The sequence below is a fragment of the Euleptes europaea genome, chromosome 6 (assembly GCF_029931775.1).
Source record: "Euleptes europaea isolate rEulEur1 chromosome 6, rEulEur1.hap1, whole genome shotgun sequence".
Classification (NCBI taxonomy): Eukaryota; Metazoa; Chordata; class Lepidosauria; order Squamata; family Sphaerodactylidae; genus Euleptes; species Euleptes europaea.
This window is the reverse complement of record NC_079317.1, coordinates 29237871-29526228: the sequence shown is the minus strand read 5'-3', so window position 1 is coordinate 29526228 and position 288358 is coordinate 29237871. Positions and strand designations below refer to the sequence as shown.

The window sequence follows — 288358 nt, the reverse complement described above, 5'->3', positions numbered from 1 at the left end:
ATCATCAGATTCAATATAGGACAGACTTCTTTTAGTAATATTTGCAACAAAATGTAACTTTCACCTAATCCAATTTTTCCATTATACAGTAACTACATTTCCAAAATTCCTCTTTTTTCTTTAAATATTAAAAGGATAGGGGGGTCCATTTCATACTAAATGTGTCAACAGATGGGAATGGGAATATTATCCAGTTATATTCTTGTTTGTAATGTGTCCCTCTGGCTAGGTCCACCACCCATCTGCCATAAGTTCCCTATGCTTCAGAATGAGGAGAGGAGGGAGTTGTGCCACCTGGTTCATCTCTCTCTCCCAAACTCCTACTGTCACAGCCTTGGAGAAGGGTTCAATGTTTCCTCCCCATCCTGTTGCAGAATCTGCCATTTATGGGTTGGGTTTGGCTCTGACGTTTTCCCAGCCTCCCCCAACTTTCTGCCCTCCGAATGGTTTCAACTATCAGAAAAGGGAAGAGCGGCCTTCTTTTCCAAAGGCTCTCCCTTTGATCTTCTTACTGGATTGGGCCTCCCAACCAGTTGGCCTGAGTCTCCCTTCCATGAGCCTGCCAGTTCCCCAAGATTGCTGATGCCTTTACTCCCTTTTTCTTGCTGCCCACCCATTCCTCCTGGTAGTGTGGTACCATAGTACCCATTGCTGCCCTTCCCTTTGCTTGGCCATACTTCTGGGGTCCCTGCCATACCGTGACCAACTGTGGCGAGTATGGGGCTGGAACTTCCATGGCCTCTGCCAACTGTTCTTTTGCCAGGCAGGGCCCCGGGGTCTGAAGGTGGGATGGTGAGGGATGGGCCTGTCTCCGAACTTTGGAAAGTCATTGCCACTCTTTGGGATTGCATGGATTGACAGGAGCTTCTAGAGGACATCCAAATAATAACTTAGCAAGTGAAGAGTCTTGACGTACTGGACACATCCAGTGGACAACTGTTAACAAATACTAGACCTCGCAGTGTGAGAAAGCAAATGATATAAAACACCCAGTAAATAAAGTTATCCTCATTACAACTTGTGTTGCATTCCCCTAAGTTTCTGTAGTGGTGTCCTTATATACTGGAGATCCCAGGCCCATTGACTTTGCCATCAAGACAATGGAAAACTCCACACCATCATCCTGGTTCAGCAGAACTCATCCAGAATGCTGAATTCCTTCTTGGAATATGTCCATGCTCAATTTCTGCTTAGCAACGTGGCAACAAACCCTGCCCTTCTACATGTAAGGAGGAGGGGCTAACAGTGATATACTATAGACTCTACTCAAGTAATATACAGGCTAATGTAGACTTCATGGAGCTTTACTGGCTTTTACTGGTAGGTGACTCATATAATACTGCTCGCTTGAGCCAGAAATAGTGCAGGCCAATGTTCCGCATGTTTCTCCCACACGTCTGTATCAGTGCAGCTCTATTGTTTAATTTGTAAGCCCTGCAGTTTCCATGCAAGGCCCCCATGTTGCCCTAGCAATGGACTCTTACCCTAGCTATGGAATTATCTAGCTTTTACACTGCTGAGTCTCCTCTGAATACGCTTTGCCAAATATGTCAAATTATATGGTGGCTTAAGGACATTGTCTGTGGATTTTGTTCTTAATCTGGGAATTGTTATAAATACATTAGGAAAGTGCACCATTGAAAGTACAAAGGACAACAACCTCGGGTTTCAGCCAGTAACCCCCCACTTCTCTCTCATTGTATGGCATTAGTGTGGGAAAGGAGGTAGATGTTCTACCATTCACAATAGAAATAATTTATACATAGGGTGCGCTATTTAAAATCTAAACACTGCACTGGTCTACAAATGTTTCTGTCTAGAAATAAAGATCCAGAGAAGTGGCAAAAGTGCTTGGCTTGTTATAATGATAGAAATACACAAGTGTCTTAAGCTTCACAAAACTTTACAACCAGCAAACACTGTTGCCTCATATTTAAGCCCCCATGGAAATAAGAATGGAGAAACAAATCCTTCTGTACTGGCCATTTGCAGGTCTTTGCTGTACCCATTAAACAGCAATGGCAGATTGGAAGATCATAACCTCCACTAACTCTGCATTTTCACTGAACTTGTTCCCATGACTCCCTGAAGGAAATCTTAAGGGAATCACTTGGTCCATTGAAAATACAGAGATGGCAAGTCATCCTGGGGAAGAGTGACCAGTGGGGTGCTTTAGGGATCTGTCCTGGGACCAGTATGATTTAATATTTTTATAAATGACTTGGATGATGGGATAGAGAGCATGCTAATCAAATTTGCAGATGACACTAAGTTAGGAGGGGTAGTTAATACCCCGGAGGATAGGGTCAGAGTTCAGAATGACCTTGATAGACTGGAGAGCTGGGCCATAAGTAATAAAATGGATTTCAATAGGGAGAAGTGTAAGGTACTTCACGTAGGCAGAAACAACATAAGGCACAGGTACAGGATGGGAGATAGTTGGCTTCACAACAGTACATGTGAAAAAGATCTGGGAGTCTTAGTGGACCACAAACTAAACATGAGTCAACAGTGTGATATGGCGGCTAAGAAGGCCAATGCAATTCTGGGCTGCATCAATAGGAGTATTGTGTCTAGATCAAGGGAAGTAATACTACCACTGTATTCTACATTGGTCAGACCTCACTTGAAATACTGTGTCCAGTTTTGGGCTCCACAATTGAAGAAGGATGTTGACAAGTTGGAAAGTGACCAGAATGGTCTGGAATCCATGCCCTATGAGGAGAGACTTAGGGAGTTGGGTTTATTTAGTTTGGAGAAGAGAAGGTTGAGGGGAGACATGATAGCCATGTTTAAATATTTGAAGGGATATCATGTTGATGAGGGAACTAGCTTGTTCTCTGTTGCTTCAGAGACTAGGACACAAAGTAATGGATTTAAACTAAGAGAAAAGCAATTGGCACCTAAACATTAGGAAGAACTTCCTGACGGTGAGGGCTGTTCGATGGTGGAATGCACTGCCTCGGAGGGTGGTGGAGTCCCCGTCTTTGGAGGCCTTTAAGCAGAAGCTGGATGGCCATCTGTCGGGAGTGCTTTGATTGTGGGATCCTGAATGGTGGGGGGAGGGTTGGGGAATTTCAAATTTTACTACATTCAACACTTTGTTGTATGGTATTTCTTAACAAGAAGAAAAACAGGTAGTTCCAGGTGGGTAGCCATGTCAGTCTGTGGAAGCAGATGAACATTCAAGTCTACTACACACTTCTTACCGTCAGATCTGGATATAAGGGCTGATAGAACTTTATTCTATGTGTATCGGACAAAGTGAACTTTGACTAACAAAAGGTTATACCTTTAATTTGTTGGTCTTTAAGGTGCTACTAGACTTAATTTTTTGTTCTAGAAAAGATGAAAACATTAAATAAATTGCAAAGATTTGTTTGAATGATGACAAGGCATGAGATCCGGAGTTCGGGGGGAAATGTGGCTGAATAAAGCCATTAAAAACCCAATCACGCCTTTCCGTGGCTCTGGGGGGGGCATTTTGGGGGGTAGAGGTCCCAAACTTTCAGTGTAGCTTGAGAAGACCCTTCTTGCAAGAACCCCCAAGTTTTGTAAAGATTGGGTCAGGGGGGGCTGAGATATGGGCCCTGAAAGGGGTTCCCCCTCCTTAATGTGCATCTCTGACAATGGGGGTTTGCAATTAGCAGAGCTGCCTCGCCCTTGCTCCCCGCAGCTCAGCTGTTTGTCGGGGATGGGAGCTTTGGGCGTGGGCGGCAAGCTCTGCAAATTGCAAACCCTCATTGTCAGAGATGCACATTAAGGGTGGGGAAGAAGACCCAGCTTGGCCACCGATTGGCCGCAGGAGAATGCTGCTTACTAAGTGACGGTTATGCTGCTGCGCCGAACCCCAAATTTGCTGAATTTATTCACCGAACACCCCGAACTTGCTGAATTTGTCTCCCCGTTTTCCCGCCTTTTTTGAGTTCGGTTCCATCCAAACTAAAAACCGCCGAATCAGGGGAAATTCAGCTGTTTTTCGGTTTGGGATGAACCAAATCGACAGCCCTAGTGGGATCCACCACAGAGAATGCATGCGAATGGTCACTTACCAATTTTCAGGGTGGCACCTTCAGAAGGCTTTGCTCAAATAAGCAAAGCTATCATTTGGCCAAGACGGGAATCCTGTCTAAAGTGCATGCTTTCCAAATTAGTGAAACTATTAAGAATGCATGTTATCTTATTAGTAAGTTTTGTACTGAAATCTAAATCGGCCTTAAAACTAGGCCATTTTTCGCCTTTAAGTATTCACCTGGGCGCCGGTATTGTACTATTGTTTAACTGGCTGCTGATTAATATTTTGGATGATTAAATAATCAGTATTTCAAATGATCAATTAATCACTAGGGCCCCTGTAATAAATGGTACTCTTCCAAAGTATTTTATCGCAGACTGGAGACCAAACTTATCCTCAGACTTCCCAGGGCAGAAATGAAGTGACTATTATCAATAAATCAACACCATCCATCATTTAACACTTGACCTTTAAAGCTAGATAGGTTTTCCTTGGAGAAAATAAAAGGGCCTCAATGTCCTTTATTAATAAATATGCCTCCACATGGGTGGTTTTTCAACTGGCAATTACTTAGCAGTTGGCATCACTGGCTTTTTTATTATTAGGACTGCATTCATAGGTTCTGATAAGGTCCAAAGGAAAACATATCAGTCCACTTGAGGTTTACTGGTCCTTTAAACTGTGGGGTTTTTATTCTGGACAATGATATATTTTGAAGCAGTAATGGCTTCCAAAGTATGTCACCGCAGAAAAATAGACAAGCAGGCACCAAAAAGACTGGGGATAGTGAGCACTTTGCCCATACAACAAACAGGTTGGGCTAACAAGATCACAAGATCACAAGATCACAAGATTGGAAGAGACCACAAGGGCCATCCAGTCCAACCCCCTGCCATGCAGGATCCCACAATCAAAGCACTCCTGACAGATGGCCTTCCAGCCTCTGCTTAAAGACCTCCAAAGATGGGGACTCCACCACCCTCCGAGGCAGCGCATTCCACCAGCAAACAGCCCTCACCGTCAGAAAGTTCTTCCTAATGTTTAGGTGGAATCGCTTTTCTCTTCGTTTAAATACATTACTCCATGTCCTAGTCTCTGGAGCAACTGAGAACAAGCTAGTTCCCTCGTCAACATGGCATCCCTTCAAGTATTTAAACAGGCTATCATGTCACCCCTTAACCTTCTTTTCTCCAGACTAAACAAACCCAGCTCCTTAAGTCTCTCCTCATAAGGCATGGATTCCAGACCTTCGACCATTCTGGTCGCCCTCCTCTGGACACGCTCCAACTTGTCAACAACCTTGTTAAATTGTGGAGCCCAAGTGAGGTCTGACCAATGCAGAATACAGTGGTAGTATTACTTCCCTTGATCTAGACACAATACTCCTATTGATGCAGCCCAGAATTGCATTGGCCTTCTTAGCCACCATATCACGCTGTTGACTCATGTTTAGTTTGTGGTCCACTAAGGCTCCCAGATCTTTTTCACATGTACTGTTGTGAAGCCAACTATCTCCCATCCTGTACCTGTGCCTTATGTTGTTTCTGCCTAGGTGAAGTACCTTACACTAGGTGAAGTACCGTATATACTCGAGTATAAGCCGTGTTTTTCAGCCCAAAAAAGGGGCTGAAAAAGCCGAACTTGGCTTATACACGGGTCAATACGGTAGAGGGGGGAGGGAGGAGGGAGGGAGGAGGGAGGGGGGAACTTACCGCCGCCACCGCCGGGCCCGCGCCGCTTCGTGCTGCCAGGAGCGGCCTGGGGTGGCCTCCTGCAGCTGCAGGAAGGCTGCCCCAGCCCCCGCCGGGCCACGTAGCCACTTCTTGCCGCCTGGGGTGGCCTCCTGCAGCTGCAGGGAGGCTGCCCCGGCCCCCGCTGTGCTGTGCCGCCGCCAGGCCCGTGCCGCTTGCTGCCGGGAGCCCTGTCAGGTAAGCCTGTGGCGGGAGGGGTTATAAGCCGACCCTCGGCTTATACGCGGGTGCCTAATTTTTCCCCATTTTTGGGGAGAAATTAGGCACCTTGGCTTATATGCGGGTCGGCTTATACACGGGTATATACAGTACCTTACAGCAAAGCAAGAAAGTTGTTTTAGAACTCTTCCAGGTATTCTACCTCCAGCCTTCAGATATAAACACCCCAAAGGAATTTCAACTCCTCGGCTGCCACTGGGGATGCAAGAACAAGGCAAGTATAGAAATAGGGTTGCCAACCTCCAGGTAGCTGGAGATCTCCTGCTATTACAACTGATCTCCAGCTGATAGAGATCAGTTCACCTGGAGAAAATGGCTGCTTTGGCAATTGGACTCTCTGGCATTGAAGTCCCTCCCCTCTCCAAACCCCTCCCTTCTCAGGCTGCACCCCAAAAACCTCCTGCTGGTGGCGAAGAGGGACCTGGCAACCCTAGGTATGGAACTTCCTCACATTTGCTAAACCATTGCTTTTCCATGGTGCCCTGGCTCAATGTCCAACTTTCTCAGTCTTTTTCTGTTTGGCTTGGGTTATATAGGGTCATGGAAGGAAAGGGGCACATCATGGGCTGGGCCCACACAAAGCTCCATCACAACTCTTTTGAGTTGAAGTTTGTGTTCTATAGCATTGCTTTGCTCATTTCACCATCTCAGATCCCATCGAGGGACAGCTGTTTCCAAGGGCTGCCTGCTATGAGCTTGCTATTGTAGTCTCCATGTACATATGCATGCACCCATGGCCTAAAATGATTGTTCCTCAAACGCAGATGGAACATAGGTGGCATTGTGTGGAATATACCCTGGCAATGATCTGTGCAAAAGCATTCTTCCCCATTAGCAGGGAAGCCTCAGGTCCTTGTACTGGGTTTCACATTCCCCCCCTAACCACAGGACTATGAGTTTGGCAGCATGTTCTAATGGAACTGTCAGTTGGCCCTAGTTGTTTGCCCGGCAGAAGGGCAGCTGTTAAGTTAACTGCTGTTGGGTGAACAACCAGGAGATTCTAACCCTTGTCTGAAGGAAAGTCTGGAACTGGCAATGACAGAGCCCTGCTTTGCCCACTAGAACATCATGTGGTTTGATTAAGGAGGTAATGTAGTCTTTCCCTTATTTCCTGTGTGTGGAGGATGTCAGATAGGGTGTAACCATGAAGTCATTTGGGCATCACCCAGGTCAATCAGTGATTTCCTGGTAGGTGATATGGGGTCTCATCAGGCTGTCTAGATGATACAGTTTTCACCACTCCAAGTGGTGATGTAATATCTGGAGTGAGTTCCTGTTGTGACAGTTGATTTCTGCAAATGTTAATCTCCATTGTGTGATGTAAATAATTTCTTTAAAAACTTCCCCTGGAGGTTCCATAGCCTATAAATAAGTGCAGGCTTCCTATAGGAAGATGTAGAAAACTTTCCAAGGAGAAACATAGAACACAGATGGCTAGATAGTCCCCTTTGTCTGAGAGAGTTTGGAATCAAGGAAAGAAACTCTATGCTGGAAGACAGCAAATATCTCACTCTAGAGTTTCCAGTTTCCAGCTGCAGGCAGGGGATCTCCTGCCCCCCTTCTTTTGCCCACTGCTGTTTAGTTGGGTAGGAGGAAATGCCCAGATGAAAGGGGGCATGATTGGTGTCCCCAGCGTAATGATGTTGCTTCCTGTATGACGTGGAAGTGATGTCATCAGGCCAGATAATACCAAACATTACTTCCCAGTCATACCAAAAGTGACATCATTGCAGCGAGGAGGCTGATCACTCCCCCCCTTCATAAAAAAAGTCCCTGCCTCCCTCTTCTGCCAGTTGCCAGCTTGGCAACCCTACTCATGTTCCTGTCCTCCCATGAGCATAATGCAAATGTTCAGAATGCTGGGGACTAAAAGTAATGCAAAAGCAGCATGGATTCTGAGGAAATGTTATTTGGTGGTGGGTATGGTCTCTTGTTTCTACTGACATTGTTTTGGAGCATGCCTATTATATAAGCTGCTGTGGAACAAAGGCAGGATGCTGCCACAGTCGTTGTTTTTGTGGGCTTGTTTGTGGGCTTCCTAGAGGCACCTGGTTGGCCACTGTGAGAACAGACTGCTGGACTTGATGGGCCTTGGTCTGATCCAGCATGGCTTTTCTTATGTTTTTATTCTTATACTTTGATGCTGAAAGTGTGCATAGGATGGCACTTCACTGATGCAGTACCAGAATTACTGTGGTTCTGTTGCTGATGGTATAGTAGGAACACTGGGTTACACTGTAAACTGTGTAGACCCTGGATGGAGTCAATAGATCTCTCATCCTTATGTGAACCAGGATGTAGATGATGAACAAGTCCAATAATATAGAAACAGCAGCTGACAAACAGCACCTGGCAGTGAAGTCTTCCAAACGAAATCCAATGAGACATATTCAGGCATACCACAACAACAAATGCTGATGTAAGTGCAATTTCCAAGCAATGTTATTCTCCATTCAGACCATAATTGAATTTGGACTGATTGATCATTCTAATCGAGATTATCCCCAATGTAACTTGAGACAGAGTCCTTGCAGAGACCAAAGAAGTGACATTTTCAATTGCACAAGTAGTATGCTTTGATTCGCGTTGAAAAATCCTATTTTTCATTATCAGCCTGTTATTTTTTTTTAAAAAAACTTGTTCCTCTTTTGACAATGTTTAAGGCTCCATATTAATAATGTGCTTCTAAACTTACTCATTCAGGGCTTGGAAATTTTGTCTCATCAAAGGCCAGCTGGATATTTTAAAAAAACCTTGCCCGAAGGGAATGGGTGGACCAGAACATCTAAATGTGTTCATGCCTTTTATGTTTATGTCATTGCTCAGTTTCATGTTCAGCCTTGCAATCATTAGTGACGTAGTATGGGGAAGCTTTCTGCTCTGTGGCTCAAGCCACACCTGTCTGGTACATCAGCACAGTAATTCATGCTCCTGAGCTGGCAATACTTAACTTTTTGTTGAGGCCAAGAGGTTCACTTTCCATTTTTTGTTGACAGTTTATACATGGTCATTGGGAGACCCAGTAATTGAAGAGTTATCCTTCCAATAATTCCCGGAAAATCAGTGGCCAGTATCCAAAGAGCTACTTTGGTTCTGCCAAGTGGGATTTAACCTTTCCCCCTTTTGAATAGCAGTTGTTCATCTGCCACAAAAACGGGAAAAAAGTTAGATTCTCCCTAAGCATCTTTCATCTCATCTTATTTTCTCCCAAAGTCCCCCAACAGTGCTTTGTGTGGTAAGAAAGTCATTTGGCTAAAGTTGAACCGAACCCCCCCCCCTGAAAATCGGTATTTTTCAGGGGGGATTTTTTAATGGTAAAAAAATGGTGGCAATTAAAGGGAGTCAAAAAAGCAGATCTCGAAAAATGACATTTTCTGGCATTATTCAGGACAATTTGGCCCCGCTGCCATTTCCCCCCTTCCATCCCCCTTATTTACCTGCTGGCTGAATTCTCACCTGGAGCCCAGCATACAAATCACCGTCCCCTGCTGCCTCTGACTTTGGGGGCGGCAGGGGACAGCAATCAAAATGTTAGGCTGGGGCCCAGCATTTGAATTGCCATCCCCTACTGCCTTTGACTTTGGGGGTGGCAGGGGTTGGTGGTCTAAACACTGGACTTCAGAGGCATGGACTTCAGAGGCAACAGATGGTTCAGAACTGAACCCTGGGCTCAGCTGAGCCCAGCGTTCAGCTCTTTGCCTCAGTTTTTTTTTTCTGATTCAGGTTTATCAAACCTGAATTTTTTTATTATTTATAAAAGCCAAATCCTTTATATTCAGCAATTTTGGTTTAAAAAAATCCAGGTTTAATAAACCCGAACCCGAAAAATACCGAAGAAAATGGTGCACCACCTTAGTGTGTGAAAGCCTGAACAACTACATGAAGAAAGAAATGTAGTGGACAAAGGTCAGTAAACTGAACTTCAGTCTAGGGCTGTGAAAAAAAAAGCGCCTTGTGGTGAGTGGGGAACCTCTTTGGAGACGCCGTGGTAGTGCCTCAGCCACATTGTCCCCAGACACCACAAGGCTCAGGAATGAGCTGCTAGTTACGTTTTATTGTTGTACGATGCCTTGATCAGGTCTGGAGACATGGTATACACTTTTTTTAATGATTTTTTTTTAAAGTACTGAGATGGCAGAATGGAATTTACTACTTGAGGCTGCTAGAAGAGGAAATAGCATTTGTAAATATTTTTCTATGTTTCAAGCAAATTTCCCTAAATTAGGAAACTAGCAAATCAGAGAACTGGATAGGTTTTAATTGCAAGGAGCTTTTCCCTCCATACTCCCCCCCCCCAATATCTATTTTTCCCTACTGTTTCAGGATTCTCTGACTTCATTCTGTTTGCATGTGTAGAAATAATAGATGGGAGCATTTTTAACCCTAACGCTTTTGTGCTTCTACTGATGGCACACTTCTAATGCCTGTCATACCACTCTAAGAACCACATCTGAACATAATATCATTCCTTCAGGTTTTGTTGCCTTTGTTAGTTGAGATTTTATTTTGGTTTTCTTCCTCGGTCTTCCTTTCCCATTGTTCTCGATGTACAAGGCCATCTGCTCTCTCGGCAGATGCGTTTGAGTTCTGTAATTGTTGTCTTTCTTAGCATAGTGCAAAGCATGCACAATTCAGATGATGTGGCATACGACACATATGAGCTGGCCAACTGTGCATTGTTGTTCAAATTGCTTGTCAAAACATCAGGGGGAACAATATCTGATTTTCAAAGCAGCCAGTATATCTATTGTAGAGGGATCAAAACGTGGCAGGTTTATGATACCATCGACTGCTATGCATATTGCTTTACTCAGATGTTTGCCTTCTCTGCATGAAAGTAAATAACATTTGCCTTCTGTAATCTCAAAATCATTGCGTAGTCTTCAAAAGCCAAATGGAATGAATTCAGCCGTACTCAAAAGTGACAGATTCGAAGTTTACACCACTAAACTTTTCTAGTTTATATATGGACACCTTGTCTCAGACAGACCAACAGTGCCATAATAAGCAGAGTTAGATTTCTAATTCAATGGAAGTCAATGGGCTTTTCAAGATTAAACTCTGTTTAGGAAGCCATTATAGTACTCTGTATAGGGCAGCTTCATGTTTTCATGTGTCTCTTCTGACTGGCAGAGGTTTTTCAGAATCCCTGGCAGAGAAAATATTTTCCCAACACCTACTCCAAGAATTTGAAAAAAGAAAGATTGCCATTAAATTTTGTGCTTGTTTTTGTGTCAGTTACATCAAATGGCACCAAATGAACCAGCAAATAAAGAATACCAGCAACAACAATAACAATAAAAAATGGGCAAAAGGAAAAAGCTCAAAATGACAACATACACAAACAAATGAAAAGAGTCTACTAAACCATCCTTATTGTACAGTTAAGGTGAGGGTAGAATAGAATCATGGCCATTAGGCCTGTCTTTTCCCTGCGGGTGTTCAGAGTAAACATTTATTTGCTTACCATTAAAATAATTAAATGCTAACTTTGACAACTCCAGGCTGGTTCACAAAACTCATGCAAAATATTTAATCACAATAAAAACCAACAGCAAATAATATGACATCAAAATTAATATAAATAACCACAAACAAAGAAGACAGAATCAACCATTAAGAAACAACCCTGAAAATATATTGTGAAGCAAAAAGTTTTGCATTTCTTTGCAAAGGTGGGCAAAGAAGATGAGACGCCTTCTCCAGAAGGCTATTCCAGAGGAGGTGAAATGACCACTGTACAGACAGATGTTTGAACTGGCTTGGGTAGGGGGCACAGCCAGCAAATCTGCTGGGCTAGCCTAGGGAGGCACATGGGCTCATATGGAAAGAGGTCGGCCTTCAGGTAGATATGACAAACATTATGAAGGGCTATGAATTAGCACCTTGAATTGAGTGCAGAAAGAGGTTATTTATGCAGGGTCAATTTTGATGCTAGCTCAAAGCTCTTTTTAAATATGCAACCTTTAAAATGCTTATTCACGGTCCCAATGCAAAAGAAGAAATTCCACCACCCCCACTTGCCTGCTCCTTTGCTCCTTCCATTAGCCAACTGCTGTTTGCATAGCTACTGCACCTCTGTCATTTTGCATGGTTTCTTGAGGGGATTCTTCGGTGTGGGGGCAGAGCAAACACAAAAGGTCACGTTAAAAGGGCTCTTAAGAAATGCAAAGTAGATACGCGCTGGCTTCACAGTCACTTCCTGAATGATGGTTCAGTGTGAAAAACTCAACATAATATGCGGGGCAATTCAGCCTGGAATGCGCTGCTAATTACCAAGCATAAATGGCCAGAGAGTCAATAGTTGATTCAGAATTGATGATATGCAGTGTTTTTTTGTCTAAGAAAATGGCACTGGGTTTTTTTGGGGTGGGGTCTCTCTCTCTCTCTCTCTCTCTCCCTTTCTCTCTCCTCTCAAACAAACACACACACACACACACAGTATGGGTTTCATACACACACAATTAGGGGATTCATATGCACTCTCTTATTAGGGGCTTAATACAGCCAAAGCTACAAGCTCCCTCAGGAAAAAGGGAACATACACATACTAGGCTTCCCATTTGCCTGCTTATGGTGGGGGATCTTTAGGTAATTATGTCCCTTGCCATAGGATGTAGACATAGGATCTAGTTGGTGCCAGATGGCCTACCCTAAATGAGGCAACAGCCAGTAGCTATCAGGAGGGTTGCCAACTCTGGGTTGGGAAGTATCTGGAGATTTTGGGTAGGAGCCTGTGGAGGGTAGAGTTTGCGAGGGGAGGGACCTCAGCAGGGTATAATGCCAGAGTCCACTCTCCAAAGCAGCCATTTTCTCCAGGAAAACTAATCTCTGTAGTGTGGAGATCAGTTGCAATTCCAGGAGAATGCTAGGTCCTAATGGAGATTGGCAACCCTTGCTGTCAGCCTCAGGACCATAGTCGGTGCATGTCTAGGGTTGCCAACCTCCAGGTGGTAGCTAGAGATCACACTATTGCAAGTGATATTGAAGTGACAGAGATCAGTTCCCCTGGAAAAAATGGCCACTTTGGAAGATGGACTCTATGGCATTATACCCCATTGAAGGTGGACTCTATGGCATTATGTGTGTGTGTAAAGTGCCGTCAAGTCGCAGCCGACTTATGGCGACCCCTTTTGGGGGTTTTCAAGGCAAGAGACTAACAGAAATGGTTTGCCAGTGCCTTCCTCTGCAGAGCAACCCTGGACTTCCTTGGTGGTTTCCCATCCAAATACTAACCAGGGCTGACCCTGCTCAGCTTCTGAGATCTGACGAGATCAGGCTAGCCTGGACCATCCAGGTCAGGGCCTATGGCATTATACCCCATTGAAATCTCTAGGTATTTCCCAGCCTTGAACTGGCAACCCTATGTATGTCAGAAATCTATGGGAGGGAATATTTCTTCAGATATGTGGGCCCTGTGCCATGGAGAGCTTTTAAGGGCATAACCAGGTCACTAAATTGGTCTCTGAAAGAAACTGTCAGCCACTGTAGCCATTTTAAGATAGCTGAGAGACATATGTCTCTGTCAGCTAGTCCCTGAGACTAATTGGGCTGCTGCAATCTGAACCAGCTAAAGTTTACAGATTGTCTTCAAAGGCAGCCCAACATAGAGCACACTGCAGCTACATGGCTATTGTATCTCTAGCCACTGTGGGCTGTAAGCATTACTCATGATTTTCCAACCATATGAATTGCCTGGTGCAAATGTACAAATACTAACCAAAGAGCTTACATTTGAAGTCACTGGTCTGTATGGTGGTGCCTGGATATCTCCCAGAATTACAACTGACCTCCCAACTACAGAGATCATTTGCCCTGGAGAAAATGGATGCTTTGGATGGTAGACTCTATAACGTTATACCTTGCTCAGGCCCCTCTCCTCCCCAAACACTGACCTCTGCTAGTTCCACCCTCAAATCTCCAGGAAGTTAGCAAGCATGTGAAATTTCTAGTAAAGTATATCCTGTGGAGGGAAAGCTGATATAAAGCTTCAGAGCTGATGACCTGGAATGCAAGCAAATTAATGGAAATGGTTCTTAAAAATAATAATCACATTCTCTTGCGAGCAGCCTCTTCTTTAAAAAGGTATTGCTGAAGGTTAGGGAGCTGCTAGAACAATTCACCAAGGAGGGCTTCAACAATAATAAAGAATCCAAACAGGCTGTTCCCCTCAGTCTTGCATGAGTGGAGAAAGCTCAAGGAATAGAGCAGAAACTCGGGCAAGTGAGCGCGTGTATGTGTGTGAGTGGGGGAGAGGTTTTTAGCCTTTTCTTTTTGCTGCGGTTGTCCACATGTCATGCCATTTATTCTGGGGAATCCAGACCTCTCTTTACAGTCTGTCTGTGCGTGAGTTTTGTTTAGGAATACAGGGCCTTGTTAGGGAAAATTTGGGGAAGTCAAAAATTCGCTCCATTCATGGAAACCTGGGATCCAGCCTAGTATTTGCAGGGCAGCCAGACTCATGCAAAAACCTTCAATAGCAAAGTAAACATTTTTTTAAAAAAACATTCTCCATTTTGCAAAATGTCAAGAGTAATGCAGTGTGGGGACATAACAGTTTTTACCTGCTAAAGAACTTTCCTCCACTTTTCAAAACATGGCTGAAAATTGTATTAATTTTTTGGCCCATTTGTCACACGGTTTCCTTTATGAAGTTGACACTCAAACATTTTCTACTTCTGTTCGCCAAAACACATAAATCTGTTTCTTTTCACCAATTTTATAAACAGGTGCTGGTTAATGAAGGGTGATTTCTGTTTTACACACACACAAAAGTCCAACCTCAAAGATCAGGGTTTGAAATTTAAACAAAATGGTAACTGTAGTTATACACACAAATCAGATGACGTTAATTTTACATTTAACAGGAATGGATTAGATTTAGTAGGGATACATTAATAGGCTCATTTACAATATAAGATGACCTTTGACCCACACATTACCTAGGAGAAAGAAAGAAAGAAAGAAAGAAAGAAAGAAAGAAAGAAAGAAAGAAAGAAAGAAAGAAAGAAAGAAAGAAAGAAAGAAAGAAAGAAAGAAAGAAAGAAAGAAAGAAAGAAAAGTTTTATACGAGTAAGAGAGAAGGTTAAAGGAAATCCTTTGTATTTCTGTAATATCCACACACCCTGCATTCCTGTTAAAACACAACCAAACAGACACTTATGTGATGTTTTGCTGACTATAATGGATGTGTATTTCCTTAGGAAGTACTTTGTATGTCTTGTTATAATTTTTGTGGTAAAATGGCTTCAGGATTAATATCAATTTTAAATATACAATTAACTACAAAGGACTTTGGTTCTGTCATATTTGGTTACCTAGTTAAGCATCATAAACCCGGTGAAGTTGCAGTAACCGATCCAGACAACTGTCTGACTTCCAGATGGAGTTTTACAGATGCATAACTGCTTAAATTCCAACCTATGAGCAATGAGTACCACCCCTCTTGTTAAACTATACAGCACCATCCATACGGTGCTGAAGTTTTATATCATTCATGCTTTAATGACACACAACTGGCATTTGGTGCTTAATTTCTTCACTGTCTCAGAGAGTGCAAGCAGTTTGCATACCTTCCCTTTGGTTTTTTCCCCCTCCCCTCCCCTCTCTCTTTTTGGTCTAAAGCTGTACTCATTACCTCATTTGGTGCTTGAGGATAAATTACTGTTCAGAAAGGCTAGGGAAAGTCATTATTATATAATTACATTTTCTGACACAGTTACAAAAAATTGTCACAGAATAGTGTAGGTACTCTCTGTTGTCCAAAGTTCACCTCAATAATTTCTTAACCTCTTCTTTTATGGATTGATAGAATTCCATTTCTTGGGAGTGGGGAGAGAAACAATTTCCCCCTCTCAGGATAAATTGCTGTTATTCACTTATGATTCTTCCTTGCTGAAAAATCCATACATTCCTGTCATCCAAATCAAACAATCCATGCCAATCATTAATATATGAAATATAGTGAAGAACTATTTCATGTGGTAGTCATGTTGGCCCGTAGTAGAACACCTAGATTCAGTCCAGTGGCACCTTAGAGACCAACAGCACATTCCTGAGACTTAAGGGCAAAAGCCCTTAGGAGGCCAGGAAGGCGCCGCGATGGCATCTGGGCTCCTCCCAATGGCGTCTGGGCAACTAACCCTGGTGTTAGTGGCCCGAACGCCAGTGAGAAGGCCCAGATGCTGGTCGCAGGGCTCTGCCATGGCTGCGCCACCCCAGGACTCTGATGGGGACTTCCGGTGGTGTCCGAACGGCATCAAAGGCCGCAGTGGTGTCCCGGGAGGAGTTCAGGGGGCGTTACAGCGCCACGCTGAGGGAGGAGCTGCCTTTAGGCAGCCTCCAAAGCCCTTTAGGGCCAGGAACACCCCTTTTTATTTCTGCTGAGATATACCACCTATGAGGGTTGCACAGATTTTTAACGTCAGGAAGAGGTTTCGGTAGGGCACTGCAACAAAATTTTTGGGGTATGAGCTTTTCAGGATCAAAGCTTCTTTCATTAGATACGAGTTGAAATGGAGATCTCTGAGTCCTTATATCCCACTCGGAAGATGGGAGAGTTGTGGCAGAGACAGAATTCAGGATGCAGAGGTGCAGTGCACATTGTACAGAGGAACAGAGAAGCTTCAAGAGGAGACTACAATGTGAGATTGCTGAACTTGAGTTCAGAGCAAGGGACCCCCCCTCATAGGGCAGAATAGGGACATGTGATTCTTATCTCACTACAGATGCTAATTTTCTGCCCCCAAGAATTTCACCCTGCTCCAGTCAAGCTGATTACAGTGTACATTGTACTTCTGCATCCTGAGTTCCTTCTCCACAACACGCCTCTCACCTTCTGACAGGGATATAAGGACTCAGTGATCTCATTCAACTTGTACCTGATGAAAGTGGCTTTGCTTCTCAAAAGGTCATACCCAAAAAATCTTGTTGGTCTCTAAGATGCTACTGGATTCAAATGTAGTAGTGAAGGACTACTAAAGTAGAAAACATAATGGCCTGCTAAGGTGGTCCAGATAACTCTGGATATGATACAGATAGTACCAATAAAGGTACTCTCCCCCCCCCCCACCCAGTGACCTATCTCACTTCTTAGGGGCCTTTTGGGCCTAATCCTGTTACTGCCACTGCCAGTACATTTCAAACAGCCATTTAAACAGGACAAATGTAGTGACCTATTATATTTGGAGAATGCCTGGAAGATGCGTGTGTGTTAAGTGTCATCAAGTCACTTCGGACTGATGGTGACCCCATGAATTAATGACACCGTTGCTCTGGTCTTGCAAGCTGAGGGCCTTGCTTCCTTGATTAAGTCAATCCATCTCCTGTTGGGTCTTCCTTTTTTCCTGCTGCTTTCAACTTTTCCTAGCCTTATTGTCTTTTCCAGTTACTCTTGTTTTCTCATAATGTGAACAAAGTATGATAGCCTCAGTTAGGACATTTTAGTTTCTAGGGACAGTTCAGGCTTGATTAGATCTAGAACCCACAATTAAAATACTTACTGGAAATCAGTACAACACCATGTCAAATGTTCCTTTAAAATTATGGTAAGAGGAGAGAAGGCAGAAAAAAGAAGAAAATATGAATGCAGAAGGGTTGGGACTAAGAATGCAGGCACATATTTGCAAGCCTGTATCCAACCTAGAACTGCATCCTGTCCAATCCACTCCTAAAAAACTTAAATTGATGATAAATGCTGTCCTATGCTAAATGCAAAGTGAATTTGCCACTGGGGATGCTACCTGATTTCATAACCCTACTGTTTTGACTTGATAATCCTAATTTTTGTTTTCGTTTCTTACTTGTGTGAATGGAACCAGATTCTTTATGTACATGTCATTATGTTTCCCCAGCCTATTTTTTTCCTACTAAATTTATGCAACTTAAGTGTTACAGTTGCATGAGCTGGGTCAAAATGCCATCCAAATAAAGTAAAAATGGTGAACAATGTAAAAATGGAAATGGTCTCGACAAAAACATACCAAATCATTAGGAAATGAAAGATGGCATATTCTTTCTTTCCTAGTTCTTACTGATGTAAAACATTCATGGAAACTTTGAAGGAAATTAAGGAAATTGCTATAAATTCCTCAATAGCTTCTGCACGTGTGTGACCAGCATATATTCAATCAGCTTTCCAAAGCATGCCACAGTAAACATGAATTTCACATTGCTATGAACCTCCAGTTGTGCCTCACACATATTACAATGGGGGTTTTTTTATAAGTGCATGGTGACATATACATTTTATGAGTTAGAAAAGTAACGAGAGTGAGAAAATAAGCAATATTGGCACTGCTTTCCTTTTATTGTTTTAGAACATGGCTGCGATTTTATAGGGAAAATTACAGCTGTTTTCTGATAATCCTGTGAAAATTGATTTTGTGTCCTCTTCTGGGGAGAGAATTGAGCTTCTGGCGAGCAACCCGTTTCTCAGTTCAAAGTTTTGTTTCCTCAGCAGCTTTTGAAGTCTCTTTAAGAATGCTTAATTCACCCAGAGAGATTTCTCCCCGATGTTGTAATGGGCTATCCCCTTTAAATCTGCAGATAAGTAGCAGGCATGTTTATAGTCATGCTTCTGCTACACAAGACACAGTCAAGACAAATAAAGAACATTACAGATCATCTAACAAGGGAATTAAGTGCTTCTGTTCTTGTCGTCGTCTGATGATACCCAGAGCACACTGGTCACAGCAACTGGTGCAAGAGAAGCACTGTTGATATGGCTAGGTTACAGCTTCCTCGGTTGGCAGCTGCTGATAAGAGAAATGCAATATTACAGAGTCAGAAGTGCAGTTGCGGGCCAGTGATGGAGGCTTACCTGAAGGTGCTGTACGTTGTTTGTTCCCTTTGAGATCAATAAAGCAATGGTTAAGGTTAACAAAGGTTTTGTTCAATTCCAGCATGACCACTACATAATGAGTAGAAGAACATTCAGAGAAGTACAAGAAGAAAGTTTTTATCAAACCATAGAGCATGGTACAACAAAAGAAGACCTTGAAGAAGAAGAAGATGAGTTGGTTTTTATATGCTGACTTTCTCTACCACAAGGAAGAATCAAATCAGCTACAATCACCTTCCTTTCCTCTCCCCACAACAGACACCCTGGCCATGTCCGCACTTACAATTTGCAGCTCCGATTTCTGCGGGCTTTCCTTGCATGTTCCTACTTCATCTCACCCGAAGGATTCCGAGGATGTCTCCAGAACACAATTCCTCCGTGTTAAGCGCATCTGCTTATTCGTCGAATTAAAAAAAAATAAAACGTCTTCCACCTCCGGAGCCTTAAAGTAAGAACATGCAATGAGTATTAAATCCACTTCCTGCTGCCAGTCAATCCCCACACTTCCCCTGCCTCCCTTAGTAACGCTGACCAATCGCCGTCCTTGCTTGGAGCGCCGACTGGGCATGCGTGGGAGCGTGCCGGTCTGGGGATTATCAAAGGCAGCGGGGAAAGAAGGCGCGGTGGGAACAGGAATTTAAAGGCGTTTTGGATACTTGCGTACTGGATGCGTGTAACTTGCGAGGTAAGTGGCTAGTGCGTTCACGGCCCCTGTGAGGTAGGTGGGGCTGAGAGAGCTCTAAGAGCTGTGACTAGCCCAAGGTCACCCAGTTGGCTTTGTGTGTAGGAGTGGGGAAACAAATCCAGTTCACCAAACGTTTTAAGAAGACCAAATGTTTACCTGGGCCAGTTTCCTATTTACTGCATACTGTCTCCCCAGAAACCTTCTGTTTCCTATGCGCAGAAGCATCCAGGATGTCCACATGGAGACTCTGGAATGCACTCCCCGTGGAAACACATCTGTTTCCTTCAGCTGCCATCATCCACAAGGGGTGACAAGTTTTTTGTTTCATCTGGTGTTTCCTCAGTGATCCTTCCTTCCTGCCCTATGTTTTGTTGCTTTTGAATTATTGTATGTTTATTTTTGTGTTGGTTTTAATAGTTTTACTGGTGTGTTTTTGTTTAGTTTTAATGGCTTTTAAGACGTGTTTTAATTATGTTTTTAATCTGTTTGCTGTCTTGGTGCCCTGATGAGGGCAGGAAGGCAAGGTATGCATTTTGTACAGCAAACAAACAAATAAATAAACGATTTCTTTTGATAAAGACAATATCTGTGGGCTTCGATAATTTAATCTGCATCAGTCACAAATGTTTTAGAGTTGACAGAGATACCAGAGTACATTGGCAGAGGAGAGGAACTGGGTGAAGGGTCAATTAAATGTGAACTTCGATCAATATCCGTGACAAAAAATGCACAGCAGCATACTTCCTTGCTGTTTCTCTGGCTTTGCTCTTCAGTCTGCCCTCCAAAGCATACTTACTAGAAGGAAAATCCATCAAAATGAATTGGACCTCCTTCTGAGTAAACATGCTTTGACTGTATGGAACTACAGAAAAAGAAAGCGTGATAAAAGCAAGGGACTCAGGAGAGATTTGGGGGTTAGGTAGAGAAAATACAGGAATTGTTTCTTTCAAAGGAAAATTGATAGGCGTGTTTGGGATCGGCTGGATTGATGAGGGATCTCAGACCATATCCCAGAGAAAGAACCTATTCTGGATACAAAGTAGATTGGGAGTGACTGTAGCTGAATATTACAATGAGGAGACCCCCCCCCCCCCACATACACACACTTTCATGCTGGCGAGCCTGTTGTTACATGGAAAGGTAACCACAATCCCTAACTTTCAATTGCCACTCTGCCATGAAGCTCTCAGTGGTATTTGAGGATACAATGGAAGATGGGAGAACCATGTATGCTGCCCTGTGCACCTTAGAGAAAGGGGTGGAAAAGTCAGCCTTGAGGGAGTGCAAATAAATTATAAATATTACCAATATGCTTTTTCATTTTTTAAAATTTGTAATCTTGATGTCACCATTCCCCCGCCCCCACACAAACACCCATTTTGTGTTCCCAATTTGTTCTGAGTTCCCAATGTATTGCTTTTGGGGAGATTTTTGAAGAAAAGAAAAAGAAAATGTCACAAAATAAAAACATCTCAGCTGTGAGTACACATGGCCTAAGTCAGTGATGGCGAACCTTTTAGAGAACGAGTGCCCAAACTGCAACCCAAAACCCACTTATTTATCGCAAAGTGCCAACACGGCAATTTAACCTGAATACTGAGATTTCCTCCCAGCTCGGCAAGGGGGGGCCGCGGGAAGACCAGGAAGGGGGCTTTGAAGGGCTCCGCGCTGCCTGCAGGCAGGGGAGTCCAGGGAAGGGGAGTCCAGGCAGGGGAGTCCAGCTGGGCGGTGGGGAGTCCAGGGAAGGGGGGGCGGCTTTGAACGGCTCCGTGCTCCCTTCAAAGCCCCGCCACCCCTGGGCGTGCCCACAGAGAGGGCTCGGCGTGCCGGACTTGGCACGCATGCCATAGGTTCACCAACACGGGCCTAAGTTAAGCAAGTAAGGAAGAGCATTACTTTTTTTAAGGGCTGTAATTCACTTTCTATGTAAACAAGAGTAGAAAAGAGCAAGAGTCTAGTAGCACCTTAAAGACTAACAAAAATATTTTCTGGCAGGGTATGAGCTTTCGTGAGCCACAGCTCACTTCTTCAGATAACAGCTCACTTCTTCAGATAAGGTATCTGAAGAAGTGAGCTGTGGCTCACAAAAGCTCATACCCTGCCAGAAAATATTTTTGTTAGTCTTTAAGGTGCTAATAGACTCTTGCTCTTTTCTACTACTGCAGACAGACTAACACTGCTACCCACTGTGAATTATGTAAACAAGAGTAATTGATTTAGGATAACAATGTTGTAAAATAAATGAGGGTATCAGAAACTGGATTTCTTTTAAATCTGTCAACAGGCCATGATATTGTGTCTTCACTAAGAGAAAAAAATGTACCATCTTTTTGGCTGCGACTTAATAATTTCTTTAGCAAGTAGGCTGAGTGTTATTTTTAAAAATATATTTTATCTGTGTGAGACTGAAACAAAACTGCAGTAGGTCAAGATCTACTGCAGAATGTTGCGGTTTCAATGAAATCCCAAGTATCCAGAGAATTGTGTTTTATGCCAGGGTGTGTACTATTCCTTTTTGTACTAAAGATAGTACAAGGGGGGGGAAAAACGAACCCAAAGTGGTGGCTCTCACAGAGATGGAGCAAGAAATATGCACTGCACCTGCCTTCTCTTTCCAAAACAGCATGATGCCTACCTGAAATAGTGAATGCAAAAAGAGAAACATTAATGAACAGTTCTCTACGCTAAAATCCCATCATCTAAATTTCCAGAAGTCATTCTTTGTGGTCAGTGCTTTTCTGATCTGAAATCTCTAACACAAAAAACACCCAGAATAGCTGGTGAAAGGGGGGCAGCACTACATGTCTGGTACAGAGAAGACACAGATCAGTTTTGATTTTTTTTCCCCTGTCAGCAAAGGAAGCAACAGAAACTTTCCTATATGCAATGGAACAAATGCATAGATTATTTTTAACCATGCAAGAGTTCCTTTGATAGTACAAATCACTTTTCCTCTCAGCCCATTTATCATCAGAATGGCTGTTTGATTAAATTCCACGCTGAGCCATTATCGGCAAACCTGGAAGTGCTGTTCTAGTATTGGCTACATGTGGAATTTTAATGGAGGATTTGCACATAAATGCACAGCATGCCATTGAAATCATTCACCTCCCAGGTTTTCCTATCCATAGACTTCCCCATCCTCAATAATGGTTGCACTTCCTCCTACTGTTTGTTATCCATGGTTAGGGTTGCCAGGTCCCTCTTCACCACTGGTGGGAGGTTTTTGAGGCGGAGCCTGAGGAGGACGGGGTTTGGGGAGGGGAGGGACTTAAGAGTCCAATGGCCAAAGCAGCCATTTTCTCCAGGTGAACTAATCTTTATCAGCTGGAGATCTCCAGGTAACAGCAGGAGATCTCTAGCTTGTACATGGAGGTTGGCAATCGTGGTGGAGGTAGGTCTCCATGATCGATTATTTTTCAAGTGAGCCTATATGTGCTATAACTTCATGGGATCATAACCCCACTTCCTCATCTACTGCACACTACTATTAAGCAAACAATCCACTAACCATTCATCCAATTCACATGGAACAACATTTTCATCCTCCCCATGAGGCTTCTTTCAAGGTTCAACCAAATTATTGCTAGAAACTCCTCTCAGATTCAAGTTTTCTCAACAGAAATGACATCCTGACTAATGATGCTAATTGTTAGGTTGCCAACGTCCAGGTCTTACTTTTGCCGTCCCAAGATATAGGAAAGGTACATTCCTTCAAATTTTGAATGAATTTTGCACGGAAAGATTGAAGGCTTGAGAAAGTCTACACGAAATGGAAGCTTACCGGATCTCCATTGCTCTACGTCTTGTTTCCGTTGCTATGTGATATATTTATGAACATTATAGACAACGAACTGATATGAACTGAGAGTTTACGCCAACATATTTTTACAACTGTGTTTGTTTTGGGACTTCACCCATTGTTGCATATTTGTTGCTTTAGAAGTGTACCTGTTTTCAATATTCTCATTATATTCTTCTATTTGCAAGTATTGCTTTGTCTCTTTCCTATAGTGAAAACATTTATTTGGTGCCATATTTTGAATTCCAACATCCAGGTGGTGGCTGGAGATCTCCCGCTATTACAAGTGATCTCCGGATGACAGAGATCAGTTCACCTGGAGAAAATGGCTGCTGTGGAAGGTGGAATCTATGGCATTGAAGTACCTCCCCTCCCCCCACCCCACCCTTCTCAGGCTCTACCCCCTAAATCACCAGGTATTTCCAAACCCGGAGATGGCAACACTACTAATTGTTAATGGTGTTATACTACCAATGATTCTTTTTAAAACCAATGCTGGCAGCTGCCGCTGCACTGCTCAGGAGTAGCAAGGCAGAGAGTTGCTATGAACAGATAGGCCAATCAGAACAACAGCAAAAAGGCTTTCTTCACCACCAAAATGACACCTTTAAACCACAAGAGTCCCTGATCTGGGTGGCCCATGCTAGCCTGATCTCGTCAGATCTTAGAAGCTAAGCAGGGTCAGCCCTGGTTAGAATTTGGATGGGAGACCACCAAGGAAGGCCAGGGTTGCTATGCAGAGGAAGGCACTGGCAAACCACCTCTGTTAGTCTCTTGCCATGAAAACCCCCAAAAGGGGTCACCATAAGTTTGCTGCGACTTGACGGCACTTTACACACACACACACACACACACCACAACAGAAGAGAACAAAACACAGCAAATTGGTTGCTGGAAAAATCAGAAGCTTGACATGGAAAGAAATGGAGAACTGCATCACCTGGCAGTACCATTGTAGCTGTATGTAGGATTAATGGAAGTCAGTGGCAATAATTTGATGGCAATCGATCTGTTCTGGGAAACCACTGATGCTGGTTTGCCTGAGGACCTCAGGTGAGGGGAGTTAACTCTGCCTCATATTATTTCCATTTGTGAGGAAATAAAACATGAGCCAACATACTTTCCCTGCCTTCTTCTTCTACCTGAGCAATGTAGGGGGCTGATTGTGATCACGGAAACAGCATTGGGAAAGTGTTAATATCTCTTCCCCAGCATCATGTCTTTGATCCAGACCCCCAATCCCCCCCGCTGCTTTTTAAAAAGCTAATCTACATACCCCGGGGGAGGGGGAATTCAAATCACAGATCCCAATATAATGTGTAATTTGGTTTCAAATCTTGTCAGGTACAGTTGTTAACATTAAAATTTCTTCCATTTCTATTGATGCTATGCAGACTGGTTCCTTATGGCTCATTTGGATTACTGTAATGTGTTTTATAGGGCAATCCCATGCAGAACAACTCTGTTTAGTATTGCACTGTTAGTCTCTGTCTCGAATTCTCTTACCGGTCTTAATGTTTCTGCACACAAATAAGATACAGCAACAATTATCCATGTTTGATTTCTTTCCACTGGTTGCTTTTTTAAACATTTTTATATTCAAATTAAGAGTTGTAATGTACTTTTAAAGTATCTATTTTCTGGCTGTTATCTTACACCTTTGATTTCTGCATATGAACATTCTCAGGATTTATTTACTGCTGGTTCTTTAATAAACCTCTTTTTTCCCCTCTTATGTTTCAGACCTTCTTTCTTATTTTCTCATATTCTGCTAATTGTTCTCCCTTGAGGAAATAACTGTGAAATTATATTTAACTAATTGTTTCTTTTCGTTTCTTTAAAATTTACCATAAGATTAATCTCTGACAGCCTATATAAATTGTTGTTTTTATTTCAGCCTTCTACTCTTCTTCTTCTCCTTCCAATTTTTAATGATCTTGTGTTTTGTTTGTTACATTTTTGGGGTCAGTTTAGATAGACTTTTTTATGTCTTCTGCAGTGAGTCTAGATTTCAGTGCTCACAATAAGTTGTAGCAGTTAATGCTTGGGTAGTCCACATGAATGATGAAGCATTTCCTTGTGTCTGATTTCTGTAAAATAGATAACAATCCAACTGTATTGCCTTATTTTATTAACTTCTGAGCTAATGTCTGTAGTCGGTAATTAGACTAGAATCAACAGACTGTAGTTCAAGCCAGAGTAGACTGAGATGTGGATGATGAGTGAGTCAGTTGCACTAAGAATAGGTGTCAGCCCTGTTCTGGATGGAGTGATTATTCCCTAAAGGAATAGATTCTCAGCTTGGGGCACTTCTGGGTGTTCTTGATATCTTTCCCCACCACCATCCAATGTACTAGGAGCATTCATTCCTTGGAGATGATCATCTGGCCATTGTTGTGGTGGAGGAGGAAGAGGAAGAAGAAGAGTTGCTTTTTATTTGCCGACTTTCTCTACTACTTAAGGAAGAGTCAAACTGGCTTACAGTTACCTTCCCTTCCCCACAACAGACACCCTGTGAGGCTGAGAGAGTGTGACTAGCCCAAGTTCATCCATCTGGCTTCATGTGTAGGAGTGGGGAAACAAATCCAGTTCATCAGATTCGTATCCGCCACTCATGAGGAGGAGAGGGGAATCAAACCTGGTTCTCCGGATCAGAGTCCACCACTCCAAACCACCACTCTTAACCACTACACCACACTGGCTCTTAACCACTACACCACGCTGGTACATACTTGGTAACCAGTGTTGGTTCCTTATACCCAGGTGAGGCCAAATCCCCCACCCCTCTTCTATGCATTTTCTTATTTCCCATTTAATTCAATTGGACTTTCTTATAAATCAATCCTATGCACACTTACCTGGGAGTAAGCCCAGTTCAATATGGGCATTTCCGAGTAGACATGCATAAGATTTTCATTCTGACAACGGTGTGGAAGAGACGCATTAATTCTCGGTGTTATTCTTTAAGTAAAATTTAAATAGCCAAAGAATAAATATATCTGTTAGCCTTCAAGGTTCAACAAGATCCATTTGCTGTGTCTATAATTTTTATAGCTCATGAAGCTATATCCTGTAATCAGATAGTTGCGTTCTTGTGTGTGTGTAAAGTGCCGTCAAGTCGCAGCTGACTTATGGCAACCCCTTATGGAGCTTCAAGGTAAGAGAGTAACAGAGGGGGTTTGCCAGTGCCAGTGCATAGCAGCCCTGGTATTCCTTGGTGGTCTCTCATCCAAATTCTAACCAGGGATGACCCTGCTTAGCCTTGGAGATCTGACGAAATCAGCCTATACCATGCTGCCTTCCTTCCCAGTTGTGTTCTCACCTTATCATAAAAAACTGAGATTAACTTATGTGAGTGCAATAAATATTTTTTTTAAAATCAACATTAATAGGTGCTTGGATAATGTGCAATGGTTATAAACTAGGCAAACTTGCAGTTAACATGAAAACAATGGCAGTCAAAATCTACAGTCCAAAATTCACATGACAATAAATCAGTGGGTTGCTATACCAAGTAAAGTTGAACTTGTGAGTCACCATACAAAAAAGTTGGAAACCAATGGCCTACATGCTCCTTCCTGCCTGTCCTCCCCTCAGGTCTGGTACATCCGTCACAGCCTGATCTTGGTGTCTTCAGCCCTTTTGAATGGCCTCCCTTAAGAGAACTGACAGACATCCACTTTGGCTTATTTCCAGATATTGTGTAAAACTGCCCTATTTTAAAGGACTTTTGAAAGAAGTTGATGCTATTGTTGTAATTTCCATTTTTCCATTTATTTACTAGCTCCTTTGACCAAAGGTCTTGAGCTTAACCATAACAATAATACATATTGTTGTAATTTGAAGTAGGAATGGTAGCAGTTGTTTCTCTGGATGGTGAGGTGTGTCTTTAAATTATTATAGAGCCAGGGATTTCAAAGTGACCTTGATCTGCCATGGACGGTGGGAATGGTAAGATAGAAATAAATGCATTCCTATGGTTCTGCATTAGAAAAGTGTTCTAAGATTGTTAATTTTCATTGCATTTGGTGTGTTTTGAACTAGGTTATAATTATTGTGAGGTGCTATAGGAGATAAATCCTAGGTGAAAAGTGGGCGATAAATATAACAAATCAATCAATCAAAAATTTACTGGCTAGCCATGAGCAATTTACAGTGCAATCCTAAATAGAGTTACTACTCTACTATTCTATTGATCTCAGTGGGCTTAGACTGTAGTAACTGTGCATAGGATTACATTGTTGCTGTTTTTTAGCTTAAATTTTAATCATAGGATTTATGTGAGGCTAAGCTGTTCTGAACATCTTGTTGGAAAGATTTGTTGCATATATAGTAAAACTAAACTTTTCCTTGGTCACTCCAAATTAATATACACAATGTGACTCGTAAATTCCTAATGACTCAGTCCAGAGTAATATAAAAAGATCTCTACCAGAAGCACTCAACAGGTCAAGAGGAGATAGAGGTGCATGAAATTGGATGCCCCACTGCACCGAATTGGCAGTGGTGTTCCTGAGACAATACATTAAAGCAAGAGAAAACATCCTTCACTGGTACAGAATGAACTGCGCAGGCTGCAAGTGATCGATAATTCTGCAAAGATGAACTTAGCATTCACAAGATGAATATTTTGAAGAAAGTTGCTCACTTTGTCTTGGTGGTCCATGCCAGCATGTGTAAGTAATAGCCTTGCAGAACTGCCGCACCTGTTCCTCAGATAGCAGATGATGCTTTGCTCCGTAGCGATGTCAAATCTCAGCATCATCTGGAACTTCTACAACAGAACTGGGCAGGGGGCAGAAAGAAAGTGAAGCAAGGTGTGTATTAATACGAGATTCATTTCGCATCAAAAAAGATGTTAGTTAATAATATACTTATTTATAAAATGCCCTGGGGTGCTGTACCTTGTAATAAATTGATTCTAAAGACACTGAAATGTATGCAAAGGTCACCTGTCTGAATTTAGGAATTGATTGTTATTAAGCTTCCTGGGCAGCAGCTGGAAACTTGTTCTTTCTGCCTTTGTTTTCCCTACCTCCATTCCTATCCCTAATTGGAATCAAGGTGTCGGAATGAAAATAATGTTGATGCTAGGCCATAAAGAAACCTCTCCTGGCAACTAGAGCAGCTGAGTCTGATGCAACTGTGAAAATAAGGATTATTAGTATCGGGATGAAGGTATCTCAAATTTCTTACTGATGCTGCATTTCTGTGGGGGGAAGAGAATTCAGCTCCAAAAATGGGAAGTACCACCTCAGCCACTTTCTTCCCAGTATTCTGTACCAGCCCATACCCATTACCTTTCAGATCTGGTTAGCATTTAGGCATTCAGTGTTTAAAACACTTCACACAATATTTCATTGGTATCTGTACAGCCCCCCTGTTAGCTAGGCCAATAAAAATATCCAAACATTAAAGTGCGTTGGTGGAGGAAGACATTTGCATAGAGCCCCCTATTAATAGGGTTGCCAGGTCCCTCTTCGCAACCGGTAGGAGGTTTTGGGGTGGAGCCTGAGGAGGGCAGGGTTGGGGAGGGAAGGGAGTTCAAGGCCATAGAGTCCAATTGCCAAAGCAGCCATTTTCTCCAGGTGAACTGATCTCTATCAGCGGGAGACCAGTTGTAATAGCAGGCGATCTCCAGCTAGCACTTAGAGGCTAGCAACCCAACCTATTGAGGTTGTGGGAGAGAGAAGTTTTGAATTAAGGACCTCTTGGATCATATTTGATTCAGCTATAAAATGTGCTTTTAACCCACTCTTGTCCCAAGGAATTCTGAGTAGGGTACATAATTTTCCTTTTTCTTCCTCAAAAGAATCCTGTGAAGTAGCTTAGGCTGAGGGAAAGTGAACGGCCCAAGGTTACCCAAGGAGCTTCATTGGCTGAGTGCTGATGTGAACCTGGAACTCCCAGATCCTAGTCCAATATTAACCATTGGCTCTTGACAAAAAAGCAGGGGTGGATAATAATAATTGTTCTGTTCTTTAGACTATATCCAAATCCTTTCCTGTATTTAGATGTTTTCTTTATATAGGGGGTTAGTGTATTGGACTAGGACAGGGGAGGGCTGGGTTGTGCTATGAATCTTATCATGTGATTTAGAGCCAGTCTCTTCTCTTCTCTCTCAGCCTAACCTACTTCACAGAGTTGTTGTGAAGATAAAATTGATGAAGGCCAAATCATGTAATCTCCAGACTACAGAGATCGGTTCCCCTGGAAAAAATGAATGCTTTGGAGGGTGGACTTTATAACATTGTACCCCACTGAGGTCCCTGTCCTCCCTAGGCTCCATCCCAAAATTTGCAGGAATTTCCCAACCTTCATCTGGCAATCCTAGTAGAAAGTCACATAGCATCTGGTTAGTTCAATCCCAGTGCACAAGCTGATAAGTAGGTAGCAGATACAACATGTATACATTTAAGTTCACACATGTACAGATTGAACAGACGATGAATAAGTGTACAAAGATGCATAGCTATAGGAATATAATGAAATCTATTTCCTGCAGAAAAGATCAATGATCTGGAGCCAGCAAGAATCTAGTATGCTGCTCATCACAGCTCCCGGTAGGAACTTCCCTTGTAGATTTTCCATTTAGACCTAATATTTTCCACATAACTCAGGAATCAATCCAAAGTACTCCCTTGGGTGGAAGGGAACATAATGTCAGCAATGGCTGTAACTTTTCAAATCCAGGTAATGAATTTTCCTTCAGATCTGAAAAATGCAATAACAAATGTGATGAGCAATTCAGGCTCATTTCATGTGTTCATTTCAGTTTCATATTATTTCATAGGACATTTCAATTCAAACTGGGCATTCTGAAAGGATTCCAAGATTTTTTGGACCTGCTACCTGTCAGCAAGTCTCCACCGTCAGTGCACTTCATTCTTTATAACGCAGAAACATAAATCTGTGCAAATACCTCTCCTTAATAATGGCTACAAAATCAAGCATTCCTCCTTATTACTGCTGTTCTGTTACTATTTAATATTTGTTTAACTTCAATGGTGTGTTGGATTCCGTACAGGATGCAGAAGTAATATAGCTGTCCCCAGATGGTTTATAATCTCTGTAAGGGATGGGAACTGTGCCACAGAGTGGCACCAAACAAAAAGCACACACCTTGGGAGACAGGTGGCAACAGAGCTGAGCTAAGGCAAACTGACCCTTTATAATGGAGATTCACTGATATACCTGAAACTGGTTATCCAATTAAGTATCCAATAAGTATAGGTCAGGACATCATACCTGTCTGTGGACGGGATTTAATGCAACCATGAATCCATCCAAGAGACCTTTATTGCCTTTCCCAGCAGTCCCTGTCTCCCACAAAACACAGTGGCTGAGGTTCATACATGGTCAAGAACATATCAGGTGGATAGCCATGTTAGTCTCTTGTAGCAAAGTAGAATGAATGACACCTTAAAGGCTAACAACAATTATTCCAGCATAAATTTTTATGAGTCAGGTTCATAGGAGTATAAATTCCTCAGGATGAGTCATAGACGCATCAGAAGGGGTATGTGTGACAAAGAAACAAAAGCCCGATAAGTGGTTCAAAACAAAATCCAGTCCAATAAGCAATCAGCATGGGTATGGGACACTCAAAACTGTTGTTGTTAAGTGCCATCAAATCGCTTCTGACTCATGGCGACCCTATGAATCAATTACCTCCAAAATGTCCTATCAATAACAGCCTTGCTCAGGTCTTGCAATCTGAGGGCCATGGCCTTCCTTTATAGAGTTAATCCATCTCATTTAGTTCTTGTAGGTTATCCAGGCTGTGTAACCGTGGTCTTGGAATTTTCTTTCCTGACGTCAGGAAAGAAAATTCCAAGACCACGGTTACACAGCCCGGATAACCTACAAGAACCAATGAACTCTGACCGTGAAAGCCTTCGACAACATCTCATTTAGGTCTTCCTCTTTTCCTTCTGTCTTCAACTTCTCCTAGCATTACTGTCTTTTCCCAGTGACTCTTGTCTTCTCATAATGTGACCTAAGTATGATAGCCTCGGTTTAGTCATTTTAGCTTCTAGGGAAAGTTTAGGCTTGATTTGATCTAGAACCCACTTATTTATCTTTTTGGCAGTCCACGGTACCTGTAAAACTCTAGTAAAAATGTAAAACCTCATGCAGGATAAAGTAAGAACAGCAGATACAACAGGAAATTACACAGATATAGCCAAAGTAATTTACATACGGGAAGAATATGTGAACTCTGGCTCTTCCTGTACAAAAGGGATAGAGGTTGACTCTTGCTGAGTGACTCTTTGTGTTGAATCCCCAACATGGTGTTTGGTAGGGCTGTTGATTTGGTTCGGTCCAAATTGAAAAACAGCCGAATTTCCCGCAATTTGGCGGTTTTTCGTTTCGGACGAACCGAACTCAAAAAGGGGGGGAAACCGGGGAGCCAAATTCGCCGAGTTCGGGGTGTTCCCGAATAAATTCGGCAAATTCAGCCCCTTTAAACAGATCTGCGCCTTCCAGCTGGAAGGGTTTTCCAGACCCCCCGCCCCGTCCGCCGGGACTCTGGGGAAGGGGGTGGGGGGTTTGCCAATCCCCTCTGCCCAGCCAGTGTTGGCTGGGCACAGGGGTTTCCAGACCCCCCGCCCCATCCGCCGGGACTCTGGGGAAGGGGGTGGGGGTTGCCAATCCCCTCTGCCCAGCCAGCATTGGCTGGGCACAGGGGTTTCCAGACCCCCTTGCCCCATCCGCCGGGACTCTGGGGAAGGGGGTGGGGGGTTGCCAATCCCCTCTGCCCAGCCAGCATTGGCTGGGCACAGGGGTTTCCAGACCCCCCGCCCCATCCGCAGGGACTCTGGGGAAGGGGGTGGGGGGTTGCCAATCCCCTCTGCCCAGTCAACGCTGGAAACCCTCTGCGCAGAGGGTCCTGCCAGCCCCCCGCCAGCCCTGCCGGGAGTCCCAGCTGGGCTGGGGGGGTTTCCAGGCAGGGCTGGGGGGGGTTCAAATAGATCTGCGCCTCCCGGATCTGTTTGAAGACCCACCGGGCACCTCCAGGGAGCTTCCCTGGAGGCTCGCGGCGGGCCCTTTAAATAGATATGTGCCTCCCGGCCGGGAGGCACAAATCTATTTAAAGCCCCCCCCCCCAGCCCTGCCGGGACTCCCGGCAGGGCTGGGGAGGGGTCTGGAAACCCTCTGCGCAGAGGGTCCTGCCAGCCCCCCAGGGCTGGGGGGGGGTGGTCTGGAAACTCTCTGCAGTCCCAACCTGCCATGATCCAGCTGTTGAAGAAGATCATCCATGAGGGTGACCAGAGCCTTCTCCATCCCATGACCAGGGTGGAAACCTGACTGAAAAAAAGCTTGGAAAGGACTCACAGCTATATGCTGAATTTACTACTTTCAGAATGCATGCTGGTTTTGCTGTTTAGATAACATATTATACATATATGAAGTTTTCCATTTGTTCAGCCAGCGTGGAGTCGTGGTTAAGAGCAGTGGACTCTAATCTGGAGAACCAGGTTTGATTCTATACTCCTACACATGAAGCCTGCTGGGTGACCTTGTGCCAGTCACAGTTCTCTTAGAACTCTCTCAGCCTCACCTACCCCACAAGGTGCCTGTTGTGGGGAAAGGAAGGGATGATGATTGTAAGCTGCTTTGAGACTCAAGATAGAGAAAAGCGAGGTATAAAAACCAATTCTTATTCTTCTTCATGTTTCTGATGGGTTTCAACATTTTTTCTAGACCTGTTTTTGTTCCTGCACTCTGAAAGTTCTTATTTCAGAAAACACAATGGCTCAAAGCTCATACATTGAATGGGCACTGGCATACAAGCCTGTATGGGAGAACTCCAGTGTGTGTGTGTGTGTGTGTGTGTGTGTGTGTGTGTGTGTGTGTGTGTTAAGTGCCGTCAAGTCGCTTCCAACTCATGGCGACCCTATGAATGAAAGTCCTCCGAAATGTCCTATCTTTGACAGCCTTGCTCAGATCTTACAAAATGAGGGCTATGGCTTCCTTTATTGAGTCAGCCCATCTCTTGTTGGGTCTTCCTCTTTTCCTGCTGCCCTCAACCTTTCCTAGCATGACTGTCTTTTCCAGTGACTCTTGTCGTCTCGTGATGTGACTAAAATACGATAGCCTCAGTTTAGTCATTTTAACGTCTAAGGTCAGTTCAGGCTTGATTTGATCTATAACCCACTGACTTGTTTTTTTAGCAGTCCATGGTATCCATAACACTCTCCTCCAATACCACATTTCAAAGGAATCTATTTTCTTCCCATCAGTTTTCTTCACTGTCCAGCTTTCACACACTCCAGTAGTCATATGCATGTGCACTATAATGCTGCCACCATAGTCAGATAACATGTTGCATCAACTGGCTTTTGTACATCAGATACATGTGAATGGTCGTATGTGCTTTTCCATTTATAGACCCCGATAATAAGACTATGTCAGAGCTTTTTACAAAAGGCAAATTCAGAGGGAGAGCCTGCTAAGTAAAATAATACACTGTGAGATCCTCATTTTTTTTCTAATTCCATTTAAATGAAGGTCATGAATGTCATCCACTATTTTAACATGTGGAATTCCATTATAAAACATTTAATCTGTTTAGAATTGAGTTCAAGCTTCAGCATAAGAACATTTGTGAAAATATGACATTTAAAAAAAAAAAAAACTTGCGGTCATGAGCGATAACTTCCAGATTTGTCTCTAGGTAGCATTGTGAAATGATAGCCTTAATATACTAGCAGTAAGATCAGTCAAGTGAAAGAACTAAGGTGAGGATTTGGTCCATATGCCCCCCCCCCAAAAAAAATTGCCGTGTACTCTTTATGGGGAGGCTAAAATGAAAGTCTGATCCTCTCTTCCCATAGAAAGTTTCTTTTTGGCTCTCTAGCTGCCAATAAATAGATGTTTTTGGCCGTTAATGCATGGCTTGTTTGCCTCTGCTTAATCTCATTCTTCTTGATCCTGCTTAAAAAAATAAATAAAACACATGGCACGAGGGGAAGCCAGCCCCAACAGCAGCAGCAGCAGCGGCGCGCCTTTCTGCCCCACAGACCTCATGCTCTCTCTCTCCCCTGCTCCCATCCCTCGATTGACAGAGGAGCCTCCACCCAGCTGCTCCCATGCCTTGATCGACAGAGGAGCCTCCACCCAGGGGACAGCGGGACAGTGATGGATCCTTCAACCAATCGCTGCTATCTTGACCCACCACTGGCTTCCCCTTACTTCTGCTGTCCTCAGGGTGGAGGCGAGGGGAAGCCAGCAGTGGGTCGAGATGGCGGCGACTGGTTGAAGGAGCCGGGTGGAGGCTCCGCTTCTGATGGTCGAGGCTTGGGAGTGGGGGAAAGAGAGAGCATGGGGTTCAGGGGATGGAAAAGTGCCACCGCCACCGCTGCTGTTGGGGCTGGGAAATGGCTTCTCCTGGCAGAGAGTTGACCAAGAAGCTTGCACACACCGGCAAGCTCTCGTGGTTGCTGTGTGGCAGCAGTTAAAATCGGGACATACCCGGAATGGGGAAACCAAGGAAAATTCCAGTAGTTGGTGGGTTGAACATGCTGGGGGGAGATGGCCATGCATGTTGACAAGGAAGATTAGTGTCATTCGAGGGAGAAGCACAGGACAAAACGGCCATGCATTTGCCACCTTTGTTTCCAGTTGTGGGTTTCTTTCTACAACAGCTAAGAACACAGTTCCCCCTGATATATTACTTCGACTGGGTGCAAAGTTACTCCATTTCAGTGGTGTCTATGGACCACATTCTTTGGCATAGGTACAAGATTGCCATTCTATAGTTATAATGGATATGCCTTCCCCCCCAAAAAAAATATTATTCTGGTTTCTGTACTGCTTGCATTGTTTGTTAAGCGATTTCCTTGCCACTTATTTTGACTTTTGCTTTCAGCTGAGGCTTTTCCATGCCTCCAGAAAGAACTTCTGTACTGCTTCTGTTTTTAGCTGCTTTCTCTGCTTCCTTTTCCCCTCTGAGATCTTCTTAGCCAAAAAGAGAGGGATAGTGGTGGGGAGAGATCAAGAGAACAAAGCAGTACTAAAAGAAGCCGCCACAGGCAGGTTCTTGGAGATGTGATATAATTTTTTTCTAAGTAAAATAATTAAGGAGCACCCCTTTTTAACTTTGCTTTTGTGCTATCTGGCAAATAAGAATAGAGTGATAATAGTTTAAAAAAATTGAAATCAGATTTGCTACTGATTTTTCCTAAAACACATGCCTTAATCGAATGCAGCTTTAGTGATGTTGATTTTGATCATATGCATGCAGGACTTACTCACAGATAAGTCCCATCAACTAACATCTTTTTTGATGGCACTTAACACACACAGAGAGAAGACTATGAAGAGGGTTAGGAAAGAGGATGTATTTCCCTAACAAATATCTAATCTCTATTTCTAGTTTATCAGGCCAATAGTTCTTAGTGATGAGGGAACATTGTGAAGGAGCAGTCTTCAAAGTGTTTTATGGCATAACCTCTATCACAATTTGTTTGATTTGCAGATTTCCGAACACTGGAGGAGTAATTCCAGTCTACACTTCTATGTGTGCACTTCTGTCTTCTGTTGGTGAGTATAAACACCAATAATTGTGTAGAAACATCACTAACCACCCTGAACAGGTTTCCTGGAGAGAGAAGATAGATATGTTCTAAATAAATAAAACATTCTAAATACGTAGACCATCTGCAACATATGAGAGATTTACTGGCTATCTATCTTTTGAAGTAGAACTGATGCTTAGTGTGGAACAGCGCTGGTATTTTTGTCAAGAAATAATTGATGGTTCTCTTTAACTACAGGGATACTTCTGCCTGTTGCTTTGTACCTTTTGTGCCTCAGAAACAGAGCAACAATACCTGACAATACCATCTATGAATTACATGATAGTGGCTAGGTCATATAATGAACCAATCATAATAGTTGCACCCCAGTCATGGAACTCTCTGGCAACTCATCAATGTCTAGGGTTGCCAGCTCTAGGCTGGGAAATACCTGGAGATTTTGGGGTGGAGCCTGATGAGGGTGGGGTTTGGAGAGGGAAGGGACTTCAATACCATAGAGTCCAATTGCCAAAGTGGCCATTTTCTCCAGGAAGTCTGATCTCTGTCACCTGGAGATCAGTTGTAATAGCAGATTTCCAGTCACCACCTGGAGGTCCAACCCAACTTACCTGTGTATTGCTGGATAGTGCCATCATGTCATATCTGACTTAGGGTGACTCCTAGGGTTGAGCCAAATGCCCATACTGGTAAATATGGGTATTTGGCTTATTTTCAGGTTTCCAGAAAAATTCAGGCCCATTATAGTCAATGGGGATTTTTTCAAAGCTCCTGGGGGGGGGGGCATTTTTGGAGACAGAGTCCCCAAATTTGCAGTGTGACTGCAAGGGACTCTCCTTCGATGGTCACCAAAGTTTGGTGAACTTTGGGGCAGGAGGTCCAATTGTATGGGTCCACAAAGGAGTTGCCCCATCCCCCAGGCATTTGCGAGCCAAGCTGTCCATCAAGTTCAAAAGTTCAGCATTGCTGAGGATTGGGGGAAAGAGGTGATTCCAGACTAGCACCTCAAAGTCTGGGCTCTGCCTTCGTTTTTGGGTTGCTTGCATGATGTCCATGCAAATGAGCGTCCAAACAGAGGGAAAAGGCTTAAATGCAAGAGAAATAAGGCACCAAAAAAAATGTCCTTTGGTGGCAAATGACATCTTTTGAGCAGTCCTTTATTGTGGCCATGAAAAATCAGATTCCAAGAGATGGTCATGGTGAGGGGAAATGATATCGGAGTGAGCCAGAGTCATGACCAAGACAGCTCATGTTAAGGAGATTGCTCATGCATGTGGGTGAGGGAGTCTTCTTCAGAAGGGTCATGAGTAGCTCACAGAAACTAACGTACTCCAGACTGGATGTGCCCCATCTTTTAAAGTGCAGGTCAGTTGGTCAGACCAAGTTGGCTCCAATTACATGACCCCTACCTCAAAACCAGTCAAAAAATAAAGAAAGAAAAGGGAGAGAAAGCACAGAGCTGTGCCTCTGAGCAAAGACAAATAGCTGAACCCAAAAAAGCTGAATATCTGTTTGGCTTTTTCGGGAATCACCTATTCAACTTCGGCTTTATTTCCAGGTTTTTGAATTTAGTAAACCCAAATCCCAAAATTTTCCAAAACGGCTAATTTCAGGTTTATTTTCAGTTTGGGTTTATTGATATGCACATCCCAATGACTCCTTAGGGTTTTCAAGGCAAGAGATGTTCAGAGGTGGTTTGCCATTGCCTGCCTCTGCATTGGCTGAGAGAGTTCTGAGAGAACTGTGACTGGCCCTAGGTCACCCAGCAAGCTTCATGTGGAGGAGTGGGGAATCAAACCCAGTTCTCCAGATTACAGTCCTCTGCTCTTAACCATGACAAGATGCTAGCTCTGTATTTACCGGCAGTGCTATATATATTTTATCTGCACTTTCTCCAAGAACATCAAGGATGCATACATAGTACAAGAGCCAACATGGTATAATAGTAAGAGTGTTGGTCTAAGGTCTGGGAGACCCAAGTTTGAATCCTCACTAGTGCCATGGAAGCTTGCTGTGTGACCTTGGGCCCGTCACTCTTTCTCAGCCTAAGGTACTTCTCAGAGTTGTTGCAAGAATAAAATGAAAGAGGGGAGAACAATGTTTAAATCTGTTTAGAACATTATTATTTCCTTTCTTCTGATACAGCCAGGACCCAAAGTGAATACCAACAATAGATATTATTCAAATGGTAGGATAGAATAATATTATATTCAGTGTTTAATTGGGAATCAGTTTAGAATACAAAAGTTAAGTGGAAATAAGTTTTGGGGGATTTCACTTTTTTGAATGATACATTTCAGTATAGTTTATACCCGCCTGTATAGTTTATATTTGTCTAGTGCAATGCGCCCTATCAGAATGGCATGCTCAAAGTGATAACAAAATTAAATTGGATGGGATATTCTATTTAATGCAACCAAGGAAGATGATTATTGCTATGGGTCAGAGAAATGTGAGTCCCAGTATATAATTCAATGCAGCACTCATTCAGTACTTAACACACTGCACTTAAAATTGAGAGTCATTTTGGTTTTCCTGAGCCATGCATGAAAGGAACGCACACACTATCAATGAAGGCACAGTGCTTTGTCATCTGAAACAGATTTTCAAATACGATGTTAATGCTCAGAATGACCGACATTCTTCTGGGTTGCCTTTCCCCTATCCTGTATTTATTTACTTGGTATAAACACTAACTCAAACCCCACTCACTGTGATAAAAGACGGTAGGCGTAAAAAATATCCAGTAAGCTATCATTAATTCGTTCCATTCTGTTTGGCAATCAGATCCAATGTTTTCCCTGGCTGTGGGTGGTCTCTACTGTGGATTGGTCTCAGTTGTCAAAAAAACAACTCAGATTTAAATTCCTCCACCTAAAAGACAATAAATATATAGATAGGCACACATATTCTAATTTCAGAAAATAAATCTCTAATTGATGATTCTAAACAATGGGGCAAGGACAGAGATGTGTCAGCTAACATAACATAAAATGCCACCTAGCATAAAATGCTAACAAGAGAATAAAGGTGCAAATCTTCAGAAAACAAGCATTGCTAAGGATTTGGTGACCAGCAGAAAGATTTTAGTGGATTTGCTTTGAATTTCTTGCTCAACTGAATTCTACTACGCCTGTTTCCGGGTTCTTTATATCTATTAAGTCTGTTTTGTTATATTGCTGTGAAACATCACAAAATTCCCTTTGTATTTACCCCACCCACCCATTCTTGACATTTTATATGCCGAACCTAAATCTCAGAAAATGTTTGAAAAGAGTAGCCAAATCATCAGGGGATCATGAACATCTGCATTAAAGCTCATACCCTGCCAGAAATTTTTGTTAGTCCTAAAGGTGCTACTAGACTCTTGCTCTTTTCTACATTTCAAAAAGGAAGCAGAAGCTATGTAGAAAATATTCTGCACCTCACTGGCTCTCACCACAACTCAGAAACAATAGAGTATACTTATCCAGAAACAGGTAGAGCATGATATCTGGGGCCGCAGTCAGTCTTGAAACCATGTCCGGTTTGTTAAGATGGGAAATGTTGATATTGTGGGGTTAAATTATGCCAACAGCCACATTGGGTTGCTGCTGGGGAGCAAAGTGGGGTATAACTATCAAAATATATGCATAAAGGTAGCTGCAATGGCCCCAGTGACCTCTGGGTCCTTATCAGTGATTCCCAGCATGTCTCTTAGGTGACTCCAGGGCCAAACTGGCCATATAAATTACAGGGAAAGTTTCTGGTGGGCCACCTTCTTGGAGAGCCACTAGCAGCCAGAAGAAATCAGTGCCAAGCTGCAGCAGCTTTGCTAGGACAGCAGGGGCCATCCAGCCCCACCAATTGGCAGCAGTGCAGAAGGAGGTGATGGGTGAGCTGTAAAGTTGCCAACCTCCAGGTACTAGCTCGAGATCTCCTGCTATGACAATTGATCTCCAGCCGATAGAGATCAGTGCACCTGGAGAAACTGGATGCTTTGGCAATTGGACTCTATGGCATTGAAGTCCCTCCCCTCCCGAAACCCCACCCACCTCAGGCTCTGCCCCAAAAATCTCCAGGTATTTCCCAACCCAGAGCTGGCAGCCACAGGGAGCTGACATCTATTTTGGACCAGGCCTGAGCCAAGCAGCTGCTGTATTGCTGGCTCATTGCATGTAGGGGCCACTCAGCCTGGCTTGATCCTAGGCCATGTTCACATCCTAATTTGCTCATGCATGACTTGTCGCTCACACACCCTTAAAACCTTGTTTGAATCAAACTTTTGGGAGGTAAGTATCATAACATTTGGAGGTAAGTATCATTGCAGCTGCTTCTGTGACTACTTGTGTAGAGCCACGTTCAGCCCCATTCAATGCCTTCAGTGGGTGGATATATTTCTTTCCAGCCCTTAGATCACTGGAAAGAGGTAGGCAAAGCTACATAACTGGAACAGGACTAACTAAACATGACATCGGCTGTTTGATAGCTGATTGCCTTTTCTCCTTGTGCTGAATGAGATACGTGACCACATTTGCAACTCATTTTTTTGTAAAAAAAACAAAACAGTGCAATGAATCTGGTGGTAACATTGGTTGGTGAAATAGAAAACTTAGATAATACTGAAAAAAGGAACATATTTGTAAGAGGATGTGTTTCAGGAGCGTGAGATATGAGTAGGGTTGCCAATACTGGTTAGGAAAATTCCTGGAGATTTAGGGGCAGTGACTGGGGATGGTGAATTTTGAGGAGGGGCAGGAGCTCTGAGAGGATGTGTTACTATAGAATCTGCCCTCCTGAACTGCCAATTGCTCCAGGGAAACTCATTTCTTGAGAGCCAGTGTGGTGTAGTGGTTAAGAGCAGTGGTTTGGAGCGGTGGACTCTGTGGAGAGGGGAAGAGAAGGTGACTTTAAGCTGCTTTGAGACTCCTTAAAAGTAGAAAAAAGTGGGGTATAAAACTCCAAACCCCACTTCAAGGGTGGTAACTTTATATATGAGGTTGCTGTGGTAAACTCCACTCTTACTGACATATGTGCATGTAAATTAGAACCTATCCTTGTAAATTCTAACCCAGTCATACAGAGAGGTGTTTATGTGCATACATTTGTACACTTGTAGAGCTTAGTAGTCATGTAAAAATTTTATGCATATATCAGGAATAAAGCTTGCTACCACAATTCTTCTCTCCATGCCAGAGTCCATTTCCCCCAAAATAACAAGAAAAAAGGGCTAAATCCCATCTAAAACCAATCAGCCAAAAAAGGTAGGAAAAAAGTGAAAGAAGAAACTGCCCCTGTTAGAGTAGCTCCGTAAAACATGGTTTCTCTCAGTGATGATAGCATTGTTAACTGAAACTATTTACTACTGCGACAGGTTAAATCATATCGCCGATTAGCATTTTTGCCTAGTATCAGGTACACTGAATGATAATCAGATGGAAGATCTTTTTTAATGTAAATTGTACTGTTCAAATTTACAAAAAAATCTTTTTGTGACGAGATTTTAGGTATTGATTTGATAGTGGAAGGAATTTGTAATATTGGACAAGTAAAGCTATCAAATGATATCTTTTCAACCTGCAAGAGCAACACAGAGTTCTGTATACGCACAAGAGGAAGAGAAGCTGTTGTATATGAATGATTTTGCAAGGAATCACAATAAATGGGACTAGCCATCCCCAGACTGCAGGAGTTCAGCCACGCTCATTTCCTAAACCTTTACCATTCTTTTTTTTTCCCTTCAGAGGCAAGTAAAGTAGGTGGTCTGTGGTTTGCATTAAAAGCCTTTTTACTTCTTGGGTAGATGACCTCTTATTCCAGAGGAACCTTAACAGTACCAAGCTGATTAGGTCAATGTACAGTCAACCAGTGGTTTTTGAAAGCATTTCTTTGTTACATTTATTATCTGGTATAAATAAGATCATTGCATTACATTGTGGCACGAGGTGTTGATTGGTGCATGCGTTCCAAGCTTTCCATTTGCCGATTGAACTTTCCCGAGCTATGGTTTTATGGCTTTTAGCTTGCACTCGACTCCCAATACCACAAAGCCAGCTGTTTTCATAGGACCTCATCAGGATTTGTTTCAGTAATTTGTGGCTCAATATAAGAAATGGGAGCATGCTGACTGCCAATGGGTGGTGAAGGAAATGGGCCTCTCAGGTGTCTAGAGTGGGGATGAGGGAACAGTGGGGTTACCTATCCCAGCCCTTTGAATCAGCAAAGGAGCTTATTTATCCTGTTACTTATGATTTTCTTCCTTCCAAAGTTCTCCTATAATTAGTTCTCCAGATATAGTATTCCCAGCCGCCTTCAGTTTCACCTCAACATTTTATCCGATGTCAGATTCTCACAGGTCTTGTCTTTCTATACCTCATTCTACAAATATCAGATCTCCTTTAATCTGTATTTCATCCTTCACAAACTAGTACCAAATAGTCCATACAAAAACATGAAAGCTGCATCGAGCTGATGCTTCGACAACGTCCTTACTCCTGTTTAGCCCTGCACATGCGCACAACAACCCAGGGCCCCTTCAGCCAGTGCTGCATTTCCTGACACAGTCATGGTAGCTCCCAGAGGGCCCTGGAGTTGGCACAGGATATCCTGTTGCTGCTGCCATGACTCTTGACAAGCAGCAGCTTCCGGGGACCCTGTGGTCAGAATGCTGTCTCCTGATGCAGCCGCCACAGTCAGATTCTGATGAGCAGGCCACTGCTGTGGTGGCTCCCAGGGCCCCTACCACCAGCATAGCTCCCAGGGGGGCTGCCACAGAGGCCACTATTCTCAGAGTAGGGAGAAAGAAGAGGGGGGAGATTCACTGTGGACAGAGAAAGAGAGGGAAGGAGAGGATTGACTGAGGGAGGGGAGAGAAAAAGAAAGAATCAGAGACCGTCTGAGGGAGGGTGGAGAGAAAGGGAAAGAATGGGAATTGTCTGAGGGAAGGGGGAGAGAAGGAGAAAAAAGGGTGATTGTTTGAGGGAAGGGGGAGAGAAGGAGGGGAAAAGAGGGATTGTCTGAGGAAGGGAAGAGAGAAAAAACGGGGAATTGTCTGAGGGAAGAGGGAGAAATAGAGGGGAGGAAGAGAGAGAAGAGAGGGGCAGGCTGAGAAAGGGTGGGGGAAAGGGCAAGGGGCCATTGTCTAAGAAGAGCTGGGGGTATAAGAAGGGAGATTTACATACAAGAGGTGAGGGGAGAAAGGGTTGTAAGAGAAGGGAATGGGGGAAGACTGACAGATTGACATGGGGGAGAAGGCGGATGATTGATAGATTGATAGATAAGGGGTGGGGCAGATAGACAGAGGGGGAATTTTGACAGAGAAGGAGGACTGAGGGAAGGAAGCAAGGGTGAGGGAATGCCCCCCCTCGCAAGTTTCTGGTGGGTTCCCACTTGTTAGTATATGATAATGACCAGATGCTTATATAGAGGGTCATTGTGGCATGCTGATTAGATTGTTGGACTAAGACCACAGAGAGTTTAAGTCCACACCAATCACTGGAGTTCACTCAGTCACTCTCCGCCCAGCCCAATGCTAGATAGATTTATTTATGTTACATGTAGGCCAAACCTATGCATTTTTACTTCCAAGTAAGTCCTGCTGTGTTGAATGAGACTTACAGTATGAAGCTATGAAGGGCTACACCCTCCCAAGTCCATTGAAGTCAATAGACATCAAAAGGTGTAAGTCTTCTTAGAATTGCTCTGATAGCCTCAAGTAAATGTGCAAAGCCTGAGAATCTGAAGATCTCACTACTGATGCATATTTCAAAACATTTGACAAAGAGATTATTCTCTAATAGAAGGAGTTCATTCAGTTAGTCAGCTTTTCTGTTTTTATCTGATCCATTGTTTTGCATGCCCTAAAGTAACTGTGGAGGATCATAATCACACAAAGTTGATTAGAGCACCACCATAATAATGAGATAACCTTGGAGTTGCTTCTTAGAACCATATATAAACCAATTATAAACTTCTTCATGTGTTTGTTCCTGATAACTAGCAGGAAAAAAGTCATCTCATTTTCACATTTATCCCTACTACTTCTCCCGAGGGATATAACATCATAATAAACAAAGCATCAAGCACTGATCATCAAGTGGTTGTCTAGGCTCTTGTTAATAACATTTGAATAATTTGCTTCTTTCTTCATGTTCTTTCCATCCTACTTCTTACTCTATGTACATGGGATTTTTTTTTTTTTACGTTAGAAGATCAGTGCTGGATCAAAGGACCATAGGAGGATAGATCAATAAATGGCTTCTAGACATGATGACTAAAGAGGAGATCCACATCCAAAGGCAGCAAACTTCTGAATACCAGTGCTAGGAAGTAGGGCTGTCGATTCGGTTCGTCCCGAACCGAAAAACAGCCGAATTTCCGCTAATTCGGCGGTTTTTAGTTCGGATGGAACCGAACTCAAAAAAGGCAGGAAAACAGGGAGCCAAATTCAGCGACTTCGGGGTATTCGACGAATAAATTTGGCAAATTTGGGGTTCGGTGCAGCAGCATAACCGTCAGTTAGTAAGCAGCATTCTCCCGCAGCCAATCAGTGGCCAAGCTGGGTCTTCTTCCCCACCCTTAATGTGCATCTCTGACAATGGGGGTTTGCAATTAGCAGAGCTTGCTTCCCACACCCAAAGCTCCCAGCCCCAACAAACAGCTGAGCTGCGGGGAGCAAGGGCGGGGCAGGTGCGAAGAAGATGGAACAGAAGACATCCACAGTAAGACCCATTTTGGGGCTTTTCTCTATAATTTTTGTCCTGTGTGTGTGTGTTGGGGGGGGGGGAAAGCAGAGACTGTGTGTGGGGGGGAGGGAGCAGTTTCTGTGGGTGGGGGGGAAGCCAAAGGGGGCTTTTGCCTGTTCTGCGTGTGTGTGTGTGTTTGCTCCCTGAGTCTCTCTCTCCCTGGTTTGAGGGGGGGGGGGCTTCAGTTGTGTATCCTCAGGTTTCCCCTCATTCATGAGATCGGTTAGGTCTATTTTGATGCTTGCTCAAAACTGGTTTTCAAATTGTGACTAAAAGAATGCATTTGCCTGGTCCTGAGTCCGATGCAAAAGGGGAAATCCCACCCCTCCTGCTCCTTATGCATAGCTAGCTGCCTCTGTCCCTTTACACGGTTTGCAAACTCCCAGGTGTCAGGTGTTGCTTTGCATGGTTGCAAACGTGTTGCTTTGCATGCTTTGCATGGTTGCAAACATGTTGCTTTGCATGCTTTGTATGGTTGCAAATGTGTTGCTTTGCATGGTTTGCATGGCTGCAAATGTGTTGCTTTGCATGGTTTGCAAACTTCTTCGCACCTGCCCTGCCCTTGCTCCCCGCAGCTCAGCTGTTTGTCGGGGCTGGGAGCTTTGGGCATGGGCAGCAAGCTCTGCTAATTGCAAACCCCCATTGTCAGAGATGCATATTAAGGAGGGGGGACCCCTTTCAGGTCCCATATCTCAGCCCCCCCTGACCCAATCTTTACAAAACTTGGGGGTTCTTGCAAGAAGGGTCCCCTCAAGCTACACTAAAAGTTTGGGACCTCTACCCCCAAAAATGCCCCTCGGAGGCACGGAAAGGCGCGATTGTGTTTTTAATGGCTTTATTCGGCTGAATTTTTCCCTGAACTCCAGATCTCATGCCGAATTGCACGGACCCGAAGCGGGGGAGTTCGGACTTCGGCATTTCCCGAATAAAAACGGGAATAAAATTTTTGCTGAATCCAAATTTTACCCCCCAAAAAAATTTCAACAGCCCTACTAGGAAGTGACATCAGGATTTGGCCTCTGTGGGTTGGAGCCCGATTAAATTTTCCACATAAGGAAGAGGTGGTATAATTTCTGCCAATTCCTTCTTCATGCTGCAGACCCCCAATTTACCCCTCACACCATTCCTGGGGGTCCCCTCTTCCCTAGGAACAGCATTAATTGAAATCAGTGGGTTTCAGTGGGAAGGGATAAGGCAGGAAAGTTCTCTTCTGCTGATGGAAGGGCCTTTCGTTAGGGAAAATTAAGTCTGGATCCAACCCTATATCCTGTTCATTGGTCTACCAGGGCAACTGGTTGGCCACTTGTGGAAAACAGGATTCAGGAGTACAGGAACCACTGGTCTGATCCAGCAGGGCTCTTCTTACATCTGCCGAGCTCAGCATAAACAGTGGCTGAACAGGTGCCCCTGCAAACCCTGTAAGAAGACCATGAACATAGTAGCCTCCACAGCTGCTGTGTGTGAACAACTGTTACTCAGTACACTGTCTCAAGGGTGAAGAACTCTTTGGATTCTGGCAACAATGTGCTTAGTGTAGCAAGCAACATGGCAGTAACCTTTTGTTTAGTGTACTGCAACATATTTTAAGTGAAGGGATTCATAAATTCAAGCTACTTCACAATACAGCCATATTAACTGGAAGGTTTATCAGGCAGAAATATATGCATGATGCTGACCTGCCTACTCTAGCTTCCAATTTGTTTCCAAGCCAAATTATAGGGCCCAGATTTGACCTTTTAATGGCTAAGGCTTGACATATTTTGGGAGTGCCTTATCCCTTATGAACATATGAAGCTGCCTTGTATCAAATCAAGCCATTGGGTTAGTCAAACTCAGTTTTGTCTCCATTGACTGATGGCAGCTCTCCAATGTCTTGGACAGTGACCAGTGTACCCAAACATCTACCATCTGCCAACTGGAGATGCCAACTATGTAACCAGGGGCCTACTGCATGCAAAAATTGAGCTCTACCACTGAATCTTTGCCCCTCTCTGAATTTTGATTTTCCAGAGTTTGTATGGGTTACTGTTGGCTTACTACATATTAGATCTTAGCCTTAGGGCTGGATCCCAAGGCCTTTTGGGAAATGTCTTAAAATGTATAAATCACCATGTAAAGCACAGCTTTAGGAATGCAGATACTATTTAATTACCTTTTTGGTATTCTGCAATTCCTTCAGCTATCCCAGATTGGTATTTCGGCTCCACAGGGATCCTAGAATGCAGGAGTATAGGATGACATACTTTCCCAAGACCACCCAGAGAGTATCACAACTGTGTTGAAATTGGAACCTGAATTTTCTGTAGCTAAATGCACCAGTCTAGCCACTGCCCCTCAACCACTTACCAGCTTTACAACCCACCTTGTACTTGAACATGACACAATGGTTCTACCTTGCTGTTCATCCAAGTGTATTCAGTAACTTGCCTGTGCTTAACAGGCATATTCTAACCACAGAATCAACTCAAAGAGCTAAAAGGCTATCCATTCATCGAACCCTTCAAATAAGGGTTTTATGTCTGCTTGTCTCAAGCAGTAGCTTAAATAAAGAGAACCTTTCGAGGTCACAATATATAAGCAGACACAGTGGGGTTGAATATCTGTGTATACAAAATATGGTAAATCACACATTTTCCCATCTGCAGAGAGTATGTAGATAAATACCCTAATTATCTTTCCACTTACATGGAAAAAAATCATTCTAAAGTTTTGATAGGAGAAGCTCTTTGGAAAATAAAAGGGAAAATCCAGATGCAATTATTAGGCTTTATCTTCATCTTTCCAAACTGGAGGCTGTTCCTCTGACGTGTTTCCTTTCATCAGTTCATTAAGTCATCTGCATGTATATTTTGCATGGATCGTACATATGCAAACCAATCATCCCCGCATCTGTTATGCATCACAAGGCCCATCAAATAAACCCAATTGATTTGTCTTTAGTCTGCCTTTTTGATTCACAAATTTCAAGCAATGTCAAACATCTTCAGAACTGCGGGGGTGGGGGTGGGGGAATCACAGAAATTTACATCTATCCTCTCCATTATTCTCCCATAATCTATGCAATGTAATTATCAGCAAACTGCTATAGATAATTTCCTCTATAATTTTCTTCCTCCTACATCATGCATTATAATCACTTCTCTATACCATGCATGCTGGTATCTTCCTCCTCCACTCCTTTTCTACCTCCTTCCGTGGCTGGAAGAAACGTAGAATATATTAAATCTATTGCAGAACTCATTTTTTTCCACTCCTGAAGTTCAGGCATTTTATTGCAAAGAAAAATAGATTTTTCTAGTGTGAGCTTTAAGCTCATTATTTGATTTGGCATCATACATTCAAGCCTAGTCTTATTTTAGGTAGAAATCCAGATCTATCAGATCTCTGCTGCATTCACTGCTCTCCAGAGAATGCCTCAGAGTATGATTCAAAGTCCTGACTATGTAGAAGTTCCATACTAATTTCTATGGAAGACACATGTGTGCATGTGACCGCCCACTGTCCTTTAGACAGAGAAGAATGGAGAAACCATTGCATGTGCAAAATCTGAGACTCTAACTTTCTTATACAATTTAGCTTGGAGGGTCATGCTTAATTGCCCAGGAGCATGTGTGTATGCGTACATGTGTGTCCATGTGAGTTTGTGTGTGTGTGACAGGGACATAACTGTGGTGGCCAGAGTGAATGAAAGCCTGTAAACAGAAAAAAATATATACTCTTGAGTGCCAGTGTGGTGTAGAGGTTGAAGTGTCAGACTAGGATCTGGGAGACCCAGGTTTGAATTCCTACTCTGCCACAAAAGCTAGCTGGGTAACCTTGGGCCAGTCACAGACTCTCAGCCTAGCCTACCTCACAGGTTTGTTGTGCGGATAAAATGGAGGAAAGGAGAATGATATTAGACACTCTAGGAAGAAAGGTGAGGCATATATGAAGTAAAATAAAATAAATGTGTTTACATGGAACTGGAGTGCACTATCTTTTAAGAATAAAGATCTTGCATGTCCACTGCATATATCAGACTGTGATACTTTGATTTATAAACTTAGTTGGAATATATGAATGTCGATACAGACACCAGTTAGGGAATTAAGAAGCATCCCCTCCAGCCTGCAGCTCTGTGCTGACTGATTTGGGCTCACTGGTGCTTTATACATTTATGTGGTTGCTGAATAGAGCAGTGCCCAGAATGGATCAATCATATCATCAGCCTGGAATGATTTACATACTTATTGCATTCATTTGTACTCCCCATCCTCCCAATAGGGACCCAAAGCAACTAACATTGTTCTCCTCTCCTCCATTTTATCTTCATTTTATCCTCTCCTCATTTTACCCTGTGAGGTAGGTTAAGCTGAGAGAGTGTGACTGGCCCAAAATCACCCAATGAGCTTTCATGTCATGAGTGAGGATTCAAACCCAGATACTAGCCCAACGCTCTTAACCATTATGCCACACTGGCTCTCAATGTGTTCCGCATGTCATGCTAATGCTTTGCTCCAAAATATTAGTGCTGGTAAAACTGGCTGCTATCCAGCTATGTCCCATGCAACCTAAAAAACCCTCTCAAAACCCTCTTCAGGTTTTTTCTCAGTGTTAAAGAGAAAAATCCACTCTGAAGGCCCATAGGAGGACCCTTTTTGCCATCAAGTAACAGCTGACCCATGGCAACCCCATGGAGTTTCCAAAGCAAGAGACGTTCAGAGGTGGCTGCCACTGCCTGACTCTGTGTTGTGACCTTGAAATTCCTTGGTGGTCACCCACCCCAATACTAACCATAGCCAGCTCTGTTTAGCTTCTGAAATCTGATGAGATTCGGCTAGCATAGGCTACCCAGTTCAAAGCAGGAGGACACTTCCTGACAGCAATCCCATCCCTGTCTCAATCCCTAACCAGCCTCTGGCTTTTAACCTCTTAACATGTGACAATCCCTTTCCTCTACTCTTTATGGTATACTAGAGCATCCACACTCTGTAGCCACTCTAATACTTCCATTTCTCCCATACTCGATAATTTAGGGGTGTGCATATCAATATGCCAATTAAAAAAAACACTTCACCTCACCACTGAGCAATGGAACAATCTTCAAAATGTACAGTTAGCATATTGTCTCCTTTAGATCTACATTCCCCACCCCCAGAACCAGGCAAGGTGTTTCCTTTCTCTCTTGGAAGGCTTAAAAGCTATAAGAAAGGTTGATTCCAAAAGAAATATTCCAGTAGCCATTAATCAAATCTGATATACATCATGGCTCTTTATACGTGCCCTTTTTCTCAGTAAGACACATTCCAGGAGATGATTGCTCTCCACATCTTCCAATGCTAAAGCACCCACCTCTCTCAACTTTCCCTTACTTTTTTGCTCTACTATTGCTAAAAGTATGAAATCAGCAGCAAGATAACCCAGTTTTATAACCTAAAAACCTGATACATATTTTCAGAATGGATTTAACTAAAATAATTTATTCTAGCACGTCTAATCTTTTTGTGGGGTTGTGGCTCTTGGTTCATCAATGTAAGGACTCCCCCCTCCCTCCATAAATGTATACCTGGTATCAAGTATGCTGAATGATATCTACAAGCTTCTCTATAACATATTAGCATTTAGAAAATGTGTCCTTCACTATGTACTCAGTTTATATTGACTGCATTAGAGTGAAAATAAAGGATGCTACCCAGAGATCATTACTACTAATAATTGTGTGATGTCATATTGCAATCAAATTATGGTAACCCCTCATGGGTTTTCCAAGGCAAGAGATGAGCAGAGGGGGGTGATTTCAAGAGATGGGCACGGTGCAGGGAATCAAAGCTTCTACTTGGGGTGACTTTCAGTTTGAGAGCAGGTTTTCGTTTGGGGGGGGGTCATATTGGAGCCAGTTGAAGTCATGACCAAGGCAGCTCACGTGAAGGAGATTGCTCATCCACATAGGTAAGCAGTCTTCTTCCGAAGCCTGTTCAGCAGCTATAGAAGCTGGCATGTTTTAGTTGGAGGGTATATCCCTCCAGATGGGGCTGGGTGAGCCCCATCTTTTAAATGACCCTTCTGCCTCCAGATTATCCAGATGGATAGTTTGGTCAGACAAAGTTGGCTCTGATTACATGACCCCTACCTCAAAAGGGCCCCAATTATGGGGCCCTAACAAAACCAGTCAAAGATAGAAAAATGTGAGAAAGCATACAGCTGAGTGTCTGAGCAAAGGCAAATAGCCGAAACCTGAAAAAGCTGAATATCTATTCGACTTTTGGGAAATCGCTTATTCAGTTTCAGGTAGATCCCAAGGTTTCAGTATTTGGCTGAAACAAAACCCAAATATTGCTAAACAGCTAATTTTGGATTTATTTTCAGTTCGGGTTTATCGATATGCACAGCCTTACTCCAGACTAGGGATGTTTGCAAAATTGTCCCAAAATTCCCCCTGGATTTTGCAATGCTATCAATCCAATTTTATCCTGTCCTTCCTCCAACAGTACCCAGGCAGTGTACATGGTTCTCCTTCTGTATTGTGTTCTTAGAAGGGTCCTATGAGTAGGCTAGGCTGAGTGGGAACCTTCATGGCTGAGTGAGGATTTGAACCTGGGTCTCTACCCCTTAAACTCTAATGAAAATACCTCAGTGGATCCCAGGTTTCCTGCTTTTGTTTTCAAAATGGAACTGGTATATTTACAAATATTAAATTGTTCATTTTATGTCCAAAGAGTACCTTGCAGGCATACAATGCTACTTTTTTCAGCCCCATCAATGAATTGCATCTTTGACCTTCTATGTTACAAATGTGCATGAGCACATTGAGAAGATACTGCATAAAAACAATCTTTATGCCCTAAATTCTTTTTGGAGAGGTGTTGTACCAATACACAGGAGTGCAAGTGCACATGAATTAAATATTGTTCAAAAGGAATCTTGACTGCACCACACATATAATCAAATTAAGGTTGTTTATGCAGTGCTTCATTAACACACATATCAGTATTAAAAGAGAGGGGGAAGATGCAAATGAACGGAAGGAACTGAGAGCTGCAAGGAACTGTTCATGCTCTGATTCAGGAATTACTTTGGAAATTCTAATAGACTGAAATTGAGGATGAATGGAATGCAGTGAAGATCAACAATTGGAACAATATAGCAACAGAAAAGGGAGGAATCCACTCTACCCCAACGTCTGGTATTCAAAGGTACAAGAGGACACAACAAACCAGCATAATCCATCAAACAATTCTCTTTTGCAAGTATAATAACATTCATGGCCAATGTGGTATAAATAACATTCATGGGCAATGCGTACGATCAGTACGATGAACATCATTTGGTCTTGGATATCTTGCCCAGCTTCTTTGTGGACCATGCCCTAATGAACTCATGTACCAATTTAGGCAGTATATGAAACCTTCCTGAGAAAAGTTATCAATCTTATAGAATCTCTTTTGACTTCCTTCAGAAGCTGGGTTAAGCTTTCTGGTTTATGCTTTTCTCTAGATTATGCTCTTTTAAACTCATGGCTCCGCTTGACATTTTTCATATGTTTCATTGGACGAAGAATCACCAAATTCAAGGCAGATAATAACCTAGGTGAAATTTCAGAAACATCCCAAACAGCACAGATAAGCAAGATGAAATCGCTCAAACTAAGTTACAAACCACAGCAGCATGGTACTGCAACTGATAAATAAACATAAAACAAATACCATTAGAAATCACACACATATAATTTTGCCACCCAGATAAGACTGCTGAATGATTAGCTCCAGAAGGTCCCTCTAGCTTCACATTTAAAAACCACAAGTTTATTATGTATGGAAATGTTCTTTTAGCTCATTCAAAGTTTTTTTTTTTTAGGTCATGAAATTATATTTTCTACTCCCTCAGAGGTCTTTGCTATTGCTTGATTTTGCAGCTGTGGGTTGCCACAGTAACTTTAAAAACCCTCTTTAATGAAACTGTAAAATAGTTTAATTTTTCTCTTATAATGTATAGAAATGAAACAGACAAACATTTGCTTGCCAAATGCATTATGTTCTTCTCAATGACTGCCTTGATAGCATAGGACTATGTATGAAGTTCATACAATAAAGGGATAAATATTGCAACCTCAGTTCTCTCAGACTCCCCACATATCTCTCCATCATGTTGCCTTCAAATTTATTTATTTGGATTAGGGATGCCAGCTTCCAGCTGGGACCTGGGGATCCCCTGGAATTACAGCTCATCTCCAGACTACAGAGGTCAGTTCCCTTGGAGAAAATGGCTGCTTTGGAGGGTGGAGTCTGTGGCATCGTACCCTGCTTATGTCCCTGTTCTCCCCAGACTCCATCCCCAAATCTCCAGGAGTTTCTCAACCTGGGTCTGGCAATGTTCCTCCCTCCCATCCTCTGTTGGTGGCCAGGGGGGACTTGGCAACCCTAATTTGGATACATTGTTTATTTGGATACTTTGTTGTCAGGCTTTTCATGAGTAGGCTGAAGGCATGCCAAAAAGGAAGATGGGAGATGGTTGGAACTAGTGAGAGCTCTGAGTGTCACACTGGGATCTGGGAGACTACAAGTTTGAATCCCCACTCTGCCATGGAAGCTTGCTGGGTGACCTTGGGCCAGTGACACAATCTCAGCCTAGCCTATTTCACAGGGTTGATCTGCAGATAAAATGGAGGACAAGAGAACAATGTAAGCTGGTTTGGGTCCTCATTGGAGAGAAAGGCAGGGTATAAATGAAGAGGAGGAGGAGGAGGAGGAGAAGAAGAAGAAGAGTTGGTTTTTATATGCCGACTTTCTCTACCACTTAAGGAAGAATCAAACCAGCTTACAATCACCTTTCCTTCCCCACAACAGACACCCTGTGAGGTAGGTGGGGCTGAGAGAGTTTGAATAGAACTGTGATTAGCCCAAGATCACCCAGCTGGCTTCATGTGTAGGAGTGGGGAAACAAATACAGTTCACCAGATTAGTGTCTGCCGTTCATGTGGAGGAGTGGGGAATCAAACCAATTTTTCCAAGCCACTGCCCCAAGCCACCACTCTTAACCACTACACCACACTGCTGCACTTTCAATTTCAGAATCTGGTGGGTTTCATAACCATTTCAGGCTTTACAACAAAGCCCTGAATGGTTTTAGTTTTCACACAACACATGGGCAGAGAACTCCAGCATGTCATATGCTTATTTATCTCAGGCCATGCTGGGTACCGCAATACCTATAAAGTTGCAGCACCTTAAAGATGAATTATTTTATTTGCTGTGAGCGGTCATACATAAAGCTAGTTGTATCAGATACATGAATCTGACTGATGAAATGTATTGTTGCAGGGAATGCTGAAAATATCAGCATTCCTATGAACATTAACAACCCTAAGTGGCTTTTGTGGGTGTCTAAAAACTCTGAGAAATGAATTCATATTAAAATTGACAGTCAATGATATCAACATACACTAGTATCTGAGAAGCAGATGCCAGTGAATTTTAATATTCACAACATTCATCTGATGCTGTCAACATTCTCAGCTAAATGCTGACAATTCACCAAATATCAGGCATTTGCTGTAACATTGTGTACACATGGGATAAGGTACACTGAAGAAAAATCAACAGTGCCATCCTAAACAGTTACACCTTTCTGAGACTTTAATACATTGAGAAGGGTATAAGTTCTGCTCCAGACTGTACTGCAAGACTAATACACATGCAAGCAAGCCATGAGGCTACAATTAGGTGGGTAAATGATAACCAGTATCCACAAGAAACAATTCTTGAAGATGGAAAAACAACCTAACTGTTCTCATCGTGGGCATCACAGTAGTTCTATCTACAACCATCTTAACATTAACATTTCCTATTAGGGCTGTGCCCTAATATAAGTAAACCCGAACCAAAAATAAACAAAAAAATTAGCCATTTTGGCAATACTCGGGTTTATTTTCAGCTGAATGACAACACCTGGGGATTTCCTGAAGCCAAACAGGCGATTCATATAAAAGCCTATTTTCAGGTATCAGCTATTCGCCTTTGCTCAGATGCATGGCTTTGTGCCTTCTCCCATTTTTCTACCTTTGACTGGTTTTGTTAGGTCCCCATAGTTGGGCCCTTTTTGAGATAGGGGTTGTATAATCAGAGCCAACTTGGTCTGACCAACTTTCCAGGTACATCACCCAACAGAAGACTAATCTGCATAGAAGAAGAGTCATTTAAAAGACAGGGCTATACCCTCCAACTAAAAGCACCAGCTTTAATAGTTGCTGATAGGACCTCTGAAGAAGACTCCGTCACCCACATGAATGAGCAATCTCCTTCAGAAGAGCTGCCTTGGTCGAGTGTGTACACTATTGATGATATGTGGGACTGAGGAAGACTCCAAAATGATAGTATCCCATCTTACTCTTCAGTTTCAAGAAGCCAACTTTGGATGTTATGATACCTTGATACCTTATATGAACATTAGAAACTATATTGTACATATTTAGTTTCACAGTCCCTTTTTGTATATATTTTCACTTGTTGTATGCAGCACATCATTACAACTTTGTTATGCTATGTCAGTGTCAGCATTTTCCTGTACTAATTTCCTAACCATTGGTACCAGTACAGAGGTGTTCTTTTTGCAATTACTTATTGGTCGAGACTTCGGCTGGCTCCAACATCACCACCACCCCTCATGAAAACCTGCTCTCAAACAGAAAGTCACCCTGAGTCATTTACCCACACAGTGACCATCTCTTGAAATCAGATTTTTGATGATTATATTAAAGGACTGTTCATTAGATGTCATTTGCCACTAAAATAAATGTTTTCTGTGCCATATTTTCCTTGCATTTAAGTGACCCAGATACGAACAGAGCCACCAGACTCTGAGGCGCCAGCCTGCTAATCGCTCTTTCCACCAGTCCTTGGTAATGCTGACCTTTTGAACCTGAAAACTAATTGACAGCTTGGCTCTCACAAATGCTGGAGAATGGGGAGACCCCTTTGTGGGCCCTTAAAATTGGACCCCCTCTCATCATTGATAAAAACCTGGTTGAGATATAAACATCTGTTGGAGACAAAGACACCACTATGGATATCTTCTCAAGAAATGTTAACTTTGCAACCGTTAAGACCATCACAATTTATAATATACCAAGATCTTTTAAAATGGGAAGAGAATAAATGTGCCCTGAAGGATTTTGATGAGGTTAAAGACCACCTATCATGGCTTCAACATTATCAAGTACAATCTGTATACATCCAAGATATGAAAAAGGGATTTCTTAAAGAAAAATCAATTCTACAACTGACACTTTTGGATAATACTGATCATCTAATTTCTAGGATGTATGCGTTTTTATTGTTGCTGTATACAGAACAAGAAAGAATCAAGCCAACAATGATTACCTGGGCACAAACAATTGGTCACTCTATTTCCTTGAAAAGTTGGGAAAGACTTTGGTCAAGAGACATGAAAAAGATTATTTCTCAATCAATAAGGGAAAATATCTACAAAATGATTTACAGATGGTACTTGACACCAAAAAAATTGTCTGCAATGTACAGTACAATGTCACCAAACTGTTGGAAATGTCAGGATAAAGTTGGCTCATTTTATCATGTTTGGTGGCTTTGTGATAAAGCTAAAAACTTTTGGGATATGATATACAATGAGCTAAGGTTAATTCTACAACAAAACATCCCTAAAACTCCAGAGATGATGTTGTTAAGCATTATACCGGACCACATTATAACACAACGGACTTTTTTACTCTATGCCACCACAGCTGCGAGAATGGTATACGCAGCTAAATGGAAAATGTCTGAAATACCGGACAGAACTGATTGGATTCATAAAATGTTTGAACTAGCAGAAATGGCAAAATTGACTGAGTTAATAAATCAAAAAGATAATGATGAATTTGTTAAGGAGTGGGAGGCGTGGATTGTTTATTGCAAAAATGAACTTAATGTGCAAAATGTTAAAGGTTACAACTTAGACTAGGTTAATTTTCTTGTTTCTATTTTTCTTTCTTTTTTAATAACTGTAGAAGGTTTTACCAAAAAATTTTTTTATTAAGAAGTGAAAATAATTGCTAAGAGGATTATGAAGATAAGTTAGAGATAGAAGAAAGAAGAGGGGAAGTCAAAGCAGGGGAAGATAATTGTTATATATATGTTACTCTTAATTGAGAATTAGAAAAGATTGAAAAGCAATGTTAATTGATTGTATCAAATGTATGAAAAAACAATAAAAAAAATTATAAAAAAAAAATTTGGACCCCCTCTCCCAAGCTTCACCAAACCTTGGTGTCCATCTGAGGAGAGGCTATTGCAGCTATGCTGCAACTTTGGTGACCTCAAAAAATGCCCCTTGAGCCTTGAAAATAAATTCCATATACTATAATGGACCTGATTTTTTTTTTTGAAAACCCAGAAATAAAGCTCATTTATTGATATGGGTATTCAGCTTATTTCAGTTTACCCGGAAAAGAAAGGGGGCCAATAAACCTGAACCCAAAATTTGCCTGATTTTTTGTTGTTGCACACACCTATTTCCTATATGAAAATTAACAAGACAGTGTAGCAGTCTCTGACATAATCATGGTATTTCTGTGAACATGTGCAGAATTAATTCCATATAGAGCTTAAACACATCATACACATACAGAGGATTGTGTAATGTATAAATGAAAGTCTGTGTCATGCTGACAGGCTAGTTCTGTGTCAGGCTGACAGACTACTCTCAAGGTTAGCTCTATCAAAGCTAACTACTAAAGTTACTCTGGCTTTGTCCTTGAAGGGGCAGAGCTGAGCACCTTCCCTTGAAGGGGCAGTGCAGAGCACTTTTCTCTTATCTATCTAAGTGTGCAAAAGTCACCTTTCTGACTCAGCTGCCAGATGTCAGCATCTCAAAGAATACCAAAGGCAGAATACTTGGCCTTTTCAAGGTCTTAAGTTATCTTAATGTACTAAGAGTGCATTAATAGCTGAAATTGTGCTTAATATAGCCTAACGGCATTATAGTTCTCTCAAGATAAGAGTAATATGCTTCCTTGCTCTACTGTAATCTTGCTAGAGGCAATCCTGCTAACTAATGTAAACAATGACACTTTGCAAGTGACAATGTCAGCAATAATTGTGTTTCATGAGTTATATAGTTAAACGTTGTGCTACAGATTTCTAAGTAGTCTCATTTAATGCGTATTGTCCTAACGAAGAGGATGATATAGAAATTAAATATGTAACGTGATCATGTACCTCAGAAATGAGGGTTTATACTTTAAGCACAGAGGAGTGAAAGGGAAGGATGTCCATATTTGGACAATAAGATATCAGAGGACAGGAGCAGATGCCACTAAGCTCCTGGTATCTGATAAGAGAGAATAAAGGTACCCTTTTGAAGGATAAGGAAGAGGGGATAAAGGAACACTCTTAATGGGTCTAGAAATAGTATAAATAACAGCCACAGTACAGCTAGCACTTTAGAGTGCTATGACTGGCAGACTGCAGCTGTCTGATGTAGCACCTCCATCTCAAAAGGCTTGAGATGTAAAACATTGAAACTCTGTCCTTGCGTGGACAGCAGTTCTCTAAGATATCTTGAAGTATCAAGATCTGGATATTTCAACATATCTTACTTACAGTCTTCTTGTGAGACTGCTCTATTCCTAGAAGAGGATAGAGACCCTTAGAATTCCTATTCTTTGAATAGGAATCTAAGTGCAGTGATCTTTCCATGTATTGGAACACTGAGAGTCCATCAGATTTATGGATTCTTACAAACTAAGCCTATTTGGCTTACCAATGCTAAGAAGCATCCTGAATACAGGGCTAATAGCTAGACCTCTGAGATTGTGTCAGAACGTCCTCTACTTAACAGAGGGACTTCTGAACCTCCTCAGAGCAAGAGACCAGAGAAGGGAAAGGAGACTTTCTGTACTCTGTGAGATATGCACAATGCACATACACAGATTGGCACAGTCAAAGAGACTGTAAACAGCTTTAAGCTAACACATAGTATTTATACATTCAACATTGCTGTCTAAAACTAGAAAGAGCATGCATAGCATGTACATAGAAAATGCCTGATCTTAATGATGATCAGTTAAGAATATTAATAGAAGTCTTTAAAGGATTCAAGACTTAGCAAATACAGATACTCTGGGATAACTTCATATGTTCTCATAGAGCTTAGACTCTTAAAGGACTCCAGATGACACAGATGACACAGCAAGGTATAGTGTGTCTTCTGTACAGAAATGTTATGATGTTTTGAATGGTTTAAGTTAGGATGCTTCTATCCAAATCTTTCTCCAAAGAATTAACCATATTTTGACAGGATTTCTGTAACCTTATATTCTGAATGAAGGTGCATTGCACTAAGGATACTTTATGAGTATATTCTGACTAAAATACTCCTTTATGGAGGCATAGAGAATGTGAATGATTACTTGCTACATAAACATGTTTAAGACTAATGATGTCTATCCTTATATGATATTTTAAGGCTTTGCAACGAAAAAGCATATATTGTATAATGTAAATAAATGTGTTTTTTATATACTTCTACTCTTGTCCATTATTATAAATTTATTGGCGTGTTCAAGAGATGTCCTAGGAACAATAACAAGTTTCTAGGAACCGTTGATTCCGGTCTAGTGGTGTCTCGCTGAATAGATAACACCATTTCTCAGTAAATGGTACATTCTAAGAGTGTAGGCACTTAACGGCCCGAACCGCGACAACAGGAACAGAAATGGAAATATAAAATGAGACTTCAACTACTAGGAACTTTCATCACTTCAAAGAGGTTCATTTCCCCCAAATTAGTGAAGGCATTCAAGAAAAAGCATTTTTTTTAAGTATATTATTTTAAAGGATTCATAAGGATTCAGGAAGATCCAGCAAAATATGCAGCTGGCCTTGGTAGTTCTTTTGAGAAGAAATCTTGCTTGGCATGGAGAAGATATTCTCAGACTCTCGTCTTTCTTTCCTTTGTGGAAATTGGCAGCATTCCTCAGTAGGGATGCACTGCTTCACCTTCACCACCATGATTCAGATTCTTTTTTAACATAAAAGAAGAAAATAATCTCACTTTTATAAATTTCCAATGCTTGACATTAGAACCTATGTTCCACTTAGGTGTATGGAACTTCAGAGTTATTTGCTAGGATTGGGGAAATGGATTCCAGACTGTATGGTCCACTAGTCAGTTCCAATACCAACCAATCATGTGTGTTTATATTACTAGCACTCTGACATGCTCTACTTGCTTTTGATATATGGATGATTAAGATTGCAAGGAACTAGAAGACAGGAATAAATTTAAGGAAGGTAAGGGCGGTCCATAGTCTGTTTAACTCAGCAGACTGGCTGAGAGCTCGAGGAGTGGGATTGTTGATCCTCTCTTGTTACTTAATGCTGAGTGCAAGTGTTGTACATATCTGTTGTTTCTTGATTTAGTTTATCTTGCAAGGAATTCTATCCACAGTAGGGTGGCCAGGAAACCTTTTGCTCCAGTGGGAGCAAAAATTGAGAGTGAAGTTGGGCGACATAACTAAGTCACTTCCAATTTTACCCAGAAATGATGTCACAACACTTTAGTAATTCCCTGATCTCTATGATAAAAGCCGTAGAGATCTGTGGAATCCCTAGAGTACCATGACATCACTTCTGGGTACAACCGGATGTGACATCATGACATCATGTGATGTTGCTTCCCACCCCCTATTTTTGCACCTGTTGGGGCAAAGTATATTGATAGTGGCCAGAAACTAAGGCTGGGAGATTGCTAGTCATAGAGGGCATTCTGGTAAGGCTAGTTCAGAACTATGTATGATGAGAGAAATACAGAGTACATGCAAGTGAGAACTAGGATGAGGTCTTTCTTCCTCCCTCTGATTCTTCCGAGCAAATACCTCGTAGGCAGTTTAATTCATTTCCACCTATCTGCACTCTAAAAGGAGACATGAGCCTGGATGGAAGAACAATAATGTCCAGTTAGAAATAATGTCCAGGAGAAAATTGAAATGTGGGGAAAGGGTTAAGTTGTGGAAAGAGGGAGAATCCCTCCACTTTTTGCTATGCCTTACATATGCCACCCATCTTGTATTTGCATTGAGGCCCCATGTTTGTAGGTATAATATCTCATTCCACCCTCTGCCATGAGAAACCTTGCATGCTGCCATTCTGTTTTATGCCCCATTCAAATATGAGTCATATGAACTCTTCTGTTCTGCATTATTTTATTCACATTTATTTGTTTTAAAAAATTGATACCCTGCTTCTCAACGAGTTATGCATATGTAAGTTACCATGAATGCTGCCTTGATTCAGAGCACAGGATGTCATGACATTCAAGCCTTTTCCTTATTAATGAGCATTCACACACACTTAATAGTTGACTTCACAGAGTGATAATTTTCGGATAATTATTGTGCTTCCAATATATTTTAGGACATTCATGTTTGTTTGTTTTAGGAAACAGGCAGGGTTTTTAAAAATAAATAAATAAATAAATCCTTAAACATATAAATATTTGTTTCGAATGTAATCCAGACCAGAGATGGTCTAGAACTGGAAATCTGAAGCTCATTTTTACTACAGTGAAAGATGCCAATTTTAAGGTCAATCTTGTTATGCCTCATTGTAAAAACACTGTTTGAATGGTACTGCCTGTTTTCCAAAACTTTAGTTTCAAGAAGCCAACATTATGTTTGGACAGATGAGAGGGCTTTCAAGGCCTTTCAGTTTAGGAGGCCTAGATTGGAAATTTAAGTCAGAGGAAGGCTGTGACTGACTTTCCTATGAGCGGGTTGTGGAAAGTGGCATTAAGGAGCTATTTGGAGTAGAGTTGCTTATAAAATTGTCCTGGAAAAGGAGTTTAAAAGTAGGTGAAGAAAGAGAATAGATAGATGATAGATAGATAGATAGATAGATAGATAGATAGATAGATAGATAGATAGATAGATAGATAGATAGATAGATAGATAGATAGATAGATAGTTTGCGGCACTTGGCCAGATAAAACAAGATACATGGACTAAAATGGTCTTACCGACAAAGGTTTACAGTCCAAGTCTTAAATCACTTAAAAAAATTAAAATAACATCCAAGTTACATCTGCCATTTGGACTAAGAGACTACTCTGTGGCAATGAATTTTCATTGCTATCGTACAAAATTTTGAGAGGTGATTGAGGGATTATCTCCTTGTAGGAGCTTTTCTATCTTTTCTCTTTCCTTGTCGGGTCCCATTCTCAGTATGAGGGGCTCAATAGAATGGGGTATTATGTAAAAGTTACAATTCAGTGGTTTCTAAATCCTTGGATTTACAGGGGCATAGTCTCTCTGCCCTGGGTATCTTCTTAAATTTCCCCTCTAACATAGCAGAAGAGAATAGTTAGTGCAAGAAAGAAAGTGAGGGGCTATCAGAGGGGCTAGGAGAGAATGACCTACTTTCCTTTACTTTAGGCAGCAGGGCAAAACATTTCACTTTACACTGGCTTTTTAACTGGGGGGGGGGCATTTGTTTCTAGCTGTTTTATGGTCTGTGCCTTGCCAGAGGGCTGTTCTATCAATATCATTTTAGGCTGCTCTGTTTGTTTTATACTGTTTTTTATGCCTCTGGCATATTGACCTGTGCATGACTTCTTGGTTTAACTTATTTGTGACATTGGCTTGACTTGTTTTTATTTACAGGTTGATATTGTTTTGTTTGTAGTTGTGAGCCACATTGAGCAGATTCTGGGGAAGAGGCATACAAATTTGCTAAGTAGATAAATATTTTCTTTGTGCTGTCAAGTCACAGCGGTCTTATGGTGACCCCTGAGGGTTTTCAAGGCAAGAGACATTCAGAGGTGGTTTGCCATTGCCTACCTCCATGTCATGACCCTGAATTCCTTAGAAGTCACCCATCGAAATACTAACCAGGGCTGACTCTGCTTAGCTTCTGAGATCTGAGATCAGGCTAGCCTAGGGCTATCCAGGTCAGGGCAAATAAATATAAAGTGTGGGGGAAAATCTCAGCTGGTAAGATCTTTGAGACCATCTACTATGGTGCCATGGAAGCCAACTGGCCAAAGAACATGGGCCTTACGAGACCTATGAGGGCTCCCCCATCAGCAAAGGCATCCTTCAGTATGACATGTGGAATGACACTCCAACTGACCTCTGAGACTGGAAAGCTTTAAAAGAAAAGATTGCAAAGTATGGCATCAGAAACAGCCTCTTCCTTGCCCCAATGCCAATGGCATCTACTGCTCAGCTCTTGGGCAACAATGAGTCTATTGAGCCCTACACCAGCAACATCTACACACACAGTGTTCTCTCTGAAGAGTTCCAGATCATTAATCCTCACTTGCTGAAAGACGTAATGGAGAGAGGCCTGTGGAGTGAGGAGATGAAGAACTAGATCATTGCCTACAATAGCTGTATCCAGAACATCCCTGAGATTCCAGAGGACTTGAAGCAGCTTTATAAGACCGTCTGGGAGATCTCAAGATGGTAGCAGACTGAGGGGCTTTCATCGACCAAAGCCAGTCCCTGAACATCCACATCACAGAGCCCAAGTACAAAAAACTGACCAGCATACTCTTCTATGGGTGGAAACATGGTCTGAAGACTGGCATGTATTACCCGAGGACAAAGTCGGCTGCCAACCCCATCCAGTTCACCCTGAACAAAGAGAAACTGAAGGAGAAGAGCTCCAAAGAAGAGGAGAAGAAGGAGCAGAACAAGGCAGCCATGGTGTGCTCCCTGGCCTCCTGTGTGGCTCATAAGGAGCTGCCAGGCACAGCTGAAGCCCCCCGCCCCCCACAGTTATATAAGTCTAGTGTACTTAGGGGGTGTGGAGAAGCTGCAGCTCTCTGCCTTGGGGGAGGACAAGAATTTACGGAGAAGCAGGGGGCTTGTATTCCCCTGAACCAGCAAAGCTGTCTGGTTTGGGGGAAGGGCTGTATTGGGGGAAATAGGAAAGTTTCCATACACATCACTGTTACAGCCAATCTTTTCAGGAAAATTTATGTGCCCTTTATGGTCTTGCATGATCACACAAAGAGGACTTCTGTAAGTATTCACATAAAGAAGAGTTCATGCATGTTATGCGTCAGGGCTTAGACTCCTTTGACAATCGGGTACCCACCATTTAGCTCCTGTGCCATCGCCAGAGAGAGGTGGCTTCTGGGATAGTTTTGGCTGTATGTGCCTCTGCCTGTCCCCTGTGTACTTTAAAATCAGGTGTGGAGTTGGGCCTTGAGTCCCACAGTCTCTATGCATCTCTTTTAGCTCTAATCTAGTTGATTACACTTTGCATTGTACCTCTACATCCTGACTCCAACTGGCCTTTCTTTGCAACATCCCTGATGGAGGGCTGATGGAACTTCATTCTATTTGTATCTGACAAAGTGAGCTTCGACTCACCAAAGCTTATGACCTGGACATTTTTTTTTTGTCTTTAAGGTGCTATCAGACTTGGATTTTGTCCTTCTAAGCCCATTGTTTTACAATTGCACTGCAACCAAACCCAGTTCCCAACAGTGATCCTCTCTGTAGCAGCCTCTCTTACTGATAAATGCCTGGTTTCAAAGCTTCTGGAACAGAGAACAAAATCCTAAGGCCTTTAAGCCATGTGTGCGGTGCTACATTAACTGTGCTTCTTAATTATGGTCTGCTGGGATTTAGCTGGCTGGAGAAACACAGCTTTCCAGGAGATGCATCCAAACTGAGCTTGTAACACCTGAAAATTTATCATCTATATTCTACAAGTGGATAATGTACCTGGCATATTTCAAAGCACAGATGGCATGTTCTGCTTGGATGTATCAAATTCTCTGATCACAGGAGCATGGCACCAGGGCAGTGTGGACAGATGAGAACCTGGCAAAGGAATGGCCCAAAATGAACCTATCTCACCCATAGAATTTTGTCCACTCAGAATGGCAGTGCATTTTGCCAAACGTTATCACGGTCTCTGGAAGGGATAGCTGTGCCAGAAGAACCACTGTTGTTCAACCAAGTGAAAATTCAGGAGGCAAAATGTGAGGAGGGTCCCGGAATTTCTGCAAATAGACCCTTGCAGTGCCACTAAAAATCCAGCTTTCCTCTCACTTGAAAGAAAAGGGGCAAATTTCAATAGAAGCTTCCACTTAATTAAAACCTGACAGCTTAGTGAGACTCAGGAAGTACAGTATAACGGAGTGCATGTATTATCCAGATAAATATGCCGTGGGTGACAATGCATTCCAGCTAACAGGAAATCCCCCTAATGGATTTATTATTCATGTGTTTATCTGAGGGAGCAAAAGAAAACGTTACCTCAAATGTGTAGGGCCTCGTCATTATTTCTCCATTTTTGTTAGCCCTTTTCTTTCTCCCTGTTTCTCCTCTTATCCCTCACACACACACACACACACACACACACACACACACACACACACACAGAGAGAGAGAGAGAGAGAGAGAGAGAGAAAGAAAGAAAGAAAGAAAGAGAGAGAGAGAGAGCGCTTTTCCACACTTACATCTTTTGGCTAGTTTCTCCTGAGGCAAGATCATTAGCCGCAGCTCTGAATTGGTTGTCATCTCTCCCCACTGGAGGGTTTTCCTGCAAAACTTACACCCTTGGCTCCAAATTGTAGCCACTGCAATTCATCCACCACCTTTCCAAACAGGACCATCCAAAACCTTTTTTTTTTCAGATGGAAAGCATAGACATACTCTTTAACTATGAAGGTTTGATGTCAACAGATCAGCAAAATAACATTATTGTAATGTGTGTGTGTGTGTGTGTGTGTTTTAAAAAAATAAGCCAGGAATTTTTAGTGTATCATCAATGGGCAATTTGGAGGAAGGAAGGGGAGGGGGGAGTATGGATGCAAGGGACAAGGAGACAGGTCTTGTCAATCTACAATGACTGGCATTTGTGGGAAGGGAGGGGGTGCCGCATCAACCTGACGTTGTGTTGATGCTCAGAAATGGGCAGAGCAAAGTAACTGTGGATTAAGGAAATCCACACTAAAAGTCAAGCAAATAGAAATCAACCCCCCCCCACCCCCCAAAAAAAAAACATTTTGCAAAAAGCACATCCATAAAAAGCCGGGAGTCCCTCCACTTTCCCCGAACTTGCAACAAAAGCAGGCAGGACGAGTCTGGATACCCAAACAAAATGTGAAGGCAGAAAATACCATGTGTGTGGAGAGAAAGACTCTCATAGTCTTCTCACCTCCTCCCTTTCCTCTTAACCACAGTTAAAGTTCAGTGACAAAGCACAACATGCTACTGGGCTACATGGTCCACAGATTTGCCTTGTTCTAAATTTATATTCTGGTTTGTGGAAAATTCTTCAATGGAACTTTCAATTATGGCCAATTTTTCAGAAGCAAATTGGAACAAAAAAATATCTGTGTTGTGCATATTGTAGTTGGGAGTAACTTGTTCAGCCGCTGTGCAGTGGAATATTCAATCTTAGGGGTAGATGATTTATTATCATGGGTCTTATTCAAGGACCAGAAGCCTATTTTCTTATATAAGACTTATAAGTAACAAGGGTTTTCTGGTTAAGGAGCTCATACTCTTGAAGAGAGCTGGGATGTTCAATAAACTCATTTCAGTAACACTGTAGAATATCTGTGTCTCTCACAACCTTTAAAAATAGTCTTGTTACGAATGAAAGCATGGGGAAAACCTTGTACCACAGTTTCACTAAAGAGAAAAGACACAGTCTTCCTTCTCCCTCAAGGACCTTAGTGTAAGTGATTGATCCTCCAAGTCTGCTATTAAAAGGAGAGAGAATTGTGTGCTTCCAGAGGATTAACCCCCTAAGCACTAATCCCCTAGGCTATTGGAACTCACAAGAGTAAAAAAAAAAAGGGGGGGTATTTTCCCCTCTCAGTTCAGACTATTGGGCATAGACTGGTAGGGAAATGTGACAGGCTTTTAAATATTTGCACACTTCATGTCCAGCCAACCTATGCTATAATGAGGCATGTTGAAGCTCAGGGGTGCTGGTGGAGAGAGATCTATGTTTTGGATAAGCTGCTTCCCTGCCAACTTAAATAAAGGTTAAAATGAGTAAATCTATGGTATAGCTGTCAGGGACTCGAGGGATTAACATCCTCAGAGGTCTTCTCCTATCACCCCTTGGCTACTCTGTCAAGCTTTTGAAGAGGAACTCAGAAGATTTTAATCACTTGGCTTCAGTCAGGCGTGGCAGCATGGTCAAGAGGCCATAATGACTGATGCTGGCAAAGAATGTGGTGAGAAGAACATTACATTTGTGAAAGATTTACCCTTTGAGTACCTGAAAATACTACTGTTCCTGGTAGAATTTTTAAAAATCCTTTTTGCCCATTTCAATGGGTCTCTCAGGGAGTAGATGGATTAAAATGCTGTGCCTGGTCCTTCAGAATTTTCCAAAGCCATAAGGTTTCTTTCCTCCAGTTACACATTGAACAGCCAGACTGCCAAAACAGGCCCCTGTCACAAAATGTGAACTTTTCTCAGATTACTGAAACATTAGGCATCATTTCAAAGGGGAAAAAAAAATATCGGGGGCAAATAGCAAAACTGACAAATGTTTGGTTCAGCCCCAGTAAAAACACATTATAAAATGTTATGGTCTTCTTAATTAACTGGTAATTAATTGGCAATGACACCCTGTGACAGACTTTTCCATTAGTATTAGTTTAGATACGTTCACTCAGAAACTGGATATAGTAATTATTGATTTCGCTCATAAAAATCCAACTCTGAATTCTGTACATGATGCATTTTCAGGCTGTACAATAATTTTTGCAATGCTGAAAACTAGAAAAGTACTTGCTGATTCCTAGAACTCTTAATGTGAGCTGATAGATGCCTTTCTAGATACACATATGTGATGTGTTCCGTTATTCTCTCCTACCATGATGGTCATCTGCCTCATCTGAAACACACAGCATGTACTTTTGAGAGTATTTATTATTTTCCAAGGCTAAATGTGTGAAGGGTTCTTGACTTCAGAGTCAACTGCAAGCAGTAGACTTCTAATTAGGGCTACCTGACAAACAGATAATTATCCATCTGTCTACCACACTGTTATCCAGCAGTGTGTAGTGGTTAAGAGTTGTGGACTCTAATCTGGTGAACTGGGTTTGTTTCCCCACTCTTACACATGAAGCCTGTTGGGTGACCTTGGGCGAGTCACAGTTCTCTCTGTACTCTCTCAGCCCCACCTACCTCACAAGGTGTCTGATGTGTGGAGGGGAAAGGCGATTGTAAGCCATGTTGAGACTCCTTAAAGGTAGAAAAAAGTGGAGTATAAAAAACTCTTCTTCTTCTTCTTACTCTCCTTCTTCTTGCTTTAAGGAGGTCAGGCAGCATACATGCTTCTACTGTCTTTCATTGTATCCTTACTGTGACGTAGGATGTGCTGGGAGAGACTGACCTAAGGTCACTCAGTGACATTTATGGTAGAACAGGGTTTTGAATCTGGATCGCACCAGTGTCCTACTCTGACACAACATACTGGTGCTTCAGGAACATAAGAGGTACCATAGGAGAACAGGGAATGACTGCATATGAGAGGTGGAAGAAGGTAACAGTAACACTCAGAAACTCATAATGCAAACTTACAAGTGAACCTTGTCTATGGGGCCAACAGATTTACTGTGGAAAAATCAGTTCACATGAGAATGTCCATATTAATCCGTAGTAGGGATGCTTCAAATTTCTCTGCAAACCTGTTTCTTGGATAGTCTCACCTTGTCCAACTACCCACTGTGAATTATCTTGTCCAACACTCAGCATCAGACTGTGAATGGGGTATGTTTGGATTGCATCAAGTAAATTGAACAGCTACTGAGCAAGTTTGCAAAACGTACTTTTTTAAAGTGTGGCAACTCCAAATTCAGAATTCAAGTGCCCAAAGACACTGATGATGGATTACAGGAAGTAACTGTTAGCTAGAAAGGGAGAACTGTGTCTGTAACACACTGAACGGTATTGGACAAATTTAAACATGATTCTTGACTATGGAATTAATAGCTTCTATTGAGTAGCTTTCATAAAATCAAACTCAACTCTAGCTCACTGGGATACAAAAGGCATATTCATCCTTTGCATTTTTGCAAATATTGCTTTAATACTCCATTTGTCTTATAACACCTCAGTCTTTTGTCAACTGTTAGCATATACTGGCTAATACTGTATGACTGGAGGAGAGGGACAAATATCCCCTTGAATGGATCAAATATTTCATAGAACTCAAGAGGGTTTCCCTTTCTTAGTACAAATGTTTGTGAATGACTGTAGGTACAAGCCTTCACAACTGTGCTTATACACTTACCAATTGCAGTCAAAACATGTTTATTATAATTTTTGCAACATAAGTATTAGGCACTTACCTTTAGTCCCAAATGTTTAAAACTGTAATTGAGTATTGTGATGGTAGACCGACTGATCACTCAAGAGCAAGTAATCTGTTGTGGCCCAGCAAGTGATAGCTACAGGCAGGGGAAGTTTAGCAAGTTAGCAGAAATGAGATATAACCAAAGAGGTCGGATGTTTGTGTGTGTTAAGTGCCATCAAGTTGCTTCCAACTCATGGTGACCCTATGAATCAGTGCCCTCCAAAATGTCCTATCTTTAACAGCCTGGCTCAGGTCATGCAAATTGAGGGCCGTGGCTTCCTTTATAGAGTCAAACCATCTTCGCTTCTCAGCCTTTTGCCTAAGATCAAGTGTGTAGAGTCAATCCATCTCTTGTTGGGTCTTCCTCTCTTCCTGCTACACTTCAGAATCTTTTAAGAACATAAGAACACAAGAAAGGCCCTGCTGGATCAGACCAGGGCCCATCAAGTCCAGCAGTCTGTTCACACAGTGGCCCACCAGGTGCCTCTAGGAAGCCACAAACAAGATGTCTGCAGCAGCACCATTGTGTGTGTGTATAAAGTGCCGTCAAGTCGCAGCCGACTTATGGCAACCCCTTTTGGGGGTTTTCATGGCAAGAGACTAAGAGGTGGTTTGCCAGTGCCTTCCTCTGCATAACAACCCTGGTATTCCTTAGTGGTCTCCCATCCAAATACTAACCAGGGCTGACCCTGCTTAGTTTCTGAGATCTGACGAGATCAGGCTAGCCTGGGCCATCCATGTCAGGACCATAATCAAATAACTAGTTATAAATTCATATGTAAGTAAATAACAGCTTGTAGGTGTGAAATCACTAACTTACACCACATTTGTAGTCCTGTCTGGGCACTGTGAAGTTTTGTGTAACAGTCTAGCTAGGGTTGCCAACTCCACCTTGGGAGATTCCTGGAGTCTTGGAGTGGTGTATGGGAAAGGAAGAGTTTGGGGAGGGAAGGGGATTCAGAAGGGATGTGATGCCATACAGGCCACCCTCTGAGGCTGCCATTTCTTCCTGGGGAACTGACTGGGATCATCTGGGAATCAGTTGCAATTACAGGATAACTCCTGGCCCCACCTGGAGGTTCGGGGGCTCAAAAATACAACACCACATCACAAATAATATATAATAATAATAATAATAATAATAATAATAATAATAATAATAATAATAATAATAATAATAATACCGGGCATTAATTCATGCCACACCAAAAAATGCAAACATCATGCAACATAATAATATTCACACATCTCAAATAAACCGAACAAATAATCCTGAATAGGGCGGGAAGAGCCCATCCCCGAGAATGATATAGTCCTGAAGTAATAAGGTCCAAAGGTACAACAAAGGAAAATGAAGGAGAACAAAGGAGGACGTGCGGCTAGTCGTTGGTGCACGTTTCAAAGGCTTTCTTCAGCTCCAACAAAGTTCGAGACAACTGAAAACTTTATGCTCCATTTGGAAAATAAACACGTTGTCCGTGGACCGTCAGCTTGTTCTCTCTGGGACCGTCTGAAAAGATTCCAGGACAGGCTGTTCATTTCAGAAAGGCAGAAGGAAAGAAAGCCATCAATCTCTTCAAAGGTTCATGTGTCTTGGTTTTCAGCATGCAAGTTTCCAGAGTCAATCAGACAAGAATTCCCCCTATAAGGGCAAAATCACAAGGAGTTGTGATGAAATCAGGCATGGACCCGCCATCGCCATAACGTTATGGCCACACGTCCTCCTTTGGTGTGGCATGAATTAATGCCCGGGATTATTATTATTATTATATATTATAATATTATTATTATATATTATTAATTTGTGATTCTCCAGTGTGGTGTTGTATTTTTGAGCCCCCGTGCCGCCATTTTCTTCAACTTTGTTAACTCTGACACAGGTGTTTTCACTTATTGTAGCCCACCTGGAGGTTGGCAACAGTTGAATGTATTAATTTGTTTTTTAAAAATTAATCTGCTAATGTAAGATCACTTATACTCGCAGACATGGACTGAAGGATACACAAAAGTCCAGTTGCACCTTAAAGACTAACAATATTTATTTCAATATGAGGTTTCATGAGATAAGCTCACTACTTCAGATATGTGAAAAAAAATGTTTTGGAAATAATTACAGGGGAAATTAGGGAAGGTGGAGGTAGGAGGAGCTGAGACAGAGACACCATTCCTTTTTCTGGTCAAAGTGCTTTCTAGCAAGAAAATCCACATTGTCCAAAGCTGTCAGTTTTGCCAAAGAAGTCTGCCATAGGTCATATCTTTCTGCTTATATTTATGGTAGGATCATATCCTAGCTAGGCTTTCCCTTCACCAATTGTGCTTCTAAAATATTTGTGAAATCATCCTTTTGTACCAGCACAAACTGAATTATTCCTCTCAGCTGGCTGATCTGTGATCTGTAGCAGCATTGCCACATGGCTCACCTCTGTCTTTCAAGGGTGACTGGCAAAGCAGTCTCCAAGCACAAACAACTTTACACAGGTCAACAGAGGGAGTCCATGCCATCGTGAAATTTTAGCCGTGCTAGATGAAGCCTGAAAGTATCTGAGAAAGCAACCTTCTCTAGCTTGCTTCTCTTTGACATTCAGATCCCCTTTCGTAAACACAGGTTGATAAAACCTGATAAATAAGTCTGAACTAAAGTTTGTTTTTAACCAAGCAAGATGTTTACAGTGTTGTCAGTTGGCTATTCTTTATTTCTAGAATAGCTCTTGACTTTATCGGGTTTTGTGTGTTATATTATCTTATATTAATGTATGTGTATGTTTGGTGAGGTGGCACATGAGACATACTGCAGTCATGTGGTTCTTTTGGTTGATGGTAACTCTGAATGTGGCTATCTGCGAGCCATGGATCAAGTACCACTGGTCTAGTACAGTTTTACCCATCCCTTCTCCAAGGGAGCTCAGAATGAATTGCATGGTTTCCCTCCACATTTAGGTTATGCTGAGAGATAGTGACTATCCCAAGGTTGTCCAGTGAGTTTCATGTCAAAGCAGGAATTTGAACCTGCTTCTTCCAGCCCTGCATTCTGACCAGTATACCACAATGGTTCTCAGCTGAATCTCAGCTGGATACAGAAGCCGCTGTCTCACAGCAGTTTCTCTTTCTTCCCAGGTTGAGTATGCATAAGCCCTTTGTCTTCCCAAAGATGTTCCTTAGCACTTCTTAGTGTTCCTTTATGTAGTTGTTCCATTCTGAAATGCTGGCTGTCCAAGTTAATTAGAGTAGAAATGAATAAGGAAAAGGAGGAGGAAAGATGTTAAGAGGCTGGAGACAAAAAATATGGAGAAGCAACTGGAGGTTTGGGAGTAGATGAACATGCAAACTGAGAAAGACCAATAGAGAGATTTAACAATAATGGAGGAGAGGTAAGACTGTAACAGCAACAATGACAAAAGTACAGATGAGATACAAAAGGTAGATTAAAAACAGCACATGCAAGGCAATACTATGTAGAAATACCCTAGTTGTTGAAGCCACTTAAATCAATTGGCTTGGACTAGGGCAAATCTGAATAGGATTGCACTGTTAGTTTCAATAAAGAACATCCTGGCAAAGTTAATACTTGTTGTACAAATGAGTACTTGTACAAAGAACTAACTTTTACATGAAAAAATGGAAATAAAGCCCCATTCAAAACAATAAATAAACCGACACAGATCACAAGGGGGAAACAACCAATGCATAAAAACCCACAGTAAAGATTAAATATACCGTATGCAACATCAAAAATCTGAAAACAGTGTTCACATCTATCATTCAAACATTGATAATCTGAATACCTATTTGATAGAACAAATTCAGGTGAAAATCAAACATCTGGGCACGTGACCCATTGTTGGTCATGGAGAGTAAAAGAGTAGGAACTAGCTGAGACATCACAGAGCTGCAGCCATGATTTATTTCCAAAGTGCTTATAAATAGTTCTCTATTCCTCAAAATTTGGAAGTTCTTGCTACAAATATCTGAGACCACATACACACAAAAGCAAAATAAAAGGTAAAATAGAAAGCAGATTTTATTAATACTACTTATCAAAAATGTTTTGCTGCCAGTAATAGCTTCAAAAGAAGAAGTGGAAGCTGAAATCTGTATGGAAAAGAAACCCTGTTTAGATTTAGCAGGTGAATAATTTGATTTTTGTAACCAAATAGGATTAATTAAAAATAACTTCTATCTAGAGTAGTCTTTAAATCACTAGAGTTCAAGAACAAATCTTCAAGAGATTTTTCCCAATATGACACAGTTAAAAATGGCATTTATTATATATTTGTTGACATCTTAAAGTGTTCCCTGTTTTGAAAAGCACTCTTTTTTTGCATCATTATTGGCCCATGCTCATATGTGAGAACTCATCTGTTTTGGGTATTAGAACTGTCTCAAATTCTCTCTCCTTGCCTCTGGAATTATCTTCATTCTTTGGGAGAACTATGTAATACAGAGAATGACAGTCTATGGGAATCTGCAGCTACCATTGTGAATTGTTTCTAAGGGCTTAGGGGAAGCTCAGAGTATCAAAGCTAGGTGCAATATTGAGTTCAGCAGCTGGCCAAAAAGAATACAAGGGCCACATTACACATTCTAATCCCAATGAAATATGTTAGACTTGATCTCAGGTGGCAGGAGGGCAAAGAGGATGGAATATCCCATTCATCATTTACTTACGAGGGGATTAATCGTCATTCCACTGTGCCTCATACATTGAAAGATGAACAACAGAGAACATACGGAATCAGTTTTAGGTAAGTTTTTTTTTTTTTTTTTTTTGCAATAATCTATTTTGAGAACCAAAACCCCCTCTGTTCAGTTGCACCTCGTATATTTCTATCCCTACATCTCCATTTGTGTTTCCCAGTGCTGCCATTAAGGTGAAATACAAGCTTGTGTTGGATTATGTTAACTAACGTTCTGGTGAGCTGTTCTGGTAGCAGCAGTCTTGCTGGGTTGTGCTAGGAGTGCAGCCCTTCTGGTTCTATGCAAAAAGGCACGAAGACAGAATTCAAGACTCCGAAGACAGATTAACCAGCTGACATTGGCAGCTCAGCAGTGAAGGTGAAAGGATCCTGCAGATATGAACCCACAAGGATGGCTGTATCTGTATCTCCCTCTATTTATCTGGGGCCTTTCTTCAGATAGAAGTTGCCATAATGTAGGGATCAATTAGTGTGTGTGTCTCAGAGTTGGGTCACTGGTTCTCATCAGACCATGAAGAGTGTTTTTTCATGAGAGCCACCTGCAACCCTTCCATCTTCAGGTGGAGTACAGAGGGTTTTTTTTTCCCCCTCACAGATTGTTCTTCCTAATAGACTCTGAATGAAAGTCTCCATCAATGTCCAGTTTAACTCCTAGTCATTATGATTTTACCTCACATTTGTCCTCTTCCTCACCTTTGAACTTTCAAGTTTTGTTTCAAGTGGGCAGGCCCAAAGCTCACATCTAAAGCCAAAATTCAGGGGACACGGTTTTACCTCCAAGATCTGTAGCATCGCTGTCATTCAGCCAACAATTACAAAGTGCTCACAAACTGACAGATAATAACCGGTATGTGTTCTCTGTAAGTTTGAGGTGACGGGAGTTCATTTAAACTTTTTGACACCAGGAATTCATTTTTGTTTTAAAGTGTGGCAGGTCTCCTGTTTGTAGTGTAGTTTATTTATCGGCCTACAATGATTTGATCCTCTACAGTAAAACAAATTGTATGGAGAAATTCTCTTGGCTCCCACGTAAATCAAAAACACAGACACAGAGGGAGAACTTTTTCTTAGGTTTATAAGTGAACAGTGTCCATACAGCATTTTGGCCCTATTTTTATTTCCCTTTGAGAAACTAAAAGCTGTTTCTTTGCAGCGAACCATGTTCCATATGCCCTGAATTAAATCCCCTCTTTTTTTCCTTTTAAATAAATTTGATTTAGAGTTCCCAGGCCTTTGTAGCCTCCGATGTTTACATATACACACTCCTAGCTCTCGCCCTGCTTGGATAGATGCTTGGAGCCAAGTGTGGCAGCTGGTTAATCCAAGTTTTAAATGAAGCTCATTGTAAACATTTGCAGTCATAAACTCTTCAGGTTTGATCAATGAGAACTCTTTCCTCCATCATTTTAAGCATTCTGGACAAGTGCTGGGAATAAGATACAGTTTCACTGAGGAATTTGGAAAGGGTAGGGTAGACTACAGTGGGTAGAGTTTAGCAGGAAACCAGGGTGGTGGTGGTAGAAGTACAATAAGAACAGAAGTGACCAAAATTGCATCAATCTGCTGGTTATGACTTAGGGGATCCACAGGAAATGTTGCTGTCAGTCTTCATTTGCCAGCATTGTTGCTGGGGCTTCATGGGCATCAAACGCCTTCTCACACCAAGGATTCGGTCACTTGTGTTTACTTTGAAGTTCATGGAAGCTGATAGCAAATCCTGCTCTTTAACAGGACCTGGTACAGTTTTCAACAGCCATAATTGGTTAGCATCTGTGAAGGTTTGTTCACTGCTGAGTAGAACAGCTGACTATGGACTCATGGGGGACCTTTTCCACTTCTATATAAGTCTGGTATTTATTTATTTTTATTTGCCTTTCTTTTTTGAATTAAGCTAGCCAGATTAATAACTGTATCACAAAAGCTGGATAACCCATGAGGAATTCCCCTTTTCTTCCTTCCATTCCACTAGTTAAATGATTCTTCTTGGGCAGGAGAAGTGCTGAAGAAACTCCACGCCATCTCACAGGAGACCTCTGGGCAGGGAACCTCATTTCTTGCTCTGCCAGCATTTCCATCACTCAATGCTTCCTCAGTCTTTTTCTTTAAGCAGACAAAGTCTCGTCTCGTACCTACATTCTGCTCTCAAACTTCAAGGCTTCTACAGCAGTGGATGGACCTTTTTTGAGATTTCACCCCTGGGCATTTTTTGTGCATGACTAGAGTTTTCCCTGAGGAAATCTCATTTATGATTGTGGATGCTTTCATTACCCACAAAGATGCCAGCCATTTCATGATTAGAATGTACGATGGAGGACTCATATGGAATAGGAAATCCCATTCCACTGCTAGTTCCTGATTCTCCCAGCTTGGTCCTGCTATTGTTCCTTCCCTCACCATGCTGTCTTTGCTTACCCCCTTCACTTTCTTCCCCTGATCAATTTCCAGTTTGGATCATGCTTCCTCTTCTCCCTCATTCCCCTGCTTTCCTCTCTTCAGTTCCACTTTCTTTCCTTCTTCTGGCTCCACCTTATTGTCTACATTACCCATCTTCCTTAGTTTCCTTTAGCCCACTCAGTCTTCCAGTCCCATTCCTGCCTGTCATGCACCCTGTGTGTGTGTGTGTGGGGGGGGGAGTTGGATGCATGTGAACATTGGAAGGAGGTTAGAGTTCCACCTTCTTGTGGTAGCCATCAACAACACCATAAATTCACATGGCATTCTGTCTGTTTTGGTCTTCAAACATGCAGCTGCACCTTGGGTGAGGCTGCTTGTAACATAATCATGTACGTACAATTAAATATGATACACTCTGGCTGTTTAAAAAAAAATAAAGCTCCAAAACTCCTCCTGATGATTTCAAACATGCTGCTTTAATGTGTCAGAGGTACCATGTGTCAGAGGCACACTACAGAAGTCAATTTAAGTCTCTTGTCTCACCCCTGGTACCAAGGAGGGCCGTGTTTTACAATAACCTGGAATTGTAACTGATTTATATTGGGGAAAACAAAATGATGATAAAAGTTACTCTGGTTGTCCAAGACCCTGCCCAAAGTCTATGGGCGAAAATGCATGGGAGATTTTGCTTTGGATTTGCCACTCTCTAGATGCACATTTTCCCCATCTGAATTCTCAAAACTCTGCATGGGGGCTTATTTTTGAGTTTTGAGAATTTGGATGGAGAAAATGTGTATTTACAGAGCAGCAATTCCAAGGCCAAACCTCCCATGCGTTTTCACCCAAATTGTGAGGGAGAAATGCTCCTTTGGGACAGACTGACTTATTTCTCAGCATTCTCTCTCTTTCTGGGTGCTAGTGGTTGCCCCACTAAAGTTTATGTTCATCTGGTGTGTGCAAGAATTCCTTTCATCCACAGGGAGGATGCTGTTGCAGTCATCCTGCTTCCGGCCTTCCTAAAAGCTGCTGGTTGGCCACTGTATGAACAGAATGCTGAATTTGATGGGCCTTTGGTTTGATCTAGTAGGGCTCTTATGTCCTGGAAGCCAACCATAGTTCTCAATGATGTTGGTCTCAGTGAGGTGTTAAGTAAAAGAGGCCTGCACCAGAATATGACAGTTCCTCTACGTGCACAATCCCATACAGGATAGCTTCTGCTACCCTTAATTTAATACCATCTCATCTTTCTAGGGAATATTTTCACTGTCTTTCTCCTGGTCTCCTCTTACCCATTACCCCCAGAAGAAGTCAGCCAGTTTTTCCAATGTTACTAGACTATTCTCACACTGACCTGAGACTGAAAAAAAAAACCTCTTTCCCCCCACTTCTTATAGCAACATTCTTAATCCTGTTCTTTCTTACCTTAATCTATGCAAAAAATCGTTTTTTAAAGAAACATTAAGTGTACTTAATGTTACAAATGTCTCTGTTTTGTAAACTCTGTTGATTCGGTTCCTTTATTGAATAGTTACTTTACAATTTTCAGAGCACTTCAATAATTCATTAGTTCATACTTAGTACTTTGCAGTACTTTGGTTTTTCTTTGCTTTATTATTCAGTAGCACATCATTTTATACTTGTTTCTCTGTTCTCAGCCACTTAAAAGTGTTGTGTATCTTATTCATATCCACTTGGATGAGTACAGAGTTGTGAGAAATTTGCAGGAGTCCCTAAAGTACTGAAAGAGCTGCTGGCTGTTTTCTTTCAGCAGAATTAATGAAATAGGGTGTGGTTGGGGTTGAAGGGTCATCAGGGCCACCTCTGGAGTTTTTTTGGGATAGTATTGGGTTGCCATAGGGTTATATCTTATTTCAGAAGACAATTAGTTTGGGTTTTTTTTTCCAGCAAGGCATCAGAATAAAGGGAGCCATCCAACCTCCTACCAGCCCTACTGTGTCTCTACCAGCAGAATAGCATGAGAAGCCAGCCCACAGTGAGTAGGGTTGCCTGGTCCCTCTTCACCATTGGCAGGAGATTTTTGGGGCAGAGCCTAAGGAGGGCAGGGCTTGGGGAGTGGAGGGACTTCAATGCCATACAGTCCAATTGCCAAAGCAGCCATTTTCTCCAGGTAAACTGATGTTTATTGGCTGGAGATCAGTTATAATAGCAGGAGAGCTCCAGCTAGTATCTGGAGGTTGGCAACCCTAACAATGAGGTTGAAAAATAGTTTGTCTAAACAGCTTCAGAGTTATTTAAGCATAGTATGAAACTGATGACCTATGAAACGGCTGCCAGTTTAAAATTTGGGCCACTGATTGCCTCTGTATTATTCTTATTAATTACAATTGGTGTGTAGGGGGAAAATACATTCACTTCGTGTTTACCTGAAAATGCTTTTGGTTACTCAGCAAGAAGAGCAAAAGCAAAAGGAGATGGAGAATGGCAATTTTGTTAAGAACAACACTGTGTGGTAGAAGAGAGTATGGAACAGCATCCTTGTTTTATCATTCAGCCTTTGAAGCCTGACTCTCCATTTCCCAAGTCCAAGTATAGCATTCTGCTTCATGCACATATTTTTCCGGCTAGGTTCAGAAATATTGCACATATTGGCTTCTGTGTTAAGGAGGGTGGCTTGGCTAGATAGCTAGGAAGCACTGGGCAGGAGAGAGAAAGACATCTTCACAGAACAAGAAAATGGCAGAAGAAAAGCAAAAATTGTCTGCTCTTGAAGACTGTTGGTAAAGATACTGTACAATTTCATGTAGATAACCCCACAGCTTCTGATTCCCAGTTCCTGCAAACTAACACATATTAGAATTGGTATGGGGATAACCCCCCAAAACTGATGTGGTGAGTGTCCTCTTCCTGGTTTGAAATGTTTAGAAACATATATGTTGTGAGACTCCATACTGTCTTTCCACATTCCTGGCAGTTGCAAAAGGCTGAATGGAGAATCACAATAAGACTAGGGATGTGCAATAAAATAATAATACTAATTTCGGGTTTATTGAGCCTGATTTTTTGGGTAAACCCAGAATAAGCCAAATACTAGTAAAGGGGTATTTCAGCTTTATTTCCTGGTTTACTGGGGAAAAAAATGTGTCCATTATAATCTATGGGGATTTTTTTCAAAGCTCCTGTGGTGGCATTTTTGGAGGTAGAGTTCCCATGTTTTCAGGGTATCTTCAAGGGACTCTCCTTGCATGAACCCCTGAGTTTGGTGAAGATTTGGTCAGGGGGTCCAATTTTATGGGGTCTGGAAAGAGTGCCCCCCTCCATAGAGAAGCATTGTAAACTTTACCATACTTGTTTATGGAGGAGGGGGTGATCCCTTCCAGACCCCATAAAATTGGACCCCCTGACCCCTTTAGGGTACCCTGAAAATTTCTGAACTCTACCTCCAAAAATGCCTCCCCCAGAGCTCATTGTTTTTTTTCCATAGGGAAAAGCCTGGGGAAAGCCGAAGCAAAAAAAAAGCCAAATACCTATTCAGCTGATTCAGCGATCTGCTATCTGGCTTCGTCTTTATTCCTAGGTTTTAGTAATCAGTAAAACTGAAACCCAAATATTGCCAAAACAGCTAATTTCAGGTTTATTTTCGGCTTGGGTTTGTCGATATGCACAACCCTAAAGAAGACACATCTTGCCAGCAACCTGTCAAGTTGGTTTTATCTTGTTGAAAACATTACAGTGTTTCACAGATTTGCCTGCCTGATGGCTTGAAAGGCCCACATTTAGGGCAGTTAGACCCAAGTGACCTCCTGCTTCTGCTCTCCCCCAAAACTGGCATTCAAAAGTACACGGTATTCAAACATGGTTTCCCCATTCAGCAGCAGAGCTAATAGCCATTTGTGCACCAATCCTCCATTAATCCCTTAAAGCCATCTAAGCTAGTAGTACTCTGACCTGGATGGCCCAGGATAGCCTGATCTTGAGTTGACAGCCCTTTAAGCGCACACAAGCTAGACACCATAAACACATCCCATTTCAGAACACAAGAATAGTACTGTGACTATGCTTATGGGTCACAACGGGGAGGCCACTTTCAGAAGTGTTACTTTGGCAGCTGCAACATATACTATGACCCCCTATGCCATAAACCGTGTAAACTGAAGAAATGTGATCCATTTCTGCTGTCCAACTGCCCATTCTGGGAACTAAGAACTCTTTATTTCTATTTAAGTGTACTTAGTACAAAGGAAAGGATAGGGGATCCTCTTGACATCAACACCATCTCTGTTGGAACCAATTTCTGTTTTTCGTTGTATCCAAACTTTGCTATGTGACATTGGCTGCCTCCCTGTGCCTCATGAGGAGGATGAATGTGGTATATGATTTCTAAGACATTAACTTTAAAGCAAATCCCTCAGAGGCAAATCTCAGAAATATACTTTTTTGTATATACTGGCAACTTGTGATCCACTCATCACCTTGGACAGCAGTACAGAAACCTTAAAAACTGTAGGATATGCATGGATAGTGCTCTTAAGCCACTGCTTAACAACATCCAATTAAAAAAATTAAATAGTGCAAAAAGGCAGTATATAATGGATGAAAAAAAATATAAGAGCTGAGATGAAAAGATAGACTTTCTTTGCGAAAACTAGCAACAGAAATATTGCATTTCAAAAGTAGAATTAGTGAACTCTACAAAGGGAAGTCCCGAGATAATTCCTTGGTTTATACAGTAATTGCAAATTGCACAAGAGGCATTTTTAAGCAACTAGATCCAATTGCCAACATTTGTGTCTCCAGAGAGTATATTTGCCTTGATCTTTATAGACTTCACAATAAACAGAGTATCTGGGGCCATTTATAGATGAGTGTGTTCATGGGGGTGTGCGTGGGGGAGGGCATCTTGATTAAGTAGAGGATTTTAAATGCTGAACATACAAAAAAAGCCAAGGCTGCAGTACCAATGTTTAGATAGTTGGAAGATTTTTGAATGAAAATAGGTACAGCTTCAGATACCTAAAGTAGACACTCCTTTTGAGTGTGTGGATCACTTGTACAAGATCCGTGTTGGATCCGACCCATAACCAGACCAAAAAAAAAAAAACTTGTCACCAAATTTTGCAATACTATCTCTCTGCAGATGCTGTAAGCACTTGAATGTATAACATTGAATCATCGAAACATGGAATTGGAAGGTACCTCCAGGGTCCAACCCCCTAATCCAACCCCCTGAACAATGCAGGAAATTCACAACTACCTCCCCCCACACCCACAGTGACCCCTACTCCATGCCCAGAAGATGGCAAAAAACCCTCCAGGATTCCTGGCCAATGTAGCCTGGAGGAAAATTGTTTCCTGACCCCAAAGTGGCAATCAGCATTTCCGTGGATATATAAGAAAGGGCCACAAGAGCCAAGCACTGACTCATCCCTTCTTGCCCCCCCCTCTCATGATCTGTCTATGTTCACAGAATCAGTGTTGCTGTCAGATGGCCATCTAGCTTCTGCTTAAAAGCCTCCAAAGGAGAGCCCACCACCTCCCGAGGAAGGCTGTTCCACTGAGGAACTGCTCTAACTGTCAGGAAGTTCTTCCTAAAATTTAGCCGAAAACGCTTTTGATTTAATTTCAGCCTGTTGGTTCAGTTCTGACCTCCTGGGGCAACAGAAAACAACCCTGCACCATCCTCTATAAGACAGCCCTTCAAATGCTTGAAGATGGTTATCATATCACCTCTCAGACATCTCCTCTCCTGGCTAAACATGCCAAGCTCCTTCAACCATTCCTCGTAAGACTTGGTCTCCAGACCCCTCACCATCTTTGTTGCCCTCCTGTGAACCCATTCCAGCTTGACTACATCCTTCTTAAATTGTGGTGCCCAAAACTGAACACAATACTCTAGGTGAGGTCTAATCAGAGCAGAGCAAAGCGCTACCATCCCTTCACGTGATCTGGACACTATGCTTCTTTTGATGCAGCCCAAAATTGCATTTGCTTTTTTAGCTACCGCATCACACTGCTGACTCATATTCATATCATTATACTCAGAATTCTTTTTGCTCCTCTTGGAAAATCAAATGAAACCTCTCTCCCTCCCTCCCTCTCTCTCACATAGACGCTGCTCCCTCAGCTCTATTCAAAAGTTCCCCATCAGTGCTCTGTGCTTAAAGACTTATCTCAATCTTTTCATGATAGTTGGTTGAAAATAACTTCACACTGTGGGATAAAAGGTACACTTGTTCAAAGACAATATTTCTTTGTTATGTCATGGTTATTAAGCTTCTGACTCGTGATGTCTATAATGGCATGCTCTTTGGAAATCATGTTAGTGACTGCTTTTTTAATCAGAAAACTAAATGGCACAAGGAGCTTAGCAATGAGTTATGGATCCCTTTCACTTTCAGGTCAGTGTTGTAAAATGATGGTTCAGTGCTCTGAATGAAATGAACTGAGATCTAAGTTCAGTCCCTTGGTAATCAAGTGACATTTAGTTTGAAACTCCTTGGGACAAGGGAGACATTTCTGTACATAACAGACTTTTAAGATTAAAAGTAAACATTTAACCTTATTTCTTTATTTGCAATCCTTTATCCCCCTTTTCAACCACCAAGTGTCCAACATTTTGAAGCAACTATTATGCATTCAATTCCCCTCCTTTGTAAAACAAATAGAGGAGAAAATGGGTATTTCTAAATAGAAATCTGTTATAACTTTGTAGCAATGTGAAATCTGCTCATGAATTCTGTGGCAGAGTGACCCACCCTACAAAGGCAGAAGCCCATGAAGAAAGGTGATGTCTCTGTGCAGAGTTTGTACCAGGCTCCCTTGAAAACTCCCATATCCACCACGGATTCTAGAGAAGAAGAAGAAGAAGCAGCAGCAGCAACAACAACAACATTCTGTTTTTTCCTCTGGCTGCTGTCATCCAACAAATTGTCCACTCATATGAGTTATTACCCTCACATGATACAATGATCAACATGATAGATGTTGATTTTTATCAATGGGTCTTGAGTCTGACCTCCTTTTCTGATATTGTATAGAAAGAATTGCAAAGCACACATTAATAAGATATAGGCACCAATATAACATGAATGATTTTTACCATCAAATCATTTCATCTCAGATTAGTTTGCGGTATATCATGCACTTCTATAGCATAGCCTTTAGCTGACATCAATGAGAAATATTACATACAATGTTGTAACACAGCTGGTGGGAATATTTCTTGAGCAAAGGGTTCTGCACAAACTATCGCTGCACAAAATAAATATTAAAAAAAACCCTGTAATTTAAACCAAAACTTTTCATCTAATCGTGGTCAGAATGTATTACACTCCTGATTAAGATAGTGAACAGCTCTTGCTGAAATCTAATTACACACTTTATATTGTAATATCTATAGTACAACATCTTTTTGCCAACCTTGGTTAGTGTGCTAGGTGCACCCATTCCTGGAACAACATGACCTAACCATGATTATCCATTCTCTGGTTACATTAAGGTTTTATAACTATAATGGGGTCTATATCTGGTTTGGTTCCAACGATCTCTTGAAAACATCAACTGTAGCATGAGTATAGTAAGGGATGTGGTTTGGTGATCTTATTATAACTAAATTAAGAGAGCTACACTGGTTGTCAGGTTGTTTCCTAATGCAATTCAAAATGTTGGTTTTGACCTTTAAAGCTATGGACCCATGGTATCTGAAGGATTATCTGCTCCTGTATATACTTGCCCATCTGGTAAGACCTTTTAGAGAGACCTTCTAATTCCCACACTTTCTGAAGGGATTGTGTCTGGGGAGAAGAAGAAGAAAAATAAGATGCAGAAGAAGAAGCATAAGAATGAATAACTGTACAACACTTTCCCAGATTCAAAATGCTTTACCTACATTATCATGCTAAGTATCACAGTCAATATAAGTTGTTTTTTTTCCCATGAGGGGGCATATCTGTGGAATTCTCTCCAGCTCTGAATTTGCTTGGCACCTTGTTTATCTCTTTTTAGAAATTATGTGAAAACTTAGTTCTTTCATAATGCCAACAGAACCAAGCAGCCCCTTTGGGGTGGTAGTTGCATAAAGGCCATGCAGCTTGGAACCAGGCTGCAACAAAGGTATATCCTACAGCCATAGCTATTGTTGCCAGAGCCATAATCTTGGTGCACACCAAGGGCCCTGCTGTTATGACCCCAGTGCTGACACCATAGGAAACCCTTTTTGCAGGGGAGAGAAATCATCTCATTTCCTGGGGGTCTGTAGTTCTCTTTTCTGCCTTTGGTCACAAGCCTGATAATGACATCTTTTTTGCGGGTAGACAGGCTGGCTTGCAGGTAAACACGCTGGAGAGCCAGCGTGGTGTAGTGGTTAAGAGCAGCAGACTCTACTCTGGAAAACCAGGTTGGTTTCCCCACTCCTACACATGAAGCCAGCTGGGAGATTTTTGGCTAATCACAGTTCTCTCTGAACTCTCTCAGCCCCACCTACCTCACAAGGTATCTATTGTGGGGAGAAGAAGGGAAGGTGATTGTAAACTAGACTGAGACGCCTTAAAGGTAGAGAAAATTGGGGTATAAAAACTCTCTTTCTTCTTCTTCTTCTTATTTTGATGTGTTGAGGAAGAGTAGGTCTTCTTGTGCTATAGTTTTCAGTTAATTTGAAAATCCTGATGTTCATTTCTGTCCTGCCTTTTTATTGCAATTTATTTTATTATATTTGGGCGACCTAATTAGATGATCATTAGAAATTATGTTTTGCCCTTAAGCTCCAAATGTTCATGGCAACATACAGATCACCTCTGATTTTTCAAACTTGGAAAGAGCACATGTGGCTCTTTTTCAAGGCATGATTCTCCTCTATCTTATTTCTGAGTATTTTATTATCCATTTCTTACTTTCTTTTCTTTCGATCCTATTTATATTCTACCATCTTTTTGTTGCAGTTATTACCAAAATATTATTCAAAGACTCTATTTAGCTCCAGCTTGGTCTAGAGATGATTTTGAATATATAATCCCTGCTATTTTGACCTCAAATCCCACGTTTCAATATTCGTTTTCGTTCGTGAAAATAAAACCCATTTTCTGTTGCCTTGCACTGAAGGCTTTCTATAAAATGTTCTGTTTTTCAACACTATTTATGTGTCAATGCACCAGAATTGTACACATAGTATATGCATAAATTATGTAGATTGTAGATAACAATACCATATAAATTGCATTTAAAAACAACATGCATGGTATAAAGGTATCTATAAACAAAGAGCATAAAGTAGAAAAGAAGAAGAGTTAGGTTTTTAAATGCTGCCTTTCTCTACCATTAAGAAAGAATCAAACCAGTTTACAATCACCTTCCCTTCCCCACAACAGACACCCTGTGAGGTAGATGGGGCTGAGAGAGCTCAAAGAGGCCTTTGACAAGGTCACCCAGCTGGCTTCATGTGGAGGAGTGGGGAATCAAACCTGGTTCTCCAGATTAAAGTCTACCGCTCCAAACCACCAATCTTAACCACTACACCACACTGGCTCTTTTGACAAAAAAAGTGTAAATGCATAGGAAAATTAATGAAAAGGGGAATATTCATTTATCATTGCCTTGGCCACTAACCAATGAATGTTAATGAGAAATCAATGGCAGCTAGGAATGCAGGCTCTGCCTCCCCACCAAGTCAGATAATGAGACCAATCTCCTGCTTGGGAGAGATGAAAAAGGCAGTTTTGAATTAAGACACAGAAAGACCATTGACTTTGGAGTCTGCAATATATATATGTGTGTGGGCGGGGAGCTGGAGTGAAGTTGGTTGGGAGCCAGCACTACCTCAAGTAGTTGTTTCCAGTACTGTGCCTGTGAGCACCATGGCACCCATTAACAAGTTTCTCGGTATCTGCTTGCTTTTTCCAAAATCAAAGAGCCATTCCTGGCCGTTATCTACTTCACTGGAGTAGTAGGGGGTTGTTCAAACAAGCACCTTTATGTCTTCACCCTGAAGCAGCTGTTTCCATTGTAGGTGAATAGTTGGTATGGCTGCCAGCCCCACCACCACCATCCCCCGCCACTGGTGGGGGAGGGCGAGATAGGGTTGCCAAATCAAGGTTGGGAAGCTCCTAAAGATTTTGGGATGGAGCCTGAGTAGGGCAGGGACCTCAGTGGGGTACAGTCAGTGCCACAGAGTCCACCCTCCATTTTCTCCATGGAAACTGATCTCTGTCATCTGGACATGAGCTGCAATTCTGGGGGATCGCAAGGTCCCACTTGGAGGCTGGCATCCTTGATGTTTGGCCTGGAACCTCCTAACAATTTGTGGAACCTAATGATATGTTAAGATTGCTGTGGCACTCACTACTAGTTCTCAAAATTATAGAAATTCCTACAGGATCATCTCCCTTGATGTAGATGTGTGATCATATCACATCTGTTCAGCCTATGTAATTTGTAACAAAAAGGAGATTATTATAAATGTCACCATAAATTATAAATAATCTCTCCTCATATAGAAACTGAAGGTTGCATCCAGACTAAGTTTTCCGCCAACAGAAGGGGAAGTATAATTCATGTGAATTCTTGTTTTTTGCTGCAGACTCCTGATTTGCTCCTCAGGCGATTCCTGAGGGTCCCTTGTCCTCCAGGAGCAGTTTATCAGTAAGATCAGTGGCTGCAGCATGAGGGGGAGAAGAAGGAAAGTTCTTTTCCATTGACAGAAGTGTCTTGTGTTAATGGAAAACTTAGTCTGTTCTTGTGTCAAGTGGAACTCATACTTCATTGTATTTCCTCTTCCAAGCGTCTGTTGGTTCAAGAGTGAGGTAGACAATTCTGCAGCAACCGCCCTCTTCACTAAATCCCCTTGTACCTGGTGGAGGGTTGCAGAAAGCTGAGGTGGGCAAGGAAAAGTAAAGAAAGGCCCACCATTAGGAGCTTCTGCACTTTGGGATGCCAACTGCCAGGTGAGACCTGGGATCCCCTTGAATTACAGTTCATCTCTGGACTACAACGATCATTTCCCCTGGAGCAAATGGATGCTTTGGTGGGTGGACTGTATGGCATTGTACCCCTCTGAGGTCCGTGTCTTCGCCAGGCTACATCCCCAACCTGGATCTGGCAACCGTGTCCTCCCCCATCCCCCATCAGTGGCCAGCGGGGACCTGTCAACCCTAACCTGCAACCATAGGGCCCAATCAATTTTCTTTGACAATTTGAAACACGTCAGTTAGGCAGCCACTAGGAATGATTTCAAATTACTTATTTTTCTTAGCTGAAATCACCCTTTTCAATGTTTTCAATGTTTAGTTGTCCTTTGTGCCGGCTGAACTCAAACTCTTTGTTTTGACACTATCCATTTTTTCCTGTAAAATATGTTAATCAGCCACACATACACACACACTGCATATGAAAACCATACGTTCATACACAATGCAAATGTATCTATAAAATAAAAAAAAATGAAATGTGGAGAACTGTTGGGGGGGAAACTACACACACACACACATACACACACATGTATATATATTACTGGAAAAAACAACATTGTTTTGCCTAACATACAGAGAAAAGCCCCCCTTTTTTTCTGCCAAGTCCTAATTGCAAATGCCACATTTTATTTAAATCTCCTCCTTATCATAATACTAGGGATTTTGCCTTCACTCTTGCTCTAAACAAAAGAAGCTGTAACCAAGGCATACACATATACCACATCCCCCCTCATCTATCACTGAATTTAAAGTATTGTCATTTCTGTCACATTTGTAAGCTATAGATAAAATGAGCTACTGGAAAATACCAGAACTTTTTACCAGCTTGCAACTCTTTAAAGCCACCAAGATTAGATTACATAGAAAAGACTGAGGCTAGGCCCTGGGACTGTTGTACTGAAATACCTCCCTTTTTGGCCTTGTTAGCATTGTTTGTAGAAAGTAACCATATCATGCTTCCTTAATGGCAGCTCATTCATCCTCTTTTAGTCATCTCTTCTGTGCAGTTATTAGTCTGAATGTTAAACAATGCAAGTAAATTCTGTTCTCTGTGAGATCCCATTTTGGGTAATCCTTGCAGCTTATACCGTCCACTGTATCTTTCTTTTGCTATTTGCTCCACAACCTTATCTAATATAGACGCTGAACCATTGCAATGATTCATTCTTCCACTCATAGAGAATTATCTCAGGACGCACTGGTTTGTTTGCTGGGGAAAGTCTATTGGTTTAATTTATCATTCAGCGTTCCATTTGTTGTTATTATGATAACCCAGCTGAACTCTGACATTGGAGAATGAAATTCGGAACAGCATGATAGAGTACTCTGAATGTTGGAGCAGGACCAGCATGTCCAGTGTTCCCCATCCAGCTATCCACCCCACTTTTTGACCGTAGGCCAGTCATGATTTCTCTATGCATCCATCCTCATAGGGTTGTTGTGAGAATAAAATGGAAGAGAGGAGGAATAACTACGTCACTCAATGATGCACTCAAATGAGTCCTAGTGTCAGCCCTATCACATGAGAATGTCCCCTATATGTGAGAAACCAGAGCATGAGGTATAGAAGCAAAAAATGGATCTTTTACTCTATCACAACTCTCGGTTTGGAACAATCAGTCTCTGATAACAGAAAGATGTAAGGGAGACAAGTACTTAATTAGCAAGGAGGGTCACCAGGCAAGTGCCTGGGGGTGGGGATTTGGGGGTGGGGCATGGACTTTACCACGGAGATCGACATAATCCTAGAACATTGGTGATGGAGCTTCTGCATTTTAGCCAAAAGTGATGTTGACACAATCACGCTCCCCTCTCTCCCGTTTCTCATCCAACACTCATTTGTGGAGCCAAGAGGCAGTGGCAGAAGGTTGCTAGCAGGTAGGGTTGCCAACTCCAGGTTGGGATATATCTGGAGATTTTGGGGGTGGAGCCTGAGAGGGGCAGGGTTTGGGAGGGGAGAGACTTCAGTGGAGTATAGGCCCATAGAGTCCACCTTCCAAAGCATCCATTTTTTCCAGGTAAACTGAACTCTGTCTGGAGATCAGTTGTAATAGCGGGAGATCTCCAGCCACCAGCTGGAGGTTGGCAACCCTACTAGCAGGTGAGTTAGCACACCTATCAGCAAGTAACTTTATTGTCCTATCCAAGAGGAAGAAAATAAAGCAGTGAGTTTGAATTAGAATGTAAAAGGCAGTAAGTGCCAATCTTAATGTGTAATAATATTACATTCAAGAGTTTTGATTAGTGTCTTGAAAGTAGCCAAAAGGACATGAGGTGCTCTGGGGATTCAAATGGAGGATCCATGACTGGTGCTCTTATTACATATTGAGGCAGTTGGCTACTCTCCCTTGAAAGCGCCTAGGGGACTTCTTGCCTTTAATCAAAAGATCCTGTTTTGCTATCAAACTAGCTTCTTTTTCCTGCACCCAAGGCTGAAGGCTAAAGGATTTGGGGATGCAAGTGAAAACTTGCACAACCTTGCAGGGTTAACTGTCTTTGTTCTTAGACTTGGGAGGGCTGGGGGCTTGGTCCCTTGATCTCTAGCTGCTGAGGTAGTTAAGGGGGCTGGAGACTGTACTACCCTGGAGAGTGTGGACTCACAATTCAGTGCTTTGGTTTTGTTTGCCCATCATGTCTCTCTTAAATAGGTCCTTGGGCTTTAAGGTCCTTTGATACTGTGGATAATAGAACTAGTGTGTACAAATGCCATATAAGATGTGGGCTTAGTAAGAAGGCACAATCTCTGGTTTTCACCTCCATAGCAGGAATAGGACTGTCAATGGTGCTCTTATTGTGGCAGGTGATCTGTCACACAAACACATCTGGGCCATTTAGGGCTTCAAGGTAGGAGCCAGACCTTTGTATTGTGCCCTGAAATGAATGTAATATTTTAACTCCATTTTTTTTTGCAATGAAAATGTTAATCTGGTCCTAAAGGCTAACTATATAGCCATCCATTGAGGGTTAATTTGAGTCTGACACTATGCTTTAAGGCCAAACATTAGATGCAAGAGATATTTGCCTTTACAGTTACTAGGATGTCAATTTTATACTTGTTTATTCCTTTGGAAGCAGATCCAGTGCAGTAACGGTTGTGATTTTACAGTATTTATGCTGCATTTTCAGAGACCCATTAAAAATAAACAGTACAGAGAAAGGCAATTACTACCAACAAACTTTAGTACTAAAGCCACAAATAAAAAGGCCATTAAAATTGAAAAATAATTACACACATCTTTCACTGTCAGTAACACACGTTGATACAGACTTAGTCAATTGAGTTAGCAGCATTTGTCAGTTTTGTTTCTTCCATTAAAGGTTTAACCTCCCATATCTCTAACAGCTGAAGGTTTCCAACTGTTTTCTGCAACTTCTGCCAAGAAAATGTGAGCCTTGCTCCTCAAAATGGCAGTTCCATTCATCTTGCTTTGAGTTTATGATTATCACAGAACACCTACAAAGGTCTTGGAGATTACATGTGGGCCTGTTCTTGGGAACAGGGGAGGGAGGAGAAGAATGTTAATCCCAGGTTGCAAGATACGGTTGACATTAAAAATGGAGTGACCACATTTGCCACCGTTTTCTTCACCCATGTGATCAAAATGAACTTTGCTTCTCCAAACACGAGAATACTTATGGAGCAGCCATGCATTTAAAATGACTTGCTTTCACTCAGCCTTAAATGTCAAAAGTCAAATGCTCCTTCTCCGTAACCTGGATAAAAATCTACATGACTCATCTGGAGATCTCTTTGGAAGTTTTTTGTGAGATGAAACACTTGAAAGTGTTGGGTATCTTGGATGGCTGAATGCTATAATAGTAATGCTTAACACGTACATTTTATTTCTTTCATTCAAACATTTGATGGCTGCCTTTTTTCTTTATGGAGCTCAAGGTGGCTTACAATACAGATAAAATGCATAAAATAAAATACATGAAACACATTAAAAAACAAAATTTAAAATCACAATTTGGGACTGCTTGTAAATTAATAAAAGGCAGCCCTAAATAAAATCACCTTCTACTGCCTCATGAATATTTAAAGTGAGGGGGGCAGTTGTATCTCCCTGGGGAAGTTATTCCATAATTGTGGGGCTGCCACTGAAAGGCCCTCTCTCATGTACCCACCCATAATACTAGAACCAGGGTCATCTGCTGAAGCTGAGAGATTCAAAACAGATAAAAGGAAGTATTTTTTCACACAACGCATAGTTAAATTGTGGTGCCCCAGGATGTGGTGATGGCTGCCAATTTGGAAGGCTTTAAGAGGGGAGTGGACATGTTCATGGAGGAGAGGGCTATTCATGGCTACTAGTAAAAATGGATACTAGTCATGATGGATACCTATTCCCTCCAGGTTCACAGGAGCATGCCTATTATCTTGGGTGCTGTGGAACACAGGCAGGATGGTGCTGCTGGAGTTGTCTTGTTTGGGGGCTTCCTAGAGGCACCTGGTTGGCCACTGTGTGAACAGACTGCTGGAGTTGATGGGCCTTGGTCTGATCCAGCAGGGCTTTTCTTATGTTCAAATGAGCTTCTTTGAGTGATGAGACTTAGTGCTCATCCCTATGATCTTACTTCCTTGGCAAGAACATATGGGTAGGGCTGTCAATTCGGTTCGGTCCGAACTGAAAATCAACCGAATTTCCCCTGATTCGTTGCTTTTCTGTTCGGACGGATCCGAACTCAAAACTGGCAAGCAACCTGGGGGGGCGAATTCAGCTAGTTCGGGAGTTCGCGAATAAATTCGGCCAATTCGGCCGTCAGTAAGCAGCATAACCGTCAGTAAGCAGCATTCTCCTCCCCCGGCCAATCGGTGGGCAAGCTGGGTCTTCTTCTGGCCAATCAGTCAGGATTGAGTACTGGAGGAATCAGCTGATGTGCGGCCCGGCCAGGGAGAGAGAGAGAGAGAGCGAAATCCTCGTGTGTGTGTGTGGGGTGCTTGTGCACATTCGCTCCTTTCTGTGGCTGCAGGGGGCGCATTTTTTGGGGTGCACACACAAAACTTTCACTGGAACTTCAGATGAAGCTTCTTAAGGTACCCCCCAAGTTTTGTAAACATTGGGTCAGGGGGTCCCGAGATATGGGCTCCCCCCTTTTTCTTTCCATGGCTGCAGGGGGCGCATTTTTGGGGGTACAAATCCCAAACTTTGAGCGGAGTTTCAGACCAGTGTTCTTAAGATACCCCCCAAGTTTTGTAAACATTGGGTCAGGGGGTCTCGAGATATGGGCTCTCCCCCTTTTCCCTCCCCCCCTTTTCCATTTATGTGGCTGCAGGGGGCGCTTTTTTGGGGATATAGCCCCCAAACGTTTAGCATAGCTTCAGTGAATTATTCTTAAGATACTACCCAAGTTTTGTAAAGATGGGTTCAGTGGGGGCAGAAATATCGCCTCCCCCCTTTTCTCTTTCCATGGCTGCAGGGGGCGCATTTTTGGGGGTGCAGACACAAAACTTTCACTGGAACTTTAGATTAAGCTTCTTAAGGAACCCCCCCAAGTTTTGTGAACATTGGGTCAGGGGGTCCCGAGATATGGGCTTTCCCCTTTCCCCTTTCCCCTATTGGGATGAATGGGGCAGCCGAGCCGATCCTGTGTTCATCTCTCCAGAGCAAAACGTTCCGTGCCTAATTGGAATCATCTTGGATTACAGCCCGTCCTGATGGAACAGAAGACAGCCACAGTAAGACCCCTTTGGGGGCTTTAATCTATAATTTTTCTCCTGTGTATGTGTGTGTGTGGGGGGGAAAGCAGAGTCTGTGTGTGTGTGGGGAGGGAGCAGTTTCTGTGGGTGGGGGGGAAGCCAAAGGGGGCTTTTGTCGGTTCTGCCTGGGGTGTGTGTTCCCCCTCGAGTCTCTCGCTCCCTGGTTTGAGGGGGGAAGTTTCAGTTGTGTGTTGCAAAGGTGTTGTTTAACAAGGTTGTGTTTGCAGTTGTTTTGCTAATTTCTCCGCTGTTGTCGGGCTGGGAGCTTTGTGCGTGAGCGGCAAGCTCTGCTGAGAGATGCACAACATTAAGGGTGGGGGGACCCCTTTCAGGGCCCATATCTCAGCCCCCCCTGACCCAATCTTTACAAAACTTGGGGAGTCTTTCAATAAACGTCCTTTGAAGCTCTGCCAAAAGTTTGGGACCTCTAAGCCCAAAAATGCCCCCCCCCGAGCTGCGGAAAGACGCGGTTGTGTTTTTAATGGCTTTATTCGGCCGAATTTGTTTCCGAACTTTGAATTCCCGCCGAATTGAACGGATCCAAAGTGGGGGAGTTCAGACTTCGGCACGTACCGAACCCACAAGGGCCAAATTCGGCCGAATCCAAACTGTACCGAATTTTTTTTTTTTTTTTTTTGACAGCCCTACATATGGGAGAAGATGGTCATTTGGATACCTTGGTATACAGGAGTTTTAGAGATTTGTGGCCCTTCACATACATGGTTTTGTTGTAATCTTTATAGCCCTGTAAGGTGCGTCTTTGTTGTTATTCCCACATTGCAGACAGACAGGGCAGGTGGAAAAAGAGGCCAGACGGTAAGGTCATGGCAGAGGTGGAATTTGAAACAGGGGCTTCCCAATTCAGTTTTATTCTTTGAATCACTACACTACAAACGGCACCTTAATGACTAATAGACTTATGGAGGCAGAGGCTTGAATTTGCTGACAGAAGGAATTTCTATCAGTGGAACTTGATTTCCTCGTCTTCTTCCACCCACTGCATCCCAAATCTCTGCAAGCTTCTTCTGAGGTACAGAAGACCCCCCCTTCCCCAGCAACTGCAAGGCAGACAAAGGTCATTTATGCACGGTCACTTTACCCTCCTTTATTCCCTGTTTCAGCCAGGATCAAATTTTTCAGTATGCACGTTACCTCATTCCTTGGAAGCTCAACGCAAAATGAACCCAGCTTTTCCCATTCGACTTCTGGCCCAAATTAATATGTTCATCCTGGCTCATTTCGGAGTCACAGATCATGCATACTCTGTTCTCGGGTAGAGCTTCGCCCCACCCTTTTCCAAACCCCTCTTCAAGGCAGCATGCAGATAGCCAAACAGGGGAAGCACAGAAGATTGGCTTCTCTCACAGCCAATCATGAAGCTGTGTGTAAAAAGGCAGGGGTTCAAGTGCTTCCTGCTACCTTGGAGCTGTTTCTGAGCAAAAGAAAGGTTTTTTTAAAAACGAGGCTTGGATTCCCCCCCTTCTTTTAGATTGCTCCTTTTTTTTTTTTTTTTTTTATTCTTAAAATGCTTTTTTATGCAGCAGTTGGGTCTGGGGGGAAGGAAATCTTCTCTCAAGGTGAGTACTGTGAAGTCAGCCAATTACAGAGCAGCCTTTAAAGGGGTGGGACTTGATTTGAACTTGGGAGACTGCTTTTCTGTATTTGTGCACACAGTTTCGTCCCTCATCATTCCAGCCAATGCATACAGTTTCCCCCAACCCGGGTTACTTTGATCCTGGCTGAAACGGGGAATAAAGGAGGGTAAAGTGACCATGCCTAAATGACCAAATTGGGAGTGAGGAATAATCAAAAGTTGCCTCCCCTTTTCATTAACAGAAATGTCATGATTTAAAGTTGCTTTAAAAAAAAATAGGACACTACTAGAATTATTAACACATCCTAAGGGGTATTTTAAAAGGTTTATCAAATAACAGCTACATTTATCAAATAGTAGAATATCAAATAATAGCAACATTTATCTTACAAGGCTTTCTTAATAATGAGAACTAATCTTGCCAATCTTTGGGATTTTCTTCTCCTTTCAGATGAAATTTCTCATGCGTTTCGAACAGATCTGCAACAAACACTGATTATATTGGAAAACAAAATTAAAGTAAATTTGAGTTTCCTCATCAGGGTATTTTTGAGAAAAGCCAAAACAATTTGAGTAAAATTAGAGAAATGTTTCAAGGGAAATTTATTGCCTGGTGACACATGATGTGAAATTTAAAGTTAATTTGGAGGTTCCTCTCAGACAAAACGTCTGAGGAATATTGGCAGAATATGGAAGTTAGAATTGGACTTATAATAATATGTCTTGTGAGTGTAGGGTGTATTATAGGCTATGGAAGCTATTGTAATGCCCAGATATAAGGGCTGGTTTAGAACACTATGTATTCATATGCACACACATGGAAGCTTTGGGAAAGTTGGCATCCACAACTACCGTATATACTCGCGTATAAGCCGAGTTTTTCAGCCCAAAAAAAGGGCTGAAAAAGCCGAACTCGGCTTATACGCGGGTCAATACGGTAGAGGGGGGAGGGGGGAGGAAAGGGAGAACTTACCGCCATCACCGCCGCCGCCGGGCCCAAGCGCCTTCCTTCGGCCGGCAGGGGCCTTCCTGGGCCAGCAGGAGGCCCCTGCCGGCCGCGCCGCCGCCACCCACGCGCCTTCCTCTGGCTGGCAGCGGCCTTCCTGCACTGGCAGGAGGTCCTTGCCGGCTGCGCCACCGCCGCCCACGCACCCACGCGCCTTCCTCTGGCCGGCAGGAGCCTTCCTGCGCTGGCAGGAGGTCCTTGCCGGCCACGCCGCCGCCGGCCACGCGCCTTCCTCTGGCCGGCAGAGGCCTTCCTGCGCCGGCAGGAGGTCCTTGCCGGCCGCGCCACCGCCGGCCACGCACCTGGGCGCCTTCCTCTGGCCAGCAGTGGCCTGGAGGGGCCTCCTGCCGGCCCAGGAAAGCCGCGCTGCCGCCGCTGCCGATTCGCCGCCTCTCCCGGTAAGTAGGGGGTTCAGGGGCTCTTCCCCCTCCCCCTCCTTGGATGGCACTGGGGTTGGGGTGGGTCGGGAGGGCCCGGGAGGCCGGTGGGAGGGCGACCTGGGGCAGGGGCCCTGCGCTCTAAAATGGCGGCCGCCATTTTAGAGCGCAGCATTGCCGGTAAAGGGAATTTCTTATTGACCCTCGACTTATACGCGGGTCAATAAGAAATTCCCTTTTCTGGCCTCAAATTTGGGGGTCGGCTTATACTCGGGTCGGCTTATACCCGAGTATATACGGTATAAGAGGCCAACAGATTACATTGCTTGCCTGGTATGGCCTTTCACCAGTAGAGAAAACAGTGTCTTTGAATTACCTTCATCTTTAGGAATGTGGTTTCTAGTTACTAAGATCACAAGACCTAGCACTTGCTTAGAGACACCTTCGGGCAATATCTATAGGCTATGCTAATTAGAGTGGAGTAGACACCTAATGTGCATTGGTGCTTTTGTGTATCAATCTGCTTGTCAGCAGCCATGGGCCTGCCCCATGGGAATGCATAAATGATACTAAGCTTCCTTTGTTTCTCTGGTGAGTAACTCTGCATCTTATTTGTGGGTTATTTCACCCCAGGTCTGTGTTTAGCTAAATAAAGAACTGTTTTGCTTTTAACCTCCTCCTAGTTGTCTTTATTGGACTTTATAAGACAACCAGGCACTTCACTATGAAGAGTAAAAATTATTTGTTTGCAGACTCACCACTGGCAGAACCCACACCACAGATAAACAGGAGTGAAGCCACTGTAGAAGCCTGGAGATGTGAAGCATATCTCAAAAAATGAAACTCTTCCTCCTAGTCTCTGGGAAGAGCTGGAAAAAACAGTTCGTCAGAGCAGCAGACCAACATCTTTGCAGAAGAGGCTGGTGAAGAATAGTCTCCAAGATAAGGGAGGGAGACCTTAAAATGAAACATGGTGTGACTGTTTTCTTGAAGGCAAGAAAGGACTGTAGAGGACTTGAACACTCCAGGCCCTGAATAACAGAACTACATTGTTCTGGTTCTGGAAACCTTCATCAAAGGGACATCCAGAAAAGCCAATCATGCTGGGTTTCTTTTGGCCCAGATAGCCCGTCGTACCAATCTAGCTATATTAAATGGGTCTTATCCAAATGATCATCCGGCTGAATTCACCTACTGGTCAGCCCAGAGAATGAGTGTTATTGACTATATTATAGTTTCTGAAAATTTTGCCCAATTTGTGGAATCATTCGAGGTTTCCTCTTATAATGACAGTGATCATTTGCCTCTTAATGTGTTCTTTAATATTCCAACTTTTAATCCACGCTTGAAACGCACCATAGAGTGGTATTGGAAACAGAGGCAAATGCAACGCGGGTTAGGTGGAGCCCTCGACTAGATAAGATCATGTCTGATTTCCTTGCCTCTGGTGCCTTGGATGAAATTTTACAGGGTTTTCTAACAGCAGAAGGAATAGATAGTTGTTTAGGGCAATATGAACAAATGATTAGGGCCATACAGGCAGTCATGAGTACCACTAACACTAATCCTAAGAGAGCCTTAACTCATCATTCCGAACACTGGTTTGACAAGGAGTGCCGGAGTATTAAAAGAGCCCTTAGAGAGACATATGCTAGATATAGATGTAATTCTGAGGCAGTTTTGCTGACAGACTTGAAAAACTTAAAATCACAATACAAGCAGCTCATTAAACACAAAAAGAGGGCAGCCACCGTCTTAGCCTGGGAACAGATTAGACAGGCGGCTAAACTTAAAAAATCCACCCTATTCTGGCGCCTGATCTCAGCAGGTACAAACCCCACCTCACCACCTGATTGCACTATTTTACCAGTTACGTGGGGAAATTATTTTAAGGCTCTATATAAGAATAATGACCACAATGACAATCATGCTGAGAGCATTAGAAATTTTCCAGAATGGCCAGCGGTGGAGACCTCAGAGATAAGGAAGCTCATTGAATCCCTGAAACTAGGGAAAGCCCCAGGTATTGATCAGATCCCCGCAGATTTACTGAAAAGGAATCTGGAATGGTGGGCCCCGGTGTTGGCATCCCTCTTCACTGCAATTGACAAAACTGGCAGAATTCCAAATGATTGGGGGGTGGCAATTATTGTCCCTATTTATAAAAAGGGTAACAGGGAAGACCCTTCCAACTACAGACCAATCAGCTTACTTAGTACCATAAGCAAGCTCTATGCCAAGCATCTTCAGTGGAAACTTAGAGATTGGCTGGAACAAGGGAATTACCTAGCACAAGAGCAGGCGGGTTTCAGAGAAGGCCGCTCTACGATAGATCATTGTGTGTTGCTAGACCATCTTATTGCAAAGTATGCGGCCAAATCTGCTGTCTCACTGTATGCAGCTTTTATTGATTTGAAATCGGCGTTTGACTCAATCCCAAGATCCATTCTCTGGGAAAAGCTAAGCGCTTCTACGATAGACAGACGGCTTCTGTTTCTGATTTGAGCCCTATATGAAAGAACCACAATACGGGTAAGATGTAACCATCAAGGGCAGCTAACTGATCCCATTGTAACAAGGAAGGGGGTCAAACAGGGCTGCATACTAGCGCCATTATTGTTCAATTTTTACATCAACGATATGGCAGCATATTTAAACAAGCAAGAGCTGCACCCCCCAAAACTGGTGGATAGGCACATTCCTCTGTTACTATATGCAGACGATGCCGTTCTTCTTTCTAGAACATCTATTGGCATCAGGAGGGCATTGCGCCTGCTTGCGATCTATTGCACTGACAATCAACTAGAGGTTAATTACTCAAAAACTAAAGTAATGGTCTTTGCCAATAAACCAAAACTGCACTCCTGGAGTCTGAATGGGATAAAGATAGAGCAGGTACACTGCTATAAATACCTGGGTGTGGTCTTTCAGGCAACAGGATTAAGGAATTCTCACATAGCCCATGTCTCCGCCAATGCCCAAAAAAGTGCCGCAGCTATATTAATTTTTTTCTGGACAAAGGGAGGACGCTCGGTAACAGCTGCTGTTAAGTTAAACAAAGCCAAAACCCTTTCCCAAATGTTATATGGGGGGCCGCTTATTAACACAGCAAATTACTCCAGGTTGGAGAAAATCCAATCCAAATTCCTGAGGGCTGTGCTACAAGTCCCTCCCAGTGTATCTAATGCTGCAATTCGAATGGAGACAGGGGAAGTAACGATTGAAGCAAGGATGTGGATTGTCTCGATCTCCTATTGGCTCAAAATAGCTTCACGTCCCAAAGGACTTGGTAACTTAATTTTATATGACACTTTTGTTTCCCCCTGGTTGAAAAATCTGATGAAAAAACTAGGCTACTATGGTCTCTCACAATATCTGCTCCTATCAATGGACTATCCACAGGCCAGAGCCCTGATCAGGCAAAGAGTTCTGGACGTGGAAAGGCAGCATGACCTAAGCAGAATCAAAAACATGTGCTACAATTGCAGCACTCTTACCAACGTGGTCCCGATGTCTTACCTTTCCCACTTAGATAGGCCAGAATACAGGAGGGCTTTCACCCTGATGCGTTGTAACGCACTCCCTTCAGCCGTCTTGGAAGGGAGATACAAAAAGATACCATATGCAGGACGATTATGCCCCTGCTCTGATGGGAGTACTGAGACCCTCGAGCACGTTGTGTTTGAATGCAAAATCTAAAACAAGATACGAGAAGCCATTCTTTCTGTATTATTGGACCTCCCAGGGCGATCCAGAGCCTTTAGTCTTTTTAACATGCTCTCAGACAAAGATATGGAGATAACTTTTAAAGTGGCCAAATTTGGGTGGCAAGCAATGAGGACCAGGCGTGCATGGGTTGAACTTAATGGTTGAGCGATTTTATATTTATATTTATACTAATTTTAAACATGTAATATTTTTAATTAAGCGCTTAACGGCTTTTATGAGTGAGAGATTGTAAGATGGTATAGGGGTTCACACTTGATGCACTTTTATATGTGTTATGTTATGTATGTATATCTGGTATGTTTTTATGCTGGTCTTGGACCGTATTAAACTCTTTGTACTTTGACATCCAGAGAATGTGTACAGGACATTTTCTCTGTAAGCAATGGTTCTAATTATTAGTTTCCTCCCTCTTTATACTACATAGTTTACTGGTTGAATTGTACTGTTTGCACTTCCCCGTTCTGCAATGTTTATGATATTATAGCTCTCTAACTATGAAATCCAGTTTATGCCATGTTTTCTGCTGCTTATATTTCACTGCCCTTTAATTTGTGCAATCCAGTTTTATTGCATTGTTCATGGAATATGGTAGACTGTCTTTATTGCATTGTCTTTTATAACTCTGTAATCCACTGGCAGTCTCGGTGAGAAAGCCAGAGGACAAATGAAGTAAGTAAACAAATATATAATCAAAAGGCCCAGAGGATAATAAAAAGGTGCTTCTCTTATTCCTAATGATAGTGGTGTTTTCTGGCCATTTATTCTGCACCTCTATTCCAGCACAGTGGATCACAGGATTAGGCCAGGCTGCTCTGCTCTGGCATCCAGCACAGAGTGAAGGAATTGTGCTCTGAGGCGGTAGAGCACCTGGTGGCTCTGCCCGTAAGGAGGGGGGGAATGTCTCTTAACAGAAGTGAGCTGAAACTGGTCTTCTGAGGGAGTGGAATTCCAGTCAGTGGATTAGTTCAAAGGCCAGGGGGATATAACAATTCACATACAAGCACTCTGTCATTGCAACAGCATGATTAATCTGAAAAGAGGGGGGAGAAATCCTGCTATCCCTTTGGTGGAATGTGATTCAGTATTGCAACTGACTAGGCTCCTTTGAGTCCTTCTTTTGTGCTGCCTTTGATAGACTGGTAAAAGAGGAAGCAACTTCAAGGCTTTTGAAAGGGCTTTCAATCTCAAATTTAATCCACTGAATTGAGTTTGCCCCTCCCTTCCTTCTTCTGTGTATACCCACAGGAATATACAACATCACCAACAGCTTTTGAACATTATGAATGTCTTAAAGACAGGAAGGGATCCTGAGGTAATACCTTCATCTCACCCATTTGTGCCTGAATGCAGATGGTGAGTGGATTTTTAAAAAATAAACACACACAAAGCAGGATTATACTTGCAACAGAATGGCTCCTGATCAGCCAAATATGATAAGGTTCTCATTCGCTCTGCAAACAACAAGATTCAATGTGGAAGAGGGAAAAGATTACGGATGTGCTGATTATTTACCGGAATAAATTGGGCTTGAAAGGCGGGTTCCAGAAGGGTTTTCCTGAAACCCTTTTGCTAGATTTTTTCCACACTTGGTTTCACTGTTATACCAGTGGTAGGGAGCGTCTGGCCCGGGGGCTGTTTAAGGCCCACAAAATCATTTGGTCTGGTCTTTCCTGGGTCCTGGCAGATCTCTAGCTCAGAAGGATCTAAGACTGGTGATCCACCCCCTCCCGTGGACAGGAATAGCCTCTATTCAAGGCAGATGTGAGTTTGTTTTGCTGAGAAAAGGAACCTTTTTTTCCCCTTGGAGAAGAGTCGTGAGCTATGGAACTGCTAGGACTGCCCAAGAAACTGTGTTAACACTTTCCTACCCAGGCCATGGAGAAATGTATTCCCTCTGTACTACAAGAGGGCTGGGGATGGAAGTGGCAACAATGGAGGGGTTAAAGGGGGCAGGGCCAGAATGCTTAGTGGGAGGAGTTCTTAGCCACTGTGTCCTCATTTCATCTCTGCAGGCGGAGGTAGCAGGAGCCGGCTGTAGAATTCAGCCCTGACCATGCGGAGCAGGAGCAACTCCAGCGTGCAGCAGGACGGCTATGCCTGGCTGGTGCAACAGACCATCCTGTGCCACTAGGTGGGCGAGTACACCACTGGTTGGATGCCTGCCTGCTTGCCCTGTGTGGGTGGGTCATCTGGGGCAGCTGCCTGCTTGGGGCTTGGTTGACTAATTTTTAAGATGATAATTTTGTATGGCCAGTGAATGATGTTATAAATATCCAAATGGCCCTTGGTGGAAAAAAGGTTCCCCACCCCTGATTTATACCAACTGTTCCCTTTCCTTTGCTATTGTTCTGGCATCATTTTTTCTCTTCTCTGTTATCCTTCCCTGTGGTTTTGTGATTTTGGGTTTAATCCTAAAAACACTTTCCTGGGAGTAAGCCCCACTTAATAAAAGTGGACTTACTTTTGAGTAGACCCATTTAGGCTCATTCACCTCTGTGAACTCGCCACTCTTCACTAAAAATGTATCCCCAAAAGTTTGGGTGCAGAGTAAAGAACTGAAATTACAAACCAAAAATGAGTAAATGTGAATGAGTAAATGTGAATTACAGGGTTGTGGGGCTGCTGGAGAAAAGGGACCCCAAAACCTCTCATATGAGTTGGGGAGGAAAGGGTTTTGGGACACCTCATACATGCACAGGCTGGGAACTAAGCTCTCTTGGTTGTTCATCAGCTTAGAGGAAGAGCTATGGGAGGAGGCCATGAGAGTGAAACCCTATATTATGCCAGCACCAACCAAACTGTGATTTAAGAAAGTCAAGGTTTAGGATACAGAAAAGGGAAAAAAAGACAGTAGGGATAGAGAGATGGCTCATGATGAAGTAAGAATTATGCTGTAGAGGCAGGAGGGAAGGAGACCAAGGAAAAGCCAAAGAGGTGCAAGGGGGGAAAACTGATCAAAGGTGATGGATCAAGAAAATGGAGTTGGTTTTAATAAGCTTCAATGCAAATATGGAATATTTAAACAGGATATCTTTTTTTGTGTGTGTGATCAGTTGGCTTATGTGCTCCTTGCACATCTGGATACTCCAACATTTTGAAATGTATTTTGGTGATTAGATAAGTCATAAGAAAGAACTTGAAAGGCTTCTCAGAATGCATCGTATTTATTATCCTTAATAGAGCTTCGACGGGGATTTATTTCATTTTATATTATGTAAACAAGCTGTGCTTTCTAATGCAGCCAAAGATTATGAAAGCATTCATTCATGTAATTATTTTCAAGTCCTGAAAATAAAGAAGCGTGAAGTTCTTAGGGTCCGTAATACCCATTCAGATTCCCCGGTAGGTTATGTAAATGGGTGATATTTGCAGCAATAGATAAAAAAGCCCACATTAGAGTCCCAAGGATCATATTGACAAACTGGAGGGCATTCAGTTAATGGCAACCAGAATTATTATGGTTCTGGAGGAACTGAACTGGAAGATTAAATATATGTAGACTGGCTAAACACTAATTGACTAATGGAGGAAGCACTAACAATCTACAAATATTTCAAAGGTGTAAACAGTGAAAAGGGACAGCAGCCCTAGATTAGATTGTGTGTGGTGCATTATGGGGTGCAAAACCAAGAAATCAAGAGGATAAAAGATGTGTAGCTAGCAGCTTGAATAACATACATAACGTTCCTGGCCCAGTCGTATATAAGGGAATAATAAAGGGCATTTAGCTGTAATGGTATGAACAGTGGTTGATTTGAGGATAATTCAAGTACTATATTTTCTGTGCAGTTGGGCACTCTATCTGCATATAAGCTCTGACAAAAGACACTAGTTCTTCAGACAATCCATAATGTATGTTTGGCATTCACTAGCATCAAGTATGATGATACTGCTATTTCAGAAGGTTACAAAAAGGGATGGCACCACTTCATGGAGGATGGATCAAATCAATCCACCACAATAGGGGGTCCCTTCTAAGGTAATCACTTCCTGCCTCCTCAGATGGGCCACTGGTCTGATCCTGGAGGGTTCTTTTCCTGTTCTCCTGTTCTTAATAGGTCTATCGCCTACTAGCCATGAAGACTGTCCATGTTCTTTTTTTTTTTTTGAAATTTTTTTATTGGATTTTATAATATAAATTTTCCATGTTAACAAACAACAATATACGTAGTATTAAAAACTAAATCATAGGTAATGTTGTTATAATTGTTTAAGTGCTAAATAAAAATAAAAAATAAAGGAAAATTTATTGACTTCCCCATCACCTCCGTCCGCCTCTTAATAAAGTATTCTATCCCATCGTGATATGGTCTGATCTTAATTAATCTTATATCTCAATTAGGTTTCAATCACATTATACTATCAATATAAATAATTACGTTTCTTTATGTTAACAATGTCATCTAGATCAGATTAAAAGGTATTCTTCCATTTTCCCCAGTCCTAGTTCATATTCACAATATTTCATCCACGCCTCCCATTCCCCCATAAATTGAACATTGTCTTTTTGATTTAAAATAGCTGTAAGTTTTGCCATTTCCACCAGTTCAAACATTTTCATAGTCCAGTCTTTTTTCCCAGGAGTGTCTGCCCCTTTCCATTTTGCTGCATAAAGCAGTCTTGCAGCTGTAGTCGCATAAATCAAAAAAGTCCTGTGTTTTAACAAATCATCAGGTATCATACTTAATAGCATCATTTCTGGTGTTTTGGGTATGTTTTTTTGTACTATTAGTCTTAATTCGTTATAAATCATATCCCAAAAATCCTTAGCTTTGTCACAAGTCCACCACATATGATAAAAAGAACCAACTTCTTTATTACATTTCCAACATTTAGGGGATGTCACTTTGTAGATCTTTGCAATCTTCTTAGGCGTTAAATGCCATCTATACATCATTTTATAGATATTTCTCGAATTGACTGCGCATTTATTCCTTTCAGGTCTTTCGCCCATAGTCTTTCCCATTTGTTTAGGGCAATATCATGTCCCACAGTTTGAGCCCAATTAATCATTGTTGGTTTGATTATTTCCTGCTCACAATAAGTTGTTAAAAGAAGATTATACATTTTAGAAATCAGTTGAGTATTATTATCTAATAGCATCCTGTGAAAAGATGATTTTTCTTTAGAGAATCCATTCTTCATATCTTGTGTAAATACTGATTTAATTTGATGATATTGAAGCCATTGTAAATCGTCTTTAAGTAACTGAAAGTCTTTTAGTGAGCTTTTCTTTCCTTCCCAGTTAATTAACTCTTGGTAGGTGATAAATTTGTCCAATCTAAGTGGGCGTAATGTCAACATTTCTTGAGGTGATATCCACATCGGTGTTACTGGTTCAAGAATATGTTTATATCTCATCCATATATGAAATAAGGAGGACCTGATTATATGGTTACGAAATGATGCTTGTATCTTAATTTTACCATACCATAAATAGCCATGCCATCCTCTTATATTGTTAAAGCCTTCAAGATCTAACAAACGCGAATTGGATAAGTTCATCCAGTCCTTTAGCCATACTAAAGCGGCCGCTTCAGCATAAAGTTGAAAGTTAGGTAGTGCTAAACCTCCTCTAACTTTGGAGTCCACCAGATGTTTATAAGCAATCCTCGGTTTTTTCCCTTGCCAGATGAAATTTAATACGTCTTTCTTCCAGGTATCAAAGTATTTAACATGTGATATTATAGGCAAATTTTGGAATAAGAAAAGCATCCTTGGTAAAATGTTCATTTGGATTGTTGATATACGTCCCAAAAGTGACAATTTTTTATTTGACCAAATGATCATATCAGTTTTTATTTTGTCCCATAGTTTAAGATAGTTATTAGTTATCAAGTCTTTATTCTTTGCAGAGATCCAGATTCCCAAATATTTGATCTTATTAGCCTTCTCCCAACCTGTGTATGATATAAATTCCTGTTGTTCTGTTTCTGATAAATTCTTAAATATTGTCTTTGTTTTTTCTTGGTTAACTTTAAATCCCGATACATTTCCAAAATCGTCCAAAGTTTCCAACAGTATCTTCATTGATTGTGTTGGATTCTCCAAGATTAACAGGAGATCATCCGCGAATGCGCTCAATTTGAATTCATGTTTTTTTAATTTTTAATCCGCAAATGTCCTCCATACTCCTTAGCTTACAGCATAGTGATTCCAACACCAACAAAAATAATAATGGAGAAGACTGTCCATGTTCATTGCCATGATTGATGGTATTTACATTGCATTTAAATTGAATTTTCAACTTTCTAATGAATGCATTTACCGAATAAGCATGCCTGCTAACAGATAACTATAACAATTAAAACATAATTGTTTTGCAACTAAATAGAGCATGCATATTACCCAAGAAAATAATCCAAAACATCTGATCAAGCAGTTCACATGCCTTTTGTCAAACAGTTGTTATTTGCTTAAGGGAGCAACTACCAAACTAACTGAGGAATCCTATGGTCCCTTTATGTTTTTGTAGGGCTGCAGCAGGCTTGAAACTTTCTCCTAGCATAGTTTGAATATACACTGGCATCAGGGACCCTAAGCTTCCGTAACACCCTTGTAGGACTGAAAGAATGACACACTGGCAACAACTGCACAGTTCTGCCATCGTTGGGCCCAAAACGTAGCAGCACCTGGGGGTGTGTTGTGGGACAAGCAGGATGGACAGTGTAACCCTATTCAGAATCACTCCAGCCTAGACCCAATGAAATCAATGAGCTTAGACTGGAATAACTGTGCCTAACTCTTTCAACTCTTGGTCCTGCCCCTGGCAATAGCATTACTTTATGCTATCAAAAAAGTGCTGTTTCCAACACTTTTCCTAGGAAAACCTTAAATCATCTACCCGTTCCATATTATCACATGTGCTATTTTTTATCAAGTTACACTCCTGGTCCATCTAGCTCTGTATTGTTTAGTGAAATAAACTGCAGAAGTTCTTTCCCAGTACCTGTTATCTGAGATTCTTTAACAACCAGCAAACCTAGGACCCAGGACCATCTGCATGCTAAACATGTGGTTTTCCACAAGTTTCTCTTTGTTTTCTTCAGTCCTGGTGTATATGTTCACTTTTGTCACACAGACCAGTGGAGAATACTAGATGGCCCATGAAGAGATGAATTCATAGGGTCATTAATGCATACGCTCGCCATAAATTGGAAGCAACTTGATGGCACTTAACACATACACAAGCCTTACACGGTCTAGGACCTTCATACCTTTGTGACTGCCTCTCCTGGTATACAACCCCCCAAAGAACATTGCATTCTACTAATACCAACTTGTTGGTGGTCCCTGGCCCTAGGAGTGTGTGGCTGTCCTCAACAAAGGCCAGAGCTTTTTCAGCCCTGGCTCCGGCCTGGTGGAATTCCCTTCCTAATGATATCAGGGTCCTGCAGGACATTAAAGAGTTCCTCAGGGCCTGTAAAACTGAGTTATTCCACCAGGCCTATGATGGAGGGCAGTGTGTGGGTTCTGATGTTGTTGCATTCTCCAGCAGCTGTTCTGTGGACTGAGCACCATCTTTGTACTTAGATTAAATTATTTTTATTGTTTTAAAATTTGATTGAGAGATGTTAGAATTTAACTGTTTATTGTAACAAACTGTTGAAACTAGGTTTGTGCATATTGATAAACCCAAACCGAAAATAAACCCAAAATTAGCTGTTTTGGTAATTTTGGGGCTTCCGGTTTACCAAACGCCAAAACCTGGGGGTCTTCCTAAAGCCGGATAGGCAATACCTGAAAAAGCTGAATAAATATCCAGCTTTTTCAGGTTTGGCTATTTGCCTTTGCTCAGAGGCATGGCTTTGGCTTTCTCCCATTTCTCTCTCTTTTTTTGACTGGTTTTGATGTCAGGGTCGTGTAATCGGAGTCAACTTTGTCTGACCAACCAGGCAATGGGCTGATTTGCACTTTAAAAGACGGGGCTGACCCAGTCCGGTCCGGAGACCCAAACAAGTGCAGAAAAGAGCACAAAACCTGAAGCAGCATGGTGCCACAACCAATGGGAATAATGCCTGCTGAAAAGGTCTAAGTGATGGTCAATGAAAATAGACCCTCTGTGTCCTTGCTGTTTCTAAAAGACTTATATTACAACACTGGAAAGATAAATGCTCACCTCCTATAATCCAATGGATCGAGGACTTTACCATCTTCTCAATTTTTCAAAGTATCACATATAGACGACAATTGCACGTGGACATATCTTTAGATGTTTGAAAACTTTTTATAGAGGTTTACCTGTAGACTTGCCACTACTGTAATTGTATTTTGTTACATCTTTATTTCTTTTTGTTTGGGGGTTGAGTTATAATAAAAACATTTTTTTAAAAAATGACTGGACTAAGGTCACACAGCAAGCTTTCATGGTAGAAGGGCCCGCCGCGAGCCTCCAGGGAAGCTCCCTGGAGGCCCGCGGGGGGGGGGGAACAGATCTGTGCCTTCCAGCTGGAAGGTGCAGATCTGTTTAAAGGGGCCGAATTCGCTGAATTTATTCGGGATACCCCGAACTCGGGCCCCCTGCGCGCCTTCATGTATATGCGCATATGTGCTGTGCCCTTTTCCCAGCAGCTGTGTGTGGGTAGGGGATGGGAGACAACATGTTCCATCATGAGTGGGAGTGGGTTCAATGTACTCATTCCAACTCACCTTTTTGTGTGTCACCTCCTACCTAGCTATGTTCTCTATCCATGACATGTGTTAATGACACTAGAGAGCTAGTGTGAGATATCCAGTAGTCTGATGGATTTGGGTGTAGGAAACTTGAGTTCAAATCTCCACAGAATCATGGAACTTCCTGAGAAAGCTTAATTGTGAGTCTCACCTAATCACAGGAATGCTACAAGGGAAAGACAGAACAATGGCAGAGAGCCCTGAAATGCTTGGAAGAAGGGTGGGATAACAATGAGACAGGTGATAGCGGCATTTTAACCTTTGTAATGGGAGACAGAAGTCAGCCCTCTACACAGGATTATACATTTTCTCATAGCATTGAAGGAAAGAAGAAGAGTTGGTTTTTTATATGCTGACTTTCTCTACCTTTTAAAGAGAATCAAACAGCCTTACAATCTCGTTCCCTTCCTCTCCCCACAACAGACACCTTGTGAGGTAGGTGGGGGTGAGAGAGTTTGGAGAGTACTGTGACTAGCCCAAGGCACTCAGTAGTCTTCAACAGCAAGAGTGGGGAAACCAACCCGGTTCGCCAGTTTAGAGTCCACTGCTCTTTACTATACCACACAGGCTCTTAACCATTATACCACAAAGGCCCAGAGAGGATAGTTAAATACCAAAAGTTTAAAAAATGTATAAATTTTATCATATCATGGCTTGTATACTAGGAGGCACCAAAGAAACACTAATTTTCTTCTGACAGAAAAGGGGCAATTTCATAACCTTTCTCTTATTCACTTAACCCCCAACCCTAAACTGGGAAGCTGTTCCTCTGCACAGGTCCTGGGACCCCAGGAATAATCTTGATGGGTCTGAAATAGATTGCCAAGGAGGAAAGAAACATGGGGTGGGGGAAGTGTGACTTCCATTGCTTGTGAAAAAGGAAAGAGGGGTCCCCTTTGACCACCCAAAAAGACTTAGTTGGGGATCATAATAAGGATGTGGACCATAATAATGAAGGGAACTGAGTGAGACTGAGTGAAAAAGCTGACTGGATCTGTGTGTGCATTCCTCATCCTTAGCAGCGTTCTTATATGTCCTTAAATAATAGCTATAACTTTTCGCTTATTTTCATATGGCTTAGTTCATTCCAACGAATGACAGCATAGATGGTTTCTGGCTGAGGTAGCATCCTGTACTCGGCAAATGGAAAGAGCAGCTTGCCACCTGGGCTACATCACTTCGTTTTTCTCAGGTACTGCAAACTGGAATTTGGAGGGCGATCCGAGAAAGCTAGCCTGCCCTTTTCAAAAGATGACGTGAACATGAAAAGATTAATATGTTCAGCACCTACTCCTACATTCTTTTAACTTGCCCTGGCATATATCACTTGGGTGTATCCAGAACTTAAAGTAAAGCAGGATCCTTTTTTCTTTTTCCTTTTCACTAAAACCCCCTCTAATTCTGACTTAACCCAAGACACCCTAAGGAGGTACTTATAATGTGCCAAAACATGGGCTGTCAAGCAGATTTCTATTTGAATACTTAATTGCATCTCTGCCTTTCATAGCAGGTTGCTATCACCATTTGGTGCAGGAATGTACTTCTTGCTCTTTTCACCTTTCCCCTTGCTCACATTCCTCTCAAGTGAGGAAAGAAATATGGAGAACCCTGTCTATGAAATTGTAGGTCCATCTGTTATATTTTTCAGTGCATCTGTTGAGTTGTTAAACCAGTTTGGTCAAATTCATTCTAAAACAACAATGGCTTGAGATATACTCAGCTTTAATCTTGCTGAAGATGAAACCTTCTTTAATGGAATCCTATTTTTATCTGGCACAAGCAAAGTTATGAACTCGGCAGGGTTTGTAAAATCTCATTCAGTTAATTTACCTGAGTGTAGGTAAAAAAATTCCCTGGAACAGTTTGCATCCATGGCCTTCTGATCAATTTGATGGTTTATTGTGGGAAAACAATAGATACTTAGATACCTGTAATTTTTAAAAAATCATGTTATATATTATATAATGACATATCCTGAGCACAGTCAGTTGAATGCTAATTTACCATTGATGGAAGAAAGAGAATAGGGCAATTTTACCTCCTTCCTCCTCCTCACTGCTGCCCCCTGACATTCAGGGGAGTTCATCCATATATGTCACATGATTCCAAGAATAGTTTGAGGACAATGTATGGGGCAAAAGTCACCCTGGTTGCGCTTTTTTGGGCAAAATGCCTGGACACCGAACTTTGAACTGGACCTGGAAGCTGCTGTAATTTGTACCAACTGAGGCTTCTGAGATGTCTTTAAAGGTAGGATGGAGGAGGAGGAGGAGGAGGATTGGTTTTGGTTCTATGAAAAAAGCCCACAAGAAAATTGCCCACAGAAAAAACCCACGGTCATAAATGCACACAAGAAAAAAGCCCACATGGAAAAAAGCCCACACGGAAAAAAAGCCCACACAGAAAAAAGCCCACACGGAAGAAAGCCCACATGGAAGAAAGCCCACACAGAAAAAAGCCCACACGGAAAAATACTCAAAGTAGAAAAATTTCCATATTCACAATATGTTTGGAAGCAAACATCTTATTTGTTTAAAATGATGAGTACCTTCATAGTCCATTTGAAAAGCCTATTGCTGGTATCGTCATTTTTTGCTAGGCATGGGGTGTATCCTTGATTGAGAACATTCTTTTGCATGGTAGTGATGGGCGCTTCTTCAGGTACTCCTAAACTCTTCTTTCAATTTCAATTTCTCCCCCTAAGAAGGGAGTTTCAGTCAGGTTGCCACCAAAGCCTTAGAAAAGAGCTGTTCTGAATTTGGAGGCTCTGACAGGCAACACCTCCAAGTTTCTCCCCTCAGAGCTGACACAATTCTGAAGTGTCTTTGTAAAAGGTGTTATGGATCAGGAAGTTTTTGTGCTTTTTAGTTGGAGCTGCCTGTTCGGACCTTTTCGGCCCCTGTAGTTTTTGGAGAATTGCTGAAGTGTGTGTAGTTTCCTGTGCTTGTGTTCTGAGACAACAAGAATAGGGCTGTCGATTCGGTTCATTCTGAACCGAAAAACCGCTGAATTTCCCCTGATTCAGCAGTTTCCGGTTCGGGATGAACCAAATTAAAAAAAAGGTGGGAAAAGGGGGAGCCGAATTCGCCGACTTCAGGAGTTCGGCAAATAAATTCAGCAAATTCAGGGTTCGGCTCCCCCCCACGTGCCTTCACGGGGCTTCCCTGAAGGCGTGCAGGGGGCCCTTTAAACAGATCTGGGCCTCCCGGCCAGGAGGCTCAGATCTATTCCACACACACCCACGCTCCTTCAGGGGGCTTCCCTGAAGGTGCGCGGGGGGGGGCGAATTTTCCCCCAAACTCCGGATCTCGCCCGAATTTCGGGGATCCGAAGCGGGGCAGTTCGGACTTTGGCACGGCCCGAATTTAAAAGGGCTGAATTTTGCTGAAGCCAAACTGTACCGAATTTTTTTTTCAACAGCCCTAAACAAGAACACTCATTTGTGAAGACCCTCGGAAGCCAGGTCTACCCATTGGCTTCTATGGGCCCCTAGAGTCCAGGGAGTCTAACACCAAGAAAGCCAATAGATAGACCTGGCCTCCCGATGGGTCTCAGCTGGAGGCCAGGTCTACCAAGAGGCTTTTATGGTGGTAGACCAGGCCTCCAGATGAGGACTCCAGATGGTGGGCAGAGGGATGGCAGGGAGGTGTGCCAGAGGCCTACTTCCGCATTTGCCTCAAGTCTGAGTTGCACAGGCACACTACTGACTTGCACAAGGTGGGTAATTCATATCCGCCATGTATTTACATTTTACTCCAAAAAAACAACACAGACACCTATAATAAAATGTTTCAAATAATGAAGCTATTGATTCCAAATCTTGCACCTCAAAAGGTTTTAGTCGATTTTGAGAAGGCTTGTATGAATGCAGTGAAGATTGCCTTTCCACACGCTGAGGTCAAAGGGTGTTATTTTCATCTGTGTCAGAGTCTCATTAGGAAAATCAACAATGTTGGCTTGAAGACTGAATATGAAACTAATATGAACATAAAAATTACACTGAAGTCTCTTGATGCATTAGCCTTTGTCCCAATAGATGATGTAAGAAGTGTTTTTGAAAAGCTTGCCGCCACATTTCCAGATGAAGACAGCTACAATGAGGTGCTCATGTACTTCTCTTCTACATATATCGAGGGTGCAGCAGGTAGAGATCCTCAGTTTCCTATAAGAATATGGAATCATCATGATGCAGCCTTTGAATGGTCACCAAAAACTACCAACTGTTGTGAGGATTTCACAACGCTCTTAATTCCCTGTTCCACTGCAGTCATCCCAGTGTGTGGTTTCTATTTGATGGACTGCAGAGGGACCTGGCTTGCCACAAATTAACATTGGCTAATGCACAAGCAGGTCGCCCAGAGGTGAAAAAGAGAAGATACGAGGCACTACATGACATGGTTGCCACTTCTGTGCAGAAGTATGAGCAGGTAGAAGATAAACTTACTTACTTAAGGAGATTGGCTAATTTGCAGTAAAGATTTATATCTGAATTATTATTTACTCGATTTATTATTGAATGTTGGTCCCTCATTTAATCCAGGGGGTCCCCATTCATTCCGGGTTTGTTTTCAACAGCTGGCAGAGATATAAAAACAGTGAAATAGCTTCATTTTCATGTCAAATGAAATAATTGGCAGGGATATTAAAACAGTGAAATGGCTTTAATTTCATGTCAAATAATCACTGTAAAGGAATAAAGTATATAGTTAAATAACAAATAAGAGACTTTTACAGAAGTGTGAATAAAATTAATGTGAAATGTAAGTATAAAAATGAATAATTATCAGGTATTATCATACCAGTACAAATAGTGTTTTTCATGGTTTGGAAATAATAAAATATGGTTCTTTCTGATCTAGTTATTTTTTATTAAGTAATTGTTAATGTTAATAGTTGTGAAAGTTATGCTATGGGTTGTAAAAAAATATGTTATGGCTGTATTTTTTTAAAAAGAAAATAAATAAATAATATTAAGTATTCAAATATGAGTTTTTTTCCGTGTGGGCTTTTTTCCATGTGGGCTTTTTTCCATGTGGGGTTTTTTCTGTGTGGGCTTTTTTCTTGTGTGCATTTATGACCGTGGGTTTTTTTTGTGAGCAATTTTCTTGTGGGCTTTTTTCATGTGGGATTTTTTTCTGGTTACCTTGGTTTTTATACCCTGCTTTTCTCCACTGGAAGCTGTCTCTAAGCAGCATATAATTACATTCCCTCCCCCCCAGGCACCTTAAGAGGTAAGTGGGGCTCAGAGAGGTCTGAAAGAACTGTGACTAGCCCAAAGTCACCCAGAAGGCTTCATGTGTAGGAGTGGGGAAACAAACCAGTTTTCCAGTTTAGTGTCCATCGCTCATGTGGAGGAACGGGGAATCAAGCCTGGTTCTCCAGATTAGAGTCTGCCACTTAACCACTACACCATGCTGACTCTGCATTACAGACTGCATTACAGTAGACCAATCTGGAGCTCATGGTAGCATGGATCAGCAAGGCTACATGAACAGAGACTAAATAAGCGGCCAGATTATGAGCTAGATATAACTGAGGGGGGGGGAGTTCCTAGCAGCAGCTCTGACCGTCTCAACCATAGACAAGAATGGATCTAGAAGCTCTTAATGTGATCAAACTAAAAAGAGTTTAACTCCATATAGCCCAAAGCAGTTTACATTGTTCTCCTTTCCCCCCATTTTATCCTTACAACAAACCTGTGAGGTATGTCTGACTGACAGTATATGACTGTCAAAAGGTCAGCCAGCAACCTTCAGTAGCAGACTGGGTATTCAGACTGGGATCTCCCTGGTCTTAGTCCTACACTCTATTCACTACACTACCTTCCCTAACTGTGCTGCCTTTCTTCACAATGGGGACTGAAAGCAGCACTTGTAATTAGGGCTGTTGGGAAAAAAATTCGGTAAAATTCAGATTTGGCAAAATTTGGCCCATTTTGATTTGGGAAATGCCAAAGTCCGAACTCCCCCGATTTGGATCCGTGCAATTCGGCACTAAGTTCAGAGTTCGGGAATAAATTCGGCCGAATAAAGCCATTAAAAACACATTCACGCCTTTCCGCATATCCGGGGGTGGGTATTTTTAAAGGTAGAGGTCCCAAAATTTCAGTGCCGCTTCAGGGGACCCTTATTGCAAGAACCCCCAAATTTTGTGAAGATTGGGTCAGAGGGTCCTGATATATGGGGCCCAGAAGCCCCCCCCCATGATCAACCCATTGGAATGAATAGAAATAAATAGACCGTTTGGACTCGGAGTTTGCAAAACCATGCAAAGCAACACGTGACGCGACCTTGGGAGTTTGCAAACCATAGAAAGGGACAGAGGCGCACTAGCTATGCATAAGGAGCAGGTGGGGTGGAATTTCTCCTTTTGCATCGGACTCGGGAATCGGGAGTCTCAGGACTGGGCAAATGCATTGTTTAAGTCACAATTTGAAAACCAGTTTTAAGCGAGCATCAAAATAGACCTAACTGATCTTATGTATGAGGAGAAACCTGAGGACACACAACTGAAGCCCCCCCCCTCAAACCAGGGAGAGAGAGACGTGAGCGGGCAACCCCCCCTCAGGCAGAATGGGCAAACCCCCCCCCCTCAAACCAGTACGGCTCAGCCCCAAAAAGGGAAAAAACCAAGGAGGAGGAGGTGCGGCCCGGGTGCCAAGCGGAGAGAGACTCACTAGCCATCGCACAGACCCAACGTTACACTTTACAACTTTAAAAGCAGAACACACACTCACGCAGAGGCGAGCGGGCACACACCCCTCGGCAGAACAGGCGAAAGTCCCCTTTGGCTTCCCCCCCACCCACAGAAACTGCTTCCCCCCACACACAGACTCTGCTTCCCCCACACACACACTCACATACAGGAGAAAAGGTATAGAGAAAAAAACCCAAAATCAAACTGTGTGAATGTCTTCCAGCATGGAGAAGAAGTAAATGTTTAGGCACACACCCCTTGGCAGAATGGGCGAAAGCCCCCTTTAACTTCCCCCCACCCACAGAAACTGCTCCCCCCAAGCACTCAGACTCTGCTTCCCCCCCACACACACACACAGGAAAAAAAATTATAGAGAAAAGCCCCAAAATGAGTCTTACTGTGGATGTCTTCTGACTCTTCCGTTCCATCAGGAACAGGGACTGGGAGTCAGGAGGACTCAGGACTCAGGAGTAATCCAATACGATTCCATTTATGCATGGGAGGTTTTGCCTTGGATTTGCAGCTCTCTAGATGCACAGGATCACAGTGGGTGGATGGGGGGGCATAACTCGGGACCCACTGCCCCAATTGTCACCAAACTTGGGGGTTCTTGCAAGAAGGGTCTCCTGAAGGTACACTGAAATTTTGGGACCCCTACCTTCAAAAATGCCCCCCCCCCCAGCCATGGAAAGCTATGAATGTGCACACGCACCTCCCCCACATGGGGATCTCTCTCACACACAAACAGACACTTTCTCTTTCTCTCCCCGGGTCACGCAACAGCTGGGCTCACACACTCAACTGCTACCGATTGGCCAGAAGAAGACCCAGCTTGGCCACCGATTGGCCGCGGGAGAATTCTTACTAACTTACTAAGAATGCTTACTAACGGAAGGTTATGCTGCTGATTCGGAGCCCCCGAATTTGCCAAATTTATTCAGCGATCGCCCCGAACTCACTGAATTTGGCTCGTCATATTCCCGCCTTTTTTTTTTATTTGGTTCCCTCCGAACTGAAAACCACTGAATCGGGGAAAATTCAGCTGTTTTTTGGTTCTGGATGAACCGAATCGACAGACCTTCTTGTAATTCTCCTGTCCTCTGTTTATCCTCACTGTGAGGTGCATTGGGCCAAGAGGGTGTGACTGGCCCCAGGTTATACAACAAGCTGTGTGTAGTGAGCTGTGTGAGAGCCAGTGTGGTTAGGAGTGGTGAACTCTAATTTGGAGAACCTGGTTTGATTCCCCACTCCTCCACATGAGCAGTGGACTCTAATCTAGTGAACTGGGTTTGTTTCCTCACTCCTGCACATGAAGCCTGCTGAGTGACTTTGAGCTAGTCACAGTTCTCTCAGAACTCTCTCAACCCACCTACCTCACAAGGTGCCTGTTGTGGGTAGGAATAGGTAGGGTAGGAATCTTCTTCTTCTTCTTCTTCTGATTTGAACCTAGATCTTTGTCAGACACTAACCACTACACCACACTGGCAGGTCAGGTAAGTTGTTAAACCACCTTCAAATTGCAAATAGCACAGGGTTGCTGAGAAGCAAATCTGTGCCAGGATGCTCCAGTTCCCTTCATATTTGGCACTGCAACTACCACAATCACCCTGAAGCTGGTGGCCACCCTAACACGGCCACCGAAAAACTGAACCGAAAAACCGCTGAATTTCCCCTGATTCAGCAGTTTCCGGTTCGGGATGAACCAAATTAAAAAAAAGGTGGGAAAAGGGGGAGCCGAATTCGCCGACTTCAGGAGTTCGGCAAATAAATTCAGCAAATTCAGGGTTCGGCTCCCCCCCACGTGCCTTCACGGGGCTTCCCTGAAGGCGTGCAGGGGGCCCTTTAAACAGATCTGGGCCTCCCGGCCAGGAGGCTCAGATCTATTCCACACACACCCACGCTCCTTCAGGGGGCTTCCCTGAAGGTGCGCGGGGGGGGGGGCGAATTTTCCCCCAAACTCCGGATCTCGCCCGAATTTCGGGGATCCGAAGCGGGGCAGTTCGGACTTTGGCACGGCCCGAATTTAAAAGGGCTGAATTTTGCTGAAGCCAAACTGTACCGAATTTTTTTTTCAACAGCCCTAAACAAGAACACTCATTTGTGAAGACCCTCGGAAGCCAGGTCTACCCATTGGCTTCTATGGGCCCCTAGAGTCCAGGGAGTCTAACACCAAGAAAGCCAATAGATAGACCTGGCCTCCCGATGGGTCTCAGCTGGAGGCCAGGTCTACCAAGAGGCTTTTATGGTGGTAGACCAGGCCTCCAGATGAGGACTCCAGATGGGGGGCAGAGGGATGGCAGGGAGGTGTGCCAGAGGCCTACTTCCGCATTTGCCTCAAGTCTGAGTTGCACAGGCACACTACTGACTTGCACAAGGTGGGTAATTCATATCCGCCATGTATTTACATTTTACTCCAAAAAAACAACACAGACACCTATAATAAAATGTTTCAAATAATGAAGCTATTGATTCCAAATCTTGCACCTCAAAAGGTTTTAGTCGATTTTGAGAAGGCTTGTATGAATGCAGTGAAGATTGCCTTTCCACACGCTGAGGTCAAAGGGTGTTATTTTCATCTGTGTCAGAGTCTCATTAGGAAAATCAACAATGTTGGCTTGAAGACTGAATATGAAACTAATATGAACATAAAAATTACACTGAAGTCTCTTGATGCATTAGCCTTTGTCCCAATAGATGATGTAAGAAGTGTTTTTGAAAAGCTTGCCGCCACATTTCCAGATGAAGACAGCTACAATGAGGTGCTCATGTACTTCTCTTCTACATATATCGAGGGTGCAGCAGGTAGAGATCCTCAGTTTCCTATAAGAATATGGAATCATCATGATGCAGCCCTTGAATGGTCACCAAAAACTACCAACTGTTGTGAGGATTTCACAACGCTCTTAATTCCCTGTTCCACTGCAGTCATCCCAGTGTGTGGTTTCTATTTGATGGACTGCAGAGGGACCTGGCTTGCCACAAATTAACATTGGCTAATGCACAAGCAGGTCGCCCAGAGGTGAAAAAGAGAAGATACGAGGCACTACATGACATGGTTGCCACTTCTGTGCAGAAGTATGAGCAGGTAGAAGATAAACTTACTTACTTAAGGAGATTGGCTAATTTGCAGTAAAGATTTATATCTGAATTATTATTTACTCGATTTATTATTGAATGTTGGTCCCTCATTTAATCCAGGGGGTCCCCATTCATTCCGGGTTTGTTTTCAACAGCTGGCAGAGATATAAAAACAGTGAAATAGCTTCATTTTCATGTCAAATGAAATAATTGGCAGAGATATTAAAACAGTGAAATGGCTTTAATTTCATGTCAAATAATCACTGTAAAGGAATAAAGTATATAGTTAAATAACAAATAAGAGACTTTTACAGAAGTGTGAATAAAATTAATGTGAAATGTAAGTATAAAAATGAATAATTATCAGGTATTATCATACCAGTACAAATAGTGTTTTTCATGGTTTGGAAATAATAAAATATGGTTCTTTCTGATCTAGTTATTTTTTATTAAGTAATTGTTAATGTTAATAGTTGTGAAAGTTATGCTATGGGTTGTAAAAAAATATGTTATGGCTGTATTTTTTTAAAAAGAAAATAAATAAATAATATTAAGTATTCAAATATGAGTTTTTTTCCGTGTGGGCTTTTTTCCATGTGGGCTTTTTTCCATGTGGGGTTTTTTCTGTGTGGGCTTTTTTCTTGTGTGCATTTATGACCGTGGGTTTTTTTTGTGAGCAATTTTCTTGTGGGCTTTTTTCATGTGGGATTTTTTCTGGTTACCTTGGTTTTTATACCCTGCTTTTCTCCACTGGAAGCTGTCTCTAAGCAGCATATAATTACATTCCCTCCCCCCCAGGCACCTTAAGAGGTAAGTGGGGCTCAGAGAGGTCTGAAAGAACTGTGACTAGCCCAAAGTCACCCAGAAGGCTTCATGTGTAGGAGTGGGGAAACAAACCAGTTTTCCAGTTTAGTGTCCATCGCTCATGTGGAGGAACGGGGAATCAAGCCTGGTTCTCCAGATTAGAGTCTGCCACTTAACCACTACACCATGCTGACTCTGCATTACAGACTGCATTACAGTAGACCAATCTGGAGCTCATGGTAGCATGGATCAGCAAGGCTACATGAACAGAGACTAAATAAGCGGCCAGATTATGAGCTAGATATAACTGAGGGGGGGGGGAGTTCCTAGCAGCAGCTCTGACCGTCTCAACCATAGACAAGAATGGATCTAGAAGCTCTTAATGTGATCAAACTAAAAAGAGTTTAACTCCATATAGCCCAAAGCAGTTTACATTGTTCTCCTTTCCCCCCATTTTATCCTTACAACAAACCTGTGAGGTATGTCTGACTGACAGTATATGACTGTCAAAAGGTCAGCCAGCAACCTTCAGTAGCAGACTGGGTATTCAGACTGGGATCTCCCTGGTCTTAGTCCTACACTCTATTCACTACACTACCTTCCCTAACTGTGCTGCCTTTCTTCACAATGGGGACTGAAAGCAGCACTTGTAATTAGGGCTGTTGGGAAAAAAATTCGGTAAAATTCAGATTTGGCAAAATTTGGCCCATTTTGATTTGGGAAATGCCAAAGTCCGAACTCCCCCGATTTGGATCCGTGCAATTCGGCACTAAGTTCAGAGTTCGGGAATAAATTCGGCCGAATAAAGCCATTAAAAACACATTCACGCCTTTCCGCATATCCGGGGGTGGGTATTTTTAAAGGTAGAGGTCCCAAAATTTCAGTGCCGCTTCAGGGGACCCTTATTGCAAGAACCCCCAAATTTTGTGAAGATTGGGTCAGAGGGTCCTGATATATGGGGCCCAGAAGCCCCCCCCCATGATCAACCCATTGGAATGAATAGAAATAAATAGACCGTTTGGACTCGGAGTTTGCAAAACCATGCAAAGCAACACGTGACGCGACCTTGGGAGTTTGCAAACCATAGAAAGGGACAGAGGCGCACTAGCTATGCATAAGGAGCAGGTGGGGTGGAATTTCTCCTTTTGCATCGGACTCGGGAATCGGGAGTCTCAGGACTGGGCAAATGCATTGTTTAAGTCACAATTTGAAAACCAGTTTTAAGCGAGCATCAAAATAGACCTAACTGATCTTATGTATGAGGAGAAACCTGAGGACACACAACTGAAGCCCCCCCCCCAAACCAGGGAGAGAGAGACGTGAGCGGGCAACCCCCCCTCAGGCAGAATGGGCAACCCCCCCCCCTCAAACCAGTACGGCTCAGCCCCAAAAAGGGAAAAAACCAAGGAGGAGGAGGTGCGGCCCGGGTGCCAAGCGGAGAGAGACTCACTAGCCATCGCACAGACCCAACGTTACACTTTAAAACTTTAAAAGCAGAACACACACTCACGCAGAGGCGAGCGGGCACACACCCCTCGGCAGAACAGGCGAAAGTCCCCTTTGGCTTCCCCCCCACCCACAGAAACTGCTTCCCCCCACACACAGACTCTGCTTCCCCCACACACACACTCACATACAGGAGAAAAGGTATAGAGAAAAAAACCCAAAATCAAACTGTGTGAATGTCTTCCAGCATGGAGAAGAAGTAAATCTTTAGGCACACACCCCTTGGCAGAATGGGCGAAAGCCCCCTTTAACTTCCCCCCACCCACAGAAACTGCTCCCCCCAAGCACTCAGACTCTGCTTCCCCCCCCACACACACACACAGGAAAAAAAATTATAGAGAAAAGCCCCAAAATGAGTCTTACTGTGGATGTCTTCTGACTCTTCCGTTCCATCAGGAACAGGGACTGGGAGTCAGGAGGACTCAGGACTCAGGAGTAATCCAATACGATTCCATTTATGCATGGGAGGTTTTGCCTTGGATTTGCAGCTCTCTAGATGCACAGGATCACAGTGGGTGGATGGGGGGGCATAACTCGGGACCCACTGCCCCAATTGTCACCAAACTTGGGGGTTCTTGCAAGAAGGGTCTCCTGAAGGTACACTGAAATTTTGGGACCCCTACCTTCAAAAATGCCCCCCCCCCAGCCATGGAAAGCTATGAATGTGCACACGCACCTCCCCCACATGGGGATCTCTCTCACACACAAACAGACACTTTCTCTTTCTCTCCCCGGGTCACGCAACAGCTGGGCTCACACACTCAACTGCTACCGATTGGCCAGAAGAAGACCCAGCTTGGCCACCGATTGGCCGCGGGAGAATTCTTACTAACTTACTAAGAATGCTTACTAACGGAAGGTTATGCTGCTGATTCGGAGCCCCCGAATTTGCCAAATTTATTCAGCGATCGCCCCGAACTCACTGAATTTGGCTCGTCATATTCCCGCCTTTTTTTTTTATTTGGTTCCCTCCGAACTGAAAACCACTGAATCGGGGAAAATTCAGCTGTTTTTTGGTTCTGGATGAACCGAATCGACAGACCTTCTTGTAATTCTCCTGTCCTCTGTTTATCCTCACTGTGAGGTGCATTGGGCCAAGAGGGTGTGACTGGCCCCAGGTTATACAACAAGCTGTGTGTAGTGAGCTGTGTGAGAGCCAATGTGGTTAGGAGTGGTGAACTCTAATTTGGAGAACCTGGTTTGATTCCCCACTCCTCCACATGAGCAGTGGACTCTAATCTAGTGAACTGGGTTTGTTTCCTCACTCCTGCACATGAAGCCTGCTGAGTGACTTTGAGCTAGTCACAGTTCTCTCAGAACTCTCTCAACCCACCTACCTCACAAGGTGCCTGTTGTGGGTAGGAATAGGTAGGGTAGGAATCTTCTTCTTCTTCTTCTTCTTCTTCTGATTTGAACCTAGATCTTTGTCAGACACTAACCACTACACCACACTGGCAGGTCAGGTAAGTTGTTAAACCACCTTCAAATTGCAAATAGCACAGGGTTGCTGAGAAGCAAATCTGTGCCAGGATGCTCCAGTTCCCTTCATATTTGGCACTGCAACTACCACAATCACCCTGAAGCTGGTGGCCACCCTAACACGGCCCCTGCTTCTGCAGAGTGGAGCTTTCAAACCCAGATGTGCCCTCAGCAAATAATGATTCAGGCACAAGGGCCAGCCAGATCTGTAGCCTCCTTGGGAATTCAGCACTTGCCGGCTCAGCAAAAAACAGAAGATCCAAAGTATGGGCTTTTCCACATGTTCTTTTTGCTTGTCTCCAACTTCCTGTTTCATCAGTTTGTTTTTTTTAAGTTCCATGTGTGTTTTGCTCCCTCTAGTGGTAAATTTGATATCTCACCTGATTTTATCAAGAGTAAAAAGCTGCTGTTTAAATCAGCAGGGAAATAAGCTAGATTTAATCTTCTGCTATATCGAATAGACCACTAGAGGAAGTAAAACATGTGCAGAACTTTAAAACCTTTCCCCCAAAGAAACAGGAACTTCAAGATGAAGAAAAAGAGAATGTGGGAAAAGCCTATGTCCTTTTTTCATCAATCAGGCTAAAAACATCTTTCAACTGCCCCCATGGTTGCCATGATGTTCTAACCTTTACCTAATAATGAAGCCTTTGCAAAGACAATAAAAACCTCCATGGAAGCTTCATCGCCAAGTCTGTGATCACTTCTGCCAACTCAGCCAAGAGCACCTCCTGGTAAATGAAGCAGATGGTAAACCAGCAGGAAGCCTAATCCATTACCCTAACCCATATGCCCTGGTCACAAGCTCAGGGCTTTATTGGTAAGATTCAGCACTTTGAATTGTGCCCAAAAACTAATGAGAATTGACTAAATAAAGAAACTCAGCACAGGATAATATAACCAAATAAAATTTGTGGGGCAAGCAGGATAATATGAATAATCACCTATGAGCTTCTACTGTCATTTTCAGAGTTAAAAAAATGCATTTGTTGCCTCAGCTTTTAATTTTAGAAAAAGGAAGGACAACAAATTATATAAAATTACAAAGTAAGACACACAACAACAACAACAACAAACTGAAAAGAAGTCATTTGGTGCAAATAAATAAGATTGAGTAATGAGAACAGCTTGTTTAAAAACACTGAAGATAGTCCAAATAAGACAATTACCTGGCATAGCTGAAAAGGATGTCAAAGATGTACACGGTATCAAGAGAGGAGTCTCTAATGAGCTTCGAATGTTGTTTGATTTAACAAAAGAATTGAGGGCCCAATAGCAGTTTCCAGAGGTGTTCTTATTTTTAATGAACGTGTTTAAGTCTTCTGAACTCAAATGAGCACTGAATAACAAAGTGTAGGGGGGGAATTAAAAATATATTAATTAGCACCTATCACTTCAAAGTCAGCCATTGACAGGGAAGCCAGTGATAAGTTATCTGTATCAGAACATAAGCGGCAAATAAAAAGTATTTTCAATCAATATGTGTTGGCCTTTCCTTCTGGCTCTACACACCCTATATTTGTTCCTTCTTCCATCACGCTTAGTTGTAGCAAGATAATTTGGGACATTTACAAACAAATTTGTTACAGATCCTTGGGACAGAAGATACTGGCTTGGATCCTATAGGTGTATGAGTGGAAAGCGCTTGGTGCTAATGTGGATCCTTCCTTTTCCCAGCCGCCGCCAGTGAGTGACAAACAGGCAATACTGGGGGTTGAGAAACTAATGCAGAGGTAAAGCCACACAGCAGTGAAGAGAGGACATAGGAAAAATCACTTCCCCCACTGCCCCAGCAGAGTCTCTTCTTCCAGCACTAGGAGTCTTGTATTGACGGAATAGAATCATAGGATCAACCACAATATTGCTATGCTGTGCTTAGAAAAAAATTACTGCTCTTGTTCCCTGTACTTGGGCTTCTTCTTCTTCTTCTTCTTCTTCTTCTTCTTCTTCTTCTTCTTCTTCTTCTTCTTCTTCTTCTTCTCTCTCTCTCTCTCTCTCTCTCTCTCTCTCTCTCTCTCTCTCTCTCTCTCTCTCTCTCTCTCTCTCTCTCTCTCTCTCTCTACCATGGTGGCTATTCTGTGGTTGCTAGGGTTGCCAACCTCCAGGTACTACTCAAACAAAAACCTATGCTGAAATAGTTAATTGCTAGTAGAAACAGCAGCACGAAGGCTCCTAATTAAGAATACCATGAACTGTGATAAAATACCAAATAAATTTGCTGTCTAAGAAAGGTATATTACATGCATACACCAAATAAAGAATCAAGAATCATGAACGGTAATGTATTCAATATCAAAAAAAATACAGGTTGCTTCACCTTACAGAAATAATACAGGTTACTTTACTTCAAGTGCAATAATACAACTACAATCTCAAAAGAAACAACAACGTGTTTTACAAAAAATGTGCAGGTTGAATCACCTTAAGTACATTATACAGGTTGCTTCACCACAAAAACAACAGTACACCTTGATTCACAAAGAAAGAAAGAAAAAAGAACGTCTTTTTCACATAGAATATCAAAAAAATGCTGTGAAAAAATATTTTTTGTTGCTGCTGTGAAAGAAAATCTTGGAATAACTTTGATATTCTATGTGAAAAAGACGTTGTTCTTTTTTCTTTCTTTCTTTGTGAATCAAGGTGTACTGTTGTTTTTGAGGTGAAGCAACCTGTATAATGTACTTAAGGTGATTCAACCTGCACATTTTTTGTAAAACACGTTGTTGTTTCTTTTGAGATTGTAATTGTATTATTGCACTTGAAGTAAAGTAACCTGTATTATTTCTGTAAGGTGAAGCAACCTGTATTTTTTTTTATATTGAATACATCACCGTTCATGATTCTTTATTTGGTGTATGCATGTAATATACCTTTCTTGGACAGCAAATTTATTTGGTATTTTATCACAGTTCATGGTATTCTTAATTAGGAGCCTTCGTGCTGCTGTTTCTACTAACCTCCAGGTACTAGCTGGAGATCTCCTGCTGTTACAACTGATCTACAGCTGATAGAGATCAGTTCACCTGGAGAAAATGGCCGCTTTGGCAATTGGACCCTATGGCATTGAAGTCTTTCTTCTCCCCAAGCCCCGCCCTCCTCAGGCTCCACCCCAAAATTATCCCGCCAGTAGTGAAGAGGGACATGACAACCCTAGTGGTTGCACTCATCACCCTGTATCAGAATTCCAAAGGTGCCCATGAGCTCTAAATATTGGAGACCCCTGCCGTAGGAACTCTAATTGGTTGAATGGCACCAAGGCAGTGCAACCTAATATAGTCATTGTGGGCCTTCCATAATAAAATGGATTGGTGTTTTTTTTTCCCCACTTTGTTTTCCATACAAAGAATATCATCATTTGTTTAATTTTGCATTCTATTTTTTTTTTTAAATGTATTCATTTAGTGATTTTTATCTAGGTCTAGTGTAACTCATTAGTACATATCATCTTTCTGTCTTGTGTATGTTCCTTAGCCAGCAGCTACTTACTGAACTGATCAATTGATTAATAGACAATTCCCCTCCAAGACCCCTCCAAAAAATGATCTTTTAAACTCTGACCCGTTTAACCGAGAATTTACTCCACAATAATACTCCAAATCAGTTTAGCATAACTACAAATATTCTTCTCAGCTTGGGAAATCTGTAATCTTTGTCCTTTTAATTGCTTAGCCGAGTTCCAACTTTGTTCTGGAGTAGAGATTCTTGGGCTCCTACATTCCAGGGGTCCAGGTAACACTAGCTACATCTAAAATCAGGAGCACTGGAATGCAATGTATAATTTTTGAAACAATAAAAGAATTGAACCGAGGACATCCACTCAACTCTATTAGACAGTAAGATCTTCAGATCAAAGACATGTATTCCATAAAATGTAATTTGCATTTATGTTGCTATATAAATAAAGGCATAAAATTATGAGAATAACCTAGTGTTGCTTCAACCTCCCCCCAAAAAAATTATGCATTGTTTAAAATATCATGTCTAATACTTAGATTTCAGATTTCTACAATCCTAGTCCTTTCATTATATTATTAGGTCTCTCATCCTCTTGATTGCAGTGACTTGCACTGTGTGATCTACCTTGAGTCTCAGTGAGAAAGGCAGACTACAAGTAATGCAAATCAATTGCCTCTAATCTGGAATTACTGGGTTGGTTTGCTCTGGAATGCTTGGATTTACATCAGAATTGTGTAGATCCAAACACCTTTTATTGTTGAGACACCTTGAATCATGGAGTGCTTCATGTTCCTGATGAACTGCGTGTTTGAACAGTGCAAGTATAGCTGTGGAAATATTATGTTGAATGTTATTGATCACCCAGATTGTTTGTTTTTTTTTATAATAATTTTATTGGTTTTTATAATACAAATTTTCCATGATAGTAAATAACAATAAAAGCAATATGAAATTCAAAATTCTAACTCTATGTTGTTATAATTTCTTGAATTCATAACAAAAAAAAACAAATTAGAGGAAAATTTATGGCTTCCCCATCACCTCTCTCCGCCTCTTAATAAAATATTCATCCCATCGTAATTGGTCTGATCTTAACTATCATAAATTCATTTAACTTTCATAAAACATCTTCTATTAATATAAATTATAACTCTTAATATTAATTGTGTCTTCTAGATCAGATTAATAAATATTCTTCCATTTTCCCCAGTTTTAATTCATATTCACAATATTTCATCCAATCCTCCCATTCCCCTAAAAATCGAACATTGTCTTTTTCATTTAAAATGGCTGTAAGTTTTGCCATTTCCACCAATTCGAACATTTTCCCAATCCAGTCTTTTTTCTCGGGAATTTCTGCCCCCTTCCATTTTGCTGCATAAAGCAGTCTCACAGCTGTTGTAGCATAGATCAAAAAAGTTCTTTGTATTAGCAAGTCGTCAGGTATCATACTTAATAGCATCATTTCTGGTGTTTTGGGTATATTTTTTGTACTATTAGTCTCAGTTCATTGTATATCATATCCCAAAAATCTTTAGCTTTATCACAAGTCCACCACATATGGTAAAAGGAACCAATTTCCGTATTACATTTCCAACATTTAGGGGATATCACTTTATATATCTTTGCCATCTTCTTAGGTGTTAAATGCCATCTATACATCATTTTATAAATGTTTTCTCGAATTGATTGCGCGTTTATTCCTTTCAAATCTTTTGACCAAAGTCTTTCCCATTTATTTAAAGCAATATCATGTCCGATATTTTGAGCCCAATCAATCATAGTTGGTTTAATTATCTCCTGCTCACAATATAATGTTAAAAGTAGATTGTACATTTTAGAGATCAGTTTCAGATTGTTTTCTAGTAACATCTTGTGGAAAGGGGACTTTTCTTTAGAAAATCCATTTTTCATATCTTGTACAAAAACTGATTTAATCTGACAATATTGCAACCATTGTAAATCCTCTTTGAGAAATTGAAATTCCTTTAATGAACATTTTTCCCCTCCCAATTAATTAATTCCTGGTAAATTATAAATTTGTCCGGTCTAAGTGGACGTAGTGTTAGCATTTCTTGCGGTGAAATCCACATCGGAGTTGTTGGTTCCAAAATATGTTTATATTTCATCCAGATATGCAGTAGAGAGGACCTGATTATATGATTCCTAAATGATGCTTGTATCTTAATTTTGTCATACCATAAATAGCCATGCCATCCACTAATATTATTAAAGCCTTCAAGCTCCAGTAAACGTGTATTTGATAAGGTTATCCAGTCTTTTAGCCATGTTAAGGCTACCGCTTCAGCGTAAAGTTGAAAGTTTGGTAGTGCTAAACCTCCTCTAACTTTAAGGTCCACCAAGTATTTATAAGCAATCCTCGGTTTTTTCCCTTGCCAGATGAAGTTTAAAATGTCCTTCCTCCAAGTATCAAAGTATTTAACATGTGATATTATAGGCAAATTTTGGAATAAGAAGAGCATCCTTGGTAACACATTCATTTGAATTGTTGAAATACGTCCCAATAGTGACAACTTTTTATTTGACCAAATAGTCATATCAGTTTTTATTTTACCCCATAATTTAAAGTAGTTGTTGGTTAACAATTTTTTGTTCTTCGCTGAGATCCAGATTCCCAGATATTTAACTTTATTGGCCTTCTCCCAACCTGTAAACGAGATGAATTCCTGTTGTTCTATTTCTGATAAATTCTTGAATATTGTCTTTGTTTTTTCTTGATTAACTTTAAATCCCGATATTTCCCCAAAATCGTCCAGAGTCTCTTGTAGTAACTTCATTGATTGTGTTGGGTTTTCCAGAATTAACAGGAGGTCATCCGCGAATGCTCTCAATTTAAATTCATGTTTTTTTAATTTTTAGACCGCGAATGTCCTCCATACTCCTTAGTTTACAACATAATGTTTCCAACACCAACAAAAATAATAACGGAGACAAAGGACAGCCTTGTCTAGTTCCTTTCTTAATTTGACAATTTTCCGACATTGATTCATTCACCAAAATTTTCGCATGTTGGGATGTGTAAATAGCTGATATACCTTTCAAAAAACGGTCTCCAAAATTTAATTTTACCAATGTTTTTTCCATAAAGTCCCATGAGACCATATCAAAGGCTTTTTCCGCATCCAAAAATACAAAGGCGGCTGATCGTTGTATATTCTGATCATAATATTCTAATGAGTCCAATAAGATTCTTATATTGTCTTTAATTTGCCTTCCTGGAACAAAGCCCGCCTGATCTTCGTGTATAAGGTCTTTAATAAATTTTCTTATCCTATTCGATAAGACCGAGGCATAAATCTTATAATCCACATTTAACAACGAAATAGGTCTATAATTTGATGTTCTTTCTGGGTCTCTTCCTTCCTTAGGTATCAACGATATATATGCATGCGACCAAGTTTCTGGGGCTACTCCCTTATCCAAAATTGTATTGCAAAGTGATACAAAAAAGTCTGTTAAGTTGTCACTAAATGTTCTATAAAATAGAGCAGTTATTCCATCTGGTCCAGGTGTCTTATCCGGCTTTTGTTTCATTATTGCTTCTTGTATTTCTTCCCTTGTGATTGGAGCATCTATCCATTCTCGTTGGTCTGTTGAAAGAATATTCATCTGTATTGAACTTAAAAACTTATCTATTTTCTGTTTTGAAATATTTTCTTTCTGATATAGCTTAGTGTAAAATGAAACAAATTCTTTTTGTATATCTGTAGTTGAATGAACTGGTCCTTTAGCAGTTTGAATTTTTGTTATAATCTTCTTCTGAAATGAGTCTTTCAGTTGTGTTGCTAAAAATTTCCCAGGTTTATTAGCATGTTCAAAATATTTTTGTTTGGCAAATTTTAAGTTTTTGTTCATTTCCTCCATTATGACCAAATTTAATTGATGTTTAGATACAGAAATCTTCATTTGTATTTCATTTTTCTCTTCTTCTTGTAACGCCATAACAAGTTTTTGTTCCAAATTTTGTAAATCCCAAAGTATATTATTGGTAAATTGTAGTTGAGTTTTCCTCCACGCTGCATGTTTCTGTATCATAAATCCTCTTAGAACTGCTTTAAACGCATCCCACACTATATTCAACGTAGTTTCTCCATTAAGATTGACTTCAAAAAAATCTTTAATCAGATCATATAATTCTTTTTGAATCTTATTTTCCTTTAAAAGTTTATCATTCAATCGCCATCTGAATGCTTGTTTATTGTTCCACTCAAATGTAACCGGATTGTGATCAGAAAAAGTTCTTGGTAAAATATGTATTTTACGTAGTTGCGTAAAAATTGATTTACTAGACCAAATCATGTCTATTCTGGAGTGTGAGTCATGTCTCGCTGAATAAAAGGTATATTCTTTGGCTGTAGTATTCATTGTTCTCCAGATGTCTTGTAATTCCAATTCTGTAGCCATGGTGAAGAAAGTTTTAGGTAAACATCCTTCATTTTCGTCTTTTGCTTTTGATTTTTTATCCAAAATTGGGAGAATAACACCATTTAAGTCACCCATCAATAAAATCTGGTCATTGGCATACTGAGAGATCAGTTCATGCAATTGTCCATAAAATTTTGTTTTTCCTTCATTGGGAGCATATATTCCTACCACAATCGTCTTTTGCCCCAATATTTTGGTTTTTATAATTACAATTCTCCCTTCGTTGTCTTTATATAGTAGTTCAGGACTAAGGCTAGAATGAGCATATATTACTACTCCCTTAGTTTTGTTTCGGCCGATGCCACAAATGCTTGTCCAAGCATTTGTCTATCCAAATATTTTTTGTGCTTTTTTGCTATATGAGTCTCTTGTAAACAAATTAGGGAGTATTTATACTTCTGTAGATATTTAAAAATTCTAGCCCTTTTAGTTTTTTCATTCAAACCATTCACATTCCAAGAAATTACTTTTGCCATGGTACAATGATTATTGAAGCAAAATATGCAGTCTATAATTTAGTTCCTCCTGCTGCTCCCTGTGGTTCTTCTTCTTCTTGTTGTTCTTCTTCCTCTTCCTTTTGATCCCCAGTTAATCCTTTAAGATCTGATTTATATTTTCTCAGAAATTTTCCCACATCTGCTGTAGATGTAATTGTCATTTTCATTTCTTTGTAGGTAAAAGCCAAGCCTTGTGGCATAATCCAGCGATATTTGATACCATTAGCTTTCAAAACAGACACAAATTCTTTGTAATTATTCCTCTGTGAGAGTAAATGTCTTGGTATGTCCTTTAATAAAATTAGAGGAATGTCTCCTGCTGACACCGGGTTGTCATAATGCATCTTCATGATCTTATCCTTAATCCTAGTGTCATAGAACACTATCATCAGGTCTCTTGGCTTAGATCTTTTCATTCTACCAGGTAATGGTATTCTGTATACTCTGTTAATAGCTTGGTTTAATTCTTGTTCGTCCATCTGAAACAGGTAAGCCAGATTTGGGACTACAGTTTCTTTGTTATCTCCCATCATATCTGGAAGGTTGCACAGACGAAGGTTGGCCTCTCTCACTCTCATCTCCATCATGGCTATTTGATCTTTTACTGTTGTCTGATTTAATTGTATTGTTTCAATCTGTTTTTCTTGGCTTGCTAATTTTTTCTTTGTATCCTTATGCTCTTCCATCACTTTCTTTATTGATAAATCCATTGCTTGCATATCTGACTGCATAGTACTCATTTGAGTTTTTACTTCTTTAAGATCTCCTGTTACCACATCCAATTTATGGTCAATAGCTTGAGATTCTTGGCCTAGATTTGTCATCATAGAAGTTAACTGTGCCATCTGTGTAGACATCTGTGTAGACATCTGTTCAAGCTGCTTATTTGTTGCCTCTGTTTGTTTGGCTAACATATCCTGTAATTTCTTATCCATAGCTAAAACTTGTGCTGAGTCCTTCAGTTTAGTATAGGCAGGGCTATGCAGTGAGCCAGAACGGGGTCGGGTTCCAGACATTTACATTGGAATAAGGCTGGTAAAAGTCATGTCCTCAGACAGGGCCCTCCAGATGGTGGTTAATAGAGGGTAATTCAATGATCAGCTTAATAATTTTTTCGGGTTGAAAAGAGCTGAATTTGGCTTTAAAACAGCTTAATAAAGTTTTGAAATACCAACGAGTTTTACTGGACGCTCTAGGTTGGATCTACCAGGAAGTATTCCGGAAGTTGTATTTGCCGTGGACCTTCTACCGCCTCATCTCGATGATTGTTTCCTTCAGGAATTATTTCTGTGTTACTCAAGTGCGACGCGTATCCGGTCCTCCAGCTTGCTTCCTGTTGTTGTGACTCAGATGATAGAGAGGGTGGTATAGAGGGGCTTCCGGTCTGATGAATCCCTTGCTGCTAACGTGGCAGGAAATTCTTTTTCACCAGAGAATCAGGAAGAAATTCGCCCTCCCCTTCCCTTAGAGTTGCTTCTCATTGGTAGAGATTTTAGTCCGTCATCTAAGAGTCCTTCCAACTCTTTGTTTTGATTTAAGCTGATCTGTTTGATAAGGCTCCTGCCACTAATCCTGATGGAATTTACAAATCAAACTTTCCCGATTAAAATAAGGGAGGAGCAGAGGTACTGGGAATATCTTCATCTACCCCCCGGTTATTCGAAAATGCCAGTAAAAGACGAAGGGTTCTTTGTACTCACTTAGGCATCGAGAGGTGAGGTTCTTCTCTTAAAATAGTCCTTTATGTTGGTATTAAGGTGGTGGGGGGTAGAGCCTTATGCCAAAGTTGCGTTTTGGTGATTCCTTTCCCTATGTGCCCTCGCAGGACCGGCGTCCAGAGCTCTGGGGGGGGGGCTTATAAAGCTCCCTCAGAGTCTTTGGGAGGTCACACTGCGTTTATGGGCTGCAGGGAGTTCCTGCTGTCCGACCCACTTGCAAGGGTTGGATTGGGGTGCATATATCACCCCTAAATTAGCGCAAACTTGGATTTCCCCCAGGACAGCCTGAGGGAACGTCTTACTCGTCCCAGCGCACCACCGGAAGCTCCCGATCACCCAGATTGTTTGGACCAATTTTCTGGTCAAAGAAGAATGTGCAACAGATTGGCCAAAAGCATAACGGATTTGGGCATGGTTGCCAGAACTTCTGGAGCATGCTTCTGATTTACCAGGATAGTGACATTTGGCATTTTCTTTTTTCTTTTTTTTTTGGGGGGGGGGAGATGCAGAGGTAGCTGCATGATTAAATAATCAATTATTCTGAGCAAACTGTTTCCCAGTCTTTGTCTTGTTTCTCTCTGAACAAAAAGTAGTTCATGATGCAAATGTAAAACTGAATTTGATGGTTAAGAACTTGTCAGCGGCTGATCAAAAACTGAACTCTGTTCTCCTGTAGCCAAACCAGCAGCTCTTTCCATTAAAACTTCCAGACTCAATTTGATATGACTGTTCAGCTTCCATTATGCAATGGAAGAAATGTCAGTTATGGGACTACCTGAGTAAGTTTTCCTGCACCTTGCCTTCCTAATTCCCTGAACTATTTTGCAGGTGACATCAATTTTCAGTCTGTTCTTCTGAAATGAAACCAGGCCAGGGCTGTGAGTTGGCCTCTTTTCAAAGACTCCTTCTGAACTGACTAGCCAAACAAAGAGCGTGGTGAATTATGGTAATTAGTCCATCTCCCTCAGGAGGGACCTCTCTGTTTGCTTTCCCCCTTTAATAGACACAGATTCTCCCAGACCACTTGTAGCTTCCAAAAAAGAACAGACATTTGAGGGAGATAGGCTTGTTTCCATGCAAAAATAAATACATAAAAATAAATAAAGCTTGTGTGATGGAAAAGGATTTGGTGTCATTACATAAATGAAAAGGAGATTTGGGATTTTCGAGTCTGTTAACAAAGTAAATCAGAGACCTTCTCTGAATGGAATGGATTGACAAATGAAGATTTCGTAGCAACTTTTTAAAATAAATCCATGTCATCCCTTAGAATACATTATAGTGATCTCTGATTAAGGTTGATGAGAACCATTCTTTCTCTTACCACAAATATATATAAGTAAAACAGGATTTGTAGATAACCTCAATTAGGGTTGAAGAGGTTGGCCATTTTCATTTTTTGTGATTTGCATGTTACCATTGTCTTCAGTTTTGCTCTGATGCAATTTTATGGCTGTTCCTGATAATTCTCTTTTTCCTTTTTTCTTAAATGCCATTTTATGCCATTTTAGAGTATTTATACATACACACTGTTTATATGTCATTTTGTACTATTTATACACAATTTATATGCAGCTTGTGTGTGTGTGTGTGTATGTATGTGTATGTATGTGTATATATATATGTGTGTGTGTGTGTGTGTGTATAATGGCATATAAACAGAAACTCAACCTTGAAAATGTGTAATGTTTTTAGGGCCCATCTCAAAATGAGGCAAAAAGAACACTGTACAAAATAACTTCTGGTTTTAGCAGGAGAACTTGGTTCTCATTTCCTGGTCCATTACTCATATTTCCTAGTTCCTTATTCACAAATCCAATGACAAATATTGAGGACAATTTAAAAGCTCTGCAGCCCAAAATAAGGTCTGGAGCACCACATATCATACACCCCCATATTCAGGGACTCTGCCTTCCAAGTGAACCTATGGTGTTTCCTGGTCTAAAGCCCAGTTCTTGGGCTAATTGCTCCAAAGTGGGGTGCCCTTAGGACAAATGCACATGCAGACACTAGGGGGAAGCTGCCCCCCCCCAAACAATATTTGGACCACCCCGAATCACACTTCCTCACACTCAGGAGACTGTCCTCTGTAAGAAGACATGCACTGGTGCCCGGTCCAAACAAGAGTTCGGGCAGAAAGAGCTTCTATTTGGGTTGCCTCCAAGAAGCCTTTATTAAGAAGAAGATTTGATTAAAGAACTGGAACAGCTGTATGCCCTCTGCACCCCAAAATAAGGTTTGGACCACATATCATATATCCCCCACATTCAGTGGACTCTGTCCTCCAAAGGGACAAAGCCCAGTTCTTGTGCTAATTGTTCTGGAGTGCAATATTTGTCGTTGGTTGCAAATAAGGAACTAAGAAATGCAAATAAGGAACTGGGAACCAAGTTCAGCCTTGTGGCATTAACTCATGAAAGGAGAACTGTAACTTAAATGGGAATATTCAAATCAAACCAGCAAGCTTGCAAAATTTAGTCTCATTCCTAGACCTAATGTGCATTAAATAAACTCAGTACTGGAAGCTCTCTGGATTTATATGTTGTCTTTTTCCATCTCTAGAGCTACATGTAGCATCCTGTTCTTTAACACACACATCTGGTTTGTCTAGATTAACGTCTGGCATGTGTGCCAGCCAAGAACATGTTTCCAAAGCCTGGAGCAGATGTAACAAATGCATTTCCATATGCTAAGGAACATACTTCCCTTAAGAAAATGACAATGTTCTAATGCATTCTTTTGATGAGTTGGAGTCGAGTCCAGTCACACCTTAGAGACCAACAAGATCTTCAGGTTATGAACTTTTGAGAGTCAAAGCTTTCAGAATTACACCTCCCATAAGGCTTTCTGAAAATTCTCAGGTGGGAAATAATGTCAACAACATGGACTTAAATACTAAATAGTAAGAATAAATAACCAATATTTATAATCTCCAGCTGACTTATTGATTTACTCACTATTTATTTAAATGTTTGGCTGCTAAGCAGCATATAGTGACAACAGGTCTGTGGGGAGGGCTGTGAGCAAATGCACTGGTGTGAAATTCTGCCTACCACTTTACAATACAGTTTGAATAAGCGGAAAGTAACCCAATGAAGAGGCTTGAACTGTTTTCAAACTACTGAAGTGTTCAATGAAAAATTATTTCCCTATTCACTTCCAATGAACACATGGTCAGCTGAACCAGTGGATTTTTGAGCATCTCTGTTTAAAATAAGGAACTCTAACCTTCTGAAAGGTGAAGTCCTTGGAGGTGGTAAGTCTTCCAAATCTGTTTAACTGGGCAGCTTAATCACCAAAGATGCACTTTTTATTTAAAGATGTCCCCATTTAACTATATAATTTAAAAGTTGGCCTCTTCTTTTCCAGAATGGTATACTGTTCCTTATTTTTCAGGTTCTCTGTGTTATTCATTGGCAAAAAGAAAATCACCTATTCCATGAGGCAAGCTACTGCACAAGAGACTTGCAGCATATTGTTGAATTGCTAAGGGCCACATTTGAAACAGTTTCTCCATGGTGGCCATTATATAGTTACTGGCCTTGGGTCCCATTTGCCTGGGAGAAAAGCAGGCTTAGAAATATTTTAAATACTCTACAGTTTGGCTAAGTACACAGTTTACCTAGTCTGATCAAAACTTGACAATGGTTGCTCGGAATCTCCCAGCACTCAAAGCACATTTAGCTCATAATTTTTCTTCTGCAAAATGGAGACAGGTTCTTGCATGCCTTGTAGCATCAATCTTGATTGCAGGGGACAATTTTATATCAGATGTGGAAATTCAAGTGGAATCCCCCCCCCCCAATTCCTCAGTGGAAATTAAGCCCTCAACATATAGCAATAAGATCATTTGTCAGATCTGTCATTTTGGGGCACATCTGCTTAGATCCATTAATTTGGGGCATTGATACTGTCTACAGAATGGCATGAGTCGGCTAGCAAATTGTTTAGATGCATGCCATTGGGCTTTCCTGCCACAAAAGATGTGGTTATAACGGGGAGGTATTCCTAGCTAGCATTGCAAGCACCATGTCCTAGTCCTTCTGATTGGATGTGTTCTTTTTTCCATCAAATGACTGTAAAATAAAAACTACTACATGTCCTAGTCATTGCTGAACAGAAAAATCCTTCTTGAGCAAGGATTTTTTATCCTGTGCTATCAAGTGGATGTAACCCTATTATTCACCTACCAGTGGCACATTTCTCTAGTAGAAGGAGCAAGAGGCTGAAGCAAGAGGCTCTTCCCCAGTCATATATACCTTGGCTATGAGTTTCCATTGCTTTCATTGGGATTTATTATGTATGACATCCCATCTGGCCCACAGAAATTAAGCATGTGAAGTTTTTCTTACCAGATGCTTTCTAAATTCCTGTGCACCAAACATGGAGGGGGGACTGCAGCGAAGAGAGAAAGTCAGGTGATAATCTTGCTCTTCTGCCACCAGAGTTTCTACAGATGCAAGAGGCTTTGTCAATGCAAGACAGGAATTAGGAGCAGTATCATCTGATTACCCCTCTTCATGGCAGCTGCCCAGAATTTTGTCCATGATCCCCAACATGAGTTGATGTTTTTTTTTTTTTTGGGGGGGAGGGGGGTTGCAGACTACTGGGAGAAGGAATCAAGCAAAAAAGAACATTGACAGCATGTACCTGCTGCTTGAGGATCAATCGAACCCAGTGGGACTTGTATCTAAGCAAACAGCACATGCCTAAAGAGGTGGGGACTCTAGCTATGTGTGCCACAAAAGGGGAACAGAACTAACCATCTGCTGTACCAGGTTCCTTGGAACATTATTTAAATGCATTTAGAAATCAGACTTTCAGAAAATTGAAACCCCTCCTAAAGTCACGTTACAGGGAACCCAGAGACTCTCAAGACCAAATGAGATTTGCTATGACATGTACACATTAGAACACTTTTAAATATAAATGTGTGTGTGTGTGTGTAATTTCTACTTAGCAAGTGGAAAACATGAATTGAGGCTGGCTCTTCCCTGGAAGTCTGGCTGCAAAAATACTTGGCATCGGCCTGCAGCTACACTCTGAATATCATGTTCAATTTGCATACAGGTGCTTTGACAGTAGGTCTCCCAGAGGTACAATACTGATTCTACACAGAGCATTAGCAAGCCAAAGAGATAGCAAAGAATTTACATTTATGGAACCAAAATGGGCTACTTGCCATGCTATCCTTCTCTCTGGCATTTCCTCCACAGGCTTGGCAAAGAAAGCCCTTTTTTCCCTCAAAAAGGTCAGGAACAACACTTTGGAACCTCCAAAATGCAGCTATTCATTAGATAAAGGCTGCATTCCTTATGGTGTTTGCTTGAGAGAAATGCTTACAAATATGGAGAATTGGCTTCAGTGAGACTAGTTCAGTGGGAAACTGATTTGAGGACTGCCGGTTGTGCCCATAAACCCCAGAAGAATGGTGTGCAGACAAATTGAATACAACAAAGATATAAACAGCAGAAGACCGTAATTCATTATCTTGACCTTCAAATCCATCCCAGAAGCCAAGTGAAACCATTGAAGAGATGGAAGAAGCAGTGTCCTTGACGGATTAGTGCAAGTTAGAATAAATGAGGATGATCAAAACCATGGAATGTTCCCGGTTATCTATGATAAACTGAAGAACTGTATGTAAACCAAGCTTTTCACTGGGGAAATATATGGTAGTCATTTGCTTTTCCCTGATAAAATCCTAACCCTTCAACAACTGTGTGACACAAACAAATTCAGTGACTGAAATTACTGTATAGCAAAACTCCCCACACCTGGACAATTAGCATTTCATGGTTCTAATACCCATTTCTTTTGGATTATATATGCTTTGGCTTGGATCCTAAGCAACATGAGCAGAGCTGTGCGAGAGGAAGGAAACATCTCTACTTCTGCCCTTTCATGGAAGCCTCTTTGCCTCCAGGAATCAAACTTCTGTGGGTCAGTCGACCTGAAATAAACAGTATGGGGAGCAAATTGGGAATCTGCAGCTGGAGAGGAGAATTGGCAAAAAAAATCTCTCTTCCCTCCTCTGCAGATGGAAAAGTCATTCCGATCAGAGGAACTGCTGCACCAATGTAATGGTGCCTTAGGATATAAGCCATACAGCTTTTGAAGGGTTAACATTTGAATATACAAACACCCCCCTTGCGTTTTGAAATGAAATAATTCTAGAAAATAGAATACCATGAATTAGATCTAGTTACTCAATTATTCCCAATTAAATTTCAGACTTTGGATCCAAACCTATTTTTAAATATGTCTCTGTCTTTTTGGCCTTCCCATAGCTACCTAAACAAAGTTCTTAGTTTACTTCATGATGGTCAACTATGGATGGCATTTGCTTTTCACAATATCCTTCTGGAAATAGATTGGACAGTTCTGAATTTTAACCAATGCAGTGTCATCTGCTAGAATTGAAATAAAATATCAATTAGTCAATTATACTTCATGTTGTCTTGTCTTGTCAATATTGGCTCTTCCCAGAGCTTTTAATTAATTCTTTATGTGTTAGTCTAAGAAAGTAACTACAGACAGAGAGGTCAATAAGGGATTTTCCTCTTTGTTTAGTTTTCTTCATTTGAAATTCTCAGATGACTAGCAAGATGCTGACAAAAAATAAATAAAACTGAATTAACAAACGTCATAAAACTGTTGCAGGGTGATTTGATGCAAACAAGGTGAAATCCTGTGCCTTTAATAGTTTGGTAAAACCAGGAATTTAGCAGGTTCATTTTATGATTTAGAAGTGACTCAACTGGCATCTGAATTTCCTTCTTTTGGGGAATTATTAAAAGCCCAAGAGCACAACCGTCCTTCTTATCTGGTCATTGTGCACAGGCCAGAAACCGAATGCTTGGTTTCTACAGCCCCACAGGGATAAAGAATGGTATAGTATAGCCCAATCTCATTAGATTTCAGAAGCTAAGCTGTGTCAGTATTTGAAAGGGAGACCTCCAAGGAATACTCTGCAGAGGAAGGCAATGGCAAACCCCTTCTGCTTAATCACTTGCCTTGGAAACCCAACCAGGGGTTGCTCGGCTGTGACTCGATGACACAGGCAGGGCCATCTTAACAGCATTATAGGCCTTCAGGGCAAAGCAGTGCACTGGGACCCCTACCTACATAACTCACAGGAATAAAAATGTAAATGGTCAATAAAACTAAATATATATGTATTGGTGCTTCCATAATGAACAAGTCCTTTCTTACATTATACTTCAGTATTCTTAATCCAAACCCAAATTAACATTAATATTGTTCATTATCTTTAATAAAACACATGCTAAATATGTAAGTCACGGCATACATAGATTAGCATGGGGCCCCAAGGCTCGTGGGGCCCCTGGGCAACTGCCCAGCATGCCCATGTATTAAGGCAGCCCTGCACACAGGCCCATAAGTCAAAGAGGGCACAGTACTAGCTAACCTCTAAAAGAAGCAGAATGGTCAGTATTACTGGCATAGTTGTTGCTCCTTCTACATGCCCTTTTTAATCTTTAGATGGTAATGCGAAGGGGAAGTTGATCTGGTAAGGACCACCCTTTCAGTTCTTGTTCAGGCATGTCTTTTTACTTATTTATTTGTCAGATTTCTATTCTACCCCTTCTCCAAATGGCTTCCAGGGAAGCTTCCAGATACAATCAACATTTTAAAAAATCACAAGTTCAAATAATTCAATAATTAATCTGTTTATATGGCATTGACAAATGATCTTGGCAAATGTCCCATTTGTATTCAGAATTCTTTGAAGATTATATCCAGCACACAGGTATGCATTAGGAATGAAGAAATGTCCCTAATTTAGCATGTTAAATATTATATTCTGTCTCTCACTGGTTTCAGTTCTTTGCTTTTTTTACTCCCAGATATGGAGATTTGCTTCTATTGTGTGTGTGTACATTGTATGGGTTTTTATATGGAATTTATACAGTATTTATATACAATGTATGCCATTTATATGTATAATGTGCATATAAGGTGTAATGCTGATTATTGGTGCACAAATAATGTCGAAAGGGGAGGGGAATAGTACAGTGGCATGAAAAGAAAGAACAACTGGCTTAACTGGCACAAGAGAGAAGTAAAATTCAAGCTAGGATTCTGGGGTGCAAAGAGCAAGAATGATACATTCAAAATCATCCCTCTTGCAAATCCATAACTCCCACTGATTACTGTAGGAATGATGCCATGTGATTTCTTCTGCGTTTTAAGTCTTAAAGTGGAAACCCTGCTCCAGGCACCATTCATCAAGCACGTGTAATCAGCTAAGAAAGATTCACAGTAAAGTTATTTTTCCCCAGGAGCAAATCCAAGAGCAAAAAAAAAAGAACCCTACTGAATCAGACCAGTGGTCCATCTAGCCCAATATCCTGTTTTACACAGTGGCCCATCAGTTTCCCTGGGGAGCCCACCAGCAGGCCATAGAGGCAACGTATCAATTCTTTCCTATGATGTTGCCTCCTGGCACTGGTATTCAGAGTTTTATTGAAGCTTACAGTGCAATCCTATGCAGAGTTACTCTAGTCTAAGCCCATTAAAATGAATGGGCTTAGACTGGGGGAACTCTCCCTAGGAAGAATCCCATTATTGTGGGATTCCATCCTAGAGAAATACCCCAAGGCCATGTTTCTGTTTTTAGGAAATACTGCAAAGTATTTATATACTTGCAGGCCTTTAGTGATTTTCGGCAAGTCTTGTTTTAGTGTTATATAAGGCCACGATAAACTTTTATTTGAGTGTGTGTATTTGTTTAATACACCATGAAGTCCTTGACTTTACAAGTAAAAAAATCAGAGAAATAATTGCAAAATGGATTGCAGCCAATCTGAAGAGTAAATCATGTCAGCAACGAGGGGTGCTTTGACACAGGCTTTCTGTAGAGCATGTCAAGACTGCTTCAGAATGTGTCAAGCTGACTCCGGGTATGCTTTTTGTACAATAACATAACCACCAAGAAGACACTTCGGTAGAAATAACTTCGCATAATGTTGCAATCTGGCACAGGTTGAGGAAATCTATTTTAATAGGGAAAATAAGAAACATTGTTTGTCAAATCTCAACAATGTCTGGGTCAGCGTGACCTGATCTGTAGAAGATGTGGGTGAAACATAGTCTTACTTTCTCAGTACGGTACATCTGATAAATCCTAGTGCCGGAGAGCAATATAGATATAACCATTAAACATGGCAGAACCACTGAACGTGGAAACATTTGCAAAGGTGAAGAGAAGTAACCGGTCTACTGTGTAAAAGAATTCAGTTGTATGTGTTCAGTTTAGAAAACTAACTGGTTTATTTGCAAAGTCACAGAAAGCCACCCTGGTCTGGTGGTTAGACTGTTAGAATAGGACTCGTGTAACCAAAGTTTCAATCCCGATGCTGCCATGGGAGCTCACTGGGTGAATTTGGGCCAGCCACTTTCTCTCAGCTTAGTCTAACTCACAGGGTGGTGGTGGTTGTGAGAAAAAAATGGAGGAAGGGACAACAGAGTTGTTTTGCCTCCTCACTGGGGAGCAAAGTGGGGTATACATGTGTGTGCGTGTGTGTGTGTAAAGTGCCGTCAAGTTGCAGCCGACTCATGACAACCCTTATGGGATTTTCAAAGCAAGAGACTAACAGAGGTGGTTTGCCAGTGCCTTCCTCTGCATAGCAACCCTGGTATTCCTTGGTGGTCTCCCATCCAAAGACTAACCAAGGCTGACCCTGCATAGCTTCTGAGATCTGATGAGATCAGGCTATACCATGCTGCCTTCCTTCCCTGGGATATGCATACCTTAAACAAATAAATAATACAGCACTATCTGCTGAGTAAAATTAGTGTATTTTGATTGTCTTGGATATAGTAACGCATGGCATACAAACTGCCATTTCAACATTTTATTTCTTTATTATTTCAAATTTCTATGCTGCCGTCCCCAGCCGAAGCTGGGCTCAGGGTGGGTAACAACATTAAAATATCATTTCCCCCCCTCGTTCTCTTTTATTTATATCCAAAAAAAATTATATATACAGTTGTACAGGCTCTAGAAACTTTGGATTTCCGTATTCAATGAACAACATTCATTTTCTTTCAGATCTATTTGTCTGATATTTCTATGTCCTTAATGATGTCCCATATAATCATTTTTTTCTAGAAAGATCATAATTCTTCTCCTTGTGAAGTACTAATATAAACACACAAGGGGAATGAACTCTTGGCTGACCTGAGGCAAGGTGGAAGCACACAGGCCCAAACCATGCATTCCTCTGGACTAATTTGCTAGGAGAGGTTTAAGGTGGGTTACAGAGAAGCACCATCTGCACAATCACTTCCACTTTTGGACTTATTTGTAGTTCCCACAAAGGACCTTGTATGGGAGTATTAAGAAGGCTATAGTTACACATGTAGCTCCTGAAACTTTGCCTCATGAGTTCCCTAAGGAGCATTACAAACAAGCAGCTCCAGGCAACTGCAGAAGATACCGCCTAGGCAGCTGGGAGTGCTTCCTTGCCACATCTAAAGAATGAATGTGCTGCATCTGGTCCAGTTGCCAAAGCGGCCATTTTTTTGCAGGTGAACTGGCCTCTATCAGCTAGAGATCAGTCATAATAGCAGGAAATCTCCAGCTAGTACTTGGAAGTTGGCAACTCTATGTGTAGGTCTTCTACATCTGTCTACTATGCCACACTTATTTGGGTATTAATGGTGCAGCTGGAACTGGAATACCAAATGAACTGTACCTGGCTTCCTTTAGCTGAAAAGCCTTCACAAGGAGCCCTGACCTGCAAGTAGGCAAGTGGGTATTACGCAGCATGAGAATATAAGATGCATGCAGCTGGCTGGAAGTTAAGAAGTGAGTGTGTTTGATTTTTTTTTAAGTTCACAGTGCCAACATATGAAAGAAAAAGGCAATAAGAAAGGGCATGTTCTTAGGTAGGATCCACATAGCTCAACAGGAACATCCTGAAGGTAAATGATTACCAGTTGCTCATCTCCACCCTCCCATCTGCCTGAGACATTGTAAGAACAGTCTTCTGTTGCCAGAGGACAGAGTTCCAGTAAGGGAAGAAGGAAACCAGCCGCTTGCCCCCATTCTCCCTTACGACTGAAGCTCTGAGGAAACTCTGACTTGGGAAGAGAGCTGGGTGGCCTGCCTTGACTGAAAAGCCAGTAATACAATGAAATATACCCAACAAAGGAATACAAGCAAATGGCGATATGGTAATACAATTGCACTGAACCAACAATATTTCAGCTTTAATCGTCCTAAGCACTCTTCTCCATTCTAATTGTCCCTGATCTTTTCTGCCGTTTCCTTGCTCGGGGTGATATTTTGGTGGTACAGAGGCTTACACATAATTTGCCCCATTTTTGCTTAATTTAATGCCCAGGCTTATTTCCAAGAACAAGAAGTTGGTGTTCAGACAAGTCTGCTGTCTCCACTGATGTAATTAACTTGATTCCTAGGTATATTTGCACCAATATTTCACTTCTTTTTTCTTCTGTGTCTGTTGACAGGAGGACTTTTTACACATGCCAGCACACACCAGTGGATTCTGGGATCTTCAGATACCCATTTACTTGACGGAGTCTTTGGAAGGGTAGTCATTTTCTTCTGGAGGGTCCCTCTTCTGTAGGAGCCCAGTTCGTATACGTCTTCATGGGCTTCATGGATTCCTGGAAGATTCTTGCCAGTTGCCACAGTTTTAGCTCAGCAACACCTGCATCCAGTGCTCTTTTCTTTTGGGGTGTGTGTGCCAGTACTCACATAAAAGGTTGCGCTGATTTCCACCAATTCTACCCTTCCTCTGCAGATCCCCACTGGGCTGTTCTTGAAGATCCAGACTCTTTTTCTCTGGCTGAATAAGGGTCGCCAACCTCCAGGTACTAGCAGGAGATCTCCTGCTATTACAACTGATCTGCAGTCAATAGAGATCAGTTCATCTGGAGAAAATGGCTGCTCTGGCAATTAGACTCTATGGCATTGAAGCCCCTCCCCTCCCCAAACCCTGCCCTCTTCAGGCTTCACCCCAAAAACCTCCCACCAGTGGCAAAGAGGGACCTGGCAACTTTAGGCTGTGTAGGGTAGCCTGGCACATGAAGATCAGGACTTGGAAGTAGTGCTGCAAGCTCTGGGTTGGGCAATTACTGGAGATTTGGGGGGTGATGTCTGGGAAGACAGGTTTTGGAGAAGGGGGAGCTGAGCAGGGATATGATGCCATACAGTCTACCCCCTGAAGCTTAGTGTTACCAGCCTCCAAGTGGTGACTGGAGAGCTCCCGCTATTACAACTGATCTCTAGGTGATAGAGATCAGTTCCTTTTGAGAAAATGGCCGCTTTGGCAATTGGACTCTATGACATTGATGTCCCTCCCCTCTCCAAACCCCGCCCTCCTCAGGCTCCATCTCAAAAATCTCCAGGTAATTCCCAGCCTGGACTTGGCAACTCTACTGAAGCTGCCAGTTGTAATTCCAGGGGAACTCCAGCCCCACCTAGAGGTTGGCATGCCTACTTGGGAGAGCCAGGGTGGGGGAGTGCTGGTACTCAGAGTTTCTCATTGAGTAGAATCTGTCTTGGTTCAATGTAACTGGGCTGAGAGCAAGCCAAACTCAGAATTTTGCATGACCAGATTAACCGTATTTACAGAATTGTCTGTATGTGGTTAAAGAAAGCATATTTCTTTAAGCACATATGGTACAGCTCCGTAAGTTGTTCTGTAATATGCTTTATTAATTAATTGCAAGTCACATCAGCAACACACACAAATATGGCTGAACAGCACAATATGATAGCAGTATAATCAGGTCAACTATGCAGTAAGAAAACATTGTAGTACCATCTAGTGATTGGAGGTATTGTAAGCAAATCAAATCAATGTTATAGAACACATAGTATCAGGGCATTTACCCTTGGAATTTAGAATAAAGATCCATCATCATGGACTTGCTATAAGCCTTACATTAATGCTTCAGTAAAGCAAAGGGTACTTTAAAAAAACCAAAAAAAAAAAACCATACAATACTCCATTTACAAACAGAAGGTCTGAATTATTATGTGCCTATTCTCACACACTGGAATTCCAAATATTTTTATTTATTATTTATTTATTAAAATGTTTATACCTCACCTTTCTGGGTAGTCTCAAGGTAGCTTAAGAAGCAACACTAGAGTGTAAAGAAGAGATATCTCAACATCAGAATCTGACAACATGCATAACAAACAGCCTGTAGTACCTTAAACAGATCTTTCTGTCATTTTAAGAGATGGTTTTTTTTCCAGCTCTCACTGAGTTTGTTCATATCACCTCAATGTCAGCAGGTGCTTGGTTGGTGAACTAAAAATGGCTCTGAACTGGAACTCTGAGGTGGAACTACAGACTCAAAAAAGCAAGTTTTCCTCTCTTATAAATGTATTATGAACCTAGGCTGTCTTAATGGCTCAAGTATTTAGTCAGCTGGGAAATAGTTCTGTCCTCCTTTGACTTCCTGGTGTTATTCTTTTCAAGAGTTGAGGTGAAAAAGCTTATCCTTCATCAGCAAAATAAAGACTTCTCCTTGCGAAAGCACCACAGCCCCGCATTAACTTCAAGTGAAGTCCCAGAAATGGGTCATCATCTTTTCACATTTACTTCTGCCTGAGAGTGTTCAGTGCTTTTAGAAACTCACTCAGCATTGTTACTCAGACAGCGAGACTTCTATCCTATTAGCTGAGTTTAGCATTGGAGGTGGGCATTCTCCTTCATGGCCTTTTCTTGATTTCAGCATGTGGCATTGTTGCCAAAATTTTAAGTTACAAAAGAAAAGAAAAGACTATATTCTTGGCACAGCTTTGTTCAATACCATCATCCTGGAAATTTGTGGGTTCTTACAACTGCTGCGGGTAAACTGGTGTTTATTGTCAAAGATAGTTCATTATCTGGACAATATACCAACATTTCTAGAGTACCCGTAGAACACACCAGAGCATCTGTCCCAATTAGTTTCTTACAGGGGTTTCACACTATTCATATATTTTCTTTAATTTTTTTTAATTTAATTTTTCCTGGCAGCATACAATAAACCCCCCATCTAATACCAAAAGAAGTCATGATATGGGAGACACTTACCAGTCCATCTACCACATTTGTATCTTGCCCTTCCTCTAAGGACATCAGTTTTAGCCTCCCAACAACCCTCTGAAAATGTTTAGGCTAAAAGAGATGTGATTGGCCCAGCTGTACACCTCAGAAGCTTCCTGGTGAGTGGGGATTTGAAGTTTGGTCTCCTAGGTTGTAGTGTGATATGGTAATGACTACACCATCATCATCACTATTATCATCATTATCCCCCCTGAAGTCCCCTCCTTTCTACTGCCATGGGTGGCTCTCTATTTGATTATATTGGAACCACATGCATGTGTATGGTGATGCTAAACTCTTACCCATGAGTCATTTCACTGATTAAAATCATACCCAACTGCTTTGTTCTGCAAAGAAGAAAATACACAGTGTTTCAGTATCTTTATCCTTGCAAGAAGAAAATCAGCTGAGGGCAGTTTTGACTAGGAAAAAAGCAATCTCTTATTCATTCTGAATCAATCAAATACAGAGCCCCTCAGAGGAGGAATAAGGTAAAAACAGAAGCTGGTAGGATACATTATGCATGTAGCCTGTTTGGCCCGCAGGTTTCCACAGGACTATAATTATGAAAATTAGGGCTGTTGATTCGGTTCGGCCCGAACTGAAAATCAGCCGAATTTCCCTTGATTCGGCGGTTTTTAGTTCGGGACGAACCGAACTCAAAACTGGCGGGCAACCGGGGAGCCGAATTCAGCGAGTTCGGGAGTTCACGAATAAATCCGGCAAATTCGGGGCGTCAGTAAGCAGCCTTCTCCTCCCCCGGCCAATCGGTGGCCAAGCTGGGTCTCCTTCTGGCCAATCAGTCAGGATTGAATACTGGAGGAATCAGCTGATGTGCGGCCCTGCCAGGGAGAGAGAGAGAGAGAGGGAAATCCTCCTATGTGTGGGGGGGTGCTTGTGCACATTCGCTTCTTTCCATGGCTGCAGGGGGCGCATTTTTGGTGGTACAGACCCCAAACCTTCAACGGAGCTTCAGATGAGCCTTCTTAAGAGACCCCCCAAGTTTTGTAAACATTGGGTCAGGGGGCCCCAAGATATGGGCTCCACCCCTTTTTCCTCTCCCCCTTTTCCATTTCCGTGGCTGCAGGGGGCGCTTTTTTGGGGGTGCACCCCCCAAACTTTCAGCATAGCTTCAGACAATTCTTCTTAAGAGACCACCCAAGTTTTGTAAAGATGGGTTCAGTGGGGGCAGAAATATCGGCTTCCCCCCTTTTCTCTTTCCGTGGCTGCAGGGGACGCATTTTTGGGTGTGCCGACCCCAAACTTTCAGTGGAGCTTCAGACAAGGCTTCTTAAGAGACCACCCAAGTTTTGTAAACATTGGGTCAGGGCCCCCCGAGATATGGGCTTTCCCCTTTTCCCTATTGGGATGAATGGATCACCCTCAAGAGATGCATACATATGGATCTCATATTGGATACAAATGGAATAATATTGGATTACCCAGCCTCCCAGCCCCTCCTGATGGAACAGAAGACAGCCACAGTAAGACCCCTTTGGGGGCTTTAATCTATAATTTTTCCTTTCTGTGTGGGTGTGGGGGGGAAGCAGAGTCTGTGTGTGTGTGGGGAGGGAGCAGTTTCTTTGGGTGGGGGGGAGCCAAAGGGGGCTTTTGCCGGTTCTGCCTGGGGTGTGTGTTCCCCCTCCAGTCTCTCTCTCCCTGGTTCGAGGGGGGGGCTTCAGTTTTGTGTCTTCAGGTTTTCCCTCATTCATAAGATCAGTTAGGTTATTTTGATGCTTGCTCAAAACTGGTTTTCAAATGGTGACTTAAAGAATGCATCTGCCTGGTCCCAAGTCCAATGCAAAAGGAGAAATTCCACCCCTTCCTGCTCATTATGCATAGCTAGCTGCCTCTGTCCCTTTCCATGGTTTGCAAACTCCCAGGTGTCAGGTGTTGCTTTGCACTGTTGCAAAGGTGTTGCATTGCGTGCTTGTGTTGCTTTGCAGTTGTATTGCTTTGCAAATTTTTTCACACCTGCCCAGCCCTTGCTCTCAGCTGTTTGTCGGGGCTGGGAGCTTTGTGCATGGGCGGCAAGCTCTGCTCGGAGATACACATTAAGGGAGGGGGACCCCTTTCGGGGCCCATATCTCAGCCCCCCCTGACCCAATCTTTACAAAACTTGGGGGGTCTTTCAAGAAGCGTCCTTTGAAGCTCCTCTGAAACTTTGGAACCTTTACCCCCAAAAATGCCCCCCCCAGAGCCATGGAAAGGCGCGGTTGTGTTTTTAATGGCTTTATTCGGCCGAATTTTTTTCCCGAACTTTAAATTCCCACCGAATTGCACGGACCCGAAGCGGGGGAGTTCGGACTTTGGCATATCCTGATTCTAAACGGGCCAAATTCAGCCGAATCCGAACTATACCCAAAAAAAATTTAATTCAGCAGCCCTAATGAAAATAAACTACATGTTTCTCCAGAACTCCCACAACAATATTTTAGAACACTACACTCAGTTACACATGTATTGCGAAGTTTGCAATGTTTCTCTATGGAGGAGGGGGTGACCCCTTCCAAACCCCATAAAATTGGACCCCCTGACCCAATATTCACCAACCTTTGGGGTTTGTGCAAAGACAGTCCCTTCAAGCTACCCTGAAAATTTGGGAACTCTACCTCCAAAAATGCCTCCCTCGGAGCTCATTTAAAAAATTCCCATAAGGAAAAGCCTGGGGAAAGCTGAAGTCGAAAAAAGTTGAATACCTATTTGGCTGATTCAGCGATCACATATTTGGCTCTGGCTTTATTTCCAGGTTTTGGTATTCAGTAAAACTGAAACCCAAACGAAGCCAAAACTGCTAATTTGGGGTTTATTTTCAGTTCAGGTTTATCAATATGCACAATCCTATTGTTTAGCTACCACATCACATTCATGTTCAGTGTTTGGTCTACTAAGACCCCAAGATCCTTTTCGCACACACTACGGCTAAGACAAGTCTCCCCCATCCTATAATTAGGCCTTTGATTTTTCCTACCTAAATGCAGAACTTTACATTTATCTCTGTTGAAACACATTTTAATACCTTTAGCCCAATTCTCCAGCCTGTCAAGATCATCCTGTATCCTGGCTCTGTCTTCTACCGTATTTGCTACCCCTCCCAATTTAGTATCGTTTGCCACTTTAACAAGCATCTCCTTTATTCCTTCATCCAAATCATTTATAAAGATGTTGAACAGCACAGGGCCCTGGACAGATCCCTTAGGCACTCCTCTAGTCACTCCCCTCCAAGTGGATGAGGAACCATTAACAAGCACTCTTTGAGTGTGATCTGTCAACCAATTACAGCTCCACCTAACAGTAATAAGATCTAAACCACTTTTTCCCAATGCTTTGATGAAATGAAATGCTTTTTTCCAAACAATGTTGTTGTTGTTTCTGGTACTCTGTGACTACATTCACATGTGTCAGGCTTCAGCAAATACACGGTGTTTCAGGCAATAGAACTCGAATCCAGGCAGAGAAGCGATTCAAAGATTTATTCCGAAAGTCAATGATTTCAGTAAGGAGGCAAACAAGGCTGGAATGCATGACTGGGGTGGAGAGGATACATATATAGGACTGATACAATAGAGTTATAGGAACAAAGAGACAATGTAGTCGTTTCCTGCCGGTAACGACTTAAGTAAAACTGAAAAAGAAACCATTAAGAGCAATCAGTGGAGGAGATGGCCGAGCTCCCGGCTTTGTGCACGGGACCCGATATCAGATGGGAGATTTACACGGGCGGGTCCCAATACAAATGTAAATCCCTGGCCGGAGTTCGTGTGCAAAACAGGGGGGAAGGAGTGCACGGAGAACCCCATTTTGTTTGCGGGGAAACCATCTTGTTTGGGACCGGAGCTGTCAGAAGCCCTATCTGACAAAATGTGACAAACACAATTCCATTTGTTCATGACAAAGATGAGCCTATAAAGGCTGGATCCATATAACTGTGCTGTTGCAATCATTCACCTCAACATTTTCTTGTTTGAGCTGGAAACTCCAGGAGGTGAATGATCAATACTACTGAATTCAATGACCTGTGGATCCTATTCAGTATTCCAAACTGTGGTTTAGAAAAGAGGTTTGTAGGAAAGGAGCAAAGCCCAGTTTGCCATTTTGCCCATTTCAAATGTCTTGACCAATTGAGGTTTCTATGAAACTGGGAAGTCTTCAGCCTGTGACCTGCACATGAAGGAAAGACATAGGGGAGACCAAGAGCCTGATGACTTGTTCTCAGCACATCACATTGAAACACAGCTATCGGTCAGTTGCCTATCACCACATGTCCACTTTCAAGAGAAGGCTAAAGAGAAGGCTTTGTTGAAACCTTAACTCATGGGTTGGAAAATAGCTCTGCAGTGTGATTCCCCCCCTTCCCATTTCATTTCAAAATCCTATCAGCTAAGCTATTTCCAGCCAGCTGCTAGAATAACATGTAACTGTTAAGGAAATTGTGCCAATGATGACAGAATGAAGCACGACAACTGTGCAGTGCTTTGGTTCATGAAGAGGAAAGAGTAGCAACTGATAGACCTAGGCAAGAACAGACAACACCCAGCCTGATGAAATCCTAGAATTTTTATTGGCATGGGAAGGGGAGCAGTGATAATGTTCAATGTAATCAGCTGGGATACTGTGACAGTCGGGTTACGAAAACAGTAGCTATAATAAAGTAGGCTATCTGGTCACTCCTAGCTATAAATACTCAGCAGTTGGGACACTCTTGATAGCTGTGTTGATGGAACAGAATTTGGCACCCTCTCTCTTCATGTTGTGTTGGTAGAAATAACTCTTTCAACTCCTTCTTGTTTGGGCAAGATGGAGAGATACCATTGAAAGATAATGTGTTGGACAGGCTTCTGTCAGGGGTGATTTAGGCCTAGGAAATCTTGTCTTAGGGCAAGGGATAATCATTTGAATCCCTCTGAAGGAAAGGTAGGAATGTCTGAGACATTAAAAATCTGGAAAATTAATTTAGAAAATTATTTTGTTTCTTTCCCCTGAGGCCTGATATACAGAGATAAGAAATGGAGGGGATGGAAATGAGCAGGGATGGGGGGAACCCTCTTATGAGTTTAGAAACATCAAGTTGTAGATTTTTCAGACACTGGGTCTGATTAGAAAAAAAATGACAACTCTGCCAGTATATTCGTGAATGGTTTACTATTTAATTCGTAGCATAATGAGTCTGACTAAATTGTTTTCTGAATAGTTACTGTTGCTCGGATCCAGCAGAATGCTGGAGTCCTCATTTTGGGTAAAGAAGACAATGTGGGAGCTTTCATTCTAATTGCTAAACAAAAGTTGAGTCCAGTAGCACCTTAAAGACCCACAAGATTTCCAGGATATAAGCTTTGGAAAGTCAATGCTCCCTTTGTCAGATACGAAGTGGTGGACAAATATCACTATAGTGATACAACTACTATTTTTAAAAAAAAAACTGTTAAAAAGGGTTTGATTCAACACACAATACACTAAATAACAATATTGAGAACAATAATAATGCCTGTTTCTGCACAAATATAGTCTTCAGCTAGATCAGGATGAGAGACATTTATAAGTATGATGGTGAAGTGGCAAAATAGTCCTATTTATTTCTAGACACGTAATTATTACATGATAGGCATGCTCCTTTTTTTACCAAGACATAAGTTCCTACTGTTTCTGCATGAGAATATTGAGAAGCACATATGTGGGGAGGGGATAAGGTTTAATATGGTAGAACACACGGTTAGCATGCAGACGATCCCATATCCAGTCATAAGCATCTCCAGTTAAAGGTTCTCAGGTGATGGGAACAGCCATTCTCTACCTGAATTCCACTGCTAGTAAAAAAAAAAGATGTTAATAGATGAGCCAGTGCTGTTACTTGGTACAAAAACAGATTTGTATCTTTTTAAGCCAAGAAATATAACTTAGCCTTTTATTCTCCACCAGTTTGTTAGGTTCTATTTTCAGCTTTACTGGCAAAAGACTAATCTTGCTACCTTAGGGTGTAGGGCCCTGCAGTTCCATTTCTTAAATACATAATGATTGCCTAAGTACAGGTTAAAGAATACATACTTGATAGTTCAGAAGTAAATCGCACAGCACTATTTTGTGTATATGTAACTCATTTTATATTTAGAATTTATAAGGAAGAAGTAAGCAAGGAGATATTTCAATGTTTCCTAAAATTTATTCCATGTGTGCATGCGCACACACACACACACACACACACACACATCCAAATCAACAGGGAAATCTGTTTTTTCACCATAGCTTCAAAATTTCAGTACATCTGAAATCTTTATTTTCAGCTCTAAAATCCTACTAATGCAAAAGGACCTATTTTGTGTGGCTATACCATCATTCTATTACTCTACCCCTGTAACTACCCTTTATACCAAGATCACAATCTCTTTTTTTGGGGGGGGGGAAGACTACGATAGGAGGTAATTAAACAGTTATCACAAACAATGACTTCTTAAAGCATTTTGAAGATAAAACTCTGTGCCTTTAAATCATGTTGTTAAGAGGCAGACAGGTAAAAATAAATAAATAAAAGGATCCCAGATTGTTGGAGTGGTTGTTTCTGCCATCCACTTCCTCCAGGGGTAAAGCTCCATCTGCTTGCTATGAGAAAGGAATGGTTTGTTAAGGAATGATAAAGAGGTTGTTCCTGTGGGGGATCTTTGCTGCAGGTGATTATTGTACCAAAAAGGGATTTTTGCTGGTGTAACAGCTGTTGCAAGTTTGGGACAGCCCATTGGTCAGCTTTTTTGTCAGATTTTTTGGGAAAGGAAAACTAAAACCCAAGCGGCTCCTTAGTTCCAGTTGCCAGTTGTCCCCTTCAAACAAATGTTGAGTTGCTGCCCAAGGATGTTGTTTGGTTCTATAGCGACGGTTCTCATCTGATTTCCCTTCCAAAGAAATGAGAGCAACCTGAGTGCTTGTTATTGAAATTAGTAGCCTTTAAATTGAGATTTTTTTAAAAAAAGAAATACCTACAAACATGTTTAAAATAATTAAAAGCACAACATACAACTTAGACATTTATGTGGCAATTTCTGCATGCACAAGGCTATTCGACTCTACAAACCCTCTTCTGTTCCTGTCTCCTCAGGCACATGAATGGACATCATGCATACATTGAAAGTGCAGTGTGCTGATCATTATTCATTGTGGGCAGTGGGTGCATGGAATTAAAAACAGAGTCACTTCAAATGTCAAAAATGAATTTATTTTAGTGAATGGCAACAGAAATGTTAAAAATGTTTTTCTATTACCTTTGCTGCTTCAATTTCATGGAAAAAAAATAGCTAATCACAACAACACTACCCCACCGTGACAAATATGGCAAATAAGTGTCCTGTTTCAAATTTAGCCTTTCCTTTCCTTCTCTTCTTCTGCCATTTTAATCTGACTTCAGGCCTACTTGTAGCAGCTCTAATAGTCCAGACTAGCCTAAAATTGTCAGAGCTGGGAAGCTAAGCAGGGTCAGTACTTAGATGGGAGACCACCAAGGAAGACTGGGGCTGCTATGCAGAAGAAGGCAGTGGCAAACACCTCTACCCATCCCTTGCTCTGAAAACCCCATGAGGGACAACTTCATGGGGTTGTTATGAGTTGGTTGTGACTTGTTGGAACATTTTACCTTACTTGGACCTGGTTATGGTTGTTTGAATCAGGGACTGAATCTGGGAACTTCTGATTGCAGAACAGATGCTTACTACTGAGCCACAACCCCTTCCCTTTCCTAATCCATGCCTAGGCACAGGGGTCCAATCTTTCTTTGCAATTTGGTAGTCTGAATCAAGACAGCCCTTCAAATGAGGTAACTTATGTCAAGGACTCCTCTCTGATCCTCTTGATGCTGTGCAACCGGATGTCAATATGCTTTTGTGAGCAACAGCATCACCTATAAATCAAATCCATTCAAGCAGTTGGTGCCAAATCCCTTTTATTTTGGGCAAAGCAAACATCTCTGTACTTTGAAAATGTTTTATTGAAAATGACGTTTTCCCATGTGGCTTAATAAACACTGTAAGTGTGTTTCTAACATCTTCCCCTGCGCGCGCACACACACACCGCTATTCCCTAAGGAGGTTGGGAATTAATCACACCTGGGTTTTCCTCAATCAGCTCAGCAGACTCTACTATCAGGAGAGATTAAAAAGTCAACATTCCTTAAGCAGGAGAATCCTGTTTGTTTTGTATGTAATTAACAGATCTAATTCTAACCCCCTTGTGATGCATTTGAGGCACTTGTACCTTCTGAGCACATGATATTTGTTCTGTCTCAGCAGCTTGAGCTTTGGCACTTAAATCTGAACTGTCCTGAGGTGCAAACTGCCTCCTAATTGGGTATTTTGTTGCAAACAAGTGGCACAAGCCAATGTCTGGGATGAAAGATAAACAGAAGGTATTCAGCATACTTAATCAAAGGTTAGTAAGAAAGACAATATCACCATTCAAATTCTTCTTCTCTCTTATTCTGAAAGGGACCCCCCCCCCATGACTTATACACAGGGGAGGAGGAAGTTTAGCAAATAAAGCAAATCTCAGGGAGATTCTTGAATGAGAGCTTCAGACAAACAAGGTTCGAGTCCAGTAGCACCTTAGAGACCAACAGGATTTTCAGGGTAAAAGCTTTCGAGAGTCAAAGCTCCTTTTGTCAGATAGCTCCCCCTAAAGTTCAAGTAGACATATTTCTAAGGGGAAATTGTACCTGTACGTCCCCAAAGTAACTATGAACCAACTTCCACCTGGTTTCTGGGCACAATTCAAAGCGATAATTTTGACCTTTAATTACCTTTAATTCCCAGTCTTCTATGGTTAAAACTCATTTCTGGAACTCCCCTCAGAGAGAACTTCAAATCTCTGCTATCTTTTAGATCTCCATTTTGTTTATCCAGATGGTCCTATTTTAAAGTAGCTAAATTGTATTCCCTTCTTCTCCCACTTGTCAAAGCTATTTTATTTATTTGTTTATTTAGTTATTCATTCATTCATATTTATAGCCCGCCCTCATTCCCAGGCTCATCAAATAATAAGATAGGACTACCAGCCTGTGCCAGAAAATCCTGTGAAGATTTGGGGCCAGTTGTGGGGAGGGTTGAGTTTTAGCAGTTATAATTTCACATACTCCATGATACTCTAGGAATTTTCTCAAACTCTATGGTAAAGTCCATAGACATAGAGGAAATCCATAGAGTGTCATGGATGATGTGACATCACTTTTGGGCAGAGGTTTAGGGGGTGTGACATCACTTCCAAATGACGCTGTAGGAATCCCTCTAATCTTCATGGCCTTTACCGTAGAGTTTGGGGAAATTCCTTGAGCATTAAAAATGTTATCCTGTTCTTCAAATCATTGAGGGTGGGGGATTAAGTATTGGGATGTGCCCACTGTCAGTGGGCAAATTGTATGATAAGAGCAGACAGCCTAGGTGAGTTATTATTGCTGAGCAAACACTTGTATCTGGATGCTCCATACAAATAAAAATTGGCTCCTTGATGTGTAAACTGCTTTGGAGCTGAACACTGGATTAAGGTAGGAAGAGACCTAGAGAACGTTCTAATAGTGTTGACTGGATGCTTGTTCACCTTTCTCAGTTCTTATAGGTTAGTCTCCCCTGCTGCAGGTATTATTTACATATTCAACCAGCCTAAGATTGTCCTGTGAGTGTAATATATTGCAACTAGGGATGCTTTCCAAACTATCCTCATGTAAAAATTTCCACACATGTTTAAGTTCCAAATAATTTGGTACTCGATCTTGTTTCTCAAGAGGAACCAATTCACTAGGAATTCGCTATTGTTCCCTTTTTGACTTTTTTCCAAACCTTGGACAGAGTGTTTTGCATATATAGTTTGAAAGGTCTCACTTCCTTCAGTGTATACACTTCTTTTTTCTCTCTTTGTTACTAATGTCCATATGGATAGCGCTGCAAAAAAGTCATCATGTGGGTGTTCATTCAGTTGTATGGAGATTCATTTCATGTGGACCTGAATCAGCATGCAGTGTGCATCACATAAGACAAATCCTGAAGGCCTCATGCATATAAGTCATCAAATGCATTTTTATGACACTCATCATCAGATCTACTATAAATTGGTTGCGACTTGACAGCACTTACCGACGTATCCCTATGAACAATATTTCTATGTTGTGTGTGTGTAAAGTGCCGTCAAGTCACAGCCGACTTATGGCAACCCCAGCAAGGGGCTTTCAAGGCAAGTGAGAAGCAGCGGTGGTTTGCCATTGCCTCCCACTGCAGAGTCTTCTTGGGTGGTCTCCCTTCCAAGTACCAACCCTGCTTAGCTTCTGAGACCTGGCAAGATCTGCCTTTCTTCCCATTTCTATGTTGCCTGATTTTATTTCTAATCCTATGGAAGAGCAACAGGGTAAAGGTATCAACTGCTCTTCTTTATGAGCTGCACTAGAAGGACTTTTGGCCAGATACAGAAATATATTTCATCCAGGGCAAACAGCCAGCAAAACTGACACATGAACCCCTTATTTACATTAACATCAAATGCATAATCATTCAGAAAATGTAGTTTAACCCTCAAACCAACTTTTAAAAAAAACCCTCTACATATATTGCATGTGGGGTATATTTCTAACCCAGCCATTAGTACCCAAACATATCAGAGAGTTTAGTAATTTAATCAGAGTCTGTGATATTCCTATTTCCCTAAGACTCGAACTAAAACATCTTTGGGACAGAACAACCATTCTTCTAATGGGCAAGGCAAAAATGTGGATCTTCAGCCATTACAGCTGAGTCTGCAAAAGCTAAGTTTGTCAAATCAGAGCTCGTGGTGGTATTAAAGAGAATTTATTTTAGGGTTGTGTGTACAGTATCTTATCTACCCATTTAAACACAAACATGAATCTTTAATATGGTCAAGTTTTCCTGTAAGAAGGACTTTGCCAGCATAGTTATTTTAAGCCCTTTCTGCTGTTAAAGAAGATATGTGGGTGTACATACATACATACAGATGAAGAAGGGTTATGTAAAACAGAACCTTTTATTTTTGCTATGTAGAATATTAGCTGTTGCATGAGTATATGGGGGGGGAAGCCTTCTTTTAAAAATATGTACACATGCTTGCACATAGTCTCTCCCTTCTGTTCCTAGACAAAGGAAAATGATTGGGTCATGGATGTGAAGAAGACCCCAAAGACACCAGTGCTAAATGACCTGTGACATTATTGTAACATAGCAAGGGTTCTCCCCGACTTCCTTTATCAGCACCAGCGTGGCAGGTGTCTCTTTGTTCTGATTGCTCTGTGGATTATGCTTCATAATTTATGACAGGCACCCAGTAGAAAATCAGTCACCCAGGAAGGGCATTACCCCTTGTGGCCAAAGCATCCAGATTATTTTGGCAGCTTTTATTATCATTTGAATCTAATCCCACCTCAGAGAGAGAAAACTTTGACCACTTCCTCCCCTAGAAGACAATTCCAATTTATGCTTGAGATGCTAATCGAAATAAATTGTGGAGGCTTCCAGATGTGCCTTGTAAAGTGTAAGAGAGTTCAAGCCTTTGTGAACTGTAACATCACATGTCTTTGGTCCCGGCTTAACACTGTTAAAAGATGAAGGAGAAGGTTGATGGGTTCTAATCAGCCAGGGCCCAGGTTACTTTTGGGTTAGTTACACCTCAGTAAAAAATGGCTTCAGCCAGAGTTTTGATCCTTTCTTGCCACACATTATCCAGACATCAGAAGAACACACAGTAACCTGATTTCAGATGAAAATAGTCCAAACTGACCAGTAGATTATAGGCCTTGCATTCCAGAGAGGTGCATGTGAGCCTATATTCTTTTTCTCTGACAGAAACAAAAAATGATGATGACAGTTGAGAGGACCAGTGTTTGTCTCCCTCTTGAAGAGTAGATAAGATGATCTCCTTTGAAGTGACTGGGGGGGGGAGTGAGTGAAAGGGAGAGAAGGCCTTAAACCTGGGAAATATTCTGTTCTGAACCTTATCAGTGTGTGTGTCTCAAGGCTGAGGCATTAAAAGGAGAGATGCCATTATCGCATGCAGAGAAATTATCTCCGGCAACTTGTGTAACTGCCCTTTTTATCTTCCAAGGCTAAAGCTTTTTGACCATGTTTCATATCCTTAAACTGTTCATCCATTGTTGTTATGACATTTTGTTATCTCCAAAGAAGGTTTAAAAGCTCATTAGTGAGATCATTGGTTCTCTGTTCATACAATGTCAGATACTGCCTTGCTTTTTATTTCCCTTTTTTCAGGTCTTCAAAAGCTGAGTGGTTTGGTTTTAAATATATATACAGTGTCTTCTGAGGTGAGCTCTGAACAAAATGCTGAGGGCTGACAGAGACTCAGCTAAAACTTACTTTGTGGACCAAAACATGTTCATGAGGAGGCTGATTTCAAATAAGGGGAATGTAAACATTCCTACATAGAACAACAACAAATTCAGCAAAGGTTCACCACAGCATAGGATCATAGAGTTGGAAGGGACCACCAGGGTCATCAAGTCCAACCCCCTGCACAATGCAGGAAATTCACAACTACCTCCCCCCCACACCTCCCTCTCATCATTTGCCTAAGGTCACAGAATCAGCATTGCTGACAGATGGCCATCTAACCTCTTCTTAAAAACCTCCATGGAAGGAGAGGTTTTCTTTACAGCTAATTACTCTTTACAGTTAATTGCATTCTTTACAGTTAATTATTTTTACAAGTAATTGATTGATTTCAAAGTACAAAAGTGCAGTATTCCATTACCTTCTCAAAGCAAACCACAAATTCCCCCCAATGTTTTAAATTCTCTTTAACTAAAGGAGCATAAAGAAATGCAAGGGAAACAGATGCCTTTAAACTTTTTTAGAACCTAAATGCCAACCTCCCCCAGCTTGTAATTTACATATATATTAGGACACACCTGCACAATCTGTGATCCAACAAGTCAAATGTCATCGTGTATGGCAGAGTATCAAGGACTCCATGAACTTTCTGGCTTTGTTGCCTCTCTGGAACTGATAGAACAAGTGTGTTGTCAAACAGCCGGTAAGCCACAATACTATTTTGGAAGGAGGCATTTGGCTCACAAGGTCACAATTTGTGCAGCCCTGCTGTAAGGACTATGGTTCTCTTATGTTCATTCTCTTCTCAAAGATGGACAGATAGCGCTCTCTGGATTGATAGAGCCACAGACGTTCTGAACAGTCAAAGATATAAAACAGAACTGCTGGCTCATGCTCAATATGTACAGGATTGAACCATAGTTCCCAGGAAAGTGTGCCATAACACCTAAATGTGATACAGTTATCATACAGCAACTTGTTACACTCTGAGAGTCAGGCACGGAAGCAAAATGTGCAGTGGGAACAGAGACAGTAATGTTACCCCATCCCAGTAGGATCAACATTTTGGGAGAGATGAGAAGAGGGGCTACTACGAGAAAAAACAGTGTAGAAATGTGCTTTTTTAAAAAGTGATAAGAGATGAGGAGTAAGATGGGGCAAAACAGTATCTGTGTGTGGGTGCACAGAAAGTTTATGGCTTAATTACAAATGTTTGAGAAAAAGGCAATTTTTAAATATGATTTAGGATGCTCACTATAATTAGCTACCCAAGTACAAATAGAACAGACCAGGAATAGAGAATCTGATTAGAAAAGCCTTGGTTCACCACTAACTCTGGATGCTGTTTGGCAAAGTCCGTTTCTCAGCATAGTGGTCTGTTTTCAAGATCAAACGGCATAGCTACTTTTCCCCAGGAGCTCAGAACAAAATACATAGTTCTCCCTCTTCCATATCATCTTGCTCTGCGGTGATTGAGCTGAGCAAGAACAACTGGCCAAAGATCTTCCAGTGAGATTCATCACCAAGAGTTAAACCCAGGTCTCCCCTGCCCTTGTTCAGCCATGATGGTTAGCTCCCTGTTCAATAGTGTTTTCTGTTGGCACCCCATATTATGGACTAGCCTTCCTGAAATATAAGAAAGGTACCATCCATCCAAGCCTTGTGAAAGTCCTGCAAACCCATGCTTTGTGAAAGGGAATTTGGTGGACTCATGTTCTGAGGGAATGCCTGGATCTTTATAGGACATTATGGTCTTTACAATTGTAGGCTGGTATTATTCTGGGTTTTTTTTCCCAAGAGGAATGCTTTATCCTTATATATTGTAAAAAAGTTTGGTATTTATCTGTTCTTAATTACCATGCATGCAACCCTGAGATATTGAAAGGGCAGTATCTACATTTTTAAAATAAAATAGTTTGAGAGGATATAGAGGAGAGGAAGGAGAGGAATAAAATTAATAAGTTCAGATAATATAAAGGAGAGGAAGGATTCTTTTCTCTGTGTGTAAAGTGCTTTCAAGTCACAGCTGACTTATGGCGACCTCAGAAAGGGGCTTTCAAGGCAAGTGAGAAGCAGAGGTACTTTGTGATTGCCTTCCTCTGCAGTCTTCCTTGGTGGTCTCCCTTTCAAACATCAAACCTGCTTACCTTTTGAGATCTGATGAGATTAGGCTATACCATGCTGTTTTCCCCCTCAAGGATCCAAAATAACAGCCCATTTACAATCTGGGGAGTAGAAATGATTTTTTCAACACTACACATATTTTAATTAATTAAGAAAAACAACTGTCTTAAGCCAGGATACTAAAACAACTGAAATTATAAAACAGAAGGTGAACAACTGAAATGTAAAAACAAAAAACAAATGTGAAATGAAAACTAACATCTGACGAAGGGAGCTTTGACTCTCAAAAGCTCATACTCCAAAAACCTGTTGGTCTTTAAGGTCCTACCGGACTTGAATCTAGCTGTACTAACAACCATCCAAATTTAGATTTTTTATTTGACCTACGAAAAGGATGAAGCGGGATTTTCAAACATCAAAGCACCCCAAAGAACTGAAGATGTATAGGTTCATACCTGGGTTCATGCAACACAGAAAGAAAAAGGATCAACTGCACAAGATCTACAATGACTGAATATTCAAGCATAACATCCCTACTTATCTGCTTGAGGTCAGTTGTTGCTGCCTATGGCCTTAGTAATTTAACCTTTTTGCTATGCCCTCTTACCCTTGCAGCCCTGACATTTCCATTTCGTAGCAGTTATTTTTAAAACTGTCTACATAAGATATTAATGACCAGAGATGTGTTGAAGTAGAGAAGAGAATGTAATTACCATCCAACAGTAGCAAAATCTGAACTTGCATTTTTTCCCCCAGCACACTTACCTACTTACAGGCACAGAACTGGGGAAAGGAGTGCCCGAGGCGGGGGGAGGAAGGGAGGCTTTGAGCCATGCACATGTGCATGCACGTGCACACTGCAGCCTGGAGCTGGTGGCCCCAGGGGTGGAGAGAAACGCACCGGGCAGGACATGTGATTGCTGTTCTTGTAGAAAGAAAGAGAGGAAGAGCAGCAGCTGGTATGAGCTGAGGGCTGGCGGCATGGACACCCGCTGGGCTGCGGGCGGGCAGCTGCACCTGTGCTGCAGCTTGGCGGCACTTCTTCTCCCTATACCCTTGCTCCCCATGCCCACACTGGTGCCCTCCCTCTCATTGTGCCCGTGGCAAGTGCCGCCACCAGACCCCTCCCCCAAGATCCGGCACTGCCTACTCTGCTGTAACATGAGGGCTCAAGAACTCACAGGGCCCAGGACTGCTGTTCCAGTTTAGTGGCAATGGTTTGGGAGGAGAGAACAACTAGAAGTGACCAAATGACATGGCTAAAGCATAGCCAATATGGTTGATGTGAGTCTGATTATTGTTGTTATCCTTAATTTGAAGAAGAACAAGAAAAGTTGGTTTTATATGCCAACACTTAAGGAAGTATCAAACCGGCTTACAATTGCCTTCCTTTCCCCTGCCCACAACAGACACCCTGTGAGGTAGGTGGGGCTGAGAGAGTGTGACTAGCCCAAGGTCACCCAGCTGGCTTCATGTGTAGGAGTGGGGAAACAAATCCAGTTCAGCAGATTAGCATCAGCCGCATATGCAGAGGAGTGGAAAATCAAACCTGCTTCTCCAGATCAGAGTCCACTGCTCCAAACCACCGCTCTTAACCACTACACCATGCTGAAAAGAATTTTTTGGCATTCTTTTCAGTTGCAGCGACCATTATGGTGGAATATTGAGCCAGACAGCGTTCTCAATAGTAGCAACAGCAAAAAAATATTAGAATGCTGTACTGTAATGTGATTTGTACAAAAGTATACTACAAATTTGCTGATTGAGTATGGCCTATTACAGGGCTGCCACATCTGTCTTGGGAAATTCCTGGAGGCAGTGCCTGGGAAGGGCAGAGTTTAAGGAGGGAGCTCAGAAAGGATGTAATGCCATGGAGTCCACCTTCTGAAGCAGTCATTTCTTCCAGGGGAACTGATTTCCATAATCTGGAGATCAGCTGCAATTCTGGGAGAAATCAAGGCTGCACCTTGATGTTGGTAACCCTATATGTTTTGTGTATGAAAAGAGCCATCAAGTTGCAGCTATGGGTTGCCACTGCCCTCCCCTGCAGAGTCTGCTTTAGCAGTCTCCCTTCCAAGTACTGACCCTTCTTAGCTTCCAAGATCTAATGAGATCAATCTATATCAGCCAGCATGGTGTAGTGGTTAAGAGTAGCGGACTCTAGTCTGGAGAACTGGGTTTGATTCCCCACTCCTCCACATAAGTGGCAGACACTAATCTGGTGAACCGGGTTGGTTTTCACACTCCCACACATGAAGACTGCTGGGTGACCTTGAGCCAGTCACAATTCTGTCAGGACTCTCTAAGCCCACCTACCGCACAAGGTATCTGTTGTGGGGAGAGGAAGGGAAGGCGATTGTAAGCAGTTTTGAGACCCCTTAAAGGTAGAGAAAAGCAGGGTATAAAAGCCAACTCTTCTTCTTCTACTACTACGATGCCTTCCCTTACAACCCTATATATTAAGCTCCTTCAAAAAGAGTTAAAACATTCCCTTCATTGGTTTTGAGCCAGGTTTGGCCCTGTTAAGTACAGATTTGGCCCTGTTCAGTACAGACTGTTCTTAGGTTGAATTGACACCATGCTACTGGAATAAAATTTAACATTTGAAAAAGAATGAGCAAAAAAGGAAGCACTATAGATTTATAAAACACAAGTGATATCAATCTCTTCTAAAGCACATCATAGTTAACAATGTTTTATCTGTGTTTTGGATAATTCCACGCAAACCAGAAATGCTACTGAATCAATGCTGGTAGACTAGATTTACAGCTAGGTAACTGAGCTAAGAAAGGTAGAGTAAGAGCTATTAGAATAATCTGTTAGTGAAATGTTCCTGAAGCTTTTGGATCCATTATTCAAGTTTATTTCACAGTCCTCTGGGTACTACTGTGTTAAGCAGTAGTAAATAATTAACTGCATCATCCAAAGAACATTGTAATATCAATTCAAAGCTACAAGAAAGCACATCATAAAAGCCATATAAAACACCAGCATTTGCATTTTCAAAAGATTCACTCATTGTAATGTAAATATTTTTAAAGTAACATTTACATAATTTCATAAAATATACCTTATGTGGTCTTGAAGAGGCCTGGATCTCTGGCAAGCTGTCTCGATCTATGGATCTACATATAAGAATACATAGTGAGGTCTCTTAGCCCAATCAGCCTCGGATGACAATTGACTCATGAAAGAAATGGCTTTGTTGTACCCTATGTCAGATGGTAGGACAGACTTTAAGAAGAAAAAAAACAAATTCTATATTTGATGCCGAATGCTTTATTCCTTAACTTGCATGGGCAGATATCGCCTGTTCAGTCTTTCCAGCAAAGATTTGCTGCTGCTGCTTTGAAAAGTATTACCACCAAAACATTAGAAAAATAACTAATCACAATACAAACTGAATCAATTGTATCCATCAGTGTCTTTAACATAACTAATCTCCCATTTTGTCTGGATCAACTAGACTTCCTAGCCCACATTGTGTTACCATGTCCACAAAATAATGTTGCATGAAATGAATATATCACTCCCTGGATAAAACAGTTAAAGATACTTTCTGAGAAGCGGATACTGCATTATCTGCTGTCAAATAGATCGGTCAATTGTGTGAGAGATGTGGCAACTTTTCTCTTTATAGTGTCAAGGGAAAATTAAATTTCATTTCCCCTTTTTAAAGTGTGAAGTGGTTGATGGATAGCCAATCTAAAGAAAGGAATATAACTAATCTGAGGGCTAAAAAGAGACAGAAATCTTTGAAAATGGCAACTCTTCTGCTGCCTTTCTCTATTCTTTATAGTTGTATGCAGTGAGAGCAAGAGAAGTATCAGCAAAGGAAGAGAGTCACTCAGAAGACAATAGAATTAATGGGCATGCTTTCCATCCAGAAAAGTTAGAAGATTTTTCCACCTAAGAGATTAATCTGTACATGTGTTTCTGTGCCCAACATTTTCACTTTCCACCAATCATGGCATGGGGGTGGGGGTTTCTTGATTCTATTACATGCATGTACAAGTGGCTTCTTCTGTTTATTTACTGTTCTGCTGCTTGTTCTGATACTTTACCTTCATGCAAGATCTGTTTCTGCCCAAAAAGGGTTGCAGCTAGTTCACCAGTCAAAGCTGCTGAAAAGGGCCCCTGGCCACCAACTATTTATCTAACAGGAGACCCGGCTCCAGCAGCACCCCCAAGTGACAAATCTGCTGCTTTAGGGGGAAATGCAAGCTCCATCCAGAACAGGAAACTTCCCACATCTTGGGTCAAAACTCTCTCCCCCACACACCAGTTGCATCTCTGTTTTTTCAGGATTAAGTTTGTCATGATTGATGATGGCCTGTTCTGCAAGCAAGAATTTTAATTCCCCTAGAACGGAGATGTTATTTCCAGTCTACCTGAAATTTGGCTGGGAGGATTCCTGAGGAGAGGGGAATATTGCCTTGAGAATGCCATCCCAATTAGTCAGGAGGGGGAGGGAGTTACTGGCAGAAATGTGTTTCCCATTGAAATCAGTGGGAAGTAATAATAAAAAGAAAAAGAAAAGAATCCAAACAGAGGAAATGACTATAATAAATATGATGAATACAAAGGTATTAAAGAACAAAATGAGCTGAGAATTACCCAAATAACATTTTAGTGCACCAATTTGCCATAAATTGAGCGTTTGTGTACATAGGTTGATTGCACAAATTCGGCAACAAGGAAGATCTGATCTGTTCTTCCACTAACATGCAGAAGCATAAGAAATCCTCTGTTAATTATAGGAGCATTTCTCGCAGACAGACCCCCTGGTGCTCATGAAACACAGTATGCATTATTCTGAATTGCACCTAATGCTAGTCCTCCCCCCACCCCACATACATATATGTCTATTTAAATTCTCACATCTGTGAGTAATTATGGATCTTAAAAAGAGTGTTTCCTTTTTATTGATTTTAATTTTTGCAGCTGCTGAAGGTTAGAGGATCTGATTACTGGTAAATAGGAATTGATGTTGGAATTCTGAAAAAGTTAAACAGTATTATCATCATCACAAATTATTATTATGCCACAAATTGCCAGTGGCAAAGGTGTGTGTTTGTATATATGTTCATGTCTTGCTTATCATTCAGTCCAAATGAAGCTTCCCCCCCCCTTATTCATTCTGTTTAATTAGAACAGTAAATACATTTTTAGGTCGTTCTTGCATTTCTTTTGTGTGTGTGTGTGTGTGTGGGGGAAATCAGTGATTCTTGTAGGGATTTTTCCTCCCTGTTGTGTAGCATGGATGGTATAACTGATATTAAGTAACATTTACTGACAGCAAGCTAATGTTGCCAAGTTTAATCATGATGCAGAGAGAAAGGGACGTTCACAGAATTTGAAAGGTGTCAACTTCAAAACAGATAACAGAGAGCCCCTTTTCACACAACGTGTCAATTAAATGCAAAAGTTGTTGATGGAGAATAGTGCTGAGGCCAGTATGTAGCAAAGTGGGTTAAAAAAAGTATCCTGAGCCACATTAGCTTTATATCATCATTTTTGTGTTATTTCATTTGTGATAGAGATCCCCCCCAACTGGATCCTGTGCATCAGTTTTTGCCAATGCAAGCCTTTTGGGGGGGGGGTGCTAATGGGTGTGGTTCCACTGACGCTTTAGATCTCTTTCTGAACGTAGACCAAGGACATGCCTCTTTGTCGATCCTGCTGGATTCATCTGCTGCCTTTGATACAGTAGACCATGCTATGTTGTTTGAAACATTTGGAGGCAGAAATGGGTATAAGGGGATGTTCTTTGGGTTGGTTTAAATAATTCCTTAGGGACTGGATTCAAAGGGTTGCCATTGGAGGCCAATTGTCATTGGTGTAGGACTTGTCTCGTGAGTTCGAAGCTCCTCCCTTGCTTCCCCCCTACCCACTGTCAGCTGATCTGGCTCGTGTATGGGCAGGTGCCTTCAGAAGAAGAGAGAGAAGGGGTTACATCACCCTATTCTCTTCCTTTCAAGGACTGTTGCTGTCCTCTGTGCAAGAAGCACTGTCCTTGCCTTCCCTCCCTGGCCTCCCTTTTGAAAGGGCTTTTGGCCTGCCCCTCTAGTCTCAGTCCTGGCCTATCCTGGGCCAGAGGTGTGGAGGCCCCTCACTCTCCTCCACTGGCCAGCTTCCCTGCACAGTCACTCAACCCCCACTAACACCCTTGGCTACCCAAGGCACTGAGGCTAGGACTGATAGCCTACCTCCAGCCCTGCCCTCAGCCCACCCTGACCCATACCTGACGCAAGTTCCTTGTCCCAGCTGCTGCTACCAAGTTGACTAGATTAACATCTGGGCTGCTTAACCATTGCTTGGCTCTCCAGGGGCTGTGGGGAGTGTTGTGGCCTGCTTCTGGTTGGCAGAGTGGCTATCAAGTTGTCATTGGCTGATGACATCACTGGTCTTGTTGGGAATCCCTGGGCCAGCACCTACCTATGGTTTCTACTAGCTCTCTCTGGCCCAAACTTGTCCTCAGTGGTTGCAGTGGCAGTGTATCCTCCTGTCCAAGATTTCTATTTGGGCCTGGCCCTCTCAGCCCTCTCAAGCCAATTTCAGACTGGATGCCAGTTTGTACACAGGTGTTCCACAGGGTGCAGTCTTATCCCTCATGCTATTCAACCTCTATGTAAATCCTTTGAGAAAAATAATTCATAGTCTTGGAATTGGATGCCATCAATATGGCGGTGACACCTAGCTCTATATCTCTCTGATCACCCAGAAGTGATGTCACAGATGCTGCAACAATATAGGTTCATAGAGATCAGGGAAATTCCTAGAGTGTCTCAGATACTGTGACATAATTTCTAGGAAGTGACATCACAGCATCCGCAATGTTGTCCTCCCATTTTCTCCCACTACTCTATTAATCAAGCAAAGGTGATAGAGGGTGGAGGTGGGAGTTTGCCCACCATGGGCAAGCAAATGGTAAGCCTATATCCAGCTCCACTTCATTACCCACTGCAGGCAGAGGCAGTAAATTCACTATGCTGACAGAGTTTCACTAGACATAATAAGGCAAAGCAGACATCCCCATGCCTGCTATAATTTCTAGTCCTGAAAACAGTCCACTCTTATGTAGGGTTAATTGGTCACATCTAGTTCCACTCTATGGTGCTTTGGCAGAGAGCAGAATTAGGTCATAATACTCTGAGAAAACGCTAGACTGGTACAGAAGCATAACAATATAACATAACAGAAATCAGATTGTGACTGTGGCATGCATGGAGAAAGGGCTTCAGCCTTCCATTCATGCCACTTTCTCAGGGAGCACTATGGTCTCAGGGCTGCACTATCTGGGCCACTGAGGAAATCAATGTGGACATTCATGATTTCCACATCAGTCCAAAATCCCCCCAACTATACTATTCCAGATCAGGAAAATTTTGTACCATCCATGTGGGAATTGAGGAGAAAACTGCATCTCAATCATGACTATGATACCAGACACAGGCTGGGTGCACATCAGCCACTTTCAGATACGGTGGCTGCACTAGCATCACCCCTCCTCCCAATGTCCCTCCACTCTAGTAAGGGAAAAGATTTTAAAAAACCTTTTCATCTCTGGTTTAGAGTGCACATACCTTACTTTCTGGGATTGTGCTCCACATATTTGGGCAGAAGATCTGCAATCTCCAGTACTGAGAGATATCAAATCCATTCAGAAGCAAAGAATGGTGGTAGTTTAGTAGTCTTTTTAACAGTGAAGTAGTCACACTAAAACTTCTTGGCTGTATCTGAAAGAGCAAAGTGAAAAACAAAGAGATTACAAAGGAGATATAAGAGGGTTTCAAAATATTTGGTCCTGTTTTTTGGAGATCTCAAGTGCAATGAGTTAGATTCATTGGGTGAAGTGTGAGCTGTACCTTATCACTGTCCTAAGAAAGCTTGGTTTCCTTGGGTTCCTCTCCAGTTCCCCACTCCCCCACTTTGTCAAAAAGAAGTTGGGAGGGGAAGAAAGAGGTGAAGACAGTGGATTAGATCTTGACTAACATTTCAGTGGGTACCATACTTTGGCTCACAGAGCCTAATTTTTCTGAATTACCCTTCCTGTGTGAGCCCCTAGTCCCCTCTGCAAATCCTGGAAGCTCTTGTGTCCGTGGAAATTCTAGTCAGGATCCAACTCATTATGTTCTCTTTGTAAACGGTATTTTTTTTTTAAAAAAAAATGTTCCATAAACATAAGCGTGAAAACTAACTTTCATTAAGCTCAGTGGGTTTTAGGAGTAAACAGCTTTATGTTTGGCTTGTTAGCATCAGTTACTCCCATTGTGACAATAAAATACCCCCCATTTATACTACACATTTATGCATATGTTCTCCTAACAAAGACCATAGCTGTACTGTATCATAATGTCAGGCAATTTCTTTATAACTCAGTCACATTGGTATTTGAAATAATAAAAACAAAAATGCAAACTAATTTCAATTACTCTGATTTTAGGGCTCAGCTTCCAAAAAAAAAAAAAAAATCTTTGCATTATATCATTAAGTCCATATAAAATCCTTTACAGCCAGCCAGCAACCAGCAACCAGATTGACATTTTGCTTCTCAAATATATTGTATATAAACTCTACTTTGCATTAAAATGAAGGGGCCTGATGACTCATGGGAGCTGTCCAAACGCGATCTTGCTGAATCCCGCAATTATGGGGACTGGTTATTAAAGGAATAAACTACATTAAATAAGAGCCAAATAGATTTAACAAATCTTTTAACATGGATAGTGCTGTTATATGAAATAATTACCAAGGAAAACAGAAGCCTCCACTAATTTTGTTATATATTCATCCCACTCTCCTTTGTATTATGTAAATTTCAATAGGTTTCATTCTATTCAAATTCAAAACTCATATGTTAATAATGTGTTAAGTGCTCCTCAGATTCATGGAGGGGAAAAAAGGACATGTTTACCTGTATCTTCTGGAATGTGGAAACAAGGGACACATGAACTTTTCACATTGATATCTGAGACCATGGCTTGCTCCGAAAGGTGCCAAAATGGAGCAGTTTGAGTTTTGAAGATGGCAGGGGATTCTCTCAGAAGCTCTGTAGGAGCTAGACCAAATCTGGAAAAGCCATCATTTACTTTTCCTTTAGTCTTAATGGATACTGAAGGGAAGCATTTCCATGGAGCGTTATCTTCAAACCTAGTTTGGTTGCTCAGGACTCCATTCTTCCAGATGTGCACTAACTCCGAGTCAATGTGATGCTAGAAACTTCACCTAAATTAATCACATTAGCTGGATGAGAAAAAGTAACCTCCCAACACTTCCTGTTAAAGGCTGAGACAAAAGCCTTGGTCAATGCTCAGAGGTAATAACCCCACAATCAAGGGGTTCTGGTGGTTACATCAGTGTGCTTTTTACTACAAGAAAATCTCCCCTGTCACTATTAGCATGTCCAGTTAACAGTTAAAATCTCCAGTTAACATGTTCAGGTACTAAATTGTGGAACATGTCACTGTGGAAAATTGTCCCCCTAAATAGTTCCCTTACATATGCTTGCGGCAGCCCTCTTGGATATGCCTGAGTGTTGAAAGGTGCTCCAATCCCCATTCCCCAGATTTGCTAGTTTTCCAGATGCCTGAAATCTCATTTTGATCTTTCAAGCTCTCAGTATTGTTGCTCAAGGAGTTCTGAAGGATGAACTTCCCCCAGATATCTTCCCCCAGATCACTTTAGGAGGCTCTGCTAAGAATCTGATGTGTGGTATGTCTATATGAGAGACAGGGCCTGCTAGGAGGTGGCATCAAAACTGTGAAATTTCCTCTGAGGGAAATTTACCTGTAACCTTTGTAATTCAGCTGCAAGGCAGAATGCTTTCAGAGATCTTTAGAAATGATTAACTGCTACCTGAGATGCTTCTGTTGCATACTCTACTGAGAGCCAGCTTGGTGTAGTGGTTAAGAGAGGTGGTTTAGAGCGTTGGAGTCTGATCAGGAGAACTGGGTTTGATTTCCCACTCCTCCACATGAACAGTGGACTCTAATCTGGTGAATTGGGTTGGTTTCCCACTCCTACACACGAAGCCAGCTGAGTGAACTTGGGTGAGTCACACTCTCTCAGCCCCATCTACTTCACAGGGTGTTTGTTGTGGGGAGGGGTAAGTGATTGTAAGCCGGTTTGATACTTCTTTAGGTGGTAGAGAAAGCTGGCATATAAAAACCAACTCTTCTTCTTCCCTGGTGCTTTGCTGTTAAGTTATGTGTGACTATATTGATTGATTATTGCTTTATTCTTATTAATTGCTTGCTTTATGCTGCTCTTAGCTGCTATGGATCCCCATGGCATGGAAAGTCTGGATATAATTGTTTGAAAGAAATGAATGAAAAAAATATTGATTAATTTGTGTCTTCTCCCCCTTGATGTGTGCATGCAGATTGATAAAACGCTGCCAAAACTGCTATGATATAGATGATTTTGCTAGATAATAGCTGTACTAGGCTGACAACCCGGCAGGAGCATTTGGAGCATGGGGACAATTTATTTGGTGTTGCACCAATAAGCACAAAAAAATTGTTACAATTTTGGATCTGGGCTTTGGGGAGAGAGGAGAGGAATCTTTCCTAGGGTTACCTCATTTTAGGTGGGGTGTTACTTGTTTGAGTTAAAAATCAATGCCATGTTTTCGTGTTCTGGGTTTTGGGGAACATTATCTGCACATGAACACTGCAGACAGCATTCTTTTCAATTAAAAGCCAATTCAAAGGTCTCCCGTGCAGCAATCATGGAACATAATGCCACCAAAATGACTTGAGATGCAGTCCTCCCTCTCCTCTCCAGACCCCCTGAATCTCAGCCACATACAGCAAAGTGGCTCCATTTTACTGAGTCCCCAAAAGTAGCTCATTTCTGCACAGGTGCACTGCTTTCCTTCTCTGCAATTTGTCTGCAAAAGTGATTGACTGGGAGTGCTAGACCCTGGGCAGGTTCCAACTGGAAGGAAGGATGCTGTTGCCCAGGAAAATAAGCAGGATCAAAGAACAACACATTGAGCACATGTACATGGTCCTGCTGGCTTGGTAAGCACCCACACTTCAAAAAAACAACACAGATTTTTGGGAAGGGTAGTTCTGTTTCACTAAGAAACCCAAATTCCTAATACCATTCCTAGAACCCAAAGAAATGAACCTAAGCAGCGATTTTCATATATATTTTCAGCTTGGGAGCTCTGTTCTGCACACCCCTATTTTCAGCACAAAACTGGAAGTGACATCATTGCATTGGGATGACACTCTAGGATTCAACCCCAAATCTGTGGTTTTGGGATGAATTCTAGAGTGTTGCCCCAATGCAATTATGTCACTTCTGGTTTTGCACCAAAAATAGGTTAGAGTGACACTAAAGGCCCTATACATATCTTGAACCATCTCTGGCTTCTTGTCTGTTCTTAAATAAAGTACTGTTCCAAGTAACTGCAAATATTGAAAGATTGTGTGGGGCCAGAGGCCCTAGCCAAAAGGCAAGAGCCAAGGGGCTCTTGGCCCTGGGATTCTCAGTGTAGGACTTGTGTTAGGCAGCAGCATCCATTAGGACCAGACCAGAATATGTGTGTTTTCTTTCCTTTTTTATTGTATTATTTGTTGAAGTGAATTGTATTTGGGTCCCCCCCCCCCCGGGAGCCACGTTGGGGTCCTGCTTGGATAAAAGTGTCATACAAATGCCATAAATAAATAAGTAAATAAATAATATTTCAGTAGGTTTGTGACAGCACTTGCATTATCCTTGGTGTTTAAGACAGAAATGCTGCAATTGATCTTTCATTCTAATCATTCATTTGTTCATTCAATTTATAACCCACACCTTCTTCTTAATGGAGGACTTGGGGTGGTTCTCAACACACACACAACACAGCATCAAAACTTAAAATAGATATTAAACTGATAAATACAAATAAGTATAATAAAACAGATTCTAATTAAAATTCAACCAGTCATCAGCTCTGGAACAAATCTGGACAGCTAGCCAGCTCTCCCATTCTCTTGCAGATCAATCCAGAAGGGGGAGGCAAAAGGCTTCTGGAGGGGACATAACCTCAGCTACTTATGGCATGAAAATGGGCATCTACACCCGCAGTGGACCACTTATCTCAGCGCCGGGGACTGGTGCAGGAGCGCCATGCTCAGGTGCCCAAGCAGCAGCATTTATCCGGCACAGGGGCTCATGCCAGTGCCAAAGTAGGCATTCCTGGGGGTGGGACTGACTTTAGTCAGCTCCCTACGCCCATTGCCCCAGAAACGCCACCTTTTGCAGGTGCAAACTTCACCTAACCATGGTGAAGCCCCTTGTAGCTCAATGGGGCAGTTACATGGGGTTTCAGGGAAAAATATATTTTCCCCTTCTGCGGTGGGCCACCAAGTCACTCAGGAGGCAGTGCAGCTGTGCCATCTCTGAGCCCGCCATAAGTACCCCACTTTAGGATTGCTCTGTGAGTTAATTAAATGCTTCACAAAACAAGGAAGCTTTGCATGCCCTATGGAAAGTTAATAGATCCCGCAGGGCATGAATCTCCTTGGAGAGCTGGTTCCAGAGGGCAGGGGCAGCTACTGAGAAGAGCTTTGCCCTAGTAGATGACAAACAGGTTTTTCGTGGACCAGGCACCTGCAGTATGCCCTGTGGCGGACAGAAGGGGGCGAGGGGGGTCATATCAGGAGAGTCAGTATCAAGGGTTCTCACATGTAAATGGTTCTACATTTTATATTTTCAAATATTGTCAAGCCAACTGCCATAGGATGAATAAAGAATTGCTGAATCAAACCTGGTGCAGACAAATTTTGAAGGAGCTATTTTAATTTTTTTTCTCTACACAAAGAATAAAAGGATTTTGATGAAAATGATTTCTTCCTGTAAAAAGTTGTTTCATTTAAAATTCTTGTCAAATTTGTCTGAATCAATCAACTTAATATATGCAAGTCAATCAAAATTAAACTCACATAATTTCTTTCTGTGGAGAAATTTGACGTAAGGTTTTCCTCAAGCTTTTGAAATAATCCTAAAATGTTAGAATTGTCCTTGAATGTAGCCCTAATATGCACTGATTATAGGTAATATAAGTGGGTGGAAATGAAAAAAAAAGTAATATATAGACACTGTGATAGCAGTTCTTTTGTTAAAAAAAAGCAGCATACTGTAATTGAGAGGAAGCATAAGAACCCGTTTAAGTGATGGATGTCTTAATCTTTATTCTTGCTTTTCTGGAGTCCAGATGGCCATCTAAAGTTATTTGACTTTTGAACTCAAACCTTCAAGTGTCATTAGAATCTCTTTGACCTGCAATTAAAGCACAGATCCTTTATATTGTTGGGGGAAAAATATTTGACTCCAGCTGTGATTCAAATGACCGTTTGTCATAATATAATTGGGAAAGAATTAAAAAAATAAAAGTAAATCACAGGACTCAAAAACATCTGCATGAGTTGGTGAGGGAGGGATGTTGTTTAGCCATTTGGGAGCTGCAGCATCAACCTGGTATCTTACAAAGAAGTCCAGAGAGCTGCATCAAAAAATCAGCCCTGAAACTGAAATTCTCACAACAGAAATGAAGAGCTTGTATAGTTGGTCTCCATGTGACACCTGTAATAAGGATTGATGCCCCTCCCTCCCTATTAAATAATTTTGCTGAACCCACAGCAAGAGTTGGGAAAACTCTATTATGCTCAATCTGGAAATGCTTATTTTTGATAGCATTAAACAACTGAAAATACTCAATAGGCATCCCCCCGAAATGTTTTAATCAGATGTTTGCACAATGTTCCGAGGTGCATGTGCTCACATGTGCCCCCCCACCCACACTTTAAACCAGCCTCCCTCCCTCCCTTTACCTTACCTTACCAGCGGGAAGGGAGGGACTATCCTTCTGCCAGTGATGGCTTTTAAATAGGGGTGTACATATCAATATATATGCTATATGCACATATGCACATGTATGCACATATGCACATGTATGCAGGATGTACATGCATACAGGCTGTCAAAGACAGGACATTTTGGAGGACTTTCATTCATAAGGTCGCCATGAGTCGGAAGCGACTTGACGGCACTTAACCCACACATATCAATATGCTGATTTTTTTTAAAAGAAACTGAAAAATACATTTTTGGTATATATATATATATATGTGTGTGTGTGTGTGTGTGTGTGTGTGTGTGTTGGGGGGGGCGTTACTGGCAAAAAAAATGGTGGCAAAAATGGGAGCCGAAAAGCGGACCCCAAATAATGTCAAATTTATTTGACATTATTCAGGGCCACTATCAACCCGCCACTATTTTTTCCACTGAATCTGACTGGGGCAGCAATGTGAAACTGAGGAACTCATTGTGAGGCCAGCCTTTCAATTACTTGCCGGGGGGAGGGGCAGTGCAGGTTTCTTTCAAATCTGGGTTTCAGGTTTGGTATTTCTCGGGTTCGGATTTATCAAACCTGAAATTTGAGCAGAATGAATCTCAATTTCCACATACATTATTTTCATAATTGAAGCCTCATGATCCACAATGTGTATCCCATCTTTGGTTCTTTCTTACAAACAGCTATATGCACATATACGCAGGATGTACATGCATTCACTGTGAAGTGTGAACACAGCTGCTAATGGAGGGGGGGGGCTGTACTAATTTCCAGGGAGAGATAATTCCATCATTTCAGTGCCATGAATGAGAAAGCCTGTTCTTGGGTTGCCACTCATCTAGCCTCAGATGGTGGAGGCACCCGAAGCAGGGCATCTGAAGATGGCAGGAGTGTTTGGGTATGTTCATATGGGAGTAGGTGGTTTTTAAGGTATGCTTGCCCCAAGCTGTATAGGGCTTTAAAGGTCAATGCTAACACCTTGAGCTGTACCTGGAGGCAACTTGGGAGTCTGTGTAGGTGGAACAAGACTGGAGTGATATGGTCTCTATGATCCACTCTAGTCAGCATTCTGGCTGCAGCATTCCGCACCAATTGTAGCTTCTAAACACTTTTCAAGAGCAGCCCCACATACAGCATGTTGCAAGAGTCTAATCTAGACATTACTAGGGTAGCCACCACAGTGCCAAAACTTTTTTGGCCAGGAAATGTCAACACTGGCTCACCAGCCAAAGCTGGCCGCCACCACCTGCTTATCCAACAGGAGCCCCAGGACTAGCAGCACCCTAAGCTATGGGCTTGCTCTGAGTGCAAACCCATCAAGAACAGGAAAAACTTCAATTCCTGGGTCAATCCTTCCTCCCAGCAACACCTCTGTTTGGCTGAGATTAAGTATCAATTTGTTAGCTCTCATCCATCATCCACTTTTTGATGGCAATCCAGCCTAAAGTTCCAGATGATCCCTGTCAATGGCTTCATGTAGATTTTAACAAGCATGGCAGACAAGATGGAACCGCATGTTGGTCAGTTCATCATCAGGATGCTGATCCTCATGGCATTTAATATCTAAACTATCTCTAAAATCTCTTTGTATGTCCCCTACTATATCTTCCTTCATCTCCAAAGATGGCCATGCATGCACAGAAGCTGCTGTTAGCTTTGTGTATGTGTGTGTGGGAATATTTTCCCCTGAATGTTTACATCTGATGAGAATTCAGAAGAGTTTGATGGGGACACAGAAGAAACAGAATTAAACACCACTTCCTACAAGCTCCACTGATCAGATCAAATTCAAAATACTCTATGACTGTATTAAAAAGAAACAAAAATGTTGGTAGATCCAGTCATTGATCTTCCTCAGCTTCCTTTAGTCGTTGATCTTCTTCTAAAGCAAAATACTCTCAATGCTTTAGCTTTTCCTTGCAGGGAAGGTCCTCCAACCTTTTTATCAATTTAATTGCTCTTTTCCTGTTGATACCTCAGCTCTGTGGCATTCTTTGTGAGACAGGGTGTTACAAAACAATTCCAAGAAGTCTGCAGGGCATTTGAAGTCACTCAGTCTACTTTCCTTCTACATGTTCCATTCAATATGGCAGAAGAAAATATGGACTTGAAAACAGCACCAAACAGGGAAGGGAAGGTGTGAAGAGACACCTTCACTAGGTACAGGGAAACATTAATTATGGTGAGCCATGTGTGTTTGGGGCATAAAATCCTTCTTCAGGAGCAACAAACTACAGACTTCATGGTAAACATGTTTGACAAACCAACATATCTTTTTCAGCAGGCATGATCAGTTATGAACTGAGCATTGGATCACCTCTTCTGGAGAATTGTTTCCTTCTGCCTCATGGTTGCTGTTGTTTTCATGCAGTAGGTTGACTAATTCACCCCCAGGATGATGAATGGCTAGGCCAGCATCCTAGAAACATGCACCTATTTGACACCATGTCTTATGAACACATACCCATTTAACACTGTGGAAATTATTTCTAAGTAGACATGCATATGATAGAACTGTAAATTAGATGGGGGCAACTGACTACTTCCATATGGACATGCAAAAATAACATCAATATAACTGAATTAGGTGAAAACCAATTAATGTGATCTTTTTAAAACTGTGTTTCTAAGCTGACTGACAGGTTTGCTCACTGTTTAAACAACTGGCTGCTGAGTGGCGTCCTGTGAGGACAGGTCTCTGTGTGTGGGATACTAGGATTCCCATTGGGCTGTGTGAGAACTTGTATGTATGAAATGCTGCCGGTTTGCTGTGCTGTACTGTACCTGCTGAACATGCTCAAGCTACTCAGAAAAATCCAAACCGCTTTACAAGCAAACAAACAAAAAAGCCCCCCTGCTTTTGAGCGGTAAGCAGCAGGATATAATCCATATCAGCAGGTTTTGACATCTCTAATTCATAAGAATTATGAGAGGAAAGAGGCCACTGAAGAAGGATTTCATTCTTAAAATGAACTGGGTTTACCCGAAAGATATTTTCGTAGCTCATATTGAAGGGTCTTCCTTTTCTGTTTTGTTCTCAGGAAGACATTTCACAGAAGGCATCTGATGGCTGATGATGGAAAAGATCAGCAGGTTGGGTGGCTATGGTACTTGGGTAGCTTATTTTTTATTTTATTTTTCATGCTATTTTTAATATGTGTGTTTATATTATGAGCTGCCCCAGGCTTTAGAGAGGCAGATTACAATGTCTTCAAAGAAATTAACAATGTTGAAATCAACAGGACTTTGGAATTCTTTGCTGTGCCTGGCTGTTCTGCTATCCTATTATTACTCAAAATATTGTTCTAGAAGTGTGTGATTTTTTTGTCCTTTTAATGTCTGAAAGACAGCTAAATGCCTATCAGTAAAGGGAGTGGAGAAGGCAAATTGACAAGCCACAATAAGTTTTTTTTTTTTTAAATTGAGGTGGGAATGAAAGTGGGTTTTTCCCCCTGGAGGAATATTATGTACCTTGAAAAGTATTCACAATGCCCCAGAGCTCTGTCATAATTGCACAGTATTGGAACAGCCCCACCACTAGCATTACAATAGTTAAGGGTCTGTCTGTCATTCTTTCCATTATAAACCCCTACAGGATTTCCAGGGGGGGTTATAACTTGGCCGTAAAAGTTCACAGAGTGCTGAAAAGTGGATCACTCCCAGCTGCAAGCTCCAGGTAGATGTGCTTAATGATTTTAACCGAGCTCCATTTTTAAATTGAGAACGGGCAAGCTGTTCCATAAAAAATATCAGTCCTTGCAAAACATAACCTTTGCCTGCTGTAAATCTTCAGGCTATTAGTCAGATTTGCTAAGTACCTCTTTCCTCTTCTAAGACCTTTTTTCCTTTTAGGGAGCCTCCAAATTAGCGCCTTGTTTTTTGCTCCAATTTTAAAAAGGGCAGTTTCTAATTATGCAGGTCTGTTTGTAACAGCTAGGGCAGTGTGCCCTGCAGATCACAAGGCTGAGTTTCAGTTCAGTCGAGGTCCACTACTCAAGAGGTGAATCCCCACCCCCAACTATAAATGCATGCTTTTAGTGGAAGGCTCCCAGTAAGCACAGTATTGAACAAACTAAAAATGATTTGGTCTAAGGGCTTTGTGTGTGTGTGAAGCGCCGTCAAGTCACTTCCGACTCGTGGCGACCCTATGAATGAAAGTCCTCCAAAATGTCCTATCTTTGACAGCCCTCAATCTGGAAGATCTGAGCAAGGCTGTCAAAGATAGGACATTTTGGAGGACTTTCATTCATAGGGTCGCCATGAGTTGGAAGCGACTTGATGGCACTTAACACACTTAGACCAAATCATTTTTAGTTTCGGGGTTGGCTGTTACCAATATGCAGGTGATAACAGCTATATATATCCTTATCCACATCTCCAAGTGATATGGTAGAGGTCCTAAATTGTTGCCTGGCAGCTGTGGTCAAGTGGCTAAGAGTGAAAAAAAAAACACAAATTAAATCCTGGAAAGACCAAAGTAATGCTGGTTGGGAAGATGGAGGCCACATGTTCATGGGTTCATATGTGTGCATCTGCTACCCTGTACCCCAAATAATGAGAATACCAATCTGATCCCACCACACATAGATGCAGAAACATAATGGGAGAATAAAAATGGCCATGTGTGACTGTCCCTGTCTCCTTATACTTTATATCTGTGTATCCATTAATTGCTTAATAGATTGTAAAAGATTGGCCCTCAGGGCTTGTCCTTTGTTTTATGGCATCAAACTCACTCACTCACTGAATTCTCACCTCTGCAATACCCAGATGTATACTGCAGGAAAAGTTATGGTTGGAGAGGAAGCACTAACTATGAATTCCCTGGCTTGCAGTGGGGTGTAGGTCATGCCCATAATGTTCCTTTAACATAGTTTTTGGTGTGTTAATATGATATACTCCAGCTATTACATTTTAACATGCATAGCAGAGGTTTTATGGCCAAGGGTTATTGCAAAAAGGTATGACACATTTTAAGACAGCTGCTTTGGCATTTCAAGAAAGATTCCCTAGAAAGCAGTGAAATGCATTTGTGATGAGCCTGTTTATATATATATATATATATATATATATAAAGGGTTGTTCTCCCTTTTGACTTCAATTAGAAATTTAATGGAGTAATATGATCTTGGGTGAAAACTTGAGATCTGTTCTTCTGTGATTTGGTTAATCTAATATTATTGGGAAATGAAAAAAAAATAGGCATAGTGGGTTTTAATTTTTTCAAAAAAAATTACTCAGCCAAGAGCTCCTATTGCCATAGCTAAGGCTGCCTCCTAATTAAAGAAATCATAGTTGATTTACCATATGAATGTAATTGATTAATCAATTAAGTGATCAGGTCTGCTAAATCTGCATATGAATAAAATACTAATTCTAAGAAGTAAAGCATATATGTGGCATAGCACGCACCTTCTCAGAAGGGTGTTCCATCCAGAAAGAGAGAGAGAAATTTAGGCATGCCTTCTAAAACAGATCCGGACACCAACAACAAGTGTACACTTGTCTGACTAATATCCCCACAACCCTCCTTATATTCCCCCCTCTACAGGGTTGTCAACCTCCAGGTAGTGGCTGGATATCTCCTGGTATTACAACCGATAGAGATCAGTTCACCTGGAGAAAATGGCTGCTATGACAATTGGACTCTTTAAGGTGCTGCTGGAGTCTTGCTCTTTTCTAAGGATGAACATGTCCTTCCTGACTCTCCCATGTGGAATTAAAATGGAGGAGGGAGGGAGAGTAAGGAAAGGCCCTTATTAACCTATTTATTTACAACATGTACATGCCACTTTCTCAACCAAATAGGGTCCCCAAGGGCTTAGATGATGACTGGTGCCATGGGCCCTGTAAATTTTAAAGGACCATTTTTTTGTCATCCAGAGTAGGCCTTGGAACTCCAGAGTAGGCCTTGGAACTCCAGGTCTACTTCTTCAGAATTTTTTTTTAAATTTAAAAAACCCATGTCCCACCAACCAGCTGCGTGGTGCTGTTAATAATGGGTAGTAGACCTTGCCTCTAGATTCCAGAAGCCAGGTCTACCACCCCTATTTCCTATGGACAACAGACTTGATCTTTTGAGACCACTGCCCTCAGTTCCTGCCCCATAAAGGGCTGTTACCTTCAATGGGGCTAGCCTTGACCTCCCCATTGAAAATAATCAACCTTTAATTTTAAAAGGCAGATATACCGGAGACCACTTAGGGAGCACTCCCTGTTCTTCAGTTGCTCCAGCCTCCACAACATGATTGGTTCTGATTACTGGGCATGGTAATATTGAAACTGGAAATTATGGATCTGTATCAGATATTGTTGATCCAATCCAATACCCAAAATGTCAAGCATTTTATTGGGTCAGCAACATGCAACATCACATTCCAGTAGCTGCTCAAGGTAGCAAGGGAGAGAGATGAGAGATTTGCCTGCCAAACCTCCCTGCAGCAAAGCTCATGGTTTCCCAAGCTCCAGCCAAAACACAGTGTGGTCTTCCTACCCCACCAACAACAGCAAGTGCATTATAAGTGTTGAAGTATTCAGTTTCCACTGCGAGGACTCAGCCATTGAAGTTCACTCAACAACTTTGGGCCGGCAATTCTCTCTCAGCTTAACTGACATCATAAGAGCGTTGTGAGGCTAAGAGTAAGGAACAACATTAAAATGCAATAAGAATAGACTAGATCCATTCATTTGGATCTAGTTTTATCAAATGTGTGTTCCATGCAGGAAGTAACGCAATGTAAGTGGTGGTTATCCTGTTCTGTTTCTTACAAGAATGGTGTAAAGCACTTTAATCTGGGAAACTAGGACTTCGCCTAGAACAGCACAGTGAGGTTAATAGCTAGGCAAGGAACTGAACCACGTCCCCTGCAGTTCAAGTCCAACATTTTATCTGCAACTCCACAGTGGCTTGTCCAATTCCCTATAGGAAGTAGTAATGTATGATGCTGAGACATTGTTCCCTTACTTTCTGTGGTGCTTCGGTTTCCTGCAGATCCATCAGACTCTGTAGAGCTGATGTTGAGAGTACACAACTGCTTAGAGCCACTCCACTGCGTCTGTCTCCAGATGATGCTATTTCCAGATGCAGTCAACCTGCTCTTCACATGTGTTACCTCTATCTAAAAACATTAATACGATTATGCATCCATTGCCTCTCTGTCTGTGTTCAGGTTGGGGAAGCAGAAACGCGGATGAGAAAATAAAATAAGTAATGCAAGTCTCCACTTGGAATTTCCGCCTTTCATTTCCCTTCCCTTTAAGTTCTTGCCAGGTTTTCAGACAGCAATGAAACGTGTCACTGAAATGTCCACTGAGCCAATTTGGACAGCAACCTTCAGGTCTACAAGTGCCAATATCTGGCTTAGCTATCGAGCCAGATAACCAGGATTCAAAGAGCAGTTTCATATCTCAGCTTACCAGTCTTCTAGCTTTTTGATTCATTACCAGGCTACCCTTGTCTGTTCGACTGGCACTTAGAATCCTGGTCCTAGCTGTGAGTGCAATAAAATAAATATGTTGTGGATCCCAGGCTCATTTTTGTAGCAATGAAAAGAGGCCTAAGCACTCTGGTTTTTCATCAAGCTGAATGCTTGCTAATTCCAACAGAAACCTTTACTTAATGATGAATTGTTTAAATAAATGAGGACAAATGCTGTTACCGCTCTCTCTCTCCCATAGCTTCTCCTGGTTGCAACCCTAGCCTCAAGGGAACAAACCTGTTCCTGAAGGCTGAGCTCCATAGACTGAGCACACCCACACTATATGTGACCAGTGGGCAGCTAATCATACATGTGGCACTCCCTGAAAAGCACTGGATAGCCCCCACTCCCCTTACTGGCTTACTAATTTTATCATTGGTTTGGTTGTTTAAGGCTGTTTTAGGGTTGGAAAAGCACTCTCACCTAAATCTGTGATTTCCCTAGCAGGGAGGATAATGTGGTACACTGCTGTCTTTGCTGATGTGGAACAATATGTCCTTGTGGTGTAGTGGTTAAGACCAGTGGAGTCTAATCTGGAGAACTGGGTTTGATTCCCCACTCCTCCACATGAGCTGCAGACTCTAATCTGGTGAACCGGGTTGGTTTCCTTCCTTCTACACATGAAGCCTGCTGGGTCACCTTGGGCTAGTCACAGTTCTCTTAACTGTCTCAGCCCCACCTACCTCACAGGGTGTCTGTTGTGGGGAGGTGAAGGGAAGGTGATTGTAAGCCGGTTCGATTCTTCCTTAAGAGGTAGAGGAAGTCAGCATATACAAACCTCTTCTTCTTCTCCTTCTTCTTAAACTCTGACTGGAGGCACTCTCCTGCTCTCACTTGAGTTACTAAACTCAGCTCCCCTATTTGAAGCCCATGTTCAAAAACACTGGATGCAAATCTCCAGGAGATCTATGTGGCTTCTTACAGAGTCTGTCCTCTAATGAACTGTGAGTTACAGCTATGAGCTCTGGTTCCCCCCTCAGGAATCAGGCAATAGTATTCAGATGACTCACCTCACCCTTCAGAAGCCCCTCCCAGCAGGACTATGTACTTGAGAGCACACACACCCCAAATAGCTTGAGGAACAACCTCAAGCAAACAGACATGCACTTACACCAATTTCCGGCTCAATTCACCTGTTAGAAGCCTCTGACAACACTGGATGCAAGGCCTGGGATGCAACTCCCCATGAAACCTGTGTTTTGTTTTATTTTTATTCCTTTCTGTAACCCCCCCCCCCAAAAAAAAACAGCACCTGGGGGGCATTTTTTCCTGCGCTTGAGTTGCCATTAACTCAAATTTCAAGTGAATTTTGGAAGTTTTCCTCAGGTGAAAAGAGAAAAGAATTTTGAAGGGAAAATAACATTTTAATAAGGCTAACATTTCTTAGGGGAAGGGAGGAAGCATGGTGTATCCCAATCTCATCAGATCTCAGACCCAAACATGGAGGGGAGACCACTTGGAAGGGAGACCACCAAAGAAGGCAATGACAAACTACCTTTGCTTCTTGCTTGCCTTGTAAGTCCCCTGTTGGGGTCACCATAAATCTGCTGTGACTTGATGGCAATTGACACACACACACACACAACATTTCTTAGAGGGAATTTTTCCACAATCCTAATCTGTTCTAGCATAACAAATGGGGGTTCCAACAGTTAACTCTTCTTCCATAAACACAGTCCAAATTTGTAATTGGGAATGTACTTGTGGAGATGGAGAAGTATTTCATAACACAGTTGTAGCTGTCGAGATTCTAAATTGAAGTGGTGAATGTGTAAAAACTACTACCATCTCTTTCCATGTAACCTCTCAAATAGGAACTTTCACATCTTCCTATAATGAAATACTAGAACTCCGAATGCAGATATTGCACCATATCCCACTCCAGGGCTCCAAGATCAGATAAAGGCAAAGTTGAAGTAGATAAGAAAGGCAGTTAGAGACCCAAAACTGTGGGATCTAAGAAAAGGTGTTTTATTTTATAAAGCAAGAGACATTAAACTCCAACTTTAAATGTATGCCCTCTGAGGCTTGAAGCAGAATTATGTTTGCTCACCAGTCTAATACAAGACATTTAAAGGGCTTTTATTTTATTGGCATTTTTCCTCTTGAGGGCAGCGCTCTAGTAGCTGTTGGAAGGCATATCCCAACTGAAAGTAGACATTGTGTAAGTCTGTTTAGGATCGCAGCATGACACTATGAGGATTTCTCCTGTTCATGTTTGGTCCCTTTCCATTCCCAACCCCACCCTCCTCAGGCTCCACCCCAAAATCTCCAGGAATTTCCCACCCCAGAGCTGACAACCCTATTCTGTGACCAGCAAACAGTACATAAGCCTAACTGGTGAATGTTTGAGCATCTTTATGGAAGAATGTATCACCCTTGACCACAAGTTGGTTGGTCCAAAAATACAGATTATCATAGTAGTTTCACACACAGGAGACTACTGGCTTGAAGCCTGGCAGTGGCCCTCTCCTGAGCTAAGTTACCTGGCTACCACAGCAACACATGTCACCACCGTTCCAGACATGCAGCAAGCCCTAAACTCAAAGGGAAAGACTCATGCAGCACCCCGCGAGACAGGCACCAAGGATCCATGGGCAGGACGACCCCTCCAAGTGAACCGGAGGGAATCCATTTTCCTGCAATCCTGTCCCAGTATCCAGCAGATGCCGTTTTTCAAGGAACTACTAGACACGTAGCCAGCCCCCCCTTCATCTGCATCGCTAACGATCTATCGGAAGCCCCGAGGCATCAGCACCAGAGAGATCGCACCTCCGGCAACCAGGAAGTGATTCACCCTGGACACAGCCATCCGCGCCTTTGTATTAATTCAATAAACCCATCAACAAGTGTCTCCCGGACCTCCCGCAATTGCGCAAAGTCCATAGGTTCTAGTTAGCTTGTCTCAATCACCCCCCTGCCCCACCCCAGTAGCTGACCATTAGAGTCATTATCACCTTTTGTTCACACTGGGAACCACGAGGGGGAAAACCCAACTTCCCCCACCCCAGAGAGAGAGTATATTTGGGCTCACTCTCATCCATATGCCGTCTCTCTCTCTCTCCCTCACACACTCGCTGTTATTCTGTCGGTCTGGGTAGCAATGCCAGACCACACAGCTCCCCAGCCTCGCTGGTTAAGCCACGAGAAGTCTTCCCCCGCTCCCCTTTCCCTTGCTAGCCACATGGAACCTTGGAAATCTGCTTCTGGACCAGGTGCAGTATTACTCGTCTTCCGAGGGCCTGCCACATTGGCAAATGTCTCTACTCTAACACCTTTAATTCCTAGACTCTGTATGCTGTGTGCGTGTATGTTATTTTTGTATGTGTGTGTGAACATATAATTTGAGTAAAAATTCTTTTAAACCTAATCCCATTGCTTTTGTCTCATTTTCTGGTCATGGTATGGACTCTGGTAGACAAAGGTTGCATCCTGCTTAAGTTATGTCCAGTGCCGGTTATGGAATGCTAATTCCCCCATATAGTTATTCGTAACCGGGCATTTTGGCTAACAGTCTATCAATAGGGTTGCCAGGTCCCTCTTCGCCATCAGCAGGAGGTTTTTTGGGTGGAGCCTGAGGAGGGTGCGGTTTGGGGAGGGGAGGGACTCCAATGCCATAGAGTTCAATTGTCAAAGCGGCCTGATAAACTGATCTCTATTGGTGGGAGATCAGTTATAATAGCAGGAGATCTCCAGCTAGTACCTGGAGGTTGGCAACCCTATCTGACAAGGAGATAGTGAAACTTTACAGAACCTCATGAATTCCCTCTATTTGCCCTCTCTCACTCTAGCCCAGGATTCAGGCCTGCACTGGCCAATTCCTAGCCAAATAAGTCTCTGCTGTAGTAGGGTATAGTTAGAGAGAGCACTGCAGGCAGTAAACAGCCTGCCTGTGGAAAACCAAAGCACGGAGAGGCCCTGGCGCTTACTTGCAATTAGGTTGCAGAAACTTTTCAAACACAAGGCAAGCCTCAAAGTCTTTAAATATCATTGGTTGATGGGGAACTACGCAGACATGTGGCCAGCGACTAGCCCCACAAAGTGACATCTCAAGAAAACTGTCACGGATTCCCAGTCTTCAGAGAAGGTTGTAAGTCTGTTCTTTGCTTTGTGTTTGCTTTGCTGTATAAACACTGTCCTGCCTGTAACATCTTGTTAAATCTTAATAAACACCATCTTCATGTTACAAGTGATTTGTCCTCTTTTTGGGTATCCTACAAATCTAAAAGCAGAGTCTGGCAGCCCCTAACTCTAAAGTAAGACAATGATATGTGAAACATAGATGATAAACATTTTCAGAACATAATACACCATCTTTACAAAAAGTACATAGTGATATTCATACAGTCCATAGCTCAGTATATGTTGTGTTTCTCGATGCCATGAATTTTAATCTCCAGTTAAATGATCTCAAGTTGCAAGGCTAGAAAATTCCTGTGCTTGAGATGGCAAACCTTGGCGTTAAGTGGTGGGAGGCAACATCATGGGGTGGAGATTCTTTGGCATCTGTGCCCAGTTTGTTGCCTTCCAGGGTAGCTAGTTGACCACTGTGTGAGACAGGATGCTGGACTAGATGGATGACATGTCCGATCCAATCAGGCACCACTTATATTCTTATATTCTTATGACCCTGGAGGGCAACTGCCAGATGGCTCAGTGGTATGTAAGGCAGCTCCATATGTTCACCTATTTCCAAAAGGAACAGAAAGGAGAAAGTGCCAGAGGTCTAGTTCTTCCTGTTGTCACAGGGAGGAAAAACCCGGCAGCTAATGAGCTGAAATGAACTGAAACCTTGTTTATCTGGGAATATGATAGTTATAGACTTTCATTTGGCATGTGCAGACATTTGTCTTTATCACTGTTTCTTTTTAGTTAGTTTCTTCTCTGGGTACAGAAAGATATTTTGAAAAGTAGACTTCCTTAAGAGCTCCAGCAGCTTCCTGCTTCTTAGAAACTGTCACTGAAGTTTTGGTTCCCAAATCACAGTTTATCCTATGCCTTACCAAGGGGTGAGCTCAATGATTATGTCTTTGTCCAACATCAGGGCACCTTCTGCTCAATGTTATGTGGAGGCTCCCTTCTAAATCTCACAGTTGGGTCATTTTCCCCCTAGCCTTTCTGAACTGCTTTCCAATACTCATGGGCAAAGATAACCACTCCCATCCTATCATCTGACCCAATCTAGTTCTGAAAGTCTACAATGAAATATGTCTACCAGGTTGTCACCTACCTCATAAATTGAACATTTTACAGACTTCCTTCTTGGACAGAGGTTTTCCAGCTTTATAGGAAGTTTATCAAGGGTTCCTGAAGTTCATCTTCAAGGGTTCCTGGTGCCACCAGCAGTAAGGATAGACAAGTAACCTGGAAAGACAGCTTGCTTACCATTGCCAGTCTTCTTCAGCAATTGTTACCTTAAGACCCCACCCCCATCACTGAGAGCCACGTTGTTGGTAAACTAAGATGGCCCTAGCACCATAAGAGGCTTGAGGAAATCAATTTTTGATGTTAAACCAGAGATTCACTATTATGGAATGTATCGCCAGCACTTGTAAGAGGGAGTAGTCTGGTTGTCACGAGAATGCTGGAACAACTTATTCAAATGTCTTTTCTGTGACCCTTCAAGGCAATCCACATCCAGACATTGAGTAATGATCCATGTTTGCTGGACAATAATCTACCTCCCAAGGGCACTTACAGATCTCCTTTACAATGCAAACCTCTTTGAAAACCTAATCAAAAAGCCTGGTCAGGATACATTCACATGCATAGTCCAACACAAGGACCATTTTGGATAACAGAAGACTGCTTTGTTGTTGTTGTTGTTGTTGTTGTTGTTGTTGTTGTTTTCCACTCTGTGTCCTGGCCAGAGCTGGGCTCAGAGAGGCTAACAATCATAAAAAACATAATACATGTATATATAAATTAAAACACATCAAATTCAATAAAATAATTACTAATCAATCAGTTGGCGTTAAAACTCTCTCAGGGATCTACGGCTTCATGCAAGTTGATCAACACTCACACTTGAACACTGCCTTGTGAGAATCCTTTGTGAGGCACATAGGTTCTATAGCAGACCTGCAGGAGATCTTTAGCAGAGAAGTCATTGTAAAAAGTGGTCTCTGAAGGCAGAATGCTTGGAGACATTTTCCATGTTAGCAAGTTTACTATTATATGGCTCCCTCTCCACAGCTTGTCTCGTATTTAAGCTGTTTTCATTCCCCTTGCATGCACATCATAAAAATTCTTCCACTGGCACTAATTAAACAGTCTTTATTCTCAAGAGCTAGAGCTATGATAATAAACATAATTACATATTACCAACTAGGCCCGGATGCATCTTTGTGGATACCCATGGAAGGGCGCAAGTGTGATCAGTCAGTTATATGCAACTTTGGAGGTTTGATAAAGAGGATTTTCATTATTTTGCTCCAACATTCATTTGCTTTGTCTTGCAAGGGCCGTGTATAAAGTTCTTAGTATATCCACTGTTCATATAATCTTTTAAATAGTGCAACATTTCCTTATTATTTATATATATCCCCATTAAAAAGCCCTTTGTGGAAAGGTCTTTCCCCTTCCTAACTTTAAATCAATCAGTTAAATCATATTCTTCTTTAATCATTCTATGTTGATGGTTTGGATTCTACCATTCTCACAGGAGCAGGATTGCTGCTCAGTGGTAGAGCATCTGCTAGTCATGAAGAAGGTCTTAGGTCCAACCCCAGCATCTTTGGGATCAAGTGAGGTAGGAGACTTGTACCTGAGAATTGTCATCAGTCATAGTGAACAAAACTGGCCTTGACAGAATGATGGTCTGACTTAGCCTAAAAAAGTTTCATGTGTTCACAGCAGAAGAGCCTTTTGCATTGGAGGAAGGCATCTCTCTTGCTATGTGAGCATCTCTCTAGTATCAGAGGAGCATGCCTATTATATTAGGTGCTGTGGAACACAGGCAGAATGGTGCTGCTGCAGTCATCTTGTTGTGGCTTCCTGGTTGGACACTGTGTGAACAGACTGCTGGACTTGATGGGCCTTGGTCTGATCCAGTAGGGCCTTTCTTATGAGTGGCAGGATACAACCTTATATCTATATATAAATATGAGAACATATAGAAGATAATCTGCATTTTGTTTTTGTTTTTTATGTGGTCAGATGCATGTGGAGTGGCAGTAGGGAAAGTGGCAAAAGAAACACTGGATCAACAAGGCTTATATGTTAAATGATGTGCTGTTATAATATTCTGCTCAATAATTTCGCTGGAAAAAAGCTGTAAACCAGTGACATGACCAATTTCAGCAGACTGTCTGCATCTAATCGTCTGATTTCCCCCTCCCCGCCCGTAATTTTCTAGTATGTCTCGTACTAGTCATTTATGCAGCGAGTGCATAATGTCACATCCTGTCCTCCTGACTTTCCCCCCACCAGAACCCTTTTGACAAGACAGGACTTTTCATCAAATAAATGGAGAAAATAAAGAAACATTTTTAAAAGCCACATTGAAAAATATCACCCACAAAATAGCCTGCTTTTTTGCCCCAAAGGAAAAGTTATCCGTAATTCTGGTTCAGATGATTTCAGTACTCCAGGAAAAATACACATACGGAGGTTTTGAAAACACCTTCTCCTTCCATTCTAAGAACGTCATGTGCAGTAGGAGACATATGTCCACATCTCAGGAGGATCATTAATTCTTCTCTTCTCTGCCAAGATTACCAATCTAAATGAAATGAAGCACCCTTGAAGAGGTTATAAGGCATTGTTTGATGAGACACGAAGCCGTGCAAAACCAGACTTTCTTCAATAACAACTAGACAGTATCTGTAAAATGGAGAGTGGGGTATGTGGGCTGTGATGGCATGAGTGTGCTTAATAGCTTCCAGTATGAGATTAGTCATTTTATAATGCCATAGAGAAATTGATTAGACAGACATTACTTGGTGCCACTCCACTGTGTTGCTCTGATATACACGTAGCTGCAATGAAAGCAAATAAAAGCATGATAGCTAATGGTACATGGTGGGGAAATCTATCAACCAGGGTCCCATTCTAATATCATATCCCTTTTAAAAGCATTATGTAATTAACAGTGTAAACATTAAGAAGTGTAGCGTTGCAATAAAGCAGTTGTAAAGTCTTTACGCTCTGCTATAAAACTCATTATAAATAGCTCTTTATTTTACAACACACAATGCCTTAGCGAACATTCTTTAGCTCAAAATGGAAGGGGCACCATAGCTGTTTTATGCAAGTTTCACTTTTCATTTCTCAAAAGAAGGCAAAACCATTAATAATGCCAGTTGGAGTGGGCAAAGAAGGCTGGACCATGGTTAGAGAAACTGATTTGGCTGTACCTCAGACCTCTTTACCTGGCATAGATCTCACTGGGTATTTATATGTTTGTGTACAGAATAAGGGCTGAGACCTGGATGGCACAGGCTGGGGTTAGGGAAGTCCAGGGTTGCAAACCATGTCTGTTCATCTCTTGCCTTAAAAATCCTATGGGTTTGCCATAAATCAGCTGTAACTTGATTATACTTTCTACCACCACAGAATAAGGACTCTTCAGGAGTCTGAGTGCAAGCCTTAGAAGATGTGTGGAAGTTCTTGTAAATTGGCCTTGAGATAAAGTATAAGGCATTTTGCACTTCCATAGGCAAGTACATGAGCATTCAGGGTATTTGGTGCAGTAACAACTAGCTCTCCTCACCTACAGTAGTAGCACCTATAGCATCATGGAGGAAGGGGCTTCCCTCTAAACTCAGATAGAGTTTGCCCAGACTGAATTCTTTAAAGCTAGGTTAAGTAGGTTTGCCAGGTACCTCTTTGCCACTGGCAGGAGATTTTTGGGACGGAGCCTGAGGAGGGTGGGGTTTGGAGAGGAGAGGGACTTCAATGGCATAGAGTCCAATAGCCAAAGCGGCAATTTTCTCCAGGTGAACTGATCTTTATGGATATCAGTTGTAATAGCAGGAGATCTCCAGCTATTACCTGGCGGTTGGCAACCCTAAGGTTAAGTAAGAGACATAGCTGCCAGGTAAGGTTGCTAGCCTCCACGTGGTGGCTGGATATCTCCCGCTATTAGTACTGATCTCCTGGTGACAGAGATCAGTTCACTTGGAGAAAATTGCCGCTTTGGAAGGTGGACTCTATGGCATTATATCCCATTAAAGTCTTTCCCCTCCCCAAACCCCACCCTCCTCAGGCACCACCCCCAAAATCTCCACATATTTCCCAACCTGGAGCTGGCAACCCTACAGGCTTTGGGTCATTGCTGCCTGAACTAAGAAGTGGAAAGCAGTAAATAATGTGGCAGCTGTACTTTTTCCAGAATTGTCCTGGATTATTGTACTACTCTAAACAATTGTGCCAGGTGAGAGCTAGCAGATGCAATTTTGGCTGCATAATACTCCTTCTTAACAGCTTTCATTGCCATCTCATAGGCTTTCATAAATGTCCTATAAGGTGCTCTTGCAGCCTCGTCCCAAGTTTGCTGCCATCCTCGCTCTAGCCGTCTAAGCTCCCACTTCATAACTCAAAGCCCCTCAGTATTTTGGCAGGGCTCAATTTTGGGAAGAGGGTGTTGGGGTACAATTTCATCAATGGCAGTGGTGAGCTGGTCATGCCAGACCCCCACTAGCACATTGAGGGAATAACCAGGGGTAATAGAATCCCACAGAGCCCTCTGGAATCCAATCAGATCCATGAGTCTCCATGGGCGAGCATAAATCAGCTTGTTGCCCAAAATGTAATGAAATGTCAAGGAGGTAATAATAATAATAAAAAACCCACAAGATAGTATTACTTGTGTCCTGCCACAGCAACCAGCTTCTAACTTGATTAGACTTGTGTACAATAGATGCTGTAGGCATTCATTTGATTTGGCAGATGGCCCTCTGGGTATTACCTGGCATGCTTTCTTCTTCCATGCTCTTAACTTGGCCATAAGCATGTGTGGTAAAGTAGTAAGTTTGGAAACATGATCATTTCTAGTGCAATGAGTCCTTTCATAGCAATGACAGCTGTTCTCTTTTGGCTGAACTTGACTCATTTGGCAAAATGGCAGGTACTTTCTATCTGGATGTATATAAAGCATTTGGCAGTAGTCAAAAGAGCATTTACACTCACCCTTCTTTGTTTGGCTAATGGGAGATGCGGCACAGACTGCCTTGAACTGGATGTCTAATGGGAAAATGCAGGCATACAATTGTATTTATGATGGGAAAGTTAGGAAGTTACTAGCTACTGGCTTGAGTTCATGGAAAGAAGCGAATGTAAGGCTCTGGTAAGGCAGATTTGATTAAGTAAAAATGCTTCAGATGGATATTGCATTTTTGTCTCTGAAGAGTTTTAGGAAATAGCAAGATTTGCAGAGAAGGAGGGATGGTGTACCATTTTCCCCATGTAATAATTTTCCACTACTCAGCTTTATAAACAAAGTTGCCGAATGTGATTTCTCCCTGTTAGTGCAATTCTGTTGCCAGTTACAAAGTACATTACATTTTGGCCTCTCTGCAAATATTTTATATGTAGGAAACATTCTAAAAATGCTAACAGCTCATCTAGGCAGAAGGAAATGTTGCTTCTTAGATGACCTGAATTTATAGGGTCCAAGGCATATTTCATCCACACACATAAAACCTGTGGGATCAAACTAATGGTTCAGCTAATGTAGCATCCTGTTCCCACAACAGCCAACTAGTTACCCTGGGGAGCTGCTGCCAGTTGGAGCAGACAACATTAAGCAAGATGGACCAATGGACATAATCTCTAGAAAGCAGCTTCATAAATATGTGGGAATGAACTCGCATTGAGGTTACACTGGGTTGAATGCACTTACTCCACATAATAGTTTGCAGAATTATCTGAAGTAGTGCTGTGCATATCGGTAAACCCAAACCAAAAATAAACCTGAAATTAGCCATTTCGACAATATTCAGGTTTAGTATCACCTGAAAACCAAAACATGGGAATCTGCCCGAAGCTGAAGAGGCGATTCCCGTAAAGCTGAAGCTTTTTCGGGTTTCATCTATTAGCCTTTGCTCAGATGCATGGCTCTGTGCCTTCTCCAATTTTTTTAAATCTTTGACTGGTTTGTTATGACCCCATAGTTGGGGCCCTTTTTAGGTAGGAGTTGTGCAATTGGAGCCAACTTGGTCAGACCAAACTATCCATCACCCTTCAGTGGATTAATCTGGATAGCAGAAGGGTCATTAAAAAGATGGGACCACCCAGTCCCATCGGGAGGGATATACCCTCCAACTAAAAGCACCAGCTTTAACAGCTGCTGATCTGGCTTCTGAAGAAGACTCCTCACCCGTAATCTCCTTCAGAAGAGCTGCCTTGACCGTGACGTCAGCTGGATCCAATATCCCCCCCGCATGAAAACCTGCTCTCAAAACGAAGGTTGCTTTGACAGGATGTAATTTGCCACCAAAAGTAATGTTTTCTGTGCCTGATTTTTCTTGCACTTAAGCCGTTTTCCTCAGTTTGGAAGCTAAATTGTATGGACATCATGCTGTGCAACCCAGATATGGACAGAGCCTCCAGATTTTGAAGAGCCAGCCTGCCAATTGGCTCTTTCCACCAGTCCTCGGCAATGCTGATCTTCTGAACCTGAAAACTGATGACAGCTCAGCTCTAGCCTCTCACAAATGCCTGGAGGATGGGGGCAACCCCTTTGCGGAAACATAACATTGGACCCCCTTCTTTGGTGTCCATGTAAGGAGAGTCTTATGAGGCTATGCTGCAAATTTGGTGACTCTACCTTAACTCTACCAGCAAAGCTTTTGACTGTGTGGATCATGAAAAGCTATGGCTGGTTTTAAAGGAAATGGGTGTGCCACTACATCTGATCGTTTTGATGCGCAACCTGTACTCTGGACAAGAGGCCACAGTTAGAACAGAATATGGAGAAACAGAATGGTTTCAAATAGGCAAAGGTGTCAGACAAGGATGTATTTTATCTCCCTATCTCTTCAATCTATATGCAGAACATATAATTAGGAAAGCTGGATTAGATTTAGATGAAGGTGGAGTGAAAATTGGAGGGAAGAACATTAATAATTTGAGATATGCTGACGACACTACATTATTGGCAGAAAACAGTGAAGATTTGAAACGACTACTTCTGAAAGTTAAAAGAGAAAGTGCCAAAGCAGGACTACTGCTGAACATCAAGAAAACAAAAGTAATGACTACAGGAGAATTACACAACTTTAAGATTGACAATGAGGAAACTGAAATTGTTCAAGACTTTCTCTTCCTTGGCTCCACCATCAACCAAAAGGGAGACTGCAGCCAAGAAATCAGAAGGAGATTGAGACTGGGAAGGGTAGCCATGAAGGAGCTAGAAAAGATTTTGAAGTGTAAGGATGTGACTCTGGCCACCAAGACTAGATTAATTCATGCCGTCATATTCCCTATTACTATGTATGAGTGTGAAAGCTGGACAGTGAAGAAAGCTGATAGGAAGAAAGTAGATTCCTTTGAAATGTGGTGTTGGAGGAGAGTGTTACGGATTCCGTGGACTGCCAAAAAAACAAATCAGTGGGTTATAGATCAAATCAAGCCTGAACTGACCCTAGAAGCTAAAATGACTAAACTGAGGCTGTCGTATTTTGGTCACGTCATGAGACGACAAGAGTCACTGGAAAAGACAGTCATGCTAGGAAAAGTTGAGGGCAGCAGGAAAAGAGGAAGACCCAACGAGAGATGGACTGACTCAATAAAGGAAGCCACAGCCTTCAATTTGCAAGATCTGAACAAGGCTGTCAAAGATAGGACATTTTGGAGGACATTCATTCATAGGGTCGCCATGAGTCGGAAGCGACTTGACGGCACTTAACACACACACACACACCTTGAAAAATGCCCCCCCCCCGAACCTTGAAAATAAATTTCATAGACTATAATGGACCCGATTTGGGGGGGTGGGTGGAACCTGGAAATAAAGCCAAACACCCACTTACCAGTATGGATATTTGGCTTACTCTGGGTTTACCAAGAAACCTGAACCCAAAATTTGCCTATTTTATTTTGTACACCCCTAATCCGAAGCCTGAGGGGTCTGATGCTGGTATGCTTCACTTGTTAATAACCTATACTTGCTCAGCAGAGGGGAAACATGCAGAGAAGATACCCAAATCTAAGATGAAGAGAACATAGGAAAAAACTGAGACTGGCTCAAGGTCACCCAGCAAGCTTCATGGCAGTATAGAGATTCAAACCTGCATCTTCCCTGTTCTGATTCAAACACTACACCTCACTTAGTCTTTGAGTTGAAGGCATTAAGATCTAAACAATTAATTCACTAACTGTGCTGTATAGCTTGGGTGTTTACTGGTGGTTTGAGCAAAATGTCACTTTGCCATCAAGCTATATACAGCACAAATACCATAGCCAGAGGCTTTTTTTTTATTGAGGTATGCTAACCTGAAATATTTGAAGGATGAGTGGGATAAGAATGTACTAAATGAATAAATAATACAATGCAGCAACCGTGTACAGGTCCTCTCAAAACACATTTTCATATGCATAACTCCAGGGCTGGTCCTCACAAGACATGACTCTTCTGCATGGAATGGATATTTTCATGCTAGTGTTATTCATTCCTGGTGGCAGCCATAATTGGCACAGAAATTCTCAATCCATACAATACGTTACAGTATTGAGTAGGGAAGCATGAGGTAGCTGCTTCAAGGGTAATACAATTAATAGGTGGACTAGCCCTCCTTGGTTTTTTAAAGACCCATAGAGCAACAGAATGGTAGGGCTGGATATTCTGAAATGATCGCTCCATACACAAGACCCTTATGGACTAATTCTTATATGTCAGTATCATGATTTGCTATATTCTGAGTCACTCTTCTTTTCAGGGCCTGGTAAGTTGATCAACACACATGTGAAGGGTGCCTAAGACCATTTCAACACACCTTGCAGTATGCACTTCTGTTCAACTCCTAACAACATCCAATCATACCCCTCTTACCATTTACATGACTTGCTGGAGTATAAACAGAATGTAGGAATATTCCTGAATTTCTAGAGAATTCTTATTTCTCCTACACATGCTAAAAAAGAGAAACTCACACCCCACTGGATTAAGAAGCAAAAATATATAGGAGGGCAAAGGAAAGGAGGGGGAGGGGGAGCAAAGAAAAAATGAAGAGAAGGACCACGCATTTTGGAATCTCATGACACATCAAATCGCTGCCATATTAACTTCAATTCTGTGCATGCCTAACATTCAGCTGCCAAAACCAAGTATATTCCTTTCCAAAAGAGCATTAAATATATTTATACAAGCTGTCGAAATGATTCAGTTTTGTTATGAACTGATGAAAATGTATCATCAGTTAGCTCTGGACCCAGCATTTCCTTCAGTCCCATTTAAGCTTTAACTACAGGCAGCTACAGTAATCCTGTTAAGAGTGAACCACAGCCGTTGAATGTCTTCCTTTATTAAAGTCGATGCCAGGCCACCATCCTAGACAATAAGGCCATGAAGCAAAATTAATAACTCCTACTATATCTGATGGGCTGTGCTTGTAGGCTACTAAACTCATTGACAATGAAGTATAAAATCACCATGCCTTAGGACAATATTAGTAAGGTGTCTTGGATCTTCATTCCTAGGCATCAGTCGTTCATCATTGGATATTGCACAGTTATTTCAATATAGCAATCATTTGTAATTGGATTGTGCAAAGTGTGGACCCAGCCCTGGTAAATTCAGCCTGGATAAGCTTATTGGTCTTTGCGGTCATAACAATCTTTGCCAGTAGTTCTTATGCATAGTTAGCTCATCAATAAACACTGGCTGGTTATATAAATGTGAGATGTTCAAAAAGTCATACGTTATTGGTTTGGCATAGATTAAAAGGCACCAAACGTACTCATAATGTGGTTAGTTAATGCGGAGATTAGTTATAGTTGCTTTCTTATAAAATAATATCCCTTTGTAAAAGGTAGCAGAACTGGGTTCTGGTCAATTTCCCACTATTAAGAGAGATGTCATCACCTCATTCAAAGTGTAAATAAAAGCTAAATTGTTTGTACTGAAATTTCTGGCTCATCAGGTTGTGTGCCCAAGTAAAGACTATGGCTAAGAACCAAAGAGCTATGCACAATGGGAAGGAATGGATTTTCTCTCCTGGCTGCTGTCCCTTGTGCCACATGCAGTGCTATTCCACTGAGACTGTCAACTTTTGCACCATTCAAGTGACTGCAATCTATATTTTTGGGTGACCAAGCTGTGAGTCTTCTAGAAGTCCAGTTATGTTACTCTAATATACTGGCTTTGAAAGATAAAAAATAACCAATAATAATTACATTTACACTGTGTATTTTTTGGGGAAAGATGTCAGCTGGAAAAAAACACACACACAATTTCCTTTGAATAATTGCTATTTATCGGAATGGAAATTGCATAACAGCCTGTTGTGATATATCTTGTCATTCATTTAGCCTTGTGAGATAGACATCTAGGTTGCTTTCATTCGTTGCTGACCAATTCAGATACCAGTGTCTTCTTACTTCTAGAGCTAGTTTGCTTTGGTGGGGACTAGGGTTGTGCATATCAATATACCAAACCGAAAATAAACCCAAAATTAGCTGTTTCGGCAATATACAGGTTTTTGGTAGACCAAATACCAAAACCTGAGAATATGCCCAAAGCTGAATAGGTGATTCCGAAAAAAGCTTTTTCAGGTTCGGCGATTTGCCTTTGGTCAGATGCACGGCTCTGTGCTTTCTGCCATTTTTCTATCTTTTGAATAGATGGGGCCCTTTTGAGGTAGGGGTCATGTAATCAAAGCCAATTTGATTTGACCAACCATTCCCTTTCAGTGGATTAATCTGGATCAAGCATAAGTGTTATTTAAAAGACAAGGCTCACCCAGTCCCATCCAGAGGGATATACCCTCCAACTAAAAAGAACCGGCTTCAACAGCTGCTCATACCACCAGACCTCTAAAGGAGATTCCCTCACCCACGCAGATGAGCAGTCTCCTTCAGAACAGCCCCTGTGGTTGAGACTTTGGCTGGATCTGATATCACCCCTCCCCCCAAAAAAAACCTGCTGTCAAACTGAAGGTTACCCCAAGTAGAGACTTTGTTTCCCCGCACCATGACCATCTCTTGAAATCAGATTTTTGATTGCCATAATAAAGGGCTGTTCATAAGATATCATTTGCCACCAAAAGAAGTGTTTTCCATGCCTTATTTTTCTTGCATTTAAGCTAGTTTCCTCAGTTTGGAAGCTAATTTGCATGGACATTATGCTACCCAATATATGAACGAAGCCCCAGACTTTGAGGCACCAACCTGCCAATTGGCTTTTTCTGCCAGTCCTCAGCAATGCTGAACTTCTGAACCTGAACAGCTCAGCTTGAAAATGCCTGGAGGATGGGGGTGACCCCTTTGCTGGCCAATAAAATTGGACCCCCGGTCCCAAAGTTCATCAAACTTCAGTGACCATCTAAGGAGAGTCCCTTGCAGTCATGCTGAAAATTTGGTAACTATACCTCCAAAAATACCCCCACAGGAGCTTCTGAAAAAATCCCAATAGAGTATAATGGGCCTGAATTTTTTTGGTAAACCTGGAAACAAGCCAAATACCCATATTTACTGGTATGAGTATTCTGCTTATTCAGGGTTTACAAAACAAAATAAGCCCAATAAACCCTTTTTTTTTTTTTTTTTTTTTTGCACAACCCTAATTAAGAATGTGGTGCTGATTTTGCTCAGGGAACAAAGCATCCCTTTCACTTCTTCTTTGTTTGCTGCTGGCCACTGGAGTTGACCCAAGCCAATGTTGAATTTTAACATTTCACCACTTTGCCTGTCTTGTAGGCCCTGTTTGGCTTCAGTAAGAAGACATAAAGATATAGATGTGGATTGCAGATTTTGTGTGTGTGTGTGTGTGTGTTTTCTAAAAGAAAGGTTGGGAGGACCTGCTGTATTTTATTAGATCTTTGGACATGCTACCCCAATAAGCTGCAACTCTGACACTGGTTAATGCCTGGAGATCCATTTTGGTTGCTCTTAGTCATAGTTCTGTGACATAGAGCTCCCTGCTGAAACTGGGTCACTTTTTGTGCGACAGAACTACAATTCTCTAGGTTCAAAGGCTGCCATTCCATTTGCAAAGCCTTTTGCAGATACATATCAGAGCAAAAAAAGGGGGGTGGGGTGGAGCAATAGCAAGTGGGATTTCAAAAACTCGCTACCTGACATTTGAGCAACCTGTGCTCATGCTAGTTACAGCTTGCAGCTCTGGATGTTTTTCTATCTCCATTTAAAGAAAAGAATTACTATTATCTCAAAGTGTTATACTGTGTAATATATATATTCAATGGATTTATAAGGGTATAACTAAGTTAGGATTGCAGACTGTAAAATGTGAAGCATTACTGTGACAAACAGGTGTTTGAAAACACATCTATCAAAAAGGTACATTTCATCAGGAAGCTGGAGTTGACTGTACATTCTGAAGTGCACCCTCAATGGCAAACCCAGGTTTGTTGCTGTGTGGTATGTGAAAAAGCTACTTAGCTTGTTTTCAGGCTTTACTTGATAATAACTTCTGCCAATCAAATTCACAAGGTATCTCCTTGGGGGTCATCAGGGCAGCCATTTTCTATACTGTTAATCTTGGAGTATTTCCTTAATTCCATTTGGATTTCATTATAATGTATTTAAGAATCAACTTGGTAGCTGCCTAGTGCTTTTCGGCAAGGGCCACATTAATCTCTTAAAAAGGATTAACAGCTGTAGACAGATGTATTCATCAGAACTAATTTTAAAATACTGGCCATCATATTATTCAACATTAGCTATCAGAAGAGGTATCAATCAAGCCAACGTAAAAACAAGTTTGTCCATATGGATCTAGATTTCTTAAATGTGGATGGCAAATAGGGGCACTACTATAGCAAGGCAGTGGAGATGGGAGATGTAAATCTTAATTTTAATTATGTGGTATAATTGTATTTTGCTGTAAATGTTTACATAGATTAGTTACTACAAGAAGCAGAGTTCATTGGACAATACATGGCTTGCTCAGTGGTTAACATAATTACTCTCGATCTGGTGCTACCAAATTTGTGAGAATCAGGGAATGTCAGCTTTAACAGAGTCAACCCAGCAATGTGCGAGCGGGCAGAGTGACAAATTAACATTTTACATGCAACTGGGCAACCCACCAAATCAAATTTCCCAGCGCTGGCCGACAAAAGAAATTTGGCTGAAGCTTTTCCACTTTGTACACCGAAAAAAGAGAGCGATGATCATCATAACCTCGCCGTGTTTCCCTGAAGAACCAAGCTGGGACCTTATCATAACGGATTGTGCTGGGCAGAGATTTTCAGTCAGTTCATGCGCGGCTCTGGCCAATTAATTGGTCAATTACTTAGCAGCAGAGAAGGATGAGAGAGTGAAGCCGGAACAGGCAGCAAAAGAACCACTTGGTTGGGCAACTGGGAGCCCAGGCAGATTGTATCCTGGGTTAAATGAATCCATTAATGATTTCTTCACAGGTGTGGAAATGTAGCCCTATACCCACGTGATTCTAGGTTAGAAAGACTCAGAAACAGATATGTGAAAGTATTCTATATGTTCATTTGTTAAAAGCCAAACAACACATTGTGATAAAGACACAAACATCTTTTTTTCCTGGTGATCAGCCTCCTCCCCCCTTATTGAGCATCCTGTTGTTCTGCTCACCAAGTATGACTGATTGCCCATTATGTCCACTGAAGCAATGCTTACAATTCCTCGAAGTCTCTTTCCCATTTGCTCAGCATACCTTCAGCCCATTTACATTTGCATTGCATTTATTTTTGATTTTCATTGGTGCAACCATTGAGATGAGATGAACTCCTTTACAACAAACAAACCCAGAGATATTAAAATGTAGCTGGGATTGAGCAAACAAAAACAACGGTATTGCTATCAGCAATAACACATTGTAATGGGAAAAGCTTACTTGCCAACAATTGGTTTGAAATGTGAAAGTAGCAAGGCAGCAACAAGCATATCTTCTATCCAGGGCCAGCATCGGGATACCCCGAGTTGGGGCAAATGCCAGGGCTCAGGGCTACTGTCAGGGTCCACTGCAACAGACTCCCCACTCGTGCATATTCTCTGAGTGCTATGTTCCCAACTGCATATGCTGCCTAGCACAGCCAGAGAAGGGATGTGGTGGATGAGCAAATCCTCAGCATTCCCACTGGCCGTGGCAGTGGCACTTCTACCTGCACTGACCCCCCCAGCACCATTGGGGAAAGGGTGTGCAGGCAGCGTGGACAGCTGTGACTGCAGGTGGTGGAGGAGCTTGTGAGTGGTCAGAGGAAGAATTCACAGGCAGATGTGGGCATGCAGGTGGGCAGGCAAGAAGGGGAGCCTAGTAGTGGACATAGAGTGGTCAGGCATTTTCTGCCCAGCTCACCCTCCAAAAAACAAACAAAGCAACAACAACCTGGAACCAGACCTGATTCTATCCCTCATGTTTTATTCCTCATCAGATGTTGCCTTTATGCTGCTCCTCCCCCCCCCCCACTTTATCTGTCCTTCAGTTCTGATCCCCACTGGCAAATTCAGTGGGCATATGAAGATGATTGCCACCTGCAAATAACTACATCAATGTGGATGACCACCATTACTAAGTTAATGCATTAAAGCACACAAGCCATTTTCAGATATGCTCAGTGTATAAAATGAATTTACGTGGGATGCATGGGTGTGACAGCAGGATCATGATGCCAAGCTTCATTTACAACTTCCATGCATTAATTGAAATCTAAGCTTTCCCTATGCAATTGTGATCCCTGCTCTTTCAAAATTTCTATTTTAATGGAATTTCCTACATGTTTGCACTTGTCCATCTACAAAATCTATACATACATTCTGAGGGAAAGCATACATAAGAACATAAGAAAGGCCATGCTGGATCAGACCAAGGTCCATCAAGTCCAGCAGTCTGTTCACACAGCGGCCAAACAGGTGCCTCTAGGAAGCCCACAAGCAAGACATCAGAGGCAAACCATAACCCTGCTCCCTTCTTCTACATGTAGGTATGGCAGCGCCAGCTGGGGAAACTCCTGGCGACATGGGGGCAGTCCTTAATGAAGGTGGAGTTTGAGGAGGTGAGGGCATCATCCACTGCCTCACCCTGGTCAGGTGCTCTGTAGCAGACTCCAGCCACAATACTGTTTGTTGGTCCTTCCCTTATCCTCACCTGATACTTTCCATTGAGCTGTCACCCTTTTCCTCTTGACAAGCAAACCCTCTCTTCACATAGTGTCACCCCGCCTCCTCTTCAACCCTTTCAGTTTTTATTAAACAACTCATATCCATCCACTGCTACATTCCAGTCATGGGAATCATCTCACCAAGTCTCTGTAATACCTACTAAATCATATCCCTCTGTCTGCACTAGAAGATCAAGCTCTTCCTTCTTATTGCCCAAAGTCTGGGCATTGGTACATAGGCACCTGAAGACTTGCACCTTCCGCTCCATTTGACCTGGTCTGTTATGATTTTATTATGTGTTTTAAAATGCTAGAAAAATATAAAAGTAAAAGAATAAATAGTAGGGTGTCTTCCCCCTCCCTTTGGCTTTGAAGACCACAAAATTCAGAACAACTGCCTATAAAATCTGTTGAGAGTCTTATGTATTCACTCACTGCTATACTTTAGCTGACTACTGGACTGATCCTGTTTCAGGTTAATTTAAGCTTGATCTCACCAAACCAACTCCTTTCCATGAGACATATGCTATGGCCTACCATGTGGTTAAGAACTCCTTGTTTTCACAGGTCTTTTATGCATGGCAGTTTCACTCGCTGTCACCCCCCCAATGACTTTGAAGAAGAAGAGTTGGTTTTTATATGCTGGCTTTCTCTACCACTTAAGGGAAACTCAAACAGGCTTACAATCACCTCCCCTTCCCCTCCCCACAACAGACACCCTGTGAGGTAGATGAGACTGAGAGAGCTCTAACAGAGCTGTAACTTGGCCAAGGTCACCCAGCTGGCTTCGTGTGTAGGAGTGGGGAAACAAATCCAGTTCACCAGATTAGCCTCCGCCACTCATGTGGAGGAGTGGGGAATCAAACCCGGTTCTCCAGATCAGACTCCACCACTCCAAACCACAGCTCTTAACCACTACACCACGCTGGCTCTCTTTGGGTCTTTGTGTTGATTATGCATGCTGTTTCTGACTGTCAGAGGTTGCCCCACTCTCCCCCAGTTTTTCCCCACATTTTGCCTGCGTTTTCTAATTCAAGGTAAAACCAGTCTCTGAAAATGCAGGCAAAATATGGGGAAATGCAGGGGGAGATCGAGGCGACATCTGATGGTCAGAAACAGCATGCATAATCAACACAAAGACCCAAAGTCGTTGGAGGGATGATGGCGAGTGAAACAGCCATGCATAAAACACCACAGTCAACACCAGGCAGCAAATAATGGGAGGTTCTTTTTTTTTTTAATGGGAAGTTTATTGTCTCCCAGGTGAGCTGTTCTCAGTTTGGTAGATTACAAGTTGTGCAGGCCAAATTCAAGCCAATTCTATCTTATTGACATAAATGGGAATCATTTTAGCTTGGTCCAGCTTTCAGTTGGGACAAGGCAATCAATACTAGCACGTTAGAAGAAGAGGGAGGAAAAAAGTGTGAGCTTGAGATAGAAATAAATTCTCACACTTAAAATACTTATTGGTTTTATTTTAGACTTTTCAAAGTAAGCACCTTCACTGGAAAACCTGAAAAATAATGAAAAGGGAGGAACGATTTGCATGCCAGACAAATGCCAAGCTCTTGCTGCTTTCATAAAAAAAGTTAACTCTTGTGGCCCCACAGGCAAATGGCTCCCTGGAGAAATGGGGAACAGCAAATTAACCCCCAACCATAGTTACGTAAAACAGCAAAAGAAACACACATACACGGTACTTTTTGGGTAATAAAATGGCCACAGCTTTTTATTGATCACAACAGAATGGAGCATTGGTGGAAAACCATGAGGTCGGATCCAAGTATTGGATCACCACACCTGTCATCCGATATATCGAAAGCATCGATAAACGGCCCAAACGCCTATTGGGCAAACCACCGGAGTAGCACTTAGATGGCCCCACCAGGACGGGAATCTCTGTGTGGAGCCAGTGCCACCTGGGATTGGAGCACCGAACACAAGCCCTGCAGCTGGGCAACAGTGTTGTACTCCATCCCAAGACCCCTTATAGGGGTCCCCACAAACGGGAAGGAAAGGCACATCTTCCCATCTTGGATCAGACCCCATGCAAAACTGCCCAAAAGCTGTGACGGAAAAGAATACAACATCAGAAAATAAGGAGGGTGGGTGGGACTCACTCGCCATTGTCCCAATGAAAAGAGGATGGTGGCTGGCTGCGCACCGATTTTAAAGGCGCAGGGCGAGGCCGGGGGTCAGGCAGCCGCCTGACGTCACTCCCCCACGCCTCCCAGATCCCAGGAAGACCATGGGGCCGGCGGGGTCTCGCTGGATGAGCAGGGTCTCACGGGACGAGCGGTGCACCCCCCCGCCCTTCTGGCACCCCCTCTTCTCCCCAGAGCCACCCAGGTAAGTCCACAATGCCCGACCTGTTGATTCAGGTCGGGTTTCTTCTTACCAAGTCATTTTTTTCCCTCCATGCTCCAGAGATATAGGTACTGGATGTTATTGATCCAGGTGTCCTCCATTCTCAGATTCAATTTTCTAACAAGCCATTAGCCTTTTAGAGGGAAGAATTCCCCTCTGCTCCAGAGGTTCTTTCAAATAATCCTCCCCGTTATTTGAAACCTATGCTCAACCCACTTTATGATCTCTTGTAAATACCCCTTTTTGGGACAGCACCCAGGCTGTAGAAGCTAAGCCACTGGGAATATGATTGGGAAGGTTTTGATTGAATGGATCTGGCCATGGAACAAATACACAGAGAAGTTGTTTGTGCTGCAACACCACATCGAAAGAAGCTTCCCTTCAGACTTGGCCAATGTGTTTCTGAATCTCTTTAGACAGCCAAGATGTAATAGTTTAATAGTTTAACTATGAAACGTTCAATAATAAGTTTACTCATGAGATGAGAGGAAGGGAGAATATATAATTATTTCACAATGATCGAATTGTAAACTAGCACTGTGGATACTAAGCAGAGAGATCATTCAATAAAGATTATGCAGAAATTAATCGTTAGGGCATCTGTATAGTTGGAGGCTCTTCTTTAGCCAACAGGGAAAATTCATAAAGTCAATTGTACGCAGCACGTAACACTAAACTTGCTGCTCAGTAACTCAAATAACTATCCTTGTTTGCAGACCAAGTATGAAACAACTATACTTGCTCAGAGGTGTAATTCTTAATGCAGGCAAAATTGAATCATGTCCTTTTGTATTAAAGAGTCTGTGAGAGACTGATGATCCATTATGAAGCAGAGTCATATGCTTCTAAGCCAATTCACTACAATGGTGCCAGGCTTGAATCCTATACTTTTCCTCCTTGTGCATTTCTCTCTGGACACTGCAGAGATTGTCCTCTACTGCAGGGCAGTTTCTTTCATACTTGGCACTTTGGGGCTCCTTGAAAAACAATGGTCTAGCACAAGCAAAGATGCCTAGCACCAGAAGAAGTGGGCTCCATGGTGGAGGACAACCTCTGTAGAACCTGGAGAGAAGTGCACAAAGGACAAAGGTGTAGGAGCCATGTCTTAGAAGGGTATAACTTTGCTTAAGATTGCACTGCAAGGTTCTAAATAATAATACCCTGCTGTTCGTTGAACTGGTGTATGCCAGGAAAAAATGAAGAATGAAGGGTTTGATTCCCCACTCCTCCATATGAGCAGTCTATGCTAATCTGGTGAACAGGGTTGGTTTCCCCGCTCCTACACATAAAACCAGCTGGGTGACCTTGGGCTAGTCACAGCTCTGTTAGAGCTCTCTCAGCCCCATGTACTTCACAGGGTGTCTGTTGTGGGGAGGGGAAGGGAAAGTGATTGTAAACCAGTTTGATTCTTCCTTAAGTGGTAGAGAAAGTTGGCATATAAAAACCAACTCTTCTTCTTCTTCTTCTTCTTCTTCTTCTTCTTCTTCTTCTTCTTCTTCTTCTTCTTCTTCTTCTTCTTCTTCTTCTTCTTCTTCTTCTTCTTCTTCTTCTTAGAAACCCAAGATCTTTCCTCTAGGCAAATAATCTAGGCTTATCTGTTTAGTTTCAGCAAAGTCGCTGCACCTTTTGTCTGTGAACCTTTCCCACTATAACCTAATTCACTAGCGTCCCTAGTGAAGATATGTCAGTTATTAAAAAATCTCTTCCAAGAACCATGAACAGCTGGGTTGCTCTTCAACCCCAGTCTGATAGGCCACAGGACTGATTCAGTACATGTTTGCATCTATCCTAATACAATAATTTTCTTCCATTTTATTCCAAATGAAATTGCTTCCTTTTATTCTGTCCTGAGATAGAGATTTTGTTGCAGCATTTGTTATTGACTCCCTTTTCTTTTTCAGCTCTTTTCTTTTTCAGCTCTTTCTGATTTGCAGTTTCTGTTGGTAATCACTTCCTTTCCAGCAAAGGAAAAGATGACCATTAAAATAATAGCCTGTTCCTCTTCTCTAGTATGAGCACCATAGTTAAATGCAAATATCCCAGGCATAAATGCTTTCACTCTGAAAAGTTTTAGCACATATCTATTCTATTATTTCCATCTCTCTCCATCACCTGCACTTTGAATATTATCTCTGGTGTTGGGTTCTGCACTTCCTGAATTCTATGTAGCACATTTTTATTCCATGCTTTCTCCAAGATGGACATATGGTTCTTCTCTCCTTCATTTTATCATCTCAAAAACTCCATGAGTTAAGCTGAGATGAAATGACTGTCCCAAGTTTACCTACCTGAGTGGGGATATGAATCCAGGTCTCCCAAATCATACTTCAACATTCAATGACTGTACCACACCACCTCTATTATAGTTTAATCATAGGGCCTTAAATAGAGGGAATATTTGCCTAAAACTATGAAGGTCTGTTGTTGGTCAGAGTAAGATAATATTTGCTGGATGAGCCAATAGTCTGGTTCAGTAGAAATCATCTTCATGTGTAGGGTTATCATCCTCCAGGTGGTGGCTGGAGATCTCCTGCTATTGCAACTGATCTCCAGGCAATAGAGATCAGTTCACTTGGAGAAAATGGCCACTTTGGAAGGTGGACTCTATGGCATTATACCCCATTGAATTCCCTCCCCTCAACAAACCCCACCCTCCTCAGGCTTCACCCCCAAAATCTCTAGGTATTTCCCAACCCAGCGCTGGCAACCCTATTCATGTGTTCATATGTACTTCTATTCATGTGTTCATATGTACAATCAGGGCTATGCCAACACTGTTGATCAATCAATATCATTTCATTCACATTGCTTAAAGGGCAATTTTAATTACAAAATTTGAAATTCATGAAAATTCAGCTCTACTTTACTGTTTACCTCTTCTTGGAGGTGGACAAAGCAAGTAAAGGGTACAGTTTTTTTGTAGGGAGAGAATCTGTGTACAAATAACCTCACACACCTGGCCAGCTGTTACAATGTTCTGTCAATTATACAGCCACAGGGGAGGATCAATGGAGAATTCTTCCAGATTGATGCCCCAGCATGTATCCTGTGGACTCTATTGACTAAGACCCAAACTAGAAGTAATGACAACCTCATGACCATCATGAGGATGCTGCCATTTTAAGGTCATTATAAAACTCCACAAGGGCTGAACCCTAATCTTGTTTTCCCCTGTGATCAAGTGCTGAAAGGGGCTGAACCTCCCTTCCACCTTGGCTGTTTGGGCACTTGAAAAGGTACTGGGGGAACAAGAGTGCCACCCTACAGGCTCAGTCAAGACTGGGTCTATGTGGCTTTTAAAATCACTTTAAAATGGAGGCGGTGTCCTCATGGCAGCCATGAGGATGTCATCATGTCTAGTTTGGCCCTCATCTGTATGTTGCACCAAAAAGGTTTGTGTGCAAAGACAGCCTAGGATCATAAGGAAAACAACTTATTAACTCTTCCTTCAGCAGGAGGTTTGAATAGACATCCCATTTTCTGATTGGGCCAAAATGGAAATCCCCACTTCAGAAGAACTTTTTGAAATATGGACTAGAAAGATGCAAGTCTTTGTCATACTTTTGCCATTCCCATACACTTGCTGGGGGAGAGGAGGAGAGGTGGGAGGGATAGGGTTGCCGGGCTCTCCTTGGCCACCAGCGGAGGGTGGGGGGAAGAGTTGCCAGCTCCAAGTTGGGAATCCCTTGGAGATTTGAGGGTGGAGCCTGGGGAGAACAGGGACCTCAGTTGGGTACAATGCTATAGAGTCCATCCTCCAAAGCATCCGTTTTCTCCAGAGGAACTGATATCTGTAGTCTGGAGATGAGCTGTAATTCTGGGGAGGGGGGAAGGGGTCCCACCTGCAGGCTGGCATTCCTAAGGAGGGATGATCCATATCCAGGAAGGAGATGTCTTTCAAGTTTTAGCTGGCAACCCCTCCCCTGCATTTTCCTTTTGTTTTCTGTGTTCTGTAGCTTCACCTATTAACATTTCCCTATTAGCTTATTCACATGTGCATAGAATAAAACCTGTTTGCAGTTTGTTCTTTTAGTTTTGAAAGACTTACTTGAATTACTTTCCTCACATTCTGGCCTCTGGGAGCTCTTGACATCCTGAGAAGGGAAAGGTAGGAACTCCGCATAAGCATTTAGAAATGTTTGTTTGGTTTAGAACAGCCTGAACTTCACTAAGCAGTGGAAAATTATTACTGAAGAAAGAGGTATTTGGCTGGAAATTCAATGTAAAGCCCTAGCCTGGTGCACACCCAGAGGGAAACTATGTGGGACTTGTAACCTTGAACCATAACACCCACAACTTCATTATCTCTTTGAGGAAGAGAAGGTGGAACCACCCAATTCTGTTATGTGTGTGTGTGTGGGGGGGGGGGTTTGGCAGAGAGCAAAGTGAACTTTGTTCAGCAAAAACTGTGTAGTGTTGCGAGGTGACTAATAGTGTAAGATGAGTCAGGACACCACTTAGAAGGCCTGTGGGGTCAGTTTCAAAAAAGGGAATGGTATTTTTACTATTTTTCTCCATTCCAGAACCCACAGACATGCATGGAGGGGGTCCAATCCGGAAGTAGCACTTTATATCTTCTAAGTCCTCTGGGTAGGGTTTCCAACTGCCAGGTAGTAGCAGGAGTTCTCCTGCTAATTCAACTGATCTCCAGCTGATGGAGATCAGATCACCTGGAGAAAAATGGCCGCTTTGGTAATTGAACTCTATGGCATTGAAGTCCCTCCCCTCCCCAAACCCCGCCCTCCTCAGGTTCCACCCCAAAAATCTCTTGCTGGTGGCAAAGAGGGACCTGGTAACCCTACCTCTGAGGCAGGGTGAGAGAGGCATTTGAAGCCTCCCCCCTCTACCAGAGGCCCAGAATGTGACACAAAGCAGGAAGCTCTTTCCTGCTCTAGAAATGCTTCCCGATGCCATCCCTGTACTCTGCCTGCCTTCAGGAAGAATAGTGCCTAGTTCTGTTTCCAGAGATAAATTCCATTATTTGGAAAACTAATTAATATATGAAAATGTTGAAGGGTCCCTCCCCAGAGGGGAAACACTAGCAAAAAAGTTCTGGAGCCTCCAGATATGAAAGCAGAGAGAAAAGAATGCCTTCTTCACAGTAAGCTAAAGATTCCTCTGATAGTGTGTGTGTGTGGCGTGTGATTTTATAATGCCAACTACCAGTCAGAAAACCTTTGGGGATGAAGAAGGAGGGGGGAACCCTCACAAATCTTTATCCTTCTCATCACCACTTTGAAGAGAAACTGCTGCCTTTTGAACTATGTCATTTCAGAAATGCCTGGCCTTGTATATCATCCCTTTATCAATCACGCTGTGCAAATCATCCTGTCTGCAGCCTTGCTCAACCTCCTGACTTGCGTGGAGGGAAGCAGCTTTGTTATCTAAACTTTTTTTTTTTCCCTAGGCAGGCTGCTTGCGGAGCATGAATGCCCCACTTCATTCCTGAGGGGATGTTTCTGTCTCACTCCTGCAGAGTGCTGTTTTGCTCCCCTAATAGATCATCTGATCAGACACCAGCGCAATACACTGTCAAGCTGTTTTTGCTAGCTTACTGTGCTACGGTTAGGGAGTAGGACCTGACAACCTATGCTTCTCTCTTTAAAAAAACAACAACCTGTACTTCAAAAGGGAAGAAGAAGGGAAAAAACACCTCTTGGATGTGAGAAAAGAACAGAATGCCAGTTAATAAAGCTGTGTGTGGATAAAGAACCGTGGCTACAACTTTCAAGGGTTTGCTTCTTAAGTTGCTTAAACTCTTACTTTTTAAAAATGAGATGAAATAAATGTGTTTCTGGGAGGCAATTCCCCTTCCCTCAAAACATTACCACTCCATACATATATTTTATGCCTGCTTGTAGTTCAGTTTGCTGCTTCTCTGAAGTCCTCCCACCCACCTCAACTTCAGTAAGAGATCTCTTCTCATGTAGTACAAAATCCCAACCCTTCAGGAATCAGGCCGTGAGCGAGAGAATGTTACAACCTCACAGAGCCAGATTTACGATCCTGGCATTGTCCCTGAGGAGAAATAAAGCCATTTCAGAGTGAAGGCACTGAAATTGCCTTCACTGAATGGGTGAGAGTGTATAGCAGTGGTTGCACAGGTAGGGTGGTGGCGGCGACAGATATTGCCACCACAGCAAATGTAGTGATGCGGCATCTCTACCTCCTCTATATGTGGCACTGTCTTCCATTTCATGTGCCTTCAACCATATGGCTACCCACACCCCCATACAATGGGTGAACAGTTTGTGGCCACTTGTGAATTACCATCCAAAATCACTGAAGGGGATAGTTTTCACATGGGGGTTAAAGCATTCATGGTAATGAATCATGTTTCAGCTCTATCCTGCTTGAAATACGCTCATAGCGGTTCTGGGGCTCAGTCATTCAGAAGGAGCTCCGTGAGAGAAGGGGCTCTCTTATGGTCTCCAATGCTGGGGAATTCCAATATGATCATTGTTTTTTTTTACTTCATGGGCTTTTGGCTTGGAAGCAAAGAATGTATCCCCACTCAACGTGTTTAATATTAATCTGTTAGACTGTGATTCACAATTGAATCTGTATTAAAGGGCTCCAATCCTATGTGCAATTAAGAATAAAGACTATTGAACCTGGACCTTCGTGCATAATGTGCAATTATTAGATAATTTCTGTCCACTATCCAGGTTTCCCCTTGTATTGTTCTAAGGTTTCCCAAGCCTGCCTTGATATCTGTAGACAGGAAGGGATTCGTTTTTGCAGTTCCTGTCCACATCAGCGCCATTTCACTTGACTCAGACCTTCATGGCTTCCAGGTAGGAAGTTATTTACATGAGTTTGGAGTGGTATGTGCTCAGAACGTTCCACATGCTGCTCTAGAGTTATGTAAATAATTCATGTGGGGGCCATTTCAGCTTCTGAAAATGGAATGGGGAAGAGGTAGGACCCTCCCTCCCCCTACCACATTTCTAAGCTGAAAAGGGCTCCCTCTGATCATTAAAATTATATATACTGCAGCTGATGTGTAGCTGCAGGGAAAGCCAGTTGGGTCAGGGAACCCAGACCCAACTTGCCAAAAAAAGATACATCTGGTTTTGTTATCATTGAGGTAATCTGGACTGTTTCACTTCAAACTATGGTTGCCAGCTCCGAGTTGGGAAATACCTGGAGATTTTGGGGGGTGGAGCCTGAGGAGGGTGGTGTTTGTTGAGGAGAGGTACTTCAATGGGGTATAATGCCATAGAGTTCACCTTCCAAAGCGGCCATTTTCTCCAGGTGAACTCATCTCTATTGGCTGGAGATCAGTTGTAATAGTGGGAGATCTCCAGCCACCACCTGGAGGTTGGCAACACTACTTAAGACTGCTCATGTGATGGAACACTCCTCCATACAACAGCGTTCCCTCCACTCAGAAAACAAACAAACATTATGCTAGGGAGAAGAAAGAGGTAGTGTCCTCTCCAGTAAACTGCCAATTCTCACATGTTAATTGTATGACAATAAATCAGCATTATCCATTATCCCTGACTTCAGTAGGGAAAGGGCAGAGTAAAAATCAAATAAATGAAATTATAAATATCTTACACATAAGTTGTTCCCACAGATTGCATATTAAAACTTTACAGCATGCATGCACAAGAGAAACGGATCTACAAAGCCAGTAGGAAAAAAACAGAACACCAAATCACTTGACAAAAAATAAATATAAAAAAAATGAGTATTTGTTCATCTCTACGGAATGGCTGATGCAAAGCCTGTGAATGCCTCTGAAAAGGATTTGTTATTTGAAATAACTGCTTTCAATGAAATGATTTGTCACTTCTGGAGTTCTATAGAATTTGGGCCCTTTGGGGATTTTATTATTATTATGCAACTTCAAAACGCTTATCTCCTCCTTGTACATTACTTGCGGACATCAAATTTTGTTTCTGAGGCCAGCTGGGGTTTTGGAATCATTGACTTCTGGCACAGTTATCAAAGTGCCTTCTCTCCTAGGCATGGTCTGCTGAACTTCCTGAATTCATCTATAAACCTGCTAATTCCCTCCCCAAAGACCCCCTTCTGTTATGCTGTGCACAGCATACTGAGTTGACTACAGCTCTTCAAATTTTATGAGCAAGTCTAACTGGTGCAGCTGTGTGCCTTGCACATAATACGCCCTGTTGCCAGAGCATGTCAAACAATGTTTCAGAAAGGGGAAGCATGGAGCTCCTATGGCAATATATACTAGGGGATAAAGGCTACCAGTGAAGGCAGATGGGGACATTTCACACAAAGCAAAGGTCTCTTAGGGGCTGGTCATTCAGTTTCTCGGTTCCTGTCTATCCTATAGAGCAGAGGGTCTCAGATTTCATGGTGAGGAATACTCCTTCTCTCACAAGAAGAGTCCTTGTGTAGTCCTTGTGTAATTGACACTGAACAAATGTCAATGGATCAGTACGAGTGAAATAATGTCCCCTACTACATTTCTTCTTTAATATTCATTTGTAAGTTTGCCAATGTTTTCTCTTCTCTGCATTTCATTGTAGGTTCTGTAGCTTCATTTGTATTTTATATGAGTGTCATAGGGTTTGTTTGTAAACCATTTATTCAGCCTTTATAGGTACAATGTATGCCTTTCATACGTATAATGTGTAAGACTGATTTATTGAGGGACAAATAATGTTGGGAAATGTGTTTCTTTTATAGGAAAAAAATTGGTACAAGGAAATAGCAAATGACATGAAACTAGAGAATCATGAGTTTGATTTGCACAGGGAAAAGCATAATTGAAACTGGGGGTTGGGGGTCGATTGAAATCCTCCCTGTGGATCAGCTAGTATTCTTTCTCACCTAGGGGTAGGCGGGGCTTTGGGACCTGACATTGTACTTTAAGGGCAAGTAATCCCAACGAAGGGGAAATGATCATAAATAATGGCCCGGCTTAGGAATGGTTTCAGTAGCCCTGAGTAGCAATATAATTATATATTTTAAAAAAACCTTGCATACTTTATTACACTGTAAACTGCTGATTATTTCTGCTGATGGAATTTTTGCTCTTTCCTCCCTCCTACTGCAGAATTCCAAATCCTCCCTCATATAGTTTCTGGAAGTCCCCAGGGAGCAGCATTTCAACTAATCAGTTACTTCCAAGGGTTCTCTATCTCAGTATACATCAAAAGTATCAACGCTTAAGATACATCCTGACTACACCATATCTATTGTTTATAAATATCCTAAGTTTCCTCATTCCTGTTGTTGTTTAAGCTGCCAAGTTTATCTCCTGAAACCCCCCTGAAAACCTGACTTTGCCAGGTTTGAGTTGTTATTTCATTGAGCCTCTCTTATGACATATTCTAACTTATATAAAGAAAGAGTGTTTTTGCCGGATCCCTCAACCATCTTAAGTGTGAGACAGAAAAAAAACAAAAAGAGACAATCCAAAAGTCTCAGGAGTGATAGAGGTGGTTGTAAAGACCCATGCCAGCATTCTGGGATGTGTGCTGGTGTCCTGGGGATGTTCCCAGGGCATGCCTGGGGGTGGAGCTGCCTGTATGCAGCTCCCTGTCCCCTTTTGGCACCGGACACCAGCATGGAGAATGGCCGGGATGCAACTGCTATTTTGCAGGTGCAGCCTCATTATTTTCTATGGGGCATTTTGCCCCGTTTAAAATTTAAAAAGCTGACAAATGGCTTTTTAAAGGCTTTCGATGGCCCGGAAACGGCCTAGGAGGCACTGCAGCAGTGCCTCCTCTCCACCGACCCCGGTTGCCGATAGCTCAGGAATGGGCTGTTAGAGCTTATGCCTCCTTAGGAAGTTCACTTGATATAGAGATACAGTTGTTGATTACATTCAACATTATTTCATTATGCCTACAAGCAGTATTATTATTTCATTATGCCTACGAGCAGTATTCTAGCGAATGATACTTTGATCTCACCTCAGACACGGTGCCCTCCAAAAGTGCCTTAGGAATATCTGGTACTGCAACTGGACTAGTGGGCCAGCATTACCGTATATACTCGCGTATAAGCCGAGTTTTTCAGCCCAAAAAAAGGGCTGAAAAAGCCGGCCTCAGCTTATACGCGGGTCAATACGGTAGAGGGGGGAGGGAGGGGGGAGGGAGGGGGAGGGAGGGGGGAGGAGGGGGGAACTTACCGCCGCCGCCGCCAGGTCCGCGTCATTTGCTGCCGCCAGGAGCGGCCTCCTGCGGCTGCACGGAGGCTGCCCCGGCCCCCTCCCGGCCGCGCTGCCGCTTCCTGGGGCCTGGGGTGGCCTCCCGCGGCTGCGCAGAGGCTGCCCCGGCCCCCGCCTGGCCACGCCGCCGCTTCCTGGGGCCTGGGGCGGCCTCCCGCGGCTGCGCAGAGGCTGCCCCGGCCCCCACCCGGCTGCGCTGCCGCTTCCTGGGGCCGGGAGCGGCCTGGGGCGGCCTCCTGCAACTGCCCGGCCGCGCCGCCGCCGCCACCAGGGCCACGCCGCTTGCTCCCGGGAGCCCGGTCAGGTAAGTCTGCGGGGGGGGGGAGGGGTTATAAGCCGACCCTCGGCTTATACGCGGGTGCCTAATTTTTCCCCATTTTTGGGGAGAAATTAGGCACCTCGGCTTATACGCGGGTCGGCTTATACACGGGTATATACGGTACTCAAGCAAAAATACCATTTGTTAGAACCATCTCCTGAACATAAGCTGCTCATGCAGCCAATGCACTAATAAAAAAATCATGGCTTCAAATTAGGCTTTCCAAAATGTACTCATTTTGACACTTGACATTTTGACACCTCCATTGCTATGCTGTGAACTGAGTGACTCATATGTTCCCAAAGTGCTCATATGGAAGCACAACTTAATGTGCCAAGCTGGGAGTTCTGTAGTAGTATTTTTCTACTTTCTGTAGCATCTGATCAATCCATGTGGCACACTATTGATTCTATTGTGTAAAGGCAGGATGTTTAGAGGAATGCTCATTTCTTGCAGGGTATATGTGTTGAGGGCTGTTGATCCCATGTGATTCCTATGAGTCATAGATCTGTCATATACCAAGAGCAGACAGTTGGTCTTTCTAGTTCAGTATCGGCTACTAAAACTGGTAGCAGCTCTTTAGGACCTCAAGGAGACTATGACTTTCTCAATACTATCAGAGATCCTTTAACTGGAGATTCTAGAAACTGAACCTGGAATATTCTGCATGAAAAAGTAGGTTCTCTATTGCTTACAATACCAACCTAAGCAGAGCTACACCCTTCTAAGTGCATTGAAGTCAATGGGATGGCACTATTAGCCAATCATTCTCTAAATATGGGGGGACCAGGCATTATACATAGTGAATTATATTTGAATTAAAAATATATTGTATGCATATATCCAACACCATTAACATTACATTCACACTTACTTTGTAGGTGAAATAGTGTAATTGTAATTTATCCCTACTATTCTGTGGGTCCTGTTTTCTCCCATGGAATGTTTATACCATAAATAAGTGTGTATGCATCAATGTCAACAATTCTCTAAACTCTTATCCTATTTCCAGGGATTCAACATCCAGGTAACTGCTGCAAGAGTAAGTAGGGCAAGTGAAAGGCAGGTGTTGTGCTGTGGAACACAAATAGGATAATGCTGCTGCAGTCATCTTGCTTGTGGGCTTCCTAGAGGTGCCTGGTTGGCCACTGTGTGAACAGACTGCTGGACTTGATGGGCCCTGGTCTGATCCAACAGGGCCTTTCTTATGTTCTTATGTGTTTCTCTACAGAGCAACCTGTTTTATCTCACAGGGTGAGCATAAAAATGATCCCATTGCCACATCTTCATCCTCTGTGCAACTGAACAAACACAGCTCAAACAAGACACTTTGGCTGAGCTCTCTTTATCCACCCATATAAAGAGAAATAAACCTTCTTAAGGCAGATCCAGATGGCCTGAAATTGGTGAGTAAGCATTGTGTTTCCACAAAATATCAAATGATAGCTTTGGAATCCTCATGGTCCAGATGCGCTGGTTCACTTCAGGCTACTTTTTTCATGCCACTGGCTTCCAGTGGTTGGTATTAGGGAGGCCCAGGGAAAAATGTACCTGTTTTTTCCATGAGATACATCCTGTACTCACCATTTCACACTAAAGTGCCAGATGGGGCATGGGAAGCTGCCAACTCAGTATGCACTTAGACTATGGTTGCCAGATCCAGGTTGGGAGATTTTTGGGGTGGAGTGTGGTGTTTGGGGAGGGGAGGGACTTCAATGCCATAGAGTCCAATTGCCAAAGTGGTCATTTTCTCCAGGTGAACTGATCTCTATCGGCTGGAGATCAGTTGTAATAGCAGGACATCTCCAGCTAGTATAGGGTTGCCAACCTCCAGGTTCTAGCTAGAGATCTCCTGCTATTACAACTGATCTCCAGCCAATAGAGATCTGTTCACCCGGAAAAAATGGCCACTTGGAAAATTGGACTCTATGGCATTGAAGTCCCTCCCCAAACCCCGCCCTCCTCAGGCTCTGCCCACAAAACCTCCTGTCGGTGGCAAAGAGGGATCTGGCAACCCTAAGCTAGAACCTGGAAGTTGGCAACCCTAACTTAGACTAATCTTTCTAAAAATCCATACAACTGAACTAGAAGACTGATCTCTCTACGTTCTGTGTAACACTGAACTGTTGGTTCTGAGAGGCAAACGATATTTATTATAGCTGAAGCCCTACTTTATCAAAATTAATCTGAAAGTTATCTGATGGCAGCAGCTGGGGGGGCAGTTTTATTCAAGGTCAGCCTATGCCCCAGCTTGCTTCTCAACCTTGGATGTATTATAGGTATGATGCTTAGCTGGTGAGAGGTAGATATGCTCTGTGCCTGCAGGCATGATGGAAGTAGGTCAGATTGGCTCATGGATGCATCAGTGTTTGTCTCCCTGATTCCAAAGGGAATGGGGCACTTAGGACTATGATCATATGATGCATTGCATTTGCTTGTATTTTCCTTACTCCATAATAAAAAGGAATACGTTTTCTGCTGAATCTATATCAGCTTCCAAACTATTTCACCTATGTGATGAAGTAGAGTTTAGCCTATGAGACAAGATGCCACAATTAATTGGCAAGGCTTTGCATCACTACAGAGAGTATGTTAATGCTCTTTTGGTGGATAAGTAAGAGTTTTATATTTCACTTACTCTAACTGTTGTTCTTGAGCAAGCCACCCTTCCTCATCTGAATGAAAGCCCTCTGTGATAAGGCAACAGGCCCCCTAATTTTAGTGCTAGGTATTGAGCAAAGGTGATAAAAAGAAAACATTTACTGTGGTCTGAAGAACAGACTGAAGAGCATCAATTTAGGAATCACACAAATTTAACTCCAGATGGGTAGCCATGTTAGTCTGTACCAGCAAAAAAACAAAGCAGGAGTCTGATATTGATGATTTAGAGAAATTTATTCCAGCATACATTTATGCTGGAGTCAATATTGTTAGCCTTTAAGGCACTGGTAAACTTTTGCTTTATTTGACAGGTTTAACTCTGAGGACATAGTTATGTCTGTCTATCTGAGGACATATTGATATGGATGGGGTTGGTACACCTAGATCAGAGGTCTCCATCAGGTATCTTGTGAGCACCTGGTAGTGCTCTGGCTGCTGCAAAGTAGCTCATGCAACCCCTAGAAGACCTAGAAATGGACCACAAACAGAGCTGTTTTTTAAAAAATAATAATAAATATTTCATAGGATTTTTCTCTGTGCTGCTTAGCTGATAGCTTAAATTCTGGTGCTCTTCTTAATCCACGGTATGTTTCTAGGACAGAACAAAACTTAGTATCAGGATGGGGGATGTAGCTCAGGATATTTTTAATTACTGAGAAGTAGCAACCTCTGAACTAGATTATGAATGGACTATCATCGTCGTGTTTTGCTCTGCTTTGAAGAAAACTCCATTTGAAGTTGTCAGGCCACTAAGAATCTCAAGTTCTTTAGCAGAAAAACGGAAAACAATGGATTTTCTTGTTTTGTACAAGCAAAGACCACCATCCAACAGGGCCATTGATTCCCACTCCCCCACCCCAACTGGCATTAGACAAGATGTCAAAATGCAGAGCTCTGCAGCATTCTGTCAATGAACTGTTAGCCGTACATATCTAGGGTTCATATTTTTGCATCCTCACTTACTTCGAGAAGGTTTCTATAAAAGAGCACACTCAGGGAGGCTGCCTGTGATTAGGGCTGAAGGAATCGAGAAATGCCGGAGATCCAGGTTTTTCTAATTAGCATTGTGGTCCCTAGAGAAGGATGGTTTGAAGCCATTTGGGGCTAGTTACACATGCTAACATGGCTTCTCTGTTTCTCCTTTTCGTCTGTGTAACTGATCTCCATTTGAGTTATCAAAGCGCTCCCAGTTCTCTGTGCTGTGTGCATGTATATGTATATATATATATATAGGGAAAGTGTCACTTGTAAAATAGAGCACCAGCAAACAGTTAATAACACCCACCAACCTGAGAAGTAACTATTTAATAGATCCTATTTGGGAAGCAAAAACAGAATGAATCTGGATATAATCCCTCTATTCATGGCTTGCTCGTGAATAGCCAATGAAGGCGATTGTAAAAAGAAGCTGTAGGCTGATGGCTCATGGCTGGGGATCATCATAAGTAAATAAATATATGTGTGTCTCCCTCACACATTTCCCTTCCTCCGTTTGCTATGCAGCACATTTTTCTCTCCCTCTTTTTTTTTTTAATCCACAGTGACTTAAAAACAACAACCACATACAGCCGTAAGAGCAATTCATTGTAACTGCCGGGGATGGGGATGTGTTGAAGAGTTATATGATTTCAAGTTCAGGAAAGCAGTAAAAGGCAATTCTGCAAAGTAATTCAATTTATTTTTGTGAACTTCCACCCTGCAGTCTCAGCCAACATACAGAATGCTGCATATAGGACGACTATTATCTTGTTGGACATGAGCTCAAATCTGTGTTCATTCATGAGGTTATTGGACAGCATTGACTGAGCCACTATTTTCTGCCTTCATATACATTAGTCTGTACATTGGGAATAAATAATGACCTTTTACTGAAGGTTTTTGGGAAGATAAACTTGTGCCTTTGGACATTTTGTGCATCAAAAATATATTAGTAATAGGGTATATGGCTAGAAAGTGTGTGTGTGTGTTAAGTGCTGTCAAGTCACTTCCGACTCATGGTGACCCTATGACCAGTCCTCCAAAATGTCCTATCTGACAGCCTTGCTCAGATCTTGCAAATTGAGGGCTGTGGCTTCCTTTATTGAGTCCATCCATCTCCAGTCCCGGGCACAAGTCTTCAGGGATCCCAAGATCCTGTTGACAGCCATCAGACTATGCTCTGAGTTTCCAGTGACTGAATTTTAATCGTTGATTAATTTTAACAATTTTTATGCTGCTTTATGATTTTATCATGATTTATTTTTAAACCTTCACAAGCAGATTCTCCGGAGATGCTGCACATACATTTTCTAAATGAATTAATTCATGAATTAATGTGTGCTGCCCATAGAGAGATATTTCTCAAGTAGGTGGTTTCGGTCTTTGCCTGGATTTACAAATTGAATGCTGACTGGGCCACTCATTAAGCCAAAAATTGCACTTTTCTTGGCAAACAATTCAACCTAGTTTGTCTTTGACAACTTTTTCACACTACCCTCAAGGGGGGGGGAAACCCTTTAGCATTGTTTAACAAAGGATATTGAAACAAAACACAAAGTCTCAGTTTCTTGCTTGGAGCAAAAGGGTTTAAACAACTGTTCAGTGCCTGAGGAGACCCTATCAGTATAAGCTATAGGAATTCATGCCATCTGTTTTTCCTAACCTTTGCTGTTTGCACTACCCTGTTTTTTTCAGAGTAATAAGATCTGGGATGAGAAACAGAGGGGATGATTTTGCCCATCTGCCCATTTCTCTGTCATGCAACAACTGAAAATGAAGCTCATTGAAGGTAATCGCATCCTTATTGCTCATTCATAGATAGGGACATAGATTTAGTAGAGCAGCAAATAATTTTAAACAGCAACAGCTAGGAATAGACCAATGTCTACTGAAGTCACAAAAGTACTACTAGCCATATTATCTATCGAGGAATTGGGAGAGGACCCTTGGGTAGGGGCCATGGCTCAGTGGTAGAGCATCTGCTTGGCAAAAGGTCCCAGGTTCAACCCCGGCATCTCCAGTTAAAGGTACTAGGCAAGTAGTGATGTGAAAGACTGAGTCCCTGGAGAGCTGCCGCCAGTCTGAGTAGACAATACTGACTTTGATGGACTGAGGGTCTGATTCAGTATAAGGCAGCTTCATGTGTTCAACCCAATGATGATATTTACACAGCCTTCATGATGCAGCTAGATGAGATGGTGGGAGATTTTTGACTGGCTCTTCCCAATGCTAGTAGAAGCCACACAGGGGACTGGTTTGGATGGGGAGGAAGAGGGGGCTTCCTCCTGTATGTTTTCATAGATTGAAGCCAACCTCCATACTATTATTAGCCCCTCCAAGGAAAAAAGACTGCCTTTTGCTGAAGTCAGTTTTGGCCAGTGAATCTGAAGAAGAAGGAGGAGGAGGAGGAGGAGGAGGAGGAGGAGGAGTTGGTTTTTATATGCCGACTTTCTCTACCACTTAAGGCAGAATCAAACCGGCTTACAATCACCTTTCCCTTCCCCTCCCCACAACAGACACCCTGTGAAGTAGGTGAGGCTGAGAGCGTGACTGTCACTTGCCCAAGGTCACCCAGCTGGCTTCGTGTGTAGGAGTGGGGAAACAAATCCAGTTCACCAGATTAGACTCCAGCGCTCATGTGGAGGAGTGGGGAATCAAACCTGGTTCTCCAGATCAGACTCCACCACTCCAGACCACTGCTCTTAACCACTACACCATGCTGGCTCTTACCCTAGCAGGGTCTGATGTTTACAGGGGCCACATGCAATTTTTATTGGCATTTTAAAATATCCCATCACAAATCTCATGCCATCTTGTCCAGTTTGACCCGTACTCAGATACATACATATACACACACTATTATAAGGAATATATTTTTTAAAAAAACAACAACACCAACTATGCAGCAGTTACATAACTGAGATTACCAAATAACACTAGTCTGCAAATGTGTCAGCACATTTAACCTCAGTTTACAACTGCATCATCTTTAGTTACCTGGTGCATAAAAGCTGAGAGAGAGGGAATGAGACAGACCTTCCTAGGGAAGGTGTTCCACTTTCTTGGAGCCACCACCCAAAAGACCCTGCCACATGTAACCACATTGTACCTCTGATGGTGGAAGAACATAGAGCATGTGTTGTGATGAAGGATCCATTTTGCTTGGGACCCTGGCTTTGGATTTGGACCTTTGTCTGGAACTTTCAAGAATAGGTAGCAATCTGTAACTAGGTCTGCTTTTCCCTATCACTCTACTCTTAGCATCTCTCCTTGAGTGAAACGCATTGTGCAGAATCATTGTAAGTATTTGAAATATTGTAGCTCTGTGTGGGCAAGGGTATCACTGCTGCATACCTGAGACTATCATTCACAACAACTTGAATGTGCTAATTAATCACTCCCAATAAACTATCTCTGATTTTACTTTATTCAAAGTCTTGGTACTTTCCCCAAACTTATGTAACAAGTCTTATCATTTTGTCATTGAGCCCTCAGTTGCTGCTTGTATTGGGCATTGCCAGGATCAGGATGGCACATTCATTTATGCCAGAGGCTCCTCAGAGTGAGGAGTGGAAAGGTTTTCTTCCTCAGGCTACCTCAGAGTGAAGTTTGGACCACACTGGAGATAGAGCTGATTCCCATGAACAGATGTCCTTCAGACCACACAGGATATCTGCACACAACTTAAATCCTTAGACACCAATGGGTGCAGTTTCAAGGTTACTCATCAAATTCAGAGTATGCAAGTTGAAAGTGCTGCCTCTTTCTAGCATAATGGGTAGCAGCTACTCTGGGGTAAATGTATTCACACTGGGGTAACCCTTGATCCCATGAACTGAGCTATTAGAACAATGGCTTATAGGACTGATCAGTAAGCCCTTTATTATCTCTTAAAAGCAAATTTCCTCCGTTCACATAGCTGGAGATGCAACAGTTAAAACAACAGCTCTTTTTGTCTGTTTTAGTTACCTCTCTGACACTGTGAAATCCCTTCAAAAAGCTCAGAAGGCCATGCTTTGTGAAAAATATTAAATCTGTCTTGGGAAGTATAGGATCTCAAGGGTGAATGTCATTTCAGAAGTGGGTATTTGGTTGGGAAAGCTTTGGATCCAATCATACACCCTCTCCCTTCTTGCTGGCGTTTACTGGGGGGACAGCTAAGCCTTGCTATCAGCTTTTGCCCTTCAATGCAATCATCCCTCAGTAGGGATGTGGCTGGATTAGAAAGCATCCTTCCGCCTGATCACTTTATTTCATACCCTATGTAGCCAAGAGATGATGGAACCTGAGAAAATGAATTTCATCTCATGTTAACTTGTAAAGTTTGTCTTGAAGATTTGGGAACCCTCCCCCTTTCTTCCCAGCCTCAGAAAGCCTTCCTTGAAGAGAAAAACTGTTGGTCAAATCTGGTAATACGACCTTACTATGAAAGTGAAATTAAAAGAAACTGACATGTGTCAATTTTTTTGAAATGCAATTTACAGACAGATGAAAGGTAATAAACGGGAATTATCCTCATATTTGGAAACCAGCAGAAATAAGCGCTGCAATTTGGGGATCAACATTAAACCTTCTCCATTTATAAAATGGGAGGGGGTGTCTTAAATGTGAAGTCTGATGCTGAAAAATAAAGGAAATCTCACAAAGGGAAAAATGCCAGTAGTTAAGGCAGACTGTGACTAATATGAAAAGACAATTAAGCTCTACTGTAGGTGCCTCTACATTTCAGAAAAGGCCCTTTCTTTCCCTAGAATTAGCCAGGTAACCATAATGTGTCTTATCAGACAAACAGGTATTAGTCCCCTGCATAGCGAGCTCATTTCCTCTTCAGCTGAGACTGATCGTTGGCTTTCTTAATGTGTTGGAACTTGGGTGAGGTTTGTTTAGTTTCACATATTTGTTCTGCAGGCAATATGACAGAGTGCAGCTTTCTCTAAAAGCCTTCAGTGTCTTGAGATTAGTGCTGGGATGTGTCACCATAACAAGGGCGAAAGCCCAGACTTACAAGGCAGCATAGAGGTATATTTATTTAGCTGCTTAGATACAAATGTGATCCAAGAGGTCCCCAATTCAAATCTCAATTCACTAGACAGCCTTAAACGATGGTTGCCAACCTCCAGATAGCACCTGCAGATCTCCTGTTATTACAGTTCATCTCTGGACAACCAAGATCAGTTTCCCTGGAGAAAATGGACTATATAGCACTATACCTTGCTGAGGTCCCTCCATTCCCCAAACCCCATTTTCCTCAACATCTACCCCCCAAATCTCCAGGTATTTCTCAACCCAGAGCTGGCAACCCTACCTTAAACAAGCCTCTGCCTCTGACCTCAGGCTGTTTTCCATTTCGGGATGATTGTAATGGCCTACAATACAAGGATGTTTTAAGGTTAATGACAAAACAATGTAAGTGAAGCTCTTGGAAAGTAGCACACACGTACACACACTCAAATAAATAATTTATTCTAGATCATTCTTGCAACAACCCAGAAGGAAGATCTTATTAATTCCCATTATATAGATCACACTCTGAACCAATTCTAACAACCTAGCAGCATAGCATTAGCCTGCTTTATAGCACAGTTGTGAGGTTTATTGTGGTTATATATACGAATTACTTTGAATCCTGCTCTTTCTACATAAATGCTATGTATTAATAGCAAGAGCAGGAATTGGCCCAGATGTGAAAATGGAAACGTTTATCCTATATTAAATAGTGTACAAGCCCTTGAACACACAGGCAACTAGCTCTTCATATAATATCCTTACACTTAGGGTTGCCAACCTCCAGGTGGTTAATGATGAAAAGAGGGGAGTCAGGTACTAAATGTACAAGACCAACAAAATATAATAATTATTTTATATTCAGTCTGTATTATAAGGTGTCATTTTGTAAGACTGCCTTACAAACGTAATATGTATCTTGGCTACCATTGAATTAATATTTATATACAAATACATTGTCAGTCTTGACTATAAGTTCACACCAATAGATGAGTACTATTTTACATTTGTTGTCTTCCAGGTGGTGGCTGGAGATCTCCTGCTATTACAACTGATCTCCAGCCAACAAAGATCAGTTCACCTGGAGAAAATGGCTGCTTTGGCAACTGGACTCTGTGGCATTGAAGTTCCTCCCCTCTCCAAACCCCGCCCTTCTCAGGCTCTGCCCCAAAAATCTCCAGGTATTTCTGAACCCAGAGCTGGCAACCCTACTTACACTGAATATTTTCAGCTAAGCTTGTGATACTTACTCCTCACCCAAGAGGCAAAATGAATGTTCTGGAATGAAAACATTGTGAGCATTCACTATGATTCCCAAAAATCATGACAAAGACTAAGTATGTACATAATTAAGTCATTAGAAATGGGCTATTGTTTTGAGAGATGCATGTTTCCTGCCCTAATTAGAAGTACAGGATGTCTTACCCAGCATCCCCCCTTAGAGATTTAAAGGGTGGGGGTGGGGAAAGCATGCCCAGCACCCCCTTAAGGATTTTAAAAGGCAGAGGTGGGGAAAAACGGCCATCTGGCACTCAGCCATTCAGAGGTGTGGCATACTAAGCCTATATAGAGCCTTCCTGCCTAGTTGGCCTCATCTTTGACTCAGAGCTCTCTCTACCCATCCCTTCCTGGCTGCTTTAGGGTCTATCTACACATTACAAACTCCTATGTTCCTTGAGAAAGAACATAAGGACTTTGCATTGGTTAGGCCCTAGTGGGGTGACAGGATCAGTGCAGGATGCTGCTATCTGTTAGATTGGCAAACTCCTTGAGGCATCTAAGGATGAGGTGAGGCATCCAAGGCAGCCACTCTTGGCTGAATGGTGCCAGGCATTTTGGTGGAAGTGTGTGGGTGTGTGTGTGTGTGAGGGGAACATACTGAGCATTATCTCTTGATCCCTTATACTACATGGTGTGGACTGATGGGGTTAACTCTGCACAGATTTGGTGCAGTCAATGAGAAACAAGGTGTGGGTATGTCTGGGTAGCCCAAATGCTGGCATACCTGAGTGGATGTCCTCTTTGAATCCCACACTAAAGGTGGTTTGTATGACTATGAAATGCAATTCAGAAGTTTTAGTTAATCCGTTTTTTGTGTCTTTTGTCTTTATGTTGGAGTAGGAGTATTTATACAACTTGTGAATTCTACAAGTGAGGGACCTGCAAAGACTTGTGGGGGCATCTTATTTTCTCCTTGCTTACTATTTCCTCTTTCCCTTCTCTTAAAGCCCCTGAAAGCATCCTTCTCTCCTTCCCACCCACCAACCACCCTATGTTTATCTGCCCCTCTGTCTTCAGCTTTCCCTCCTTCCCTCCCCCAGCAGCCTCCCCCTGGAAAAACTCTGGCCAAGTTTCACAGTGCCAATTTGACCAAGTTGTACAGTGAGGAACCTACAAGGACTTGCGTGGGCTCTTCCCTTTTCCCTGTACCCCCCTCCCCACACTATTTCCTCTTTTCTTTCTCCCAGCAGCCTGCATCTGCCCTCATTTTTTTACATTTCTCTTTCCTACTCACCAATCTAATTTTTATCTGTCCCTACCTTTTATCAGCTTTGTTTAGTATTTATTTATTTCATTTATACCCATCTTTTTCCACAACAGGGACTCAAAGCAACTTTTATCATTCTGCTCCATTTTATCTTCACAACTCAGTGAGGTTGGTTATGCTGAGAAAGTGTGACTGGCTCAAGGTCACCGAGTGAACTTTCCTGATCAGTGTGGGAATTTAAAGCTGGTTCTCCCAGATCCTAGTCTGAAACTCTAACCACTATACCACACTGGCTTGAGGGGGGTGGAAGCTGTTGAACAGTAACAAGCAGCCTGTCCTATGTCAGTCATTCAAGTTGTACAGTACATCAAGTCACCACAGTGGTTGCTGTCAAGGCTGGTCCTGATTAGTCCTCCCTCAAATGCCAAAATAGCCCTGAGGGCCATATCTCCCACCTTTTACTCACATAAGCCAAGGCTTGAAGGCTGGCAACACTGTTGTGGCTGTCTAGTAATGGCCACTGAGGGTTTTTGTTTCTTAAAACCACAGGTGCTCATTTTATCACTTTGGGGGGGGGGGTTATTATATTTTTTCCTGCAAACTTGGGGCTTCTCTCAGGTTTGTAGAAAGATCTGTTTAGCCTCAGTCTCCAGATATAAGTATCCACATATGGGGGGCCATTCTGAGAATTAAATGGATTTATACTGAGGCTTAAGATCACTCCCTGAGAAATGCAAAAGACTGCACTGGATAGAAAGAAGCTTTCACTGGCAAAGAAGGCAAGAGAATGTATCACTTTCCTTTAAAAATATAGCAGGATGGGAGGCTACATAGAAGAGAAGCTGACCATAACACTTGAGCTCTGGGCTTAATTTAGGTTAAGGTTAATCTCTCTAAATCCATCTCTGGAAATGGTTTACTGGGTGCTTGAAAATTCCCCCTTTAAACACAGCTGTGGCAATTCTAAACAGCAATTCTGTGGAGATTTTCATTGCTGGTGGCCCTGCTAAGGGACAGTTTATATTCAATCAGAAGAATCAAGTGTTAAAGCTTTTGCCGGATTATACTGTTTCAGGCTGCAGTTGCAGGAGTTGTAGTGATAGAAGGGATAAATTAGGGACATTCCCTGATGTTTTGCAGGAGGTGCTGGTAATTTAGGGACTTGCCCTCAGATCATGTGACTTCAGTTTGTTCCAGCGCAAGGTTTAGAGAATCCTGTACAAGATGGTTACAGTTCCTTTAAGCCATTTCGCATTCTCATCTATAGGCCCAGAAATATTACAGGGTGTGTAGTTGCATACGAGGACCATTTGTTTGGATGCTGCCAAACAGGAAACAAAATCCTTGCAGATAGAAAACTGGTATGTCCTTAGTGTGCTACTTCTTCTTCAGGGGGCATTGCTGATGCATTGGAGTCCAAACTAGAGATGAACTGATGCACCTATTTTATATTTCCATTTTTAAGATCCAGCAAGTTCAGCAAGTTAAGAGCGGTGGACTCTAATCTGGAGAACAAGCAAATTGATCAAGTTAAGAGCGGTGGACTCTGGAGAACCAGGTTTGATTCCCCACTCCTCCACATGACTGGCAGACTAATCTGGTGAACCGGGTTGGTTTCCCCACTCCTACGCATGAAGCCTGCTGGGTGACCTTGGGCTAGTAACAGTTCTCTCAGAAGTCTCTCAGCCCCACCTACCTCACAAGGTGCCTATTGCAGGGAGGGGAAGAGAAGGCAATTGTAAGTCGGGTTGAGACTCCTTAAAGGTAGAGAAAACCGGGGTATAAAAACCAACTCTTCTTCTTTTCAGAGACCACCACCTTTTCATTGCCATAATTGCTAATGCTTTTGGTTTGCTTTTAATGGTATTTTAAAGTTTAATCACAATTTGCACAATTTTTACACCATTTGTATGCAAATAGCAAACAATTAACATTCAAAATGTATATGTTTTACAGGGAAAATTCAGTGTGAAGAAACAGTGACAAAAACTCTTGATTTCGTTACTTACAATGGACAACAGATATCAAAACGGGGAGTTTACTCAAAGCTGTCAGCTTAAGAAAATCACTGTGATAGTTATTCAGACCTTCCAGAAGAAATATAAGACTGGTGTGAAATTAATGGGTGTGGGGGTCCAGTGTTCAGTATTTTCAGACCTGCTACTTTATACCTCTTACTCCATAATTTGTCCTCTTCTTACAAATCTTCCTTAAACCTGAATAATCGTGACCAAAATGTGGGAATCCTATGTATCTGTCAATCATGGTTTTAATCCCACACCTCTTCCAAGGAGCTCAGATGGCCAACATGGTTACCCTCTCCTCCATTTTGTCCTCAAAGAAAGCCTGTGAAATGGGGCTGAGAGACAGTGTCTGGGCCAAGGTTCCATTTCGATAAGTATGGATGTGCCAGGATTTTAAATGAAGGTCTCTCAAGTCCTTGTCCAGGGTTCTAAGCCACACTGGATCAACCAGTGGCCCAGCTTTGATACATCACCAGTTGTGATAAATCCTATCTCCACAATATGACATTTCAAAAATAAAATGGAGAGCTATGACGTATGCCACCCTGAGCTCCGTAGAGGAAGGATGAGATAAAAATGAGACAGACACAAAAGAGGCTTTGCAACTCTTTAAAAGACATTCCCAAGAGATATAGTTGACATCCCTGAAGAGGCAAAGTGTGTAGCCTCCGAAGGAAGTTTAAAAAAAGAAAAGAAAAATTGAGGAAGACGAAAGGAAAGCATTAGGATGTCTGTGATGGGGGCAACACAAGTAGGTATGCATGCATGTGGTTGTGTATGTATTTGAAACAATCTTGCTGGGTTTGTCGCTTGCTGCAAAAAACGGTTTAAAAAGTCACACAAATTTTGTTGTTTCTTTTCTTTTAACTAAATGAAATAAATATTTCTGAAAAGTCACACGATGATTTCAGGGATGTTGCTTATTCCATGGGTGCCACTGCAGTGCTCCTGACTCTCGCCACAATACCGGTACTTGCTGCTCCCAGACTAAGGTTGCCAGGTCCCTCTTCACCACCGGCAGGATGTTTTTGGAGTGGAGCCTGAGGAGGGTGGGGGTTGGAGAGGGGAGGGACTTCAATGCCATAGAGTCCAATTGCCAAAGCAGCCATTTTCTCCAGGTGAACTGATTTCTGTCGGCTGGAGATCAGTTGTAATAGCAGGAGATCTCCAGCTAACACCTGGAGGTTGGCAACCCTATCCTTCAGCACTAAACCAAGTAACCTGACTGGCTCCAGTACTGGATTTTATAGCCACAAGAAAAGTGGGCATAGCACATACTTGTGTGTGCAGCATTTGTTTGGGTACACATTTCTCCCTGCTGGATGGGGGCAATCCTGAGTCATTAAGGGCAAGTTACAATTCTTTCTTTCTTTCTTTCTTTCTTTCTTTCTTTCTTTCTTTCTTTCTTTCTTTCTTTCTTTCTTTCTTTCTTTCTTTCTTTCTTTCTTTTTCTTTCTTTTTCTTTCTTTTTCTTTCTCTCTCTCTTTCTTTCTTTCTCTCTTTCTTTCTCTCTTTCTCTCTCTCTTTCTCTTTCTCTTTCTCTTTCTTTCTTTCTTTCTTTCTTTCTCTCTTTCACTCTTTCTCTTTCACTCTTTCACTCTTTCACTCTTTCACTCTTTCACTCTTTCACTCTTTCACTCTTTCACTCTTTCACTCTTTCTTTCTTTCTTTCTTTCTTTCTTTCTTTCTTTCTTTCTTTCTTTCTTTCTTTCTTTCTTTCTTTCTTTCTTTCTCTCTTTCCTTCCTTCCTTCCTTCCTTCCTTCCAAAAAACACAAAGATCAGAGAATCAAATGAAAATGGGTGAGAACAATGCCCAAGTGTGTAAAAAACAATGTACCTCTCTTTACCAAGCCAAAAGCTTCTACATTTAAGCAGTTCTTTTGAACTCATTGCCTTTACATTTATCCCAAGGACGATTCTTCACATTTAGTCAGAACATCCTGGATGAGGAGAATGAGAGTGTCAAAAAATCCTAGCCCCCTTCCATCTGTCAAGGTAAACATCACCTAGTCATCTTGTGTGTCAGATACGTCTTGTCAGGCTCAGATCGACATGCGGCAGCGATTATCACTAACACTCACCAGATGCTTCCAAGGAGAGAAAATGTGACATGTGACAGATCAGCATTGATGAACAGGAAAAGATAATGGGAACATGTGCTTTCCATCCCCTCAACCAATGGTCTTTTCATAAAGAGGGAAACCAGGAAACCTCAAATAAAAAAAGGCAACATGCATAGCTATTAAGCATCGATCTACTTTTCTCTTTTACTTTCTTTGGCAAGATGCATCTTCAAAATACAGTCATTTCAGAGGCATTTTGATTCAGGAGATGACCACAGACTTGGGTCTTGCAGCAAAATTGCACCATCATCACAAGACCATTAACTGACAATGTTTAGGATTCCAGAAGCCCTTTGAAACCCATTTTGCTAGAATTTTAATAAACATGTATATTGGCTGCACGTCTGTTTCCAGGCACAATTGACAGTACTGGTTCTTACCTATGTGGCACCATGGCACAGTATATGAAGGATTGCCTCACTCCATATTGTCCAGACTGCCAGCTGGGATTCTCTTCACAAGCCCAGCTTTCTGTGCCCCTGCCTGGGTGGGTAAGCCAGGTGAACCAAAGACAGGGCTTTATTTGGTTGTGGTGCCGTGCCATTAGAATGCTCTTGAAGGCTTTCCTGGTGCCTGTCTTGCATTCATTTAGGTGCCAGGTCAAAACATTTCTCTATACCCAGGCTGTTAACTGAACAGTTCATTCTTTTTTAGCTGTGTTATGTTCAGCTGCCAGCCTGTGGACTCTTTTGTTAGCTTCATTTTAGACTTCTCTATTTCAAGACTTTGATATTCTGGCTTGCTTTTATTGGTTGTTTTTTATTGGCAATGGTTTTCTTTTATTGATTTTGTTTTTTATTTGTTCTTATTGATATGATTTAAAAAAAACGTTTTTACTGTTTTAATGGTAAGTCACCCCGAGCAGATCTGGAAAGGTGGCATACGTATATTCTAAATAAAGAAATAAATGAATAAAAAGAATCTAAGAAAGAAAGACTAACAGCCCATTCCTGAGCTGTCGGTGGCCGGGAACGGCATAGATGAGGTGCTGCCACAATGCTTCCTAAACCATTTTCCGGCCACCGAAAGCCTTAAAAAAAGCCTTTTGCTGGCTTTTTGAAGTTTAAATGGGGCAAAATGCCCCATAGAGAAAAGTGAGGCTGTGGCTGCAAAATAGCAGTTGCAGCCCCGCCATTCTCGGTGCCAGCATCTGGGGCTGAAAGGGGACAGGGAGTTGCCTACAGTCAGTTCTTCTCCCTGGCATGCCCTGGGAATGCCCCCCAGGTTGCCAGGAAGCCCACCGGAATGCCAACACGGGCCTTTATACCAGTGGGACGCATCGCCATGGCAGTGCCAGGAGACCAGCATCCGGGCCTCCCCTTACGGCGGCGTAAGTAGCCCGGATGCTGGTGCAGGGGGCTCCAATGCCAGTGCAGCCCCTTCCTGGCCCCCTGAGGACTTTCATCCTCAGAAGTCAGGAATGGGCTGTAAGAACAACTCACATCTAAATGTCAAAGAAAAAACGATCTACCAAAAAATAGTCCTTGCTCATGCTTAGTTACCAAGGAGGTCCTATATACACTAGAAATCTGATTCTGATTTATACTAGTTTATCTTGGCATAATAAGAGTCCCGTGGCGCAGAGTGGTAAACTGCATTACTGCAGTCCAAGCTCTGTTCACGACCTGAGTTCGATCCTGACGGAAGATGGTTTCAGGTAGCCGGCTCAAGGTTGACTCAGCCTTCCATCCTTCCAAGGTTGGTAAAATGAGTAGCCAGCTTGCTGGGGGTAAAGGGAAGATGACTAGGGAAGGCACTGTCAAACCACCTTGTAAACAAAGTCTGCCTACTAAACGTCAGGATGTGATGTCACCCCATGGGTCAGGAATGACCTGGTGCTTGCACAGGGGACCTTTACCTTTTATCTTGGCATAGCCTGCAGAATCCTGGGAAATGTAGATCACTGAGCCTGCTGAGAATTCTTTGTTAGAGAATCATCTTGATCATCTTGAAACTCACCAGTTTTGAGCCTCCTAGCTTCATTTATGATGAGTTATGCCTGCCACAGACAGATGGGTGGATTGGCAGACAGACGGATGGATAGATCCTTTTATTATTACAGACAAGTCAGAGTTAACTGTGGCATAGAGCATACAATCTTCTATGGCTCCTTAGTCTTGGCCCCATCACTTCTCTTTAAATTGTTAATGCCTTGACCTTTTTGGCTGCCCAACTCAGGCCATTTTTCCTTACAATGTTCCGAAAGTCTGAACAGAAACAGAGCTTTATTTCTCTTTGTTCTATCATTTGAAGCAAATGAATGAAGCCTGGACACAAATTTTGAAGCCACTGGCCCAGAACACTCAAAGAGAGAGAAGCTGGCTGGGAGGTTTATCTTTTAATTCCTATAATGGCTATCCTTATAGAAACCGGAATGTGGAACCATATATTTTTGCAACTATGCCATGAAGACTTCCACAGAGAGTCACAAGGCCATATAAATCCCCACTATATTATGCTAATGAGGGGCTAATGAACATTAAATGCTATTAGAGTACAGTTGAGTTCAATTAATGAATCAATTGAGTTGATTCCAAGGCTCAGTTGTGTGCACTCTGCGATGCCTAAAATGTAGTTGTGGCCTTCTAATATTCTCGGTATCATCTGATCCAGTTCCAGAAACAACCCCATTGGATTGAATTATGCCTCATCAATCAATCATCTCATTTCCATTTGTGCTCCTGTCCTTTCCTGTTGGATTTTGGAAGACAGCCAGAAAAGCCCATAGAGGTTCATCCTGTGGGCCTACATGCAAAAATTATGAATTACATAGCAAGTAACCAAGGCTGCTAGAACTATAACATTCTGGAATGCTACTTTTATATTGTTCATGGGGGCAAGGAGCCTCATTAATAGCTTCTGAATGTAGCTGAAGTGTATTTTATTATTTTATTCAGTGATTTACCTGAGCATAATTGGGGTGAGAAAGGGGTTTCTTTCATCATCAGATCTTGGGGATTTGTCCCTTTCCTATATCACAAATTGTTCTAAAGATGGATTACTGAGTGGGTCTGTGATATACTAGAGAGCTAACAGGTTCCCCCCCCCCATGTTTTTTGCTTCACATTCAGGGGCTGGATCCCACCATGTGATAGTGAAAGAGAAGAGTTACTTAATGCAGTCCCATTTGTGCAAGAACTCCTGTAAGTTCAAAAGCTGATTTTCATGTTGGATAGATGTTGCTGGGTACAAAAATCAAAAGTTGATTTGATGTAGTGGTTACAATCCACTTTGGAGGTGAGATAAGATTTGACTAAAGGTCATGATCAGAAGGGGGTGGTTGCTGAAACATACATTATGTTATATCTTGCACAAGCAGAAATTTTATTTATTCATTTACTTACTACTTACCCATTTACTTACTTATGCCTCAACTTTCTCCCTAATGGGGATCTAAACTGGCAAGTTCTCCTCTCCTTCATATTATCCTCATGACAATCCCTTGAGGTATGGCTGGCTGAGAGTGTGTGACTGCCCCCAACATCGCTCTGAAAATATGCATCTTTAAGACCCATGCACATGTCATGCACAAGGGTTACCTGTAAGCCTAAATAACAACTGATTTTAATATTACGTAACGTTGATCTTTGCTAAACTGAAACTGTATATAAAAAAGAACATGTAACCATCCTGATATTGTCAGCAATTTTGTTTCCAGCTTTAATTGGAAATAGCATTAAGAACTTGCAATGAAACCAAGCCAGGAGGGTGGTGTGCTGCTGTATCCTTCCTGCTATGGAAATCCACACAAATTCAGGTAAGCACCCAATATCACTCTAAAAACACATTTAAACAACTGTTTGTTTGTTTGTTTATTCAATTTATATTCCACCTTCTTCCCGGCCAGGCAGGCTCAGAGCAGCCAACGATCATTGTTAAAAACAAGCCATAAAATACAATTCAGCACAATACACAATATAACATAAAGCATTGAAATCTGATTTAATCAATTGGCACACTAGGGTTGCCAACCTCCAGGTACTAGCCAGAGATATCCTGCTATTACAACTGATCTCCAGTTGATAGAGATCAGTTCCCCTGGAGAAAATGGCCACTTTGGCAATTGGACTCTATGGCGTCAAAGTCCCTTCCCTCCCCAAACCCTGCCCTCCTCAGGCTCCACCCCAAAAACCTCCCGCCAGTGGCGAAGAGGGACATGGCAACCCTATGGCATACAATAATAACACATTACACTACTGTGGGTCAGGGGAAGGCAATCAGGACCCTCCGCAATCCAGCAGGATTGAACAAATAAAAAGGCAGGGGGTGGAGTAGGAAGGACAGCCATGATATATACACCACTGCTGCCCTCAACTATAGGCCTGGTGGAACATCTCGGTCTTAAAGGCCCTGCAAACTGCACTAGGTCCCACAAGGCCCTGGTCTCACAGGGCCCTGGTCTCACTAGACAGAGACTTCCACCAGGCCAGGGCCGAAAAAACCCTGGCCCTAGCTGAGGACAGCCAGACGGTCTTTGGGCCAGGGACCAACAGCAAGTTGTTATTAGCAGAGTGTATGCCCTCTTGGAGACATACCAGGAGAGACAGTCCCAAAGATACGATGGTCCCAGATCAGTTAAGAAGGTAGAAAGCCTGCAGGAGAGGGGGGGGGATATCCAGTGTTTTGTAAGGAGTGCCACATCATGGCCATGTGCTTGAAGCATGGAGCTTTTGGCTTTCGGGGAGCAGGTTTGTTCCCTCGAGTTACCAGCCATCATGAAGATCTGGTGATGTCCCTGATCTTATAGGTTGGATGTCATGTTGCCAGTACTGAGATCCTGCTAAGGGAGGGACTTAGTGGTAGAGTATATCTTTTAAATGCAGAAAGTAACAGGTTCAATCCCTGGTATCTCCAGTTAAAAAAGAATCCAGGAGTAGGTAAGGGTGATAGACCTCTACCTGGAGAGCTGCTGCCAGTCAGATGACACAATACTACAGTCTGACTTGGTATGAGGCATCTTCATGTGTTCATGTATGTTCCAGATCATTTGAACGAGCAGAAAATTCTTTGGATAAAGTCCTATGCAAATTGTGGGTGTCAACATGCTAAATTATTCAAAAAGGCACTATGTACAGCCGACAAAGCTGACCCCCTAGAGTCCCAAAATCACTTCAAGCTATTAAGCTTAGATAATTGAACCTGCCACATTTTTGTGTCACCACACACAATCTCTGTGTGTGTAGTTGTCCTTTTCATATATTGGACTATTGATAGGATTCATGCTAAAATACATCCTAGGCACAACTCTTCACAAATTATGATCGATAATGCTTTACTAGTTCCAACTTGCTTAAAGTCTTTTGTATTAACGGCTTGCATTCCGTGTTGCTTTCCAGCTGCTGGTTCTCCCATAGAGGCATATACTTGCCTCCCAGCAGTCGAGGGTCATGTGGTCGAATCCTATAAAGTCAACACCCCTGAACTCAAAAGAGCCATATGGTTTGAAGGCTACAATGTCACCACTGTGAAAAAGCTGATGAAAGCTGGAAAACTGATGGGAGGTAAAGTGGTCCTTGGCTTAAAGAAGGCATAAGGGAATCAGAGTGCTGTTGCTTTAAAAAAAAATACTTCTAGGAAAAGGCCCTTCAGACTTTTGGAAGGACCATAATTGAGAGAGGCTTAAACAGGAATGTGTTTATTTGCCTGAAATGTAATTTTGTGGCTAGAATCATAATTGAGTTATCAATTATGAGTGGTGCATCTGCATACTGGGTACAAAATGTCTCCTTTTTAAATCAAGACTTCTAATTAGATCACTATTTATTGCACACATGTATTCTTGCACTGCTTCTTCGAAATTCCAAGGTAAGTGCAGAGAAAGACAGCGTGTTCCTAAATAACCACATGATGCTTCCTTTCATTCCACCACCAAGACACTTTGCCCTGGACTCCATAGCAATCAGCACGAATCTGACCACCCCACATGGTAGAGATGGAGGCAGCTACAGGATTTCAAATCAACTTCAGCAATCAGGGCTGTTCCATTAAGACCAAGTATAGGGTTAAAGGAATCAAATGCTGATATGCACCAACAATAGCCACTCGGCTTGGCTGTCCTGCTTGATGAATGCTGACTGTGCAGACACTAAGTGGCTCATCAGCTGGAAGCTGATATTTTAAACTGCAAAGGGAGTAAGATCCAGGGCAATGGGACTCAACTCAATTTATTTCAAACAAGGGGTCTAATCTGATGAATCCATTATGTTTTATATTTGGGTCATCATTATGTCTGCATTTTCAACATAGGATATTGTATTGTTGATGTTTGCAAATTTCATCATATTTGCAGAATACCTTTTCTGCAGGCAAGAAAACAAATTAATTCGGTTCAGAACCCTAGGATCCCTTTCACTATGAGAACGTAATGCCCATGTAGTAGTGTTGGAAAGCATGCACCTATTTGTGTACTGCCATCATTGTAACTAATAGGTAATGTTGAATTGTAGAAATTAAGTCTTCCTGTAGGAATAGTACAGGGCTGGTTCATACAGTCATCATCACACATAAGTTTGTGCACATCCCACTATTTATATATTCCCTAATCAGCCTCTCTTTAAGCATCAGAGATGGCCTGGGGGGAATGCTGGGACCAATGGGAAATAAAACCAATGAATAAAGAATGTATTTTTTTTAAAAAAAAATGGCAATAAAAATACTTCCATTGCACTTTCTCTATATTTATAGTACAGTACAATTCTAAGGGATTTGGAAAAGTATACCATAGGTTGATCTAGTCATATCTCAGAAGCTAAGCATTGTTGGTGCTTAGATGGGAGACCACGAAGGGACACTTTGCAGAAGAAGGCAATGACAGACCACCTCTGCTTAATCACTTGCTTTGAAAACCCTACGGGGTCACCATAAATCAGCTGTGACTTGACAGCACTTTACACACACACACACACAGTCCTAAGGAGATCGATCATGATGGGCCACTGTATTAGTCAGTCAATAGCAGTAGAAAAGAGCAAGAGTCCAGTAGCACCTTAAAGACTAACAAAGCTCATACCCTGCCAGAAATTTTGTTAGGCTTTAAGGCGCTACTGGACTCTTGCTCTTTTCTAGTCCTAAGGAGAAGTATACTCTTCTAAATCCATTGAAGTTAATGGGCTTAGAAGAGTTTAAGTCCCCATAGGATTGCACGGATACAAATTGGGCTGTGTTGTTTAACCCAGTGGCACATGCCCCATTGTAAAATGAATGGGAGTTGTGTTGCAATGGAGCTTGCACTTGAGAGAATTGTGCTCTTGGATAGCACTGGGGTGCCCGTTAAACCACCAGAATGCTGCATATACATTTACTTATCCCTGTTCCTCCAAAGTTATAAATCTCTGTCTTCCCCGTCCCTTCAGACATGGAGGCATTCGTTACAGTAACACAAACCCATTTCAATTTAAATCACACATTTCTTGTATATTTCATTGCTGGCTCAATGCCCAAATGCACACAGCAGGTGCTGTCTCAGGAATGTCACCATCTAATAAAAGTACCATAACATAACACAGAGCCAATAAAAATGTCTTCACATGGACTTTGCTTTGCCTGACAGGCCAACTGCCTAATAAGACAAAAGTCTGTGAAATCTAAGAAAGATGAAGTCTCTGCTTTATCATTAAAAGTTTTCATTTCTCTCTTGTTTAGGCAATGAATGCAAATACCAGGTGACAGAAGCTACGCTGGGGCATTATAGCCTTTCTTCTGTTCACTGGGAGACTGGCGTCATTGGCTCTTTTGTTCTGTCCGCGCCTTGGAGAGCTTCATCCTTTTTGATTATCTGACTTCTTGAAGGAATAGATGGATGACTTAATCAAAAGAGGAGCCATTACATTGGGAAGACCAGGTAAATCAACCGAAGACTACTTCAATCATTAACATTTCCTGCAGAGATATGAATCTTTATATAGGAAAATGTGTGTTTATATTGTAAGTATGAACTGCACCATGAATATATTCTACCTGCAAGGACACGGATTGACAGTGCAATCGTAATAAGAATTACATCCTTCCAAGTAGAGCAAAATCAATTAGCTTAACAGGGCTTGAGTCTATTTAGGATTGTACTTTAGGTGTCTTAACTTTAGAGACTGTCAAACTCATGCAAAAGTATTCTGTGAAATAAGTTCCTGGTGATGTTTTGGGATAGATCATTTTGCAGAACTGGGGAAAGGGCTGGTAGAGTTTCAAATAGGCCACTTACTGGGACTTCCCTGTCTGATTTTCCCTGCTGCTTCTTGTACAAGTCATCTGAAAGGGCATGGAAGTCTTGATATGCGTCACATTGGGTGTGGCAGGCCTCCAGACTTGGGATGGTTGATATGGACATAATGGACATGAACATTCATGGGCAACAGAAAGGGGCATAAAATCAGTGTTGTGGAGAACACAATGGAGACTCTGGCTCCTGCACATATTGAGTTACAGTATATACTCATGTATAAGCCAACCCACGTATAAGCCGAGGTGCCTAATTTCACCCCAAAAATGGGGAAAAATTAGGCACCCACGTATAAGCCGAGGGTCGGCTTACACAATGCCCCTGCCCCAGGTCGCCCTCCCGCCTGGCCTCCCGGGCCCTCCAGACCCACCCCGACCACAGCGCCACCCCCTCCCGGGCCCTCCACACCCACCCTGACCCCAGCGCCACCCTAGGGGGGGGGAGAAGAGCCCCTGAACCCCTTACTCACCGGGAGGACGAGGCCCGCTGATCTGCTGGAGGCGGCGGCAGGGAAGGCGCGCGGGCCGGTGGTGGGGGCATCTGCGGGGCCTGCCTGCGCGCAGGAAGATAAAAAATTATTCATTTGCCTGTGTGATGTTTTCACTAGGTAAATATTATGTGTGTGTTTTATGTCTGTGTTTTAATGTGGAGTTTTATATGTATGTTGCTGTTATTTAAAATGCAGTCTTGTAGAGCAAGAAAGAGGAGGGCTGGGTATGGTTGAGTGATAGCTGTACCCTAGGGGGTGGAGTTGACTGGTTCATTATTTGTGTGAGAGACAAGAGATGTAGTGTGTGTGGAGAGAAGAGATGTAGTGAGGTGCTGTAGAGTGCTGTGAGAGAAATCTATGCTCAGTGTGAAAATTATGCGCCTAGGTGGCAACTGAGGAAAACAAGCGTGTATGGAAGTTATTAGCCTAAGTAACAAGTTAGGAAATTAAGCTTTATGCATATTATTAACCTAAGTGGCAGGTGAGAAAAATAAGACTTTGTGGCTAGGTCTATTCAAGGAATGTTAGAGAAACAACAACTGTACACCTGTCTGAAACCATTACGCTTATGACACTATACTGAAACGGTTATGCTGTTATACTTCTAAATAAACCCTGTTTATGTTTAAGAGAAAACATCTGTTTTATTTTGAGTAAGGATCCCTTTTTTACCTCAGGGCCACCCTGACATGCTAGTTATAATTCTACTAATTATAACTAGGCCTTCCAATTCTTTAGCTCCAGCTAAGAATTTGAAGGCAAGAGCCTTTGGTGACAGTGAAAAAAAATAAGGAAGGCAAGGAGACAACATAACACACATCACCTCACAACACTACAGAGAGGTGCCTTTACAGAGGTTACATATAAGGAGACTCACAGAAAAGAAATAAATGGTTACAACCTACCTTTCTCTTGAACATTTCAGGACTCAATGCCCATAACAATATAAACATGTGGATAAAAGCTCAAAAATACCTCTGCTTTGCTTAGGGTTACCAGGTCCCTCTTTTCCACCAGCGTGAAGTTTTTGGGGTGGAGCCTGAAGGGGGCTGGGTTTGGAAAGGGGAGAGACTTCAATGCCATAGAGTCCAATTGTCAAAGCAGCCATTTTCTCCAGGTGAGCTGATCTCTATTGGCTGGAGATCAGTTGTAATAGCAGGAGATCTCCAGCTAGTACCTGGAGGTTGGCAGCTCTAGCTTTGCAGAACAATCAGAATGCCAAGGGGGAGAAGCTTCCCAGCCTCTTCCAGAAGGCTGTTTCCCAAGTATGGAGAAGGCCCTGAAAAATCCCCCAAGTCCAGACTGTTGCAGAACATGCCTAAGGTAAAGAGTGTGCTGACAGTAGGCCTTGCTGGCAAGAACAAAAATGCTTCATGATGAGCTTGCAAGGAGAGGCAGCCTTTCAAATATGTGGGCCCTAGGTCATGAAGGGCTTTCCAAGAGGAGGCCTTCCATACCTCTCAGGGAGCATTTGGCAGCTGCTTCTTCTCCAGGCCTTTCCATATACCTGTACATCTGCATTTTCAAGGATGTGCATCCTCAGGCAACATGAAGTTTATGTTAAGTCATCTTGAATACATGCCCCAACTTTGGAAACTAGTTCATGCCTACTATTACCAGTGACTGTGGAGATGATCATTCATCTCTTTGAAATATGATCTTAAATAATTTGTAAACTTTTCATCTTGATGTGTAATTATTTAAGTGTGTAGCCATTTGTTTTGCCCTCAGGTTGAATCTTTCTTGCCAATATTTCAAAGCACTTCATAAAGGCAGGTCCCACCATTCCTTTGTGAATAGACGCTTCAAAGGCTTGGGATTTGTAAAACAGATAACTGGAATCACAAAGTTTTCTCATTCCAATGCCATAATTTTAAGAACACTGCAAGTCTCATTGCTGAGCAAGCACAGCGCTACATGCTTGCCTGAATCATGACAAGCCATGTTAAGGCTTGGTTCACTGCAAAGTAAACGAAATGTGATACACAGTCTTTTCTGATATAACTATGACTGAATAGTCATGGCAGTAACTGATATGGGAGGGATATCACCACAAACTACTTCATCTGTAACTAGGAATGAGTGAAAATCCCCTGTTTCATTTCTTTTTTATACTTGACTTGGCTCTTGTGGTAAAAATCCACTAGTGAAAGAGATTTCCGTTAGTGGAGCAAAATTTCCCGGCCTCCTGGCTCCTGCTTGCCCCCCCCCCCCATTCCAGAGGCCCCTTTCTGGGGGCAGGGGTGTACACCTTGCAACAATGGAACATGCCGTCTTTAACTGAACAGGTCAGTTGGATGCATAATAATAAAAATGCAAACTTTAATATTTATATGGTGCTTCAAAATGTTCCACATTCATTAATGCAGTTGTCCTTACAACAAACCATAAGATGCATCAGCTTTGTTACTTCCATTTGTAAACGGGTTGTCTAAGACTTCCTGGTGAGTTCATGATTTAAGCATGAGTCTTGTTCATACTATTAGGACAGAAATGTACAGTTCACGTACCAACATGATATGCCTGTAATGACATCATCTTGTTTTCTTCCAATAATGTGTATCCCCATCAAGACATCAACATATTGCATGTGTCCACAAATACTGGATCCAGCATCACTTTTAGAGATGCAAATTAATGTAGCTGCAAAAAAACACACCCCTCTTTCTTTCTTCAAACTCAATCTAGCCCACCTTGACACAGCCGATCTGGCCACTTGGATCCATGCCACAGTAACATCGAGACTAGACTACTGTAATGTACTCTACATAAATCTTCCCTCGAAGTAAGTTCAGAGACTCCAGTTGATACAGAAAGCTTCAGCTAGGCCCATCCCTTACCAGGCTAAACTCAAGTTATTGGCTATCACATACAAAGCACTTCATGACCTTGGTCCATCATTCTGCAAGATTGCCTCTCCCTCTATGCTCCACCACAACAGTTTCAGGTCCTACAAATGCCACTCTGCAAATAGTCACATGCCTTCTCTGTAGTGATCCCCACCCCATGAAATGGCCTGTCTGAGGTCAAGAAGGGCCCCATACTTTTGCCTTTCTGCAAGCTGTGCAAAACAGAACTGTTCTGGAAAGCAGTTTTATAAAGGAATAGGGCTGTCTAGGGGAGGGGCTGTGGCTCAGTGGTAGAGCAAGTGCTTGGCATGCAGAAGGTCCTGGGTTCAATCCCCAGCATCTCCAGTTAAAGGGACTAGGCAAATAGGTGATGTGAAAGAGCTCTGCCTGAGACCCTGGAGAGCTGCTGCCGGTCTGAGAAGACAATACTGACTTTGATGGCCCAAAGGTCTGATTCAGTATAAGGCAGCTTCATGTGCTCATGTGTTCATGTGTTCAATATAACAATGATTAAGGAAGATGTTTTGATAGAAATAACAAGACTGTGGACTAGACTATTATGTATTATTGTCTGTTGCTGTAAGTATGCTCCACCCATATAATTTCATTTAACATATCATGTTAAATGTGTATGCTTTGTTTCAGGTTTGTTTCAGCTGTTTCAAATTTCTGCAATCCACCCCCTATTGCACTGTTTATTGGATGTCCCCTCCCACTGATTGTATTTGACTAACACTATGTAATCTGCCTAGAGCTTCAGTGAGAAAGATGGACTGTAACGTAAATAATAAAAAATGCATATCCTTATTAATGTCCACACACATAACTTATCCTAGCTTTTAGTAGCCATTCCCAGTAGGAATCAGCACAGACATAATTTCTGCCTTATTCATATATGTGAGCAGATTTGGAAGTCTGAATTGAAATTGGACCATTTTGAGCCTCTTCACACCTTAGCAGGATCTGCATACAAAGCTTTCTTCCAGAGTTTCTTTCCTCACAATCCCCTTCTGTTGAGAAAGACTGCATGTGTGCAGCCGAGAGAGAGAGTCCAATTATTTAGATTCTCTGTTCTAAGTGTTATACATGGCTCTTTCCCTCTCTAAACTGACTTATATGGGGAGGAGGGCAAATAACCAGTCTAGGAAATGACAGTCCAGATTGGTGTCCCTAAATTATAATATTAACTGCTCGCGGAAGGTGTTATTTACCCTCCAGAGTGCAGCATAGTAATCTTGAATAATTCATTGGCTGTTTAATTAAACATCACATATTACACAAAGAGGCTGCAACTTTTCTGTGTTTTCAAAAGTTGGGCTGCAAGAACTCTGAGACTTAGACCAACATTATCAATGAATTCTTTGGCCTTTGAATCTCATTTTCCCTCTCCTGTATTCTTCAAGACATAGAATTATATCCACAAACACTTCTCCAAGCCTTTTTTTTTTGTATTCTCATGGCAGAAGGATATAATGCTAGTGGTAAGTAGCCCTCCAAAGACAAGCCCTAGCTTCCTTTCTTTTGTTTTGTTTTTCAATGTTTGCTCTTTTCTCAAGAAGAGAAGGCTCTTTGCTGTGCTACCTTTAATTAACAGCAACAGTTCACAGAGGGAAAGGATGCCTAAAGGGAAAAATTTAGTTGCAAGCTAGGGCTTTGCAGTGCAAATAGCTGACAAAGAAATTCCTTCCCCATGATCAAGGCAAATGAAGTCTGCCTTAAGTCTGTGGTACTGATTGCATGTTCTTATGCTACAAGGAGATGAAAAGGAGCTGGAGTTGTACAACATACAACCCTTCAGTTTCTATGAAACAGCACTTTGTGTCTGTTCACCATTATCCTTCCTGCTGTCCCTGTCAATCATTTATGCTTCTATTATGATTGAGGCTCCAATAACAAATAGGAGCATTATTATCGGGTTGTGGCTTAGTGGCAGAGCATCTCTGCCTTCAAAAGGGCCCAGGTTCAGTGCCCGATATCTCCAGTTTAAAAGAATCAGGTAGGAAACATAGATACATAGGAAAAAATAGAGTTGGAAGGTATCTCCAAGGTCATCTAGTCCAACCTCCCACACAATGCAGGAAATAACAATTACCACCTCCCCCTCACCCCCACTGTCCCCTGCTTTATGTTCAGAAGAAGGCAAATAATAATAATAATAATAATAAAAACCATCCAGGATCCCTGGCCAATGTGGCCTGGAGGAAAATTGCTTCCTGATCCCAAAGTGGTGATTGGCACGGGCATGTAAGAATGGGCTACGAGAGCCAAGCACTGAAGCAACCTTTCCAGCCCTCCCTCTGATGATCTGTCCAAGTTCACAGAATCAGCATTGCTGTCACATGGCCATCTAGCCTCTACTTTAAAATCTCCAAAGAAGAAGAATCCACCACCTCCTGCAGACGTTTGTTCCCCTGAGGAACTGCTTGTACTGTCAGGAAGTTCTTTCTAATGTTTATCCGAAACCTCTTTTGATTTAATTTCAACCCATTAGTTCTGGTCCACCTTCTAGGGCAACAGAAAACAACTCCGCACCATCCTCTATATGCCCTATATGACAGAAGGTAAAGTGAAAAACCTTCATCTGAAACCCTGGAGAGATGCTGCCACTCAGTGTAGATAATCCTGCAGATAATTCAATAGATTAAGGTCTGACTCCGTAGAAGGCAGCTTCTTGTGTGAAACATACTAGGTATACCTGTCATGCATAGCCAGGAAAATGACAGGCCCAGTAGGCATGCAAAGGAAATTGGTCTAAAAAAAATTGAGAAAAATATAGATGTATATAGTGCAAAATGATCAAGGGAGGGAGACTAACTGGGATAAGTATAAGAATAATTTTGAAATTTTTGTCTCCATTGTTTCAAAGTGCAAATACCCATTTTGCTTCTTTGCATGAAAACATGAAGGTACCTTATACTGAATCAGATCACTGGTCCATCAAACTCAATATTGTTTAGACTGAGAGCAGTTATCTTGGGTTTCAGGCAGAAATATTTCACATCAGCTATTACCTAATTATTTAACTCAAGATTCCAGGGACCAGATCCAGGAACTTCTACATGCTAAAGTAGGTGCTCTGTTATTAAGCCACAGCCCCTTTTTCTGGGCTGTCTGCCTGTCCATCTAGTACATTTTTTATCCTGTCTCTACTCCAAGGAGCTCAGGGCAGTATACATGGTTCTCCCTGTGTTAACCTATGCAAATCAGAACCATGTTTGTTTATTTGCAGACCATTTCCTGTACCCTGGCTCTGAAATTGCCTGTTAAATGTACAGATTTTAATGTATTCACCACTGTGTGTATAAAGTGCCACCAAGTGTCAGCAGACTGATAGCGACCCCAGTGAGGGGCTTTCAAGGCGAGTGAGAAGCCGAGATAGTTTGCCATTGCCTTCCTCTGCAGAGTCTTCCTTGGAGTTCCTTTCCAAGAACACAGCTTAGTTACTGAGATCTGACAAGATCGGGCTGTGCCATGCTGCCTTCCCTCCCCTGTTCACCATTACACCTATACATATACGTGATCTGCATTATACGTATAAATTATGCATACAAATGTACACAGTGCAAACAAATGTACATGTTGGAGGTGGCAGGGACACCACCAGACTCCCCTCCTTGCACACCACATTGCCAAACCTGGTCCCACCAGATCTATTGGTGCCACATACACACCCTGTCAATGTCCACACATCAGCCAGTTGATCAATGGTGACTGGCCCTTTAACAGTCAGACAGTCAATAACAGCTGGCTCTTTGGCAACCTGACATCTGACAATCTGGAAGCTCCACTTTGGGGTGGGGAAGGGGAGCAGTAGGGAAGAGATCACTCAGAAGATGCCAGGGCTGGCCCAAAGGAGTTTGGTGCCCTAGGTGATCCATTACCTGGATGTCCCCTCCCCTGCTACTACCGGCTAGGTGTTCCCACCACCCACTAGACACACTCTCCAACACTGCCAGCCAGGCTCACACTGGGGTTTAACGCATGGCCAATTTGTCTCGCTTTTGTGCCTTAATAGTAGCGAATCTCCGTGGTCCACACGCATGACCGTCCAAGTGCTGCGCATCGGACCCACCTTAGTCACGAATTAAGGCAAAAAAAACCGGGTTAAGCAATTCCTGTTTTCTAGCGATCTTTTCAGTGCTAAACCGCTACTTTTTTTTTTAATTTTGCTACATTACTGGAACGCCGGCGTGCGTGTAATCACATGACTAGCCTGCTACTAACCTCCTTTCGTTCAAGGACACGCCCCTTACTGGTCTCCCTCACATAGGCATAAACGTTGGGGGGGCTCAAGCCCTCGAGCCCCCCCCCCGAACTTGTGAGGGGGGACTGAGCCCCCACCCCAAGGGAAATGGCAGCTGAAGCACAGTCCTGTCCTACCTTCCTTTTGTATAGGCTGACTTGTTTTTTGTCACGTTTCCTGGCCGTCCCGTCTTTTTAATTAAAATGCCAATTTTGTCCTGTTTTGAATAAGCCCAGCCAGTTTTGTTGCCTCGCCCTCACAACACAGCTTTATTTACACTCGGAAGGAAAAGGCACAACTTTCCAGCTTTGGGTGGAAGCAAAACGCGGTCCGTCAATCTGATCAACGCGTTCCCATCCGCTGTGCTGTTGCGAGCCTCTGAAGTGGCACGCTGAAAAATGTACAAGGCTTTCCTTCCCCTCTCCTCTGGGCTGGCCACCTCGGGATCATCACAGCTAGTTTCCGGGTGTGGGTGGAAGCAAAGAGGTGAAGTCGGGATGCACTAAAATGAATGACAGGCTAGCCGATTAGAAACAATGGGAGAGGATGCATAGCCTATTGAAGGAGCCTGGATTGCCAATTGCCTTGCATGAGCTCCATTGAAATACATTACAGCACAAACAGAGTTGCAAAGAAAATGTGGAATGGATTTTCCAGTAAGATCTCTAAACCCAGAGCTCTGGGACTGGAATGACAGCCCATGGGACTAGCACAATCCATCCTGTCATCCACACCAGCTTCTACTAGTGAGTTCGTTTGCAATGCCTGTAAACATCTGAGGTATGCTAGCTTCACCAGATTGCCGGTTTTCTAACATCTCAGCAAAAAAATACCCAAATCTTTTTTTCAGTAGCACCAACGCACCTCCCTCACTCTAGTATGCATTCCATTGCCCCACTCCAAAAAGCCATTTTATGCCTGAGAAGATCAATGCTTAACAGGTTGAGACGATGGTACACCGGAACGCTGGTGTTCCAAAAAAAAAAAAAAAGGGGGAGAATCGCCCTTTGATTGGATAACCCCTCAGCCAATCCTTGGGCGATGTCACTCCCCTGCTATCCCGCACTGCGAACTATCCCACATTATATGGTTGGTTCAAACGCACGGGGAGCCTCCAGCAGCTACTTGTTTCAGACTTAATGTGGGATAGGCTGGCGTCATGCGTTTGATTATCCAGACTTAAATATTGTGGGATTAAAATACTGTGAGATAACAGAGGAGCGAACCAGGAACATTCTGCCCATGCGTTAATCCCCACTGTCACAACCAGGCCAGCAGAGAACTATCAGGCAGAGAGCTAGACAGGTGTGAAGCCTACCCAGAGCTGGGTTCCTGTTCTTCCTCCCTAAATCCGGCCCTGGATTCAAGGTTGCTCTTTTAACACAGAGAGCTGCTGTTCACTAACCTGTCCATGTTAGGACTATCAGGTCCTCCCCTCACTTCTTAAGCTGAGGCTGGTTCACCCCTCCTAACCAGTGGAGTTCCATGGGCTCTGATTGGCTGACAGTCACTTGGATTTGCATGAGACCAAAATCCCAAGGATTGGTAAAGAGCCCTGGAGAAGAGGCTGGACTTTGGGGGATGAATACCACAGGAACACCACTGCCCGCTGACACTAGGGCTGTCAAAAAAAAAATTCGGTACAGTTCGGATTCGGCTGAATTTGACCCTTGTGGGGTCGGTACGTGTCGAAGTCCGAACTCCCCCGCTTCGGATCCCCGGTAATTCGGGGGGAATCCGGAGTTCGGGGGAAAATTCGGCCGAAGCGCGCCTTCAGGGATTCCCTGAAGGCGCGCGGGGGCCCTTTAAACTGATCTGAGCCTCCCAGCTGGGAGGCGCAGATCAGTTTAAAGGGCAGCCCGCCCCCCTTCAGCGGAGCCCGCTGAAGGGAGGCGGGCTGCCCTTTAAACTGATCTGAGCCTCCCAGCTGGGAGGCGCAGATCAATTTAAAGGGCAGCCCGCGCCTTTCAGCGGGCTCCCCTGAAGGGGGGGCCGAATTGGCCGAATTTATTCGCAAACTCCCGAACTCGCTGAATTCGGCCCCCCCCGGTTGCCCGCCAGATTTGAGTTTGGATCCGTCCGAACTGAAAATCACCGAATCAGAGGAAATTCGGTTGATTTTCAGTTCGGACCGAACCGAATTGACAGCCCTAGCTGACACCTTTCTTGGCGCTGACCAAAGGTTTTCACAAAGTGGGTGGAGTTAGGTGGGGCGTTTGCCCAACAGGGCTTCTGATTGGCCATTGGAGACCTGGTTGGCTGTGCAGACTTGAATAAACATTGCTTTGGTAGCAGCTGCTGCCACAGCACAAGGGACTTCATTGTATAAATGAAGGTATGCTGTGTGTAAGCAAGAAAATGCTTTTAAAGAATATGGCTGTTTTAAAATTCATCCTGTTGACCACAGTAACTTCTTGAAATTTTGAAGAGTTCCTCTTTAAATTGTGCCCAATCTGATTTCCTGACATTTTGTGATTGTACCCGCCACCCTGTGCCAGAACTCCAAAGCTACGCACAGCCTCAAAAAGATAAGGGGACCCCAGGACTGAGGGATCAAATGCTAGCCCTCTCTACTGTCAATACTGTCAATGCAATATTGTGTTAGGTAGCAGTTCCTCCAACCCTCTTTGATCTGAAAGTTCATTTGCAGAATTAGGTACTGAGCAGCTGGGACTATTTAAGCCCTTTGTTTGATTTGTGTTCTTTCCCCAATTCTCATATTTAAAATTACTTTTTAGAGAACGTGATTGTTTCTTGTAACAGTTGGGTGAATCAATCATCCCCCCCCAACACCCCCCATCTCTTTCCTTTCTTTTTGAAAAGTGTTACATGTTTGCAGAATTTTATGAACTGCTGCTCATCTAGTGGACTCTGATATGTTGACTGTCTTCCCATCTGTTTGCTTGTGATTTACCCAGATTCCATGTCGATAATGAAGAACCGCTCCATCTGACTGGCATCCCAAGACTACGTTGTAAACAGCAGGAAAGACCACCTGCCACAGAGAAGCTATTTTACATCTAAAAGGCCTGGAAGGCCCAATCCCAATTGGATGGCAGCAGGACTTCAGAAGCTAGAACTTGCCAACAAACTTAGAAAAGCACAAAACATATAATGAAAACAAACATTTCCAAACAGACTTCAGGTTCCTGCAGGGGACTTGCAAATATTTAGAAGTTATTTGGATATCATTTATTTAGATTTGAAATTCCCTTATTTCCAGTCATAGGTTTTTATATTTGTGGCCTTTTTTATTTTTTATAGTAACAAATGTTCTTTTGCAGCTCTCTCAGTGGGGATAAATAATAGGATTTAGGACTAGGTGGTCTGCAGACAGTTCCCCCTCTGTAGGTAAGGACAGGAGGATGTAAGTAGAAGGGGAGGCATAGTGGAACAAAAAATCCCCCATCCTAACTGTAAATAAATGCTTAAGGGGTCTGAACTGGCTGAGACTGAGAGGGAAAGAGATCTTGGAGTTGTAGTGGATACCTCAATGAAAATGCCAACACCATGAGCAGCAATGATGAAAAAGGAACATAAGAAAGGCCCTACTGGATCAAACCAAGGTCCATCAAGTCCAGCAGTCTGTTCACACAGGGGCCAACCAGGTGCCTCTAGGAAGCCCAGAAGCTTTAGGAAGCTCTAGAAGTTGCTGTGGAACACAAATAAGATAATGCTGCTGCAGTTGTCTTGCTTGTGGGCTTCATAGAGGCACCTGGTGGGCCACTGTGTGAACAGACTGCTGGCCTTGGTCTGATCCAGCATGGCTTTTCTCATGTTCTTATGTCCCTAATAATCAACTTCTGAACTCTGGCCAGTTTAATCACAAATTCTTACCATCTCTTTCTCTAGCCTTCTGCTACTTGCTGGTGGGTTTTTCATTAACTGGCTCTGTCAGGTTTTATATGCAAAATTACCTTTTCAACACAGATACCTTTTTACAACTGGATCCCCCCCCCCCTCAGCTGCAACCTCTGGGCTTTTATTTCCCTAGCCAAGCCACTTTAATCAAGAAGAAGAAGAAGAGTTGATTTTTAGACCCCGATTTTCTCTACCTTTAAAGAGTCTCAAACTGGTTTACAATCACCTTTCCTTCCTCTCCCCACAACAGACAACTTGTGAGGTCGGTGGGGCTGAGAGAGTTTGGAGAGAACTGTGACTAGCCAAAGGTCACCCAGCAGGCTTCATGTGTAGGAGTAGGGAACAACCTGGTTCACCAAATCAGAGTCTGCTGCTCATGTGGAGGAGCGGGGAATCAAACCCAGTCTGACACTTTTAACCACTACACTATGCTGGCTCTCAAGAGGAAAGATGGGGTATAAATATTTAAATAAATGAATAATTTGGGGCCCATTGTCCAGCAACAAGGGCAGACTTCAGGAAACACTCGAGACCCTGCCATGTAAATGATTTGATTATCTGCAGCTGAACCAAATTGCCTCATATCCAAGGCTATTTCTAATGAGGTTTTGATAACATGACTGAGGGATGTTTTCCTTCCCCAACACTGCCTTGGTACATGCATAATCTCATTGCACCTGCATCTCTGTACCAGTATGTCTCTGTCTTTTCATAAGACCCAACTTCCCACAATTATCTTCATCAGGTCTACCAGGCAGGCACAACTTTATTCAGATTTTGGTCAAGCAAAGCTTATTACAGGGGCTGTTCCATGCCATACTTTACCTGCTTTTCCAAAGCAATTTTCTGAATGGCCATAAAGATGTCAATGGACAAAGGTGAACACTGAGCATGTATTTCATGGGATTTCTCTGGTTCTCCTGATCAAAGTCCAGCACTCTCTAGGCACTACAACACACCAGCTTTTGGTTTGGGTAAAGCTCAGAAATATAGGAAGCATATAATGGAAGCATCTGGATTCTGTCACAAACTGCCATGGGCCAATAGAGACTGCTATACACACCTGCCTATAAATAATATTTCATTTTGTTTATTCGGAGCATTTATTTAGACCACCTGTAGGCCCACAAAAGAGGTATCCAAGGTGGTTTGTATAAAATAATACAAGCAGTTCTAAAATATCTAAATCACAGACCCCCTGAAACAGGCAAATATTCAAATCTGTTTGGAAGGCTCTTAGGAATATAGCCAATCTTATCCCCTTGGAGGGTATTCCACAGATGAGGGGCAATAGCAGGAAAGGATCTCCCCTTGGGTCCCAAGCCTCTGGAACTTCAGAGGAGGTTAATTCCCTAAGGAAAGTCCTCTGTGTAGTTTTCAAGTTAGAGATGGTCTGTTAGGTACTTGGGGCCCATCAAAACTAGCATGTTGTATTAGGACTGGAAGCAGTTGTAGATGACATAACACAGATCCAGCTTAACTGATAACAGATCCAGCAAGGACCCTAACTGCTACAGTTTGAACCAACTGCAGCTTCTGTACCATCTTTGAGGGCAATACCATGGATAGCACGCTATTTATTTATTTATTCATTTATACCTCCACCTTGCTTCCCAATGAGGATCTAAAGCAACATGCATCATTTTGCACTCTTCCATTTTATCCTTACCCCAGCCCTGCAGAGAGTATCCACCCATCAACCTTCAGTGGCACAGTGTGGAGTCAAACCTGGGTCTCCAAGATCCTGGTCTAATACTCTTATCAACTATACCATATTGGCTCTCTACAACAGTCAAGTCTGGATGTTACTAACATGTGTGTGATAGTGGTAAGGTTGGCTTTTTCCAAGAATGGGTGCAACTAGTGAACAAGTTTCAGTTGTTAAAGGGTGCACCAGGTAGTTTCTGATACCTGTTTGTCCAAGGATGATAGTCTATCTCTATAATGTAATCTTCCTTGGATCCAGTGCTAGCCACAATGCAGGGTATATATGTAATAAACAAATAAATTGTACTACCAATGTAGATCCTTGTTATGACTATTGTGTGCAGACTATATACTATTGCCTTGTGGGTTATGTGCACTGAATATGCTGAATCAGTACATTATAACTTCCCCAATTAAATAACCCACACACAAAATGTCTTGAAAAACCATACAGGTTTTGGCTACATTTCTTCCCCCAGTGGGAACAGCTGAGGAGACCACTGAGTGTATGGTGGTTTAGTCAACATGTTCTTTCACCACTCAGCCAATTTCCTTAGATTGCCAAGACAGGTGTTGTACGTTGCCGGTGATTTTGTGATGCAGATGCCTGGGGTTTGGACCAAAACCGTGAAGTCCTATCAACATGGGCCACAGGAGAGTCGTTACACAGAGAACGGCTAAGAGTTGCTGACTGTTAACCCACTCTGGATTTACACCAGCGTTGTAGAGGCTGAAAGAGTCCATATGCCGTTACCAATTCCCTGAGCCATCATAGTCCTCATATTTTTCACCTTACCAGTTTAATGAATTGTTGCAATAAGTAAAAGTCTGGGGGGATTGTTGTCTGACAATTGACAATTGCATGAGTTCAGCCACCTGCGTGAGAAAATGAACAGAGCCCCAAACTCCATTCTCATTCATTTTACATGAACCACAGGGCTGCAGCCTGCAATATCTTTTGTAGTTTCCACAGGGGCCTACTTGAAACTATACAGAATGTAACCTTTCAGAGAAGAGATGAATAGCTTGCATGATTTACATCCAGAGTGGGCGACTCTGGACACAAGCTCCATTTTGTTCTGTGTGTGCCGGGCCCATGAGTGTCACCTTATTAGCATTCCAGTGGTTAGACTCTGAAACTTGCTATAGTGTGAGAGAAGTCCTAAGGAGGAAGTGTGCTGATCGCAGCCACTGTGCAAGTTTCACTGTGCAAAGTGAAAATCATGAGGATGGAAAAATGCAGAAGCATGATACACTTGTGTTACTAGGAAGGTCAGCCTTAAATATGTTGGGTAAATATTAAAGGGACACCAACACTACTACCTAGTCTTTATAACATATCAAGTCTTTGGCATCTTTGCCCCACCCATTCTGTCCAAATCTGTAGTTTCTTAAGGCTGATGGGTTTTCCATTACACAATTGTTTCTAGACCTGCATTGGCTGCTCCACATTGTGTCTTCCCTTCAACCTGCGCTTCTGAATAAAACCAAGTTCTCCGATCTTTGTTACAGGCATGTACTTTATCCACTTGTACCAGTCCTGACTCTTTGCTGTAAAATTAGGTCATCGCAGTCCAATCCTTTTCAGAGTTTCACCATTCTAAGTCAATTGCCTTAAAATTGTGCCCCACTGCTGGGGTGGTACTGTCAACCTTCCATCCTTGTTTTCCCTAGCCATAAAGAAGGCCCTGTCCAACAAAAGGGTGCTTCAGCAGCAAAATGGCTTCCTCCCACAATGATACTAGTCCAGAGTTCTAGCCTGATTTCAGACAGTTGTGTCAGTGCAATATATATAATGCATATTAGGTTTTTTTTTAAGTCTAAATAAATATGGCTATGAACTCTGGAAGATGAAATGTACCAAACAATGAAACAACTATGGATTCCCCTTCCCAATTGTGATTTTTGCTTTACAGTGTGATGACATTGGCAGCTGTGTTTCCATCAGGGACTACAGTCTGTGGCTCCAACCATCATGGCTCCACAATAGTGTCGCCCAATGTAGGTTGTAACTTAAGATGGGTAAGCTTTGTGCCTTACTTCTATCTTTATTCTTCCCCTTCCTTCCCCCTGTGCATTGTGGGAATTGTAGTTCCTAACATTGCAATTCTATGCAGACTTACTCCAGTCTAAACCCATTGAAATGAATGGGCTTTGACTGGAGCAACTCTCCTTAGGATTGCACTGTAAAACACCTAACATCCATGAGCAAGATCTAAAACCATTAAGAGAGTCTAAAATTACCTAACTGCACTGCTAGCTGGAAATGCTTTTCGTATTGTGCAAGTATACATACAGCTTTTCTGTTGCCATCTTCCATCCACTTTTTTGTGTTCTTAGCTGAGCAGTTGCTTGTTAGTTTCAATTTAGAAGGTGTCCAGCGAGCTGCCACTATTAATGATGTGAATAATAGTCACAACAAGTGTCATAAAATAGAAAGATTTGCTGTCTTATATCAGGGCAAAACAGACTGTTTCTGAAGACTACTTTTGCAAGAGTTTGGGGGGCTACCAGTCACACAAATGGTGGCATGGTGGGTGAAGCCAGTCACAAAATGGTGGCTTGCACAAAAATTATAGTGATTCAGAGCAGTTCAAATGTTCTTGGGTGGAGAAAGCTTTCTCTACTGTTTTCCCCAAGCTAACTACCCTCCCCCCAAAACTATAACTTGCCCTGCAGGGAGGAGATATGCGGTTATCTCTGTGTTTCTCTGTAAATACAAATAGCAGCTTCAATGCAGGGGGAAAGAGTCAATAGCAAGAAACAATTTATGCACACATGAAGGAGGAGAAGTGATTGGGAAAAACCACCGGCACTGCCATTTTCACATTCAGAGCAAAGGTGTATGCATGGCATGTGTCCCCTTCTCCTTCACCCCAAAGTGGAAATAAGCTGCTGAGGTACCTTTAAAGTAAAGGATAAAATAGTGGGGGGGGAAAAGGAGAAAGGGAAGAGGCTCATTTTTAATTGCCTAATTAATTTCTGCCCCCTCCCTCTGTTGTATATGATACTGATATAATTTCTTTTGAGTAGTTGGAACTGGATGAAAGAAGCTATCGCTCCAGGACCCCCAGGATCCATAGACCACAGGATTGCTAGCATAAAGCAGTTTGCCTGTTATGAAGTGAGCCCAACCCCCACCTCCCGTAGACTCCTTGAATATTGCGGCCATTTTGCATAATGTCCACTGAAAAATATTATAGTAAATGCCATCAGAAGATGGCAAGTCATGGTCTGGATTATGTTTGGACATTCACAAACCAATTAAAAGTACCAAACTTCATTGGAAAATTGGTCTGTATTGATCATCGCATAGCATCATCGTTCAACCACCATAGATCATTTACCATTTCAGGCAGGATACAGAGGAGCAGAGAAGATGCTGCAAAGAGTAAGTGAGCTGTATGGGTACATTGTGATTGATGCTAGCAATCTGAAGGTGTCAACACATCCCAAATCCATTGCCCCAAAGTTGTGACATCTTCTATCAATCTGAAGGTGTCAACACATCCCAAATCCATTGCCCCAAAGTTGTGACATCTTCTATCAAGTGAGATGAAAGTGGTTTGATCAGACAGCAGGCTAGTCTTAAAAAAATGTATTAGCATAGCAGATTTCTTTCTAAAACACAGTCTTTTCCCCTGCCTGCTTTAATTTCCAGGATAATGTAAGCCTTGGAGTCTGCTGAAATTGTCAGGACCCAAACACTGGCAGACTAGCATTGCTATTGTGGCTCCAATGTGTGGGATTGCCAGGTCTGGGTTGGGAAATACCTGGATTTTTTAGGGTTGGAGCCTGGGGGAGGGGGAGGTTTGTATTGTAATGAACAGAAAGAACATGCCACTAATAAACCACTCACCTTTGCCTTCCGTTTCAACCACCTTTCCAGTCATATTACAGCAATTATCCACAAACACTGGCACCTCCTCTCCAATGTCCCTGGCTGTCAACAAATCCCCAAAATCGGCTATAGCAGAACCATGTCTATTAGAGACAAATTGGTCCATGCCGACTTAATTTGTGATCATAATGAGAGTACTAATATTAAGGGCCACTTTCGCTGTAATAAATGTCTTGCATGTAACCTGGCTTTAGAAGTCAAAGAATTTTACCTGCTGACAGCAATTTTACTTTTAAACTTAACAGCTTTTCTAATTGCAACACGAAATTCTGTGTTTATTGTTTACTTTGCCCTTGCCAATTGATTTATGTTGGTTCCAGTATTCGGCCCATAAAAACCAGGATTTTGGAACATAAATCCAGAATTAGGGCAGGAATTGGCTCTGCACCCATTGTAGAGCACTTCCTTAAAGCTCGCCACAATGAAAATGAACTTCGTTTTTTTGTAGTTTGGCGACTCAAGGGTAAACTCTTTGACAAAAGGAATAATGAACGACTTTTAAGGCAGAAAGAGGCATATTTCATTAATTTATTTCAATCTCTAGAACCCCAAGGACTAAATGCTGAAAATGACCTATCTTGCTTTATTTGATTGCCCCTTTAAGAAACAGCATAGTACATGTGCCACCTGTACTTCATTTAAGCTTTTGTAACCAGCGGCTGAGCATTTACCTTGTGTATCCCTTGTGGAACTGTTACATTTGCAATGACTTCTGTTTATTCCAACTATATCCTCTATAGATTTTAAGCCATATGGACTATTACATTTGCCAATGGATATAGTTATAAGATTTATCCCTAAGGGGAAGAAATGAATTTTTGAACCTTGTATACCTTTTGAATTGCATGAATTGTAAGTACATGGACATTTTGATATTTATTGATATTTATTGATATTTATTGATCCATTATGCCTAGTAGCAATATTTTAATAGAATGATTTTTGACATAGGAATGGAACTGATGAAGAATGAAACGATCGTCTTCCTTTCATAATAGTCTTTTACACATCTGCTGAGGTCTTGTGACCAACTATTGGAATCTTCTTGGATCTATGTACCCTTATGGACTATTGAAAAAAACACATTTATACATACCTTTGTGGATTATTGAAATACCATTGTATATAGTTGTATGTTTGTCCCTTTCCACTATTGTATGCATTGATTACACTTTGATGTCTCACTCATTTGTGTTGTAGTAACTATAGCCTAAGATTCCTGCACTACTTCCATTACCTTGCATTTGGCAACTCCCAACGTGATATGGTCAAAACCTCTATCACAAAGCAGAACATCAACAAAGAGAGCCAGAATCAATGCAATGTCAAGAAGGCTGGCTAGCATGGTAAAAAAAAATCCAGGGTACTGCCCCCCCCCCGAATGATCTTAGTTCAAGTTACAATTGGTTTTATATGCTTGTAAATGAATTTTTTTCAAGGTCTCTGGGGATGAAAACACATGTAATTTGCAAGCTTTCTGGGGCAATTTCTACTGTTCTCTGGAAAAGCCTAACAAATGAGCTAGGAATGGCTCTCATGTGTGTCACTGCTGCACAAGCAGAAGGCAAGATTACCCAATGTGCTGAGTACACCTCTCAAATTTATAGAGGAATGCTGCCAAGTTCCTATTAGGCCATGTAAAGTAGCATTACGCCACTAAATTCTCTACTAAATTATAAAGGGACACCTGCATGGTTGGAGATGTCTACCTGTTGAATGTGATGGATACTTTTGCTTGTTAAAAACAATGCCATTCTTTCATAAAGGCAGGAAGAAATATCCACAAGGTTCTGTCTCAGTTCTATGGTGTGTCAATATTTTTTCTGCTGAGTTAAACTTTGTGTCCAACGTTCTTCTTTACCCCTCCTTGCCTTACAGAAACTTGTTTCTTTGCTTTCATAGTGCAGCAGCAAGTCACAAATATACTTGGTTAACACAAAGTATATTTATTTACTTTTAAAAAACAGTATGCATTATTCTAGCATTCTCCAACTTAGCCTCTGGGACCTTTGGTGGTCCATAAGGATACTCATGGAAATTGATGAGTCCTTTATAAGGACAGAGCCATGCCTCTCCCACACCTATCCACATAATGCAAAACAATGGAATCCACTCAGGAGTTTAGGAATGGGACTGGGATCCTCTATCTTAAAAAGAGGACAGAATTAGCTTCCCCTCTTTCAAAGGACAGGAGCCACAGTTTACTCTAGCACACAGCTAGACCAATGTAAAAAAAAAAATTGTGCAGTTAGGCACATGGGACTTAATAAGAAGCTAGGTTCTTTCAGAGAGCCAGTGTGGTGTAGTGGTTAAGAGCAGCAGACTCTAATCTGGAGAACCGGGTTTGATTCCCCACTTCTCCACACGAAGCCTGCTAGGTGACCTTGAGCCCCAGTCACAGTTCTCTCAGAACTCCCTCAGCCCACGCAGAGGCAGGCAATGGCAAACCGCCTCTGAACGTCTCATGCCTTGAAAACCCTATGAGGTTGCCATAAATCAGCTGTGACTTGATGGCAAAAAGAAGAAAAAAGGTTTTCTTTACAAGAAATAGATGAAGGAAAAATAGAAATAAATAATAAATAATGTTTCCTTTCAATCCTCATAGCCTTACACAAATAGCATATTATGAAACTAATTGCTTAGCCAAAGACATTTATGGACTTATATTGAACTCTTCTTAAACAGTATTATACAAGTGGTACATAGCAGGACAAAACAAACTCACACTCACAGATTTGAGTAGACAATACTGACTTTGATGGACCAAGGATCTGATTCAGTATAAGGCAGCTTCATGTGTTCATGTGTTCAAAAATAGAGTTGAGGAAGGCAGGGAAAAGGGAGTTCAAAAATTATTTCCCTATTTGTTGAAAAAAGTATGGAACTTGTAAGAGATTGGTTATTACTTGGCTTGCTCTCTATGTCTGTGTTAGAGATACCGTTGTTTGGTAAACAAGTTTGATAAGTTTTGCTTCAAAAACCTGTTACATCAGAATGCAAAACCTGATGACATTGGGTGAAGTGAAGTGTTTGTGTATTGCAAGGATAACAATATGTCTGCCATACTACCTTAAATTATTTTTTTTAAAGTATTGCCTGTCTCTAGACACAGCGTTATCGAAATAGCACCTGTTGCTCCCTGAGCTTAGATTAATTATATTCATTGTTTTAAAACTATATTTCAAACTTTCCAAAAGTGAAAACTTTCCAACTTACAAGAACGAATTAATTTAATTTTTTGCTTTTGTCGATGCCGCATTTACAGATATTCCAGCACTTCTGCTTTGGCCCTCAAACACTTACCTTAATAAACATGATCTACTCAGTGTAACAAAATGCTTACTCTTCCTTTCAAATAATAAATCCTTATCACTAAATCCATCACTATTATTCCACAAAGGGTCAACTGGATATGATTCTCCATCCACATCATGCCACTTCTAAAAAATGCACAGAACTAGCAGGATGAAAATGGCAGGTAAATCCTGAACCTAAGTGGTGAAATAAAACCCTGACTCATAACATTTCCAAGTGAATTATGTCAGCAGTATATGATCTTAGAAAGAGACCTCCTGGAGAACTCGCACAAAAATCTATATTATGTGTGAAATATTAGCCTGTTTTTGCAAACATCTTTTTTGTATATATACAAAGTTGCATAAGCCCCTGATCTCTGGTACCCACTCAGGTACTTACAGGACTGAATGGAAAGAAAAATTGATCCGATAGAAATATTCTACTATGGCCTTTTTAAACTGACCCTTTGGATCTGCTTATTATAATAAGGTTCTTGTTCACACAAACACTGAATACTGTAAGTTAAAGGTGCTCTATATATGGTATTTCTCTCCATGAAGATTGAATCAGTGCTGTGTTGCAAAATTGTTACATAGTCTGCCTAGTAGAGGTTGTGGTATGACGTCACCCCATGGACCAGTAATGACCCAGTGCTTGCGCAGGGGACTACCTTTACCTTTACCAGGCTTGAGGAGACAAAATACCCACTTGTCATTTCACACACACAATGAGAGCTTCATCAAGGAGCATCTTTTGTACATTTGAACATCTGGAAAAAAATGTATGCAGCTGGGGGGGAATCAGCACCAGCATGTAAAGGGCAACTAGATCTGGACAAATAATTTGGTATTTGCTTGCTTCTCTGATCTCCACGGAACAATAACGGAAATTCCCACCAGCAGTTTATGTCTAAAAAGAGTGGTGTTCCGGGTCATTTCTGCAGGACTTCTCCTGGACAAGAGAAAGCATGTACTACACACCCCTTGCTTCTGTACAGAACAAAAGAAGGACACTGGGCTGTCAAATAGGGTTGCCAGGTCCCTCTTTGCCACGGGCAGGAGGTTTTTGGGGTGGAGCCTGAAAAGGCAGTTTTTGGGGTGGGGAAGGACTTCAATGTCATAGAGTCCAATTGCCAAGGCGGCCATTTTCTCCAAGTGAACTGATCTCTATTGGCTGGAGATCAGTTGTAATAGCACGAAATCTCCACCTAGTACCTGGAGGTTGGCAACCCTACTGTCAAACCACTTACAGTGCTACAGTGGTGGGCCACAGCTGTAAAAATGTAAATTTCTTTTGTCAGCCACACATTGAGCCAGACAGAAGAATTTGTTCTTTCACACAGCCCCACCAAATACACCAAACACACAAAAATAATACACTGCTGTGGAAATTTTCATCTGCTATCTATGGCCATTTATGCAGGGCTGTTTCCCTTGACCCCCCCGCCTGACTGCTTTGGGGCTTCCTTTTGATTATGCATGCTTTTCCTGACCGTCAGAGGTTGCCTCGCTCTCCCTGCTTGTTTCCGTGCATTTTGCCTATCTTTTCCAGATGCTGTTTTAGCCAGAATCTGGAAAACGCAGTCGAAACGTGCAGAAATGCATGGGGAGAGGGGGAGACCTCTGATGGTCAGGAAAGGCATGCATAATCAAAAGGAAGCCCCGAAACAGTCGCCAGGAAACAGCCCTGCATAAATGGCCTGTGGCTCAAGAAATACTTTCTTATGCCTAATTTGTTTCTCTCCCCTTCCCCCCCCCCCACATGTTGTCTTGTTTCATGTCCCCATTTAATTTCACCCATTTTCATTGCTGGTTCCTGATCCTATCGCTTCTTTTCACTCTTTTTATTCCACTTTAGGACGGTTATAAGCAATGCACAATTTATACACAATTGATGTTCAAATTCCTTTTAAATTGCAAATATTTACAATGATTCTATATAGAGATGGTGTGCAATAGTATCCTGTCAAGCCTTTTTTAAACTGGAGAGGCAGTTTAAAACTTTGGGAGTTGGAAACTAGGACTGGAAAAAAGGAGGATGGTTAAGAGTGTAGTGGTTAAGGGTGGCGGACACTAATCTGAAGAACCAGGTTTGATTCCCCACTCCTCCACATGAGAGGAGGACTCTAATCTGCTGAACTGGGTAAATACTCAGTGGTGGATTCACTGGTCTTGCCCCCACCCCTGTACAGGATCCAGTCATTAACTGGTTAAAGCATTATACTCTGCAAGCTGATGAACACTTACTTGGGAGTAAGTCCCATTGAAGGTATAGAGATCTGCAAGTAAGCATGTATCAAATGGTGCTGATTGTGTCTGCAAATAATGAACACAAGGGAAAATTTTAATGACACAATGATAAGAGTGGATATTTTATGTTTGTAAATGTGAACAACAAGTGTTCTTTAGATACTTGGCAAAGTGTTTATTTATAATGCATGCAGTCACTGGCTCTTTCCCCCCACATTTCCTTTGCCACTGTTGTGGCAGGTATAGTGATACTGTTGTACACAAGGCTGTGAGTGTGGATGTAGCTTGTAGCCCCTGGATGTAGCTTGCTTTGCTCGATTTTTCTCCCTTCCCTCCTTCTCTTTAATTCTGTTCACAAGTTATAGTGAGTGCACATACAATCCATTATTTTTCTTTATAAACATGTTGAGTTATTCTTATTTTATGTACAACTTTACATATTATTTAAATCCCTCATTTATCCAGGTATTGGTCCCTGGTTGCATTATGTACTCTTTTTCGCAAACAGGTGTATCATTCACCATAACATGTGAGCGGGGCTTCTCTCAGTCCCCGTTACAGTGCCATCCTATGCACAGAGGTAGCTCCATTTTGTTCAGTGGAGTTTACTTCCATGTAAGTGTGCATAGGATGTACTCCTGCTGCTGCTGTCACATGCCATTCTTTGCTTCTGTTCCCCCCCCCCCACTGTTCTTCTCCACTCTTGCTTTCTGCTGCTTCTATGCTTCATGTTTACACAAAATAACACCAAGGGCCACCATTTATTTATTTCTGTGTGTTTGATTCTGTGTGGGTGAGTGTATGTGTGTACACAGTCCAAGGCGCAGCTGAATTTGACACCCCCCTCGTTGAACCACCAATGCAGAGCCCTGGACTTATTCCCCAATTTCCAGCCCATGCTGAACCTCTGCCACTGCTGCTCCTTTCACATGGCATGCTCACCAAAGGACTTTTAATAACTTGCTTTGTAATGGGTGTGTGTCTTAATGTCTCCATTGACGGGAGATTAATTGAATTGTCTTCGGTGAGATTACACAATAAGAGAACAGAACCACTTCTTAAATAATGAGTTGTCATGACATTTTTTTTCTATTCAGGAAAATTAATCCATAAAGACTACTAAAGGCTTTTGCTGTATGACAAATGGGAGATGAGACAGTTTAAGCGCCACAACAGACGAATCTCTATTATGTCTCCTTTGTGATGTCAGGAAGAGGGAAAAATGGATTTCCCAGATCAGTGGAGTGTGCCATATGGTTAACATTAGCCATTGACCTGTTTCCTCCAAGCCCTATTATGAAAGAAGATTGTTAAGAGAGTCATATTCGTAGGTATCACAATATTTGTAACTACTGCTAACTACTGCTTTGTGTCATGGGTCTTAGTAAGATTCAACAACACTGGTGGTATATTGTACATGTAATACCACTATGAAACATGTACCTATATATTCCAGTGTCTGTTTGATTGAGTCTTCCCTGTTGCCAATGATTTAGAAACAAATACACAGAAATCAAACCACTTTAAGCACTGGGTCTGTAAACCAGCTAATAAAGGAACTGTCTGTCCTACATCTGTTGCAACAACCTTACCAGAGTAAAAAGTATATATATATATATTTCTTAACAGAGACTTTGGGCGAAAACGCATGATCGTTTCGTCTGCTTTATTCCCTGTTTCAGCCAGGATTCAGCCAGGATCGAACACATACATTTTCACCAAACGTTCGTTCAATCCTGGCTGAATCCTGGTTGAAACAGGAAATAAAGGAGGCTAAAGAGACCATGTGTTTTCGCCCATTGTGCTTTTAATGGGTATAAGCAGAAATCCAACTGTATAATGCCTTCTAGCAGTACACAGATGAAATTAGAGGCACAATCCTCTTACCAAGCGTTACTGCACAATCCCCAAGTAACATGGTTAAAGGCTTTTTCTACTATATGCTGTATTCATTTGCCCTGCAAAAGACTATACTACCCATTTTTTTTTTAAAAAAAATCATATTATATTTTAACAGACTTGTATACAAAACTTATAACAGCTGTTCCATCTGACAAATAATGTTTCCCCTTGTAACATCAATCTAAGATAATCTAAAGTGCAAATAACAAAGCTTGACTTTCTCAGCAAAATCCCTTTGTGTTGGATTTTTTTACTCTCCCAAGCCTTTGTGAACTCTATTCTTGCAGCCGTAATAATAATACATAATACATACATACATACATCAAGTTTTATTTCGATACAATATCAGCTCTGAATAAAAATCAAAGTTAGGTTAAAATAATAAAATAAAATAATAAAAAGTTGATGATTCTGAGAAGGATGATTTGAAGAAGAGGAGGAAAGAGCTTCTATGGGGAAAGGTTTTCAATTAGCCATTTACTAATCCCACTAGACCGGAGGCAGAATTTGGCTACTTGAATGGTTATCTCCCGAGAGCAGTCTGCTAAGAGAAGGGAAACTTTAACTTCTTCCCATCTCCCAGTAAAGGATGACAATAAGGGGAGAATATGCTGCGATCTTATGTCATTGTAGAAGGGACATTGCAGCATAACATGTTCTATTGTTTCCACTTTCTCTGTTTTGCACGGGCATAGTCATTGGTGAAAGGGAGTACAAAGATACCTGCCTTCCAGGAGAGCTGAATACATACATACATACATACATACATACATACATACATACATACATACATACATATATAGACACACACACACACTGATATAATATATCTATCTCCCACCCATTTTTAAGTCAAGAAAGTTTTTGTTCTTTATGGTCAATATATGTTTGAAAAACATAATCTCCCTACAATCTGTTGTCAAGTGTTTAAAATGAGCCTGCGAATTGCCACCTTACTGGCAACTTCATGTTCATGTGTGTTGGTTCACAAATCTCTGTGTTAGAGGCACAATGCATCCATTCCCAACTGATGATTTAACTTCTATAGATCTTGGGGAGGAGGTGAATATTGACAAAGGACAACTCTAGCAACTTACACAAAAATAATAGTAACAAGGCATTGTACCTTGTAAATACAGATGATTGGAAATTAATTGTGGAGAGTGGGGCTTACCTGTGATATGATTTCTTCCAGTCCCACAGCTTTTACAGGCATAGAATTTCTTCAAAAATAATGTGGTAATCTTACTGAAAAGTTATCTGAATAACATTTATTTGATGGTTTGGAGAGAGAAAAAATATGCCATTTCTCCGGAGAACTGCTCAATGTTGCTCACATTTTTTTAAAAAGTGTGTGTGTGTGTGTGTGTGTGTGTGTGTGTGTGTGTGTGTAAAGTACCATCAAGTCACAGCTGACTTATGGCGATCCAATAGTATTTTCAAGGCAAGAGACTAACAGAGGTGGTTTGCCATTGCCTTCCTGTGCATAGTGACACTGGTATTCCTTGGTGGTCTCCCATCCAAGTACTCACGAGGGCAGACCTTGCTTAGCTTCTGCAAGCTGACAAGATCAGGCTAGTCTGGACCATCCAGGTCAGGGCTTAAAAGACCCAACAACGATAAAATAAAATAAAAGCCGCAGCATAATAATTATCAATAATAAAACAAGCCATAAAAATAAACCAAGGACAAAAAAAAGAGTTATATGAATGCAGGATATTTGTAGACTTCACTGGAAACACTGGGAACAGGAACAGTGGCTGTGATCCCACCTACTTCCCAGTATGTTCTTGTCTTTTGAGAAAGGCTTATGGAAGCTGTCATGGTCCAGTTGATATATTGCTGGGCTTCAGCTAGCTAAACTTAAGCCTTCCAAATCAGCCATGCATTTGAGCAAGTTGCTTTCTCCATTTGCTTACCCTTAGTTTCCCATGTATATAACATAAGCCAGTATTGTCGATGTGATGCCGTCACTTCCGGAAGTGATGTAATCTCTAGGATTGCCAGGTCCCTCTTTGCCACCAGCAGGAGGTTTTTGGGATGGAGCCTGAGGAGGGCAGGATTTGAGGGAGGGGAAGGACTTCAATGCCATCGAGTCTAATTGCCAAAGCGGCCGTTTTTTCCAGGTGAACTGATCTCTATCAGCTGGAGATCAGTTATAATAGCAGGAAATCTCCAGCTAGCACCTGGAGGTTGGTAGTGTTAACCATGACATGACATCACAACTCTCAAGGAATTCACTCATCTCTATGGTAAAAAATGACATCACTTTCTATACAAACCATAAGAGATAACATGACATTATGTGTCTTCTCATGTTATTGCTGCCTGTCCCATAAAGGCTTCTGGTGGTAAACCTATATTTGATCTGCAGCTACACAGGGAAAGGAAAGGATAAAGTGAGAGATGGACAGACAGAGAGAGAGAGAGAGATTTAAATAATCAGTATCTCATTTTCAAACTGACTTCTGTGTAACATGTCTGTTGAGATCCTTTAACAAATACCCCCCAAGAGCATGAGAGAGGGAAAGAGAGGGAGAGATCTGAGACACCTCTCTGTTTAACCAGAAACTATGTGGAAAATCCAGGACAAAACGTGTATTAATATGATCAAAAACAAAAATCTTTCCCAATGTGTCTTCAGGGCCTAGCTCTTCACATGTCCTTCAGATAATAGAAACATCACTAGGTAATGCTTCAGTTCAATGAGAATCTTGCTGAATCATAGTGAAATAAAACTTCTGTACAGCTGCCATAAAACACACTGTTGAAAAATGCAATAAGCAGCAAGTAGGGTTGCCAACATCCAGAAGGGGCCTGGAGATCTCCCAAAATCACAACTGATCTTCAGATTACAGAAATCAGTCCCTCTGGAGGAAACAGCTGCTTTTGAGGGTGGACTCTATGGCATTATACTCTGCAGAGGTCCCTCTCCTCTTGAAACCCTGCCTTTCCCCAGGTTCAATCCCCAAATCTCCAGTAAGCTCCCAACCTGAAATTGGCAGGCCTACCTGCAACATAAACTATTTCCCTAGGAGCAGAATCCAACTTGCTTTGCAACTACTGCATTTACAAAAGAAGTTTCATTTCTAGAAGTTGTCACAATATCATTGGTGTCATGAGAATGACATGTGGTGAGCCAGCGAGGTGTAGTGGTTATGAGCAGTGGTTTGGAGCTGTGGACTCTTATCTGGAGAACCGGGTTCGATTCCCCACTTTTCCACATGAGCGGCAGAGGCTAATCTGGTGAACTGGATTTGTTTCCCCACTCCTCCACATGAAGCTAGTTGGGTGACCTAGGGCTAGTCACAGTTCTATTAAGAGCTCTCTCAGCCCCACCTACCTCACAGGGTGTCTGTTGTGGGGAGGGGAGGGGAAGGTGATTGTAAGCCGGTTTTGGTAGAGAAAGTTGGCGTATAAAAACCAGCTCTTCTTCTTCTTCTTCTTCTTCTTCTTCTTCTTCTTCTTCTTCTTCTTCTTCTTCTTCTTCTTCTTCTTCTTCTTCTTGTCTGTACAGTCTGCCTGACATTTGTATTTCTGAAACTGTATGGAAGTCTACTAATACAGGTGAATTTCCAACATGCCTATATTATAATAAGCGAAGAACTATAGCATGTCCTTTGACCAAGATCTAAGATTTCCATCAGCTACAGTGTTTAAATGATACCTGAAATCAGTACTTTTGAAGACTCCTGCTTAAGTTTCTGAAGACCATCCCCATTTAGAATGAACTGGATACATTTGGCTAATGGTTCTTAAAAGGTTCTACTGGACTCTTATTTTACTGCTATAGGCAGAGTAACACAGCTACCCCTCATGATCTACCTTAAAAGGCAGTTTCCTCGATCCAGTGCTATTATTAATTAATTATTTTTGGTTGCAAAGATTATTTATTTCTTGTAATGCTAAGTTTCCTCAAGGGAAGCCACAAATGTCTTACCCAAACCCATTATTGTTCGGGGTTAGAGCCATAAGTGACTCCAAACTTGCTTCTATGAATCTGAGGACAATTTTTGTTTAAGGAAAATACTATTCTAATTATGCAATTGAGCTGACTCACATTCACCAGTGCTGTGCTGGGGATTGGTTCCTTTTTTTCCTCAGGCAAAGCTCTGAAAAAAATTGAGTGTCATGTACTCCAGCAGCTCTGAGGGGGTGAAATGTCTCCTTGTATATCAAGAGAAAAGTTGTCAGAAATCCAAAACTACCAAACCTTGTGCTTAATTCAGATGATATACCAGTTCCAGATGTGGAAGTGTTTTGTACACTCATTAAGAGGTCATTTGGCATCTAGAAATTTCCCCACTGATGTAGCCGAATTGAACAATTGTGTCACTCAGCCACAATTGCCGCACACTCACACATGTATCCACAAACACAATGTACATGTGCATTGGATTTCTTAAGTACTTTCCACAAGTCTTTTAATAAATATCCAAGGAATCGAGACAGCCCTGTTTTAAATAGGGACTGCTTTAACTATCTGAACTTATACAGTGCAAATTGCCATTTTCGTTTTATTGTCAATGTCTGCAACTTCGTTAAAGTTAATCATGTGTTCATTTTACACTGCCCATACGGAGTGTCGGCTGTCTGTGGTGTGAATTACCTAAGCCTTCGTAATAAAACCCTGCCAGTTCCTATGCAGCAAATGTTCCAACATTACTTGTAAGTTAACACGCACCTGAGATTTCGAATGAGAAACAGAACAATGTTTAAGACAACTTTCCAAACCGAACATCTTATAAACATGGGGCACCAAAAAATAAGAGAAATAACATGGGGCTTTATTAATGGAAAGCCCCCCCTATCTGTATGCAATTTTCAGCCATTGGAACACTTTGTGGCTAACAAGAGTTACAATTATGCTGTAAATGCAACCCGTTTCTTGTTCAGCGTATCTGTTTAGCTCAATATTATGGTGTCTGCAGTCATAGCTGATCAAAACTCTGTGGGTATTTCTGAGGTCGGCATTCCTAGCATGATGTTTGGTAAAATCCCCTAACATCAAATAATGAAATGCATGCTCGATGCAATGAAATCAGACACAAGATGAAAAGACATCTCAGAGGCAGGCAACTCAACAATACTATAAACAATTTTGTAACATGCCATCCAAGCATATCCTTTCCAATGATTCTCAATAGCCGTGTGCTTACTACCTGTCATGATTAAACAATCCCAGAGCAACATCTTGAAAGGTATGTGTTCCAGTCGAAATCTTCTGGCTGATTCTCCAACGGGGCAATTGCATTCTATCTATTCAAATGTATTCATATAAATCACCCAGAAACAAGGTCATCATTTCTGGTCTCATACTGATGAAAATTGATGATGGCTGAAATAAAAAATTATTTCAATAAGCTTAATACTTTCCATACTATAAACTGAAGTGGTCTGGCCAGTTTTGCCCTGCATGCTTTAAGAATTTTGTGGCCAAGCAGTAAAGCATGGATTTCACAGGAGAGCAAGGAAAATACCAAATACTGAGAAAGTGAAATATGATATATGAAAAATAAAGACCAAACATTGGGAGGGGAAGGTAGGGATGGACCGATATGTACTTTTCATTTCTTTATGTTTCTGTATGTTGTCATTGTGAATGGCCAGGCTGTTTTTTGCTGTTGTTATTAATGTTTAATTTGTTTTGTTTACTCATTTTTACAGTGCAATACAGTGGTGACAATGCTGGACTAGGATCTTGAAGACCCAGGTTCCGATTCTCTGCTATCGAAACTTGCTGGGTGACCTTGGGCCAGTCTGAAGTTGTTAAGAAAAAAATCTCTTAATTCCACTTTACCCAATTTCTCCCTGAAATCCAATAATCCTTTTCTTTCCCTCTTTTTTTTAAAGGGATTTGGAATCTGTTTTTAATCAATCCCTTTTTGAACAAAGAGAAATTTGAAGGGCAGAGGGGTAGGAAGGGAAGTTCTGCAAAATTTCACAATTGTACTCCATAGAGGCTCAGAGGCAGGCAATGTCTTCCAAAACCTTCTTATCATCCTGCTAGAGCACCATCCTGGGCCTGCAACATAAAACAACTGAAAAGGCTGCAGTTACAAAAGGGTACATTGATTTCTCTACAAAAAGAAAACAAACAGAAATGAAAGAGAAATTCCTCCTTTAAAAAAGGGGGGGTGGAGGATAAAAGGAATCAATTATTATATGTAAAAAAGGGAATTTCAGAATAAAGAAATTGCTCTCCCCATAACATAACTAGGCAATTCACGCACTCTCAGCCTAACCTATCTCACAGGGTTGTTGTGAGGATAAAATGTCAAAGGGGAGACTGTTGTAAGCCGCTTTGGTTCTGTTTTGGGGAAAACAGTGGTGTGTTTTCCCCAAAACTCATGGCGACCCTATGAATCAAAGTCCTCCATAATGTCCTATCTTTGACAGCCTTGCTCAGATCTTGCAAATTGAGGGCTGTGGCTTCCTTTATTGAGAAACAGTGGGGAGAACTTAATAATTAAGTAAAATAAATTTATATGCAGTGCAGATGTTATTTCAACATATAATCTATATTATTCATATTATATATATACGAAAGTCTTATAGTAAAATGGCTTGCCCCCATGTGGATGCAAAAAGCTGCATAACAGCCACCCATGGAAAAGGTAAGAATCCTCAGATATGTAGAAAAATGTGTTTTTGTAAACTAACCAAAAGGGGTGGGAAATCAAAAACACCATCCTAATGAGGACAGACAATGTTCCATAAGAGACAGGATTATTGAGAGCAGCAGAGTGCCAGCTAAAGAAAGAGAAATGCAATGTTTCTCTCACAGTAAATAAGATGTATTTCTATCTCACAACAGTTGACAAGAGATGTGATTTCTGTCGGCACCACCTTTGTTTCATGTTGATTTCTGATGGTTCAGTTTTGAAAGACCCAAAACATTTGTTTATGTTGGGAGAGGGGTAGTCCTGCTGGTGGTGTGTTGCAGTAGAAATAATAAAGACTCTTGTGGCACCTTTAAGTCCGCCTCAGTTCTTGTGGGATACACTTCCTGGGGCTACTCACTTTACCATATGCATGAGGGCTCATCCTCAGCCGGTAAGTTTCGAGAGTATTTTTGAAATGAAAAAGCAGGTAATATATTCTAGTGTAATATATACTCATATAAAATTGTCTTTTACATAGTCTGACCATCAGTTTATCCAGCCCAGTACTGTTTACTATTTTCTAGTAGAAGCTCTCAAGCAGAGAAAGTCTTTCCTAATACCTGAGGTCCTTTAATGGGAGATGCCAGGAACTGAAGGTGGAACCTTCTGTACAGCTCTATCACTAGAGTTGCCCGCTTCGGGCTGGGAAATAGTTGGAGATTTTGGGGGTGGAGCCTTAAGAGGGTGAGGTTTGGAGAGGGGAGGGACTTCAATGCCATAGAGTCCAATTGCCAAAGTGGCCATTTTCTTCCAGGGGAGGGGGAATTGATCTCTGTCACCTGGAGATCTGTTTTAATAGTGGAAGATCTTTAGCCACCACCTGGAGGTTGGTAACCCTATCTATCACTTAGCCACCCCTACTTTCAAACACTCGCAAACACAAACAGAGATAGAGAAAGAATGTAAACAGAGAGCCTAAAAGGCCACAAAATGTAACTCACTGCGGCAGTTCTGATACATTTCTACAAGCAGGAGTGTATGCTGTGAACCACAAGGAAAGGCAGAGTATAAATGTTCTCATAAATAATAAATAATATCTGTTATTCACTTTGAACACTCAGATTAAATAGGAAAAATAAGGGTTCTCCTATGAAGTCTGAAGAAACTTCACAATCAGGGCTATGCATCTTTAATTCCCTTTGACATTAAAGGGAACTGAAACCTCTTAGTTTTTTTAATGATCTATGCAAATGCACTTGAAATCAACATCTCGTATTTTATGTCTATTTTCCCTTCTTTGCTCTTAATCAAGAAATCTCATTTTTTTCATTTCTGAGAGGATGATACTTTTGATACGCCCCCCCCTTGTTTATTTGTGGTGCTGAGAAGCTGGCTTCTGCCCCCTCCCCACTCAACCTCTTTGGGAGATATCCAAACATAACCTTTTCACCCGTTTCCAGCAGGTAGCTCTAAAACATCAGTGGAAGCTAATCATCTGCTGACACAATGTAAACAACCGTTTGGGTGAAGAATGAGCAAGGAAATGCTTGATGGGGGCTTTCTTTTCCTGAGTGGCACTGAGTGGTAGATCAGAGTGCTCCGGTGGCCAATGGGGCTTGGCGATCCCATCTGTGAGCACAGGGCCCTAAAACTGCTTGGATGCCTTACTGGCCAGTCACCACAACGTGTCCCTATCCCCCTTCATGGCTATGGCATGCATTAAACTGGGCTAGTGATTTGGTATATGTAAAATAATAAATGACCCCATGTAGGGCTGTCAATTCTGTTCGGCCTGAACCGAAAAACAGCTGAATTTCCCCTGATTCGGCGGTTTTTAGTTCAGGACGAACTAAACTCAAAAATGGCAGGAAAACAGGGGAGCCGAATTCAGCGAGTTCGGGAGTTCACGAATAAATTTGGCAAATTCGGGGCGCAGCAGCATAACCGTCAGTAAGCAGCATTCTCCCCCGGCCAATCGGTGGCCAAGCTGGGTCTTCTTCTGGCCAATCAGTCAGGATTGAGTACTGGAGGAATCAGCTGCTGCACGGCCCATCCGGGGAGAGAAAGAGAGAGAAATCCTCATGGGGGGGTTGGGGGTGTGCACATTCGCTCCTTTCCGTGGCTGCAGGGGGCGCATCTTTGGGGGTAGAGAGCCCAAGCTTTCAGCAGAGCTTCAGACGAGCCTTCTTAAGAGACCCCCCAAGTTTTGTAAACATTGGGTCAGGGGGTCCTGAGATATGAGCTCCACCCCTTTTCCCTCCCCCTTTTCCATTTCTGTGGCTGCAGGGGGTGCTTTTTTGGGGGTGCAGCCCCCAAACCTTCAGCATAGCTTCAGACAAGGCTTCTTCAGAGACCCCCAAGTTTTGTAAAGATGGGTTCAGTGGGGGCAGAAATATGGGCTCCCCCTTTTCTCTTTCTGTGGCTGCAGGGGGCACATTTTGGGGGGGGGTGCAACCCCCAAACATTCAGCATAGCTTCAGACAAGCCTTCTTAAGAGACCCCCCAAGTTTTGTAAACATTGGGTCAGGGGGTCCCGAGATATGGGCTTTCCCCTTTTCCCTAGTGGGATGAATGGATCACCTGATCCTGTATGCATCTCCAGAGCGGCAAATCCAAGGCAAAACCTCCCGTGCTTAAATAGAATCATATTGGATTACCCAGTCCTCCCCAGCCCCTCCTGATGGAACAGAAGACAGCCACAGTAAGACCCCTTTGGGGGCTTTAATCTATAATTTTTCTCCTGTGTGTGTGTGTGTGGGGGGGAAGCAGAGTCTCTGTGTGTGTGGGGAGGAACAGTTTCTGTGGGTGGGTGGGGGAAGCCAAAGGGGGCTTTCGCCCATTCTGCCTTGTGTATGTGTGCTCCCTCGAGTCTCTATTTTGATGCTTGCTCAAAACAGGTTTTCAAATGGTGACTTAAAGAATGCATTTGCCTGGTCCCGACTCGAGTCCGATGCAAAAGGGGAAATTCCACCCCTCCTGCTCATTATGCATAGCTAGCTGCCTCTGTCCCTTTCCATGGTTTGCAAACTCCCAGGTGTCAGGTGTTGCTTTGCATGGTTGCAAACGTGTTGCTTTTCATGGTTGTGTTGCTTTGCAGTTGTGTTGCTTTGCAGTTGTGTTGCTTTGCAAACTTCTTCGCACCTGCCCTGCCCTTGCTCCCCGCAGCTCAGCTGTTTGTCGGGGCTGGGAGCTTTGTGCGTGGGCGGCAAGCTCTGCTCAGAGATGCACATTAAGGGTGGGGGACCCCTTTCGGGGCCCATATCTCAGCCCCCCCTGACCCAATCTTTACAAAACTTGGGGGGTCTGGCAAGAAGGGTCCTTTGAAGCTCTGCTGAAAGTTTGTGACCTCTACCCCAAAAAATGCCCCCCCAGAGCCGTGGAAAGGCACGGTTGTGTTTTTAATGGCTTTATTCAGCCGAATTTTTTCCCTGAACTTTGAATTTGCGCTGAATTGCACGGACCCGAAGTGGGGGAGTTCGGACTTCGGCATATTCCGAATCCAGACAGGACGAATTCGGCCAAATCCAAACTATACCAATTTTTTTTTCAACAGCCCTAACCCCATGTTATTTCATCACTCAACTTTTAATTCTTCATTGTTCTATTTCAACAATGAATCAGCAGCTGTTGAAGTAACCCTACTTTTTTCAGGGCAGAACTCTATGCCCTTAAGTCACCAGACATAAATGTATTAATCATTTTTCCAGACAACTGTTGCCCAACTTTGAATTTGATGCTTCCTAGGAAGAATTCCATGCCAGTAGCTCAATGACTTTCTACTGCTGTTTTAGACATATATAGCATGTACATCATTACACTTATCGCATAGTATTAGATCCTAGTTTCCCTCAACTGCAGTGTATCACAGAACACACGAAGCTGCCTTACACCAAATCAGACCATTTTGGTCTATCAAGGTCAGTACTGTCTACTCTGACTGGCAGCAGCTCTCTAGAGCCTCATGTAGATCTTTAACATCACATACTGCCTGATTCTGTTAATAGGAGATGCCAGAGACTGAACCGGGAAACTTCTCTGTGCAAAGTAGATGATCTACAACTGAACCACAACTCCAGTCAGCCACAATATTTCCAGGTAAACTTTTATTCCTTTATGCTGTTCCATATGAGCAAAACAAATCAATAAATTTAGTAATACAGAAGTAACCAAGCATACAGAAATAGAAAAAAAAAACCAGAATCTAAGGTATGCAGTTAGTAAAAAAAAAAAGAAAAAATCATTAAAAGCCATAGATTTTTTAAAAATTGCCATGGCGAGGGTTACATTTGGATCAGAATCAGCCAATAGCTTTGCAACTATCTCTTGCTTTAGGGCAAGTCCCCACTTCTGGATGAACACTGTGATTCATTTATCACTGGAAAGATCATACATTTTACAATCAATTAAAAAATGCCAAACAGTCTCTAAGTTCCCTGATTTACAGTCACAAAATCTTTCAGAAAAAGGGGTCCCTGAAAATCTGCCTCCCAACTCCCCCAATGGTAGTGCATTTAATCTGGCCTGAAAAAAAGTATTCTATATTTAGGGACAGTTATAATTTTACAATAAGCAGGTAGGATCATTGGAATGGGAGACCCAGATAGCACAAGGTAAACTGGAATTAACCTGATTTGTGTGGGCAAATGCGGACATTTGATGTATGTGGACAAAAATTGATGAACCCACTACAGGCAGATAAAGTATATTTTGTGAGGCATGTAACTGATTTTAGCCGAGTATCCTTCCAAAGTATCAGTGCTTTGCTATAGGTACACTTGCCTTATCAGTCTCAGTTGTTATTCACTCCCCCACCCCATACTTAGAATTCAGCTTGGTGATTCAGAGACCTATGTTGATAGGCAAATTGCTTCTTTATCATAATCAGTTATCAAAATTACCTAACAAAATTACCTAACAAATGGATGCATGGGATTTGAAGGCAATTGTTGCTCTTAATTCTTTCAATGTGCTCTTTATTTATAAAACTAAAACAGAAAGACTTTGAAGGTACAGCAATGACCATTCTGTCAAAATCAAGGAAGCTTTAAAAATCCCCTAATTGTCCCACAACATCTGCTAACCAACATCTGAATTGGTCTAAAGTGGAACCCATCTGCAGTGACCTGTGATACAGAGGAACTTCTGTGAGCCATTTTGTTATTTAATGTGGTAAGGAACCCACCTGTGCTGAGTTTAAGGAGCCCCACTAATTGTCCTCCAGGGTCCAATTTCTGGAAAATATCTTGTTTTCCTGGTCAACCTGAACAGTGAAGGAGTACATTGTGAAGGAGAAAATCTGTGCTAACATGCTAGAAAACAGGAATCTTATTCTTTAAGCACCTGGTATTTAGAGTTGGACAAGCAAACAAGGAAGAACTAGGAGACACTATTTGACATACACTTCAATTTGAATGGAGTTTGTAATGAGTTCTGATATTTAAACTTTTACTAAAAGGTGTTACTGGAATTGTTAAGTGTCATCACCACACAGAAGGTACATAACTTCATTGTAACAAAAAAGTATATCCTCAGTGAAAGCAAAAATTATTTCGTAACACCAACTCATCCATAAAGTCCAGCTTTCCAGAAGCTGAAATTCCACTTCACAAGATTCTATCATGAATACAAATGTTAAGGCCTATATAGCTAAACTGCAAGACAATGCTGGATTTTTCCTCCCCAAATTGAAAAGCAATAATTTATTATGCATATGGTCTGATAGATATTGGTCTATATCATGGGCTTTTAATATCACAGGAGAAAATATAAAAAACAACAACTATGCATTCAACAACATCAGAACACCCCTATGGGGATCCACGACCTGAACACATGTACAAAGAAAATACTGCTTGAGAAAATGGAACATCACAAAATGTGCAAAGAAATGAATGAATGCAGCCTAATCTGATTTTTATTATATATAATACATACATAAGTCCCATGATTTATTTATCATCATAAGTAGCTTTTCTGATATTGCATTTCTTCTCTGCTTTGTGACCTAGATACTGTCATATTAATCACCTTGATTTCTATTGTGCTGCCTGTAACCTATCCATCTAGCTTGCACTCTTGCAGTATGCAAAAGGCAAAGAGATCCAAAGTTAATTTTATGGGATTTGCCATTTATTCCTCTGGATTCACAGATGTTTCATTTGATGGTTATTGTCCAATGGCTACTTTGTAATTTTCAGTTTAACCAAGGCCATGTACTAACATTATGTTTCTTTGAAAATGATGGTTTATTCCAAAGATTGAACAACACCTGCAGGGTGTGGCGATTGTTAGAAATGATCAACCAAAGTGATGATGATAAAGAGATGAAAAAGAGCCACCATCATCACCGGTGCATCTCGATTCAGGCAGGAGGCCTTATCAGCAGTGGGGATTCTCGCCGGTGATGTAATGACCATAGAGTTTTACCCAAATCCCAGAGCATCTCTGGTGATGCTCTGATGTCACTACCAGGTGCACAGGGAGTGACATTAGAACATCAGGATGCTGGTGATATCCACCCACCCCTGTCCTTCCATTCCCCCCCCCCACCAGCCAGCTGAGTGATGGTGAGGAAGGGCCATCTGGCAGTGGGGGATCCCACACACCCAGTGGGGGAAATGAAAGCCATAATTCAGAATAAGGAAACTTGTTTTATTGCAAGCCTGAATCCAAATTCTGGAGTTTATCACACTCGTGATGACCTCCTTGGGAACTTGACAGCATTTGAATTTCACCTCTCAGCTCCGTCCTACTGCCCTTTACCTCAAAACATACTTAGTGGCAGTGGTGAAGCCAGGGAGGTTTTCTTTCCCTCTTCCTTCCCTGGAACCTTGAACACTGAAATGGAAGCACCTTAGAAAATGTAGTTGTATCAGCACCTACCCCAAAGGGACAGAAGACAGCAAGACACAAGGGAAATGATGCTTTCTTAAATGGCTGATCTGCGTCATTAACAATGTTCACGGTAACTTTAAAGTGTGGGTTGCAACTAAAAGCTGCTCATTAACAGTCATACTGCTTGAAAAAAAATCAGTGTGAATAACATGAACCAAATGGGCAGGTGTTTGAGCATCCCTACTCTCTGGCTGAGGATGAGCCAGGACTGTCAACAGTCTGTCTTGCTAAGTTTGAATGTAGGGGGAATGGCAGAAGGGCAATGTAGGCATTAGTACCTGAGACACTGTCTTGAGTGTACAACTTGATGTGGAAGCTCATTTGGTTGATCATACAAACAGAAAAAGGGAGTGGGCGGGTCCTGCCATCACATCTAGGGTTGGCAGATCTGGATTGGGAAATACCTGGAGAATTTGGGGGTCAAGCCTGGGGAGGGACCTCAGCAGAGTACAATGCCATAGTGCCCACCCTCCAAAGCAGCCATTCTCTCCAGGGGAATTAATTCCTAATGTCTGGACATCAGCTGTAATAGCAAGAGATCTCCAGGCCCCACCTGGAGGTTGGCAAACCTAATAACGTCCCACCTCTTTGCGGCACCCCAAGACTCATAACATGGGTGAAGGGAAAGAAGCAAGGGCTGAACTAATACAATGAATTTCAGTAGAGAGCATTTAGGCAGGAAAAATCAAATGCATACTTATAGGATGGGGAAGAGTTGTCTTGACAGTAATATGTGTGAAAAGCACCAGGGAGCCTTAGTAGGCCATACACTGAGTCATCAGTGTGATGCAGTGGCTAAAAGGGCAAATACGATGTTGGGCTGTATCACCAGAAGTATAATGTCCAGATCACACATAGTGATCGCTTTACTCTGCTCTGGTTAGATCTCAGTTGGAGTACTGTGCTCAGTTTTGGGCACCACAATTTAAGAAGAATGTTGACAAGCTGGAACATGTCCAAAGGAAGGCAACAAAGATGGTGAGTGGTCTGGAGATCAAGTCCAATGAGGAAAGGTTGAAGGGGCTGGGTATGTTTATCCTGTAGAAGAGATGACCGAGTGATGATACGATAGCCATCTTCAAGTATTTGAAGGGCTGTCATATAGAGGATGGAGTGGAGTTGTATTCTGTTGCCCAAGAAGGTTGGACCAGAGCTAACAGGTTGAAATTAATTAAAAAGAGTTTTCAGCTAAACTTTAGGAGGAGAGGTTCCTCAGTGGAACTGGCTTCCTCAGGAGGTGGTGGGCTCTCCTTCTTTGGAGGTTTTTCAGCAGAGGCTAGATAGATTCTATAAACTTGGCAGATCATGAGAGGGAGGACAGGAAGGACTGAGTCAGTGCTCATCTCTCATAGCCCTTTCTTACATGCCCAGGATAATGCCGATTGCCACTTTGGGGTCAGGAAGCAATTTTCTTCTAGCCCCGAGTGGCCATGGTTCCTAAAGGTTTTTTGCCTTCCTCTGAGAATAGAGCAGGGGTCACCAGGGTGTGGAGGGGGAGATAGTTGCAAATTTCCTGCATTGTCCAGGGGGTTGGGCTAGATAACACCAGACTACAGGAACTCTCAGAAAGCAAGACACAAACAGAACTATAAACTGCTAAGAATTATCACTTTATTTCTCCTGTTAGGTGGCTTTTAGTCACAAAAAGAGATTTTCATTCTCTGCTGAATGTCAAGGTAATGTCATTTTTTTTACAATAAACACTGTAAAGTGTTGCACTTCATCTTCACAACTAAGTTACTATTTTCCCATGTGTGATTGCATTAGATTTTTTCTTCAATTGCCTTAAATTGGTCAAGCATACATAACATCCATTTAAATGATTTTCATAAATAACTTGTCATATGGGTAAACATCATTCAAATAAATGGGGCTTATTATGTTTATTTACACTCTATTATGATAACCTTTTCCATCCCACACAATCTTTTCTGATTTTGCAGGGAATTCACATTGAAAGCTAACCTGCACAAATGAAAGACAATTTGGAATTATTGAGCAGGTATGCATTGAAATTTCCTTCATTTTCCTACATGTAACACACACTTCACACTTCTTTGTTAAGAAAGACTGCCCTTTGGGGGTTCTCACAAATCATTTTCAATTCAACTACTACAATATGTACCTAGAAAAAAAAAACTAAATAAATTCCAAAAAACACAGATCAGAAGAGAGGATGCCACTATCTCCTGTTCTGGATGGGTTTGCACTCCCCCTAATGGAACAGGTTCACAGCTTGGGGGTAATGCTGGACCAAGGACTCATGTTGAAAAAGAAGGTGGTGGCAGTGGCCAGAAGTGCTTTCACCAGCTTCAGTCAGTGAGCCAGCTGCAGCCTTTCCTGGGCAGAAACGATCTTTCCATTGTAGTGCATGCCCTGTTAACATCAAGATTTGATTACTGTAATGTGTTTTAAGCCAGTGTGGTGTAGTGGTTAACAGCAGCAGACTCTAACATGGAAAACCATGTTAGATTCCCCATGTTTGCACATGAAGCCTGCTGGGTGATCTTGGGCCCATCAAAGTTCCCTCAGAACCCTCTCAGCCCACAGAGAGACAGGTAATGGCAAACCACCTCCGAACAAACGACCCTTGCCTTGGGGTCACCATAAGTCAGCTGTGACTGGACGGCGTTTTCCATCACCACACAATGTGTTGTACGGGGGGTGGGGGGGACGCTGCCCTTGAAGACTGTATGGATGCTACAGTTGTTACAGCATGCTGTATCCAGAATGTTGACCATATCACTCCAGTCTTGTTCCATCTACACTGGCTCCCAATTCAGCCGAGTTTCCTTCCAAAGTATCAGTGCTGTTCTATAGGTACACTTGGGGGTCAACATACCTCAAGAACCCCCAATTCCCATAAAAACCTAGGTGACCGCTAGGATCATTTTTGGAGAGCCTGCTTCAGGTGTCCTCAACATATCAGGCTACATGAGTGAAAATGCAAGAGACTTTTCAGTCATGGCATCAGTCATGTCATCAAAACTATGGAATTTTCTCCCTAGGGAGATTTGTCTGTAACCCTCTATCATTGTCTTCTGCCAAAGGGTGAGATGTTTTCTGTTTTTGTTTGGCATTCCCTGACTGACTGTCACTGACCCTCCTTCCTGTTCATTAGGGCTGCCAGGTCCCTCTTTGCCACCAGTTGGAGGTTTTGGGGTGGAGCCTTAGGAGGGCGGGGTTTGGGGAGGGGAGGGATTTCAGTGCCATAGAGTCCGATTGCCAAACGGCCATTTTCTCCAGGTGAACTGATCTCTATCGGCTGATGATCAGTTGTAATAGTAGGAGATCTCCAGCTAGTACCTGGAGGTTGGCAACCCTACTGTTCATACATCCATGGTTTTATGTGTTTTGTTTGATTGTTTGTAATTGTTTTATGTGCGTAGTGTTTTAAAGCTTGTTTAATTGTTTTTGATTGCTTTAAAAGATACTTCTGCTAGTTATTGCCATTATAGTCTAACATTGTCTTCTGCTTACACAAGGCCCAGCACCAACACCATTACAGTAATGTGACCCATGCTGCAGATCATTCCTCATGCAGTCCAGCAGTTATGCAGCAATGCAACATTTTAAAATGCATAAGTTTGTGGACAAAAAACAACAAAACCAGACACACAAATATTATCTTCAAAGATTAAAGTTATTGAGCAATTTTGCTTGTGCAATACCAACTGCATGAACAACCCTTATTTAGGTTTTTGTGCAGCTATCTTTATCTCGTTTGTTTTTTCAAGGAGCGCAGGGCTTCAGACTTGGCTTTTCCTATTTTATCCCCACAACAACCCTGTGAAGTAGGTCAGACTGAGACAGGGACTGACACAATGTCACCCAGTGGTTTTCATGGCAGAGAGGGGATTTGGGTTTATGTTTTGAAGTTCCTAGTCCAACACTCTAAACACTACTGCAGTTTGCCTCTAGGATGACTGATCAGGAACTGTTTCCAGGCATAATTTAACATGCTGGTTCTTAACTTTAAGACCCTAAATGGCTTGGAGCCAGGGTATCTGAAAAACCATCTCCTCTAGGGTTGCCAGGTCCCTCTTCTCAACCAGTGGGAGATTTTGGGGGCGGAGCCTGAAGAGGGTGGGGTCTGGGGAGAGGAGGGACTTCAATGCCATAGAGTTCAATTGCCAAAGCGGCCATTTTTCTCCAGGTGATCTGATCTCTATCGGCTGGAGATCAGTTGAATTAGCAGGATATCTCCTGCTACTACCTGGCAGTTGGCAACCCTAATCCCCTCCCATGTAGGGTTGCCAGGTCCCCCTGGGCCACCGGTGGGAGTTTCATGGAGGCAGGGCTGGGGGTGGCAATCAGCGTGCAGGGCATGATGATGTCACTTCCTTATTTGCCCCAGAAGCATCACACAGGACACTCTAGCACTGCCCTCCAAAAACTCTGTGGAAACCATAGAGTTTGGGGGAGTATGCTAGAGCTTCCCCATCATGATGCTGATGCTTCCTGAGTAAATACAGAAGTTACATCATCACACCGCATGTGCAGATTAATTCCCTCCCTTCAGCTGGGCTACTTCCGCCAACTGACCAGCTGAGGGATGGTGGGCAGCCCAGTTAATTGGCAGGCAATTGCCCACCATAACCAGGCAAATGGGAACCCTACCCTCATACCACCTGGCTCTCCAGTTAAGATCTCCCTCTCACGTCTTTGTGCCCGCAACTTCGGCGGTAGGGTAGGTGGTGATTAGAGGCACAGAGTTTATGGAATACTCTCCCCCCTCAGGCTCACCTGGAACCTTCTTTACTTTCTTTTAGGTGTTAGGCCAAAAAAAAATCTTTTACCCAGGCTTTTAATTTTGGGGTTTATCTTATCAGCTTTTTAATGGTCTGCTTCTCTTTTATGGATAGTTTTTATGCTGTTTATGTTTGATGGCTTGTTTGTTAATGGCTAATTTGCTTTAATTATTGCTTTAATTACATTGCTTTAATTATAAGCTGCCTCAAGCAGGACTCTGAAGAGGTAGCATAGAAATATCCTAAACAATCAATCAAACAAACACAGGTCACGCTATTCATCTAGCACAATGCTGTCTATTGCAGGGGTTCCCAGCCTTGTGGAGCCTGTGAATATGTTTGGAATGCTGAGAATAAAGAGTGGGCACCACACCCAAAAGGCTGCTACATGGAAAGACATTTTACAAAATGTTGATGTGAACACATGAAGCTGTCTTATATTGAATCAGACCCTTGGTCCATCAAAGTCAGTATTGACTACTCAGACCGGCAGCGGCTCTCCAGGGTCTCAGGCAGAGGTCTTTCACATCACCTACCTGCCTAGTCCCTTTAACTGGAGATGCTGGGAATTGAACCTGGGACCTTCTGCATGCCAAGCAGCTGCTCTACCACTGAGCCACAGCCCTCTATCAGATGTATATGATATACATGATATATCAGATTAATATGATAGAAGCAGCCATTTTCAAATGGGTGTTCCCTGCAGATTAAGAGTTGATGCCTCCTTCTGAAGCCTTCCTAGACCAACAGATGAAAATCAGGACAGGCTCTTTGCTTTGGGGATGAGATGCTTTGGGGAAGAAGCAAGTGAGTATCTGGACATACACGGGTAGGTGCCCTGATGCCCATAGGCACCTTATTGGGAACCACTGGTCTACTCTGACTGGCAACAGCTCTTGAGAGTATCAGGCTGAGATCTCTCTGAGCTAATTAGCTGAGAGCTTTTTTTTTCTTTCAAAAAATGGGAGGTGCCAAGAATTGTACCCACATGTAAAGGTTCTGCTCGGTGACCATTAAACCAAAACCCTTCCCCAGTGATTAAAAAAAAGATAGTTCCTGTCTCAGGTGTGCACCCCCTTCCCCACGATTGTAAGCAAAAAAAGCACTAGAGAGTGTCAAGGAAATTCCTCACTCATACTCTTAGGCTTCAATACAAGACAGCTAGAGCATGTGCAAGCAAGAAGCTCACATAAAGCCTTAAATATTTTGAAGTTATTTATCTAGCAGAACAGGCAAACTAGTACTGAGTAGGCTAGGCTATGACTGCACCCACCCTTCATTCACTATTGCACTACAGCACTATAGCAATAATTTGGGCTGATTTGGGCTGTCTACATTGGAAAATCCAGTCATGAATGATCGCTGTAGCACAACAATGCAATATCCAGTGATGTGTAGATACAGCCTGAATTAATAAGCTACCTACCGTAACCAGATAAGCTTCATTGCTGCATAGGGATTTGAATCCAGGTCTCAATCACAATGTAAGAAGCCCTTTGAATGCTTTAGAACCAGTGGTGGACTGGGGTTCGGGGAGGAGTCAAATTGCCAAAGCAGCCATTTTCTCCAGGTGAACTGATCTCTATTGGCTGGAGATCCATTGTAACAGTAGGAGATCTCCAGATAGTACCTTGAGGATGGCAACCCTAGTTAGGGCCAAACTAGAATCTGGAGAACCGGGTTTGATTCCCCACTCCTCCACATGAGTGGCGGACTCTAATCTAGTGAATTGGGTTGGTTTCCCCACTCTTATACATGAAGCCAGCTGGGTGACCTTGGCCTAGTCACATCTCTCTTGGAGTTCTCTCAGCCTCACCTACCTTACAGGGTGTCTGTTGTGGGGAGGGGGAGGGAAAGTGATTGTAAGCTGGTTTGATACTTCCTTAAGTGGTAGAGAAAGTCATCATATAAAAACCAACTCTTCTTCATTCAAGTTTTTGTGGTAGTCATTAAGTGCAATAATTCTTGCATAATTTAAATAATTAGCAATTTTTTTGTGATATCCTAGTTTGGCCTTTTGGATTTGGAGGACTGGAATATGACAGTTCTAGGTGGGTGATAAGTTTCACAGGACTGTGCTATTCAGATGATGATGATGACCGGTGGAAAGAGAATTCCCAAAGCTAGTTGGTCAATCTGCTAGACTAGCACTATGAAGTCAAAGCAAGTTTTTTTTGCAGATTTGCCAGAATTACTCAAGCAGGTCACTTGCAGTACATAAATGAAAGACCAAGAATGCACTGTATCAATTCTCGGTATCTCTTACCTCCACAGGTCTTGTGGAGAATATATGTAATTCACAGATAAGTTCATTTACTTCAATGCTGTGAACCCCCTCCACAGAGTGATGGTTTATGAACTCATTACCCTGCTATAAGAGAGGTGACTGGTCACCTTACTCTGTTCGTGCCTTTCATCAGAGAGCCGAGGTTGTAAGCATCAAGGCACATTTAGTAATGTATGCCTCTGCCAGATTTTGTCATCACACCAGTTTATAAATGATTTTATGCTAACAGTTGTTATAGCCAGCACTGCCTGAGCTTGGGAAAGATGAAGGGATGAAGCACCGGGAGATAAAATTGATTTTCTACCCTTTTTGCTAGATAATAATGCCCAACATCAATCTTAACTTATAAGATCAAGGGTAGGAGCTAAGAAGCAGCCTGGCCAAAATTCAAGATCAATATTATGCATTATGTTTCAGCTCCATGTGATCTGTAGTGAAGTTAATGCTACATATACAATCCGAGAGGGTGGTAAAAACAATTTAGCAATCCTTTTCTAAAAGAAATATGAGTCAAGTGCACTGTTCAAAGCTGTTTCTTTGGCTGCTTCACTGTAGAAGTAGCCTTTCACGATGTAGGCACAAAACACATAGTTGTTGAACAATGGGTTCAAATCACGCCAATTGATACATAGAGTATTCTGAGAGGCTTGGGCTGGACTGGATTGCCACAGGGAAGGGTGACCATATAAATATGGCTTGGTGTGGCTAAAGGGGGTGCTGGAGCAGGGAAGGTAAGAGCTGAGTCTAGCAGCTGTAGTCTCTTCTTGGTTCCCAGCTGCAGGTGATGTCTTGGCCTCCAGGGCCCTCAGGCCTCATATGTGGAGGGAAGGAGGTTGTGCTCACCAGGGTTCTCCTTCTCCTGTTGGATTGCTCCTTGATTGTCCCTTCTGGCCCTCTTTCTGTGCCAGTTGTGGGACAGGAGCAGCCCCAATAGGGTCGCCAGCCTCCAGGTACTAACTGGTGATCTCCAGCTATTACAACTGATCTCCAGCTAATAGAGGTTAGTTCACCTGGAGAAAATGGCTGCTTTGGCAATTGGACTCTATGGCATTGAAGTCCCTCCCCTCCCCAAACCCCGCCCTCCTCAGGCTCCACTCCAAAACCCTCCCAGTGGTGAAGAGGGACCTGGCAACCCTAAGCCCCAACCACTTCCTCCCTGGCCTGGGGCTGCAAGGGTGTAAATAGGCCCTCATAGCCTTTTCATGCTCCACCCCCCACTGCCTGGGCCAACTGGTCCTTGGAAGCTTCCTATATCCCCCTCCAGCTAGGACACCATCCCCTCATTTCTCCGCGTGCAAACCAAACCTGTTTATTTTCTTGTCAATTTTTTGTTTTTCCATTAACAAATGAACATAAGAATTTAATATATAAGCAGTGCACATTGTATGCATAGATAGCCTTGAATAGCTGTCATATAGAGGATGGTGTGGAATAGTTTTCTGTTGCCCAAGAAGGTCGGACCAGAACCAACAGGTTGACATTAAATCAAAAGAGTTTTCGGCTAAACATTAGGAAGAACTTTCTGACAGAGCGGTTCCTCAGTGGAACAGTCTTCCTCGGGAGGTGGTGGGCTCTCCTTCTTTGGAGGTTTTTAAGCAGAAGCTAAATAGCCAGCTGTCAGCAATGCAGATTCTATGAACTTAGGCAGATCATGAGAGGGAGGGCAGGAAGGGCTGCATCAGTGTTTGGCTCTCGTGGCCCTTTCTTATATGCCCAGGGTAATGCCAATCGCCACTTTGGGGTCAGGAAGCAATTTTCCTCCAGGCCAGATTGGCCAGGGATCCTGAAGGGATATTTTTGCCATCTTTTGGGCATGGAGTAGGGGTCACTGGGGGTGGGTGGAGAGGGAGGCAGTTGTGAATTTCCTGCATTGTGCAGGGGGTTGGGTTAGATGACCCTGGAGGTTCCTTCCACCTCTATTATTCTATCTATATTAATAAAACACACTTAACTCACCAGAAAATGAAGCTAGGAGTCTCAAAATTGAAAACTTGCCACCTACTTCAGGATGACCATGGGGGTTTCAGTGCCAAACACAAAGGGAATAAGAAAATTGCCCACACCATCGCCAGGAACTTTCACTACCACCCCAGCGTTTTCTGTTGGAAGCAATGGCAAGCATAACTCGTCTGAAAATAAAGCCACGAGCCTCAAAACTGGTCAGTAGCTTCAGAATGATGTTGGGAGTTGCAGGGGCCACACATGCAATTTACAATGGAAGCTATGGTAGGCAGAACTACTCAGAAGTATCAGGATAACGATGGCAGTTGCAGTGTAGGGTTGCCAGGTCCCTCTTCGCAATCGGCAGGAGGTTTTTGGGGTGGAAACTGGGGAGGGGGGGTTTGGGGAGGGGAGGGACTTCAATGCCATAGAGTCCAACTGCCAAAGCAGCCATTTTCTCCAGGTGAACTGATCTCTATTGGTAGTAATAGCAAGAGATCTCCAGCTACTACCTGGATGATGGCAACCCTATTGCAGTGGCCAAAATGAACCATCCTTGCACAGGTTATGAGAAGGCAGGAAAGAGCAGACAGCTGTGACAGGGAGGGTGGAAAACATTCATTTTGTGACAGAAAAACATGTGTTTTACAACATCTTGACCCTATGAGGGCCTGGGTAATGTAGTGGTTAGAATGTCAGTCTAGGATCAAGGAGATCCAGGTTCTAATGCCCCTTTGCCACAGCAGGTCCCTGACTAATTTTGGGGCAGTCACACACTCTCAACCAGACCAACCTCATATGGTTGCTGCTTTGGATAACCTAGTATCATATAATATGTGCATAAAATCAAGCAACATACATGTATTTTATTTATTTGTTTATTTTCTTCATTCATAGACCATCTTTCTCCCCAATGGGGACCTCACACCATCCCTGTGAGGAATGTTAGGCTGAAAGTGTATGCTTGTCCCAAGGTCAACCAGCAAGCTTCCATGGAAGAGCAGGGATTTGAACCTGGGTCTCCCAAATCCCGGTTGAAACTCTACCCACTACCTTATGCTGGCTCTCTTGAGAACAGGACATACTTCCAAAATCTGAATAATGTGAAGCATAGAACCGAAGTCTACATAAATAACTACAAAAATAAATTCAGTAGGGAACATATCAGGAAGGTGTTTTCACTCAGGAGTACTTTGCATGCAGAAGATCCAAATTTCAATACCCAGCACGTCCAGTTTAAAGCGATCAGATAATCAGTGATGTGAAAGACTTCTTCCTGAGTCCAAGAAGAACCACTGCCAGCCAGAACAGAAAATACTTGGTTAGATGGACCAATCATCTGACCCACAATGGGTAGGGTTGCCAGATCCCTCTTTGCCACCGGCGGGAGGTTTTTGAGGTGGAGCCTGAGAAGGGAGGGGTTTGGGGAGGGACTTCCATGGCATAGTGTTCAATTGCCAAAGTGGCCATTTTCTCCAGGTGAACTGATCGATATCGGCTGGAGATCAGTTGTAATAACAGGATATCTCTAGCTAGTACCTGGAGGTTGGCAACTCTAAGAATGTTTGTTTGTTCAATCATTTCCCCACTATGGACCCCCAAAAGAAGTTTAAAAGGAGACATTATTTTCCTATTTTAAGGTAATGACCCACCCTCTTAACTTTGCTATAATCGATCCATAGGGCTGCTTTTAAGAGACTTCACATATTTACCCAGTTTTCATATTTTAAAATATTATATTCTTGTCCAAATAATCGCTATACCCCAAAAAGGGGAGACAAAAAGAATTCATTTAAATGAATTTGATTATTTCTTGATTCAAACTCAGTTAGATTAATTACAGTTGTCCAGAAATTTTGACAGGATTCCTATCTTTACAAGGTGTGTAATTATGGTCTCGTTCATGTTAATGCAGATCAAGAGTAAGAATCGTGAGGACAGCTGAAGGGTCATAACCACTTGTGAACACTCCACGTAGTTCACTATAAGCGGTAGGGATGAAAATAATAATAATAAAAAGAAATAGCAGAACTACTTAAATAGCCTGCAGCAAAATCTACTGAATAACAGTTCTGCACAAGCTCCATTACAGCCCTAAAGGGAGAGAGGGAGTTAGGGCCTTGCATTGCTAATCTGTAAGGCTCTCCTCAGAGAACCAGAGGAAAGGAACACATGAATCTTCCTTATACTGAATCAGACCCTCGGCCCATCAAAGTCAGTACTGTCTACTCAGACAGGCAGTGGCTCTCCAGGGTCTCAGGCAGAGGTCTTTTTAACTGGAGATGCCAGGGGTTTAACCTGGGGCCTTCTGCATGCTGAGCAGATGCTCTACCACTGAGCCACAGTCCCTCCCAAATGTGTATTAGTAATAGTTCTTATGGCACTCTTGGGATGCCATGTGGAGGGAAAGCGGTGTAGTGGTTAAGAGCAGTGGTTTGGAGCGGTGGACTCTAATCTGGAGGACCGGGTTTGATTCCCCACTCCTACACACGAGAGGCTGAGGCTAATCTAGTGAGCTGGATTTGCTTCCCCATTCCTACTCATGAAGCCAGCTGGGTGACCTTGGGCAAGTTACAGCTCTGTTTGAGCTCTCTCAGCCTCACCTACCTCACAGGTGTCTGTTGTGGGGAAGGGAAGGTGATTGTAAGTCGGTTTGAGTCTTCCTTAAGTGGTAGAGAAAGTCGGCATATAAAAACCAACTCTTCTTTTTAGTATTTGGTTTTGGGTCTTTAGTGTGAACTTGCAAACATTTTCCACCCTGCTAGCCCTTTTGAATTTTAGCCCACTGTGGATATATTGCCAGAAAAGCCACAAAAATTCCCCAGCAGTAAAATTCAAAGCAAATTTAAGGAACATCTTGGGGTGGGTGGGATGAAGTGTTTTGAGGGAAGCCAAAGATTCAATATAGTACTAGTGAAATGTTTTGGCAGTCGTTTGGCATCCCTAAGACATCCCTGTGGTAGTCATCTGTGGCTAAAGAAATAACGGACCAGTTTTGTAGAAGTCTTCCGTTGTCGAACTCTTCCCTCTTCCTAACCTGGAAGCAATTCTCAATTACCAAAGATGACCAGCTGAGTGGCTTTTTTCAAGCCCCTTTGTTAATACTGAACAAGAAAAGCAAACAAAAAAGTCTCACAAAAAATAAAAAGGTGTAATGTAGCAGTGGAGAATCTCGCAATCTCATTGGGTCTTGAAAGATTCAGGAATGAGTGCCTTGTTGTCTCCTTTTTCCCCAGCTGTTGGTAA

At 42.2% G+C, this 288358-nt stretch overlaps 1 pseudogene; it reads left to right on the top strand.

Moving 5' to 3' along the window:
• Positions 1-51845: 51845 nt before the first annotated feature.
• On the top strand, positions 51846-235453 carry LOC130479438 (ribonucleoside-diphosphate reductase large subunit-like; annotated as a pseudogene).
• Positions 235454-288358: the final 52905 nt, after the last annotated feature.